This window comes from Rhipicephalus microplus, chromosome 4 (assembly GCF_043290135.1).
Source record: "Rhipicephalus microplus isolate Deutch F79 chromosome 4, USDA_Rmic, whole genome shotgun sequence".
NCBI lineage: Eukaryota > Metazoa > Arthropoda > Arachnida > Ixodida > Ixodidae > Rhipicephalus > Rhipicephalus microplus.
The window spans coordinates 205,670,317-205,958,674 of NC_134703.1; the positions used below are offsets into that span (position 1 = coordinate 205,670,317).

The window sequence follows — 288,358 nt, forward strand, 5'->3', positions numbered from 1 at the left end:
TCAGGGTAAGAAGTGGGATGGAGGATGTGGAGGAAATAGAGGTTCGTAAACGTGTTCGCCTGCAGTTGACGCACAGCAGTTGCATCTTCTCGTGCGAGCGTGTGGTGAGGCGGAGGGTACCGAATGCGTTCTCGTCTATAGTAATCGAGAGTGTTTCGATATTCTAGAAGTTCAGTGTTTGTGTCCTGCTCGTCTGGGTTGGACAGCTCTTTCTCCGGATTCCGGTTAGTGAGTGCTCGGGTAGCTGCATGAGCGCTGTCATTACCGGGGAGAAAGACAAGCCCAGGGGTCCAGACAAGTCGGAACTTGTGTGGCGTGTGGAATGTGGTGTTCAAAATTTGGTGTGTGTGCTGTGAGACAATGCCCCGTGTGAAGGCACGGCAGGTATCCATTGAGTCTGTAAAGATTAGAATAACATCTGCATGAGGAAGGTTTATGGCAGCGTGGAAAATTGCCAGAGCGACGGCACACTCTTCGCCTTCGGATATGTTCTTTGTAGGTACGCTGATTGAGGCGACTACGTCGTGATCATTGTTAACCACTGCTCCAACTGTAAAAATGCGGGAGTGGTGTCTTGCGGTTTCGCAGTATAAGAGAGTGTTTGGAGGAGACTCATTGATGAGGCGCATGAGGTTTTTCACCCTTGCCCGCCGGCGCTGAGCGTTGCGCTCGGGGTGCATATTGCGTGGAAGTGGCGCGACTGTAATTCTTGCTCGGAAGTCAGTGAGTAGCTGTTTGCCTGGTGTGCTGTATCCACATCGATTCGGAGGTTACCCTAGCCTGACGAGTAGTCGCTCTCCCACTTGGGTGCTGCAGAGTCTTCGTAGCTGACTATTACGTTGTGCCTCGGTTAGTTCCTTCACGTTGTTGTGTGCACCCATGGCTAGGAGACGGTTGGTGGATGTGTACGTAGGTAGTTTAAGCGCCGCCTTGACGGCTCTATGGATGAGAATGTCCAGTCTTCTATCTTGTGCAAGCGTTATGGTTTGATAAGGCAGGTGGTAGGTGATGCGACTTACTATGCAGGCATTAACTATAGTTAGAATGTCTTGTTCCTGAAGTCCATTCCTTCGGTTGGTGATGTGGTGGATCATATGCGTGATTTGAGAAACTTGCTGTTCTAATATTTTCATTGTGTGCGTTGCCTTGAGATCAGCTTATATATGAAGGCCAAGGACGTGGAGTTTCTGTACGCAGGGAATAACATGGTCCTCTAAGGTGACTGTGATTTGCGGGCTGTTGTCGGGCTTTCGCTGGGGACGACGAATGAGTAGAAGTTCTGACTTATTCGCAGAGCACGTTAGACCACCTGCTCGTGCGTATGCTTGAACTGTATTTGCTGCTTCTTGGAGGGCATCTTCTATTTTTCCGTCTGAGCATTTGGTCACCCATATAGTGACGTCGTCCGCGTATAAAGCATGTCGCAGACTTGGAATGGTGGCGAGTAGAGGCGGTAACTTAGCCATGGCGATGTTGAAGAGTGTCGGGGATAACACCGATCCTTATGGCGTGCCTTTACCCGCGAGCTTATTGATGCCACTGCGAAGAGAGCCTAATCCTATGGTTGCCGTCCTGTTTGTTATGAATGCTTTCACATAGTCGTAAACTCATCGTCCGCAGCGTGTTGACACGAGATTCTCCAGTATTAGGTCATGCGAGACGTTGTCAAACGCACTGCGGACGTCCACGGCAAGCAGAGCTCTAGTTTGCGTAGAACTGAGCCTGTCCATTACTTCCTCTTTTAGTTTGAGAAGTACATCTTGCGTTGAAAGATGGGCCCGGTACCCAAACAGTGTGTCCGGAAAAAATCCAAATCCCTGGGCCTCAACATATGGTTGCAGCCTTTGCAGGACGACATGCTTCATTAATTTACCAAGGCCAGACGTCAACAAGATTGGTCATAGGTTTTCAAGCTCTAGGGGTTTGCCGGACTTAGGAATTAGTGTTATTTCGGCATGTCTCCATTCCTTGGGTAACGTTCCGAATTTCCAGTGAGTGTTGCAAAAATCCGTGAGCCGTTCTAGATATTCGTCGTTGAGGTTTCGTATGAGAGAGTATCGGATGTTGTCTTTCTCTGGGGCTGTGTTGCGCTTGATATTCAGAAGGGCAGCTCGAACTTCGTGCACAGTGATATCAGCATCCAGCGGTGTTGACCCTGTATATGGGTAGTTTTTATATTTTGGCTGAGGGCCTGCAGCGATGTACTTTTCTTGAAGCGTCTACAAGATGCTGTTGTCATCCCCATCCTGCTTGTGAAGAAGTGTTTGGATGGTACTGCTCGTGTAGGACCTGGTACTTTTCGGGTCAACAAAAACTCTTAGTATGGCCCACGTAAGCGCAGTGCTTCGTGTTCCATTAAGTGACTGACAAAAGTTGTGCCAATTGTTCCTCGTGAGCTCTGTGGCGTATTGTTCGGCTTGCAACGTGAGTTGAGCAATGCGAAGTTTAAGCTTTCGATAGTGTCTCTGCCTACGCCAGCGTTTTATGAGGCTTCTGCGTGCTTCCCACAGGTGTAGAAGGTGTCGGTCGACATCTGAAATTGCGGATGTAGTGCTTATCCTCTTGGTCGCTTTATCAAGGTCAGCTTGCAGGCACTGTAGCCATTCATTTAAAGGTCTCAGATTGTCAGTCTGAGCGCGTTGTTTTCAAAATGTATCCCAATTAGTGAGATGGACCATCCGCACTGGAGCACGGCGGTTGGAGATGTGCAGTGTAGTGCAAATGATGCAATGATCACTACCTAACGTTTATTGTAGATTTTACCAGTTATAAATACTTAGTCCCCTTACAAAGGTTAGGTCAGGGCACGTATCTCTGGTTGCGCTGGTTCGGATTCTGCTTGGCTCTTGCGGATCTGTGAGCAGTGTAAATCTGTAATTGCAGATGAGGCATTCTAATTTGGTACCTTTACGCGTGGCCGATAGGTATCCCCATGACGTCTGCGGGGCGTTAAAATCACCAACCACTACAACTTGTTACCCTAGCTTGCATGTTCCCGCTACAAGGTACCCGAAGTCGTCCCTCCTAGATTTAGGGGAGCTTTAGATATTTAGTATAAACAAGCTCCGCTGACTGCATTTCTGAGGATTAATTTCAACAAGCACATGTGGAATGGATGACGTCAGTGTGTGTTCGATAGTTGTCAACTGTTTGGATACGAGTATTGCGACGAGTGATGGTGTTTGTTGATCTGTGTATGTTTGGAAGCCCGAGAGGGTAGGGGTGCAGTGCGTCTCTTGCAGAGCCACGATATTCGGAGGGTGCGCGAAAGTGGCAGTGTACTGTTGCAGGAAGCTCCTCTTTCTTCGAAACCCCCTGCAGTTCCACTGCCACATGGTGAAGGCAGGACTAGGGGAGCCCATCTTGCTCTTTTTGGACTGTGTCCTGAGTTAAGAGTGATGGGCGGATGTAAGGGTGGGGTCGATTGGTCAGACTTTTGGGGTTTGTAGCTAGTGGTAATGAGTCTTGGGGCCCTGTACAAAATGACGCGAAGCTTTCTTGTACGTGCTGCTTTAGCTCTGTTACAAGTGCTTGGGTTTGGGCCTTTAACATATCACTAAGTTCTGCACGAAAATCATTAATTGCCTGAGTGATCATGCTGGTTACTTCAGCCTTAAGCGAGTCCCAGTTTTGTTAGGGCATCTTGCAGCTCTTGCTTAGTGCAGCTATGTGCGTTAGATGTGAGAGGTACGTTGGGGTGGTTGTGTGATGAGGGCGGATGGGAGGAATTAGGTAAAGAAGATTTCAGGCTGGGAGGCCCCGCTGCCCAACTCACCTTAGCCGGAGGTGTCTGTCCAGCGGGTGCTGGCTTTTTTGCTGGTGGCGATTCTGGTCTCTCCGCACTCGCGGCTCTGTTCTTTTGGGGGATCAATCCCAGGGTGGTGGTGCTGGTTTTGGATGTGGTTCCTGGCGTGTTGTTTAAGGATTCCAAGGCCCTGTCCTGAGACTTCCCTCTGCTCTTGGATTGGCTGCGCCTCGTTCTGGACCTGTCCCAGTGTCCCTTAGGTGGTGATGTAGGCGGTGGTGCTAACGCGTTCGCCTCCAGTGCTTTCTTGACGTAATGCTTGTTTGAGGTTTCTGTTCTCTCGCAGGACATTTGGGGTGCGTAGCTGGGTGGTCACTCTTGCAATGAAAGCATTGAGTTGTACAGTCGTGCTCCGGCGCTGGTGTCTCAACTCCACATGCTTGGCATCGGCGTTTGTCGGGGTTGAACACACGTCTGCCCGATGTTCAAGTGCAAGGCAGATTGTGCAAACTTGTTTGCGAGGTCGGTGAATGTAGCATCGGTATTCCGCGTGGTAGTAGTAAACATAACGTGTAACTTGAAGGCCTGCATAAGTTATCAACGCCGTGTTTGCGGATCCCATCATTCGGGGGTGCAAGACTTCGGCGTCGAGTGCGTAGATGTTGTCGAGGAGTTCGGTTGGTGTAGTATTCTTCTCGGGGCCGATGATGACTCCCTTACAAGAATTGTCCGAAGCGGCTACATAAGCTTGCATTTCTTATCTCTGCGACCCTAAATTTAGTGCAGTGACGGCTTGCACCTTTGTAGCAATAGTTTTTTCTGGTGTGCTTGCGATGGCTATATTGCGTTCCGCTTGGATGCGAAAAAAGAGCTTGTTGACTGTTTCTCCTGGCAGCCCAGCAGTCATGCAGATGGCGGGTGCCAACACGTGATGTGCCCATTCACTGAGGCGAAGGCCTCCTCGTGGTCGGAAGATCACTTTGAAGTCATCCAAAGGTAGGGGTGGCGGCCGTGGGGTCACTTGATTTTTGGCAGGCAAGGGCCCGGGTGCAGAATTCGTTGCGGTCTTTGGCTTGCGTCGGCGGGTAGCAGTGAACCAAGAACCATCGTCTGGATTCACTGGATATTCGTTTGTGTCTGCAGCACCCATTGCTGCTGATTCAATGATAGAAACCGGAGAAGCCATGCCTAAGCAGTGTAGATCAGGCACACACTGAGTGTCACTGCAACGCGCTCGGCGTTCGCACGAGCGCGGCCAAGCGCCGAACGATACAGCGGCGTCGGTGCAGTGTCACGGAGACGCCGATGCATCGGCCATGCCTGGTGACCAGAAAGTTGGTGAGAAGAGCACTTTCAGGTTTCGAAACACTCTAAACAGGCTTGGCTGTGAAAGTCCTCACTGAAAGTCCGAAGTAGGTCTTCAACGAAAGCGCCATGGACAAAAACCCATGGAAGCGTCAAAGGAATGGGAGGAGCGATGAAAAAACACGTCCGTTCCGTTCCAGGGTCGAGGGAAGAGTCGCGTGGCGGAAGCGTCCGAAGTGGCTTCACCTGCAAAATGCAGAATGTCACATTTCTCGTCGGTTGCCGTCGGGCCGCGCCGACGAACGCTCATCGCGCCTGGCGTCAGACTGTAGAGTGCTAGCGTTTTGCTAACGAAACGTCACTGTGGGCAGCGTGCGCGCGCGTCAACGCTACATTGGAGTATACTGAGCCCTTCATGAGGTGCTCGCGGTTGTTTCGCTAGTTCCATATACCAAATTAGTTGTTATGTGATGTTGATGGATGACGAAATATATAACTGGTGCAAAAATCATAATCCTGACACGTGTCATGTAACAACTTGACAACATTCTACGCTCATAGCGTGCTCACGGCCATTTCGCTAGCTTCACATATGCTAAACTTAGTATCACGTGACGTGAATAGATGACAAAGGTAAACGACACATCAAAACATGATAATCATGACACGGAAGTCATGTCCGGCATCATATACTTCCACCTCGTAACGTTGTGCTCATTTTAAAGTGACACATCAGCATTTCTCATTCGTGCTTTGCATATCATCGATTGTCACTGTACGTGGGATCTGTCTATTTTTTTGTTCCTGTTGCTACTTTCTTGGAACATTTTTGTTGGATGTTACACTAACCTTTAAGAATGAGCCTGGATTATTCTTCAATATTGCGTTTTTGTGTGAACATTTTTCTGTTCACATATTTTTATTTTTATGCACTGTGTATTTTTTTAAAGCGATGGCGTTTAAGAGAAAGTTCCGCAGAGATATGTTGGCTAACGTTGTCTGTTGTGAGCGAAAGATTATGATCATGTGATTGACCAAATAGTCAAGAAAGGTGCCAACAAAATAAATAATAATAAACTTTAGTGCGAGTGAGAGTAACACTGGCTGTTTGTGTGACAATACAGCCTTTTATAACAGAGAACGCCAATGATCTAAAAGCAATCTTATCATTAGTATGTGTAGAAATTCTTAATTATATAGTGCTAACAAAGAAAGCACGACCTTCAACTTACACTTTTTTTTATTTATGTAGCAAAAGAATTCTCTTTACGCAGCTCCTTACCGCACGTAATATTGCGTGGTAGAAGCACAAAATCGCGCCAGGCGTCAAAACGTGTGAACTGCTCAACGAGTGGGTATTTTGTGCATTACAGAGCACTCTAAAATATGTTAAGCGTTGGTGTATGCATGCGCAGTGGATCATTTGCTGATTGATTGATTGATTGATTGATTGATTGATTGATTGATTGATTGATTGATTGATATGTGGGCTTTAACGTCCCATAACAACTTATGATTAGAAGAGACGCCGTTCTGGAGGGCTCCGGAAATTTAGATCACCTCGGGTTCTTTAACGACCACCAAATATGAGCTAACAGGCATGCAGCATTTCTGCTTCCACCAAAAATGCAGCCGTCGCAGCCGGGATTCGATCCCGCAAACTGCGAATTAGCAGCTGGGTATTGTAGCCACTAGAACACCATGGCGGGCACCTTTGATGATTCGAAAAAGGAACAATTTTGACGCAGTGGGCACTTAACAAGTGTACCTGTAGTAGATATTCTACGACAGATTGAAAGGGCCATTCTTACACGCACATCAGTTCGTTTTCTTACGGCACGGTTGCTGCGTGCACCGAGACCGAAGTCACACTAGCAATAGGGAAGGCGATTCACACAGAGTTCAACTACGTTTTATTGCGTTCTACTCTTGAAAGCGAATGTGACGTGTCCTCCAAGTTTTGTAAATATTGTCGCACAAACCATATAACACTCAAGAGAGTCACATTCACCATATCCCTCAATTGCTGCCGCATGTAACATTATATTAGTGGGATGGAGAAACAATTGTTATCTGCCCTACAATATGAAATCTCGTGGAACGTGGAAAGGTAGAAGGACTTGAAACTTTTTTTATGATTGTGCCTCTGCTAGCCCGTCAGCGCAGGGTGAAAGATACGGGTGGCTATAAGCGTCAGACTCTGCCCAAGCGGTGCTGCAAAAAACGCCGCGGTGGCCGTAACTGGGTAGTGCAAAGAAAGCCACCCGCAAGCGAACGTTCATCGGTGCTTCTTTTTCGTTGGTATTGAGGCGTGCTTGTTCGAAAATCAAAGACCTGGTAAGCTTCTTCTGTCAACTCATCTTGGCTTTATAAAAGTAGGACGCTCATTAGGTGAAAAGTAGGTAAAATGCAAAAGATGCTGGAGGTATTGAAGCTTGCTGCATCTCGGAATTTAGGTGAAAGCAAATTTCGCATGACGTCGAGTCAGAGGCAAGCACTTTAACGTGTGTTCTTTAACGCGTATATGCGTAAATTTGGGTATATACGTGTTGCCACAGCGATCAAATGCAGACAGGAGCAACTTATCATACGACCCATGGTACGATACTCGCTATATCAGGCGCGAATGGCCCCGGCGATATTTGCCTTAACAGTTGTATTCTGAATCCATCTCTTGCTTCCTGTGCGTTGAACTTTTTCCAATTTGGATGTATATCAAACCAGCGTAACAGCCATGAGTGGCCGCGAGAGAAAACTGTCACTTTTAAACTTCGCATTTAACGGCGGTGACGGTTGCACCATTTTCACGTGCTCCCGTGGACTGCCCAGGGGCCGCATCATTATTCCAACTGTCACCTCTAGATGCACATGCACGGTGTACGACGACGCTGACAGTTCGGAGCCACCACTGGCGCTGCGGTTTGCCTTGTGACGCATGGTACTGTGGGGCTGCAAGTTGTGCAACACCAAAGCACAAAAACGGGAATGGTCAAACAATTGCCAAGATCACAGCACCCCCCCCCCCACCCCGCCCCTCTCAACTTTCACTCTGCTACTTCTAAACGTTCTGCTTCATCCACCCACCAGTGGCCGAAACAGAGTATGACCGGCAAGGCCACATGCTGCGCCTGATGCGAACAGTAAACACGAAGATGTAAGCTGTCACTCACATTGGCGGAAACCGTCACGGCGAACAGGAGTTGCGGAGTTGCAAAGAGGCGCAAAGATTAGTGACCTATCTAAAAAAACAGCACCCGAAGCGTGATGCCAGTACATTTTTTTTTGGCACTAGTACAAAATGGGGGCACTGGTATACCACTTGTATTTACTCGCGCTTCGCTGGGCGCACAGGAAAATAGCTGTGTTGCACTGGTAGGGGTGCTGGCTCAACCGCTGTTATGCTGGTGCATACCGCTGGGAAGCGCTGGAAATGCTGGAATTTTCACTGGAAAGTGCTGGTGCATACTAGAGCACACACTGTTTCTACCAGTACAGCGTGCACATTTATGTAGCGTGTGCCATGGTAGGTTTCGGTGCCATTGAATCTATCTATCGCTTGATTCGATGGCACGGATAGATGCTACCTAACCCTGAGAATACGTAATTTTTGCGGTGCACGTACGTATTGAAGCAATTGATGCACGTTTTTCGCGTGCTCTCGCGCATACCATAGTCGCATGAGTCGTGTATTGCTGTAACGATCCCATGTTCCAGTGTTTATAAGCTTGGAGCTGGGCGCCACTACTAAAAGAAACAGGAAATCGTTTACTCTGCCAAGCTGACAAAATGTTAATGAGCTCTCCCGATCGCTTCGCAAGGTTTTCAGGCGGAGGATAGACAAGTAGCTCTTGTTCGATTCCGCCACACCGTAAATTGATGTCTGGCTATGCTTATCCTTTTACATATTTCAGGTAACAGTTAGAAATGTTTCGAAGCTATGATGCAGAAACTTTAACCATCCCAATTCACCACGTCAAGAGCGGTCTTACCCAGTGCCCCATGCCAGCGAACATTAGGACTATCGTGCCGGCCGCGTCGGTGTACATTCAACCGGTGCATTTTGCTTTATGTACGCACAATTCTAAAGCGTAAGAATGACTGTGAAGTACCGTTTAGATATTCCCTGAACCTAATTTAATCATTTCTCCTAGTGTGCGCTGCCCGCGCAAGGAGCGCTGACGATTGATGCGTCGAGATTTGAGCTACGCAGGCTGTCACCGAAAGCTGCCGGCCGCACTTGCCGGTGCTTCTCTGACTCCTATGTAAGAACACGTAATTTCCAGTTGGTAATTTGGTACACATTTGTGAACTAACGCACTGGCATACTTTTTTCAGTGGATTGTATTGTTATTTTCTTGAACGGTTTTTCAGTTGCAGGTATTGTTATACTGTAAACGAACATGTATCCAGCTGGGAAGAATCGGGGAATGATGCGCTCGCTCTATTCCGGTGGCCTCACTCAAACCGGATTGTACTGGTGCAAATCATTCGTTTTCCTGCGGTAGGCGACGGAAGAAAGAAACTAGAGGAAAACGGAACCCACCCCCTATTTATGAATTCGTGGTTTCTCGCATTTACCCAGTGGATGCTCAGCAATCGCTCCGGCTCATCGCTCAGCGGCATTTTTTGGCTTTTTGAGGAGTGACGCAGGCAGCCTCACCACCGGGAGGCCGTTCCCCACAAACGAACATGACGCAAACCTAGCTGGTGCAATGAAGATTCTGCGAAACGTCCGACCATGTTCGAGGGAAGGAAGTCATTCTGTGCACCTTCTGGATATCACAAGCGACTACAAGCAGCAACGAAGGTTATCATCGACAGAAGGAAGTTGTGCGAACCGTAATCTTGTGATCTTGTGACTGTTGGGTGACCCGGCGGTCGCTGGTGCGGTGAAATAAATGGTGAGTGAGGCCTTCTAGAATTATATGTGCGATTCTTGTCAGGTGGTGCTAAGATTGGCAAATGTTGGTTTCAGACACAACAGATTATCAATGAAAGGCTAGATTTATAGGTTATGAGTCAACAATCAGCGGACATTGCGATAACGTGTTGTTTGGACATATATTTTTTAATGCGTAGCATTTCTTAGCGAACTTCGGTCTCTTTCCGCGTATCTATCTATCTATCTATCTATCTATCTATCTATCTATCTATCTATCTATCTATCTATCTATCTAACTATCTATTCATCAATCTATCTATTCATCTATCTATCTATCTATCTATTTATCTATCTATCTATCTATCTATCTATCTATCTATTTATCCACCTACGACCTTTAGCTCTCCTGGCCGTTTCGATAATGATGTCGATACCAAACTTGGTATGGCATAACATCAGTGTATGAAGAACATATTTGACTAGTCACAACATGAAAATCTTGATATGGATGTTATAAATATTATGATTTCCATTTCATAATTTTACAGCTCTTGCGGTGGTTTCGTTCACATGGCATGTTGCGAAACTGGTATGATATGACATGATCGTATGGTGAACATAAGCGGCAGACCCTAAGATGAAAATCATGACATGTGTGTCATGTAACAACATGACTACAAGCCAAGCTCATGATGCGCTCGCGGGCGTTTCGCTAGTGTAAAATATACCAAATTTGGTATTACGGTACGTAAATGGGTGATGAAGTTATGTGGCTGGTGCAAACGTGATAATCATGAGATGCGTGTCATGTAAAAACATGACTCGATGCCACGCTCATGATGCACTGGTGGCCGTTTCGCTAGCTGCACTAATACAAAATTTGGTATACGGGCACGTGAATGGATGAGAAAGGTCTGGTACTGGTGCAAACATGCTAAACATGAGATGCGTGTCATGTAGCAACATGACTACAAGCTACGTTGAGGATGCGCTCACGGCCGTTTCGCTAGCTTCACATGTACCGAACTCGGTATTACGTGACGCGAACAGACGACAGAGGTAAATCACACATGCGAACAGGATAATCACAACATGCGTGTCAAGTAACAACATGACTACTTGCCACGCCCGTGATGCGCTCACGGCCGTTTCGCTGGCTTTACATATGCCATATTTGGTATTGCGTGACGTCAATGGATGACGAAGGTACGTCACTGGTTCAAACATGATAATCATGAGATGCACGTCATGTGAGAGCATGGCTACATGCCACAGTCAAGGCGCCAATACATTTCGACGTCACGCGGTGCGCGTGCTCACCGGCGTTCATTTCGTCGGGTCACGTCGGCGTTGCCACGCCACGCAATAATCCTGCCATATACTCGCAGGCGCGCACCGTGCTGCGTTTCTTTGTCGCATGCGCGTTTCAGTGCGTCCGGCGTCCCTTCGTCACGAAAAGAGGGAGACGCAGTGTTGTCTGGATATTGCATCGTCGCGAAATACAGCATGTCGCATTTCGGGCAGCGCCGACAGACGCTGGTGGCGCCAGTTGAGCCTGTTCTCAGACTACAGAGTGCTCGCATATTGCTGACCTATCGTCGCTGTGCCCAGCGTGTGCGCGCGTCAACGTTACAATGAAGTATATTTGGACCCTTCATGAGGTGCTCGCGGTTGTTATGATAGCTCCACATATACTAAATTTTGTGTTACGTGACGTTGTTAGATGACGAAATATATAACTGGTGCAAACATAATTCTGACACGCGTGTAATGTAAGACTATGACATCAAGATGCGCTCATAGCGTGCTCGCGGCCGTTTCGCTAGCTCCACATATACTTCATTTGGTATCACGTGACGTGTATAGATGACGAAGGTAAACGACACAGCCAAACATGATAATCATGACACGGAAGTCATGTACAGCATCATTTACCTCCACATCGTAACGTTGTGGTTGTTTTAAAGTGACATATTAATATTTCTCATTCGTGCTTCGCATATCATCGATTCCCGCTTTACGTGGGGTCTGCCAATTTTTTTCTTATCATAACTTCGGTAATAATACTCACACTACTGTAATATTTGGAGATCTGATTTGGTTTCATTCTATGATAAGTTAATAATTTTTACAAGTAAACCTTACGTGTTAAAAAACCCTTTTAGTCTTCTCAGTGAACATAAACAGTATTATTTGTCCGCTTTATGTATTAATAAAAGCCAGGTCAAGGTTTAACAATGCGTATAATTGATTTTGATCTATCTATAAGTTGAGCTAATGAAACGCGAATAACTGAAATCAGCATAAATTCTTTGTAAATGTAGTGAATTCAGGTAAGGCGATGTGTTTTGTACCGACTTTTGGAACGCATACACGCGCCCCGCCGCGGTGGTCTAGTGGCTAAGGTACTCGGCTGCTGACCCGCAGGGCGCGGGTTCAAATCCCGGCTGCGGCGGCTGCATTTCCGATGGAGGCGGAAATGTTGTAGGCCCGTGTGCTCAGATTTGGGTGCACTTTAAAGAACCCCAGGTGCTCTAAATTTCCGGAGCCCTCCACTACGGCGTCTCTCATAATCATATAGTGGTTTTGGGACGTTAAACCCCACATATCAATCAACGCATACACGCACTCATTTGGTGAAACAGTTATTTTGCCATTGAGATATTTACTGTGATCGTCGTCCTTTCCGCACAAGAAAGCAAGGAGGAAAGGAGCGGACTAGACCAGTGAGAAGCAATGCGAAAAGAATGCTAACATGTAAAACTGTCGCTCGGCAGGACGGGTGGTGGAGTCCTTGACGTTTCCATGAAAAGGGGGATAAGAAAAAAATAAAAAAAATTAACAACATGGATGAATACTGCAGGCGGAGGGGAAGAGAGAAAAGAGACGTCGCGTTCTCGAAAAACTTGCCGCATTATCTGCGTTCATCATGGGAAAGAGTACTGCCACGATGCTGCATTTTTTTTATCTTTTGAGTCATGAGAGGAGAAAAAAACACCCCTAACCATTTTCATATTCACTGTTTCTGTACCCGCAGGCGCTGCGCCGTGCTTCCTGCCAGGCTGCAAAAATTGGCGCCTCCTTCCTCTAACCAGAACCACCACAGCCAGTCCTGCTGCCATGGCTGGGAACGTAGTCTTCTTTTTTTTTTGTTAAAAGAGAGGTGGAGGCAGAAGTTAGGTTTTCCATACCAAACAGGTAAAATGTAAAACTTTTCACCTTCATGCGCCCTATTTCTGCAATAAAACGCTTCTTTCTATTTCTCTCTGACGAACAGTGCTTGAATAAGAGAATAAAAGAAGAGAAATTTGGTATGACTTGACGTGAATACATGTCGAAGGTAAAGGACACATCCAAACATCATAATCATGACGCGGAAGTCATGTACGGCATCATTTATCTCCACGTCAAAAGGTCCTGATGATTTTAAAGTGATATATAAACATTTCTCATTCGTGGTTCGCATATCATCGATTCCCACTGTACATGGGATCTGCCAAATTTTTTGACGCATTCTTGAACGGACATGATTTTCCTCTCAAAACAAGGCAGCATAAGAAAGCCCATTTAGGGAAGCAATTATTACATTCTTGAAATAAGTACTCAGTTTTCGAACTTCGATAGTCTCTTTTGGCACTGTTCCACTACAATTCAGTTACTAAATATTTGTACATTTAAAACAAAATCATTATCAGTCGAAATACAACAGTCTCACGATGGCCTGTGATGCTTTTGGTAGCACGTTGGCGGATACTTTCCTGAATATACAGCTTGAGGCAGTAGGCCCTGGGAAATTAATTCGGCAGATCCCTCGTACCTGGGAATCGACGTTATGCGAAGCATGCGGAGGAAAGGTGACTGTGTTGCAATTTTTTATTGAGTGACACGTCATTAAATGACGCTAAGTATATGTACAAGTGTTTCACGCACAGACATATGTTCAAGAGTTGCAGATGTTGATTTTATATAACCAGTTGTTCGCACCTGTGCAACGATGCCAACTAGAACACGCGCATTAGCAACCCCAGAAGCTGATATGGAGCGTTGATGTTCGCGAAGATGCTCGCGAAGGTGCTGGCCCTGGACACTGCTACATAAATCAACTTCTGTGCATGACAACTAACCACAAATTACGTTAACCTGACGTGACGCCCGTATAAAAGGAATGCATATGTAATGTTTAGAAATTCGGGTAAGCAGCACAGCAACCACTATTCGTGTTTCACGAAGATTAGTGTTTATTCGAACAGGATTTATGAGACCTGTCGTACCTCTGTGGTAAAATGCTTGACTGTCACGCATAATTCTTGGGTTTGATTCCTGCTGGGACCCTGAAACTTATTATTTGCATTAGTCGAGTGGTAAACGCTGCTTATGTCAAGTTTTGCTTAACACTGACATTTATTCTATGCCTTCGTTTTGTTGACGCAACCGATGCACACGCGTTAAAATTGCCCCTGTGTGTTCTCGTCATTCCTGGGCAGATACCCAGTGTCGATCACCAGTGGTCGATACCCGCATTACCAGCGGCACATACGCACCCGTGGGTATGCGCAACGGTCTGGCAGGAAGTGTTTGACGACGTACGCGACTGGATTCTGACATTATTCATGTCTTCACCAGTACGTCATATTCGTCAAACCTTCTTAACTTCCCATGGTAATTTTGGTTCTCACCAAGTGAAGGGGGTGACCTTGAGAGCTCCCAAACGTAAGCCGCCAGATAGATAGATAGATGAATAGATCGACACGCTCAAAGTCACTGAAGTTCGCTAAGAAATTCTTCGCGTTTAAAAACAAAAACCTCAATTTTGGCTGCGTAAGTAAGTACTTTTTTCTCACATGCCTGCGTTCACCGTAGTAAATCCTAACTTAGGAATTCGTTGTGAGCGTCAGTATTTTCACTGCTATAACATTCAGCTGGCTTTGAATGTAGCATGGGGTTAAAAATTGACTAATGTTTTGCATTTTCGCTATGGGTACCCTTTATGGTTTTCTACTGTAATATAGCATTGCGGACATGTCCTATGTGGGTGCTGGTGTAGCATTGCGGCAGTAACTGAAGGTTAATATTTTCACTGTTTTTGCTCTACTCATCATTTTAAATATGTTACCATCCGTTATGGCCCCAGAGAATTGATTTTCAGTGGTTTAGCTTTCACCTCAATAAGTTTAGCTCCAACTGCAGGTGCGCAAAGTGCTCAAGGGACAATTAAACCTCACCAGTGTTTTCTACTCCATTGGATGTGTTATCCTCTTCGCATGTCGCACAGTTTACTAAAGACACTAACGTGTTTCCTGAATGTTTCGCCTTACTGTGCAGAGAAGATCTTTAAAACTGTTGGCTTACAACGCTCTTCCTAGTCGTTTTATATTCTGTCATCTGTTTAAGACAATTCAATTTTCAGTGTCACGAGGCACTTGCTTTTTTCATGGAACTTGCTTGAAGTACGTTGGCATTAGTGCCCATAAGGAAAGCTTGCAGATCAACTGTGAAAACGAAACTTAGTCAATTTTTCAGTTGATACCAGTGACCAAATGAGGCCCTAGTATACGGATTTTGAAATATTGGTGAATTGGTGCTTGGAACGTGCTGCTAAAAAGAAAGAACTTGTAATTATTTCTAAACTAGCATTTTGCTACCCTGACAATTTTGATTGTGTTTATATCGTAGTTAAGAACTATATTGAGATACTTTTCACACTCCCTAAATAAATATTTGCCAACTTTCTTTAAACTGGTTTATTTAGTTTCTCAGGTGGTGCACCAGCGCCGTCTGCTGAACTAGTGGTTTAAATAGGCGGTACCCACAAGCGCAGATGGAGCTCATAAGCAACGCAAGTTTTAGATTAGTATTAGGTGCGTAAAAAAGTGCAATTATTATTCTAGGATGCATTGGCCAGACCACAGAATATTACGCTATGAAAAAGTCATCAACGGTGCTTGTGGTAGCCATGTAGGTATAATTTCTGAGCATCTTATGTAGCAGTCTAACTTACCAGCAGTTCTAGTTTGGCTAATTCAACCACACGGCGTATTTCCATAGAGCATAACATCAGAGGTCGGGACACCTTTGGAACCATAATTTTGCCCACGACACGAAACTCATTACATCCTATGACTTGAATAGTAATGTTGATACGTGGTAACAATATTGAAAGAACAGAATTTTTTTTTTTTTTTTTTTATTCAAGTACCCTAAAGGCCTGGGTAGGCATTACATAGGGGAGTTGTAGCACAATAAAGCTGTTACAATTACAGTGTATAATTTGAATAACAAATACAAACGATTGATATAAATTGAATAATATGGTTGTTTATTTTGTTGTGCTACTTAACATATTTATAATCATTATATAAGGCGCACTCAAAAACTGAATTATCTGGAGAAGCCATACTATATGAGGTGTATACTGCTATGTATTTCAATGGTAACCAATGCTATTTTAGAGAGCATTTATGCAATCTGTGAGTGCAACCAGGAAAACACGCCTGCTTCGGAAGAAAAATTGCTTGAGAAGCCTACAGCAAGTGAGACCACGCCCTCAGGAACCAAGTCCAGTGTCCCGATGGTCTTCTTGAACTGAAGGTGAGAATGTCATTCTTTAGAACCTTGTTCAAACATTACTTGCCAACATGTTGGTCACCTCTAGTGAGAAAGGGCCAGCTGACCATGTTACTTTTATAAGCAATCACCTGCTACTTGCATTCGTAGGCCATTTATCGGCAGGCAAAGGAACATACCGGTATTGATGGCTGCACTGTCTGTCAGTACAAGCATTGATGCCTATTGACTGCAGCTGTGGCAGACATGTAATGTAAGAAACGTCTGTGCTGATGTTCAATTTGGAATCTACACTTGCCTCCCGAAATTCGTCATCCTCAAATGAAAGTGTTATTAGTACGCGGTGTTCCGGTACTGTATTCCATTATCATTTCCTTAAGCAATAAGCTACCAGGCAGGAGAATTTCATATTGTTTCATTGGCGAAATACTTTCCATCTTTAACTGTGCTATCAATTTTCAATTATGTGCATACATTTTTTGTAATCAGGTGTAATGCACTTCGTCATTTTAAATGCTGACGTGAGGTGTTTTGTTTGCTATACGTTACTGTATAGCCACATACAAGCACATAAACATAGCCTATTTTATAACCTATGCTTTGCTAATGTGTTCCATTCGTTATTTTAGCTTTATTTTTCTGCTAGGCAATTGAGGACATGGTCACAGATTCCTTTTGTATGAACAATGAGCGAATAAAAATGATTTTGACCGCAACTGCAGAGAGCTGCAGCTCGAATGCACCAGTTGAATTCTGTCATATTTTTAAATCCTGGCACTTATTTATTTATTTATTCAAAATGCCTTACTGACCCAACATGGTATTGTGTATGGGGAGCATAAAAAGAATAGATACATGAATTTCCACAACTTACAAACAAACAATAACAATGTTCATAAATTTTGTATGATTTTAGAAATCCTAACAGCAATACTGATGAAAAAAAAAGTTTGAAAAAAAAAGCAGATGAGTATACATGTGAGGTAGTGATATAGAAAAAGTTATAAAAAAGTGATCACAATTTGTGAAAAGACTTTCTATAATTCAAAAAAAATCACTGTTCAAAAATACACAACAGAATTGAATGGCTTGTTAGCATTCAAACCTTTAATAAGTTCTAAAGTAAGGGAAAGAACTTAAAGAAGAAAAAACGCAAAAAAACTAGCAGTGGATAAACGCGTAGGTACAGAACTTGATATGAATAGAACGCGCAGTTATTCCTGGAAAGGCGTGATTAGAAGGTGCCGGAATTTCTCTCGATTGCGTTCACCTACGATTTCATCTCGCAGGCTGTTCCACATGCGGATGACACGGGTGAGTTCAGATGAGTTGAACAGGTATGTTTTGCCATAGACACGTGTGAATCAAAGGAATATTCAGTCTCTTTGATTTAAGTGCAGATGTTATCAATGATATAGGTAACAGCCTTCTAAGGATGGCTCATGTTTTTCAAATCTTGCGTGCCTCCTTCGTAATGTCGAGGGTGATTTGCTTTGTAAGCTTTGATTTATATTTATTCAGCTGTGCTCTGTAGCATTTGATAATCGATAAAAATTGAGTGGTCAGTTGCAAGAGCGGCTTCTGCTTTATAACCTTTAACACTAGTGATAAGGCATTGCTATAATAATGAACTATAAAGACCTCTTCTAAGTTAAAATGAATATAGAATAAACTGAACTGCTGGAGCAGTTGCGTGAAGGTGAATTTCAATCATCATATTGTCCAGCAAAATTAAAGCATTTATAGCTATCCCTGGGGATCTTTTTGTTTTCAGTGGGCCACAAAGTTTCCGTTATGTGCATTTTATACAGCTTGCTTTTGCTGCAGCAATCAGGTTCGGAGACACAGGGGAGGCCATGGAGGCGAAGCTGTGCAAAATGCAAGAGATTTCTCACTGGAGAAGTCTCCTAAGAGTTGCAGAATTCATTCGAACCAGGAGGGCCCATGCTGCCGTTCTCACTACAATAAGACGACGTATGCTTTCTGATCTATTGAATAGAAAAAAGACTGATAAAAAGCATGAGGGTTCTGTTACTGTGCACGAAATACCAAAAGATAGTATAGAAAAGTAGATTTTAAATCAGAGTTTTAATATTTTGTTTTACCTGTGTGGCATGTTAAGCGTCGCAAAACTAAAAGCACCTACTGATGTAAAGCGCACATTTATTTGTTGTGCACTCTAAGCCGCAAAGGACGAAAAAGGGTCTGTGGTTCGTCCTTATGGGCTGGCGGGGGGGGGGGGGGAGGGGGACTGCATTGCTACAACTGTTCTTCCCCAGAGGATGAAGAATTCGCCCTTTCGGGAGTAAGTTTTAGGGGGCGAACTGTTTAGTCCTCAGTAGATTTGAGGGGAAAAATTTTAAGGAGTAAAAGTTACCTCTGGAGGGGAGGAACTGACTGCGCAGGGACGAACTATTTGTCTCAGCAGGTGGTCCTTCTAATAAATTTATTTATTACAATTTATTACGCTTTTATTCATCGATTTCCGAAAAAAGTACTTGCAGAAGCATTTAATATTTCAGAAAGAACTGTTCGTGCACTTGTAGTTACGTCTAACTGCGTAAAAATTAGACGAAAACTGCTTTTTCACAAAACTTGTCATAATGCAATAGAACAGTTCAAAACGTATTATGATGCTCAAGAAGCCCGTCATCGAGTTAAAGCTTCAAGCTTTCACTGCAATACGCTTGTCGGCCCACCTATTTGTCAGTAGAGCTTGTGCTTCATTTTAGAGGTATAAAACTGAAACGTACCTTGCATCGTTTCAAACGAGCGAAATCGCCGACGTGGCCCCCGACTGCCTGTGTTAGCGGCGCGAAGCCCAGATAAACATGCGATGTCACCAGCTGGCCTTCATAAAGTAGTTCTTTACCTTGTAAAAGATCACATTTTTTGGAGTTTAAGTGAATTTTCTTTAAAAAAGTGCGAAAATCTCTGATGAACAAAGCAAAACAATTTTCGAACTGCTGTATTTGCTACAGCTAATGGCTACCGCGTTTCGATGGCCCAGCCATCACATTTGTAAATCTATAGCAGACGGGGCAGCTCTCCCAACGCTGTGTAGCGCGAGCTCGCTAACAATGCGGGTTTTCTTTTCGAATATTGTGAGTGTTAAATGAACGGTGCTCGTTACATATCAACAGCACAGAGGTAAATACCACGGAGGGATGGCAGTCTTGTTTACACTCACCTTTCAGGCAATATTCCAGTCGGCGCGGAGCATTTCGATAGCGTAGCACTGCATTCCAGTATTAAATCACATTTTGTACAGCGACGAGATGATTCAGTGCACCGCAAGAGACAGCAATCGCAACCACGTAACGATAATACATCCACAAAATACCGCTACGCCAACGTGGGTTATCTTGACGAGAACACCACGCCACGCATTTGATACAGCTTGAGTGCGAACACTCTCTTTTTTTTTTTTTGAGGACGGGGGTTTACACGTTTGATAATATTTATGCTATATAAAGAATATTGCTTTGCTCCTGACGTAGTTGTCGTAGTTCTCGCGACCGTACACACTAATTCAACTTTTAACAGCTCACTTTTTTACAAAACTATTTGCTTACGCGCATGCTTACCATTCTTTCGTGGCCGCCTCTGCACCGGCAAGTTCTACGGGAGTAAGCGTTGCTCCGTGTGGTCAAACAGTTCCTCCAGTTATTTGCACACGGCACTTTCGTCTTGCAGTTAATCCCTCCAAGGACTAACTGTTGGTTTCAGGGACGAGATGCAGCACTTACTCCCATTTCGCTCCGTTTTTGCTCCTTTGCAGCTTCAAGTGTGGGAAGATATACTTTAAGTCTGAAGTGCACAAAGATAAATATGCTGCTTGGTAACAAAAAATCCCTCAACGAGAAAAGCTTTTCGCAGGAATAAAGCAGCGATTCTATTCCCACTAAACAATCATTGATGTGCCATGCTCAGACTTTCTGTGCTCACTGGCACCTTTTGCTGCTTTGACAGAAAGGAAACCAACAAATCATAGTGAAATGAATTAGTTTTATAAAAATAAATTCCCCAGTAACACCGCAATTCAGAGCCATTGTTTACTTGAGATTTGTGCTTCTCTTTTCCTTGAAGGCACAAGAGCTTGGCAACAGGTGTACACGGAGCCCATGCATTTTGGAGAACGGCAATTTCGAAATATCCTCCAAAGAAAACATTGTGGCATTATTACCTTCGTCATCACCGAGAAGGCACTTGTCCTTCTGTTAACAGTATGTTTTATTTTAGACCTGTCATGAATCTGCGCTTTTGGACAGTTTTTGGTTCTTGTGCAAACAGTTGTTGTGAAAGGTCGGCCATTTAACTGTGGCTTTATGTCGTTTAAATTAAGGTCTGTTGAAAAGCCTAAAGCTGTCCGGCCTAATAATAATTTACTGAATATGCAACTGTGACACAGTAGTTGTGCCTTTTTGTATACTTTTTTATAGTGAAAGCTGTTATGAGATCACAATTCGGGTCACGCACAGTTGTCTGCCGCCGCCGCCGCCGCTGGTGTCCGTAACCACATCGCGCGAAATTAGAGAAAAGAAACCTAGCACCAATGACACAATGTGGCTTGAACCCGAGTTTGCTGATTGATAGCCAAGCATTCTAACACTGAGCCACGTCAGTTTTTTTTTATTACCTTGCATATGAAGGATGTTCACTTTCACTTTTTTTACATACTGGTCAAAATACAAGAGCGTCAGAAAGGACGAATACAAAATTCATTGAATTATCGTCAAATTTTAGGTGACGATTGATGAATACTTTCGCATTCGTAACAATGGCTCAATGTACACAATTCAGTCTGGTACATCGTCTTGGCTCTTCAGCCCTTCAAGATAATGGCACACAGATTCGCAATAAAATATTGGCGCACAGATAGCACTTCTACAACTGCATTTTCAAATGCACATCGGGTTTTTCATATACTGCGCAGGCCCAGGAGTATGCTTAGATCATAAAGTGCGCCTGACTCGTTTTTAACCGAAAGGAAATGGATGCCGTGTTGACTTCATGGTAAATCTCTTTTCAAGATTTTCTGCACTATGTCACAGAAAAAGACCCAGCTCCAGCAATCTATAAACACGTGTTCGATTGTTTCCAGTTTAATACATAAGTGGGAATGTGTGCTCCATGGGACGAATAGTCCTCTATCTTGCAACCACGTTTTAACTGATAAGATACCAGTATGTATATTAAAGAAAAAAGTTTTGACCCCTGGCACTCTAAGCACTCTTTTAACACGTTTCAGAACATCTTGTCCTAGGCCTGCACAATACAGCTGACGGTATACATGGTACAGGCAGGAGAACTTCAACAATGTCTCTATGCAGTTTTTTACGTGATACTTCAGTCAGATACTATAACCAAAATCTCACTGATAGAGAGTGGAAAGACGAAGCAACTTCCTTTAAACACCGTTGTATTGGTCGTTGCATATTTGATGACGATGCGAAGAACCCCGGCCGCACTCTAGAAACTTTAGTTCTATAACAGTTCTCAAAAAACAGTCATCTGTGTTCAGTTCAGTTTCTGTGTGACAGTTTCGACTCTATCAAAACAAAGCAGGATGAATTGAAACTAGTCAACAAGGAACTAGTTGCGCAAAATGAGGCACTGACTAGAAGGGTTGCGGAGTTGGAGCAATACTCGAGGCTCAATAATGTTGAAATCAAGGGCGTTCCGGTCACTCAGGGTGAGGACTGTGCGGCCGTTGTGATGCAGATTGGCGAAGCTATTCAGTGTCCTGTCACGCCCAGCGACTTTGACACAGTTCATCGCGTTTCAACGAAATCAGATGAAAAGAACCTTGTTGCACGGTTCCGCTGCCGTGAAAAGAAAAACGACTTTGTTCGCAAAGCGCGTAAGACCCGTCCGAACACTTCTGATGATGGCTTCCCCGGTAGCTCAAGTAAAGCAATCTATGCCAATGATCACCTGTCTCCAGAGAACAAAAGATTGTTTGCTAAGGCCCTAACTCTGAAAAGAGCACACAAATGGCAATTTCTGTGGACAGACAATTGCCAGATCAAGGCGTGGAAGTTTGGTGATGGCAGAGTATATCGCATTATCAAAGACAGTGATCTTAGCATCTTTTCATAGCCACTGAGCCCTACGCCCATTTTAGTGCTGAACACTCGTTCACTTTCAGCTTATCATCATGGCTTTGCTATCTCCTGACGAGGCTAAACATATGCTAGATAATAGTAATCGCTCCTTGGTTCATTTCAACGCGCGTAGCCTGCGCAAAATTTCGGATAATATTTATAACTTTATAGATTCACTCGCGCATTCTTTCTCCATCATTTGCATCTCTGAAGCATGGCTCTGCACTTATGGCGTCAATCTGTTCGGCCCGTCATCGTACGAAGCTGAGTACTGTCACCGTTGTTCAGACAGCTATGGCGGCTCAGCAATATTTATCGCCCCAGATTTGTCCTACACCCGCCGACAAGATCTTTCCTTAGGCATCTCGCATTGCGAATCCGTGTGAATTTAATTAGATCATTCTTTTTTAAACGATAATAACAACGTTATTCTAGGGTGTATTTACCGTTCCCCTTCTTCGAATATGAGGAATTTCATTTCTCGCCTGGATACCATTCTGCATCAGTTATCATCTGAAGGCAAGCGCGTTGTCCTAGTTGGAGACATCAACATCAACTTGCTTAACACAGACAATTGTGCATGCTCAGAATATAATGACTGCTTCAGTGGATACGGTTTTGAGTCTCTCATTTCATCTTCTACTAGATGTCCTATTTCTGGTGCTGCTTCATTGCTTGATCATGCCATCTGTAATTTCTCGCCCTCTCCCTCTGCAGGAGTAATTAATGTGAACATCACTGATCATTATCTCATATTTCTTGCTTTCAACGTCATGAAGCCATTTGATCCACCCACGCGTGTTACTTCCGTACTTGACCAGGAATTGTTTTTCAGTGCCATTAATAAAACTGATTGGTCTAGTGTTACGTCCTTATGCAATGTAGACCAGGCATTCAACAAGTTTTCTTCCCTCTTCCTTAAAGCCGTAGAACAATGTACTAATACAGTCAAATGTAAAAAGAGGTACAAATAGCCTAAGAACCCATGGTTATCTGAACGACTGCAAAAAGTATGCGTAAAAAAGATAACCTGTACAGAAAAGTAAAAAAACAATAATTTAACAGTGCTTTAGCTTCACGCTATAAAATATACTCGAATGTTCTTTCGTGTCTCTTGAAAAATGCCAAGAAAAATACTATGATGACCAAATATCTAGTGAAAACAACTCTGAAAGACAATGGCAGCTCTTAAACAATTTTCTAAATCGATCAATACATAGTTCACCTTGGCGGAAAGTTGTATATAAAGGCGTTACAAATGATAACCCTGAAAGTGTTGCTGATGCTTTCAGTAATTATTTTTTCGAAATTTTTAGTGAAAAACATAGCAGTTCTTGTTGTAATCTACAAAGTTCTAATCATTCTTTTTTTCTTTTCTCCGTGAGCCCTGATGATGTTTCTACAGCAATCAAAAGTCTCAAAGAAACCGGCCCTGGTATAGATAAAATCTCAGCACGACACTTAAAACTTGCAGTTGACATTATTTCTGAACCACTTTCTATAATTATAAACCTTGCGTTCAAGCATGGCAGTTTCCCTACTTATCTAAAAATGGCTAAAGTCCTTCCGATCTTTAAAAAGGGCGACAAGCAATCTATTTCTAACTATCGCCCCATCTGTATTCTTTCTTCCCTGAGCAAAGTCATCGAAAAACTGTTAATGACTCGGCTAAACAAATACCTTAATAAATTTAATATACTGAAGCCCTGTCAATTTGGCTTTCGCGCTGGAAGTTCTACTAACCTTTCTATTCTTTCCCTATCAGACTTCATTAAACACTCCATAGACGCAGGATTTGTAGTAGGGTCAGTTTTCTTAGACTTCACAAAGGCATTCGATACCATTAATCATGTCATATTATCCAAGAAACTCGAATCATACGGTATTAAAGGTCCATCCCTCAAATTTTTAAACAGTTACCTCCTTAACAGAAAGCAAACTGTTTACATATCTGGCTCATTTTCTTCTACTAAAACAATAAATCAAGGGGTTCCTCAAGGGTCATTACTGGGTCCGTTACTTTTTTACATTACATTAATGACCTTCCTGACATTATACACATGGCTCACTGCGTTTTATATGCTGATGATACTACCATTTTCATTCCTGATAGATGTACTGACAACGTCACTAATAAATTAAATGCTGTACTTTGTAGCGTGTCAAAATAGTGCCAGGAAAATTTCTTAATTATTAATCCAAATAAATCTAAGTTTATGGTTTTTATATCAGCTCAACGCAAGTTAACTTCCTCACCACAGCTCACAGTTGACTCTCATGTGATTAATATCAGCGACAGTGTATCTTTTCTTGGCGTTCACCTCGACGCTAACCTTAACTTCACTCTCCATATTGCTCACATTAGAAAAACGGCAGCATTCGGCATTCGCGCATTACTCAAAGCTGGCTCATATTTTTCTCATAAAGCACTCCTTTCACTTTACTTCGCATTCATTCATTCTCATATCACTTATGGCATCGCATGCATCATGGGGGAATACTTACCAGTGTCATGTTTCATCCGTACAACATTTACAAAATTGAGCTATTCGTGCTACTTTTAACTGTTCTCGCGACCGTAGCGCCGCTCCCTTTCTTCAATGGAATAAAATCTCAACTGTTAGCTATCTATTCAGGTTTTATCTAATTATGTTTCTGCATAAACAAATAAGAAATCAACTTTCTGCTAATTTCATTGATCCTAAGATGTTAGTTAATACTAACACAACCAGGTTTGCGACTAATAATAACTTTTTACTTCCTAAGGTTCGCACTAACTATGGTAAATCATCTTCTCTCTTCTGTACCATCACCATATGGAATAATTTGCCCACTTCGCTAAAATGCAAAGTTTCTTTATTTTCATTTAAAAACTCATTAAAAGAGTACCTGTTAAATAGTTGATCTATCTTCTTTGTGTTGTTTTATGCTGCATTATTTGTTTTTTTGATTCCATGCCTTTTTGTTTTCATTCTGCTTTATATATTTTTGTTTCCACGATTCTAACAGCTGCTTGTGCTTTTATTATTTGTAATCATCACCGAGGGTCCCGTTGCAGTCTTGTACTTTGGGACCCTCGTCTGTATATTTTACTTCCTGTAACATCCTTTTATGACATGATAATAAACTGATTGATTGATTGATTGATTGATTGATATGCATCACGCAAAAAAAATGAAACTATTGACAAGTCGTCTTACGTACAAATGAACTAATCCGAGCCTGCCATCTCGAACTTTTCTGAAGAGGCTTGTGCGGCTCTATCTATCCCAGACAGAGCTCCAAATAAAACTGAAAATACTTTATGTATTTTGTGTACGTATTATTGTGTAGTGCAAAGCCTGCATTATGTACCACACCTTGCTCAACAGAAAAAAGTTGCACGTTGTGGCCCGTGCGAGTATCCAAATACCTCAACGTTTCCATTTTCTCATATAGTGGTTTTGGGACGTTGAACCCCACATATCAATCAATCAATCAATCAACGTTTCCATTTTTCAACATCATTTCGCAATACCTGTGCTTCTTTTTTCCAACACGGTTCACCATCGTGATAGAACTTCAATGGCACTCCTAAATACATCACTGATGTTTCCTGCCATTTAATGTTTAGAAATACTTTTGATGTGACGTCCCATTCCCCATGCCAGAAGCCAAACCACTTATCCGAGTTGACGGCATTACTACTCACTTGGCAAAAAGTTTTCATGGCATTCACAGAATGCATTATACTCCCATAATTTGTACGGAAAACTGCAATGTCGTCTGCGTATGCAAGGAGGCTAACCTTAGCATTATGTAATTTAAAGTAGCGTAGTGCACTGTTATTATATACACTGAAACAGAAAGGTTCAATAAAATACCAAAAGCAGGGGCGATAGCGGTCACTCCTGTCTCACTGACCGCAGCACAGGTAGACGCTCACGCGCATTTTTATTTATTAGCAATCTCGTCTTGCATTCTGTGTAAACCTTGAGCACTCCGTGGCTTATCAAACTGCCTACGTTAATGTGCTCAAGTAATGAAAGCAGCAAGTGAAGCGGCACGCGCTCAAGTGCCTTTTCGAGGTCAATTTGAAGCATAGCAGCCTTGAGATGCATAGCATCACAACTTTGTAGGATTGATCGTACTAGGTTCATGTTATTCAATATTTTTCTTCAGTTTATGACACAAGTTTGGTGGGACCCAATCAGTTTTGCCATAACTGTCTGGAGTCTTCTGGCGCATATTTTCATCGATATTTTATACTCTATAGTATTTAGGCTAAGTGGTCTCCGTGCAGTAACACTTCTTAACTTCGCGGGGTCTTCTGTTGTAGGTATAAGACAGTGTGGGCTGACAAGAACGACGGTTGAAGTCGTTTACACTTAAAAGCCTCGTTAAATACATCCTTCAATATAGGTGAAATTAAATCTTTGAATTCGTTGTACACTGCAGCCCTCAGGCCATCTGGTACTGGGTACCTACCATTGTTTACCTTTTGCTTCTTCAACTTCTCCATCTGGTATAGGCAATTCTAAAATTGCCTTTCTTTCGTCATCAAGTCTTGGCAATAATGAAATAAAATTACTATTAAAACGATCTGTGTGTACATCTGTGTTGCTTCTTCATATGCTTCTTCAACTTCTCCATCTGGTATAGGCAATTCTAAAATTGCCTTTCTTTCGTCATCAAGTCTTGGCAATAATGAAATAAAATTACTATTAAAACGATCTGTGTGTACATCTGTGTTGCTTCTTCATATGCTTCTTCAACTTCTCCATCTGGTATAGGCAATTCTAAAATTGCCTTTCTTTCGTCATCAAGTCTTGGCAATAATGAAATAAAATTACTATTAAAACGATCTGTGTGTACACTGTATGGTGTAAATAACTCTTTCGAAAAACGCACCAGCTATTGCTTCTTTCGTATGGTACCTCGTTCCTTTTCATTCTATTTCTGTTGTTTCACGTTTACAGGCATGTCTCTTCTGAGCTCCAAGAGCACGTTTTCTTGGCAATTCTTCTGCTACCAAGTTTGCAGCTCGAGCTCGATTCAATGCTCCGCGATATCGTTCTTGGTCCATCAACTCTAGCTCCTGTTTAGCTCTGTTTATCTCCTCCGAAAATGAACGTGCCGAGGCACATTGTTCCGTCACTAACTGTTGCAAGCTTTCAGGCAAGCGCGCTTCAAGTTCTTTTTCAGCATGTCTCAGGATACTGGATCTCTCAAGTGTTTTAAGTGTAATGATCTGTTTAAATAGTTCCCCCTTGTGTCCCCAGGATTGAAGTGTTCTATTTGTTAAGTGTTCTGTGGCCTCTGAAAATGCGATTAAACTCTTCATCTTTTTAAAATTTTCACATTAAATTTCCAGACGTCTCAAGAGAAATGTTTGTTATTCCTTTTATGTTCACTCACTGCGAACTTATGTTCACTCACTGTGGCTTTTGTAAAAACACGCCAGTGTTCAAGAAATGCAATTTGAGCATGGACAGGTTAGATGATGAAAATTCCAAAACATGAGTAAAATAATAAAAAAATGACTGGGGTAACTAGGTAGCGTATGTGAAGGCAAGGTGCTTGACAGCCACCTGCGTAAACACATTGAGAGCCTGGCTGACTCATGCTGCAAAAGCCCTCAAAAGGCTTTCGGCGGCAGCCACAGGGAAAAGGAAAGTGAACACGGGGCCACTGACAAGCTCCCGGCAGGCCTCGGCAGAGAGGTGGACTTGACCAGCCAAAGGATGTCTGAACAGAATAAGGCAATATCCCCATGGGTGCAATCGCGCAACATGTGATCATTTCTTGCGTGGAGAACGTGGAGGCACCTCAATCTACATTTTTGCTTGAACATCACAGGCGGAAACCGAAAGGGAGAGATGCTGGAAAAAGAAGCACGAGTGCACGAACAGACGCACGAATAAAAAGTTAACGAAAAATATGGCGCCTGTCTACCTGTTAGCGGAGAAGGAAAGTCACGTGGGCAGACCCCGCCTCCCCGTATAAAAACGTAGGCCGCACTCTCCGCTTGAGGTCACTTGAAAACGGGTTTGGCGAGAGTGGGCCCCCAGTGCGGAAACGAGCGTCGTCGCCGTACTGCGCGGATGTGTGTGTGCCAGCACCGAGTCGACCAACGAGCTCGGACCACCTAAACGCCGGATTTTGCGTGCGCGAACCCCAACTCAAGAGCAACACTGTGTTCTTCGCAAGAGAACTCCGCACCACAACGCCAGGCGATACCCTGCCGAAGAACGAACATCGAAGGCTTCCACTGCCTCTAGGTAAGCAAAAGTTCTTTCTGCGGCCACTTGGGTGGCACCCGCGTTGTGCTCGCACTCTGTCATGCGTTTCTGAATACGAAGACGCTCACATGCCGGGTTGATCTGTGCCACAAAATATACCGGTGTGACCAGTGTGATTCAGCATTGCCGACCACATCGTCTGGAGGTGTAACTCCCTGCCGCGAGATGCGGCAGCCGCTCGCTGCGAGCGCTGCGTCCCAGATTTCCTCAAGGGTTGCGAGAAAACCTTATGCGTGCGCGTAGCGTGGGACTGACTTCCAATGAATCGCTGTAGGACACACAGCCTGAGGGTCGCGGAATAACCCGATGGTACGGTTGATTCTGCTCGTCGCAGCGAATCCTGTACGTTACTTTCAGCTGAAGGAGGCGATTGCCTTGTTTTTTTTTTGTTGTTTTTTTCGTACATTTAGGGTCACCATACGAGCTTCATTGAAATTCATCTCTCTCACGCGGCCGACAGAGCTCGTCGGAAAACAGGTGATAACGTGCACATGCACCTAACGCGTGTTACAGTGTGCCACCACCAAACACGGGTAGCCTGTAAGTCGACTAAAGTGCATCAATTCGCCGTGGGCACTTCAAGATCTCAAAGACAACTCTCTGTACCCGCAGCAGTAGTATAGTGACTAAAGCACTTCGCTGCTGGGCCGCAGGTCATCCCGACATGGCGGCTAAGTTTTCGATGTAGGCGAAAGGGCTTGAGGCCCGTGTGCCTACATATAAATGCATAATAAACAACCTGGCTGGTCGGAATCTCCAAAGCCCTTCACTACGGCGTCTCTTCTAATCATATAGTGGTTTAGGGACGTTAAGCCCCAATAGTTATATTATTACAGATTCTCTATACATGCCTGCTGTACCAGTAAATGATTGCAGTGCTTGAAGCACATGATTTCATGGTGTGCAACAGCAGATCATACTTACGTAACCACAAGTGCAAGATCACCGCGCACGCATTCTCATCAGTGATCAGGCGACGTTTTCTGGAACTTGAAACTGCGTGATATTTTCGTCATATTTAGTGCTACAAATGAATAAACTTTTATTTCGCTGTTGCCGCTTTATTTTTGTTTTGTTTCTTTTAGCTACCAACGAATTGATTGTATAATATTTGGCTGTAGTCGCTAATGCATTCTGTTGTGCTTCTTTTTTCTTGGTAGGGTTGATAAAACAACAATTTTTCTTGCCTTAATTTAATTTACGATGTTATGACTCTCACTTGTCTGAAACGAGTCCCCTATTACGATAATATCTTGGTTTCATCAGGGATTATTGATTCAGGCATTTCTACGCCCCTATCAGCGCTGTGTCATAAACCTCCGAGCTCTATCATGTCATATGGGCCTGTCACGCCGCTACTCACACAATAAAACACAGCACTAACCCTACAGTCACAATTCCCCCGGCCGTGAAGCGAGAGGCTATGCTTTTCAACATGTGTCCGGGGGGGGCAACTCTGGGTTGTAGAACTAGCCGAAGACGCCACCAGGAATGGAGACGTGGCCGCCGTGTGAGGATGGGGGCTTATGGAGGGGTCCGTCTCCCGGCCTCCGCCACCTTTCACCCTAGCAGGGACACTTTTCTTCTCAACCTTATAAGCGCATTTTATATGTATTTTTTAATCTTAATACCCGAAGAACGTAAAGAATTGTTAAGGTGGGACCGTAAGTGCTGATTGAATGAAGGGTGGTGGCCTGTAACTGTTAGCAGCCTGCATCACAAAGACCAAAGCAATGCATAATGAGACAATCGATGTTGTGTGTTAGGGGTATGCGCAGAAAAGCGATTCGTCAGCACAAACGACAAAAAAGGGCGGTACCTATTAAGACACATTTCATACAGTCAGCGTTGCACTTTCATCCACATACGTGTGTGCGCGCAGAGTTTTTTTGTGGAACAAGAGCGAAAGGTTCAAAATAAAGCACCTAACCGAGGGGAATAAAACCAACAATCTTTGGTTTGCGGCCACCCATTAGGTTATTTTTACATGCTGAATTAACATGAGTTACATGAATTAACAAGATCAATTTCGCAACACTTGTAATGTTCACTGTATACAAGAAAAAGAGCACTTCATCATGTTGTATAACGTTCATTTTTTTTGTGTACGCACGGGCTGCGGTGCGATTTTTCCAAATGCTTTAAGAAAGCAAAATAATTTTGCAACAAAACCACGTGACTGCGCTTGTGGGCTTCCGTGGAGCAGCGCTCTCAACCGCGTTTCTACCAAAATGATCATCGCACCAACTGTGTTGAAATATGCAGCCGTGGTTCTAGGCGTCGACTTCTGAGGGTCTAACGTTTTATTTTTTTTAAGATGGCCACACAAGGAAGTGCTGCCGACCTTCATAATCTTTAGGTTCACGGCCAGCGTAATAGGTGGACGAAAAGACAGATGCATAGACGGATAGATAGATATTCTGTTTAGGATCAAGTATGAAATTGTCACTCTATTTGTTTTTTGCCATAAAAGTGATGTGACCGTGAAGAAAAAATTTTTCGTTGCGGTGCTGGGTCTCGGCCCACGACTTCACGCTTCGAATGATCTTGACTGATTGATTTTTGGGGTTTAACGTCCCAAGACCACGATATGATTATGAGAGACGCCGTAGTGAAGGGCTCCGGAAATTTCGACCACCTGGGGTTCTTCAACGTGCATCAATATCTGAGCACACGAGCCTACAACATTTCCGCCTCCATCGAAAATGCAGCCGCGATTCGATCCCGCGGCCTGAGGGTCAGTAGCCAAGTACGTTAGCCACTAGACCAACGTGGCGGGGCGACTTCACGCTTCAAAGGCAATTCACAACCAGTAGGCTACATAGCGATGCTTACTAAAGGTGAAAGTATTCATCAGAAGACACACGAACGCGCTGGACAGATGGGGACAGCAAATAAAGAGCATTTTCTATAAAAAGTAGACTTATTTTTGTTGTAGTGGAATATAAAAACCTGTGCAGGACAACATGAAGGAGACACAGAGGGTTGTACGCATCAGGAAATTTTCAGCTTCACGAAAACTTAGTGTCATACTCGCGTTTCGCTGTTAGTTGGGTGCGCCTACCATGTAGTGCGACGCCACTTTGGCGTGGTGGTTTCCGATGCTCATCAACTCTAAACAGAAGATTACAGACTCCCTGCGGCTTGTCACCCGAAAATACCGTTCTAAGCATGGCTGCAACAGACTGCGACAGAAGTTTGAGCTGAAGCATCACTCACACAACTCAAGAAAGAGATTCTGCAGATTTTTTTCAATTCGTTTTACTGCGGTTTTTATTTTCTACGAAAAGAAAAGGTTGCATGTCCCAGGCGCAGGAATGTATTGACCCGTGGGTCATATGCTTAGCTTGTTCTCTTCAATGGCTGGTCTGTGCAAGATAAATTACGGTGGCATACTCGAGAGATGTGCCATTTGTACCTTTGATTCCAGAAAAAGCTGTCTTGGCAGCAGTGTTTGACGTTCAACTTTTTGCTGTTTATTCTTTACGTTGAAAAAGAAACAGACCTGTCATTCATGTGGAAAAAGTAATGAATGGAAAATAAGAAATCGTTTCCACGCACCAAAAGTGTTGCGTGCCCACAAGAAAATTCTCATTTTTGTGGTAGTTGCATCGGACAGTTAGCCATTAGTATATTTGCACTTATCCTACCGTATTGTTTCTTCTTATATTGTTCTAATATTTCTCACAATTACTGCGCTTGCTCATTTTTAAACGCCAGTTTTTTTTTATTTCCTTAAAAATACACCGTGTTTGTATTTTACAAAATAAAACATTTTTTAAAGATCCTATAAGAGTGACATCCCCTATTGTTTTTGCACACGTAGACTGCATGTAGGTGAGAGTACTTTGTCTTAATCAAAACGACATTGACGTGAGTAATTACGAAAAAGTCGTTCATTTTGAACGTGCCGTTGTTTATATTAAAAATTCGTGCTACATGATAATTTATGCATAACATTTGTTCAGAGATTGTGAAAGTTCGAGTCACCATAGAACTGCAACGGCCAAGTCGAAACCGACCGAGCATGTAGTGCGACCGTTCTACTATGTCCGACTTGTTTGAAGAGAGTGACGGATACAAATGGAGGTGCCACTTTACTTTTGTTTGTAGAAATCATGTGTTTCTTTCAAACTGCGTGCAATAGAACCGCAACGACAGCATTTTCTTTAATTCAGAAACATAAAACTCCGAGACAGCAAACCTCCACGCTTTTTTCTCGCAGACAAGTCAAATAGTTTCTCACGCCTCTTTACGTTAGCGAAGAAACAGACAACCGCGACACATCGAACGCAAGCACTTTACTGGAGTATTCCAAAATGCTTACCGATGTTTCTGACCAGATACTTCTGCGTTCCTGTATCTATATGTATTCACTACTCTGTCACGTGTCGCTCAGTTCTATTCCGCACTTCCAGTGCGTCGGGCGCGATCAATTTATGTTTCGTTTCTTAATACGATTACGAATATTTTGAGTTAGGAGCAACATTTGTAATTGAAAATAAAGGTGTGCCTTAAAATGGCATGCACAATACCTTGTAATGTACACACCTTCGCTCTAGTCTATGTTATGAAAAATAATTATTGGTTTTTCTTTATTAAACGCGTCAGAGTCAATTTAGCAGCCGGCAAGCACTTCGACCTCAATATATAGTTATGCGAAAACGACAGAACACGTACACGCACACACACCAACGCGCCCATGAGCAGCACGTCTGTCATTTAGAAAAGCAAACCGCAAATCACCGGAAAAGTCGCCAACTGAGACCACATCTTGTATTCGGGTTGAAGGTTTTGTAAGTGTGCGATCCGTGCAACTGACCAGCGATAGAGAGATCGCGTACCCACGTTTGTGTAGTGTACGTCTGTGCAAGCGTCTATGTGCCGTTTTGACTCTTTCCTTGTGTGTCGGTCACCAAGATAAACGAATGTGTGCCATTAGGTTGATCTTAATGCTCACTCAATAAAAATGAACAAGGCAACAGTTATCCGAACAAGTGGATGTCAGGCGGCAAACGGCGAGCCAATGACCTTGGGTGCGGATCGAAAATGGCACGGGAGAGGTGCGGCGGGAAGAGCCCGAATTGACAGAAGGCCAACGATGAAGTGCTCGCGCAGCCATATTGAGCTGAGAACGCTTGGTCATCGCACGTCTCTCTAGTTAGGGCAACCACCATTCATGTTTCTGTGGCCTAACTTGAACCTCATGGCGCTTGATAACCAACGGTAAGAACATCAGCCAGCTAAAGCCTACCAACAACCCAGGAGTGAGCAGATGCGTCATCGTCCAGTTTCGCTCTTTCACGCCTTGCACGGAAGAGTGCAAGCTAGGGAATTGTTTAGGGGCGAAAAAGCGAGTCGTGCGTCTCCTGTATGCAGTAGCCACTCCTCTATTTAGTCCTTGGAACTTCCGCTGGATGGCGGTACTTGTATAGGATGAATATATGATGAAAAGATGTGAGGTGGTGGTACTTGGGAGTGTTCATTAGATGGAAGGACGGACGGACAGACATACAGACAGACAGACGGACGGACGGACGAACGGATGGACGTGGCCAGCGGATGATTCATGGTTTGCCGATAAAACCTTTCAAAGCTTCGCCCCACTCTTCATCATTCACTCCATGAATATGCTGTGATTTTTTTTCCCAATAAGCGTCGCCCTCGCCAAATTTGTGCTTCGTCCTTGTGTCGTTTTTTGCTATGCAGTGAACCCGAATTTGATACCGACAAGCCCAACTCGCCATTTAAATTGTTCGCATTATACGGAAAGTGGCCTGCCTTCAGTGGCCTTCATTATATGGAAAGTGGCCCCGCTTTTTGAGTGTGCCAACTGACCAATTATTTGAAAGCGTTACGGGTCCTGAGACAGCGAGAAACGTGCTTGACCGTGCATGCACGTTGACGGAATGGTCATTGCGCCGCGTTCATCGAAAGGGGCTCGATCACTCTGGCAACGTTCTCGCTTGAGCCAAAACTTTGCATCCATTATAATAGGTCTTCTGCAGGTAACATCATTAACGACTTTATCAAGTTTTATCGGTCAGTCTTGCTTACTCGTGTACAACTGCTCCTTTTTTAAACGGCGCATTCCATGTGAGCTTCCACAGTATGAATGTGATATTGAAAAGGGTCACTACTGAACTAGTCAGGTCATTTCACTTTGCAGGAGAGTAACAAAAATCTGAATTAATGAGATTCTTCAGAGTAATGCAGTTATAGTCAATGGCACAGGTATCTACCGAAAGGCCTCAACTAACTAATACTACTTCTTTCCTTACGGCAGGGTTAAAAATATACGACAAAAAAAACAAAGATGTTTTCGGCAGGTGAGGTGAAACGTAACTTGCTTTAATGCTGCGCCCTTAAGGAAAACCTTTTGTTTTAAAATACTTTCGTGTTTGAGTCCATCATTTTGCAAAAGTATAGTGTATTCTTGTAATATCAATACAAAACAAAGCATCTTAATTCTTTGCATTAGGGAATATGGACGCTAAACATCTACGTACCTTTTGGAATAATCCTAATAGTGTGTTTTAGACCTGGTTTAACCTTGATGCCACCTATAAAATGACGTAAGGCTGCGCAGCACTTTCAGATAAAGTGCCAGTCTGCAAAGAACACAATGGACACGCGACACTTTATGTTAGTGTCTCTCCTGTCCAAAGTGTGTGTGTGCGTTTTTGTTTTTTTATTGAAAAATCTTCACCGTCGCTTTTGAATGGCCTGTGCGTTATTCACGTCTAAACCGCGGAACTATAGGGCGAGAAATTTCTTATAAAAACGGCGAGAACTTTACCAGTTTGTAATATTGCACTGAACACATATATCCTTGTTTTATGCATGTACTTGTCGGCACGTGTGATGTGCATAATGGTTTCACAGCTTCCGTGATATTATTGCATATCAATATACACAATATTGTTGGATATTTGTGGATATCAATATCCACAACTATATCTCTTACAAGTGATATCTTGAAACGATTCTGCTTACCATATAAGGCCACTATGAATAAGTAGCAAAGTTTAACCAATTACTCATTTAAAATAATTTACGCATATAGTGAAGTAATAGCCTCGTCAATACAATAAGTAGCCTTTAGTCACCATTCTCTTTAATTTTCGCAAGAACCGTTGCTTGCTGCAGTTAGTCATTGATTACCATAAGATAACCTTGCTGGAATTGTGATTCTTTTGGAATGAGACGTTTTGCATCGCCAAAAGAAATAAGAAGCTCTTAAGTGGAGCACAGAAAAATAAAATTCAGGACCTTTAGAATGCTGGCTTCTATGTTCTATTTTTGAATTCTTTTGTTTCTTCTTACTACGATGAAAAATGTATATTTTTCGAAGTTCCAACAAACCTGATTTTCCGCTTGAAGTAGTCTTTTTTTTATTTTCGCTGTCGCCTGCCAGACGAACGATGGTTGGCTTTTCTGTCTACGGCGTCGTCCTTTACCCTCTTTCTGTTACAATTCCCCGTTCAAAACTGGAAATATGGCCTTGACAAACGCATTAGTGTTCTCGGCAGTCATCGTTTTAACAGTTGCTGCACGCCAGGTGCGATTTCGTATTCCTCCGCACACGACCTGCATACGCTCATGTGATGACCTCGATCAGAAGTTTTGCGAGATGATTCCCATCTTCATTGAAGCATATTGAACAGCTTAGGCTGTCGTCTTGAGAAATGAGAAAACACGACTATTTTTTTGAGCTCATAAGACTGCGACAAAGTTTTGCTAATTTATGCTGTACTGAGTCACAGTGATATTGTGCACTTCAACGACAACTTTGTTTAGGGTCTGTGAATGTCGTTTGTACACAATGAGAAAAGTTGAGCTGGGGATATGGAAAGTAAACGGAACGCTTGCATGTGATTAGCTCGATCTCTTGCTTTACTCAATGAACATCAATAGGAACCCACAAAGAAAAAAGAATGATGTGGGTTGCGATGCTGCTTCTCGAAGTTACCCCTTCGTGTATACGAGGCTGTTTTTTTCGCAGAACGAAAGTTAGATGCGAAGCAGCTCATTGACTAGCCCGTGGAACGCTCTACCTCTGTCCGCACTGCCGTCCCCTGGCCGCAGGTGTTGGGGCGGTGCCAAATAGGTCATGTCTTTCCCGGCAATGCGCGCGCGTGGACGTCGCTTTCTTCCTAGCGTGTCGCCGCTCGCTGCGTGTCATCTATTCTTGCTTCACCCTCTCCACCGCTCGCAACATTCGAGCGCACATCGAGTGAAAACGCTCTTTCAGCTCGTTTATCTGCCATAAAACTTACACGAAACAAAGCCTGCTTTCCGTGTCTTTGCGTTTCAGAAAAACGCTTACCCGAGTAAATGCTACACCGTGTTTCACTTTAAGCCGTTCTTCCGGTGCCCTAGTTGACGAGCCCGGTCAACTGCCTGTCCACCACTGCTGCTTCGCATCCCATTGTTTGTTGTTAAAGAAGAACCTTTCTATTGCAGCTCTTCCTAAAAACCCTTCCCCAAGTAGTTTTTATGCTTCCTTCACGTGGGCACCAAACAAGTAGTCTTGGTGCTACTTTGCGCATATCAAAGATGGTGTCTCAGGCTTTTGATCATTGAAAAGCACTACTTCCTTTGGCATTTCGAGAAGGAAGCTTGAACCGAAGGGCAAAGTCATAATATGAGAAACAATGCTAAGTTACTTTCCCGACAAGCTGATTAGTTTTTGCTTGAGAGTTATTTTGTTTTTCCAGCTTCTATTCATTAAAAAATATTGTGCACCTGACTTCATTATTTATTTAAACGGTATCTCTTTATCACAAAATGTATTACCACAAAATCATCTATTAGAACTTGTAATAATAAGTAAATGCATGTCTTGGTGTGGTTTCAGCACTGCTCTTTTTATTCTTCGTACTGTTTTTCTTTATTCTTTTATTTCATATTGTGTTACACAGACGTCCTGTGAGCTAACTGAAGTGTAAATAGAACATTATAGGTCTATTCTGTATTTGTTTTATGTTTGTGCATTTTGCTGTATGTTTTCGGTGTACAGGTAAAAAATAGCTCTGTCAAGCTGCGACGAAGGAGCTTTTTGTTTTGACACCTTTTTTCGTTTCATTGAGTAAAGTAAGGAAGAAGAAAACGCGTTTTGATTTTATTTATGACTTGAGTGTGGAGCCCGATTTACCGCCTTATATGAACGGCAAGAAGGAGATGTTATCTGTATCAACATTGACGGGACGTTTTCGTTTCTGCAATTGGAGCAGCTTTAGGTGGGGTGATAAGAGGCAGTAACGAAGCACTGCTGCCACACTAGTGTCAATATATTGAAACATTATGACGATCTATTGAAGGCCATCTGGTTGTTTTGATGTAGCGATATATGGGGCAAAGAATATCAATGACACGTGCGTCAACGGCGTCGATATGCGTCTGCCCTTGAATACTGATTCGAAGGTGCGACGTTCTGGATTCTGGCACTGGCGGCGTGGAGCGTTCTCTTGTGCTAAACGCACTGGAACGGGGAAAGTGCCGTAGCCGTCTGGGCCACCGCCATATATGCGCCAACGCTGCTGAGGCTGCGGCGCAGCAATGTTAGTTTTACGCAGAGTAACGCACGGTTTACACTTTGCGTGCGCTTCTGCAGCCCCAAATAGAGCACTCCGTTTTTATTTACCTGTCTAAGAAAGAAATGGCGGCCATTATACTTGCGTGCACGCGTACTAAAGCATTACGAAAATGCGAACTGTGCGGCATTTCGGCACTCGACTGTCGGCATTGATTAAATGCGAAGCATTGCTTAACGAACTTCTACGCTTTTGAAGTGTCTCTCTAGTGGCCTGCAACTTCGTGCTTTCCTGGCCGTTTCGCAATTAATAGTGTACTGAAATTGGTCTTGCGTAACTCCACATGGCAATTATAAGTTGCAGGTCGTAAAATGAAAATCATAGCATGAATGTGATGAACCGCACTATTTTCACGCCACTGCATTGGTGCTATTGCGGCCGCTCCGTTGAACTTTTATAACCACTGTAACTATAGCCGAACATGAAGTACATGAAGAACGCAAGTGACTGGTATTAAAGTGAAAATCATGTGACGCATGGTATGCACATAATTTATTTGGTGTGGTCTTCAGTTTGTCTTGGCTGTTTAATTAAACGAAGGTACGCCAAAAATACCATGACAAAATACATGGGTATGATAACTGCAAATAAAACGTGGTAGCATGAAACCTATTGCTTGCATGTCATGTACGGCATGATCAACTTAACAATTAGCACACTCATAAAGTGCTGTCGACTGGTTCGCTAGCTAGACATACACCGAAATTGCCATTGTATGGGCTGACTTTATGATGAAAACAAACATAAGATGCAAAAATAATAGTCATATCATGTTTCTCATGTGCGGCATTGTTTGAACGCTGCGCTCAGTGTGAGCTCCCTGTCGATTCGCTATCTAGATATACACAGAAACGATATTGTGTAATGGAACTGTAAGATGAACACGAATAACAGGTGGGAACACCAAAAGAAAAACGTGCGTGACATGAACGGCGTGACTGATACGCCACGCTCACTGTCGTTTCGTTGGCTCGGAATATATCAAGATTGTTATTGCGGGAGATAGGTGTAACGCGAATGACAAGTGATTGATATGCGGGATTGAACGTCCTAAAACCACCCTGTCACTATGAGAGACGTCGTAGTGGAGGACTTCGAACATTTCGACCACCTGGGGTTCTTTAACGTGCACCCAAATGTGACCACACGGGCCTACAGCATTTTCGCCTGTGTTGAAAATGCAGCCGTCGCAGCCAAGATTCGACCCTGTGACCTGCGGTTCAGCAGTCGAGTACCGTCACTAGAACATCGCGTCTGGGCGAAAGGCAAGTGGGGACAAGAAACATGTCATATTTTCTTGTTACAATCTATCATTTATGTATTTATGTTCGTCAATCAGTAACGTCACGCCATGGTGTGCACACATCAGGATAGTGAACCAGCTGTGAGTGCACCATTAGCACGTCGTGAAAATTATGGCTTACTTGACATGCATGTCATATTTTCCTGTTCCCACATGTCACTTATGTTCGCTGTACAGTTAGGTTGTGCATGACAAATTCAGGTGTGCGTCAACTTTTGTCAAGCTAGTGAACTGGTGCCGAGCCGACCAAGATTGTGGCATGTAAATCACGCTGCCACTGATACGGATGTGATTATTTTCGTGGTATCGCTTATTATTCCTGTTCGTCATTCAACAATGGCACGGAATACCAATTTTGGTGAATAGCAAGCGAGCCATTTGACAGTGAGCGCATCATGTGCACGATATGTAAATGATGCTCTATTGAAATTCATGCCATGATTACAGGTTACCATCTGTCATTCATATTCGTGATAGGTATGCCTCGTCGTAGAAATTTTTATATGCAATTAATAAAAAGGCCACGATCGTGCCCATACACTAACTAGGCGAGAAAGCTGGCTCATTTCTGCGGCGAGACCCGCTGAAAGCGCGAGGCGGCGAGAGAAAAACGCCGTGCTTTCCACATTCCAGTGACTTTACCTTGATCAGCTCGTTTAGCATCGGCGGAAGACTAAGCACGGTTGTGCTTCTTAAGGCTCGTTTTCACTAAAGTGACACCGCACCAATTTTGACCTGCTGACTGTTTTGGGAGCGTCTTTTGTCTTTTCCTCGTCCTATTTACGCAGTAACGACGCCAATAGTCCGCCGATGTAAACCTCCGTCTGCGCCTTGGAATACTTCTCGGCCAACTCTCTAGTCACACTGGAAGCGCGCGCAGCGACAACGACAAAACTCCCACGAAGAAATTGCAAAAACGCACCACCAGTTCCACATTTTCAGCTCTACTCTGCCATTGTCTCTCTCTTGTTACGCGGTGCAAGTCCCCCACGGGAACAAAACGACGACACAGAGACAAAAAGGACACGAAAGACACTGTGTCGTCGTTTTGTTCTCGCGCTATAACTATCGTCATGCCATACCAACTAGCCCAAGCTGCCACACCCCCACGGCGTCGTGAGACGAGAGTAGGGACAAAGGCGAAGCGAAGAAGCAACTTCTGTGACGAGTGCAAGAAGACCAATACGTCTCGAGTGGGGCCTCCTTTTTCCTTTTCTTTGCTATAAAAGCAATGACAGGGTAAATTTCTGCTCAGTCACTAGTTTCCTGACGCTTACCGACGCCATGACTGCCTACGTGCTTTGCTGATGTTTTGAGTCTGCTTCTACGTTTACGATGATACGTTTTCTTTCGAGGCGCCTTCTTCGTCGTCAGCATAGCGATACCAGTGGGTTCGCCGGCAACATCGTTGACGGGTGGTTTATCGGCCCAGTGTCTGTTTCTTGTCGCTCTAGTGTAAATGCTCATTTATTGTTTAGAAACAGCTTGAGAAGAGTATAGAAGCCAAGCATTCTATCGCAATATGCTGGCTGCCATTGACGAGTGACTCTCAAAGTGAGCTGACAATCGGTCATATTGTAAGAAAATGAGCACTTTGTACTACCACAAGCACTCGTACATTCACTCGCTCATCCATTTGAAAAACCGGCAGTATGATTGAGTGAATGAATGGGTGTTCGTAGGATTACAAAGTTGTGCTCACTTATTTACAATATGACGAATTACCAACTAGCCCAACAACAAGTTTTCTTGGGACCATCACTCCCTCTTCTCTTCACAAACGATACTCTACACCCCAATGAGTGGGCACATAAAAGCCAACTCTACCGGCACAGGCTGACTTGAGCATCAGGGCTGTATAGCTGACGCAGCCACAGCTGGATGCCACGACATACAGTAGCTCCACGTGCAACCATTAAACTTGACTTTTGCTTTCGGAAAGAAGTCACAGCAATGCCGCAGAAACGAAGCAATGATCGTGATAGCAACAAATTCGAAGGTCACGCATGCGCAGAATGGCAAGCAGATCGAAACGTGCCCAGCGTTTCTCACGCACAAATGACGCACGAAACATACTCACAGGTACAGATGAACGCCAATAAGCGTCTCAGTCGTCACTTCGCTGTGTCTGAAAAGCGCGCCTTTTTCGCAAATGGAGGCTGCGCAACAATTCAGTGACCTTTGTGCGCCACGCGACTACAACAGAATCGTTTCAAGCCTAACACCAGCCAAGACGTATGATTCTCCCCACCGAAAAATAAGGGCGCGCGAGAGGTCGTCCACTCACCTCCTCTCCGTGTGATGACAGCCTCTGCGCGCTCATTGCGCCATCTTGCTGATAATGTTGAAAACACAATAATCCCCCCTTCGAGATGCCCGCCAACAGCGGTAAGTAGTAGGTATAAATAACTTGCCGTCTGCACGCTCAATGAGGTACCAGTCAGTGACTCAGTGGTTCACGCCTCGCATTCATGGCTCAGAGGTCTCACGTTCGATTCCATGCACCACATTATTTTTTCAGGATTTTTTTCTTTTTTGCGTTTTCTTTTATATATATATATATATATATATATATATATATATATATATATATATATATATATATATATATATATATATATATATATATATATAGAGAGAGAGAGAGAGAGAGAGAGAGAGAGAGAGAGAGAGAGAGAGAGAGAGACGCGTATACATATACGGTGCAAGACATCGAAGCCGACGGCGGCCGGCGGCGAAATCCAGCCGAGAGTGTCCATATAATTGCTAGCACAATAAATAAAAAGAGAAAGGTTGGGAGGTACCCAAGGGGATGCGTCGAGGAATGCAAGTCCCCTTCTGCTCAACTCTCTTCTGTTGCTTCCAGCGCGTGCGCTGGAACGAAAGCAAAGTGAAAGCTTTTATAGCACGCAACTCCGCTAATACTTGGCGGATTGTATAGTTTTGAGGCAGCAATTTTGTTTGTAAATCAAATCCAGTAATAAAGCCATGCAATGACTACTTGCAAAAGTACTGCAAGGTCTTCTGGAGGATTACAGCTGAAATTTAGAAAGTGGTTTTGATAAATTTTTAAATTGACAACGAATAACTTTTCTGGAAGTAATTTGCAATATATGTATTACTGGTAACGAGCATGCCATGCCGACGCCGTAGCTGAGAATGGTCACAAAAATGGTGAGATACCATTTCTAGTATTGAGAAGCAAGGCAGCAAAAATGCTCGAACAGAAAGTTGCAAGGTCAATGTGGAACATGCGCGGTTTTCTCCGCACAATCTTTACAGCCTGAATTCGTGTCAACGTCTTGCTATTGTATGTGGCCTGCCCCGATCAGAGACGACTATTCGCTGCCGCATGTTGCTGGGGGTGCCTTCCACAAACGCCTTTGCCTGCCGCGTCGGATGGGCAGACGGATCTGCATGTGCATTGCGGCACTGATGGAACTATTGAATATGCTTCATCTGAGTGCCCTCATTACAGCTGTCAGACGCACTCACTCGCAGCAATGTGTGCGCGAATCTACGACCAGACGCTTCTTGAGAAGTCAGTCCAGGAGTGCCGGAATGGGCGAGCCTAGAAGTGACAAAAGCGCTCTTCAAGTTCCTGTTGGCTTGTTGAACAATGGTGACACTCCTGTGTGTTTGTGTGTGTGTTACTAGTTCCATCTCTTCTTCTGTCAATGCTCTCTTCCCTACTTTTCAGTTTCCCTTTCCCCAGTTCAGGAGAGCCAAATGGGTATTTGTTTTCGGTTAAGCTTCCTGCTTTTCCCCATCACATCTATCTATCTATCTATCTATCTATCTATCTATCTATCTATCTATCTATCTATCTATCTATCTATCTATCTATATCGCATCGCTGCTCCATTGTGATGTCATTACAATAATATTACTTTACAAAATGAATGAAATCGCTATAAAATCATTCGAACAAAAGCTAATAATTCATGCACCAACTGGTGTGCGCTTTTTTACAGGTCACATACAATGAAAATTGGGAGATCTCTGTGGAATCGCAGGATAAGCTAAAGATGGGCCTCACGCTCACATCAAGCTATTTTTTACCCATTTTCAGCTAACATTTAGGGCCTAAATTAAGCAGCCATGCCTATCTTTTAGTGAAATGAACTGAGAAAGTAACGAGTAACTTTTCTCAAATTACTCACTTAGAGATATTTGCTGCATTACCGAATTATCAGCTGTCAAACTAACTCATTGCGTTACTTGTTGCAGCGTAAGAGCAATTTGATAGCAGCGATTCGATTAATGTAAATTTATTTCAAAGCGTGGACTACACAAACAATTACAGCATATCCACGGAGTGAATTATGATGAGTAGGGCGATGTGTCCGCGAGTCCATCCGTGCTTCCGTCTGTCCGTGTGTCCTTCCATCTGTGCGTCCGTGCGTCCGTCCATCTGTGTGTCCACCCGTCCATCTAGTGAACGCACCAAATACCGCCATGGCGCATTTTTTCATCGCATACCCATATTTTAAGGTACCGCTATTCAGGGGATATTCTAAGGGCTAAACAAGAGTGGGCTACTACTACAAACACGGTACGAACAGCCCACGGTGTAAGGGGCTTCACTTCTAAAAGGCTATCTGAACTTGCCACTATCTAAGTGTAAGCCATAACTTCTTTTGTCCAGAGGCAAGCTAGTTTTATAGATTTAAGTATACTATATCCTATACAATGTCTAATGCTACTTGATTCGCGATCTTGTAAGCTCTGATTGGCCGGGGCCTCTCCGCTTGGATTAACATCAGAGAATTCGACACTGTCCAGAAGGTGCCTTCTCGGACAGGTCGCTACTCGCCTATTCTGGCCCCCGTTGCGATCTCTGCCTGCTGCACATTCATGCTACCCTCTGCCAACAGGTTGTTTACGCCAACGAGGAGAAAACGACGAACGGAGTCTCCGTAGCTAGCACTCAGAACATAGGAACTGCATTGAGAGCCACAGATCAATCGAAGGTCCTGTTATTAGTAATACATTATTATTGAAGTAAGATTAACGTGGCACTTTCATTCAAATTGCCAGGTTGGAGTCTTAGCCGAAAACAAAGGCGATAGCGTAAAAGATCTTTGTGTAGCGTAGGGGTGGCCGAATGGGTTCTTCTTTTTGTTGAATGAGATCAGAAAAAAAAAACGCCGCGGACGGCGCAACACGGTCACAGTGAAAGCTAGAATAGTGGCCTTTCATAGCTTTTTTTTAACCCTCACTTGGGCACCTGCTGCAAGCACACTTGATAGGAACCAACTACGCGATAATATATTAATTTCTGTGTAGTAGGCCAGCTTCAATATGTTATTCTTTGTAATTCTTCTCAGAAGCGTCGTATGCTCTACACACTTGAAAGGAATTTTGTGCCAGTTTTTCATGCTGTAGCATATGACGATGAGGAATTTTGTCTTAAGTGGGTATGCGCAACAGTAAGCTCCTTGAGCATATATTACATAGGCGTATTTCTGAATTCCTAGGTGAGCATAATATTTTATCACCTTCACAGCACGGGTTCAGGAAAAAAGTTTTCTCCCTGTAGTCGGTTGGTAACTACAGCGCATGATTTCGCACTAGCTATGAATCTTGGAAAACATGTAGATGCAATATTTATGGATTTTGAAAAAGCTTTCGTTACGGTCTCTTAAAATAGGTTATTGTTCAAATTGAAATAAATTCTTAAAAATACTCACCTTCTAAATTAGATTTCCGCTTATCTTTTGATTCGGAAAAAATACGTCTTTTTCAATGATCACTGTTCCCGTGCCGTACCAGTTGATTCATGTGTCCCGCAAGGCTCAGTGCTCAGGCCACTGTTATTTTTGTTATTTACCAACGATGTTTCACATGGTATACGGGTAACTGTCAAGTTATATGATGATGACTGCATCCTGTACACAGAGATAGAAAACCAGACAGACCAAATTCATTTGCACGATGCATTACTTAAGGTCATTTGTTGGTGCAATAAGTGGCAGATGTCGTTGGGCAGATGACAGTTCGTTGAAAAGATAGTTTTTATGAACCTTTTTCATAAATATTCAGCAAATAATAATTTCTTGTAAGAGGTACAATAATGCAAGTACCTTGGTGTTCGGATTTCTCATGACCTAAACTGGATAAAACATAGAAAAACTGAAATTAGCACGTGCAATCACAAACTCTTTTATCTTAAACGAGCTCTCAAGCTTTCCACTCCCGCTGTTCGCATTACTGCATTCAAGCCAATTGTTCCACCTGCTCTAGAATATGCATCAATTATTTGGTACCTTAACACTAAAACCAATACCAACAAAACGAGAAAACTAATAGCAGAGCTGTTAGATTTATTTATAAATGTTTCTACTGTACTTGAATAACAAGTTTATTAGCTAGGGCCAGCCTCCCAACTGCGACACAGAGAAACACTGTGTTGAGATTGAAATTTTTGTTTCACTTAGTGTTAGGTTACTTTCAGGTAGATCTATCACGCATACTTCATTTTTCGACTGTATATGCCACAAGGCGGAGGCATGAGTTCACATTGATTCTATTCACCACCCGTAATAACACATTCAAATATCCGTTTTTCCCCAGGACAATTACTGAATGAAATAATGTTTCTTTGACATCTTTGATTCTTTTTACTACTCAGTTTGAACAATAACTGTACGTGCTCTATTACATGAAGTACTGCTGTGTATTTTAGTCACTGCAGCATTTATTCTATGCTGCCGGTTATCTTGAATACGGCGCTTATTTAATTTTGTTGGATGCCCTTATTCCTGTTTATTAAAAATTATCGAGTTTTTTGTCGTCTCAAAGCCTGTAGAGTATTTGTCTTATGTTTAGTCTGTTGCAAATGTGTAAACTCAACAAATGTATACCCACTCTGCTAAAACCTTCCTTGAGGGTGGCAGTATTGGTAAATAAATAAATAGGTAAATAAAAATAAATATAAATAAATGAATAATAGGTGATCTAGAACGAGCTTATGTAGCGGGTAGGAGTATTGAACGACGCACTCGTTTCGCTATTCGTATTCTGTGACGACTGGTTGTTATTTAGCTGTTCTAAAACACTAATTTATTACTCATAATAACGTGATTCCTTTCCTGGCATCAAGCCTGCCTAAGGAAAATTTTCGAACATGTCCCAAGCACCGGCGTGGCTCACTGGTAGAATACTGGGCTGGCACGCACTGAACCCGGGTTCTAACCCCAATGTGTTGCTCGCACTAGGTTCTTTTCTCTTATTTCTACGATAGTGGTTACGGACACCGGTGGTGGTGGCGGCGGACAACAACGGCGCTGCGCGTGACCAGAGTTTTGATCTCATAACAGCTTTCCCTGTAAAATCGAGCAGGGTATATTCGGCCTCGGATGTCTCGATTGATCTCATTGGACTCCATTGAAAGCTATCGTTCTCCAACGAAACCCTCACAGAGCGTGCGCAGGCTTTTAACGCTGAAGTAAGGTTAGAACTCGTGCACTCGAAGGAAACGCGTGAATGAATAGTGTTATTGGAGGTGGATTGTTTCACGATCCGTTTTCGCTACAGCGCCACATCGTTCGTCTCTAGAGCAAGGACTTTATATGTGAAAGCACACGTGAGTAATAAAGACAAGCGCTGATGAGTTGTCATTATATTTGCATGCGCAATCAACCTTTCATTTCCCGCAGCGTTGGCTGGGCGTATGGGTGACAGGGAGAAAAGAAATTGTTAAAAGACAGCACCAAAGGGGCTCGGTTGTGGACGCAGAGCTTTTCGATGTAATAAATGTTAGCTTTCTGTTTGTTGCTTAACAGGAAGAGAAGTGGATTCGCTATGATGGCATCCTGCTGCGGTAGAATAGATATATTTAAAAAAAATGACAGCGAGTGCGGGCTCTAAAAAGTCAGAGCTTTGCCTCAAAAGTGAAGCAATGAACGTGATAGCAACAAATCGGAGTGTAACGCACAGAATGGCAAGCAGATCGAAACATGCCCCGCTCTTCTCACACACAAATGACTCACGAAATTCACTCACATGTACAGATGAATGCAAATTAGCATTTGGGTTGTTACTTCGCTGTGTCTGAAAAGAACACTCTCCTCGCAACCGGAGACTGTGCAACAATAGCAGGGACCATTATGCGTCCAGTAACTACAACAGAATTGTTCGGGTGAGATCCCAAGGCCAGCAAGGACGTCCGATCCTCCCCACCATGAGATAAGGCCGCGCGAGCGAGCGTCAACTCTCCTCCTCTCCGATGGGCAAAGTACGCGTGGGAGATAAGAGCACGCGCCTCTGCGGCGTGACGATGTTGTGATGCGCACTCATGCACCATCTTGCCGCTAATGACGATAACACGATAGTTCCCCCCGATGGCCTGTCAACAGCGGTAAGTTGTAGAAATAAGAAAAATCGGCCCACTATCTGCATGTAATCTGCAAATGTCGTCGAAAGACGATAGTCTTGCGTGTGGAGAGAGTGAACAAGACATTTATTTGATGTTCTACGCAAGAAACTCGGTGAATGGTATTCTGGAGGCGCTGCGTTAGAGTGCCTCGAGCGTGCAGCAGAGGCTAACGACCGCATCAAGTCACGTCACACGTGAGAGATGAGCGCCATCTGGCAGTTGTTTTTAGAAAACAAATCGCATGGCTCTGAGACGGGTTTGCGTGCCCATCTCAGAGGTGATAACGTGTAGAACGCAAGGCGATAGGTAGGTGCCACCACCGCCTCGTTTTAGCAAAGCTTTGGAAACACTCGTCTTTCCGTGCAAGCGTTGCATGGCCAGCGCACCGTGATAAGCGCTACGGTCCTTGAAATTACTTATGTATGTCTTTTCTAGTAAAAGGCTCACATACACAATATATACAAGTCGCGAAAGACTGAAATATATGTACCTGCTCTATCACGATAAGCTTGGCATTGATTCAAGTATGTATATAGAAAAAGTCGTGCGACGACCCACGCAGGCGGATCACTCGAAAAAATTACAATAATTTTCTTGTAGAACGAACTCGCACATGGGCTCTTTTTTCTCACGAACTGTACGCGAGTGGAATCACCTCCCTGGTGGGATTGTGGAGGCGGTGACAGTGGCGTCATTGTTATCGGAGCTAAAAAACTTATAGCATATCTTTCTGCCATATTTGTACTCTTTGTTTTGTGACGTTACGTTGTTAGTACACAAGTGAAGTTAGTACGTACTTATATAGGTATCATGCTATGTGCAATTGCATGTCATGCACTGTATATTTTTCTTTTTACCGCGTTAAAACCTGTGTATCCGCGGTATTCTCTGTGCGTAATAAATTGTGAAAATGTTCAGTTTGCTATAATTATATGTTACCCACTCCTGCTTATGGATTCACTTTGAAGCCAGCAGAAATCCAGTGAATAAATAAATAAATAAAATACTTGTTATGGTGCCCCAGACATGTCCAATTATTGCTTTTTATTTGACAATTCCACAAGCATGAATGCTCAACCTCGAGCAACATAGTTGGGCGCTGCAGATGGGCTTGGCCGTTACAAGTGCCCGATGCCGTCGAGAATGGACAAACAGACAAAAGTACAAACAGACAGACAGACCAAAAGTTTTGCGTCGAAGGTCCCAAAGAAAGACTATCGTCTTTAATAGCTTGCCGCTTGAACGCTGAAGGGCGTGCCTCTCCGTGGCTCAGTGGGTAACGCCTCGCACTCACGTTTAGAGGTCCCAAGTTTGATTCCGCGCACCGGATTCTTTTTCTGGAATATTTTCTTATATATATCGATCCGTATACATATATGGCGAGCGACAGCGACGCCGACTTCGACGCCGACGCTGGCAGCAAAATCCAGCCGAAAGAGTTCATCGCAATAAAAAGAAAAATGCAAGGTGCATCAGGAAAATCACTTGTGCGGCTTATTGCTGGTGGTTCCTATGGAGCCGGTAACAGCAGCAGCTTACGGTGATGGAATAGTAGCTCACTCGCCAAGGTTCTTTGCCCTTTCGGCTGCCTGTTGGCGTTCGGGCCAATTTTCTTGAGAAGGCCCTCGCGCTCGCCCGTCCGTCATCACTCTTCCTAGCGTTTTGAGTGCTAGCAGATTTGGTCGCACATTCATACGGCTTTCTACATTCCTCATCCATTCAGTAGATTGAATTAAGTGTGCCATTCGAATTCATAGATCGGCCTACCGGCACTTAAAGAGGCGTACGTCTTATCGCCATCTGCTGGGGAAAAAACTGACCTGGCACCATCGAGAGACGACGTATGTAGCCACAGTTTTGTAAACCCCCCAATTTATGGATTACCTCACTGCGAGGTCTTTAAGAAAAAATAAAGTGAGGAAATGAAGCCACGCGCACGTAAACAATTGCCATCTAAAGTTCACACAAGTCGCGACTTCGTCAGCTGTATGAACAAGCCCTGAGAGTTCTTATTAAGACTAAATGGTTAGCGGTGATGCAGCTAACGTACATACGTCCCAGCGGGAAGTGCCAATTTTGATAAGAATTACTATGGCTGTCTAGCCGCTACTTGAACGAACACGCACACAAGTGCACGCTCATGCGTCTAAATTCAAGTTCACTATTTTGATTTAGTGCTCTTGAACATTTGGTACTGTTAACCCTTTGTGGTCCAATGAAGCCCCCGAGTGATGCAGATTGTTTACCGTGGTGTTTATTGAAGAAATCATTACACAATTTCTTTGACTTCATAGGTTTTTTTTAAACGAATGAGAAGACACTAATTTGTTAACGCCTGCGCCGAACACACAGCATATTCACATTGTGAGGTGGAAAGCTGCCTTCTAGGAGCCAGACGTTGCTGTTGGTGGACGCTTACAAGTCATAACCATGACGATTGTTCCACAGACAGAAAAAGAGGCACCACTGGTATGTTTTGTGATCCGAAACGTATACTAGGGTATGAGCGGAATGTGACACTGCAGACACTGTTATTTGTACACACAATGTTCAAAAGGCATGATTATGGCACATAATAGTAATTGTAGTCATATTGTTATCCAGTTTACGAATGGGCCCGTGCTGGCCGAGCGGCAAAGAAAGCTAGGTCTTATCTGCTGATGATCACGAGTAAGGGCGAGACATTCATGGAAGCCTCCACGACTTCGCGTGGCGCATGGGGCGAATGGATGCTACTGCAACGTCAGTCCAACGTAACTTGAACGCAACTGCACCGCAACGTGTGCGCCTTGGTAGCTGGACTCCCGATTGGAGACCGCTAATACTGATGATGGTGGTGAAAAATAGTGGCCACATGATCACTGTAAAATCGACCAATTGTGGCTAGGCTATATTAGGTGACAGCCTTAGCTACGTTAGGTCCATTGCTCCGCAGATAACAATAGCTACTCAGTGCTGTAGGTACCGCCGTCACCAGCTTTAACTCGAACGCTCCGATGCGTGGCCTCGGCTCACTTGAATTGAGGATAGCGCCACCAAGTGTTGAAAATATTATGCTTCCTGCAGTTAATAATAGATGTAGCATGCGCTGGTTTCACGAGTAAACTTCTGTTTCCAGTCGGCCTGACCGGCGGGATGTATGGACTCACTTCACATGCCGCTTTCGCCACGTTTCGCTCGTGGCTACATTATCGCGCCCATCCATGGTGTTTATGGTTGTATACTTATCTCGACAATGAGCCCTTGCCTGTGACAGCTTGCGCACTTTACCAGATTCAATTCGGCGCATGAAATCACATCTATAAAAAGTAGAGCAAACACCTTGTAAGCGCGTCTGTAAAAGTTGCACAACGAATAAATCTCAAGTGCGGTGGCGCTGTTTACGTTCTGTATCAATTATTTGCAGACAGCGCAAATTTAACTATTCTCGTGATTTTGACGGAATTTTTTTGTTCAGTGCACACTGCACGAAAGATGTGGTCTTGAATTGCATATATTTGTGCGTGTTTTCTGCAAGGAAAACACATGAATATAACGCAAACAAAGCAATTTTTGTGCGTGGTTATCACATGAAACTTACACTACCATCTTATGATTGAATCGTGGTTCTAGGACGCTAAACCCCAGATATTGTTACCCGCACAGATGTTGCGCTCCAAGCCCACATACTCTGTGCAAGGCGAAGCGAGCAAAGGCACACTCCTAATTGCGAGAACAGTTCAATTCACGCGGTCTGAAAATTATTGAATCAGAACATGAACAACGTTACTGCATTTGAGATTTATCGTGCAAATTTTACAAACACCTTGAACGTGCGTTTTCTCTGCTTTTTATACTTGTGATTCCTTGATGAGAATTCATACAGGCTCTGGAAAAAATTATTATAATAGCTTTACGAATGGCCACATCGCCCAAGTGGCCAGTGGACCTGAAAGGAGGCACGAGCACCTTCCGTTTGTATTCGAAGTGGGAAAAGAAGGCTTCCGCGACGAGCCTTCTTCTCTCAATCTTCGCCCTTTCCCTCTATTTGTTAACTTCACCAGTGACGTCATGAAAGAAATTTTCTGTTTGCGATTTATTTCTTGTAGAATTCCCGGCAACAGCCTGTGGTAAAAGTGACGCTGCCGCTGCGTATCAGCATGTGTAAGCGAATGCATGGTAGTTTGCGCCCCCTGATTCAAACTCGTGAGGTGCGTAAGCTGTCACACGCAATGGTTCACGGTCGAGGTTAGTATACGACAACGAACGCCTTGGTGGCACGCGATAACATATCCACGAGCGAAAGCAGCATGCGAAGTGAGCGCATTCGATAACCTGCGTCGCGAAAACAGGATGCGAATTGAGCGCATTTGACCCGCCGGTCACGCAGACTGGAAACAGAAATTCACTAGTGAAACCGACGTGCGCTATAGATGTACCTTTACCTGCAGCAAGTACATCCTTTTCAATGCTTGGTGGCGCTGACCTCAGTCGGAGCGAGCCGAGGCCACGCATCGGAGCGTTCGAGATAAAGGTACTGACAGCTGTACGTACCTGCTCATGGTACCTCTCATCGGACCGCTCGTGATCACGATGATGACTAATTGTGGCATATGCATTTGTAGTATATAGGCATATGTAAAGCATCGCAAGATGTCACGCCACTTGAGGTGCTGCAGAAGTGCTGAACAGTGTGTGCACCTCTACGCAGCTGCAAGAGCATGTGCTTTCGTGGGATGTGAAGTTTCTATAAAACAAATATCTAAAGCAGGATAGAAGCAGTGACGCGGATAGAAGTAGGGAAGCTGGCTACCATGACGAGCTCTTTGGATGGATGCAGTCTATGAAAAGTTTGACAGATCTCAGGTACCTTGAGAATCAATGTTATGCGAAGCATACTGATGGAAGGTGATGGTGCTGTTATTTTTATTGAGGGAGATGTTAGTAAATGACGCTAAAGATTTGTGCATTATCACGCACCGACACACGTTAAACAGCCGCATTCATTTCATGTAACCAGCTGTTTACATCTCCGTATTGATGTGAACAACAGCATGAATATTGGCAAAACCAGAAGCGGTAATTTGTTATGAGGCGCTGGTGCTGATATGAATCCCTGTACACTGCTCCATAAATCAACTTTTGCGGATGGCGCATCTACAATTGAAGTTAATCTGACGTTGTACCGTAGGAGTACATATGTAATGTTTATGTAGTTGAGTAGCCAGCACTGCAACTACAATTGACGTTTTACGAACATTAGGGTCTACTCGAAAAGTCGTTCCAAAAACTAGAGTTGCTCTCTGGTGGAATAATACTTCATCGCCACGAAGAATGCTTTATTGCCCTGGAGAATGCTTTATTGCCAAGCACCAAAAACTTTTGCAGTATGCATGTTATTCTGTAGGAAATACATGTATACGTACACGCTGCGTCGTACGAATACAATCAAGGTATCTGAATAATTCAAAAATTAAACAGTTCTTACTAAATTTAAGCATTGTCGAATGCACGACATACACTCAGACGAAAGTTTAGAAGAATGCACTTTCCTAGGGCTACGATGGTGAGTCATTCGTTTAGCCAGAAGAACTGCCGCCTTGCCACGATATGGGTAGCAAGACTACAAAGGTGTAGTCGCTACGAAACAGTCATGCTCTCTCCGAAATCTTGTTTATGCAGTGTGTGATACTAACGCAAGGCAGCTTTAAATTGGCTTCACTCGCACACATCTGGCAGAGCTGCCACGCTTTCAGGACGAGGAATAAAATCAAATTTTTTATTCCATACATTCCTGGAAAAGATGCTCTTAATATTTGTTAGAAATTTACATTGGTCCTATTGTTTACAGTACATATATTCTTGGTGATGCTCTTATTTTCTTACTGCTTTTGCAACGCCTATGTGGGCGTTAGAGCCCCAGTTTTTCAGCGTCTATCTCACAACAGATAACAACAATAACAACAGATAGGCAAGAGGCAACAGATAAACACCGATGTACTGTTCCGAGTGCCTGTGCATTGACCGATTGGCGTCTGAAGACTAACGCGCCACAGATGACCTTCAGTCATGTGGAGTCATTCAACTGTCATGCATTGAGACCACGCGAACCACTTCACCATTTTTCTGCACGGCAGTTTGTTCTGCCCATAAGAAACGTCGTGCATGGTGCAGGGGCAACAGCAATTAGCCGCTGTGGGGCGTATATTGGGCCAATAATTTTTTTTAGTCTTGACTGAGTGTGCAGTCTATCTCGCGTCGCTAAGCAAAAGCAATACAACGAACAACGTTGCCTTTCTTGAACGGTGTGTGTAGGATTTCACCACGAGGTATTTTAGGTAAGTAAAAAATTGAATAAAATCGCATTGTGTGCACTTCAGTTGTGCACTTTAATTGGGTGATGCATCGGATGGTATAAACATATTATCTGCATATATGCATCACCTATTGCTGTGAATTCGATTTATTGATATTGATGTTAGCAGCGTTCCCATGGGACTACTACGGACCACTTGAAAGGGTAGCATATGTGCTGCCGAAAGCATTCTTTGTAACGCAATGTAAGTACTTTCATCGAGGTCTGTATGCTTGTCCTATGAAGTAACTGTCCTCTCGCTCACCCTAACTGGATATCCTTTGTTCATGCCGGCAGTGCTTAGGGTTTTCGCGACGCTACAAAAGCCATGAAAACGACCCATCTGGTACCGACTGCCTATACACAGTTAGGTGGAGCATTAAACAACGAATGGTTCTAACATTCTACATTCCTCCCCTTGAGACCTCGTTATTGTGAGAAATTCTCGGTTATTGGTAGGAGCTGTTTCCTACCAGATTGGTATGGTATAACATTGCTGCGCGTCGTGGCAAACCTCGAGTCAATGCACTTTCACTGGCATTGGAAGAACAACCACCGGGAAAGGCATTCTGTGAACAAAAAAAAAAAAGGCTGTTCAAAGAGAAAAAAATCACGCCATCTCCCACTAAAAGAACCACGGGAGCATGCGAACACCGGGCAGTAACGTTTATGCTGGTAGTGATGTTGACGCTGGTGCTCATCGCGGCTATGCGTGGAAGAAAAACCTGGCGAATACACCTTTCTACTGGAATATACCAACGACCTAATGGGAAATGGGAGACTGACGACTCCGAATGAACTGATACCCGCAGTCGGCTTTCAGGTAACGCACACGCTGAGAATGTTTACTCTTTAAAAATGCACAGAAGAACTTTTGCACCGGGACTATCTTGAAGGTCAAGATCCAGTGCCTTTATACCGGGTGTGGCCAGTGAACGGTTGTGCAGCGCGAGCAGTCGGTCTTTAAGTGCGAACTGTTTCTTAGCAAACTTTGGTGACTTTCAGCGTATCTATCGACCTATCTATCTATCTATCTATCTATCTATCTATCTATCTATCTATCTATCTATCTATCTATCTATCTATCCACCTAGTACTTTTAGCTCTCCTGGCTGGCCGTTTCGATAATGGTATCCATACCAAACTTCGTATGGCCTAACATGACTGTATGAAGAACACATTTAACTTCTCGTGACATGAAAATCATGACATTTATGTCATAAATATCATGATTTACATTTTATGGTCTCACAGCTCTTGCGGTGGTTTCGTTCACATGGTATGTTGCAAAACTGGTATGGTATGACATGATTGCATCTCGAACACAAGCGACAGACCCTAACATCAAAATCATGACATGCGTGTCATGTAACAACATGACACGTATGTCATGCCACGCTCAAAATGCGCTCGTGGCCGTATCGCTCGCTTCACATGTACAAACTCGGTATTACGCGACGTGAATGAACGACGTAAGTAAATGACACATCCAAACATGATAATCACGACATGCGTGTCATGTAACAACATCACTATATGCCACACTCATGATGCACTCGCGGCCATTTCGCTAGCTTCACATATGCCAAATTTGGTACTACGTGACGTCAATGGATGACGAAGCTATGTGACTGGCGCAGACATGATAATCATGAGATGAGTGTCGTGTGAGAAAATGACTGCACGCCACAGTCAAGGCACCAATACATTTTGACGTGACGTTGTGCGCGTGCTCACCGGCGTTCATTTTGTCGCGTCACGCCGGCGTTGCGATGCCAGGCGCCAGTTTCGCTAAATACATACCAGCAGGCTTGCGCCGCGCTGCATTGCTTTGACGCATGCGTGTTTCAGCAGGTCCAGCGTCCCTTTGTCACGAAAAGAGGGAGACGCAGTGTTGTCTGGGTAACGCATCGGCGTGAATTTCGCGACGGTTGCCGTTGGGCCGCACCGACGGATGCTGGTCGCGCCAATCTCGCCTAGCGTCAGACTATTGTGATCGCGCTTTGCTAACGTAGCGTTGCTCTGCCCAGCGTGCACGAGGGTCAACGCTACAATGGAGTATATTGGGCCCTTCATGATGTGCTCGGGGCCGTTTTGCTAGCTACGCAAATACTACATTTGGCATTACGTGACGTCAATGGATGACGAAATATATGACTGGTGCAAACATGATAATCCTGACACGCGTGTCGTGTCAGAACATGACTACAGACCACGCTAATAACGTGTTCGCAGCCGTTTCGCTAGCTCCACATATACTAAATTTGGTATTACGTGGCGTAAATAGATGACTAAAGTTAATGACACGTCCAAACATAATAATCATGACACGGAAGTCACGTACGACATCACTTACCTCCACCTCGTTACGTTGTGCTGATTTTCAAGTGACATATCAACCTTTCTCATTCGTGCTTCGCATATCAACAATGCCCACTGTACGTGGAATCTGGCAATTTTTTTGATAAAGAAATTCGCTAGCAGATGCTGCCTGTGGCGGCGTTGCGAGGTGAGAGAGGGAGAGCGTAGGTGGGGAGTGAGAAGAGAGAGGATGTGCATGCTTCATTGGTGTTCAAACGCTGTGCGCTGTTAGTGTGGTCATGCCCCACACCACATTGAGCTCGACCCTAAAGCTATATTCATACGTGTGGCGAAATCCCGCTGCTCCACAGACCGAATAGTGACGTGATTAGTATAATCCGGCACAGCAGCGAAGGCGTCGCATGCACACAGCCGGAAGTAGGCTCCCCGAATCCTCGTGCATACTCTCGACTCCTATGCTTATGCCACGCACTTATGCCACCTCCAAAACCAACAAAAACCACTCGCCGCTTCCACTGTCACACGAAAGACATTGGGTCGTTGCCGCAAGACTAAAACACCTGGCTTTTGAGCCGGCAGCCTGCTTCCTAGCCACACCAATCCCACCAATGTTTACGAAATTGACGCTAAGTCCTCCCAATCGAGGGCAGACGACCGTCAAACGGACGGACCTACATAGCGGTAACGCATTTTCATACGTGCCGCGAGCGCACGAAGTGAGGACGACAAGTTTCGACGACGAGTACATCACGTGATGCGCCATCCGCTGCGAAAATTCCTCCTCCGTTCCCTCGTGTGAATCCCCCTTAAGCTGGTTCGCATAAAAAAAAGAAAGCCTGCTCGAAAGTTGTCTTGCAGATATTCGCAAATCGTTGACTTTTGTTGTCCGGTGGTCCTGGAGAGAGGCGGTGGAAGAAGCTCACGCTTTACGTGCCTGGTTGGGCTGAACCTGGATGTTGTGGATACCCCGCTTCTGTGCGCCATCGCGAAGAGCTGCCAGCGGTAACAAAATCGAGCTCGTGTCATATTGCGTGATCGTTTTCTGATGAGTGAAAACCTTCAACTTCGGAGAGATAAGCTAAGGGCTTCGCTGACTTTGGCACCGAGCCGCCCAGCGACCAGTGTAAGCGCATTCCCGGGGTAGGTGAAAGCAGCTTTGCATTGATTTCGTTTGACAGAACACAATATCTGCTGGAATAAAGTCCTGTCCGAATTTCCGCTCCATGCTCCTACCATGGTATAACGTGAGAGCGAAGGCGAGCACCGATATGAGGTAGGCGGAATCGACGAACGGCCGCCGGTGAGCATGGGGAAAACCCGGACAGCGATCCATCTCTTTCGTTAAAGGTATCGCTCCGTATGACGTCGCAGATTGCTGACACGTGTTTTTTTTTTGTTGGTGTCTAAATTGATGACGAAAATGAACAGGAGATGCTGTGATTGCCAGCTGTCATTCATGGCGTAGCCGGTATCCTCGGAAAGGCCTAGTGACTCCATCGGTAAGAAGCGTGTAGACGTAGCACCGCTCTTCTTCGCCCGCATTCCTGAATACGTGCTGCTACTGTGTTTGTCACCGCCGCTCAATGAAAATGATTGAGCTGTTGTGCTTTGTGTGTGCATAGGTATATTTATGGACTTGTGCATCAGCAATGCTAACGTTAGTGGGGCCAACAGGCTGGAGTGCCAGCTATTCATTGGATAATCAAAAAGGTGTCATCGCGCTGTTTCATACCAAAAGGTCGGTGTGACTCAAGGCGATTTGCGGCCCACGTGATTTTCTTACGCGTGCGCTCAAGATTTATTGTTGATCGACGGAAAAGACATGACTCTTTTACCAGTACTGCATGGCAGGTCAAAATGCTGGGCCTATATATGCCGAATTGTCGAAGTGCGGTTATGTGATGAGAGCAGTTCATTCAGGTGGTGTTTTATTCTTCATTGGTTGTGTGCGGTTTTGTGTGTAACTCTCAATACCTGTACGTATCATCAAGTCTGGGTCATTGTAAAATAAATTCGTTGATTCATTGTGTGACTGCGGTCGTCAGCTTCAGTTTTTTTCACAATTTAAAATAACTCTCAGAAATCATCCCCGGAACCTAGCAAAGTCAGTAAAAAGTTACGCTTTATATACTCACTGAAGAACGTCAACGGTGTAAAGAATCACTACCCTGCTATGTTCACAAACAGAGTTAGCATTGGAGCAAATTTTTACCTTGACTTTTAAGTAGTGAAAAAAAAAAACAGGAAAGTGAATGTGCTAGAGAACAAGCAGTTTACCCCCTTTTTCGGAATATTTTTTTTTGTGTGTATGCTGGCGTACTGACCCATCGAGTATAGTTGCTACGCCTCCTGTAGCAAGATTTTGTTTCTGAAACAAATCGTCAGAAATTGAAAGGGATTTCTGTCACCTGAAACGCTAACACTATGCCTGCATTGCTCTTGACTTATTTATTTTATATACACTGCAATTTATTGCATCACTTCTTGACATTTATTTCATCACCGGATTATAAATTTCATCTTGTGTATGGCGTACCAAAGCCACGATATGGCCTTAGACTACAAGGAACACCGAGTGGAGGGCAACTCTGACATATGATGTTTTCTGACGTGTGGTAACATCGTGCAGTCCACAGGTTTATACGATTTAGTTTTCATCGAAATGCGACCGACACGTCCAGAATCGAACCCATGGCCTTCCGTTCAGCAGCAGATAACCATAAATCTCGTTCCCCTTAAGTGGGCTACCACATTATATTACCACGCACGTTATTTTCATTTGCCCGATTTCAACCCAGAAACACTGTGAGCAATATTCAGTGAACATTGCGCTTCAGTGTTAAGTAAGCTTCACGTTTGTAATAAATAAATTTCGGGAAATCTCGCACATGACGCGGACAATCAAAATAATTATAGAGCTGGCGCAACCAAGTGATAAGGATAGAAAGTTGAATGCGTGGTAGCGCCGTGTTAATTGCGCGCCCCAGCGTTAATCCGTTTTATGGACCACCGACGCTCTGTGCGTCGGTATTAGTGTAGTGCGTGCATTGCTTACTGTATTTTACTTTTCGTTACGTGGCCACAAGTTCTGTTATATAAAGCGCTTCACATTGCAGAAGCCTACTGCTGCCTTCGTGGACGTCAAGACTCTGTGACATTCCCTATTTTGCCTTAGTAATCGCTGTGAGGTAGAGGTTCCATTTTGTAAAACCCGGAGCTTTTTTCTACCTCGTAGAGCAATTGAGTGAAGTTGCCTTTTTTATCTTTTTTACCGATCAACCACGCCTGCTCAAGTACTAGCCAGTTTGAAAAATCTTTATGGTAATTTTTATTGTTTACTCGCCGTGTATCGTTCCTGCTTGCTGGTGTTTTATCCACTCTTTTTCGTAATTCTCGTAGCCTTGAGGCGATTAAGTACATGAAGGAATAAATAATGTTTGGTGACTAACCTGTGACGTGAACATCATGCTAGCAAGAATCATGCTCCCAGTTTCACGTTTTTGGGGATATTTATATTTATAGTAGAATATATTATTAGCTGTAGTCATGTGACACTGCTTTTGTTCTATTTGGCTACAAACTTTGCGATAAGGTGAAACGAGATGGCTACTTTTGGCTTAAATTCTGCTACATTTGAAGTTTACTCATTGGCAATCGCGGAAAGAAGCCACCATTTTTCAACTCGTAGTGGTTTAGGCCCATTTTATTGTAGCTGCTAGTATATCTGGTGAAAAGCTACTCCCAGACACAAATAGGTGACTGTCTACAGCGCTACGAGCGGCTGTACGAATAAAAACCACTGCCGGTCACTAACCTCGGAGCCCTTGGAACTTGCAAGGTTCTGAAGAACAGCTCAGCTCGTAATAAGCGCTGTCTCGTTCGTTGCATAAGTAAGCGCCGCTTATTGCCGGGACGAGGAACAGCGGGTGGCCGATCGCGCACGACCGCCGCTATCCATTTTCTCTGGCTGGCTTGGCACTGCGGGGCACGTCCCCGTGGCGGGCGCGCTGTCTTACTGCGGATGACCGAACGCCAGAGCGAGGCAACAGCGGGGGTCCTGCTCACACTCTCCACATTAGGCCTAAGAGCAAGCTCCACCTAAGCGAGTTCAGTTTCGGCAAGCAAAGAAAGCGGAATTCCACAGCGCATCGCCAGTGATGCCCTCTCCGGAAGGGCGGCCGTCCAGACTGGTTATGACTCGGCGTGCTTCGAATGTACCCTACCACCGCATCCTTGTTTTTGTTTTTGGTTCTTTTCGCCCCTTCGATGCTTCGCACTTTCTCTGTTGAACCGGACTCGAAGAGGTTCTTGTTCTTCTACCGGCATAGCATCGCCCAGAGCAGGTCTTTGGGAGACAAAAGCTTTCAAAGGGAAAGTGAGGATACTTCCTAACTGCGGAGATATCTTCTTAAACCACTCATGAATACCGGCAGGCCTTACTACGGTTTTCCTTGTCAGTCAATAAACTATCACCGCAAAAATGATAAAAGTCCTGGCAGCACTCACGTGCTGGCCGTTTGGCCTCTCGTGGTAGATGCTAAGCACGATGGTTGTCACCGCACTTGGAGCTTAGGCGACCTGGATGGTCTTTGAGGATGACCTGAAAAAGTGGATCAACCTCGGAAGCGATCTCTTTCAGAGCTGAAAAAAAACACGCTCTTGATTTATCAAGGCATTACACAAATGGCCCTTGATGACCTCACATATAAGACAGTACCAGAATGGCAAAAACGGGGCAGCCACGTTGAGAAGAGAGGGCGTCAAAAACACAAAAAACGTGGTACAGTATTGAGTGACAGAAAGGCACAAGACAGCCACAGACAGACACTGATGCTCCCGTCTGTCTGGCAAAGGCTCGCTTGGACAAGCAGCTCAAGGCCGCACATCCCGAGCACCGGTCTCTGCCGATGCCTGGATCGCGCTTGCAGGAGCGTTCTAATAGCTGCGCCGACTGTGCCGCCCAGTGACATTTGACGTCAGCTTGGGTGGCTTTGCTCATGATGCGCCGCTGTGGGCTCACAGCCGAAAGTCTATGACGTATAGACGCATCTAAGACGCGCATAGGAAGTCATCGCCTCCCCGCAGAGAGCAAGCGTGCGCGACTCCGGCGTGCGCATACCATGAGCGACAAACGTGCGCTTGTAAAAGACGTGTATCGAAAGTGCCTGCTGACATGCTCTGTGGTGACGAGCACGCTCAAGACAGGCACGGCCAGCTGCACATGGCTGGTTAATGGCTTGCGTGTAGTGTATGTGCCGCCACGATGACGGCTACACGCGAGGATGGAGAAATTGAGTGGCATGCTGGCAGTGGATTTTGCTGGGTCTGCAGCGCGCACCTTGATTGCTTCTTTTACAGATTCGTTATCAGGACAGCATCGATGAGTAGAAAGGGGTAAATTGACCAAAGTGTGCCAAGGGAGTTATAGGAGCCATTATTTGTAAACTTTGTCTTTCTCTTGCTCCAATATCTATTTACTCAATATACCCGTCATTTAGGCTCGCGAATATAGCAAGTGCTTTAGTTAGATAGAAGCTGTGCTTTGACTGCATAATTCCATTCAGTAGCATCCTTTATGCAAATCATTGTTGCGCTGCTTCGACATCGCACAACAACTGCCCTCCAGGGCACCCGGTGCGCTAACTGGCCGTTTTTTCCCACACGCGGCCTGCAAATTCCACATTGGGTCTCTGAAACCTTTCTTGAATATTCATTTTTTAGTGACCTAATAAGTGGCACGATCGTTCCATTATGTATATATTGTCAGGAAACCAGATGTTTTATATATTTATATCTTTACAGATTCTACAGACAGGAGGAGAAACGACACATAGGAAGGTTTACAATGTCACAGTACCTAATAAGACAACTGATGGAACACTCGAATAGTTGTGCTATGGCACAGAAACAGTGAACAAAACACTCCTACGCTGCAGAAGTCTACAAATAATTCAGTCAGGCACAGCCAACAAACGCCATATTGATACATCATCTAGAGTTTAACTAAGGAAAGAAAGATCCAAGTTGCTTATCAGTATCTTGGCACTGCAAATCACTTATTGGTGATGGGTTCCAGTCAGCAATGGTCCTGGGCGAAAACTATTTTTGAAAGCAGTGGTGCGAGCACGAACAGGTTCCATTGAATATTTGTGGTTTTGTCTTGTTTTCATAGAAGATAGTAGTTTTACACAGCAGGGCAGATTTGTTGGAACAAAACCGGTAATAATTTGGTGTAGCACCACTAGCCGATTACTTTTTTACGAGATTGCAAAGTATGAATGGCATTAAGTTGTATTGGTTGTGTTGGCAAATTGACTCTTTTATACTTTCTAGAAATAAATCCGACAGTCTTGTCATAAACGTTCTCCATCAAGACAATATCTTTTTCACATTGAGGATCCCAAACATCCGAGGCATACTCCAGTTTTTATGTATTGCAGGCGTTGTATGTCAATAACCTGGTCTCCTTCGTGCATGATTTATTTTCTTCTTAAGAAACGAGCTTACCAAGTGCTGTCGTGCATACGCTTGTAATGCGGTGTGACTGCGTGTTATTGAAAAGGTGACTCTTAGATACTTGTATCTTTCTACATCTTTTAATGTGTTGTAACGGACACAGCAAGAAAAAGGTGTTGAAGCTTACGTTCTTGTTTTGTTATAAAGAACTGTTTTATTACGCTTAAGTTGCATGCTACAGTATTTGCACCACTCGCCTATACTAGTTAGAGGATCAACTTGTGGTCACTTACATGAGATATTTATTTGAAAACAACGCAATCATCTTCGAATAGTCTTTAAGATGTTTTTTGGTACGGCATCAACTAAATCGTTAACAAAATGAAAAATAATTGAGGAGCTGAAACACTACCTTTTGGCACACCGGAAGAAACATCAAGAGAAGTGCAAGAACAGCTCCTGAGCTGAACTAAATGACATCTGGTGTGTAAATACACATAAATGTACTTGATACTTGAGTGAAGCTCAATAATTTTAACGTATAAAAAAGTTTTTCTTGAGGCATTCTGTCCAAGGCCTTGCTAAAATCTAAAAATAACACATAGGTCTGCTCACATATAGAAAAAAAAAAAACTCGTGCAAATTCACGGACTCTACACACAAGCTGTGCTGTCGCATACAAGTTTCTTTCAGAAACCACGTCAATATGAGTAGAGAATAATGCTTGTTATAATATTATGTGAACATAATTTGCAACAATATGCTTTAACATGTTACACCAGCAAATTGTGATAGGAACGGCATGGTAGTTAAGCAATGAATGGTGGTCACTTGTTTTAAATATAAGCACAACGTGAGCTGTATGCCAATAGGCCGGTATCTCACTACATTTCAGTGATTCATTGCGATTACATCACCAGGTTTTTCCATTTATCAATCATGCAAGGAACTCACCCCAGTATTCGCATCTTCTGCCAATCAGTACTGCTACCTTTTTGAACTGGTCAGCGGAAAGTAGTGATAGAAATCACTTTTTTGCTATAAAAGTATTCAACTTGATTGTAACAACGACGACTCGAGCGTGATAATGCTTGAAGATTCGTCAGCCTCATAGAAACTCACAACAACAACAACAATACTACTACTACTACTACTACTACTACTACTACTACTACTACTACTACTTATAATAATAATAATAATAATAATAATAATAATATTAATAATAATAATAATAATAATAATAATAAGTGCAATGTCAAACCAGAAAGCCACGATACGATTATGAAGAATGCCGTAGTGCGCGGGTCTAGAAAATTTAGAGAATCTGGTGTTCTTTGACTGACATGGCACACTACACAGTTTCAACCATTTCTCCTTCATTGAAGTGCGACCGCCATGGCTGTGAAAAAACCCGCTGCCTTTAGGTCAGCCGAGCTCCCTTACCACTGATCCACGCATCGGGTAGAAGTCACTGCTAAACACTGGGACCGCACTTTTCAGTTTCGCTGGGTAACCATTAGTACGGAGTGCTTGGGCAGTAGATATTTTTCGTATCTCCAGAGCATTCACTGTAAAAGATGTTCTTTCTGATATTTCCCGCTATAACATAAAAAGGCACGTTATAAAGGCCTCACTTCAATCGCGACGCTGCTTCGCGCTGCGGCACCTCCTAGGCCCGTATAGCGACAGCCCCCGCGGGATGCGCAACACATAAGCGCTGCTCATGTTTTTGAGGATGGTATATCTTTACGAAACTTCACGAGTGATTCTTTTGTGTATATATGTGTGTGCACGACCGTACGTGTGTGTATGCGATCACTCCAAGTACCATCATCTGACACCTGGAGTAGCATGCAAGACAGGCGATGGTAAACAAATTAGCTGATCAATAGAAAAAAAATGTTATTGGTCATCTGGTCACAAGTTCACTCAGTAAATGGCTTGCTCTTCAACGTTCACTTTGTATATCCGTATTCTTCTTCGTAACGACACGGTGGCCGCAGCGAACGTTTAAGACTGTCCGGCACCATACATAACTTGCGTTTTTTGTAATTTGGCGTCATATAAGCATTGTTTGCGACCAATTTTGCATAAATTTTCCAATCCGGAAGTGTGCATAGTTCCGAATTAGGACATTGTAAACACATACAAGTTGCTGCCATTTTGCGAGTCGGGCGGTTCATCGTACATCATGAACTATATTAGTACTTGATGATTTCTCTCGATGATGACTTTTTGTCATGTAGGCGGGTGCTACCGGATGCCGATACATTGCCATTCATCCATAGGGGCTAATGGATGTATTTATGGGAGCTTTGAAATGATTTATGAAAAGCGAGAAACACATTTCTTTTGAACTCACTGAAAATGCAGGATTACTTAAGCCGAAACGGATATGAGGAACGTTTTTATTCCATATGATGGTTCAGCAATGACGACGGGATAATTGTCGAGTTATGCTATGTTGTTTCTATTTTGACAGATCCGTTCAAGCTAGAGTTAGTTAGGTACTCGGCTGCTGACCCACAGGTTGCGGGGTCGAGTCCCTGCGGCGGTGACTGCATTTCCGATGGAGGCAAAAATGCTGCAGGCCCGTGTGCTCAGATTTCAGTTCACGTTAAAGATTCCCAGATGATGGAAATATAAGGAGCCCTCCACTACTATGTCTCTCATATCCATTGGTTGGTTTTTTGACGTTAAACCCCACATATAATTCAATCAATGAAGAGTTAGTTGAAGACATCTTCAGAACATAATTTGACTCGATTTACATCTGAGGTTAAAAGTCCAAAAACCACCATATGATAATGACAGATGCCGTAGTGGAGGGCTCTGGTAATTTGTATCAGGTGGGTTAATGTGCACCCAAATCTGAGCACAAGGGCCCACAGCATTCTCGCCTCCAACGAAAATGCAGCCGCCTCAGCATGGATTAGATCCTGTGACCTTCAGGTCAGCAGCCGAGTACCTTAGCCACTAGGCCAGTACGGTGGGCAGAACACCACTTGAGAGTATAGGCTGAGGTGAATTTGATTTTGAAACAGAGAATCTCGCGGCAGAGGGGAATAAACCTTTTTCGAAATGCTGTCCGCTTTCACTTAACGCCCTCAAAATCGTCGTGTACACTATGTGATTGATGATGTCCTCGACTGCCGAGAAATTCTCCCACAGCAGCGCGCCTGTTTGTGCGTCTATCCCACGAGCAGTAGTGGCCATCTGAGTAAGATTCGCTAGAAAACTGCCACGTCATCAGTATTTTGTAACTTGGACCGCGACCATTAACAAGGCGGTGCAGTTCGCAACACATCCCACCGACCCCGTGGTGTGGCCGCCCTGTTTATTTCGCCAGGCAGAAGCCGGCTTCAGAAGATGAGGTGGACGACCGGAGAACTTGCTTTTGCCTGAGGTCAAGACGTCCCGGCGTGAGTTGGGATTAGGAGGACTGCGATAGCCGCCAGATCGACTAGTGGCGACAACCACCGGGCGTAGATGGGTATCAGAAAGCGTATGACACGAAAAGCGAATACGCGGGCAACTCTGGCATAGACCCGTACTGTGTCAAAAAGAGACGGGCTGAAATAGCCGGCTTAATGTTATCTCTTCTTGTTCTGAGATTTCCAGAAAGCGTGTGGCTAGATAGAAGCGATGCTTTGCTCAAATTTCTCTTTCTTGCCCTCCTCTTTCTTGATTGATCTCCAAACGCATACTCGGAAGAGTCGAAGCATGATTTATCTTTCACTGGTAAATAGGTTGCAAAAAAAATGTACGTAACCACACTCTCTTGCGAATCGTGTGACATTAAAAATTTCTTGCACAAACTCTTTTTATCGCCTTTGGGTTTCATTTTAGTGCCATCGACGCGTGCAAGTGGACCTCGCTCCATGTGGTGAAGAGAAAAGTTCACAGAAAAACCACGCAGGCCAATTGAGAGGAAAGGCCGAGCTCTTCATTGTATCGTGGGCTCGGCTAATGACTGAGAGAGTGAGGTGCCGAGAAAAGCCATCACAGCCTCCGGCATGAAACAGGATACGTGTGATTAAAGTTCCTCGGTCAGCGCTCATGGCAAAGGTGCTTTCTTCTCGGCCCAAGGCATGCTCCACCGGTGTTAAGGCTTGGGCAAGTTGTTAGGAAGAAACAAAAAACAGCGCAGAATTCAGATGGAACAAACAAGATGAAGGGAACCCGACAACAGCGCTGTTTATGCCTTTTCACATGCTGAACTTGCTTTCATTGGCGATGCGCGCCCAAAAAATGTTTCGATACGTTTCTATTGGCGAAGCTGGCGCTGCTCACGCGACCTGCTTGTACTGGCTTCCTCCGACGGTACCTTCGTGCTGGAGGTGCTCTCGCCCAGTCATCCCTTGCTCGAAGAGGAACAATTAGAGACCCCAGAAAGGTGCCCCGAACAGGCGCGAACCTTGTGGCTTCCAAGGAAGTATTACTTGTGTGGCCTCTCCGCGTTCATACATTCTGGTGGTTTCAGGGAAGTTTTGTCAAGTTTCATTTTTCACCTACATGTGTGCGTTTGGCTTGTGCCAATAATAGCATCATCACATTAGAAAGCTTTGAAAGTTTTCAGTAGTTCCTTGTACACAGGCGTAATTGTTCACGCAACTCTGCGGGCACGGCTCCTTTGGTGCCGACGCTCGCACGTATAGGCTATGATTCTTGGTGTTAAGTCCGAAGCGTTCGAGCATAATGACCCGTAAACGTGTACACGTCCGATTTGGAGTTCTCTTTCGTGGTTGTTTCGCATATTTCTCCGTAAAAAGATGCCATAAAAAATGAAATGGCCTGAATGCACTTTTATTTTCATTTATTTTTTATTTACAAGTACTGCAGTCCCATGCCTGGGACATTGCAGGAGCGGGTACAGAAAAATCAACAAAAGCACAGAAACAAACAATAGTGCGCACAAATTTACGTGACTAACACATAAAATTTTTCCCGAACTCTACAGTGTTCAGTCTACGCAATGCACCATCAAGATTGTTCCAAACTTCCACCACACGCGGAAAAAAAGAGAATTTGAAACAATCCAAACGAGACCTGAAGGATACATGGTTCAAAGCGTCTGTACTACGTGTTGTACGCGCTGATATATCAGCGAAAGATAAGGGCGCGTGAACGCGGGTCATTTTGTGTACAATCTTGTGACACAAGATAATACTCTCACGTGTACGGCGGTGTTCCAGTGAATGAACTGACAACAAATGAGCATGTAAAGACGGGGAGAAGTCCCGATCATAACGATTAAAAACAAACCGTATAGCCTTATTCTGCACAGATTCTAACCTGTTTTTATCTTGCTCAAGATGAGGCGACCAAACCACAGAGGCGTACTCGAGTATCGGTCTCACACAAAAGTCACTGCAGTACATAAAGGTGGTGATATCAATACTTTAGCGAACTATCGACCTATATCCGTGCTTCCAACAATATCAAAAATATTTGAAGGGGTTATTTATGATAGACTTGCATTCTTTTTTGATAAGCACCAAATAATAACAAAAAGTCAGTATGGTTTTCAAAAAAAATAAATCAACAGAACAAGCTCTACTGTATATCAAAGATAAGATAATCGAAAATATGGAAAAAAAATATACTCTTGGGCTCTTCCTCGATCTTCAAAAGGCATTTGACTCCATACAATTCAAATCATTGATTCATAAATTATCAAGTTATGGGGTGCGTGGAGTTGCACTACAACTGTTTAAAAGTTACCTAGAAGATCGTTATCAATATGTAAAACTGAATAACACTATTTCTGCAAAGATAAAGTTGAACCAAGGAGTCCCCCAAGGGTCTATACTGGGGCCAATATTGTTCCTTGCCTATATAAATGATATTGTCGATATACCTCATTCTCATGAACTTATAATGTACGCTGACGATACCAATGTTTTCTTTTCATCAGACAATCTAATATCACTTGAGGTCAGTGTAAATAATTATCTAAGCAATCTTTCGAATTGGTTAAGGCAAAATGGACTGCGCTTGAATGCAAAAAAAAAAACAACCTATATGATATTCCGACCTTTAAACAAACCTATTAGTAACATAGCTGTAAAATTCGAAGGAAATTGCATCGCACATGTTAGGGAACAAAAGTTTCTTGGTGTATGGTTTCAGGAGGAATTAAACTGGAACACACATGTAAATCATCTGATCACCGCATTAGCGCGAATAGTTGGTTGTTTTTTTAGAACAATGCACTTAATCCCATTGAGGTTAAAAATAAGTATGTACTATGCACTCTTCCATTCTAAAGTAAGTTATGGGATGTTAGTCTGGGGAACGACATCACAAAGGAATTACCATAAGTTAATAACTATACAAAAGAAAATATTGCGCTGCTTTGAAAATTACAGGGAGAATCTCCAAGACTTGCGCACTGCTCCACTATTCATTAAACATTCCATACTCAGAATTGATCAATTATATCATTTTAAATTACTTCAGTTAATACAAAAGACTAAGCTATATGAAGAAAGTTGCACCGGAAGACCACACTACAGTCTGCGAGAACAAAAGAAACGAGCTCCTAGAACAAGAACCCAATATGGAAAACAAAGTATTGCTTACCAGGTACCTCAGGTTTTAAATACCCTTGCAGATCAATTGAACTTCAGGGCTAGTAGTGCGACTTTCAAGAAACAAATAAAGAACTTATTCATAACCACCGGTCTACACTATCGAAACTACGTAATGGAGTCTCATGCCTCTGCAAATGCTTAATTTGTTCATAAACTTCTATGTCAATTATACGAGTGTATACAGCGGAATTCATTGTATCCGCATGCATTTTGTGTATGTTTTTGAGTTGTTTCATTGATATTGCTTAGTTGTGAATTTTAACGAGAGTGACCTCTAATTCTTAAAATGTGTTATGTAAACTTCTTATGCTATTTATGTTTGAATTTTGTGTTTACAATTTCAGGTTGCTTGAAACCAATGTATTGAATATATATATTGTTTGTCAGTGCTGATGTCTAAGCTTTGCACTGTCACGGACTGCGGAGGGACAAGGGCCTTTGTCAGGCTGTTCGCCTTTAGCCCTTTGCCCCTGCAGTGAGCTCTGTATCCGGCTTACTGTAAATAAAAATACTACTACTACTACTACTACTACTACTACTACTACACACCAAGCTATGGCACTTCGAAGAATAGCCATAGCTTGGTGTGAATTTCTTTTGCCGTCCTTCAGACCACTGACTGCTTCAAGGCGCGACAGATTTTACCGTTTCATTGGACATATAAAAAATGTTCAAGTCTTTCCATTAATTGATCAAAACATCATAACGTGGACGTTGGTGGCATATTGTACTGAATGACGACATATTTTGAGAGCCAAAAGAAAAGCCGAAAAATCTACTGATCTGCATCATCTAACCGTTAAGCACAGACAAAAAGGAGAAATGGGAGAAATGAAACAAAAAAAGCCATTTCATGCAGTGTTTGTTTCGCTTACAGTGTGCATCTTACACGAAATACCTTTCAACAGGGAAGTTGTACAATAAGCAATACGAATTCTGTCTCTAGATGGCCACTTCAATTTATATAGCATGGGATAGCCAAAATATTCTGCAAATCTGCAACAAATAGACGTCCAGTACGTACCTAGCGATAGAGTCTAGCTGTGGTCTTAGATGCGAGTACGTGGCTGGTCTGAAAAGCTACAGCGCCGCTATTTCAGCCCCTACAAAGTTCTTCGACTGATTGCTTCACTTAACTATGAAGTTGTTCCGGACGGATAGGAAACCTCATCCCAGCGGCGTCAGCAGACAGAAATTTTGCATGAATTAAGAATGAAACCATATCATGACAGGCAAATAAGAATAGAGAGCACACCTCTCCTTAGTGAAAACAACTTTCATCAAGAAGCTGTTTGAGCGAGCCTAGAAACCATCTTATATAAAGCATCAGGATGACACATTTCAGCTTTGTAAGGGGGGCAATGGCACGAGGCGCATTCAAATTACGCGCGCTCTCCAATCCTTTCGGATTCCCGATAGTGAATGGCGTACTTAGAAAACATATGGGCACGATATTGTATTTCAGTGGTTGCCGAGTCATTGCGGAATCGTCGGCAATGACCGCGCGGATGAAGCTGCTCGATCGGCTCATGACCAAGACCAGCGCACGCCCATACCACTCTTGAGAACGGACGCTGCAAAGCTACTACAATCACTTTCTCGCCGTATATCTCTCCTACAATGGAATACGCAGGGTTTCTCCAACGCGCACCTGTTTTCGATCGACCCAAACTTGCAACTTCGTTTGCCATCCGGGCTCCCACGATGCGCTGAAACTTTACTGTGTGGCATGAGGTTGGGCGTGGCATTTACGAATTCGTACTCTCGTCTCCTTGGAATGGCGAGCACTTCGGCATGCAACATCTGCGCCTGCGAGGAAACGCTTGAGCACATTCTATGTCGTTGCCCAGCATACCATACCGAACGACGTATTATGGAAGCCAAGCTCTGTCAGCTGGATTCACGGTCGATTACAGAAGTGAAGATCCTGCGACCTTGGCCGACGGCTTCCCATACGCGCAAAGCCACGAAAGCCCTCTTGTACTTTTTAAGGACCACCAAACTTCACGACCGCTTGTGAAAGAACTGTGCGAGGCCGTGCTGTGTAGTCTCGAGCTGACTATTTATGCTTCTCTTTCTTATTCTTCTTCTTTTCTGTCTCTTTCCGTTCTATTATTCTCATTTTCCCCCACCCCAAGTGTAGGGTAGCCAACCGAGCCAAGCTTGGTTAACCTCCCTGCCTTTCCTCTCTATTTATCTCTCTCTCTCTCTCTCTAGAAAACATATCTACGATTCAGCAAGCATACTGCATGCTAGCATGAGTCAGGGTATAAGCCGCACGAGAGACTCAAGAGAAGGGAAGGAAAAAGACGAGGTGGATAATATAGAACAGACTGTTGGCTTGAGCGGCCGCACACATTTTTTAAAACTTTTTTGGGGATCTTCGACGCGAAAATTTTGGTCTGTTTGTCTATCTGTCTGTCTGTACAATTGTCTGTTTGTCTACCCTTAGCAGTACTCTAAACGACACCAAACGATACCCCAAACGGCCGACCCCATCCACAGCGCCCACCAATATGGCTCAAGATTCAGCATTCATACTTTTACGAAGGTCAATTCAAAAACAATTATTGCGCATATCCAAGGCACCATAACAACACGTCAATATTCCGTAGGTGTGTATTTTCACTAGAAAAGGCATACATAAGTATTTTTAAGAACCGTAGCGTTTATCACTCTGCGCTGACTATGCAACGCTTGCACGAAAATGCAAGTCTCACCAACGCTTTGCTAAGACGACACGGTGGTGGAACGTACCCGTCGCTTTGCTTTCTACACGTTCTCACCGCCGAGATGAGTGCGCACGCCGCGCACTTTGTTTTCCAAAATAACTGCCAGATGGCGCTCATGTCTCACGTGTGACGCGACTTGATGCGCTCGTCCGCCGACGCTGCATGCTCGAGGCACTCTTACGCAGCGCCTGCAGAATACCATTCACTGATTTTCTTGTGCAGAACATCCAATAAACGTTTTTATCACTCTCTCCAGACGCAAGACAATATTCTTTCGACGACATTTGCGGTGTAACATGCTGAAGCGCAGCCAACTTTTTTTGTTAGTCTGTTTCTTTGGCACAAGTAGACTTTATTAAAACCCCTTGGTTACATTAAAGTGTACATTTAACTGTGCGTTATAATAGCTATTATGAGACCTTTACAAAGTAAGCAAAATATCATGATCACTTATCTCTGTCAAAATAATGCTCAGCCACTCTTCATGCTCACGTCCCATGTGGGCTGTAAATTTCGCCATGCCACGCCTTGATTTGTGTAATCATGGTTTCTTCTTTGAAGTTCAATTTGTAGCTTCAAGGTGTTGCACAGATTCGCTAGATATGTTTTAAAAACAGCAGTTATGTTATTATTATCATCAATATTTTACATTATTATTATTATTATTATTATTATTATTATTATTATTATTACTATTATTAATAAATATTACGAATGAAATAAGGCTTTCATTATAATACTAATTTATGAAACAAATCAGGAAGTAAAACGCAGAAATGGTTCTTAGTTCAAATCTACGAAGACTTCAACGTAGTCAGGGGAAATATCAAGTGCTCGTTTCCATGAAGTCCCTACTGATGAGGTCAACGTAAAATGTAAGTCGAGGAAGTATGGGGACACTATTGGTAGTGTGACCGTATTGTGGTACTTATCACAGTTGATCTGACGAAATGATACCTTGCCACTGGTAAGGCCCAAGCTCGGATAACGCCTCAGATGTCGCTCCACGAGGCTTGTGTAAACTAGGCCTGCTAGCGCCGATTACAACGGGTTGGTCGTGTGGTAACGGAACAGCGTCTTTTTCTCAATTGTGCACAAGAACTTTTCATACGAGTGCTTGTTTTTCTGCAATAAATGTCGCCGGGAAGATGGGACAAGCACTAACTTTCAACGATCCCTTATTGTTAATTTATTGCTCATATAAACACTAAACCTCTAACTGCAAAAAAGAAGGCGCGCAGACTGCAGACAGAAAAAAAGAAGGGGTGGGGGTGGAGAGAGGAGTACGTCACCGACAAATCAGTTTCTTGCATAAATCTGCATGTGCACACGCTGTCGAGAGAACCGACGATGATCGAAATGACGTTTCAAAAGGCGAATATGGGCTAAGTGATAGAAAGCTTTGCGTGTGCGAGGACAAAACGGTAGATGCCCACGTCCACCTGGCGACCTTCGCAGCCGCTGCCAAACAGATGACGTCGGCTCTCGCGCGTCGACCCACACGTGCGTCGTCACCCACATTTCTCTCGCTGCGGGAACTTTGCTTGCGCGCGAAGTGGGCTCAGTTGTCATCCATTCACAGGAATGCCGTCCTCTCAGACCATAAAAGAAGCACAGTGAAAACAAAATACGTTCGAGTATTCGTGTGTATCCCTTCCTCGTCCGCCTGTTACGCGAAGTATGCTCAGGATAATGGCGTAATCTTCAAAAATACTCGCGATTTAGATAGTCTCTTGATTATTAGGCTGAGAGAGGGAAGGACTAACGTCCCTAAACTAGGCGGGACGTCCTAGTGGAGGGCTCCGTCAATTACGACAACCAGGAGTTGGTCAACATTATCGTCAGTCTAACTACACGGGCTTCAATTATTTTCAACTTCCTTGTTTTCTGAGGCGTTTGGCGTAATGTTTCTTGATTTTGCAATTGAAGAAGAGTTCTTGTTGTTGGTTTTTTGTCCACGACAACTACATGCGCGTTGTTTCATGTATTCGTGGAATGCACTTCGCAGTGAATGGTCTTTTGAAAGTGATGATGATGATGATGATGATGATGATGATTTTGCTTTGCTGGCACTCGCCAACAAAGGTGGATCGGCGAAGAACCGGGCGGCAGGATCCTCAAGTTAGTTATGCATGTAAAATTACTAAATTGATTTTCAGTGTAAAGCAAAAGCAAATCGTAAAAATGTATGGAAATGCTACACAAGTTAGCGATCAGGCACTCAGGTAGTCTCGGAGCCGAAAATATTACTAACAATACACCGACAAGGTAATCTTTTTGTTCCCATAGCAGAGCAAACCTCCCTTTGGCTCTAATCTAACGTAATTCCTCTAAAGGATAAAATTACTGCCACCTTTATTTTTAAACCTAGCTTCTCAATAGGTTCAACCAGGTAACTTTTTCTTTAGTAGGAATATCGGTGACAGAACAAAGAGAAACGATTGATTGTTTCTAATTCTTTGCAAAAGAGACATAACGGAAATGCTGTGAGTCCACTTTTTTATGTAAGTATTAATTCAGGTGCGGAATTTTGCATCGTGATCTGGTAACTGTAATTTCTAACCGCCGAGATACACACCACTGTTTGTTCCAGCAGAATCTTAGATGCACGAAGTCTCAGATTTTATCCAATAATAATTTTTCTATTTCCTTGTGGAAACAAGCATTTCTATATCTGAGTGCTGTTACACAAGCAAGGTAAAATAAAATAGGTAAGAGTGGTCCGCTTAAACATTCTTTGGCTAACGAGTCTATCATCTCATCCGAATAAATCCCGCAGTGGCCAGGTACATATAACAAGTGAAATTTTCTCAGGTTTGCTGGTAACAAGCTACTAATCGTACTAAATAATATGAACTTCTTTGCGGCATATAGTGCAGTACATACTGAGAGTGAATCAGTAATATGAGTGCTTCTGATTCGCTTGCAGGAAGACTACGAAGCGCTAGAATTATAGCAAATAACTCAGCGAAGAATATAAGCGTATAATCTGGTAATCAAACAGAAAAAGACAAGTCGAGAGGAGTAGAGATGATGCCTACTCCAGCTTTTTTGTTTAATAGGGATGCATCTGTCGCATTAAAGTTGTTTATAGACAGATGAGTCATGTAATCTTGTAACTGATTATTCAAATATCGAAGGGGTATTTGTTTCGCATTAGACGGGAAAATATAATCAAATTCCATACAAAGTTCTGAATTAGGCATATTTGTGGAGGTAATCTGATAGATATTTACATTCAGAGGTTCTAGCAGCGCTTGGACGAAGCTAATTGAGGGGAGTGTAGTCTAGATCATTGTTTTCCGAAGACTGCGCTTGATTCTTCAATTAAAACGTAGGATGCTTGTCTCAGTGGCCAATTGTGTATGTTTAAAAACTTTGAACCATAAGTACATTAAACCGAGTTAACAAAGGTGGAAGACGTGCTTCCACATACAAAACATTATTTGCAACAAATTGGGGGAGTCCAAGACACCAGCGCAAAGCTTCTCTTTCTAATAATATTAACTGTCTCATTTTAAACGCCATGCTGCCAGAAAAAATATTACGCGTCCGAATACCGCAATAGGCCGCCCATACATCTTGTAAATCATTATCTATGTACTTCTTCGCAATACTGTTTTTCTGTTTCCTAATTTTCGTTACCACACCAAGGCACGTGACGCTTTACAGCCAACCTCGTCTATGTAGCTTTTCTTATTTAGCCTTATATACAATGCCAAGGTATTTCGGGAAATCGACCTGGGGAATGAGCTCGTTATGATACATCAGAGAATTCTTGACAAGACCCTTCAAAAAAAAAAAAAAACGGCAGAAGCGGACTTTTTTTGACGTTCAATGACATATGGATATTGTCAAGCCATGCTTCTATCATGGTCATGTAATTCTGTAATGCTTGATACAATGAGTGCAGATCACGTTTGCTGCAAAGAAAGCAATATCATCAGCAAATACGTAATTTGAATATCCCGATGAGTTGAAATGGAACTTAGCAACATATTGAATAAAACAGGTGATAATACTGAGCCCTGAGGTACACCCTAGTGTATGCTTATATCTTTTAGAAGAGCATCCACCCAAGAAGCAATAAAATTCTCTGTCTTTTACAAACTCTGCAATCCATGATGTTCCTTTTTTTTTTGGAGAGCAATAGTCTTGCATCTGCTGGATTAGGATGAATACTCCACTTTATCGTAGGCTTTAGCAAAGTCTAGAGTGACTAGTGACTAGAGTTTTATTTTTCATCTATGTATAGCTACTCGCACGTGGCATCAAGAATTTGGTAAGCCACTACAGCTAAACTTGGACGCACATGCTTCGCGTTCATCAGAACCCGTATTCATAAAAATATCTTTCTCCAGAAGTTTTCGTAACAAAATATTCCAGCTACATATGAAGAAGTGGGTTTAGTGTAGCTGGGTGATCAGTGGCAAAATGCTTCTTTTTATAACCAAAGGTTCTGTTAAATTTCGCTTGTTTAAATGAACCTTATGCCATTCTAGAAAGCGTTGCTAGTCTTGGCTGGTCTCTGGTGACGTTGGCTGCCACTTTAACGTTTAAATTTATCGACATAGGTCCTTGCTTCTATCGTTGTGTCAAAACTCAGCATTGTATGTAAAGTGTACGTCTGAGCTTCATCAGCCCCATAGTTCCGTGACACGATCCATGTGAAGTCCATACGGGCAGTGCGACGAGTTCATTCCTGGGGCTTGTTTCGCTGTGTTCTGAATGGGAGTTTCGGTCTTGTATACCTTTAGGGCGACAATGCTGCGAAATATGGGTCGTAGTTTCGCTTTTCTACGTGTATTTGGAATCTGTGTCACTAATATATGTACTCAGCTATAAATGAAGGCAAAAATTAGCTTCTTAAGGTTTTGTAAACTGACAGAAGATAGGCGGCCTTGCTAATCTGCGACTGTGGGCCTAAAGGGCGTAGCATGCTCCCGCATTCTAGCAAAGGTGTCACGGGCAGTAGAAGAAGATCATTTGGAATGATTGGCTAGTTGCTGGTAATGGCTACAAAATAGAGACAGCCAGTTCTTTGCTGTAGCCAGATGAGCGCAGAGAATAACCACCTCGTTACGTGGGGGCGTGGAGGAGCAGGGGGTTTAGCCCCGCCCAGATACACGCTCGCACACGAACGTGAGCACGAACACAGAAAATACGGTTGAACACCCTTCCCCCGCCGTTTTCCAAAAAAACGTTCCCTCAGCTATTTTACCACTAAACGGGTTTCATCAAAAGATTTGTTCTTGGATGATTCCGAAGAGTAGTTTCTTTCGGTAGTGATAAACCGTAATGAATGTTTCCTGCGCATTGATATAGGACAATGTCTAGTGCAGTTTGGCAGCTAAAACACCATTTATTGCGGATGCACCAACGTTTACGCTTGGTGGACAATCTCTATTCTAGCGACAAATGTCGAGTAGCAATGTTCAAACAAACGTTTGTGATAGCTGTCGTAGTTAACATTGAGAGCCTACAGACCTGTTTCAAAAACGCCTCCCTGGGCACCGCCATAGATTTCTTTGGGCTGCGCAAATTGGCGTGACCCCTTAAAAATGCACTCACAAGGCTGCGTCCTTAGCCTTTGTACTCCCGCGCGCACCTGATCATGGCGGTGATTCTTTCCTCCTGTGCAAAAGTGTGTACTCAGAAGAAATGGAGTGACAGTCAGAGGAGCGCCACTGGCAGGACGCAGATTTTAGGAAAAATTCATCATCACGTGTGGCCTGTCAAGGCGCGGCTGGACTAGGGAGAAACACTACGGGCGTTCTATATAAGACCGCAATTTCTCTACGAATGAGCGTAAGCGGGGAACGTGGTAATAAGGTCATGCAGGCGAAAGAAGTTCGCGGACAAAGGTATTTTCAAACATAGTTTCCGAAAAATGCCTACAGGGGACTTTGGCGCTGTGATCGTTCAGCGATCATGGGAATGATAAGTATAGTACATGGATTCGCCTAGTCTTCTTGCTTGTCAGCTTCGAATGCGCTTGTGGCTTTGTTTACTGTAGGGTTTTGTTTTTGTTTCGAATCAAGGAACGGACTATTTTGAAATTCATGGACATATTTGAGTTGGTGAGCTTAAAAGGTTTACCTGGTGAAGCGTTTCTCATAAACCTGTGGAGATTGTCGTTTCCTGACAAAACAGAGTCAAGCCAAGCGAAGAGAAAAAGAGCCGAAAGTACGTATTTTATACAAATCCATGCAATATCCATTATTCTCATGATCGCTGAGGCGCGAAGCATTAGAGCCCCCATGAACAATAGCGCCAGAGTACCCTCTAATGTATTTATATTAAACTATGGTACTTCTATCACGGATGATCGCTATGAGCGACATATCGCTATGAGAGATGATCGACTTAGACGAAGGGTGTCAGCTCATGGTGTTTAAGACGTTGACAGAAATGCACTTCTCGTATAAGTTGCTTGAAGATAATTATGGGGCGATGCTTTCGGAGGTGATTATTGTGCATAAAGTTGAGATAGTACTGAGACTGATTGTGGTTGTGATACTTATATATTTTTTTATTCAAAGGATAGTGCTGAGACCGCTTGTGATATATCGGTGATTCTTCTTTATAGCTGATATGAGGTTCCAATTTCCGGGTTAGGTTTTGACTTCATAATCACAGCTTAATTAGCTATCGTCTCTGGTGTAGAATTTTCTTGTCGGTATTGCCGCCTTGAATCCGCTTAAAGTTGTCTCAACTGTGCTTCAGCTTGGCGTTTTTCCCGCTTAGCCTTTGCTTCTTTAGCCCTAGTCTGTGATGTAGAACTTTGTTGTCGCCGTCACCGCCATGTATTCGCTTCCTTCTCTTTTGTCTCCGTGGTAGCTTCCCGTCGACGGCGACGCTGATACTCAGCACGTCGCGCTTTCCTGCATTCGTCTTCGTCCACATGAGAGAAGAGAATGTGTGGTATAGAACGATGTCATATATATATATATATATATATATATATATATATTGTTGGCAGCAGCGCCATCACATCTACAATTACCCGCAGCGCCCTCTGTTGCTTATAAGTTGAAGGTTACATGGTGTTACGGGCAGACGGGAGACGGCGGACATCGTGAGGTCTTAAGAAACTTCGGCCCTAAAATTATCAACAATCGCGAATGGCACACGTCGTATTTGACTCAATCACGTTTGTTAAGATGGCGCACATATTTTTCTTACAAAACTTGGCTACCAAACCAGACTGAAGTTCAGAGGCACGGAAAGGCTTGAAGCGATCAGAAGTTTTTTCGAGAAAGAACATCGCTGAAAACAAGGTTTTGTCAAGTTGGCTTGTCCTCATTAGGACGACGGCGTTGCCGTGACAAAGAAATGTTCAATTGTCAAAACATTGGCTCCACCTACATTCTCTGTAATAATATTGTGAAGCATTTAGTTGATCCTGTGTATTTAGTGACAACATTAGAAGTAAAGACTCACAAAGATTCAAAGAGCGGCTGCATAAATTTCTTTAGCAGGAAGCATTCTAAAATAGCTTGGCACCATTTGAACTACATGCCAAAAGTGAAAGAAGCTACAACTATGAAGCCGATCAACTCGAAATAAAGCTGTTTGATAAATGCATTTTCTGGGCAAGAGCTTGGCTGCCGTCTCCACCAACTAAACAAGTGACACCGCACTTCGTTCGGTCGAGTCAGGCTTGCAGAAAACTTGGTGTACTTATGTACTCATGCACAATCAACACCGTCTCAAACAATGGGTCGAAGTTTTTGCTCACGTGTTTCCTTTCGGAAACCCTTGAGAAACCTTCGCGGAACCTGAAATCACCGGGTAAGCACACTTCAGAGCCGCGAAAAACATGTGTTGTCCGATTAAGCCATCTTTTACAAATGTGTGGTTCAATTGTTCGGCGTAGCTCGCTGCGGCTTCCATTCTCTGCGCACCACCACTTGCTGTCTGTATCTCTCCCGTAGTTGGCATGCACGCCAACCGAGCAAGATGACTGAGGGCGATCTAATTTTCAATATCGCTGAGTGAGGGCCTAGAAGGAGAGGAGGCAAGCGCTACGAATTCAAGTAATCGCTTCCCGCGCTTCGCCTGATTTAAAATTCACGAAATAAAGAATAAAAAACACATATAAACAAAAAAGAGGTTCTTTACAGGGGTACCAAATTTTTTAATTGGTAAAGACTTGTGAAATCTAATGAATGCGAGCATTCATATCAACCTCACTCTGTTTAACCTGATCTAAGGATGCCCAGAACCGGTAACCGCATGCAGCGTGCACGTTCCTTGAAACCGAATCCAGTGCCACGTTTCCTAAGCCTCCGAAATCTCCATGAAAGAAAATTGGTAGATATAAAAAGTGCATTCGTAAAGTCTCTAGAGGGTGTGGCCGTGACGCAGTGAATAGCGTGCCCCGCATCTGTTGTCGTGGACCGACGGGTTACGGGTTTGACTCCAGTTGTCGAATTATATATATACCCCATCTGATCATGTCCAATTTTACGGCATCACTTTCATGATGGAAAAACGTCACTGATGTATTTGTGAAGCCTGGTATGAAACAGTATCGTGGTAGAAGTCTCATAATAAAAAATCTGTCCATCACACCAGGCACCACCCATTTTCTCTATCTGTTGGTCAGTACCCCTTGAGATGGGGCCGCAACAAAAGCTAAACTGATTGATGATGCTTAGCTGGCGTCGGGGTCTGGGCTGCGGAGCAAGGCCTACTAGGATTGTACAGTGTGCCAACTATCGTTCGGAGTCGGACATGACCCTATCACGTGGAACAAACTTGTTGTCTGATCAGAAAATTTGCATTGTAACGCGAAATTTCTGGGGGCCACTTGCTGTAGAGTATGCGGTCCAGAAAGAACTCTGTCTGTAACCTTCGCCAAAACTCTGTCTGTAACCTTCGCCACAAAAACACCTCTTCCTTATTGAGTGATCTGTTTGTTCCGGGGTACACTTGCTAATTCAGCCTGTAGTGTGCTATGATTGCGCATACCTTCCTGTTTCGTTCTTTATTATCGGTAACTTGGTAGGTTGCAGGAGTCCATTAGTAAGTGATAATTTGAGTGATCGATTGAGCCTATCTGTTCCCTCTGCGTCTCTGGTAAACTGTTGCCCAGACGAGCAGAATAATTCCCCAGATCCTCCTGCTGTGTTATATGCAGGGACGGCCGTCTCCGGCACCCTTCACGATTGATAATTTTTCAATGCTTTTGGATCCTCTGATGACCATCTTAAGCCCCCTGTGGCTGATGGCCACGTTTATGGGCGCTTCCTCGGCCTCCACAACCTAGACGACCCCGACTGTGCATCGCGCCAAAGGAATGCCGTGCTCCCTGACCGGTCACTACAGTGCGTGCCTTTTTTTATCTTATATACCGCAGCGACCGTGTATAGGACGTCCAAAGGGTTTGACTGTTGGGTGAATTGGTGCGTTGACATTGAAACCATCGTGAGTAGTGCAGCGAAAATGACATGCGAGAAGGAGCAGATCAGTACAGGCGCCTGTCCTCGTCTGTTTATGCTTGCGTGTCGTGTTTGTTACGCTCTCACAATGGTTTCTATTGAACGTCCAGTCAACCAGTCTGCCTAGCTTGCAATGTGCCTGCCTTCTCCTTACGTCTGCTTTCGTTAACAGGAGGGTCCATGTTTTGGGCGGAGGTACTTTTCTTTTGTCCCTCATCTGTCGCGGTTTGTCTAGTGAGCACGCTTGATCATGCTTGATCTCGTAACCCAACCTCGGTCCTATTGCTCTCCCCGTTTTAGATCCGAGTGGCCTGGGATGCTGCGCAACAACAGTAGCCTCAGTCAGCTCATCGACAGTATCCGCTTAGAGCAAATCTGAATTCGAAGAGGTCATCGGAAAACATGTCTGAAAAGTGTCCTGATTACAGCGCTTCAGCAGAAGACGCGATAGCAGAAGCGCTCTCCTCTGCTGATGAGCATCGTCTCAGAACTATATTGTCGGTTCCCAGCCAGCGGTGCTGTCTCAAATAAGTCGCGCGTTGGCCTGCACAAAAAATAATGCGAAGCAAGTGATCATAGGCGTAACCCTTCCACCACGAAGCTCTTACTTCGCTCAAGAGCTTAGTGATGTGTTTCAATGCCATGATTCCAAAGTTTTAACAGAGCGAGTGACCCACATGCTGCGGGATGGAACCGTGGCCGTGCGCGGTGGCTGCATTTTCGATAGAGGTGAAGTGACTTGAGACCCGTCGGCTTAAGATTTAGGGACACGTTAAATACCCCGGATGGTCATAATTTCCGAAGATCTACACTGTGCCACCTCTCTTATCGTATAGTAGTTCTCGGACTCTAAAGCTGGATAATGATTCTTACAGCTCCGTTGTTCATATTCGTCTCGCCATGCCCATTCGGTATTAATTGGTAGGAACGCACAAAGCTTTCAGTTATCTTTACACTTCACCATAGAATGTTACTACACTATTATTATTATTATTATTATTATTATTATTATTATTATTATTACTATTATTATTATTCAGCAGCGTAACGTGAAAGTATTTAAATGTTACACAGAAGCGATGGCGTTGCTAATGCTCCAGCGAGCTAAGCAACGCCAGAGGGCACAATCTCTTCTTCTCCACATTTCGAGCTGTAAGAAATTCCAGGAAGGCCACTCACCGTAGGCTGGTTAGAACAATCGCTCGCAAAGAACCAGTAAAAACGTCCACTACTGGTTGGGGACCTTACTTTTCACGCCTTCAGTGCTAGTACCTCTTACCGACTGAAATAAACCAGAACCTCACTGAAATCGTCCACCATGGTTGCTCAGTGGCTGCGTGCTCGACTGCTGACTTCAATAGTTCGTTCGTGTCCTCGGTGGTCGAACACGTATGTTATGTGGTGTCAGTGCACGTTATTGAACACCAGATAATCAAATTCTCCTTGATATGGCATCCATCATAATCATATTTTGTGAGTTTGTCAAGTAAAACCCTGCACATAGTTGTTAACATGAGCTTTAGAGGTGCTAATATGAATGTGTCAGTTAGGCTACACCATAGGCTTTTGCAATCTGTTTTTAGATACGGACTGCGCACCATTTCAGTTCTCGACTTTCCAGCGCATAAGCGCGATATATAACCAGAGGTCGGCACTCTGCGTCATCCCCTGGGTGACGACGCCTCCACGCCGGAGTCCAGTTGATTAAGGTTCCACGTTCACCAACCGAGGGGCGCTGGCCCCACCGTGGTGCAACATGGTGCAAGCTTGCATTGGTATCTTCGGGTGCGTGCTTGTGCAACACTGAATCAACGCCACAAGGAGCGTCATTTTGGCCTTGGCAACACGGCCGTTGGTCTCCACTGGGTAGAAAGCGATGCCATCTAGTTGGAGCTGCCAAATGGGCGAACCTGATATCACTCACCAAAGTTCGGGATTCACTGGAAGGGACGTGATTTAGTGCTAAGTAAGTCGAGCAGCCATCGCAGGAGAAGTCGCCTACTCCTGGCCGAGACCCGCAGTGTGCGAGCACCTGCCGAACAAAGTGATGAGTCTAAATGGCCAGTTTATTTTATTACTTAGTAATGTTGTCTACTGTACTAAAACAAAATTTTTTCTTCCTATGTTCCCATCATTCTCGACCAGCCCACGCACATCACGGGCGTGATGCAATACTGCGCAAGCTGGCTATCTCGTAGAAAGGTTCGGTGAGAGACATTAGTGTTAACAATGGCTTGACACTATTTGGGAAAGTAGTGCCTTTTGAAGACAAGCGATAGTGCAGTGTCGCCACACCCTCCGTATCGCACCGGAGGAATACGTTAAAATCCACACAACGGTATTGTTCTTCTAAGTTCCGCTGTCACTATATCACCACGCATTTTCTCCACCTCTACTCGTGATTACAGGTATCGATTAGGCGTGTTGCTGTGTGCGGCAGTACATTTACATGATGATCACTTTCTCGTTCTGTTTGCTTTTTGATGCTTGAAAAGGCGTTACGTAATAGGTGAACCACCGGCAACTGCTTGGAGTAATGCATGAAGAAGGCGTCAATGGGGAGACCTCAAGTAGAAGTCTTCATCCTCACCCTTGAAGCCATATTAAAAGATACCTGTGGTGGTAACTTTGCGAGGTATCTGAGTGCAAAGCTGGAGGATACGGGTTCGATTCCCAGCCACGGCACTTTGATACTTCCGGGCGAAGACACCCGTATACGTTGAAGCACCCCAGGTGGTTGCAACTGATCCGGAATCACCTCTACGGTGTAATCGTACCATGGCTTTGGCACGCAATACCCACGAGCTGTTGTAACCACTGAAAAAAAGAATTACTCTTGGATAGTGAAGTATCTTCCACGGTGGTTGGCAAAGCGGTTTCACTTTCCTGTTTTAAGTCGTTGCTCTACCCGCATGAACGGGAGCAAGCTGTAGCCTGTTTCAACATCTCCCAATTCGATCGAGCTCTTTCTCACGCCCTGTTACATCTTTTGTGGTTCTTGTTTTAAAGGATGTGAGTCGGGTGCTTCGGGTCAAGGTTTCGGTTCCTCTTCTCTCGCTCGGCTGAGGCGGATCCAGAGGCCGCTTTTGTGTCAAGGCGAAGCCACGAGGTGCTTCGGTGACACTGCGCGCACGACACCATGCAAATAGGACATGCGATATATACACGCTCGCCCTCTTAGACTTGCGAATATCGGCCGAGACGAGCATCCTATACCTTGACGCGATGACGATGATCTACATACCTTCGGCCCGAGGGCATTATGTTTTTCGCCTATTAATGCTGGTTCCGCACAGATCTACTTTTATGTAATGATGGCAACGCGAAAGGCATTTCGGCACGCGAGGAACGGATGGTCGGCAACCACGGCTGGCATTGGATACCCAAGTTTAAAACAATGAGAACTAACAGACAATGCTGCCAAGAAAAGTATAGCAGCTAATATTGAAGTTATTGTGCTGTAATCAGGAAGAAATAAAAATGGATGAAAAGATTACTTGTCGTGGGCAGAGACGGAACCTGCAGCCTTCGAATATCACGCCTGATGCTCTACTAACTGAGCTACCATGGCGGCTATCTCCCTTTCATTTTTACGGTATATATGTGCATTTAAACGCGGGAGAGCTAGTCAGCACCTCAGTTATCCCGCACTCGCCATAATGGCAACACGTGGCGCTGACTGACTCTCTGATGCAATCTTGTTACTGAAGAAGAAAACTCGAAGAGTTAATGACGACGCAGCGGCCAATAGAACAGAAGGCAGCATCAACATGTGGTTCATCAGAGAGCAAATAGATAAAACCGAGTTGAAAAGAAAAAGAACAACTTGGAAATGTCGCATAACGTGTAGGACCCTACCGGTTATAGAGTGACATCACGCACTGAGATAATGAGAAGCACAGCCGAGGAGGACACAAGGTTATATGGGGTAAAGGAATTATAAAGTAGACACGCAGAAATTATTCTTCACATGCTTACTGCGGTGAGTTTGAGTAGGCGAAGCTGGGGTCAAATGCACCAAAAACATAAAAATTGTAATTTTTTATTGATTTGTCACCGTTAAACACGACTCCAAAACTTTCCATGGGGTATAATGCATGTGGTACGTAAGAATGACTATGTTCCCACAGCTCAACAGTTTATTATTTTTTTAATGCACAAGATTTCTAATTTTGCTCCAACCTGCATGGCGAAACGAGATGCTGCATGAGGCAAACGCAGACAGGACGAAGAAAATTCGACCCTGCAGTTCTTGCAGTAGACGCACTTGATTGAAAGTCATTCCATGGGTCCTCCGCAGTCTTCACAAGCCGATTCCTTGCGCACTATATGCATTCAATTCAGACAAAACCCGGCGCTGTGTTGTTCCGCAGCTCCTTGCGTATAAGGCACTGCCTGTCTTTCTTCGTGTTAATGCTTTCTTTTGTTCAAAGCTTGTACTTCATTGAGTTATCCAACTATTGGAGAACATGAAAATTGGGTATATGTTCTTGCGCACCTGTTTGTCCTATTATGGCAGTTTAGATGCAGAACTGCACAGGCGTTTCGTAGCTTTCAACTTCACCTGCCCCGCTTCGTGAGACGATGAATTTAAAGCTTTGCTAGATACAGATTTTCAAGCACTTCTTTTTAAAAATTCTATGTTGGAAAAATGTCATTAAAGTTTCATCCTAAGACGGGCTGGTATTGGCGATTTGAGGCGAAACATATGAGCACCGTTTGCGTCGCTGAATGTGGGAAGTACGGAACAATGGGTGCTTGGAGAAGTGTGTGACATTACAACGCTGGAGGACATTAGCTTATAATACTTTCAAGCACAGGCACTCATCCCACTGACAAGTCAACTGAAGTGGAACGACGAGCTTTTTGGTTATTAATAGTATCCGAAGTATAGTGCATCCAGGACGGGAGAGAGCAGAAGACGGACAGCAGCGCTGTGTTTGTGTTGTGTGTTTTCAGCTCTTTCGCATCCTGGATGTGCCATACATCGGATACTACGGTCACTCTGAACGTAGGTTTTAGCGGCTTCTACCACGAGGGAACAATAACTGGTGCCATCGAGTTGAGACATCCTCTCAAGAAGAAACCGTGAGGCGGCCATTGCAATGATTCACACATGGCGTGGTATACCCGTGTTTCTGGAATGCACGCATGAATTATGACACGCCTCTCGTTACTTTCATTCGTCCCGCTCAGCTGTTGTTTCCTCAAGTAGTGGGTCCCCTCGTGTCACGTTGCTGCACGTTCCTGTTTTCGATTGGGATAAAACAAGGTCGAGTTGCATATAGCTAGCGTCAGGACTGAGTGCCCCTCGTGTGCCGACGTCATGACGTAACCTATTACCGGCTTTACTAAATCCCGTCAGTTATACAGCAGTTCTGTGGTTATCTTCTCCCTTAACCACCAGCTTTGATCCACAAGATGTGTTGTAGCGGATATTTCGATTGATTGATTTATTTGTGGGGTTTAACGTCACAAAACCACCATATGATTATGAGAGACGTCGTAGTGGAGGGCTCCGGAAATTTCGACCACCTGGGGTTCTTTAACGTGCACCCGAATTTGAGCACACGGGCCTACAACATTTCCGCCTCCATCAGAATTGCGTCCACCACAGCCGGGATTGGATCCCGTGACCTGCGAGTCTGCAGCCGAGTACCTTAGCCACTAGACCACCGTGGCGGGGCGTAGCGGATATTTTGGAAATTTCTGTTCTGCGAGATACTTTTTGTCCTTCATGTCCGGACACGAAGACACACTTGTGCAGCACGAATGAACAACGGTTACGTTGTTCATTGCTTCACTCATTGGGTAACTGTTGACAGCAAATGCGTTGCCTAGAGAGCTCCACGGTGTTACTTGTTCACCAACTTTGCCAACTCTCGTTAATAAACTAGACGGTTTTGATGCATATTGAAACCAAAAAACAGCGCGACAAAAGGAAAAAGTGCCTCCCAACATCCCGGTCTTTTTTCAATTCCTGTTCTTCAGGCACGTCCAGGTTATTTCCCGGAAAAACTTAATAAATACTTCGAGACGAAGGAAGAGTCCAGTGCCGAAAATAAATCCAGCCAGGCTGCCGAAAAAAAAAAAAACGCTCGTTCCGGAACCATATATCGGGCACGTTCCTTTTCTGCTTGTTGGTCGTCCGGCCTTCGAGTGGTGTCGGCTTTATGGCCCGGATCTTGTTGCTTTGTAGGCTGCGCTAGATTTTGTCCCGCCTGACTGCGTGCACAGAACAGACAAGCATTTAATGTTCGTTCTCTTTATTTTTTCCTTTTTTTGTTTTCTCTAACAAAGGGAGCCTGTTACGCGTCCTCTAACCTTGGTTTCTTTCCGTTTCGTTTCAGTCCATCAACATGCAGCCAAGGCTACCTGTGATATTATTATTGGTGAGTGTATTTTACACTAGTTCCCAGTTTCTTTTTAATCGAAGGGAGACTGAAAATTGCCAGCCAGAGAAAAATCTGATTTCCCACCTGCGCAAGGCTATTTTTGACTAATGAATGAATGAACGAATGAATGAATGAATGAATATTTTTTTCTGCTTTTCACTTGGCAGAGAAGTGCCACTAGCATACTTTAGTCAACGCAATGCATTGCTCAGAGCCGTACCCAGTAACTTCTTTTGAGGGTTGTTCATGTATCAAACGACCAACTTTAGCAGCTGGTGGTCAATCTGAAGGTGTGCAAATACTTTGCATTCATTCGAAATGTTGAAGCAGGAACAAAATTTGGGGCTATTTAGAAGCTCCTTGACGCCCCCCAGTTACGGCCTTGATATCGCTCAACTGTTGTCGTTGACACTTTATTGAAATGCTGTAAGTAAAAAGAAGTAAATACTTAAGTGCACCCCGATGCTTTCTCAAATGCAACATTGAAAGGAATGCCTCGAGTATTAACTTGCGTGTTTGACTTCAGGCTGAGCTGTCATTTAGCACACAAGTCAATTTTCCTGCTGACAGCAATATGAGCGGCCACTGAAGACCAGCGCCTAGTCTTCATTTTCCAAAGAGCAATGTTGCCGTTCTTCGCGGCTTGCCGCGAGGTGTAGCCAACAAAGCGTTTACATTACAGGCGTGTTTAAGGAGCCACTCATGGAGTGGCGGTAATGTGTTCAAGCTTAACAAGCCGAGCACAAACCTACACAAGGATAAAGACCACAAGGTTGCATAAACACTGCAACTCAGCGGGCGGTACGGTTACCGCATCGTTATATAATCAGGAGCAGTCGTACTAAGTGTCCACGCCTTCACAATGTCGAGCAAAAAAGCTTCTTAAAATTTAGTCAGCGTAATAAATAAATTTTTTTAGTATTAAAAGCAGGCAGTGGCGTAGCCAAGAGGTGGCACACCAGGCCTGTGACCCCCCCTTCCCAAGATTTTTTTTCGCTGTGGCATACAGAGTGCAAAATGACGAATTTCATGTCCGGCCCCCACTTCAGATCAAAGAGGTGTTCCCCCCCTCCTCCCTGAAAAAGTATATCTTAATGGGCCTCTGAAAGCAGGTAGCCTAACCACCCGAAAAGAACAGTCGAGCTGCTGGAAAACCCTATGCTTTTTCACTATCGGGGGCAGGATGATGATATCACGTAAACAAACCTGCTGCGGACGGGGTTTGCCACAAAGTACACTTTTTAGTAAACAGCGCGCACCTGAAGTTTTATTTATTTATTTATTTATTTATTAAAAATACTCCCAAAGTACAACAGTACTTTAAAAGGGGAGGCGCAAAAAGAACAGCGTTATATGAAATACGTAACCACGAAGAAAGATGAAAAAAACGCCAGGCCTGCACGGAAGGTGCAGCACAGCAACAGCAAAAGACAAGACAAGCTACAAGAGCGGCTCTCAGAAGCTGTGTTCCAATTCTTAGACAGCACGTAGACAGTCTACGAAGATTGCTTAGAAGACAGCATCGAGCTCATGCTGTCCGAGAAATGGAACACATTTAGACGGCTTTTGTGCGACAATGCGCCACCACGCGTCGAGAAAGAAAGCTAAAATAAACAAAAGTAACAGTTGTATTTTTTGGCTTATTTCGTGTTGAAATCAAAAACAAAAAAACATTACTCACATTGAGCATCTGGAGAAGCATCAGCTTGTGTGCAGACGACCATTCGGGCGAGATTTGATCTTCCTTAGCATATCTGAGTGATTCGCTGAGTCGCCATCTTGTTTAGACAGCAAAGTAGCCTGCATCGTATTTGTCTCCGATGCGGTCTTCTCGGAGCTGTCTATTTTGCCGGCTACGTGAGAACTGGAATTGGACTTAAGATGGCCGCCGTCCATTTAGCTCTCTATTTAGCCGTCTACGGTGAGTATTGGAACACAGCCAGAGTCTTTTCTAAACACTTATTGGGTGGCTGCTGCAAGCACACTTGCTTGAAGCCCACTATGACATTATAATAAAATATTAGGGTAGTAGGCTGACAATCGCTATGGTATTTTTTGTCATTCTTCTTGAGAAGAGTTGTATTCACTAAACTATTGCGAGGAACGTTCTGCCAATTGTTCACGCAGTGGCTGACGATGATGAGGAACCATGGCTGAAGTAGGTATGCGCCATATTTATTAGCTGAACAAAAACAAGCTCTTGTAATGGGTTGAAGCATTCGACGACCCCCTCGTTACGCTATTCGCATGGTGCGACGTCTGCTTGTTCTTTCGCTGTTTTAAAACGCTTTATAAGTTGCATTAACGCGATTTCTTTCCCGACATCAAGCCTGCCTAAGGCAAGTTTGCCAAGACCCAAGTACCAGCATGGCTCAGTGGTAGAATACTGGACTGACACTCAGTGGACCTGGGTTTGAGCCTCACTGTGTCATTGGTACTTCTTCTTCTGATTTTGCGCGATGTGCTTACGGACACCGGCGGCGGCAGCGGACAACTATGGCGCTGCGTGAGACCCAAGTTGTGATCTCATAAGAGCTTTTGCTGTAGAAGAGCTCATTTTGTTGTTGCTGCTCTCCCGACTTGGCTCTAATTGTATTCTCGCATTCCAGGATTCGCGAGTATTTTGCATGGTGCAAACATATTTTTTTTCTCGATTTGCGTGGACAAGATGAACATCTGGCCGACAGCTACTCTCATGAAGGCCGAAAACTTGGCGTTTTTTCAACAATCTTGATTTGAGTAGGTAGCAAAATTTCTCCAAAACTCGTGATATGGATTAATGCGAACGTAGAAATTGAGAGAGCGGAAGAAAGTTGAGTTTCGGAGGCGACCGCGCAAGTAGGAAGCACGCCATGCAAAGAAACAACAAGCTCGAAGCAGTCAGCGTGTCGGGGCATAAATTTCACTGCCAGCGTAATCTCGAGGAAACACGACGTCACGCACTGTCTGCGACCGCGCGGAAATATGCCACACGAGACACGATCCTCGGAAGGGCACGACAGCGCATCAAGAATATGAACGCCTCCTCGCCTAACAGTTGTATGCTTGAACGGGCAGAAATATCTTGCCATATGCATAAAACGCCAAAAAGCCATGGCTTGACTCTTATAATAGTCTGCAAGCAGTCAGCAGTGCCCTTGGCTCCCAACAAGTACACAGCTGGGATTCAAGCACGAGAAGGAAAAGAGAGGAAAATATGAGACGGCTTAACGTCGTTTTCCGCTTTCTTGCTTTTTACTCTCCTTACCGCATTTCACAGCACATGGTGGCCATCTGGTCTAAGAACTAGCCAACCTCCCTGTCCTTCCGTTGTTTCTTCCTTCCGCCTCCCTAATGCTAGGATTGAAGCGTAAGCAAAATGTTTTCATAGCATGTGTCCTACTGAAATCGGAATTGGCCGATAAAGGTAAACAAATATCCTTCTTCTCGGCTGCTGACCCGCAGGTCCCGGGTTCGAATTCCGGCTGCGGCGGCTGCATTTCCGATGGAGGCGCAAATGTTGTAGGCCCGTGTGCTCAGATTTGGGTGCACGTTAAAGAACCCCAGGTGGTCTAAATTTCCGGAGCCCTCCACTACGGCGTCTCTCATAATCATATGGTGGTTTTGGGACGTTAAACCCCGCATATCAATCAATCATTCTTCGACAACGGGAAAGCTTTATTGTCGCCTAAAGCATGTCTTGCTTCCCTATGTCATTGTTTAGGTAATGTCGATGCCGCAATTTATGTACGTAGAGACTAATGCGAGACCAAGCTAAAAAGTGTCACGCAGTTTCTAGACCTGACTGCATGCCGAGGAGGCTATTATACGCAAACTGGGAGCCTTGCCTGCATCAAAACTCCCATTCTAGGTGTTCTTATAGGCGTGACGAAGAGGGCGTTTGAGAAAGCCCGCTGTTATTTCACGGTCACATCGGCTAACGTACTTTTTTTAATGCCGGGCTTCGCTCAACATCGACATCATCCCGCATTTCCTTTCATTGCGGTCTTCGGCACTTGAATTCACGCCTCGGCAGAAGAAATACAAAAAAGCCACCGCCCAGCTGGATGAAAAGAGAAGTCTCACATGTTTCGCGAAAAGTAAAAGACACCACTGATGAGATCTGCAAAACGTGACTTCTTCGAAGCCGGCTTTGATGACGAGAGTGTCTATGCTCATTGGACAGAAGAACTCGCCCAGTTGTTCTTTGCGTTGTTCTGCTCCAAGTCCTCAAGAGGCCTCAAGTACACCGATTGGCCGAAATTCAAAATGTTAATGGAAGACTGCTGTACCGACGGCTCATCATATAACCTAGAGGACTCGATAAAGGATGTCCTGCAGAATACCACGCATACACATTTCACTAGTCACAAGCGCACCGATTTCGACATCGAGCTTGAGAAACTTCGCGCAATACGCCGTCGTGCAGAACGAAGGTACCGACGGACAAAGTGCATGGATGATTTGAGGCTGGCTAGACGCATTCAAAAGAAAATGCAGCGGCACATGGATAAACTGGCTAGGCGACGTTGGACATCCTTTTGCGAGTCGTTGGATCCACGAAAGCCCCTATCACTGATATGGCGAACTGTCCGGGGTCTTAGCACAACCTTGGGTCAGTGACACCCGTTTACATCTCTGGCACTTCACCTTCGATGCAGAGAGATTGACGTCGCAGAATCTTTCTGTAGAAGAATTGCCGGTGATTCCAATTTCACAGTATCAAGAACGGGAACTTTTGACAACCCACCGCCCTCACGTGATCCCCGTATGGAATGCCAGTTTTCTATGGATGAGCTAGAGGCGGCTCTGGCTCTGTGCAGACGTTCTTCAGCACCCGGTCCTGACGGCATTACCTATCGTGCCCTTTGTAATCTTGGAGACAAAGCTCGGAAGGCACTCTTACGCCTATACAACGACTCCTGGCAGACTGGTACTGTTCCCCAGGCATGGAAGTCAAGTCGCCTCATTCCACTTCTAAAGGCTGGTAAATCTCCTTTGGATATTGCCTCATACCGTCCTATCGCACTTGCCAGTTGTGTGGGAAAAACGATGGAACGAATGATTCTAACACGAATGGAGTGGTATTTAGAGCACTACGAAATCTATCCAGTATCCATGACCGGATTCAGGCGCGGCCATTCGTCAATCGACAACGTTGTTGATCTGGTGACATATGTTCAACACCAGAAAGCCTGTAAGAGACTGTGCGCTGCCCTGTTTCTAGACGTTAAGGGGGCTTACGACAATGTCACCCATGAAGCCATCCTTAGTGCTTTGGAAACAGTAGGTCTTGGTGGCAAGATATATATGTGGGTGTACAGCTACTTACAGCTGAGATCATTTTACGTGATGACAGCGAATGGCCCAACACCTGACTATTACAGCAGCCGAGGAGTTCCTCAGGGAGGAGTGCTAAGCCCTACCCCTTTCAACCTAACTCTCATTGGTCTAGTCGAGCAGCTACCTAGCACTGTAGAACTTTCTGTCTATGCTGATGACATCTGCATTTGGACATCAGGTGTGACAAGGCCTCAGCTTCGCGCCCGCCTTCAGAAGGCTGCTACAACGACGTCATGCTATCTTCGTAAACAAGGCCTCGAGGTGTCCTGCGGAAAATGTGCAGTGGTAGCGTTCACGCGGAAACCAATGTCTGCTTACAGTATATCGATTAATGAAGAATGCATATCGTTCAGCAGAAGCCACAGGTTCTTGGGAGTCATAATAGATAGAAACCTGTCGTGGACTCCACACGTGAAGTATGTGAAGAAGCGGCTGATCGCAACATGCCACATGCTCAAATTCCTTGCAGGAAAAAATTGAGGCGTGCCAATACCATCCATGCTACAACTGTACAGAGTGCCGTTTATCGTATTCTTACGGTACAGCCTACCTGCAATGTCTAACACCGGCAAGACCAACCTGCGCGCAATTCAGAGCATTCAAGCCCAAGCACTTAAGATATGCCTTGGAATACCCCGCAGTGCTTCAACGGCTGAAACCATTGCCATCGCTCAAGATTACTCGATAAATACGCATATTATTACCGAGGCAATGCGCATGCACCTCAGGCATTATGCCAGGACCCCTTCTCACCACCTGGCGAGCCTAGCTGCTGAAAGGCCCCGCACGACGTACGGCACTATTGTCTCCAAGCATCGTTCATCGTTTGCTGAGACATACGCACCGGCATCAAAGCCACTGCTTCCTCCTTGGAGCTTGAGCCGGCCACGAGTTCACTTAATGATTTCAGGAATGAGGAGAAAATCGGACTTACCGACACATGCCCTGAAACAACTGAGTCTTTCAGTGGTTACCTGGGCATAGTGGTATAGGCGGCAATGATTCTGCAGATCATGCTGCTCGCACGTCACATAAAGAAGCGAACAGCGTTCCGATACCGCTTTCAAGAGCGGATGCGGCGAGGCAGATTCGTCAACTGGCCCGCAGTCTCACACTGACTGAGTGGAACACACCAAGCATACGACGTACACGACTGCACGAGCTCGACCTTTCACTACAACTCCGGCCTCCACCCGGCCTACATCGACGTGAAGCTTCGCTTCTCTATCGCCTTTGGCTGGGAGTTGCTTTCACGAAAGCTTATACCACGTTAATCAGAATTACTGACAGTGCGGCGTGCGATGTTTGCGGCACCGACGAAAATATCGAACACCTGCTGTGTCATTGTCCTCGATTTGCCTCAGAGAGACAAGTACTTGCCAACGCAATGCGGCGACTGGATGATCGGCCTCTTTTTGTGCAGGTGCTATTACAGCAACGTACACATGCCTCGACAGCCCACAAGGCAGTGAAAGCCCTGCTGCGTTTCCTGAGAAAGACAGGCTTGTGTAAACGCCTCTGACATGCGGTAGAGTTCTACACGCTGCAGTGAAATTACTGTCAGTCTCTCCCCCACCCCCTTTTTTCCCTCTCTTCCCTCTTTCTCGTCTTTCTTGTCCCCTTCCTTTATCCCCCAGTGTAGGGTAGCCAACCGGATGTCTTTCTGGTTAACCTCCCTGCCTTCTCCCTTTTTGTTGCTTCCTCCTCCTCCTCTGCGTTTCTTTTTTTCTTGGGTTGCTGCCTTGTGAGCAATGTTTCATTAGTTCCAGACATAAAGTATACTAGCAAATATGAGGACTCGGTGACACCTGTATATTTCATTCGGCAAAGTTTGCGGGGGCACGTCACATATGTTGATGCTCACTGTCAGGCGAGATTCGTTATAAAGCAAGCCATGTAAGTAACAGCAGCATGCTTCAGCGACAGAGGAAGACATCTGCGGCAAATCATCACCAAAAGCGTATTTTCCTCCTCAAGTAGCTGCAGAACAGCTTAAAAAATCAATTTTTATTTGGTTTGTTTTTACCATGACCACCTCTGGTCAACGCATTAAGTACACATTGCTAGGTAGCACCTCCATCAGGCCAACATTTTCATTAAGGTGCTCGAGGTATTGTATAGCTTACGTTATTCTCTCGGTTTCCTCGGATTGAAGCACCCGGATTTGGCGTACCTGGCATGTGTTCTCAGTTTTGGCCGATCGCCCAAAAAGGACGTTATTTGCTACAACGCAAGAAGAGCACCGCAGCAGCAGCAAGGAAGAAAGGCGAAAAGGTCAAGCAGACGCGCTTTCGGTTTGCTACCTTACTTCGAAGAAGAATTCAGAAAGAAAACACATAATGAATAAAGGGACTGTAAATACAAATGAGCTCGGAGCGTCACCGAAAATCAATACAAGCGAGCGTGACTTCACTATCGAAAGTTTGCTGAACAAGACTAACCATAAAGGCAAAAAGACGTCATAGAGTTCGAAGCAGAGAGAGACACGTCATTACTGTTACAACAACAACAACAAAAGCAACCCAAGAAGACAACGATGAAAAGTGCACACACACGATCCTTGATAATCACGACTGACTTTTATTGGCCGCAGTGCATGAAAGAGTAGCATATGCCAAAAATAATGATCTCGTGCCCTTACCTTTCGTTCGTAAGAATGGCTTACTCATCTTACAATACAAACATAGAAACAAAATCACTGCATGTCAAGCTGCTTGAAGATAATTATGGGGCGAAGCTTTCGGAGGTGGTTATTTTGAATAAAGTTGAGATAGTACTCAGACTGATTGTGGTTGTGATACTTATATATTTCTTGATGATGATATGTGGGGTTTAACGTCCCAAAACCACTATATGATTATGAGAGACGCCGTAGTGGAGGGCTCCGGAAATTTAGACCACCTGGGGTTCTTTAACGTGCACCTAAATCTGAGCACACGGGCCTACAACATTTCCGCCTCCATCGGAAATGCAGCCGCCACAGCCGGGATTCGAACCCGCGCCCTGCGGGTCAGCAGCCGAGTACCTTAGCCACTAGACCACCGCGGCGGGGCACTTATATATTTCTTATGCAAAGAGATAGTGCTGAGACCGATTGTGATATAGCAGTGATTCTTCTTTATAGCTGATATGAGGTTTCGAGTTCCGGGTTACGTTTTTACTTCATAATCACAGCTTCATTAGCTATCGTCTCTGGTGTAGAATTTTCTTGTCGGTATTGCCGCCTTGCATTCGCTTTAGTTGTCTCAACTGTGCGTCAGCTTGGCGTTTTTTCCCGCTTAGCCTTTGCTTCCTTATCCCTAGTCGGTGGTAGAACTTTGTTGTTGCCGCCGCCGCTTTGCATCCGCTTCCTTCTCTTTTGTCTCCGCGGTAGCTTCCCGTCGACGGCGATGCTGATACTCAGCACGTCGCGCTTTCCTGCTTTCGTCTTCGTCCAAATGAGAGAAGAGAATGTGTGGTATGGAACGTTTTTATATATATATTTATATAGCGTTGACAGCAGCGCCATCACATCTACAATTAACCCCAGCGCCCTCTGTTGCTTATAGGTTGGAGGTTACATGCAAAAAACGTTACCACCAACGCCCCCTGTTGCTTATAAGTTGAAGGTTACATGGTGTTACGGACAGACCGTTGACGGCGGACATCGTGAGGTCTGAAGAAGCTTCGCCTCTAATATTTTTCTTTCTTGGTCAGTGCTGGTGGCGCCATCCTGTTTTTCTATGCGTGAAGCTGCGAATATTAATCGAGTCATCTTGTCTGATGAGCGGTTAAGCACTGTCGTACCTTCAAAGTGCAGAACGCATCTGCAATCTCGGCAGTGCAACACCACTGCCGAGATTGAACACCAAAGACACAGCGTGATTCGAACGCGGATCCCCTGCGTGCCAGCCCAGTATTCTACCGCAGAGCCACGCTGGAGCCTTTATACAATTCTTTACGCGAGACTTCAGTCAGATAACTATAACAAATATCTCACTGATAGAAAGTAGAAAGACAGAACAACTTTTTTCAGATACTCTTGTATTAGTCCTTCAACATTCGCTGACGACACGAAAAATCCTGGCAGCACTCTAGACAACCTTAGTTGTGTAACAGTTGTCAAAAGAAAAAAGGGTTATCTATAATGTGCAAAAAAAAGGAAACGATTGACAAGTTGTCTTACGGACAAATGAACTAATACATGTGCGTCATCTCTTTATTACGGCGTGGTTCAAACCGCAGAGCCACGCCCGTGCCTAAAACCCCGTTCCGAAGTATAGCAGTACGCAGGCATGATGCCAGAAAAAGAATCACATTAGTATGAGTAATAAAGCGTTTAGCTTCACGCAATGTGAATTGTGTAACGAGTGGGTCGTCCAATGCTCCACTTCATCACAACAGCTTGTTCTTGATAACCTATTAACTATGACGCATACCCACTGGAGGTATAACTCCTCACCGTCATCAGCCACTGCATGAACAAATGGCACACAATTCTTTGCAAGCGTTTAGCGGGTAACACGCTTCCCCAAAGAATGACGAAGGATGACGCATATAGAGAATTCCGGCCTACTGCAGCAAAATTTGGATTATTTATGGTGTAGTGGGTACTCAGCAAGTGCGCTTGTAGCAATTACCCAAAAAGTGTTCACAAAAGTCTATGAAAAGCTGCTGTTCCAGCTTTCGTTGTGGTTGTGCTACACATTCCGCGCAAGCCTTGTTTTTTTTTTCTTTGCGTGAATGTGGTTTGAGGAAATTTTGCTAAACTATGTATGCTAGGTTTATTGCAACCAGAGGTGACAATGTACTTCACTTTTATTGAGTAGAAGCTGTGCAGCACCCAGTAGATACCTCCAAATTTACTACGCCACAATGTTTGGTGCGAGAATATTACGATGGCGTCTCCACTGGCATTTTGTTTTTGCGTATTTTCTCGCTTAACAAGCATCATGTCACAGTAAGAGTGCTGTTTTCACGATTGAGAAACTGTGCTTTACTTATACGCAAAAAATCGTTTTCTTCTTTAGTGTACCTTGAAGTAGGAGTTTTAGCGCAGTGGGAAACCAAAAAAAAAAAAATCTACATATAGGCACATGTACAGACGTTATCCTCGCCATGGTACGTGTGACACCTGTGCAGTTTCCTGGAATGGGAAAACATAGAAATATTTCACGGTAACTAAATCCATTCACGCGCAACACCTTTTCGCTCATGTGCGCTGCACGGGGGACACAGACGTGCCAAAGGAGCTTTACGGTGAACGACACGGCCGCGCTGGAGAGGCGAGGCACTGGCGACGGAAGCTCCCGACGAGACGTCACGAGCGCTGCCACACTCCATCACCATCTTCCGATCATTCAACCGAGTGCTGCATCAAAAGCTAGGCACTCACAAATGCACCCCTCGCCATGGCGTCCGGGTGTTCTAAAGAGGACCCGCCCGATCGTGTGACGTCACATCCGCTCCTGGATAGCACCCGCCGTGTGCAAAGTCATTTGCGCGGAAAAGAGAACCGCCCTAAGTGAATCGGCACTATGCGTGTCTCATTCATTTAGTTTTGAACTTAGTTTGGTGACTACGACTAGATTTCGCTGGTTTAAACAACGACCGACATGGTAGTGGCTACTGCCATTTTTCAAGCCACGTATGTAAAATAGGCAGTAACAAAGGCAATCTTAGAAAGACGTCACATTCGGCTCTCGCACTTACCGGCCCAATGTTTTACGTGAGTTCCTTATAATTCTTCGCCGTGCTGTTTACGTTGTTTTTAAGAACTTGTTATGATTTCTCTCATCTTTTATTCTTCTGTTGTGTGCGCGATACTTTCGCAATTGTTTGTTCCTGCCTGCTTCAAAAATCTAAGCAGCCTGTCCTACAACATTTATGGTATGCTTTCGTAGACTTGAGTGGGTGCAATATTCATGGTGTAGCAGCGCAAAACAAAATAACGAAAAGAGAAGAAAGCGGGACACGCGATCAGCACTACACGCCTGTTTCTTTTTCTCTATTATTCATTTCTCAGATTGTTACGCTATTAACCAGTACCAACCGGCGCAACTTACTGTTGCTCAGCATAAATTTGCGTAAAACTTTGAGCTCTCACGGGGCCCAAATCAGTGACGTTAACATCGGCGAACTATTAATCAAATACAGGTACATAATTATCTGACTAATTATAAGTGATTTTTGCAGCTCAGACAACTGAGCTAAGAAAAACTTCTCGATTAACTGATAACGGCAACCGCCACCCTAAGCCCCGACACCACCCCTTGGCCAGTGCGCGTGAGTGCGAGTCGAGCGATGTTGAGATGCCAAAGTCAAGCTTACCCAATCTTACGCTAATAGAACGAGCCCAAAGCCGTCTGCGGCCCTACATTATAGAGGCAAAAATGAACTCACCCTGCTCTCTGTCACATGGCGTTCACTTCCAAGCCCTTTCGAAAGTTTCTAGAGCTGGCGGGAGAACGTGTAAGCATTCACTGCATCGAATGAAAGCAGCAGGGCAATGCGGTAATGTTCAACTGATTTTGTCTTCGTTCGTTTTCGACTCCGCACTGTTTGATCGTGTTTCATCCCACAATGTCAGCTCATTTTGCCTTTCACAATAAGCGAGCTGCTTCGCCTGCTGTGTCTAGTGTCTATCACATCTTTTTCGATATCTTTTTTAACTCTCTGGCCGACCATGGCTGATCAGTTGTTACAGCGCTCAGCAGTTGACCCGAAAGTCAGGGGGGGGGTGTCAATCACACACATATATATATATATATATATATATATATATATATATATATATATATATATATATATATATATATATATATATATATATATATATATATATATATATTATGCTCGTGCGTGCGTTGCGTTTGTGGCCCAGCATTATTAAATTTATGTGCAGTGGAACCAATGATTTCAAAGCACTTAAATTGTCCTAATGAGTGCAGAACATACAGACAGCAATTCAGTCATAATTATTGCTGAGCTCATTGATGCTGCTATAGTTTACGCAGATCTACAATTATTGCTAGAAATTCTCCTATAAAGACGGGCACAAAATTCGGAACGCAAAAAGAAAACGACCAATCTGGAGTAGGAGGAAGAATTCGAAGTCCGCATTTTTCTTTACTTTGTGAAGCATCCATCGACATGACTTTCTTTATTGGTGTATGTTGCAGATAATCAATAATATAGCACTTATTAATCGGAGTGACATTAGTTTGGCATTGTTTGAAATATTGATGAAGACATTTTAAATTGATTTGTCTTTATTACTGATTGTACACAGGTCATAAGTTTGAGCAGTTGTGTTGTCAGGAAGGCTTTATATAACTAAAATTTGAGGCGTATGAAATGCTCCAGAAAGGGAGTAAAGATGGGCAATAGAAACTGTTCCTTAACGCCTAATGGGGTAATCATAGAGCCTTAGAATTGGCTGAACTGATAACAATTTAAACTGGATAGGAAGTCTAGCTTTGTTATACAAGACCTTGGTTGCCCCAAAGTATGGAAGACTTAAGCATATTATCATAATCTCTCGAGTACTTCAGGAAGAAAAAGCTTACAAGCTCTAGCGTATAAGATGCACTGGGAGATATAGGTGGGCAAAACTTGTGAAGCTCACTCATTAAATATATTTTGAGCTTTGGACTCACGAGCATTTTCGTGCGCTAGACTCACTCCGACTGACACTCACGAATTTTTTTATCAACCTGCAGACTCGCTCGGACACAAACTTAAGGCTTGTTGCGAGGCTAAGTCCAAGCGAGTGAGTTGACTCATGAGCCCGTTATTCTAGAATTAACTTCTTTGATCATAGTTTAAAGGCTCTTCGACACCATCGTATAACGTAATCAGTGCCCTTCTTGGCGCCGTTAATCAACGTATCTTCTAAAACGAGTTCTGAGTTCTTGAAAACAGGTAAAGTGATTTTTCTTCGGCGGGAGGATACGATAAAATATATGTTTTGGGAACTTCCATTTCAGAGTTGGTAGAAAGGAAGGTCAAGGCACCCTGTACATTTTTTGCCTCAGATCAATAAATACTGAACTGGTGTAGGAATGTCATGCTTTCAAATATATATATATATATATATATATATATATATATATATATATATATATATATATATATATATATATATATATATATATATATATATATATAGTGAGAGTAATAATTCAATGGGCCAGTTAGTCTTTGTGAAGGTATGGGATATGGCACAACGGGAGCGTTGTCAACAAGGATAAATATATTTATTTCCCAACAGTTTCGGGAGGGGTCCTCCCTTCATCAGGGGATGAGCCCCTGAGGAAGGGAGGACCCCTCCCGAAACTGTTGGGAAATAAATATATTTATCCTTGTTGACAACGCTCCCGTTGTGCCATATCCCATACCTTCATATATATATATATATATATATATATATATATATATATATATATATATATATATATATATATATATATATATATATATATATATGGCGTATAAGAATAAATCTGGCAAGGCTGATAGTAATGCAGGAGATGACTAGATAGAACCCTAGGTCGGCAAAAAAAAGTGGAACTCACTTAGACTCACTCAAGAAATGTATATTGATTGCACTCTTGAACTCAGGCTTACCAAACTTTCCGGAACCAAAGTCACTCAGAATTACACTCGTGAAAATTTTCTTCAAACGGACTAAGTCTGAGGCTCACAAAAATATTGCGCACCCGTACTCACTCAGACTGAGACCCGCGGCTCGATCTGAGTCTGAGTGAGTCCGAGTGAGCGACTCACGAGTAAGTTTACTGACCTTTGCATGGTGAACATATATGCAGTGCGAGCGCGTTATTTACTTCCTTTTCCTCATCGTCTCTGCATTGCGTTTCGTGGCCTTTCCTAACCGTCCACTAGCTGCATATTTTTATACACGTATTCACTCCCTTTTGTGTCTCTGTCGTTGTGTACGTCTGTACACAAAATGAAGAACAGTAATAGAAATGGTAATACCATTAGTATTTTCATTCTGTGTGGCCGCTGAAAAAGCCTCCGATTTCTGTGTGCTCAAAGACGCAGGTTTCAAAATAATACGACTTACTGCCGAATTGTCCGTGGATAATGGCTACAGATCCTTCATTCTGTGGCATCAACCAGAAATGAAGGTTAACTTGTATCCGCTGGGCGAAAGTATGGATATTCACAAAGGCGCAAATGTGCACATGTGATCTCTAGCGCGTCTGATTGAAAAAAAAAATCAGTGCAGATCAAACAAAAGCCTAATATTGGTTGATACAGCGCACACCAGACGACGATGGAGATACACATGACAGGCGCTGGCAGGTGCGCTAGAGTACGTGTTCACCTATCGCCCGTTGCGCATACACGATGTGGCCAAAAATTGAGTGGCTTTATAAAGTAGTCTGCAGTTTCCGAACAATGAAGGGTATATATATTAGGATTAGCGACTGCGTATAGGAGAGTAGACAAGCTTCGAGGCCAGTATGTTTTTAATCTTTGTCCACCTCTCGTGCGCGCAGGATCAATGAGGATACACTTATACCAACTCATTCAATCTTCTATTCTTATACAAACGGTGTTTCTCAAGCCATTTTTTATGCTTTTGAAAGCACCCATAAAAAATGTAGATTAATCAATTTAGACACCACACCGAAGGCGATTCATCAAGCAAAGGCTAAATCTATTACCGATTAACAAATTTAATCGACCATCCCTAGTCTGAATGTCCAAGTACATTGTTTACACTACAATGAAATAGTGAAGTCCTCTGATAAATGGTGTTCTGCCAGATTTTGAGTCTGGCCCACTTGTGAGTTGTCATGCAGTGACCTCGGAGAAATGCCCGTCCCGTTTCAAGCGCATGAGGAGCAACCAAATACGTCTTTATTGATGTGTCTAGATACCACTACGCGAAATGCAGCTCAGTCAACAAAGGAGGCTGTTTGTGATGACCGACTCTGGGAGCTTACACGACAGCGCGTCTACAGATTCAGAATTGACGTGCAGTGCGCAAGCCGACTTCGCTGCTAGGCGGAAGACGTAGAGGAAGGGTCGAGGCCGGCGAACCTGTTCTGCCACCACTGGCTCCACACTTTCTTAAAGGGTAATAGTAACTGGATTTTGAGCGGTGGTTATCGCTGTTGGTTCCCCTCGTCCCATGAAAACGGCGGCCCTAAGGTGAGGACGAAGGCGCGCTCAAGAGCGGCGCTTTCTTGCGACGCACCATCGTACACATGCGAGTGAAAGCAAGACAGAACTTTGAAAATTACTTACCGTTTGTCCAAAACTTGAATCGTAAATAAGTTAGAAAATACTCTTTGGTATGCCAGCATCACTTTGAAGAGGATTGATTCGAGGCCACCAAACTGTCGATAGAGCCTTCAAAGTGACCAATTTTTTTTTCTTCCTTTCCCCGTGTCGAAAGTCGCAACGTCATCGACCAGCACAACACTTTAGTTGTTACAGGCATGAACCACGAGCACGCGCGATATCAAGCAACAGCGATATGGGATAACGCAAAATGACACCTTTCCTCCATCAGGTAGCCATATCAGAAACTGCTGATTGCCTATGAGCCCACGATCTAGAGGACAACATCATTAATAGAAAAAAACACTTGTGACCGGCGCACTTTAACGGGAAGGCTGCGCTGCATGATAAGTAACGTGACGGATAGCACCCCTACAGTCGTTTTTGTTCTAAAACATGTGCCTGGCCAAACGGCGGTTGTACATTCATGTGCCATGGTTTAGTCGCCTTGCTTTCCCATGCTTGGCCAATATGCCAGCACGCTGCACAAATTATCTTACGAGAAATCAGTACGAAAAGCTGGACCAGATGATTGTGTTTATGAAAAACCTACCAAAACTTCCGTCGGTGCGTAATTGAATGACTGTGCCTTCCTCGTCCTTATGTTGTGTCTTCGCTGCTTTTTCTCGCACCTAAACTGATAAATGAGCACTAACTTCCACAGGCTCCCCTCCGCTAGGCGAAGTGCCGAAAAGAGAGATTCTGATACGCGCGGATAACAGATGTGGGAATACAGAATATTGGCGAAGAGGAGAGTGCCTGGCTCGCCGTGGGAGCCGAACTAACATTCTCCGATTGTAGCACGGCAGCACACATATCGCGCAGATCAGCGCATCCAACAGATCGCACAATACTCTACGCGAGGATGTGCTTCCACGTATCCGAATTAACCATGATGGAGGTAGGGGGAATTCAGTAACCACAATGGTGAGAGCCGCATCCATAGCCGCTTTATGTACAGCATGGGATACTCCTATAATGTGAAGAAAGCGTAGGAAGTATTAGGAAAGTGCATCCTCCCTTTCATACTGTTATACTCGCGATCGCATTGACGCATACTTATTCACATTGTCACTTCATACTTCGCTGAAATTAACTAGAGACACGTATATCAAAGTGTACTAGTAAAAGCTTATAGTGTGCTATACTTATTATATGAATATATCTTTCCTGGCAACATAGTCGCAGTGCATTTCAATTATGCGACCTGCAGTAATCGATGAACCCCGCCGTTGTCCCTCAAACACTGGACCTCACAGACGGTGCGCTAGCTGTTTTCACCAAACTTAGTTCACTGGTTGAAGTTTTGAAGGTAAACTTCAAGTGTCTAACATAACGTTCTTTCTTGACGGAGCAAGCACGATGAGACTGGCGAACAGACGAGATATCGGAGTGCAGCTGTCACCTCACTTGGTCGTTGCTCAAGCTGAAACGTGAAAAATCGTCGTTCTACCCCGTTTCTCAAAACGTAAACAAAATGTTTCCCTCTAACATTGGGTTTCTGTAACACGCACGCGTTTTCGGAACTAAAGCAACAAAACAAGCGAACGTGAACCGCTCAACATTGCATTGCGTATGTTAGTTGGCGAATACTTTTGCAACCGAAAGCACGAGCGAAGCTATTCTATTTACACACGTGGCGATAAATTTTACGCCAATTTTCAATTCCGTGGCCGCATTTTGCTACACTCAACGGTGCAAGGGTTTCCACACTCGATGCCGCCACCGATAGCTGTGAGTTATCAGATTCTATTAAAAATTACTGGATAAGAGCTTCTTATTTTTTTTCTGTAGCATGTTTGAAACTGTAAATACAGCATCAAGACACCAAACTAGCTTCAAAGCATGGCCTGTACGGTTTCAGGGCAAAAAATAATGGCGCTATGTTGAAGTGAAGAGTGTAGCGCTTATGTAGACGTCCATGTAGCGGCCTGTATGAGAAGCGCAAGTAAGGAGCGGACAGGTGCCGCCAAACGCAGTCTTCTCCAGTGCTGACAAACTTAAGTGCTCGCAGAAACTGTCATTGACGCAGGGTTCAGCTCGTGCACCCTGAAAGAGAAAAAGTGGAATGGCAACGTGTTTCGAGCCCAAAACGCCGAATGTGAGTGATCTCCGCGAAAACTGCGTTCCGCACCAGTGAGCTTCCATCCTCGAGCTCCTCTCGTTGCGTGCAACGGCGTCTGCGAAAGGGCGTTGACATTTGCTGCACTCGTCTCCGCTTCAAGGCGGGGAAAGGGCGCCATTGTAATGGCTGCTCACAAGCGGAGAGCGCCTCTATCGGGCCCATCGAAGTGGCTCGATCTTCTGAAAAACGTCATCATAGCACCAGCTATCGTTCAGCTAGGCCAGGTTGGTAGCCAGGGAGGCCGTTTCACTGAACGTCTACCACCGTTTCGCAAAGGCACCCCCCTTTTCTTTATCACTTTCTCTTCCGAAGGAGCATGCCTTTGAAGGAGAAACGGGATGTGAACTCTGCTATCACGGAACCGCTGGAGACTTGCTCACGTTACACGTGCATGAAGTCACGCAAATTGGTCACGCACAGCTCGCTTTCCTCGTGAAGTGCGATCGATCGTCGCTGCACGAGTGTTCCGGACCGAGCATCGCTCTTCGTTGCGGCCGCTGACGTGCGCCTCCGAACGGGATAACGGAGACGCGGAACATGCGCTCGCCTTGAGCTTCGCTCGCTAAAAAGGATGACCACTTAGGATGCAGCAGTCGTGGCCCGTTATTCTTTTCGAACACGCGTCGCTTTGGGAGCCATCTTGGTTGCGCACATTAGTCGAGCGGTCGTTACGGCTTTACTGGTCGCATAATGGGCCCACCCAGGACTGCCATCGCTCAGTGGTGAGACTATCGACTCTCTCCGCAGCAGTGTTGAGTGTGGCTCGGGACCGTCCTAAGGTCTTCATTACCATGGCATTGGCTCAAAGTGCGTACCCCGAGAGAGGCTCGTCGATCACAGGGGCTTACGTTTCTGTTGAACAGCACCAGAGACAAAATCAGATGCTGTAAGCAGTCTCAGCTTACGGCATGTTTTTACAGAAAAGAAATAAATTACAAATAATGTAGCCTAATTCCCTTTATGATGCTCGTCTGCTGACTTTCAGATTGAATTTCCGCCGTGGTGGCCACATTTTAGATTAGTGTTTGAGGTCCGTTGACTCGGGCCGTAAAAAAAAAAAGAAAAGAAAACCCCAGTTTCTCGAAATTTCCGGACTCCTTTACATGGCGTCTCTCAAAAGCACAAGGTGCTGAGACGTTAAAGCCCCAGTAATTTAGCCCTATTAATATTTATTTGCATTGATTTGAATCGAAATTTTATTTGCCCTGAACAACAATGGCAATGTTCTGTGCATGAGTGTCAACTTTCTGGCAAGGTAGTTCTCTTAAAACATATGTGCTGGTTATCTGTTTTTTCGGACGAGCGCCGTTTCAAGGATTTTTTCAGTGAAAGCTTTGTGAGGGACACTCTTTCAAAATCACCATTTCTCTGTAGTTTATAACGTACTTGTGACGTGTGATACTTACTTTGAAGAGAAACGTGAACACTTCAAGGAACTCACTCGTTGGCGAGACACAAAGCAGCGGTAACCTGTCTGTAAAATGAGACACTGATAGGAAGCGACTCATCGGTAAGAGTAACACATAAACTTGAGAGCAGATAACCCGTGGACACACGAGAAGAAGGCGTTACACACGTGCGAATGCTGGACTTTAGACTATACTCTATTGAAAACTTTCTTGGAATTTACATCACCTCACAAGACGCACATTGTCATCAGTACCCGTGAAACGTTACGCATCAAACTTAATTTTCCGCTAAGCAGACACGTTCTTTTGACTTCAGAGACAAGTGCGTTCTCTTTCTTTCTCTGTGTGCTCGAAATAGACAGTCACACGCTACAAACGAGCGTTCTTCCTTATATATAAGCCTGCACAAGCCGGTCCGTCTGCGGCGATGCCTGGTGCGCTTTCTGCAAAAGCGTCGTCGTGAAACAGTGTCACCTGAAAATGCACGGAACCTCGGTGAAAGAATGGACCGCTCACGTCATCCGTGGATCTCTTGCGCGGAGAGAAGCGGAAGCACGCAAACAAAGATTTCGCTCCCGTCTAGGCAGCAGCATCATCATCGCAAGGGGGGGGGGGGGGGATCGTTAAGCTGTTTTTCGCTGCACTCGGACGAGGAAGCGACGAGCGCTGGCCAAATCACACGAGGGCGAGTGTGCAACCTTGCCCTTGAGACGTCATTCCCGCGATTGAGCCTCGTCGTAACAGCGCCGACGGGGCGACACGTTACAATACTTCCTCTGTCACGGAAGGAATCGCTCTGACGACGCGCTACGCATTGTCCATGGGCCTCGCACAGAGGATGCGTCTTTACTATAACATTTCACGAATCGCGGTTCAGCGAGAATAGCATGACGTGTTCCCCGTATCGCGATGTCGGTGTGAAGATTGTGGCTGTGAGCTGCACATGACCTCATCGATGTTATCGCGATATTCGATCGCAGCCTATACTTGCTCTTCATAATGAAACACCATGAATGTCTGTCTCTTTTTTTTTGAAAAGGAACTGTTATTTTTGTCTTCTGAAATTAAAATTACATCTGAAGAAAAGCGTAGAGAAGTGTAAGTTGGAAGCTTAAAAGAACTTGTTATTCGGCTTCTTTGTCAAGTTTGAAAGAAAATTTGAGAAAAGCATCCGATTTGTTACTTATGCAGAATTCACCATTCTTTTTTACACAAAAGGCTTCCATAAATTACCAGGTGAGAGTTTCGGAGCTTATGCCTATAACAGAAACGCTGTAAAACTTCGAGCAGTAATTACGTTGTGCCAGTTATTTGTATCGACGTGAAACAAAGCTTCCTTGCCTCAGACAAGTTTGGCTGACGACTGGAGGCGGAAATGTTGGAGGCCCGTGTACTCAGATTTGGGTGTACGTTAAAGAACACCAGGTGGTCAAAATTTCCGGAGCCCTGCACTACGGCGTCTCTCATAATCAAATGGTGGTTTTGGGACGTTAAACCCCACAAATCAGTTTGGCTGACGACACGTTAGCAGGATTTAACGAGAAACGAGCGACGAAGGTCGCACATGGTGGTTTAGAAATGCGTAGCTTGCAGCCAACTTGCGTGGTGCAGAAGTATACGCGCACAATGTAGCTGCCAGTCGAGTTCTTGAGACCATTACGCAGAAACACTGTGCACAACTTCAGACTGGGCTGCCTGCTTGTGCCCATCAACTTTTGACAGGTACGGGTACAATAGGAGTTAGGACAGACAGCTCAAAGCAGCCGATTAACCTCATTCGTGTCGCTATCCTACATGATTAGTCAAGTAGCGTTCACACAAAGAGCTTTCACCCTTTGCTGCGGGTAATTCTAAACTTGTTGAAAGCACCATGGCAATAATGTATCTTGAGATGGCTTTGGAGAAATATTGCCCTCACTGCATGAAGGATGAATCAGGTTAAGCGGCTGCATTAGGCATGGCTATCCTAGCTCTGTCAAGATTAAGAGTGGACCATATAATTGAGTAGTATTTCGAGATTTCTGGTTCTTTTTTGTCCTGTGCCATTATCACGCTTTAGTTCATAACATATCTGTAAACAAATAAATAAAGAACATTCGTAATGTCTTCGCTTTAGCTCCTAATAAAATGAAGCCCAAGAGACGTTTCCCACACCACGAACACGAATGGTATTTGCGCAGTGCACAATTTCAGCATATGTAATGCTGCGAAAATCAACATATCGACGCGCTCAGCATAAGACATTAAACAACGCTGGTGGCATTAACTTGCAATATTAGGGATTTATATTAACTGACACACTTTGTGTTAGCTTGTTCATGCAAAACGATAGCAGTTGATCTCTTGTAAATGGCAGAAAGTAATAAATTGCGTAGAACAAGATGGTATTGCCTAGAGACGGCTAACTGGGGAACTCCGTTCTCACTTGCGGTCAGAAAAAGAGTTTTACACTCGCCGTCATGGGTACAGGCGGCTCTGGCTGATATTTCCACGTTTAAAATACGCAAGTACGCCCTGTAAAGTGGGCGCGCAGCGATGTCCGCCGATGTAGCTCAATTGGTAGAGCATCGCACGCTCTATTCGGAGGTCGCGGGTTTGGGCCTTGCCGGAGCCTAGTTATCTTTTCGACCAGTTCATTTTCTTTAATTCACAATTACTACAAAATTTAAGAGCGAGGCGAAAATGGAAGGTTAATTGCGCTGAAAAAAATTCACAAACAAGGGAATCAACATATTTGCACAGCGCAAGACCACAAGTAGTTACGACGTGCAAATATGTTGCGCTGTGCAAATATATTGATACCCAATCCCCAACTAGCCCAAGCATCTGTCTTATCAAGTCTACACAAACAAGGACTGTGTGCTCAAGCCGACGTTAGGAAATTTGTCTTGGCTGAGGCTGCCTCAAGCCAATGAGCTCTTTTTACGCATTTCTACCAATCACACCCCGTATGTACTTTGACTGTTCCTATTACAGAATACTCTTATTAAGTCCGGATAGATTTCAGCTGATGTTTTTTTTTTTCTTTTTCCATATACGACGGCCCTGTGCGGTTGTTGTGGTGCGCCGCCTTCCTGTACTCTAACTATATGTTGGAGCCGTGTACCGGAAATATCTGTAATGGCGTATGTTTATATCGCCCAAGCTTGTAGTAGCAAATAATCAATAACTTATATTTTGTTGTACTTGGAAGACAATAACAGCTTGAATATGATACATGACTAGCAAACATGCCATCGTGAGCGGTCGTAGTACGTCACTTCATGCTTCAGCGCTGCCATATATCCGTTTACTTTAGAATGAGAAAGGCACGCCACATCAAGATGCAGGTATATACAGTGCACAACGAATGTAGGCTGGCAACGCTGCTGCGTTATGATCGTAATCAAAGTGCTAAAATTGTGGAAAAAACAGCGCGAAAAACGAGAGACCAGACGAAGAAGGACATAGACAGCACTCTGCCTGTGTCCTTCTTCGTCTGCTTTCTTGTTTTTCATGATGTCGTACCGAAACGCCCAAGCAAGCACATTAGTTATATAGGTACTGTATATGATATTACTCTTGTATTTTTATTGTTACGGTAGTTGTTCACACGGTGTAAGAAAGGAATTACAGGGACACCTGGGCAGAAGTAAAGATACCGGGGTAGCCTGTATTGTCAACCATCAAATCCCGGCGGCGGCGGCCGCATTTTCGATGGATGCGAAAATGCTGTAGGCCTGTTTGCTCAGATTTGATTGCCCGTTAATGAACCCGAATGGTCGAAATTTTCGGAGCTTTGCACTACGGCGTATTTCATAATCATATGGTCGTTTTGAGACGTTAAACCCCACACACCAGTCAATCATGTATTGTCATCAGCCGTTTCTCTCCAGGCGAGCTGACCAGCGGATGTTTCGTTTGCTATGGCACATAAACAGGCCTTTGGCAAGACGCTTGTAAAACTCTACTCTAAAATACGCATAACAACCTGTGGTCAGAAATTCAAGTGGTGAAAGGTGCAACTTTTTAACGATATAGGGTAAAAAAACTTGTTTTCCGCCAATTTCGGCGTCGGGGGCTGTGAGCGAAAAATCATTATTTTGTGCGTGACCAAAACATCTAGAAAGATGCAAATAAAATAAATAATCAAAAGAACTGGTTTCGAGTGGAGATCGAACCTGCAGTTTGCGTGGCAAGTGGTTGTTCTACCACACAGCCACGCGTATGTTTGTGAATACAATGTAAATAACTTCTGCTGCTTAGAAATGCAGTGAGTAACTCGTGCTTTGCAAACACACACTGTATATATGCTTTACATTACAACATAAAATGTTGCCATATTAACACGTAGTAGAAGTGTACATTGCCATCGGGCGTCAGAACTTGTGATTATCAATATGATTTCATGGTCTAAAGGTGGTCACCCACTACGAAGGGCACCCATGTTACAGCTCATATTCACTTAAGGTCACGTAGTGGTCACATAGCGATTTCAAAAAAAAAAAGTTTGATGTACGCACTAACGCCAGGAGGTCGTTATCGCGTTGAACTCATAAAGGCGAAGCTTAAGGTTCGCCATATTTTTATGGTTAAAATAAAATTAACGGCAATTTTTAACTGGCACCCTGAAAAGGGAAGGAAAAAAAAAGTCTGCATATCCGCAACGGTAGCGTCCTTGCGAATACGTGTGGTGCTCGATGAACTTCCGAGGTGGTTGGCAGCTGAAAAACGATCCAGTGCTGATCGGCCAAAGGCAAGAATAGCCCCGCAGCCGCTTCTAAGTTTCTTCACCTATTCGTGATTCGAACTGAGCTCTTGTTGACCACGTCAGCAAACGGCGCTAAAAGCGTCAACCTAGAAAAGAGATATGTTACCACGTTGCGCGCGTTGAGAAGTGGCCGCATAAATCAGGATTTATTTTCGTCATGGCCCACGCGCGAGCATGAGGAAAGAAGGTACTGACATGTAAAGGTTCAACCATCCTGTGGGTAAATTTTCGCGTGTGTAGCTTGCGTGTCCGTGAGGGAAAAGTGTGCGTACTTTGAATATAAGTAATGGTAACACGAACAAGCAATGGTTTGGAAGCGCACGATTTACTTTATTCAAAACCTAATAACATAGAACAACAAACAAAGAAGAAAGGAACACTCCTATTATACTCGAAACTATGATTCGCCTTATCTCAAGGTACGCTGATCTTGCTATTGCTTCCTTCTGTAGTCAAGTGAAAGAATGCGTATTCAGATTTTGACGGCACAACGGGACACAATGGGGTACATGCAATCGGCAGTATGAGTCGCTGCGCAAACTTACCTTGAATACGATTAAGGCATTGCCTAGAGCAGTGCCGGAACGCAACGCATAAGTGCTTGCTCATTTCGGAGAACCCCGCTCCAAGAGAGCAGTTGCCTTCTTCAACATCGAACATATAGTGGAGTTGGGCAAGTAAAACTACCTAACAGAAAATAAAGTGTTAAGCCTTATCTGTACTCGCTGGACAGATTCTTGAACTTGAAGTATATCTGATGCGGTTCGCTTAAGAAGCTCGATCTTTGCACACACAGCACAACTACATGCGCTGTTTCACTAGCAACGCCATCCGACGCCACTATCAAAAACGTTAGCACTGCGCCAAGCAGAAGTGCTGCGTTGACCCTGCTAAGTGTAGTTATCTTTGCTTCTTTGATCACAGTTGCCAGCACAAAAAGCGTTTTATGGAGTTGCAAAGGAAAGCAGAAGTTTATGACACGTACTGCGAAAATAAATAAATTGCTCGAAGACCACAAGCCTATTGACAACTGTACCTGTGTAGCCACACTTGTGTAGCCGTACTTGTGTGTACGGTGATTCAAGATAGCCTTTCCAGATGCATGGCCAGTAAAAGCATTCGCACTCACAATTAGGGAGATTAATATTGTAGTTTTGGTTTTGTTTCTTGTCAATGCTGTGTGTTCTTCGAATGAGTCAAACGAGGTAGACAAGGAGTAAAAGCAAGGGCGGCCGACCTTGCCCGGCATTGAGAGGCGACCGACATTAGGAGCAGCTCCTATAGCTGCCGGCAATGGCGCCGGCTCGGGCCGTCGGTCAACGAACTGGCGGGTCTCGAGGCAGCGGACAAGTTACGAAGGGCACCGAAGGCGAGGAGGAGGCCGAGGCATTCAAAGAGCGATACTGCGCAACGCCCGCTGCTTGGCGCCCGCAGGCAACTTTCGCGTTGCCACCTCGAGCCGAAACTCGATGCGCATGTCGATGAATGGAAGAGAAATATGGTGGGTGCAGTTTAGAGCGGAATAAACTTCACGTGCGACCAGACATGAATCCAAAGGTATACGTGGCCTTCCCAGAGCATGCAGCCGCGGGTTGGTGCTGATGCCCGAGCCCCGTTTACCCCGTTAAAATCTTGCTTCAGCAGCACAGCCTCCTTGGTGTCTTATAGTTGTTTCTTGTTCACTCTGTTCGGCCCGTTAACGCCTGATGGAGGTGATATATGGTAGTGGTGCGAGTTATTTTTCACCAAAAAAAAAACATATGACGCAAGGTTTTTTTGCGTGTCCGATCGACACGACCTGTCTGGTCAACGGCAGTCCCTCGGATACATGGCGTGCACTTCAGGCAGGTAGTTTTCAGCCTTCTCCTTGCCGTCCTTTGTTCTCTGCTGAGCATTTCTCTTGCAAGTGGGTAGCGGGTTCCTGTTGTGCGCTAGGATGTTGGAATGCTTCTTCGGTATGTGCCAAAATTCGTTGCGACAGCCTATATTTCGGGTTGGCTGCGTGTCGGCGACAACTTTTAGGGTATAACCTCGAGCTGCAGAGCGTACCAAATGGTTTTTCGGCTAACAATTCGTGTCAGAGGGTCTAGGCGATCATTGCTGACTGTATATGCGCTTCCTAAGATTTCTAGTGCGGCCTTTCTGACATGTTCGTGCAGATAACTGCGGCATGTTTCCTGAAAGCGTGCCGCAGTTATCCAAGGCGAGCTCGTGTGTTGCGATGGCCATTGCATTGTGAAGCTTTGCATCTGTGCTCGAACCAATGATTTATCTGGACATGACGTTGGTTTATACATTCATCTTCTTAACCACGCTGATCACAAATCGGTAATTTATTTGGTATGCCACGGTATTCATGTACACTTGATCTCTTTTTTAGGGTGACTGCTCCTTTTATCGCTTGTCTTCTTCGCTTGTTCTCTGGATGCATGTTTCTGAATATGTTATCTAATGTTGTACTCATCATGGTATCGGATACGTTGAAGCAGAAGTTTGTCATCTTCAGTTTTGTAGTCCTGATCTTAGAGCAAGGCTCGTTCCGCATTTGTCTTATTCGGTCTCAACAGTTGACTTTATGCGCCTTTACAAGCTCGTCCTAAACGCTTTCTCATTTTAGATAATTTTGCTGAGCACCTGCAAGGCATCAGGACAAAGACAGTTTTGAAGCGTTTTCATATTAAGGTATGGACTTCATCCCATTGACGTCTTTGAAGGGCGAGGCACCCTTGAATCGCACAATGTGCAGCCGTTGTCGAAGCTCGCCTCTCCGTGGTCTCCAGCCGAAGAGCAGGTGCGACACACCTGTGTGCCGTCGGTAGATGGCGCTTATTTAGTTTAAAAGCGTGAAAGGCTACGACACCGCTCAAACACTGACACTTCACCACCAATCTATCAGAGCGTATCACAAAAGCTTAACAAGAACAAAATAAAGGTGGTTAACCAGAAGGTCACGATTTATAATTTTGTGTGCTTCGCTCGATCTGCCCTAATTTTCGTCTGCCCACGGGAAGGCTTTCGGCTTTCCCGTAAATCGTTAACCACTTTTTCTAAACACACGTGCGGGTTTTTTTATCTGCTAATACTCGTGAATAACACTTACAAAACTTCACAACAGTGTCCTTCCAGAATACCTTATTTTGAAGAGAACGTCAGAAACTGGGCAACGCGAGGTCAGCAGTGCCGGCGCAGTAAGACACCCCAAATGAATGGCGAGGTGCCAACAAGGTGCAGACCCTCTTTCTGTTTGCTCAGATTACATCATTTAACACTGACCAATAACGAACGATACACCTGAACAGTTTATGAGGCACAAACATCTTGGCGAAACGCACCTCGTTACAAAAGGTGGTAACGGCGCCTCCGCCTGCAGCGTCGTTTGCTCAACAGCACGCGTGGCTGAACCAAGCCGGCACCGGCAGCGTGACCCAGCGTGAATTGTGAACCAAAGAGCTCTGCACTTCTCCTGTACCCTTTTGAAATGAACTACATGGTTCAGAGGTCACCATTTCTGCACCGCTAAGACGAATGGCAATGTCAGCACCCAATGATGCTCCGTGCAGAGAATTGTTCTTTTCTTGGGAATTTTAAGGCATAATTTTAGACGAAAGGAAAAAGGAGTCTATGCGATAGGGTGGGAATTTTAGAAATGGGTAAATTGACCAACGAAGGCTGATTTATTGTGAATAGTGTGTGCCTTTAGCTTCTGCCAACAGTTCTGGTGCATGCAACATGCAGGCATAGCCCATGAGATTAGGTTAATACTTCTGCGAAGCCTCGTCTAATTCACTTATGGCATGGATTCGCAACCCCTCATTAGCAATGTACTTGCAGCTGATGTGTTTAAAAAATCCAGCTTTTGTAGTGCAGAAGCACATGCGCTACTCTTCACTTTAGTAGTAGAAAACACGTCACACACAAGCATTTATAAAGGTTGAGTGTGTCAGGGGTCATGCGCTGTTGAAACTAATGTGCAGGGAAGTATGCTAAGACATTTTTCAGCGTGAATGGTAAAAAATGCTCCGAAGAGAGATTTTTCATGTCTTGAAATGGGAATTTTTCGGCGTAATACGGAACATCATTGGCAGCATCTCGTGAACTGGTTCATTTGGTGGAGGCGAGTCTAACAGACCTATGATGTCGCCTACTTTAACTTGTTAATCTAGCATCTGGAGTGGTTGCCATCCTCTAGTGCGTTTTCACAATACTGGTGTGTCGCTTTTTTTTTGTGGGCACGTCAGTCTAGTTGCTTTGATGGTAGTAATGCCCGCTTCTTATAGCACGTATCGCCGTTTGCTTGTCGACCCACTCACACTTGAGATGGCGAGGTCTTCGACAAGAGCTATGACGGTGAGACGACATATTACGGGGCCGTATTCTTCGGGTGGCAAGCTCATCACCAAAGTAAATAGCAACAGTAAAGTGAAGGAGTCTCATGGCAATTCCTTTTTCAGTATATTGAATTTACGGCCGTGTGAGCTGTCTCAGTTGTATTGCAAAACATCTCGATGTGACGCGTAGATAGCTCTTTCGCTGTTCGCGTCCAGTCGGTCGCCCATTTCTCCTTCATCAGAAGAAACGTCTTCCATGTATAGATGAGATCTGAATACGAACACTCTTTGGGACGTGTCCGCTGTCTTTGAGAGAATCGATCATACGTCTGTGAACCATGCGCTCAAAATGCTTTCCACCAAACGAGATGAGGAATATAGGTCACATGTTCCGAATATTGATGGGCTTGCTAGGTTTAAAATTATGCGCGTATTTCTGCTCCGGTGCTACTGTACTGTATCAAACACTCGTTCATGTTTTTGAGAGTGTATTTGTGTGTGGGAGGGGGTGGGCTGCTTTCTTGCTTATTTCGTCGTAATCCGGCGCTGTGTCGGGAGGGAGAGATTGCTCATGACGGTGTCGATCTCGATCAAAAGTAAGTGTCGGTCGAGGTCTTCGTTTGTGTCACCGTGATACTCATCAAATTTGGAACAAACATTTCTGTTTTCTCCACCCCGAGGTAATCCTCCTTCTTTGATAATGACTTTCTCTGTCCCCGGGTGGTTTTGTATGAAACCCTGAACTTTCTGTTTTCGGCCGCCCTTCGTGTGCTTTGTGGTAAGGACAGACTTTAGCACCACTCAGAAGCGCTTTTACATGTACGGGCTTGATGGTTGTGCATGATTAAAGAACCACAGGACCCAGAGAAAGGAAAGGCACACAGCGCTGACTTTCAACAGTGTATCATAAAAAATGCATTGCCTATAAAACACATGACAACCACTCAATATTACTACTTCATCTGTCATCGCGCAGATAGGCCACCAACTGCACCGCTGAGAGATATTACAAAAACCGCTTCCACCATTTCCTTGATCAATAATGTGGTTGAGGGTGTGCTGACACAGTTGAATTTACGTAGGTCAGACTGGTCGTTGATACAATTAGAGAGCATGGCAACATTGTCAAACATTCACAACATGGTTGGTTAGCCATCCATTGTAGGTCATGCTCGTGCTCACGTGTTTTTGAGGATTGTAGTGTAGTCTGTAAGCGCAGTGATCGTAACCCAACTCCGCAATCTTATACACTGTTGAAGCGTCTAAAACTGCGGAATTGGGTGACAACTGTGTCAGCATCCTAATAATGTCCCTAAACCACCATATGAATATGAGAGACAGCAAAGTGAAAGGCGTCGGAAATTTCGATCACCTGGACTTCTTTACCTGCACCTAAATCTAAGCACATGGGCCTAAAGCATTTTCCCAACCAGTAAAAATGCTGCCGCCATACTCGGGATTCGAGCCCACAAACTGGGAGTCAGCAGCCGAGCGCTTTAGCAATAAAACCAAGCAGACGCTTCTCCAGACGCGCAACGGGAAGTAAAGTTTAATTTTTTTTTAATTTTAACACGAAATAAGCGAGAAATACAACTGTTACGTTTGTTTATTCTGGCTTTTTTTTTACGCGAGGTGGCGCATCGTTGAGTAAAAGCCGTTCAGACGTGTTCCAATTCTCGGACAGCATGGGCTCGGTGCTCTCTTCTTAGCAGTCTGCGTAGACTGTCTACGTGCTGTCTAAGAATCGGAACACAGCCCCAGAATCTGTCCTCGGACTGCAATCACTGCTTTGCAGAGCGGAAAGAAACACTACACTTGAACGCCTCCAAGTGTGGACAACGAGAGATGCTCTCGAAGTGGCACTTTCGAATAGAACGTTGTCGTATGGCATTAAGGGACCATCTATGCGTATATGTGTCTTCGAGTTCAACGTTCAGCATTACCGAGTGAGTACCACGCGATTTGTTGGTGATCACTTGCTGTTTAAAATTGTAATCAGAAAAAGACAGTACAGTGCTGGCCACCTTACAGATAGAAGAACGTCGCATAGTTTGACTCGATAAACCCAAAATTAAGCACTGCGGTGGTGGTGTGCTAACGACGCCCGGCTGCTGACGCAAAGGTTGTCTTGCACTGCGAACATTGCGAGTGTTCGTATTTCAATGGAGCCAAAATGCTAGAAGATACCTTGTTCTAGAGAAGGGCATGTTGGAGGGCCCAACCTGGCCTGCGCTTCCCATTCATAAAGTTTTCGTTTCCACCTAAAGCTACGCATATAATAATTATTATTATACCCAAAATAGACCACACGAACGATTGTCAGGTACAAAAGTTGGCTGAGCTATTTCGTATCACAGTACAAGCTGCTGTTATTCTGCTTGTATATGGCAGCCACAGAAGCCATATCAGTGAGCTCAGCAATCCTGGGGTGAACTATTTTGACAAGCGTGTTAGGGATCTATTTGAGGTCTGCTTAATCAGCTAACAGGGGGAGCAGCAGCTAATAAGCGCTCCGTCTAGGTTTCATTCGAAACGAAGTGCTGCTATTTAACGTCACCTACATCACATGATTGTTTATTTACTCTTTAGCACGATTTAAACTTAGGAGAGTTGGTCAGGCTTAATTGCCTAAAAATGCGCTACAAGACGTATGACCACAAAAAAAAAGCTATGAAGATGGGACGACACGCTGACCGCATTTACGTGCATTTTCAAGTAATTAATTAGCCTAATAGTTTTTCACGGCTTTTTTTTCGTTTTTTGTGTAGATCTTGTACTTGCTCCTTTCAGTACTCAGTTGGCAATCAGCACCCGCCCGTTGCTTCGTCCAGCATCTGCGCGGCGTATTCCGTTTAAAAAAAAAAAAAGGTATCAGTGAATGTCCTTCAGCTGCGCTGATGGGAAGTGGTGCCAAGGCCACGGCTTGTGAAACTACGAGTGTGTAGGTAAATAAATCTTTCATACGTCGGCGCAATAAAGAAAAAAACATAAATAAATTATGATGAAACCAATAGCAAAATTTTTAAAAAAGTCACAGCTTTGCCGCAAAGGCGAAGCAAAAAATTGGAAGGTCACGCGAAGAATGGCAAGCAGATCAAAACGGGTCCCGTGTTTCGCACGCAACAATGACGCACGAAACATACTCACAGGTAAAGATGAATGTAAATAAGCATCTCAGTTTTTACTTCGCTCTTTCAAAAAAACGCGCTCTATTCGCAAACGGAGACTGTGTAGCCAGTGCAGTGATATTTGTGTGCCCGGCAACTACAACTGCAACGTTTTATACTGTTGCGCTGCAACAGGATGGAAACGTAGGTTAGTTGGTAATTCATAATTGATCAGTGAACTGGGAGTGCAGAAAGAACACACACACCAAGCAAAGAGGAGGCACACAGCACGAGCGCTGTGCTGTGCGCCTCCTCTTTGCTTCGTATGAGTGTTTTTCCCGCGCTCCCGGTTCACTGATCACTTATGAATTACCAACTAGCCTACTTTTGTATCCTGTTGCATCACAAATTAGAAGTTATTCTTTCAGCTTTCAAATAAGGTTGTATAATAGCTGGCCTCTCGTGTGTTTGAACAGCTAAAAGAAATATTATACTTTTTCGCACAGATATACCTCAAAGATATAGTTTGAAAATTAAACAGCATAATCATAAATGAAGTTTAAACAGTGCAGACATTAAATGACCAGAACTAAACACACTGGGAGATCAATGATCAGGTGTGGTTTGCGTTGAACGATGAATTTGACTACTACACGCCGTTTAAGCTTTCGATCTGAAAGGAAGTGTGCACCCACATTCATTACGCTGCACGTGTTAGCTTCAGGTGAAAACATTGGATAATACGCACTTACTGGCATTAAAGACTATGCTAATGCAGGTGAGCCTTTAGGACGCACACAATACTGAGGAATATAAAAACAGACTCGAGCCACATAAACGCATATGGCAAATTTTGTAGGAGCGCTACAGAAGCAAGTGCGCCAAAAGCCGTTCTTCTTTATAATCCTAACAGGTTGGCCGTTGCTGCTTTCCAGTTAGTTTTCCTATTGCTGAAGGACGCGACCTTCTCCGTTTTCGCCACAAGTGCTCCGTCACACATTCCGTATTTCGTACGCTGAACTCGCAAGAAGGCGCCAGAGAAGCAGCCAGACGGGTTTGGTTGCAGATATGCGCAATGCACCATGCGACGAAAAGGGGCACATCTTTCTTTTCCTCCTCTTGTCAAATTGATGTGTGGACCTTGTCGATTTCCTCTTTTTTTTTTACTTCAACGCTCATATCCGTACATATGCGACGTCCGGGTACTCGGCGGGGCCAAGGACGGCTGCTCTAGGCAAGCATACAGGTCTTAAATAATCATCTCAAGCATGGTCCTGGTTTGTGTGAACAACGCTTTTTCAACGTCCTCTAGTGACCCTGATGCAACATTACAATTGTAACCTTTCACAATCATGCTCTGTACCTGCAGTCTGTGCGTCTGTAGCGGTGATTCGAGAATGTGAACCTGCCAAGCATATAACGTTTACTGTAATAACCGGCGTTATATAAAAATTAGTTTTCTTCTAGTTGGACGCTTCAGCCACTGTAAGAAATCAACACTAAAAAAGGCTCGTACATGAAGGCAGCACCAGTGTGTGCCTCTTACTGTAGTTCTATCAACTGGTATGCCTTTCTGTTAAGGGCAGGCAGCATAGATCCCGCTTGAAATCGTGGGTAGCACTCTCGTCGACAGCACAGCCAAAACATCGCTTTTAGAGCAAACCTGTCAAGCACATAGGTCTGTCGCACGGTGTCATCGCCACTTGGCGTTACGCACACAGAACTACACATAGAATACGCTTTCTTCCTCTTGTTCGTGGAGCGCCTTTATGATGACACAAAACGCCGACTGTAGGTCGGGAAACACGAGATTATAAAGCGCGAGTAAAAATTGAGAGAACACGCGATACAAAGGAAGAAAAAGGACAAAGGTAAAATATAGAAATATATTTTTTATGTGTGTCTATAAAACAATAAAATTGCATCAAAAAAGAGAAAAGATCATAAAAGAAAGAGAACAAAACAGCGACAGGAGGCAATGAGGAGCCGCACTTCCTTATTCAGGCATGGCACCCATAGTGCGAAGTTGCCTTAAGTCTTGTGCCACAAAACCATGTCGCCATGCAACAGCAGAATATTGGCTGTAAGAAGTTAAGGGCTACTTTGTACTCCCACGATACACTCATTTATTCACACACTCTTCCACACGAGAAGCACACACCACACAAAGTTTGTAGAAGAGTGTGTGAATGTATGAGTGTATCGTGAAAGGACCAAATTGCACTAAATTTCTCAAAATATATCGAATTATCAACCAGTTCAATGACAAGTTTTATTGAGAATATGGGCCGATTCCAGAGAGGCCGTCGCTCATAATGGCCTCATCTCACCATAAATGTGTCATCGTGTTCCTGTGCGCTTGCGAGGTACACGATTAAGCCCTCAGCCTGGAAGTGTCCGGACTCATTCATGTCGAGAACTAGCTGCCGCTTCTTTTATTTCGCATTTCATTGTATTTAAACTTTCCAATATACATGTGCTTTCTAGTATTCCATTCTACAATGATTCCGTATGGTTGTTCCCCGCTTGACATCTTGGCACTCGTGTTTCTTCCTCTCGATAACTGTCGATTGTCGGAAAATGTTGCATCACTGTCCCAGTGGCATCCGCAATTGATGCCAAATAGAACGCGGGTCAGTGGTCATGCAGACACGTGTGACCCCAACTTTTCATGCTAGGTTTCTGTGGGACGGACAACAGTCATTTTGGTACTTGCAATATCAACGGCTCTCTTGCTCTGTACCAGAGAGCATTTGGGGAAAAAAATGGCAGCATATTCACGGATTGAATGATGGAGAGTGGGGCGAAGCATCCATCCGTCCATTTGTTCTTGCTTCCGTCCGTCCATGCGTCCTTCTGTGCGACCGTCCGTGCGTGCGTCTGTTCATGCGTCCGCTCGTTTATCTGTGCGTCCGTCTCTGCTTTCGTCCATGCATGCACTCCTGCGTCAGTTCATGCGTCCACCCGTCTGTGCAGCCATCCGTGCGTCCGTCCATGCATCTGTCTGTGTGTCCGTTCTTCCATCTATTCAGCACTCCAAGCACCGCCATCTTGCATCTTTTCATCATATATTCCTCATATAGTAGCACCGCCATCCAGCGGACATTCCAAGGACTGAACGAGAGGAGGCACACGCACACTTTCTTACGGCTTGCGCTTCATGTCTACTTCCCACCTTTAACCACCTCGAGTTCATGGTGTATACTAGTTCACTGTATTCATGGCACTGCGTCCCAACGCTCGCTAAACCTTTCTGAAACCTAGGAGGTTACACCCAGCGAGTATAACGTAGCAACTCTTTCTTGTCTTCTGTGCGTTGTTGAACAATAAAAAAATTTGCAGCGTGCGCGTTAACTAAAAGCCGAGTTCTCCTGTCTCTCATTCCCCCTTAGCAGCCTTTGGCATGTACGTAAGGCACTATCTTCTATTGTTCAACAACGCACAGAAGAAATCTCTCACCGGCACCACCTTGGATGTCAAAATGTGCTTCTTTTTACACACTACAACGGCTACGAGGGACGAACTGGTGCCGCTATAAGAAGCTCCGCCCCTAAAGAGTGTCAAGCTCACAAGCCACGCGTACCCATTTACTTTGTCCACACCACCCCTTCCTGCCCAGCTACATGCGCTTTTATCACCACGAGAGAATGCGATGCAGCATGCGACAAGTCTTTGTAACTCCGCTTGTACTGAATAGATTCTCAAACATTTTGTGGCGTTGAAATTATGGGCAAATAAGCTCTTTTAGTGAATCCATCCTATGGTTACTTGAGAAAATGCTTTAGGCCCTTTAAAACCAGTCAACAAGTATTGCCAACTGGGATCGCGGTGCAAAGTTTCCGCTCTCTCTGCGCCATTTATCTTGCGTACTTTACTCTATGGGGCAAAAATGAACTTTAAAAAAAACTTCGGCAGATCTCACGTACCTTGGAATTGACGTTATGGAACAAGCAGAGGGAAGGGGACCGTGTTGCAATTTTTTATTGAACGCAATGCTAGGAATCGACGCTAAATATACGTACAAATGTTGCACGCACAGACATATTTTGAAGAGTTGCCGATTTTTATATAACTAGTCGTTTGCACTTGCGCAACGATGCCAAGTGGAACATGCATAGCAACAACAGAAGCTGATAAGAAGCTGATGCTCCAGAAGCTGACAGAAGCTGATGCTCGCGAAGATGCTGGCCCTGGACACTGCTACACCAATCAACTTCAGGGCATGACACCTAAGCAAAATTGACGTTAACCTGACGTGATGGCTGTATCAAAGGAGTACATATGTAATGTTTATAAAATTGGGTAGGCAGCACTGTAACCACTATAGACGTTTCACGAAGATCAGCGTCTATTTGAAAATTTGTTCTGAGCCCCGGCGTAGCTCTGTGGTACAATGCTTCATTTCCCCGCAGAGTGCTTGGGTTTGAGCCCAGCTGGGACACCGACAATTATTCTTTGCATTCGTCGGGCTGACGTACCGATGTCGCGTATTCCTTAACACTCGCGCGTTAAAATGACCCATGTATGTTCGCGTCGTTCCTGGATCGTTCATAGATGCTAAGTGTCAATCACCTGTGGCACATACCCGCATGCCAGCAGCCCGTACCCACCCGTGGGTATGTGCCACTGTCTGACGGAAAGTGTTTGACGACGTACGCGACGGGATTGTGACAATATTCATGTCTTGACCAGCGCGTCATATTCGACAAACCATCTTACCATCCCATGTTGATTTTGGTTCATTCCAAGCTAAGAGGGTGACTACATGAGCACCAAAACGTAAGCGGCTAGATAGATAGGCAGATAGATACACTCAAATTCGCCGAAGTGCGCTAAAAAATGCTTCTCATTTAAAAGCGCGGCTGATCCCTCGTTTTTATAAATCAGCATAATACGAAAGCGACATGTGCCTTCGCAAAGGTGGTTGAGCGTTCATTGGGCATTGTGGCCATAAGGGTGTAGAAACTACTGCTTCAGGAATAAATTGCAAAGTCAGCGAAGAATGGCAAGCATTTTGAAATGCGCAGCGCACATCTAAAGCCAAAGCAAGCACGAAATTAGCATACACAGGACGAGTGTGGACAAAGAACTGTCACAGCTCGACACCTAAAGCACGCTCCTGAAACAGAAAGAATAGATTGATATGTGGGTTTAACGTCCCAAAGCCACCATATGATTATGAGAGGGGCTGTAGTGGAGGACTCCGGAAATTTTGACTACCTGGGGTTCTTTAACGTGCACCTAAATCTGAGCACACGGGCCTACAACATTTCCGCCTCCATCGGAAATGCAGCCGCCGCAGCCGGCATTCGATCCCGTGACCTGCGGGTCAGCATCCGAGTACCTTAGCCACTAGACCACCACGGCGGGGCTGAAACAGAAAGAAAGACGTAAGAAGTGAACGCACAGCTTACACAGGATAAGCGCGAAGAACTGTCAAAATTCTTACTTATTTTATTTATTTATTTACTTACTTATTCATTTATTTTTCAATACTACCAGTCTTAGTTGCAGTCCAAAGCAGCTGGGCGTACTGATAAAAACGCGAGTGCAACAGAATACTTGCTGTGCACAATACAATGACAGCCGATTGTTTCATATATTTTAGCGCTAAGAAGTACCAAATGTTCAGTTTGCCTGCCTAGTTTTGGCGCCTGAAACCCGAATTTTATTGCTTTTAAATCTGGCCTCTAAAACGCCAGTCCTGCGCGGAAGGCGCAGCACAGTCACAGCGAAAGCTAGAAGAGCGGACTTTCATAGCCTTTTCTAAACACCTTAATAATAACTACTGCAAGCACGCTTGCTTGATGCCCACTACAGCATTAATACAAAAATTTTAGGGTAGTAGGCCGGCATTCGCTATGCTATTTTTCGTCATTCTTCTTAGGAGCTTGGTAGCCGCTAAACTATTGCGAGGAATTTTGTGCCAATCGTTCGTGCTGACGACGGTGAGGAACTATGCCTGAAGTGGGTAGCTGCCACAGTTAATAGCTGTACAAAAACAAGTGTCTAGTAGGCTGGGGCATTGGAGGACCCACTTGTTACGCTATTCGCATTGTGCGACGGCTGCTTGTTCTTTCGCTGTTTCACAACGCTTCATAAGTCGTATTATTGCGATAGCTTTCCTGACATCTAGCTTGCCTAAGGCAAGTATACCAAAACGTCCCAAGCACCAGCGTGGCTCAGTCATTCTGCTTCTGGTCACCAACGCGTGCGGACGCAGGATGGCAGGCTCGCCAAGAGCTGTGAAAGCGGCCGACGCTGGCCGTGGTTTCTCGTGCACACCACTTCCCAAAGACTACCGTTTAATTCTGCCACCACTGCCCTCAGGAGAAGAACTTAGACGCGCGTTGGTTTTGCACTGCGACATCGCAGTGCGTCCGTACGGGATTAATGACTTCCGAAAGCCGCTCAAGGAACTACGCATCATTCAAGAGGTGAGCGGCACAGGAGCGTATCAGATGTCGCACGTCTGGCTTTTTAACATAAAGGCAGATGAGGCCAAGAAAACACTTCTGGACGCTGGCCTACTCCCCGTGAAAGAGCGGCCCTGCGTCGTCGTCAACCCAGAGAGGCAAGAGGTGCGTCTCAAGTTGCATTGGGTAGCCTTTGACGTCAACGCAGACTGTACGGCGTGCTTTCCGGGAGTTCGGTGAAGTGGAAAAAGTTATCAGCGACAAGTGGAGAGACGAAGACTTCGAAGGAGTTGAGTCAACCACAAGATTCGTTCGGCTATGACTTAAAGAAGGCGTTACTACGGATCGCATACCCCCCCCCAGATGCGTCTCGGGAGCGGCACGGCACTGGTGGTCGTGCCAGGAAGAGCGCCGCTGTGCCTGCGTTGCCGGAACACTGGACACATTCGTCGCGACTGCAGGGTGCCCAGGTGCGCTGGTTGTCGCGCTTTTGGGCATGAGAAGGTGGACTGTACTCGTTCCTATACGCCAGTGCAGCAAGTCGAGCAACAAATGCCGACCACACTGAATTGCTGATGGATGAAGAGGAAGCAGAGAGGGCCACGGCGTCGAAAGCAGGAGTAGAGGCGTCTCATGCAGTGGCGACCAGCGAGAGAGAGACGGAGACACCTAAGCAAGACACAGATGAAAATACGGTTATGGGCACTTCAACAGGACGGCGTTTGACTCGGACGGAAACCCAACACAAGCCTGAACCAGTCATTGGATTCGATGCTATTTCGGACATGAATACAGTCGAAACTACGCCAGTAAAGCGACACCTGAATGAGGGAGACGCGGCGTCCCAGGAGCGTCTGACCCACAAATATCAATGGCAGTGGCGAGTGGCTGGCTCCAAAAAGTCTCGTGGTGCTGGCGGCCTGCGTTCATCGTCGCTTTCACACGGTGGCGTTGGGACGACGCCTTGAGCGTGGGCCGGGTTTAGGTGTTGGTAAGGTAAGCGTCGTTCACTCGGCTTTTTCTCGTCACGATGGCGACGATTAGATTGGCGACGCTAAATGTACGTGGGATTTCTGCCAAACGGCGGCAAAACCAGATTTACGGCCTGATTGTAGAACAAGATCTAGACATTGTCGCTGTACAGGAAACTAAAGTAGCGAGTGAAGAGCACGCTGAGCGAATGGTGCAGCCTTTCACGAGACCATTTGATGTGTGCGTTTGTCACGCGGTGGGTACATCTGCAGGTTGCCTCTTGTTAATTCGGCAGAGCCTTAATGCGAAAGTGGAGTCCGTATCTACCTGCGAGGCGGGCCGTCTTATTATATGTGATTTATCCTTACCAAGGGGAAAATGGAGAGTAATTTGTGTGTACGCACCCACTGTTATTCAAGATCGAAAAGAACTTTTTGAAAAACTTGATGTGTATTTGAAATGTGAACGTAAACTAATTTTAGCTGGGGATTTCAACTGCGTTTGTTCGAGTATAGATAAATCAAGTTCCAGGCCATACAGAGATTCAAGCACTGCTGTTCTAATCGATATGGTGGCGAAGGCTCAGCTAGAGGACGTGGGTGAACGTCTTTGAAGTGGAAAAAAAGTTACGTTTACCCACTTTCAGCGTTCAAGCCATGCTAGACTTGACAGAGTATACGTGTCTTCCGAAGTCATTCCTTCGTGCCATGATTACAGAGTTACACCTGTTGCGTTTAGTGATCATTATTTGGTTTCATTCTCAGTGGGTAAACATAAAAAGAATAACAAACCTTTCTCTTGGGACCTCTGGAATTTTAATGTAAAGCTATTAAAGGATGAAGAGTTTAATCGCATTTTTCTGGAGGGCATAGAAGACTTAACAAACAGAACACTTGAATCCTGGGGACATAAGCGGGAAATATTTAAACAGATCATTAAGCTGAAAGCACTTGAGAGAGCCAGTATCCTGAGACATGCTGAAAAAGAACTTGAAGTGCGCTTGCGTGAAAACTTGCAACAATTAGTAGCGGAAGAATGTACTCAGGCCGGAACATTTTCCGAGGAGATAAACAGAACTAAAGAGAAGCTATAGAGTTGATAGACCAAAAACGTTATCGTGGAGCATTGATTCGAGCTCGAGCAGAAAACTTGGTAGCGGGAGAAATGCCAACAAAACGAGCTCTTGGAGCTGAGAAAAGACATGCCTTTAAAGTGAAGTAAGAGAAATCGAATATAAAAGAACAAGGTGCCATACGAAAGAAGCAATACCCGGTGCATTTTTTGAATAATACAAAGAGTTATTCACACCAACCAGTGTACACGCAGATCGTTTTAATAGCGATTACATTTCATTAAGGCCAAGACTTGATGATGAAAGGAAGTAAATTTTAGAATTGCCTATAACAGAGCAAGAAGTTGACAAAGCAATTGATAAGTTAAACAATGGTAAGTCTCCAGGACCAGATGGCCTGAGTGCTGCAGTGTACAAGGAATTCAAACACGTAATTTCACCTATTTTGAAGGAGGTATTTAACGAGGCTTTTAAATGTAAACAACTTCCACCATCGTTTTGTCAGCCCACACGGTCTTAATACCTAAAACAGAAGATCCTTCGAAGTTAAGAAGTGTTACTGCATATAGACCAATAAGCCTAACTAATGTTGACTATAAAATATTGATGAAAATATTGGCCAGAAGACTCCACACAGCTATGACAAAACTGATTTGGTCCCATCAAATTTGTGGCATAAAGGGAAGAAAAATAATGACCAACATAAACAGCACGATCAATCCTAGAAAGTTGTGACGCTATGCATCTCAATGTTGCCATGCTTCAAATTGACCTCGAAAAGGCATTTGATCACGTGCCGCACGACTTGCTCCTTTCATTACTTGAGCACATTAACGTAGGGAGTTTGATTAGCGCCGGAGTGCGCATGGCTTACACTCGATGCACGACGAGATTGGTAATAATTATAACTGTGGGTGAGCGTATACCTGTGCTGCGGTCAGTGAGACAGGGGTGCCCACTATCGCCTCTGCGTTTTGCTATTTTCATTGAACCTTTCTGTTTAAGTGTAATTAATAACACTGCAATAAGCGGCTTTAAATTGCATGAATCCGAGGTTAGCCTTCTTGCATACGCAGACGACATTGCAGTTTTCTGTACAAATTATGAGAGTATAATGCATGCTGTAAATGCCGTGAAAACTTTTTGCCAGGCGAGTGGTAGTGCCGTGAACTGGGATAAGTGCCTTGGCTTCTGGCATGGGGAATGGGACGTCACGCCAAGGATATTTCTAAACATTGAATGGCAGGAAACACCAGTGAAGTATTTAGGAGTGCCGCTGTAGTTCTATCACGACAGTGAACCGTATTGGAAAAAAGAAACACTTGCATTGCGCAATGACGTAGAAAAATGGAAAGGTTGAGGTATTTCGATATTCGCACGGGCCACAACGTGCAACTTGTTTCTGGTGAGCAAGCTGTGGTACGTAATGTAGGTTTTGCACTGCAGTAGAATAAGTGTACAGAAAATACACGGAGTATTTGCAATTTTCATATGGAGCTCTGTATGGGAAAGATCAAGCCGCACAAACCTGTTCAGAAAAGTTTGAGATGGCGGGGTCGGATTAGTTCATTTGTGTATAAGACAAATTGCCAATCGTTTTCTCTTTCTGCGTGATGTAGATGACCCCTTTTTAAGAACCGTTATGAAACTAAGGTTATCTAGAGTACTGCCGGGATTTCTCGTATCATCATCAACTATGCAAGGCAATACAAGGGTATTTAGAGGAAGTTTTTTCGTCTTTCCACTTTTTGTCAGTGAGATTTTCGTTAGGGTATCCGGCTGAAGTACCACGTAAAAAATTGTATAAAGACCTTGTCAATGTTTTACTGGCTTTACCATTGTACCGTCAGCTATATTGTGCAGGCCTAGGAAAGGATGTTCTGAAACGTGTTATAAGAATGCCTGTAGCGCCAGGGGTCAAAACTTTTTTCTTTAAATTACATACTGGTAACTTACCAGTTAAAACGTGGTTGCAGAATAAGGGAATCTTCGTGCCATGGAGCACAAATCGCCACTTGTGTAATAAACCGGAAACAATTGAACACGTGCATATGGATTGCTGGAGCGGGGTTTTTTTCTGGGACATACCGCAAAGAACCTTGAAAAAAGAATTACCGTTAAGTCCACCCGGCATCCGTTTTCTTTCGGTTAAAAACGAGGCAGGTGTACCTTATGATCTCATCATGCTTCTGGGCCTGCACAGTATATGGAAAACCCGATGTGCCTTTGAAAACGCGGATGTAGAAGTTCTAGCTGTGCGCCAATATTTTTGCGAATCTGTGTGCCAGTTTCTTGAAATCCTGAAAGGCTAAGAGGATGTGCCAGACTGGATTGGGCGCATTGAGCGATTGTACCTCAATAAATTTTGTGGGTGTATTTTGTGACGCACTTGTATTTGGACCAATATGTAAATATGTAAAATGTGAACAGTCATGATATGCAAGGCAATACAGAAAAATACCCGCGTGGCTCAGTGATAGTATACCTTGCTGGCACCGAGTGGACCCGGGTTCGAGCCCCAGTGCGACTTTGGTACAAGGTTTCTTGTCTGATTTCGCGCGATGCGGTTATGGACATCGACGGCGACGGCAGAGAACTATGGCGCTGCGCGAGACCGCGTTGTGATCTCATATTAGCTTTCACTGATATAGCATGAACCACCACTGCCGCATGGTCAAGTCGCGCCAACTATGGAACATAATCAACAACTAACAAAAACAAAAAAGGTCCTACGAGCTTCGGGGAGCGCCCCACTAAGCCTACAGCATATTATTTCAGTTTGTTCTTCGATAATGTTCCGAAATCAACATTGTTCTCCTTCAGCATATTATTTCAGTTTGTTCTTCGAAAATGTTCTGAAATCGGCAATGTTCTCCTTGAGCGTTGCATAATCAGTTGCCAGATTTAGGCGTTGTGGTTATTGCCAGACTACCGCCAAATATGGCGAAACTTCCCTGTGCGGGCTTTGTGTCGTCCACGGGTTCCGCGGTGCATTTTGCGAGTGCGTGTGTGACGTTGGCCACGGAATGAACGTACAAAGCGTGCTGCAAAGTCGGGGTGCGTTGTCTTGCTGTGTGTGCAGCTGTGCAACTAAGAGGCATTTCGCGAGTGCGTTTGCGACCTTGTTCGCGAGTGCATAGGGGACGTTGGCCGTTTTAATTAACAGGTAACCACTGGAACACTACGTCATGTCCTTTCGATAAAACTTCGTGAATCACTTCTCTTATTTCATTCACTAGTTGTTGATGCTCCCTTTGTCGTAAAGCTGATTGCAATCTCTGAAGGGATGCCTTTTAGTCGCAGAACACAGCCCATTTTTGAGGTCGGGCTTCCGCGATATAAAGTATAGCAGCACGTAATGCGGCAAGCTCCGCTGCTGTGGATGTTGTCCTATGCGACAGTTTGAGCTTTATAGTGACCTGGTACGCCAGGATGACAACAGCACCTGTGGAGCTGTCAGCCGAGACCGATCCATCGGTGTAAATGTGGGTCCTCTGGCCGTATTTTTCGTTGAGTAGTGACAATGTCACCTGTCGTAGGACCACTGTTGAATGACGGCTCTTGTTCGTTATTCCCGGAATAGTGAGGCACACCTGTGGTTGTTGTAGGCACCACGGAGGTGACGCTGGCCTTGTTGCTGGAGTGAAGCCGAAAGGAAGGCATTCTCTATGGGCAGAAATAATCTTTGAAAACATCACTTGTGGTCTTTGAAGTGGCAACACTGCAACATGGAAACCAGGACGTAGTGTTCCAGTGGTTTCCGGGACATTGTGGTATTGTCGGTAATGACCTTGCTGATAATGCTGCCCGATCCGCCAATGCGGACGCCCAGACAACCCTGATTCCATTGTCGAGAACCGACGCTGCAAGGGGCCTTCACTCGTTCGCTAACACCATGTCGGAAACTTGGCTGAGTGACCCCAGTGTCAGGAACCGCCGCCTACACAAATTGGACCCATCGAGAAAGCTTCAAGTTCTGTCGGACCTCTCCCGCAAGGATGCAACTTTACTGTGCCGCCTGTGGTTAGGAGTAGCTTTTACAAAGGCGTACTCCTTTCGCATAGGAATGGCGCATAACTCCCAATGTGAATCGTGTGACACTGACGAGAATATAGACAATCTACTGTGTTCATGTGAACGTTTTTCGAGCGAACACAATTTGCTACGCGAAACGTTAGAGACCCTTGACAGTAGACCTTTCTCCGAAGACAAGATCCTTGGTTCATGGCTGTACGAGTCGCAGGCCGGCAAAGCGACGCGAGCACTGCTAATTTTTCTAAAGACGACCGGACTACGTGACCGCTTATAAGCGTGCAATGGACAAGGTCACATCTACACACACGTTGCCCTTCACTTTTTCTCTCTTCTCCTTTAATTCCCTCACCCCTTCCCCCAGTGCAGGGTAGCAAACCGGACGTGCGTCTGGTTGACCTCCCTGCCTTTCATTTCTTCCCTTTCTCTTCCTCCTCGCTCCTCTTAATTAACAGAATGAACGGCTTTGTTGCAGAAGTGCGCCGCGTTTCAATAGACGTCGGACGCGTGTCGCTGATGCACGGAATATCTCCGCAGGTGTGCGTATACCTAGTCGACTCGTACAACAACGCGTGTTCTGGAGAAACTGAATAGAGTCGTAGCAGGTGGCGCTTCCCTTTTTGAATCGTGTCCAATCGTGCCTCAGAAGTATGGAGTCTAGCTCTCTGCACAGCTGATCGTGGCGCGTCGACCACGTGCCCCGACAGAGACGCTATGCTTCCCCTAGCTGCTTCAGCACAAGACATAGCGTTCAGACTCGTGTGCACATATGAAGAATAAACGTGCCAAGGCTGCAAACTTTGTCCAGTTTCCTCAGAAAACGCGTCGTTGTGCGTTGTCGGCTAGGTTCGCACAGCTAGAGAGATACTCCATGCTTCGGCGACATGCCTGCGACGTATATTGAAACGTGGCGCACGAATTCAGTTCTCTTGAGCGTGTACTCATAAGCATCGTTGCGCGTGGATTCCCTAATTCTATGACACGATCGAGACCAACCACTTAATTGAACTGCTGCGCACACAGCGAGACAACGCGCCCCGACTTCTCCACCGTGCGTTGTACGCTCATTCCTTCAATTAAAATGACCAACGTCGCACACGCACTCGCAAAATGCACCACGCACAACACAGAGCCCTGACGGGAAAGGCGCAACTATGGGAGCGAATTTTTCTGCCAAATTTGCCGGCAGTCAGCTAACACTGACCGTCTAATTCTGGCAACTAATTATGCAGTGCCAAACAGAACATTGCCGCCTAATCCACGCAAATACTTTGCTTTTGAAACTTAAAGCAACAAAAAGCACCGATACGTAGCTAACGTGCTACAGAGCGCACGATCACTTCATTGATCCCAGGTGGACAGCAACGACTTCCAGCGGTGCAGCCAGTGAACCATCTTCTTCGCCAACGCGCTACTCCAATTTCTAGAAGTAGTGTATACAGTGACTCTAGGTGATGTGATGTCGGAGCGTCGCACGTGACAGAAGCCCGAATTGTTGGACAGCTCCTTTTTTACACAACTTGCAAAATAGTGGTGTATTGTAACTGTCATGTTTCATTTCCTTATATCGCTTTGATAGGCTGAATGAAATTGCACATTATCGGAAAACATCTTGTATTTGCAGCAAAGCTTGAAAATATCAGACCCGGCCATCAGACCGGGCCTCATGGAGCTCGGCCCATGCACCTCAGCAATCTTTCTGCTTTGCTCCCTTTCGTTCGGCGAACGTTTCTCGTGTCAGCAAAACTGCATATCGAGCCACAGCTGAGACCACAGCGACGATGTAAGGAGTCCTAAAAGGGATCCTATCACAGCCAGTACAGGGATGAGAGCACCTGCGTGTTCGGTGACCATGATTAGGATTAGCCCACCGCGAAGGTGCTCCTGGGCGAAATCGCTGAAACCACCAAAGTCTCGTCCTCTACAAGGGAAGCACGAGCACCTCCTCGGGTTGGGAATTCCGAGGTTGCGGACGCGCGACCTTGCCTGCAGCGAGAAGGACGCGTCTCGATCGTCGTGCCCCTGCATCCGTATTCGCAGCCAGCAGATGTACCGTGAGTCAGCGCTGCTGTTCGTGAGCGCACCTCGGACACGCTCGTGACGGTGTTCCCCTCTTTGAGCGCCAGGGTGTGCGCTTCCTGGTAGCTCCAACCAAGGGCATCGTTGTTCGGCTTGAAAGGTGTGGCTAAATATAGAACGCACGACATTTTAGCGAGAAACGATCTGTCCTCTACCGCGCAAACATTCGCAACAAGCGGGCGCATGAGATAGGGGTCACTCATACAATCGTGCTAGGAGAACATCGATAATACAGAAGGATAGCCATTGTCTGGCCAACTGCAAACCCTGCACAATTCAAGTTTGCACAAAGCACGTGCGATAAAGTGGAAAGAAGACACCGAATGGGAAATTTTCAGTCGTGAAATCCCTACATTTCTTATGATACAAAAGCAGTGTCGCCGATGCGAACTTTATTTAAGGCGAATGCAACTTTAGCTTCCTCACCAGAAGCGACGCTGAGAAATGAGGCGTCTGTTACGAGAACCAAGGAGGTATTCAAAGGCAAGGGGTGGCGAAGGGGGCATTCAGACACACTCCAAAAATTGTAAAGTTTGCTTGCTTACATATGAACGTACATATATACAATACGTGCGTGACGAATATAAAATATGGTTTAACCCTCCTTCCCTGAAAAAATTTAGGGGATACGCCTATGACCAGAAGTGACGACTCCTTAGCTTAATAAAGCTCTAGGTTCCAGCATGATTTAAACCAAAGTATTGTGCTTCGTTGAGAAGAGGTCTACCAAAATTCTATGTCGATACTTGAAACCGCTTTCGAAAAACTCGTTATGTTGGGCAAGAAGTTTCGTTAGCACATGTATTGCTGCCAGGTTGAAAAAAAAATCGCACCAGTCGTCACACCATCCAACTAGACGAGGGCGTTATTGGAAGGTGTCGTTCCATTACAAAAGGCGCAGTTCTAATTTGTCATCGTCATGATTATCATCAACAAAAATGCTCTTGGCCAATTTTACTTTCTTTGTGGCACTTGTTCGGTTAAAGAAGCACACCATTCAACGCCTTCACCCGTGCAAAGCAGGTCGGCATGTCTGTCAGGCTGCGAATGCTCCTGTGCGCACACGTCAGAGCTTACAACTGCCGCAAGGTGTCACCCGGCAGAGCAAAGCCGGCTGCTCGCAAGCTATAGATGAGTTTCCGCAGAGGCGTACGGGCGCTGTTATGTCTGATACGTGACCGTAACTGGCTTTGACCTAGTCAGTAGCATCAGCAATGCATTGGCCCAGTGAAGCAGCCGTGGCCTCAAGCGTCATTAGCTGGTAAGAAGCCAACATAGCAACACTCATGCAAACGAGACCGCCCACTCGGATGCGAACTTGCGCCAGCTACTCACCAATTTTCTTCGCAGCAATAAATGAATGCTGAAATAGGTTATCGCTTCGCATCATCTTATGCCATAAGGATAAAGCGTTAAGTTTGTTCTGTTTATTCTTTAGATTAGCTAAGTTTATTCATTCATGTCTTCTAAGCCCTGTCTCCGAGAATCTGAGAACAAACCGTGAAGAGACTGCAAAATACCAATGAATACATTGCCTTCGAAGCTTTATAGCGCGTAAATAGCAAGCCAATAAATGCGCAGGTGGCGAAGTTATGGGCCCCACAGCGATGAATGATGACGTGATAAGTTCGAAGCAGATAAAAATGGCAACAGCAGGTCCGCCAAGTTAACTTTTTTGGCTTTGCCGTCTGCTGTAGCTTTCATTCGAGTGCGCTCAGACACTATAGACGTATTGGGACACAGATTATACGATTCGACGTAGATGGAGACATATCGCGCGGTGCTGAAAAAGGCCATGGCAGGAAGAGCGCCACGGTAGGGGGCGGACATGGTGCGGTGGTGCCCCGCCGCGGTGTTCTAGTGGCTAAAGTACTCGGCTGCTGACCCTCAGGTAGCGGTATCGAATCCCCGCTGTGGCGTCTGCACTTTTGAAGGAGGCGAAAATGCTGTAGGCCCGTAGGCCCAAATTTGGGTGCACGTTAAAGAACCCCAGGTGGTCGAAATTTCAGGAGCCTTCCAGAACGGCGTCTCTCATAATGATCAGTTGTTTTGGGACGTTACACCACACATATCAATCAACGGAGCAGGTGTGGCACCTGTAGTTTTGATTGGACAAAACAGGTGCGGCAAATTGTCTATACAGAGACGTGGATGAGACTATACATTCACTGCGAAATACCTAAGCATATCGCTGGCAGAAGGGGTAACCGCGTTCTTGACTCCATCAAATTCCTTAGTATTCGCATTCCAATGTCTTGGCGGCGACAAAAACGAGCATTGCCCTGTAGAGCATGCGCTGTTATCGCCGCAGCAAAAAGATGACATCATCGGTAGAATGTGATTATTTAGACAAGTGTTTGTTGAATCGTACCTTTCTCGCTAATCGCACAAATAGGCAGACAAATGCTTTTTCCCTTCCCAGTACGGTTGTATTTCAGAAAAACCTACACAAGTGCTTCTAGAAGATTTATCAGACGGGTTAGACTTACTTTTCGAACGTAATTAGTTTATGTGTGCCCTCCTTTACACGTGAATAAAGCATTCAATAGCGTGGGCTATGACATGTGGTCAACCAAGCTTTCTTCATCGGGGTCTCATGGTATACACTCTTGCAGCTTCTGACGTGACAGTGTCATCTGCATATCAATATACAGACAACACTGTCATTGTAGCCGAGTCAACCAACTATATGCAAGACAATACTTCATTACAGGCAGTTGCAACTAGAGCTAGGAATGATTTTCTGCTAATTTGATTAAGATATTACGCCTAAGACAAAACTCATTTGTTTTCATAGCATTGGAAATATTAGAAATCAGTCATTCATTTAAGCTGCACGATTCCAATTGTTTTCTTTGTTTCTGTTCACCCTTAGACTATGTAGATACCGTAAAGTATCTTGGTTTTTATTTCTATTTGTATCTGTTCTGGAAATTCTGTGTAGAATATGTACGTAAGTGTCTTCGTGGTGTATCATGTATGCTTTACAATTTGAGATATTATATGCCTCTCTCTACTCGAAAACTTGTTTGTTGTACATGCTCTGGGTTTTAGTCAAGTAAGGGGCAGCATAATAGTAAACGGCCTTTTTGCGGCACACTGGCAAAAGAGGGTAAATTCCTATTCATCACATTTAATAAATTTCGATGTAAAGAATGATGATTTTAAAATCTTGTGTACCGAACTTCACTCATATACTAATGAACAGTGTAGTGATTAGGCACTTTTGAAAAAATGGTTTCAAAACCAAGTATGATGTTGCATGTTTTTGTGTGTTCGAAAGATCCATTTCTAGTACCCAGGCATCGTACAAAATACGGTAAGAGAATACGAGACTACTACATTCCTCTGCACTTGAATAAGCTGCCTCCACGTGTACTGTGTACTCGGACTAAACATAAGTTCAAAAAGGTTCTCAGGCAAACCATTTAATTATTGTCTTAAACAAAGTGTTGGTTCCCGTTCCTGTGTCATTTTTTGTGATTTTGGTATATTAGTAAATGTATAACTGTTTTCGGCTGCTTCCTGGCACTGCCACTGAAGCCCTGCGTGGCTTCGGCAGGCCTGTCATGATTATGATGATAATATGTGGGGTTTAACATCCTCAAACCAGCTTATGATTATGAGAGACGCCGTAGTGGAGGGCTCCGGAAATTTCGACCATCTGGGGTTCTTTAACGTGCACCCAAATCTGAACACACGGGCCCACAACATTCCTGCCTCCATCGGAAATGTAGCCGCCGCAGCCGAGATTTGATCCCGCGACCTGCGAGTCAGCAGCCGAGTACCTTGGCCACTAGACCACCGCGGCGGGGCAAGCCTGTTAGGTGTAATACTTTCTTGTGAAATGAGCACTAAATATTACTAATACTAGTTGTTTATATGTGACTGTGGAGGTTTATACCATCAAACACTACGTCTTCTGTTTTTGGTTGGTTTTGCAGATATATATACTTCCGGGTCCGTGCACCTAGCAAACATGGAGTCATAATAACTGAACTTTGCACAATCCAGTGCACGCGTTAAATTCGAACGTTTTTCTTGTGTAAAATTTTTCCCACAGGAATCTTTTAACTCTACACTCATGCACACGCTCTAAATTTTTGCCATGGCATCCTCATTGCGCAAGCTGGTGCTTTCAGTGTTCATTCTGTGGGCTGCCGGCTGCGAAATACTGGGTCTGAGTGATAATCAATTTCATCTAGTTAGCGTCAGAAAACACTCCGTTCTTCATCTTTTCTTTTTGTTCTAGAGCTCCACAGACGCATTAGACAATACTGTCACTTGATTTTATTTATTGTCACGCGACTGGGCATACTTTCTGGCAGTATACTTCCGCACTCAAATTAATATAGCACTCCTGGTCTCTTTTTTATTGTTTTATATTTTTGGTTTGTGTTTGATTCTCCTGCAGCGGGTAGTTTACGGAATGTGCAGCATGGTGAGTGCAACTGCTGCCATAAAGAAAAGCTTGTTTCCATTGCGCAGACGGCAACTGTTTGAAGGGGGGTGCTAGTACAATGCGGCTACCTTGCTGCGAAATTCCCAGAAAAAAACTTGAACAGGAAAAACCTGCTTTCTCCGTCCTCTAACGGAAACAACTGGTTTTGCCTTTCACGTTCATTAAAACTGAATAACTGCCAAGCGACGGCTATATTTGGGCAACGGGTGTTGCGTTACATTTGCAGTTTTGCATCCAGTTTCCCCATGGTAGTCTCAAGGGGACATAAAGCTCGGCATCTTCATAGCAAGCTGGCACCGGTATTGAGGAAGTCGTTGTTGGGGCGCGTTTATTTCGTCAAATCGGTAGCAATAAAAATGCAGGTGCACTCGAAAAAAAAAAGTGCGCGAGTTATTTTCATGAGAATATTTGAAGAAGCCACTGCGAATCGATCAACTCAAATAAAGCTCTCGTAAAGACGTGGAAAGCGAGTGCTGAAGTTATCACAAGATTTTCGCAATCACATTATTGCCCATCGCTAAAGGTCAAATAATATGGCAGCATGCTCCAACTCACAGGAAATTTCAGGAAAGCTCATTTCCTGGGCATTTGAAAGATTTTTCTAGACTTATCATAATTTCTAGTGGCGTGGTATGCGAACAACGAAGCAGTGGAAATGTCGTAATACAAACACCGAAATTGCAGCTCAGCACTGCATACACTTCAAAGTCTTTAATTCTTGAGGGTCGTCACCCTGTGGTTGCTTTTTTATGTGTCGTAATGTCCCAATAACGAAGTCATGAAACGCCGAGTGCATCCATGCAGTGGCACTCGGCTGCTGTACCTTTCACTCAGCTTCCAATGATGACAAACGATGACGCCTAAAGTTACATACAACCAACTTATAGGGTGACATTTTTTGATCGGAATGGAAAGCTCATTGGTCAGTCAGTGTAATCACAGAATTTAAAAGTAGACACTTTGTAATGAGTTTCTATATTTGCAGCGAACATGAAGTCGTATACTCGCATGCTGCAAGCAGTGAGCGTGCGAGTGGTTAGTGTACGAGCATCGTGGTTCACTGCGCATGTGTTCACTCCGCGCACATGCGCCACGGCTCGATTTGGTCCACTAGAGGCAGCCAAGACAGCGCCGCTTTTCACCACGCAAGTTCTTTTGCATCGTAGGCAGCCCAAAATAGAGCAGGGGTGGGTAATACTATACATACTTTAACTTTGACAACTGGTGCGCATGACATCAGTCTACGCGACTGCACACAGCAAAGTGATACTCCATATTTCACAATACAGCTTTAATTCTCTTCCACTTGGCTGTGCCACAGGACGGTCTTAGTTACTTTTACTACGGTTTCGAAATATAAATCTTGTTCAAAATGCGAAAAGAATGCTGAAATTTCTGACTACACTTCATGCTTTTTTTTTCTTTTTTTTTTCTCAATTCTACCAGCACCTAATTGTACAGTCTGGGCAGTTGTTGCCAATTTTAACAGATCCTCAACACAGGCCTTACAGGCTAAGCAATCAAAGTAAGAAAGCGGCAACCATTTATCGTTCGCGAAAGTGCCGTCAGGATAGCCCTAGGTTGTTTACAAGCACGCTTAATTGCGTCACTTTAATTAAAACAAGTTGACCGGCTAAGCCTTGCCGGTGCCCGCCGCCATACCGACGAGTTCCACTTTCGCCGCTCCGTCTCTGACCCAAAGAGGTGCAATTAGCTGACGCCATTCATCATGCGAAAAAGGAAAATGCAAAAAGCACCCTTTTATCTGCCGCTGATTGAATTATTGCTTGATACGGCGTCGTTTGTCATTGGGCGCTGGTTTTTTCCGACTGTCCACGTTGATCAGGTCATTGGGAGCTGTTGCAATCAGCTTCTCTGCAGCTATGTAAAGCCACTGATCTGGCATATAAGCGTGTGATTCGACTTGATTGCAAATCAGCATTGTGATACGACAGTGCCATCAGTACTCGATATTGTTATTCCTGTTAGTGTATAGCGAGTAGTTTAGAAAACTTGTGCACATAGGCCCACACTTATGATGGTGATGTTGATAATTATTCCCGGAAGAATGGCACAACCCGCACTGAGGGATCGGCCACGAAGCGTACGGCAGTAGAAATTTCAAAACAAAATGAATAAATTATAAACGGAGAAAGAGAGAGAAGAAATGGCGTAAATATGCGAAGATAGCTTAAGCAGAAACAAAAGCATTAGTCATCGTTTTGGTGTCTTTTTTATGCAGTGCAACTTAAACTTAAACATATGAACTAATTATTTCATACAAATTGGGTAATAGGATATATGAAAGATGTTTCAACATTACTGATAGTTTTAACATCACATTCTCTTTGATTCTCTAAAATAATTAAACATAGCATCGTAAATGATACTGTCACACTGCCCTAGTGCCAAGCCCCCAGAGAGAGTAATGCCTATATAGAAAGCTCAAGGTCCCCCCTTCCCCCCCCCTTTTTTTTTTTGAAAAGCCCCGCCGCGGTGGTCTAGTGGCTAAGGTAGTCGGCTGCTGACCCGCAGGTCGCGGGATGAAATCCCGGCTGCGGCGGCTGCATTTCCAATGGAGGCGGAAATGTTGAAGGCCCGTGTGCTCAGATTTGGGCGCACGTTAAAGAACCCCAGGTGGTCAAGATTTCCGGAGCCCTCCACTAAGGCGTCTCTCATAATCATGTGGTGGTTTTGGGACGTTAAACCCCACATATCATCATCACCTTTTTTGAAAATGTGGTTTTAGCAATTTGTGCCTTAAGTTCTGATATTATCAACCCCCAATAAAGAAGTGCTCAGTCGTTTCTACTTCATCACAACAGATACACTGAGGGGAAGACACGAATACAAGCCTCTGTAAGTAAAAAGATAATGACAGGAGTTAGCACCGCAATTTCGTTAACGTAACTTCCAATTGTCTTGTGCTGCACCATGAGCTATTCCAGGGATGGCTAATGTGCTGAAAACTTGTGTCGCTCAGTATAGAAGATATAGTATGTTCCTCGTACAGACAAACGTTTCTCACGGAACGTGTTATCACAGGATGCTTTTAGAACATTTAGGACACGTTTTTTTAACACGTGCTACCGCTGTGGTGTCCAGCGATTCATTTATTTCTAGTCCAGTGTGGCTTCGCACCCAAACCAGATGGACGTTCCGCACATCATTTGTCATATACGAATAACGTTCTGCAAGGCAGCTCAAAGAGTGAAGTTCTGCTAGCGCAGTGCACGGACAATTTGGTAACACCACTACTGAAGGAAGTGGGATGGCAGTTTACGCAGTGCTAGAATAATTCCCAACAATTCTGCTTGTATATTGATGTGCACTCAGGCAAGTGAGGAGAAAATGACCAACTAAGATCTGTCGCCTAAATTCTCACTCCGGCCTTCACGTCAGTGACAGAAGCATCTGTGACTACTACTGGATTTATCCACACGCTCTTGAGGTCGTCTTCCAATAACCCTTTTAAATATCTGGTGGCTTATGGTTTAGCGTTTTTTTTCGGAAATATATCATCAAATTGCTGTGCGAATAAGTGCGTTTGCGTAACTTATATTACGAAGTGATTCATGCAGTAATTCCAGAAACTTGTTCGCGAAAATTCTTTGAGATCTATGTATCACTCACCTTGGAAGAAAAAATGCGGGAGGGTCAGCAACGAACACATATGGGAGCGTCTGCTTAAAAACATATATGTGTTAAGGTACGCTTTGACTGTTCCCATTCGGAACATAGTATAACGCCAGGTATATATATATATATATATATATATATATATATATATATATATATATATATATATATATATATATATATATATATATATATATATATATATATATATATATATATATACATATATATATATATATATATGTTTACGATATGTGAGATAAAAAAACTGTGCATAGTGATTTGGCTTGCAAAGTTTTATTTTGTACTACTCTCTTTACCGAGGTCCCAATTATTTAAGGCTCCATGCTGCCTAGAGACGACTGCTTGTTGTCGTTCCAGCTTGAAACCAACGTCTTGTTGCTTTCTGCGTACTTCTATCGAAACGTTCTCTCTTTCCGGGCCATTTCTACTGCCTTAAAGCCCGTCTTCCCACACCGTTTCATCATACTTTTGCAGAGGCTTGCCTAAAATAAGCAACTTCTTTTTCCGGCTCTTGCAGGCATTCCTGGGGACATGCGCAACTGCCCAGGAAGACACGGCCGTCTCAGCAAAGATTGGTGAGTCGTGTTAACTTGTCTAGAAACGTTCCAAAACTTCTAACAGATACTCAAAGCTCGCTGAAATTGCCATTTTATGGTTCTGTAACAGAAAACACTCGCATGAAACACGCAAGATAGGGAGCAATAAAGCAAGGAATGACATATTCGTTAATTTTAGGGCTCGTAATTCGAATGACCTCAGCACATCGTTTACTACATGAGTGCATTGTGTAATCGTATGATAACTAAGCAATCAACGGATGATGTCCCACATCTGCTATGGATTTCGTTGTCAAGTGCCGGTGGAAATGGGAAGCCGATGAACTTGGTTTCCACCTTTTGAAAGAAGTCTTTTGAAAGTCTGGTGCAGAGGAGAGTAATATGCGCTGTCCTCTCCTTTGTTGAACGAGGGGGGGGGGGGGTTGCTAGGGGCGGCGTACTAGAAAATAATAATTTTCATATCGCTGTTCAACGTAAAAAATAAAGCCACTTACAAAAGTGTCGACATCATCTCAACATATTTGGAGACGATATAGCTGACTTGACGACAGCTCAAAATACACTGATTTTTGACGGATCGCTCTCAATTTACAAGCCTCTTTTATAATATCCAAGATGTGAAGGCTATTGTGAATTTTAGTGAAAACAAGCTGTCCTTCGAGTTGAAAAGTAGGTATCTTCGATTGAATGAACTACTACAGGGAAGAAGCTAGAATTCTTTTTTTTTGGGGGGTGTGCATGCTATGCTGGGGGTGTGCATGCTATGAGGAGAGGTGTGCATGCTATGCTCTGACATAGCATGTGCCAAATGTAGGCGGCTGTCTCAACTGTAATGCAATTACGAACAAAGCTATAATTTGCAGCACAAGCCTGCGGCTTGCTTTGTAGCTTACCCCTGAATGCCTGTGAGACAGAGTTATTAGCCCGGCTTTGTATGTCGCAGGAACCCGTGCAGATCATGAAACATTGCTCGTGTGATTTTCACGTTTGCTAAGTCAATTACCTTGATTTTTTCTTCATCGTATTATCTGACCAGGCACGCTTTCATCCATCTCTTGATTACAAAACACATGCCGTTGTAATAAACCTGGAAAGTACCACTTGAAAACATCATTTTGTAGATGACCTAATGTCACAGTATCTACGTGCTGCCAAGGTAAGTACATTTCGAATGCTGAAGCCGTATATTTTCATGGACTCGAGACGTGTATGAAGGGAGGAGACTGTATGTCCAAGATGAAACTGTTTATTTGGATAAACTTGTGGCCGTCAAATAGAAATCTTTGATTACAGTGATCTACACCAACACTGATAGCGACGAACCGAGCATCGGCCGTCGATCAACTGATCATTACTAGGACGTCTTTTATAGATCTTGCGTTGACCTCTCCAGGCATATTTTCAGGTGGTCGCGGAATCTCTGAAATAATCTTGAGTGTTCGCGAATTGTGCGCAATACAAACAAAATATTATACAGCAAACGTGGAGGTTTTCGAACACTGATACGCAATCCGCTCCAGGTACTGCTCATAGGTTTTGTGAATTTCAACCGAGCACTTGATTGATTGATTGATTGATATGTGGGGTTTAACCTCCCAAAACCACCATATGATTATGAGAGACACCGTCGTGGAAGGCTTAGGAAATTTCGATCACCTGGGATTCAATAACGTGCACCCAAATCTGAGCACACGTGTCTACAACATTTCTGCCTCCGTCGGAAATGCAGGCGCCGCAGCCGGGATAGGATCCCGCGACCTGCTGGTCAGTAGCCGAGTACCTTAGCCACCAGACCACCGTGGTGGGGCATTCAACCGAGCGCTTCAAAGGAACAGTTGCGGCAATACAATTTTATAACATATGACAAAGAAAATCGCATCAATTACTTTCGTATAGCGTTACACAGTTACAATCATAGAGTGGATGACAGATTCTGTTTGAAGAGTTGCTCGTTGTGGCAAGCCATATTTAGGTTGTGCACTGATTACTGCGGCTTCAACCAGCCCAAGCAACCATTCCTTTGCTCATGAGACAGGGAGATAGATACAAAAGGGAGCTCACAATCACTGAAAAGAGTCGTGTCACTGTGGACCATAGTCGTGATGTTTATGTCATGGCATAACAAAATGTTATGAATGCATCCCTGCGTAATTAACTTGTGTGACCATCATAGGTTTAATAGCAGCGATGCTACGACCTGTATCCAAAAGTACACGACTGGACGTTCACAGATAACTTCAGTGAAGAACGAGAGAAGTGATGCCCTTGAATAAACATATTTTGACAGCGCAAGACTACGAATAGTTACAACGTGTAACTACAGAAAAAGAGACAAGAATAGAAAAGAGCGCTGACATCACACCTAAACAGTACACCATTTGAGCCATCTCTAGGGTGACATTGACCAAGCACGTGACATGGTTGAGAACCACAGATGTCTGCGTAGCACCAGGTGTCAGCATTGTAATAAAACGACTGTTGTTAGAAAGCTAGAGGATATATGCAATCGTGGACGATTTGCTTAATCGGTCACCCCGTTGATCGACGGGTCGCAGACTCGCAGGTTTGAATCACTGGTGTGCACGTGGGAAAAAGATTTCTTCTAGACTGTTCTTCTTTTAGCGCCTTAGGGATCGTTATGGTGACGCCGATGGCAAAAAGCTGCCGACATATAACTGTAATAAAAATATGACCAATACTTATCCGTGAGGCAGCTATTTCATAAGTCTAGGCCTGGAAAATAAACCCGTGCACGGTTTCCTTCCGGCGAGAGCGTCGACGCGTGACGACGTTGGAATCTTTATTGCATGCGGACTCACGCATGCGTGTCGCCCAGTTCTCATCGCACCCTCGTCTTGCAAGAAGAAAGGTCGCGCCGATGCGGCTGTTGCTCAGGTCAGGGAGCCACGAAGTCAGCGAGCGCTTATTAACGGGGCGCCGTTTCATGTGAGGCTCGTTATTGTCGAAAAACAGATGCTGGCAATGGGCGCCTCAGTGCTCGACGACGTCAAAAAAACTACGTCCACTTTTATACGTTACGCCATGACATTAGCGATTAGGTTGGAGCACAATTCCACTGGAATGTTACAACGCGAATTCGCATGAAATCATAGAAATGGTATACAACACGGAAGTAAATGTCTGCTTACAGAAGTAGCTTGGTGTTTATCTACATGAATATAGAAGAGCTTATACAATATCTGTCAGAGTTTGACAGCTAAAGCACCATTTAACGTAAATGCCTCCAGGTCGACGCTTAGCTGTACAGCTCCATCACGATGCCTGACGTTCATTACTATGAATTAACGATAATTAAACATGCCCTTGTGATAATTCATACTTGTGGTAGCTGTAGTAGTTAAGGGTGGGAGCGGAACCAAGGAAAGCGGTGTGATTGCCAGAAGAGCGTGACTAATTGTGCGCTGAACTTGAGATAAAGTCGCCTACTCAAAGCATTTTAATGCTATTGAACGCCTATACCCTATAAGAGCAAAACACAACGGGTGTCGTCTCCCGGTTTGGCGGGCCACAATTTTTCGCGGGTTGAGCCTAAGCGGGGAACACAGAGTTATATCCAGGCGGAGCAGGTGCGTTGCTTTATGCGTTACCGTACAATTTTCGTTATTCATAGATTGAGTGGGCCACGTGGACGCGATGGGTAAGCTCGCCACCTGGCAGTGTGCTAAGAGACGCTGGCTGAATTGCACTTCTCTTATCGGAAACACACGGAATAGGACAGACGAGTAGAAACGACGCATGGAAGGAACTCATTGTGGATGCCACGCTCATGATGACTTAGTAAACTTTATGAAGAACATTGTGCGAGGACATTGGTAAATACAAAGGCGTGTTTGTAAAGCCTACAAAGTATGTGCCCATGGCGCAGTGTACAGCATGCCCGTCATGCATCGCTGATCGAGGGGTCGAGAGCTCTACACCAGTTGACAGAATGTTTTCATTGTCTTCTGATCATGCATATTTCTTCGAGTCATTTTGTGACGGAAATGCATCACCAAATTCATGGTGGACCCCAGCATAAAATATTTTTATGTGGAATGCAAAGATGCTGTATTCGCATCACTTTTGGTTGTTTGAAGAAATATATTCCTTCGGAACCACGCTTGCCGCTCATTGCGCATGTTGTCGTGCATAAGCGCTATGTGCGCAAAAGTTTATGCAAAAAGAATAGGCCAAAGTGGTAGGCGCAGCCTCACAAAAGTGTGACGCCCATTCTGATTTTTGTAAGCCGTGTACACAAATCGCACTTACGTCCTCACTACATCGCAGCCTCAGCTGTGGCGTGGAAGCAAGACGGGTTTATTGTGTGCTTAGTGCACTGTATTCCTAGTATGCCAAGTGTTCGGCATTGGATGAATTTTAGCGCCACAGTGACCCTTCGCAGGAAGCCGGTATCTAACTGTTTCGGCGTAACTGGGCGTGACAGACCTCGGAGGCCAGTTGGGCATGGAAGGGACTCTATCGAGCCGCAGCAGGAACGGGTCAACTGCCGCACCGGAACCGTGTTATTGTATGTGTCCTGGGAGAAGTGTCCATGGTCACTTAAGCAAACGCTGCGAGGGCAAACAAACTACTGTGCGGGCGTCTCTCATAATCATATAGTGGTTTTGGGACGTTAAACCCCACATATCAATCAAACTACTGTGCGTGCAACCCTGGACAATTCTCGTAGAATGTCTATTGAAAGTACAATTGTTAAGTGCCAACTACGCCAATCCGCGAAGTACCTTCTACACGTGCGTAAGGCAGCACACGAACATACGTTTGAACGCTCTGTAATGGGTGGCGCCTCTAAATACACACTCGTTGTGCACTTTACATGTTTTGACGACTGGCGAAATTCTACACTTTTTCCACTTATTATTGCGTGCGTTGAAGAAATTCGTTCTACTCCATGAACGAAAGAAGGGTAAACATAAGGCTTTTCTTTCTTGGTTATACAGAATATGAATGAGAGCTTCTACTACATGACAACCATAATATTCTTTTTTAAATTAGTTTTGACCCTTGTCGTGCCTCTGCAGTAGAACACCTGATTGTCACGCAGAGAGCGTTGGTTTGATTTCTAATCGCACTGTAGTGGTTCATTGTTTATTTTATTGGTAGGTTTGTTTTTTTAATTTTTTTTCATGGACACGATGCTGTCTTTTTGCTTACACCCGGAGACGCGATCATTGAAATTTCTGCCAAACTAGCTCTTTAACGCTCTCGCGTTCAAGTTTTTTACAGTGCATAAACATAAAAAATATAGATATAAGTGAAGAGACAGTCGTTTGTACGACAACGTAATGTGAGCGTGTGATCAAGGCACACCCTGAAAGTCAGTTTAAAACCTCAGGAATGTGAGTGAACGGGTGAAACAAGTTGAGACCATGTTACTATAGCCAAGTTTTTAAATCCAGCATGGTGAAGTATTTCATTTTCATGCATGCCATAGTTTGTTCTTGATGGGAGTATAAACGAAACAATGTTGATCATTACAAACCTCCAAAGAAATGCGATGTCATTCCAAAGGTGGGAGCAACCTTTGCTTCGCAAATTTAGAAAGCTCACTGCCAAACACAGTGTCTATGACGTGCAGTTTGAGAATGACGACAAAGTAACGCACTACCGTCATGTTTTTCTGGGCAAGGACTTTTGTTCTCACGTAAAAAGTGGGAGCTCGCGCCCGGTACTTTCCCGCGCTTGTTCTCGGCAATTCCGAAACCTAGTATATCGAAGCCAAAATGTTCATAACGAAAAAGAAAAAAAGTAACAGCGCCAGAACAGGACGGAGACGGGAAGACGTCTCCGTTCTGTTCCAGTGCAGTAACGTCTTTCTCTTTCTGTATAGACCAACCAGCCCAATTGAAGACGCTAATACCTATTCGTAACCAAGGCTCCGATCCCCCTCAAAACGCTCGGGCCTCTTGAATGCCCAGTTCCCAGTTCGAAGGAACCACCAGAAATAGAACAGCAAGATGAAAGGCACGGAACGAACAACGCTTTCGGTATTTAAAGATTTGCATCACAGTGACATTTGATCAATTGTCAACTGTCGCGCTGCCTTCAGAGCAGTGGAGATTATTGCTCTGATATATATTTCGCTTGTGAACATACACAATCATATTGACACGTGCGGTTCTTTTGGTTTTACGAAGGAAGCCGCTATCACTTTCTGTTAAGCGCAACGCAGGCCGTGTTTATCTTGTATGCCACTCTGGAACGCGTTATGACGCGTGTATAAAAGACTGACACGTGCGGTTCTTTTATACACGCGTCATAAAGCGTTCCAAAGTGGCATACAAGATAAACGCGGCCTGCGTTGCGCTTAACAGAAAGTGATAGCGGCTTTCTTCGTAAACCAAAAGAACCGCACGTGTCAATATATAAATGGTCACCTTCCACCAGTGGCTATGTTTTGCTACATTTGCTTTATATTACAGCAGTAGATCTTCTCCTCAGTCGCAGCGTTATCATTTCTAGACCTTATAGCAGGTAACGGTTGTGGCACAACTCGGTTTCAGTTCTTTCCGGTGCAGCGTGGTTCATCACTTACACACTATGAGTGTACTACATTCCTAAGTACGTCCGCAGAAAAAAAAATGAATAAGCGACAACGTGCAAAGAGTAACTAGCATCTCTCACAATCACTCCTGGGGCAACCACGCCCAAACCACACAAAAGTGCACTCACTCGGATTAGGTATTTTCAAGGAGACTTCATACATAATCCCTAACGCGTCCTTCCTGCTACAACAAAAACAATTGAGAAAGCTGTCTTGAGGCGTTTCACGAAAACTTCATGATTGGTGACCTCTTTTAGATAGTGCTTGAAACGTTGGAGCGGTTGCCACTGCATCTTTGGGTTACACCACTCATAGTGACAACATGATGGCTAGAATAGTAATGTTTCATAAAGTGATGTCAATATCTTTTCGTTTTTTTTTTTTTGCTACAAAAGCAATCAGGAGCGTTCTGAAAATGTGGAAACTGCGAGAAAGAAGGTGAAGTTGCTGTAACATTTTTCACTCTGCTCTCGATTGATAGCTGTCACGAAGGCTTGTCTGGTGAACAAAACATAGCATGGGTACTGGATTTTCTAGAACTTCTTTTTTGAATTAGTACAAAACATGAGTACTGTTTTTACCATTTTTGTATTCCAATAAGTCAACTTGTTCGAGGCTTTTACAGAAGTTTTGGGGCATTTTTTGTCTAGGCACGATGGCTCTTGGTAAAATGGTAGCGGTAGTCATAAAAACTATGCTGAAATTATCACTAATATACAATCTAACGTTCTTTATGGTTAAACGCAATGCAGACAGCTGAAATTACGCGGATCATTGATTCTTAGCCAGCTTGCAATGGACAAGGCCAATCTACACAGATGAGTCTCTGCGTATCCACTTAAGAAATTCACAAATGTGACTTGAGAATGTCGACTGGAAGCACAATGAATTGTTAAGTTTGATAATAGTGCAACAAGAAAGCCACCGTGCGCAACAGCGCGGCGGATTGCCGCGGTGCGCCGCTAGTTTTAGCGAACGCTGTTCGGCTGATCCTCCTCCGCTGGCGGAGCTACGAAGCTTTGAAACTGAGTTTATTCTATTATTATTCTATTAAGGTTGGTTGAGACGCTACCGGCACAGGGTGTTGCTTGTGCCGTCGACAAGCCGAGCCGTTCATTGCTGTCTAAGATACTAGTGGTTTTACCGTGCAACAAAATGTGATGCGCCTTCCTATAGGAAACGCACAAACTCACAGAGAGAAAGAAGGCACGACACAAGCGTTTAACTTGAGCTGTTTTCTATAGAATACCCTTGTCGTGTGGCCGCGCATACGTTGGACAAACTGAGGGATGTATCATTGAGTGCATAAAGGAACACTATAATAAGGAACAATGATACATCATGCTGTATATTGATAACACTTGCATTTTATATCGCAGCAGAGGTTTGCTAACCAGATTGATAGCTAATCTTGGAGAAATGAAATGTGGGGATTTCGATTGACTATCTCGCGTACAAAGAAAGAACTTGGATTTTTGGATGTGTGTAACAGATAAGACGTGGCACGACACGTGTGCCTTCTTTCTAATTTCCTTTTTTTCACTAATACGATGTGTTCGCTCTTCTAAACAAACGTTTTGTTAAGTGCTTGTGCTGTACCTTATTTTTTCTCTGTGAGTGTGTGTAGCTTAATTTGGTGCTTCCTACGAAGACAGATCTGTACCAACTAGTGCGATCAACATGTTCATTAGAAATGTGCGCTTTTGTACATGCCAGGTTTCTCAATCCAGAAGGCATCTCGTATCATCTGTTGTGAGAATAAAGTTTCTTGCGATATTCACTGGCGGGAAATCTGACACTGCGATCGTTCAGCCACTATAGCAATGATGTTTAGTACACGGAGGATTCGCCTAATCTTCCTTCTTGCTGCTTTCTATGCAATTGAGAGTTTGTTTATTGTTGTGTTACGGCGTTTCTGGTAAAATTCAGAGCATTGTAAACCTGGTGACCCCATCTAACTTGGTGAGCTTAAGAAGTACCAAAATATTGAGGTGAAACTACCGAACGCTTTCTGATCATTGTCTTGTGAAGAAGCGACTCTAGGCCCCAGAAAACAGAGCGGAGTGGCAAGAACGACGCTCAGACAAAGCCGTGTTCATTCCTTTGCTGGCTGAAGTTGCATGCGCTGCAGCTCCCATAGACCAGCTTTCCTTTGGTTTCTGAGAGTGGGTGCCGCAGGCCCCTCCCCGGGATTCAAAGCCATTCTTCCTGGTTCTGCATTCGCCTAGTCGCTTAGTCGGCCAACTCCAGGTTGAAAAAACGATATTATGCCTGTGTGTCATAAGCACATTTCCCTCATGATAGATTTAACTTATGCTAGCTGCGCAATAATGAATTCTACTGACAGCTCATAGCCAGTCAGACTGCAGAAAAAGAGCCACATGATTAAGCTGTTGCACTGGAATCCAGGAGTCCTTATATTTTCCCCTTCACGTTTACCCTGCCTGAAGATAGGTGCCAAAGATGAGTCAGTGCGCATGAAGCCATGCTGCAGACGGGAGTGAAGCAGAAGGCTCCTTGGCAGTAATGGAGTTGAGTTCGCTGGAACCGACATGTTTGAGAACCCCTGCTCTAGTGTACGATTCGGAAACGATACGCTTGTGAGTGCAGTAAGATGCGTTACGTTTCAAAGCATATCATTCGATGCCACTGAATAATCCATGGTCACGATAAACGCAGTTCAGGAAGGCAATCCGTACTGTGTAAGTGTGGAGTCATCCGTGAGGTGCGTGCGTGTCATGATCTCGAACAAAAGCTGCAAATCTGAATGATATTTGTCTTCATTTCAACGCTCAGAAAGTGCAATCATAGAAAAATATTGATTGATATGTGAGGTTTAACGTCCCAAAACAACCATATGATTATGAGAGACGCCATGAGAATATGAGAGAAAATGAATCAAACCGCATGAACGACGCACCGGGTCACTCGGCATACATACTTTGGTTGCGTTAAGTATATGTAGATGTAGGGGGTGATGCCTGTCGATGGTCTCCTGCGCTTTTCTATATTCTCACATAAATGAAAGAAAAATGATAGCACAGCATATATTAGCCTGGCTTACTACTCCAGGTGTCGGGCTTACAATTAACACGCATACGTATGAATATTATTACTTTATCATCACCATCATCGTTACTGAATATGAAGCATGCCAAAATGTGGTTGCTTTGCCTCTCGTTTCGTGAAAAGGCCCCCGCGTTCAAAGACGGGGCTTCCTTCTCGCGTACAGGTGATTTAGGCGGCCGGCCACTCATCTCTTAAAAGCACGTGTACATTGTAACCAATAGCGCTTTTATTAGATATGCAACACTTCGCTTTTCTGCCCTGAGTGAAATGAAATATTTTAAAATGCTAGGTTTTACTTTTGCAGGCACTGATTTAAGTTAACTCTTCAAAATGTCAAGCTGGCTTGTATCGTAAACGCAAGATTCTTTGAGATGCTTAGACAGAGAAAAGATTTTGGCGTTTCTTGATTATACGTCATCTCTCGTATCAAGCATCTATGTCCATGTCACACCACCGCGTACATGCGTACTGCGGCTTTGTTGTACTCAGAAGTACACTTTTATTCTAGATTTTCTTCGATCCTGGATATCATTCGTATACATACCTGCTGGAATCTCACTGCTCTCTTAAAAAAATATTTACGAACTTCGCAATATTCACTATATCTATGTGAATGACTGGCACTTCTCCACCAATGCGCATCAACGGTCATGCGATCATGATCTGTGCCTATGAAAATAACATAGCATCAAGGTTGTGCACATGTGACTAAAATCACAACTCAAAGTTTTACTAAAAAGATAACCCACAACACTATTTAAGACAGCCCAAGGAAGCATCGTAATCAGCAATGACAGCGCACGTCATTGACAATACCCAAGTACCTTAGCTTTGCTGCCACTTTTTTTCTTCCCATCTTTCTTTCTTTTTCCATTCGGGTGCGCTGTGTACGGTGCCTTCGTTGCGGACACGATATGGCCGAGCACGCTATGGAGCAATCGGCGAGCGGCGTTGCCCCACCTGGCGAGGCATTTTCCTCTGTCTGATCGTCGGCATTATTTGTGGGCCGTGCCTATGTTTTTTGACGCACGATCTCTGTAAACGTTTGCACGTGGCTATGGCTGCTCTAGTTTGCGTATAATGGAATGCTAAAAGAACTTTCAGTATTGTTTTAACATTTGCGCTACTATAGTAATAATAACCATAATTCACGATCAGACGACGGAAAAATAAGGAACTTAGCGCGAGGGTGCGCTAATACTACTACTACTACTACTACTACTAATAATAATAATAATACAAAGTTATAATGATAATTTTACGAAGAATAATAGTAAAAATTATACTAACTGGGCTTTTACGTCTCCAACCCACATTATTAGAAAGGCGTCGTAGTGGTGGGCCAGCCCTGCAAGTATTGTACGAGAACACCAGGAAAGTGTTCTCGTACAATACTTGCAGGGCAGGCGCTGACTTCCAAGTCAGTTTGAAGTCAGCACTTCTCCTGTGTATGTGTGCCTTGCTATTTTGCGCTGCTTAGCTTCAGTATGAATAACAGAGCAGCCCAGTCAGCTACATCATCTGGTGAAAGTTACAGCGTCTTTTGTCGTCATGATTTGTCACACAATCATGATTCAGTATAAATACGGGCTTGCGCCGCAAAAGGTTGGTAAATCTCACCACTAAAAACGAAAAAGACAACGCAACTGTATCATGGCAGTCGTCGAGCAAAACCACCCAGATAGGTGAGGAAGTGTTTGCAAGCTTGGACCCTCCCCATGTTTCATTTTACCACAGCCAAAACCCTACACTCCTCCCCAGCTTTTTTGCTTCAAGTCTGCCATGGCTTATTGTCAAGCCTATCGTTTGCGAAGAAATGTGGAGCAGACATTTATTCTGCTGCAGTTCAGAAACGATTCAGAAAACACCGCTGCTTTCGCAGAAGTAATGAGAAGGAAGACAACTCACGATGCATGGCATCTGTTTTGCCCGCTCTCGTTCCAACTAAATTTTCTAATATTGTCTTCGTACCAGCATGCAACGCCTTCCCTGTCAGTCTAAGAGAACAATATACAATACAAATTTATAACGAGACAGCCACTGCAATATTAGGAGGTGCACAAAAAAGGCCACACTCAACGCCGTGGCGTCAGACATGCAAGCAGCTGTGAAGAGATGCGCTTTCTTTCCTTATACACCACTTTACGCAACTTGCCGGCACAGACCTTGACCTTTGCTACCACAAAGCAGCCTCGCCCGCCAAGGACAAATCTTGTATCTGAAGGCACGCGTGGAATACACGCTCAGGAGTGCATGTTGTTGCGAAAATCCGCACTTCGTTTGAAATCCAGTCGAATACTGTGCCGCTCTATTTTACAATATTGCAATGGTGTTTGTAACAATACATCTGCTATTGCACGCTGCGTATACGTCAAGGCACTGAATGGTGGTTCACAGCTAGCGTGTTAGCAAAATTTTAGTAATTGTTTGGTAGCTTGGGGAGGACAGATTCCCGCGTGATTAGTAAATCGTTTCCACTTGTCTGCATCATATCTATCGGTACTAATTTTGTTGTACTGTCCAGCAGTATATTTAAGTGAATTTTACCGGTAAGTTCAACACAGCCCATGCGAGACTCAACTATGTTCCTCGGCCCCTTTCATTCCCCATTCATTCAGAAAGGAAATTTTATGCTTTACAGGCGCTTCTCTGATAGAATAGTTTTCAAGAAAAAAATATTCATTTTTGCATTCGTAACTGGTTCCACCAGTGTACTTCATCCCCGACACCCTATTTATATCTTGTTTCTGGCACACAGACTTGAAATCTGGCGTTCTTTCAAGCCGGAACCAGCAGGTAATCACCGTAACCAGCGTAATACGGCAATAGCGTTGAGGTCCTTATCGCAACCCTGTTTCTTCAGCAGCTTTCGACTGTAGATATCATTCTATATCTTTATTATTATACGCTATGGCTATCAAAGCTGGTGGTGAATGTTTAGAAAATCACTCAGTTCGACGTTGATTGCTTGAAAGTCGGCTTCGTTGTAAATTCGGATAATTTTAGTGTTACGTGCTTTTTAGGAGTTTTCAGATTCACGTCAAATGTAACCAATAAATGATCACTCAGTCCTGGAAGATATGTTATGTTGGAAACAATATCGGGTCTAGATATTAGAACCAGGTCAAGAGTATTAGAAACCGACTGCGTGATTCTCGTAGGTTGGATTATGAGTTGCGTTAACAAAAGCAATGTGCAAACATCCATGAAGTCACTTGCCAATGAAGAAAAGGGCTGCAAGCTTGGGGGTTGATTTTGCCATCTAATATTTGGAAGATTGAAATCGCCGAGCAGTATTAAGGCTAGATTCGAGTAGCTCGATATACCGTGGTTAATTAAATCATGTAGACGATATGTGAAGCCTGATGGAAAATTGGTGGATTGTAGCACACTCCTAAACCAATTTTTTGGTGGGCTATCTGGATGACTGCCCCAACATTTTCAATGTTGTTACTTACGTGGGCAACACTTGATGGTATTTCTTTACGCACTGCTAGTAAGACACCGCCACCGTGTCGTGCATCGCGATCAAAGCAATACACAGCGAAACGGTTAGCTAGGCCAAATAACTCGTTATCTTGAATGTTTGGATGCACCGATGTCTCTGTTCATTCTACTACATCTGGATTGCAGGTGTCGATGTACGATGTTAAGCAGTACGAACGTTACAGTGCATGAACGATACTTTTGGTGCGCGATTCGCACCGCCCCTCTCCACCCCCTAGCTTTCAACACGTGCTTGAAGTGACGGTTGAGAAGTACCGATGTTGTCTGCACACGCCTGCCCATTGGGGGTACTTGCAAGGTGGCTAGTTTATTGTGACGGCGAGCATTGGATAACTTTGTCGGCTACACAGTCGAACATATACGTTAGTTTCTTTATGACTAGCTTGTTGTACCTAAGCCCGTATTTGGGGGAATCGGGAAGGCCTTTTTCTATTGCTTATGGTGTGCTCGCGGCCCCGCCGATCACTAGCTTCACATATACCAAACTTTGTATCAGGTAATGTCAATAGACGACTGAGGTAAATGACACGTCGAAACATGATAATCATATTATACGTGTCATGTAACACATCACTGCATGCTACGCTCATAGCGTGATTGCAGCCGTTTCGCAAGTTTCACCTATAGAAATTTGGTATTACGAGACGTGAATGAACGAAGAAGGTAAATGACACGCCCAAACATGATAATCTGGATATATGTGTCATGTAAAACATGACTACATGTTAAGCTAATAGCGCGCTCACGGCCGTTTCGCTAGTTTTACATATACCTAGTTTGTTATTGTATGACTTGAAGAGACGACGAAGGTAAATGACATGTCTAAACATGATAATAATGACATGCGTGTGATGTAAAAACATAGCTTCATGCTACGCTTATAGCGTGTTTCCGGCCGTTTTGCTGGCTCCACATATCACGTCACGTGATACAGAATTTGGTATCACGTGACTTGAATAGACAAGAAATGTAGGTGACTGATCTAAACATGATAATACTGGCATGGAAGTTATGTACGGCACAATTTACGTCCACCTGATAACGTCTCGCTGATTTTAAATTGGCATAGTAACCTTCCTCATTTGTGTTTCGCATATAATCGGTTTCCACAGTACATGTGATCTACGAAATTTTTGATGGCGTCGTCATTCAGTAAACCGTCACAATATGTTCGAGTTCAGTACTTAAGAAAAGTACTCTCACTGCGATGGGTATGGTGTCAGATGATGCTTTTCTACGGGAAGAATTTCAGGTTACCAAGCACGAGCAGTATCCAGGCAGCGTTGCACATTAAAAAATCACAGCATATTCACGGAGTGCATGACAATGAGGGGGGCGAAGCATCCATTAGTTCGTCTGCGTTGGTGTACGTCCGTTCGTTCTTGCTTCCGCCCGGCCGCGCGTCTAACTGTGTGACCATCCGTCTGTTCGTTCGTACGTCCGTTCGTGCGTCGGTCCGTCCGCGCGTCTGACCGTCCATCCGTGCATCCATTCATCCGTCTGTTCATGCAATCGTTCACCCATGCGTCCATTCGCTCGTGCGTCCGTCCGCTTGTTCATCCATGCATCTGTCTGGCTCCCCGTCCGTGCGTCTGTCCATCCGTCCGTCGTTCGTCTATTTAGGGAACACTTCCAGTACAACCATTTCGCTTTTTTTTATATATTCATCATATAAAAGTATCGCCATCCAGCAGACATTCCATGGACTAAATGAGAAGTCGCACAGCCGGACTAGAGGAGCGGCACGCGCGCACTCTCTCAGGGCCTACGCTTTGTGTCCAGTTCTTACCTTTCACCTCCACTTGTTCATGACACTGCGGCTCAACCCTCGCTAAGCCTTGCTAAAACCAAGGAAGATTAGGCCCAGCGAGCTCGATGCGGCAACCAGATAGTGCTCGAAGTGCGTCCTTCTGATACAAGTTTTTTTTTTTTAGTAGCATCAAATTGAAGGCAAATTTTCTTGCAGATGAAGTTACCGATACTCTTTTCTTTAGGTTATTTAGTCAAAAACAACTATCTTTTTATTCATGATTAACGTGTGTGGTTTCTCTCCTCAATTCAAATGAGTGCACGCGTGCTGTTCTCTAGTCCGGCTGTAGTGGCGGTTACATATTACAACGAGGCACTATCACTACTACGACGAAGACGACTACTACTACATACATCGCGGATGCACTACCCACGGCATACAGAGCTTCTCCTCTAAATCGACTGAAGCAGGAGCCCATGCGAGGTGCAACTACGCTCCTCGGCCCCTTTTATACCCCATTCATTCAGAAAGCAAATTTTATTCTTTACAGGCGTTTCTCTGATAGAATTGCTTTCAAGAAAAATAGATTCCTTTTAGCATTCCTAACTGGTTCCACTAGTGTGGTTCGTCCCCGACACCACGTTTAAATCTTCTTTCCGGCGGACAGACTTGAAATCTGGCGTTCTCTCAAGCCGGAACCAGCAGGTAATCACCATAGCCAGCGTAATACGGCAATAGCGTTGAGGTCTTTATCGCAACGCTGTTACTTCAGCAGCTTTCGACTGTAGATATCATACCATACCTTTATTATTCCAAAGACTGCGTACGAACCAGGATGCGACACTGCTCATAAAGTATGCAGTGAAATTGCTATGCGAGTCTCGTAGCCCCCAGGTAGTCATCATCGACGCACCGCACTAAGGCTGTCTCAATAGAACCGGTAGCAGCCGGTCTTCAAACAGCAAGCCGCTTTCGGTCGTCCCTTGTCCGCAGTTGATCTGAGCGGCAATGATGCCGGCGTGGCCTCTTCCTAAGTCAGAGGTCATCTTTTACTACGTTGCAATCAGGCAAGTCCCGAATGACAATTTTATGAAGAATAGGCACTTTTAAAGGTTACGCTTCCTATGTATGTATGACTGAATACTGTGTTCATATTATAAGTAATACTATGACTAACGCATGAGAAATTTTGTAGACCACAGAAGAGTTCTCATTTTAACGCGTATTAAAATTGCCGTTACACGCGTTGGTGCATGTGTGAGTATCACTAGCTGCGTTTTGCACTGGATGCCTGTAAACACACACACACACACACACACACACACTCACACACACACACACATACACACACACACGCACACACACACACACACACACACACACACACGCACACACACTTATAATTCGCCAGCAAGCTTCCAGTAAATAACGAGTGCGAGACGGAAGAAGATACGCATTTAGAGTTGTCGACCGCTTTCACATGTAATACGATAACTCTACGATAGCACTTTTGTGGCCGTCATTAGAGATAACTTCAAATAATGCTGACGTTTTTAGAGAGTTCAAAGTTTTAATGCATCAGCAACGGTGACTGTGCACCATTGCGACTTGCTTAGAGCCAATGGAAGATTGAACCTATAGTCAGGCAAGCCGTCGGCCTAACTCTGCCTATAAATATTACACAGACGGCACCCAGCGATGCGAGCTCCGGATGGTTTTGAACCAACTGGACTCTAGACCAATCTCTGTGCAGAGGATTCTGGGACCTTGGGCGTGTGCCTCAATATCGCAGAAAGCGACTTAAGCACTACTACAGTACTTAAAGACAGAAAGCCTGAGCGACCACCTGTAGCCTGTGTGTGCTCTCCTGAGGGTGCTCGTGACTGTGTGTTTATTTCTTCCCTCTCTCCTATCTTGTTTCTTTCCTTCATTCTATCTCCAGTGTAAGGTAGCAAACCGGACGTGCGTCTGGTTAACCCCTCTGCCTTTTTTTTGCATATTTACCTCTCTATCTACTCGCGTGCTCACCAGCATTAGGAATAACATCTACTGACTCCAGAGTAATAAGAATAGTTCAGCGAACAGGGAGCGCGGGGGTAAACACACACACAAAGCAAAGAGGACGCACACAGCACGAGCGCTCAACTAAAAACTGGTTTATTTTCACATTTGAAGGGCATATAAGTACACAAGGGTGCGCATGTCAACAGAAATAAGATGATACTGTTCGCTGAATCATCATGATTAACCAACTAGCCCACCTTTCCATCTTATTGTAATAAGAATAGACTAATATTTTGTCTTGAAGGAACGTTTATGCTATACCTATATTACATCAGAGGACACGTTATTCTTTTTGGCCATAAACTAACGGGTGCGGTGGTGGAATGAGCAGTAATATATGGCTTGATATGAAATGGGAGAGTCGCATTCAATCAATGGGATAATTTGATTGATATGTGGGGTTGAACGTCCCAAAATCACCAGATGATTATGTGAGACGCCGTAGTGGAGGGCTCCGGAAATTTCGACCCCCTGGGGTTCTTTAACGTGCACCCAAATCTAAGCACACGGGCCAAGAACATTTTTGCCTGCATCGGAAATGCAGCCGCCGCAGCTGGGATCCGATCCCGCGAACTGCGGGTCAGCAGCCCAGTACCTTAGCCACTAGACCACCACGGTGGGGCCTCAATCAATGGGAACAACATTTTTCAAATAATTGTTATAGCATTTGCATTCGCAAAATATTGATGCTCATTCGCGTATATGGGTTGCAAACATTCATTCAATCCCAACGTGCACCTTTAACCATGAGCACCGGTTGTAAGGATAATAATTGGAGACGCATTTTAATCGGACTTGGCCTTGCCTCTGACAATCCATCTTAAGGCGGCTTCGGTGTGCCTTGTACCAATCAATCGTCTAAACGAATACAACACGGCCTTAGCGCGAGCACAGCTCTCGTCGTTGGTAGATCACAAATGACTGAGGCACAATGTTGGGAAACAGAGCCATCCTAAAGGTAGCAAAAATGTTTTAGCAGACATGCCGCGTCGTGAATGGGATGCTGACGCTGAATAACTATGTACGTATACATATACTGACGTGCCGCTGGGCATGTGGGGAAAATAAAAATATCCTGTCAGTGTACTTATTTCGCGTGCTCAACTCTAGTTACCTTGAGAGATTAGTCTTGTCTAGTTTTTTGGCACAACTCTTACAATATACACAACCATGCGAAATTTGGCATAGGCTGCCTCACGAACCCAATAAGGCCTATAGGTTCATAATTGAAAAAATTTTTTGAAGAGCACTAAAAAACGGGCGGACAGAAGAGGCTGACAAGCACAAGCGCTGTCTTTGTCAGCCTCTTTTGTCCGCCCGTTTTTAGTGCGCTCCAAAAAATGTTCAATTATAAACGTAATCCAACTGGCCCAACTTGCCATCTTGCTGCAAGGCCATAGGGCCAGCAAAGAATCAATTTTGCATTGTCATTTTTCAAACATGTAATAGAGAAGCTTACGATCTTATGCGGGAAGAGATGTTTCTGTTGTGCGGTGTACTTGGATTTTGCTTTTTTATAATGGCGTGGTTGGTTCGTATGCCTTTTTTTTCTTTTTTTCACCTTGCACTAAATAGCCATTGCCTAAACGTCGTTCTGGTCCGGGCAACTAATAGAAAATTACCTTTCATATAATAATAAGGACCACGCCAAGCTTGGTCTCTGCTTTTTATTTGTTGTGATTCTAGCTTTCTTCTGCTCTTTTGTTAAGTAATGCTCGTGAATGACCCTTAGCAAGTAAATGAGTATTGGTAGCTCACATCGCAACTTTTTCAGTTCTCTTGATGAAACGTGCTAAAACACGTTGCCGGGCTAGCTAGTTAGGTCTTGTAATTTGATAAGGCGTAGCGCGTCATGACACGATGACAGAGTGTGTCCTTTTTTCTGTCCTCTTCGTGTTGCGCTACGCCACTGCAACTCAATATATTGTATATATGTAGAGAGAAGAGCAACAACTTAGCGGTTGTCTTAGTTTTGTTTTTCAGTGGTTTTGGCTGGCGAACTGGTCTTCGTCCGCTCTTATGAACAGAATTTGTTCATAATCTCTGACGAAGACGAAGACCAAGACCAGTCCTCTGGTCGAAACCATTGAAAAAAAAATAAGACAGTAATATCTACAAATAAGACGGTAATATTTAAAAACAAAAAATAAAGCTATCGAACCCATAAGCATGGGTTTGATAGCTTTATTTTTTTGTTTGTAGATGTTACCGTAGTTTTCAAACGGCTATTCATGTGATCTACTTGATGTAAACACCATTCATGCATTTTCATAATTTTGCTTTGGCATTGTTTTGACATTCTCTTCTCACCGTTCATTACTCGCCACATCGCAGTAGATAGTGTATGATAGTGATGGTTCACGTGTCAGGGGCCCCGTTATATGCCATGCCTACTTAAAAAAGCGCATTTTTGCATCGTGATATATATATATATATATATATATATATATATATATATATATATTTATATATATATATATATATATATGTATATATATATATATATATATAGTGTAATGATGGTGAAAAAAGTGGCAAACAAACGGAGCTCTGGCTCTTTCGCGAGGCCTGCGCGAAGCAGAGGACGACAAAGCAGAATAAAAACAGCCAACCTAACATGCGGGCGTTGTGTCTTATTTCTTGTCACAATGACGCCCTCGTCGAACACGCTGCCTTGAAGCGGAGACCACCCGTTTTCGTGTGTACTTGGCGTTTCGGAGCTGCCGCACCAGGACCAACATCTGCGCTTCCTGGGCTATGAAACCTGCCTACACACCACCGCACCGAGCCCAGCCCAGAGACAGCGTCTATGCCTCCTCATTATGCAAAACCCACCAGGTGCTGCGACGCTCTCGTCGAACACGCTGCTTAAAACGGAGACCATCAGTTCTCTGCGTACTTGGCGTTTCTTCGGCGACTCAACTTTCCTTCATCGGTGCCGCGACACCAGTTCATGACAAGGCATCAACCGGACTTCTCCCGTCTTGTTAATGTAGTATTACTTGTTAATAGTAATATTACTAGAAGAAGCTCAAAAATAAGCCGGACCAAAGAAAAACTTGCGTAACTACACAGTACATACAGTGATCATGGTACATACAATGCAGCACGTCAAAACGTAGTCTAGTACGGTGACTATAGAAGATAATGGGTGATAAACAAAGTAACCTTAGAAGACATTCAATGATATTAGACCCAAAGCTGCCTATCCTAAAAAAAAGAACAGATTGCGGTGGATTGGGCTTAGCGGGAACGCTCGTAAGTGCGCCTGTGTTTTCCTCAGTACCAGATGAGGCGGTGTTAGACTTAGACTTGATAAGACTCATAGGTTTCCCGATCATGGCGGGAACAAAAGCTTGACTATATATATATATATATATATATATATATATATATATATATATATATATATATATATATATATATCATCATTATCAGCCTGACTACGTCCACTGCAGGACAAAGGCCTCTCCCATGTTCCGCCAGTTAACCTGGTCCTGTGCTTGCTGCTGCCAATTTATGGCAAACTTCTTAATCTCATCTGCCCACCTAACCTTCTGTCTTCCCCTAACCCACTTGCCTTCTCTGGGAATCCAGTTAGTTACCCTTAACGACCAGCGGTTATCCTGTCTATGCGCTACATGCCCGGCCCATGTCCATTTCTTCTTCTTGATTTCCGCTATGATATCCTTAACCCCCGTTTCTTCCCTAATCCACTTTGCTCTCTTCTTGTCTCTTAAGGTTACACCTACCATTTTCCTTTTCATTGCTCGCTGCGTCGTCCTCAATTTAAGCTGAACCCTCTTTGTAAGTCTCCAGGTTTCTGCTCCGTAGCTAAGTACCGTCAAGATACAGCTGTTATATACCTTACTCTTAAGAGATAGTGGCAATCTACCTGTCATAATTTGAGAGTGCTTGATAAATGTGCTCCACCCCATTCTTATTCTTCTAGTTATTTGAATCTCGTGGTTTGGCTCCGCGGTCATTACCTGCCCTAAGTAGACAGTCTTTTACAACTTGAAGTGCACTATTACCTCTCTCGAAGCGCTGCTCTTCTCTTTACTGAGGTACTCTCCATTAACTCTTATCCCTAACTGTTCCCATTATATATATATATATATATATATATTTGTTTATATATACCAAAAACAAAAGTGATGCTTGGTTCGGGAAAGATTATTCGTATAGGAAAGAAGACGCACGTACGAAGTTATTTTATTAACGTTTCGGCCGTGGGTCCGGCCTTCATCTGATGAAGGCCGGACCCACGGCCGAAACGTTAATAAAATAACTTCGTACGTGCGTCTTCTTTCCTATACAAATATATATATATATATATATATATATATATATATATATATATATATATATATATATATATATATATATATATATATATATATATATATATATATAACTATTACGCTGAATAAGATGCGATACACGTATGACGGCGTCTCTACTGAGAGCAGTTTAACGGAATCGGTAGGTAGTTTACCAGAGCGGATTCAACAGTGACTGCTCTTACTCCTAGGCTGAGTATCACCAGGTATACGAAATAGAAATACTTGCGAGCGAGACTTTGCGAATGGTCGCAGCGAAGCGAGACGGGAGTGACGTCTATTCAGCGGACATGAGCGTTGGTCGGTTGTGCCGCCCCTGACGCTCACGGCGGTGGACGCTTAGACAAAGCAAGAGTGGATTCACATTTGTTCGCAGCTTGAACGCAAGACAAAAAGAGCTCCAATGAAATATCCTATGCCGAAAGGGAAAGGACAAAGCCATAGGTGCGCCTTTGTGGCGAGACATGCGCAACGATGACCACGAACAATAGAGGTACGCCTGGGAAGTCGCGGAAGAGAAAGTTGATTGGATGGCACTGTAAAAGGTTTATCGTCGTTCTATGAAGGACATTTGCGTGAAGTGGTCGCACCTTTTTTCGCATAGGGCATGACCTCGTACTTTTTGTTGGCTGGATGCCTAGCTTTATTTGCCGATTTTTCTTCTTATCGTGAGACCGCTAAATCTTACACAAATTCTAATCTTGTTTCTTATGCTGAGTTTGAAGCCACTGTCCCAGTGAAGCAAGAGATAACGCGATATTCAGGATAACCAATAGTGTAAATTGGCTTCGCTTGACCCCGAAGAAAACAGCAGTGTTGTTTGCAGAGGGTGAAATATACTACTTATTCTATGCCGTTTCTGCTGCACGAAAGCCACTAAATGTGATATTTAGCTGCATTTCTTTTTTATTCAAGTGTACACCGAATAAACTAATCTACACTTAGCTGAGGCCACAGTGAAAACAGAATTAGGGGAAATACATTAGGTGCAATTGTAAAGGGACCATAAATGGTACCAACTAATCTGTACAAATTCATTCACCAGTTTGCAGAAGTCACTTGGATCATTATCACATGTATTGAAGAGTTGAAATCTGGGCCAGTTGGTTCACGATACCTCAAGAAAGCCAGCAAAAGCAGGGTTCGCAATGGAACAGGCATACGCAAACACCGCTGGAAAAGGCAGATACTTTTCTTATAGTGTCGCTTGCTGTTGCTGACTTTCTTCAACTACTATTCGAGCTTTCTGCGTAGTGCAATTTATTACAGGTACCTAAATAATCGTATCGCAACCAGGTGCAACGTCGTCTCATGAAGTTTTTAGCTGCCCCTGCGTTTGGACCATGGCATAGTATGGCGATGACATTAGTGCGATTGATATAACGAATTTCGTCGCGTTAGTACCGAAAGAAGTTGAAAGATTACCGTGGTGTCTGTCCTTTAAAGAGTGATGATCAAGAATGCAAAAAGAAGGTATCGCGAAAGACGGTGCTTAGCCCCGAGTGCTCGGCGAAGGCTTGAAATAAAAAGAGCGCGACTTAGTGAAACTGAAACTTCCACTGCTTCATTACTGCAAGCGATGCAGGTAGCTTGACTCAACTATGAATGACTTACTAATGTTGTCGTTTGACGGTGTGCATAACTTTTTGAAATTTGTTGCAGGGAGGGGTCTTAAGAGCCCGTGCAACAATGTTAGAAGTTATTATCGAATGACCTCGCGTTCGGAGCTCCATACCTCACAAATTTTGTCTGGTCTCGCCGTGATGTTCTAGTGGCTAAGGCACCCGGCTGCCGAACCGCAGGTCGCAGGATGAAATCCTGCCTGCGGCGACTGCTTTCAAGCTACAGGAATGTAGATTTGACGTGACCTAAAACCCTGGCCGAATGGATCAGGAGGCCGAATGTCGTCTCGTCATCCCGTTTATCCCCCTGTCCTGTTAGCGCACGATTCCGGTGCATGTGTCTTCGCCAATTCTGATTTCACGGAGGGGGGGGGAAGGAACAAAGAGATAAGGCAGGGAGGTTAACCAGGCACATGCCCGGTTTGCTACCCTACGCTGGGGGAATAGGAAGGGGGGCATAAAGATGAGAGAGAGAGGGGAAAGAGAAGAGAAAGAGAGAGAGAAAAAGATGCGTGAACAACTCAGTCATGCAGAGTTGTGGTTCATCATACACCGTATAGCTTCTAACCACTTGGATTCTTCCCTCCACTTGTTCGTGTAGAGACAGAATTCTCTACCGGGGCTACACAAGCACCAAAGGCTTAGAGCTTCTTCTTGTAGTTCCTGCAACGCTCCGTTCTATTGTGCTCGAACGATTTCATGACGCCCCAACCGCTGGACATCTAAGAGCAGCCCACACCGCACGTATGGACACGTATGGCATCGATTTTTCTGGCCAGGCCTTTACCGCTCTGTGGTCCAATAGCTTGCATCTCGTGAGTCCTGCCAGCACCGCAAGCATCATTCTTGGCGCCACCTGGCCAACTTCAGCCTATTGACATTCCAACAGACCTATACTTACCTGGTGTCGGGGTTACCGTGGTCAGCATGGCGGTGCCCCCAAGGAGAGGGACGGGCATTGCATTCTACCGCGTCGACATCGATCTCAGTTGACAATTCCCAACGTCTCTGGCTGGAAATAAGTGGGTAGCCGTGGCTACAGACTGCGCGAAGAGGTATGCTATAACGCAAGCGCTACCAACAATCTGTGCTACTTACTTCCTTTTTACGACATAATTCTCCACCACGGGGCGCCGTGTCGACTGCTGACCGACCGTGGTCGTTCATATCTGCCCAAGGTTGTGGACGACATTCTTAACTCGTGTTGCACGCGTTATAAACTCCCCACTGCCTACCACCCACAAGCGAATGGACTGTGAGCGCCTCAAACACACTCTGAGGACAATCCTATCTATGTATGTATGTTTCAGCAGATCACCATGATGTGATAATGCTTTGTTTTACGTGACGTTTGCCTACAACTTGTCACGCCACGACATTGCTGGCTTTTCACCCTTCTATCTCTTGTACGGCCGTCACGCCACTTTGTGTTTTGACATTCTTTTGCCGTCAGTTACGTACACTTCTGAGTACGCTCCCGATGCAACTACTCGTGCAGAAATGGCCCGCCAGATTACCCGGGATCGCCTTAATGCCTCGTAGCTGTCACTGAGCTGGTCCTTACACCCCGGAGGATCGTTGGTCTTCCACTAGACTTCTCGTCACGTGCCCTGCCACGGTGGTCTAGTGGCTAAGGTACTCGGCTGCTGACCCGCAGGTCACTGGATCAAATCCCGGCTGCGGCGGCTGCATTTCCGATGGAGGCGGAACTGATCTAGGCTTGTGTGCTTAGATTTGGGTGCTCAATAAAGAGCTCCAGGTGGTCAAAATATCTAGAGCCCTCCACAACGGCGTCTCTCATAATGATATGATGGTTTTGGGACGTTAAACCCAAGATATCAATCTCCTTGTCACGTTGCCCTGTCATCGAAGTTCGTTACTCGCTAGCAAGGGCCAATGATCTTGCTCCAGATGGCTGATGTCACCTATCAGATCTCCCTGTTGGAACCTTCATTGTCATCATCTGTGCAATCTACTGATATTGTACACGGCTCCCACCTTAACCTATATTTTTCTACGTAGGATCGTACGCTTTCTTGAGCGCCCAGAAGGCGCTTCCAGTGGCGGCGGCTATATGATACAAGCCATGATGAACATAAAGAAATGATCTATCAAGACGACGGAGATGACGATTGAAAAAAAAAACACCAGGCTTGCGCGGATGGTGCAGCACAGTCACAGCGAGAGCTAGAAGAGCGGTTTTCAGAGACGTTTCTAAACACTCATAGGGTAACTGTTGCAAGCACACTTGTTTCATGCCCACTACGGCACTAATCATAGAAAGTTTAGGGTAGTAGGCCGGCATTCGCTATGCTATTTTTCGTCATTCTTCTGAGAAGGGTGGTATCCGCTAAACACTTGCAAGGAAGTTTGTGCCAATTGTTCATGCAGTGGCTGACGATGATGATGAATCATGCCTGATGTGGGCATGCGCCACAGTTATTAGCTGAACAAAATCTTTGTAAAGGGTTGGAGCATTAGAGGACCCAGTCGTTATGCTATTCCTATTGTGCGTCGACTGCTTGTTCTTTCGTTGTTTTAAAACGCTTCATAAGTTGCATTAACGCCATTCCTTTCCCGACATCAAGCCTGCCTAAGGCAAGTTTGCCAACAAGACCCAATCACCGGCATGCTATGTGGAATATACTGGGCTGGCACACAGTGGACCCGGGTTTGAGCCCCACTGTGTTATTGGTACTAGGTTATTTATTTCTGATTTCGCGCGATGTGCTTACGGCCACTAGTGGCGGCGGCGGCAGCGGACAACTATGGCGCTGCACGAGACCGTAGTTGTGATCTCGTATCAGCTTTCGCTCTAAGAGAGCTCGTGATGTTGCCGCTCTGCCACCTTGGCTATCAATCAAACACCTGTAAAGCAGAAAGTGATTTTGGATTGTTACGCCGCTTTTGCATTTAGAATTCATGAAGTCGTAGGGATACGTCACTTATAATATACAAACTTGATTTATGCCTTATTCTCGAGTTTGATTGCATGCGTTTTTCCGGAAGTGTTCAAGACAAAATAAGACCTTCATTATTACTAAAAACGCAAGCTCTGCGGCTGTGTCTCGGGATACATAGGTGTGTTGCAAATAGCGTGCTCTATTTGTAAGCTGAAATCTCCCCACATAATCCAAAATTTCAACAGCTTACCGTTTAAACATTTTTAAAACTCTATGACACGCCCCTCTCTCTTTCTCAGGCAGTTTCCATCAAATCTCCATATTATTTTTTTTAGACACCCGTGGTGTCGTTTTCAAAGACCGACACCAAGCAATTTTCATCGAGTCATTGTTATCGAACCTTCCCGTTTTTCTTCAGAATTTAACTCCGCGAACTCTATGCCCACTGCCCGTTGACTTAGTTTTCGTTGACATTTTTCTAAAAATGCTAAGTCACCTTCAAAAAATGTTCTGAAGAGCCTCCTTCAAGACCATTTCAGTCAATTTCATATTCACGATGTAATTTTGACGAATGCAACCCAAAATCTTCAGAATAATGCAGTAGGCATTTTTTCTCGTCAGCTGAATTGGTCTTTTCCGCTACGACTGCCGCACTTCCTGCCGATTTGTCTCGCAGAATTCCTGGCATTTACATTGAATTTTAGCAAACTAAATTGTCAGCAATGATAAGCCATTATTATTTCGGATGCCATGTCTGTTCGTACGCAATTAACGTTCTCTAAGCAGTCTCCTGTTCTCAGGAACTTTTGGTCTCTCGTTCCGCGCAGCCTAATAGAAGTTCGGTTTATTTGGGTCCTCGGTCATGCTGGAATTGTACTAACTGATACTGCTGACTCGCTCGCTTTTTTCGGTAGTACTAGTAGCTCCAATATTTTCTTTAATTACTGCAAAACAATTCAAACGCCTGTTAATCTGAAAAAAACAACGAAACACCGTTCCTACAATCTGAAGAGTTTGGGCACATGCAGTTCACATCGAACACCACAACATGCCCTTCCCGTCAATGTGAGCTGACCCTCACTAGCTTTCGTTGTAGAGTTCCTAGGTTAAAATGTTATCTTCACAAATCTGAATTTTCTTGAACTAACCCATGTGCAGTTTGCAATGAACTAGAAAGAATAGATAACTTCCTTCTCACAAGCCACCCTTTCACCTCCATTCGCCGAATAATTCTTGAGAGGCCGATTAGAATGCTGGGATCGGCCGTTAATAAGTTCACCATTTTAGTATTGACAGCCAGTCAAATCTATGCGGGCTGCAGTGCTATTCTGCCAGCGCTACAAAGGCTCACTCATGCAACTGGAATGATACGCTACTAGACGTACTGCCAGATAAATCTAATTCTTTGTCCTCCTTCTCTATTGCCTTTCTTTTAAAATCAGGGTTGTCAGATCATTTTGCCCTTTTCACTTTCTTTTAATGTGCGGTATTATTATTGCGATAGCAACTATATGGACATTTTCAGCGGGATTTTGCCGCCAGCGTCGACGTCGATGTCATGCACTGTATATGTGTACATATCTACATATATGCAAACGCAAGAACGAAAAAAATCCTGAGAAAAACACTCCGGCACGCGGAATTGAACGTGGGACTTCTGCGTCGTGAAGGCGAGGCGTTATACACTGAGCTGCACCGGGGCTTTTATTTTCTTTATTGTTTTCTTGACTACAGGTCAAGCTAATCAGACAATCTTCATTACACGTGTTCCATGTGTTCCATGTGTGATAACGCATCAAACAAAGATAATACATCTTCAACACAGTCGGTAGTCTTATACACGTCTCCCACTTTGATAACAGCTTCTACGGAACACTCATCAATGGACAGAACTCTTACATCACAGTGTCTATACAATAGCATACTACGCCAGACCAAATAAAGACCAAGTAAAAATAAAACGCCCAAATTTTGCACAGAATTATCACAAGGCTAAACACGGATTCCATACGGAGTAACAGGTAAATCTTTTTTAATACCCCCTGTAAAATGTCTCAAAAGAAAATAGCATTCTTACACTTCATAAACACATGTTCAATGGTCTCAGGTTTTTTACACAGGAGACAGCTGCTTCCCCATGGTACATACATTCCTTTCTCTTCAAGCCACGTTTTTACTGGCAAGGTTCCCGTATGAAGTTTGAAAAAGAAGGCTTTAACATTGGGTGGGGTACACATATTTTTCACTCACTTTAGTACGTCATGTCCATATGATTTTTTATACTTTGAACGGTAAAGGGGCACAGGAAAAACATTCTGTATTAAGTCTTTCATAAGGCGCTTTCTTTTCACACTAGTCAGGTAATCTATCTAAAACCTTGCCCTTAAGAAACGATATGAGAACACAACTTCGCGCAAGAACGGTGACAAGGTGTATCGTTCTCCCATGTCTGAAGATACAAAGAAGTCAAGCATGTGGTGTACTAGCGTTGTTTGAAATAAAGAACATGAAAAAGAGTTTCTCTGGTCTCTTACTAGCAGGAAACCTGATATTACTTGGTTAAAAAACAGATGGCATATAGACAGCCCTCCTTGCTTAACACGCCGAAACAAGTTCGTTCTAGATGTTCGCTCCCATGCAGAGCTCCAGATGAACGTGGCGAATATTCTGTGGGTTTTATGAGTGCTTTTATGCGTACAACTAAGTACTTGCAAAAGGTACACAATTTTAGCAGCCAGAAACACGTTACATACAGCTGACCGAGCGAAAATTGATAAGTCACGACCACCCCATCCTTCGGCTCTCGCGCGCAGTTCTTCAGCATTTTTAAGCCAAAATGCTTCACTGTGTTGATACCTGTCCAATGGTACCTTTAGGTAACGACTAGGTGTCGTGAGCCACTGAATATTTCCAAAGGAACTGGGCGTTAGGTCCCAATTACCATGCCATAAACCAATGCTTTTGTCTTCGTTCATTAAACTTTTTCTCATATCACAAAATTGTTGAGTGATTTTTAATACCGAAGTGACACTCTCTCTATCAACAGCAAAAAAAGCAATATCGTCGGCGTATGCTAAACCACGCACTTCACATGACTGCTACCGGAAACAATTAATATCTGCATGGTGAATCACTTTCTGACACAGTGGTTCCAAAAATAGAGCGAAAAGCAAAAAACTTGAAGGACACCCCTGGCGCACGGAGGAAAGTACTTGTATGCGCTATGAGAGTTCTTCATTTACAATTAAATTTGTGGTTGAGCTTTTGTATTTCGTGTCTAATACCTTTCCATATGATCGCACCAACAACAACGTACTCAGCTACCGGGAAGAGTGTATTGTGTAGAACCATGTCGAAAGTCTTAGCTAGATCACTGTGTAACATGACTACTTTCATAGGCGCAGCGTCAAAATATTCCAAAATGCTCTTGGTGACATGAATATTCGTGAATATGCTCCTACGCTTGATGCCGCAAGTCTGATGTGGCCCGACCAACTTGTATATAACTCCTTGCAACCTCCTAGCCAGAACTTTCATAAACAACTTATAATCTGCGTTTGTTAGCGTGATTGGCCTGTAACCTGTCACTTTGCTTAAAACATGTTGCTCTTTCCTTTAGGAATGAGCACAGTGTGCGCACGATTGAAGGATAAAGGCAAAGTTCCGCGATCTAAAGACTCTGAAAAAACCTCATGCAATGTGGCGGCCATATCCTCCTTGAACGCCTTGTAAAAGGCGGCATTAATGCCATTTGGACCAGGTGAGTTACCCATGCCAAAATCATCGATAGCCCTCTATATTTTCCCTATACTAATAGACATTTTCAATAAAATTGTGTCCTCAGCATTAGGTGTCGGCATTTCTATCAAGAACTCATCGACAATACCCGGCTACTTTGGTTCGTGATAAGCAAACATGTCTTCATAGTAGCTTTCAAAAGCTTTCATGGCATCTTTATGTTCTCTCAATATTTTACCACTCTATTCTATCTCTAATATGTCTTGAGCTCACACATATGCCTTTTCATCTGACAAGGCTCGCTTTGTCGGGGCTTCACCCACGAGGTACCTCTCAGCTCCTGCTCGTATAATTGCGCCTTTATATTTATTTTCTTCAAGGCATTCAATTTGTTTTTGACAACCTGCAGTTGATGTGTAAATAAGCCCGGGTTTTCTGCTTCGATTTTCACCAAATCATCTAGCTCTGCCCGTAGCTCGCGTTTTAAAACGGCAAGCTACTTATATCTACCACTTACCGCTGCTCACGAGTATCTCGGAGGATATTGTGTTTTCAGCATTTCCAGCAAGATGGCGCAAAGAGCACGCGTCGCCACATCGTGCAGCGGCGCCTGCTCTAAGGTCCTACGCGTACTTTGCCCGGCGAGATAAGGGTGCGTGAGGAAGCAATGCTCCATCAAGCACCCTTATCTCATGGTGATGAGGAGGGGAAGGTCCTACGCCTTGGCTTGCGTCGGGCTTTACCAGGAACGATTCTGCTGTAGTTACTTGGTGCACAAAGGTCACTGCAATCATTGCAGTCTCCGTTTGTGAAAAGCGCGCGCTTTTCAGACACAGCAAAGTAACAAATGAGACGCTTATTCGCGTGCACCCGTACTCGTGAGTACGTTTTGTGCGTGAGGAACGTGGGGCACGTTTCAATCTGTTTTCGATTCTGCGTTTGACCTTTGAATTTGTTCCTATCGCGTACACTTCTTCGCCTCTCCGGCAAAGCTGTGACTTTTTCATCAAGTCTTTATCTGATTTTTTCTTTCTTTTAACAAGCATTGTAATAAAATGTGAGGTATAAGGTACAATGCGGCCAATCTCTCTTGGTCGGGTGAGCCGAGATATTCTAGGTGACAAAACAAACAGAACAAGTCTCTGCGTACTCCGTGTACAATCTGCAAATACATTTTTGTTTTACCTTTTCTCTACTCTCAACCCGTGACAATATAAAAAATTTTTCGTTCATAATACTGATCACTGTTATCGGTAAAAAAGACGCAACATGTGCTGAATTTCAGTGAATACTTTTTTCAGGAAAAACTAAATATTACCAAATGTCCTTTGCGCTATGATGCTGGAAGAAGTAAAAGCCAAACTTGAATTGCCAAATTTTCGCTGCATGGCAGCTGTCGAGACTGATTGTCACAAAGTTGCAGAACTTGAACGAATGCAGAGACGACAGAGTTTCCAAGTCCGAAAGAAAGAAAGCATAATTGGCTCTTTCGGTGTAAAGCACGCCCTTCACCGCCCCGTTGTGACCAGGCACACGTGAGACGCTTCTGCCGTGATGGATGTGCGAGAAATCTCGGTTGAAGTTGCAGTCGGGTCTCCAACGTTGATACACCAAAAAGAAGTTGATAAAACACACACGCGCACAGCGCATTTGATGCCCCGTATGATCGAGAAGCAGAAGACGACGAACATTTCCTTTATTGTTAAGCCTAACACAAACTAGACAAGTGGGATAGGTGGGTTGGGCGTTCATGAACGCAGTGCGTTTTCGCCTCTAAAGCGAACGAACCCGAAGTGCGTATGTTGCCGCCGCTTTCGCTCTTACTGATTAATGAGCTTCGCCAGGGCCTCAGCCAATTTACTGAAGATGGCTTATCGCAGCGGCCGCGTGACACTAGTTGGCCCTGTCGTCGATTCTTCTGACTGCTCGCAGTTTGTGTGCGCTGAGTGCGATGGGACTGAACGCAGTCCCTATCACGTGCGCTTATGCTTGAGCCTACCGTGGGGGCTTTAACAGAAGCCTCCAGCTATTTCGGTTGGTAATGAAAAAAGCATTCCCGTTCAATACTGGAATTCTACAGGCCTTAATACTTGTAATGGTACGAAGAAAGCCACCATCTCATGGTGAAACACAAACTCGGCAGCACGTGTGGCAGAAAAGATGAACATTTCTATGCCACCTGATTGACTGATAATGACAGCCGCATGTCGTGCCCATGTGTACAGGATGTTACACGTAACACTCCTCAAACATTACCTAGCCGACAAGTATTTATTCTGCACTGATTAGGTCAAATAACAAAGATGAGGTGTTCAAATGTTCACATTAAGGCCAAGTGCGTAGAATAGCTCTCCGTAACCGACTGCATTGCCTTGTACTTCACAAGAAACCTTGTATGAATAAATCAAAATAATGAAGTGCAACAAGTGCAAGGAAAAATGTATTCAGTCAAAATTAACAGGCCAGTTGAATTGCTAATCTTAAATTACTGAGAGTTATTTTCCCTTTATTTTCAATACAATATTATTTACGGATGTTCCAGCTGCTATGTAACGATGATTGTTTTAGTAGCCTGAAATTTATCCTGGACGTATGTCAGTTGTGTTGGAGTGATGGCCATAAGTAAAATACACTGGATATCTTTGGTGCGCGCGATCAAGAACGTGTCAGAGGCGCTCATGCTTGGTTCTAACGTGCCCTCCGAATTTTTTTTTTTGCGCAGAGGGTGGCGAGGCTTCAGACGTGAACATCGAATGCAACAGCAACAACATCCAGGTGACGTTGGAGGCAACGCACGACTTCAATGGCATGATCTACCCCAAGGGACTGTCCAAGAATTCCACCTGCATGGCCGAGTACAGCAACGTGCGTGACAAGATTGTCTACACGCTGCCTCTGCGCTCCTGCAACACCATGAGCACTGAAGTGGTATGTAGGAATCCTCGCTTGTTTTCGCATGCGCGCCATCATGGCCTCTGAAATGTTTACGTTTTATCTTGCCATCACAAGCCGGCAAATTATGGACGTTAGTTTTCACTGTGGGAGATATTGGAGCAGGGAACGCTTTTATTTTCACTTATTTTGTTTATTTACAACAAGGGTTTGAAGCTAGCTTTAGCTAGCGAGCCGCAGTCGTAAAATTGAGTCCCGCGAGAGCCGGAACATTGAAGAAGGCTACAGCGCGGAGGAGAGTGGGAGCAGGGATGCAGCTAGAACAATTTGTTATCTGACGTTGTCAATTAGAAGAACAATTTTCTCACATCCCTGGAGAGCATTTGGGGAGGAGATTCGTGAAACACGTGTTCACCAATTTCTGAAATCACTAAAATTTGTACGCCGATTCAGAAATTATGGTAAATGAGCAGATCTTCTCTTGGGGGCTGCAAATCGGTATTACTTCCTGAATGAGGGAGTGGGAGAGCACTGTTGTAGCTTAGGTGATGACATGTACTTGTGTTGCTTGAGGGGCATGCAAGCATCCCTTTTGAACCCCCTCCCTTTGCCGAGGCTGATGTCTGAAATGTACACAGTTTTTTCTCGACGATTATGTTTCAACTCATGGTGACGCCATGGTGTGCCTCACATAAGAAATGCCTAAGGCTAGTCATGTTAGAGTAGCTCGTGAACATACTCGGTGGAAAAAATTGAGCAAATCATGAAATTATCACAGTCATTTGCGAGCCGCAGGCCGGTCGCGACAAATCGACCGGGTACATGCGGTCCATGGCCCACGCATTTGAGACTCCGTATATACAGTGAGTCTGTCATTCTCCAGCATCAGTAAATTTATCAACAAACACCCGCGATGAGCTGCCGGCAGCGCTCGTGAGCAAGTGTTACCTAACATCATGGCTGCAGTGCCATACAGAAAATCTTATAGCCACTCGGAGAGGGGGAAGACGAAGTGGTTCCTAAGTGGAATGCTTGTTCAGTCTCTTTTAGTTTTTCCTAATTTCATTGGTGCTTGTGAAAGACGCCGTTCTTCTGCCTGTAGAAATGGACGTAGATTCACCGGGGCCTCTATCCGTATCTCCCACGTCGTCTGTGGCCACTCTAAGAAAGCGCTTGGCCACCCAAGTAACGCCGACAGTGAGGGCACACTGATATTCGCGTGTTCCGTAGACTGTCTCGCCACCCCATGGCCACCAGCGAAATTTTTTCAAATAAGATTGGTGTAGCGGCGGGGCAGCGGCGCTCATAGATTGCGCATGTGCGTCTTGGTTGGTGTAGGGCTTTAACTATAACGTTTCTGTTGTAGTTACCGGGCACACGAAGGTCGTTGCAATCATTGCAAAGTCTCCGTGAAAAGGGTGCTCTTTTTACACACAACAAAGTAACAACTGAGACGCTTATTCGCGTTCATGTGTGCTTGTGACTACGTTTCGTGCGTCATTTGTGCATGAGAAACGCGGTGCACGTTTCAATTTGCTTGCCAATCGGCACGTTACCTTCCAATTTGTTGCTATTGCGTTCATTGTTTCGCCTTTGCGGCAAAGCTGTGACTTTTTTCAAAAACGTGTCAAAACCATCGGCATTGTGATTAGTTCGTCAAATCTTACATCGGTAAGTATCCGCACACAATCGAGGACGCAAAAGGAAATACAGAATGTTATAACACTATTTCGGGTTTCACGTCACAAACCACGTAACGATCTTAAGGCACGCCTTTAGTGGAGGGCTATGTGCAGGGACATTTCACGCTATAGCAAGTGATGCGTTTGGCAATCAGGACCTCTTCGTCTTCAACGATTCATCGTATCCGAGTTTCTGAAGCATCTAGGTGGCGCATAATTAGTGACTGCAAAAAGAGTACAGCCATGACGAAGCAAAAAAAAAACACACATACACCGCAGTGCAGGCCGCACATGTACTTAGCGACTCCGATACTTTCTGTGGGCGCCATATTGAACCACCATGTGCACCCCCTATACGCGAGCAAACTTGCGAATACTCTATAGCCAGTGATGAGAGCTCCGATGAAATTGACTTGGTACCCATGACAAGGCTACTTACGACATCTCCTTCCCAAAGTAGGAACATCGCGAATATGCGAGCCGCCAGTTCAAACTCTTTTGTTTGTCTAGCTGAGTGCAGCTGACAACAGTAACCGACTTTAATCTCCAAGCCACGTCTGTATCTTTTGAGGCACTCGTTCCGGGACAAATAACAGACGTGAGAATTAATGGCAGCAAGAACGTTCCGCCGATAGACGTTACGCAACCTACTACTTTGGACGTATTGAGCAAAGTCAATGTGCTGGTGAATATCAACGTACGTTCTTACATATCAGATGACAAGGACTATAGGGCAGGTGTTATGTACGACGTCGACACTTCTATCAACGATATTGATTTTCTAATTCTAATCAAACCATTGACGGAAGCTACCACCAATTTGGAAGCCCACCGTCTCTAGAACTCACGATGCGTAAAACTTGTTTTCAAGGGTGAGTCTTTCATCTCAGGCAAGAGTTGGTCATTTTCAACACACAGTGTGGCCGTTCGTGCCGAGATCTCTTCAGTGTCAGAACTGCTGTAAAATGAGACATGTGAGCACTGTTTGCACAAACTGTGCTGTGTGCTCCCAATGCTCAGAGTCACGCAACACATAAGCCTGCCAAGCAGAAAATCGCAAGTGCGACAATTTCGAAGGTCCTCACGATGCACCTTCAAAGGAGTGCCCAGATACAAAGGATATTCAAGTGCGTAGGCAGCTGTCAAGAGACGGTTCCACCCACAGTGACGCAGCTTCTGAAGTGCGACATCAGCGTTCTCGTCTCAGGACAACTTTTAGGACAACTTCTGCCAAGGCCAAGGATACACAGCTACCCCTCATCACGCACTCATCCCCACAAGCACCAACAAGTGCCAACAACAAGCATACTCAGAAATACGCAAGAAGAATTCATCCATCTGACGCGTGGCCAGCGCTGCTGTCGATGAATTGGCCAGTAGTCGAGCCGCAGCATCGCCCACTGAAAGCTTCTTCAGAGCAAGTCGCGACAGTTTCAGATTTTTTTTTCACATTTTTATTGGTACGAATACAAGAATGTGATATGTGTTTAGTACACAAAAGGTATACAGTGAAGATAATAAAATGATAGTTGTATTAAGACTCTTAGGGATACCAATAGGAACTCCTGAATATTTCAGACTTCAGCTGCTCACAACGCCCTTCAAATATTGGACGCTTTATATCCACTGCTGTCCAGAAAAGCACCATGCCTCTTTCTCTGCAGCCCATCCATACCTAACTTCCATAGAAAGAAGCGTCAATTTTCCAACGGAATACCCGAGGCCTTTAACCCCGCATTTCAGATTTTCGTTCATTTCTATTCAAAAATCAATTTTCAATTACCGTCATTTGTGAACAATGCCTTCATAATGCCATACGACTATCTAAATAGAAGCTTTTAGATATGAAACCTGTAACGACAACAGTAAGATCGTTGTTTACATCAGAGGGCGAACTCACATATACTGAGCATCTAGTAACACCGGATGACAGCAACCAATAGGTATGCCTGACAATTAAACGTAAGAACGTGACTTTTACGCTAGTGGCAGTACATATTTCGCCTTAAGGCTGCTTTGAACCTGTAAGATTAAGTGTCATTATAACAGCAACACCTGGGTCATAGACTATTAATGGTGATTTTAACAGTCATCAATCACTGTGCGGAAGCCAGAAGATGGACCTTCGGGGAAGTAATGCGTTCTCTTTGGCATCTGGCCATGAACCTTATTATTTAAACGACGGCACTCCTACGTTTAACGGGGTGCAGCATATAGCAGCTTCCTCGACCTAACTTTTGTGTCAAGTAGCCTAAGTACCAAGGTGCAGTGATTTGCACACAATGAAAATTAAGACAGCGTTCACATTGACTTCTAAAGAAAGATCAAGGAGTTAGGCAAGTCGCAGATCGCTTCTTCTTCGAAGATTGACTGGTCAAAGTACAGGTTATTCACAGAGAAGCTGTGCGAGGTAAAGCAAGAAGGTTCTCTTGAAAGCCTAAAAGGTATAATGAAAGTTACTATCCAAGAAGCAACGTTTAATTGTGCACCTCTGTCAGACTTCTGTAAATATGAATTGGCGTTGAAGTGACTCCGAACAATCCGTCGTCGTGCCGAACGACACCATAGGCGCACAAAATACATCTACGAGTTGTGGGAGGCGAAACGTGTACAAAAGATTCAGCGTCGAATCAAGGCACTGCAGTCGCTGCGATGGACGTCATCATGCGAGTCGCTCAATCCCTACAAACCTCTTCCACAAATATAGAGATAATCGGTGGCCAACGAACATTGCCACAGTGGCATTTCCCCGTTCCAATGCCTTGCTCCCCACCAAAGCCGACACTTGAAATAGCTGTAGCAGAAGACTTCTGCGCCAGGGTTGCGAACAAGAAGTCTGCGATCACCGTGAGTAACCTAGGAAACGCGCTGCACTGTAGAGACACTCGCCTAGACAATATGTATGCTCTAGAAGAGCTTCAAGTAGCATTAGGCAGAAAGCAAGTGTTCGTCATCTCCTGAAGCTGACGAAGTCACTTACATGGCCCTTGCTAATATCGGACTTACAGCTCGGCGTGCCCCTGTAGATATATACAGTGACTCGTGGAGCAACGGTTTCGTTCCTCCTTCGTCGAAGTGCAGCCAACTTGTGCCCCTGCTCAAGCCAGGCAAATCACCTCTGGACGTGACCTCCTATCAGCCAGCCCATTGCGCTTGCTAGCTGTTTTGACAAAGTGATGGAGAGATTGGTGCTGACTCGCGTAGAGTGGTACCTGGAGCATAACAATATATACCCTGATGCATTGGCCGGTTTTTGACGTGGACGGCCTTCTATAGACAATGATGTTGACCTTGTCACCTCTTTAGAACAACAGAAAAAAATGAAGAGGTTAGCACTGTTCCTAAATGTTAACGGTGCACGTGACAATGTATTGCAGGAAACCATTAAACGCTTTGGGCAACAATGTATAGGGGGCCTCGTATACCAATTGATCTAGAGCTATTTGAAAGACAGAACCTTCTTCACTCAGACAGAAGGTGGTGCAACTAGGCAACAGTTTACTTACTGCAGTGTACCTTAAAGTGGTGTCCTGAGTTCCATACTGTTTCATCTTGCGCCCTTCGGCCTCGTTGACGTCCTGTCATAGTCCGGGCATCTGTCGATCAACGCAGACGAAATCTGCATCTGAGCATCAGGGGTCACGCATATACACGTACGAGCCATGGGTCAGAGAGCAGCTACAGTGACGTCAAGCTACCTTCAAGGACGGGTACTGGAGCTGTCATCTGAGAAATGCTCAATGGATGCGTTTACGTGCAAGGCAATGTCCTGATAGATCATCAGAATGAACGGACACACGATGACCTATAAAAAGACCCACCGTTTTCTGGATGTAGTAATAGATTGTTACTTGTGCTAAAGTCCTCACATGACTCACAAGAAAAAGAAACTCACCATGATAACCCACGTCCAACGGTTTTTGGCGAGAATATTATGGGGTGCATCGGTACGAGCCATACTTCCACTGTTTACTGTACCTTGGGAGCAGGCGGCGCATATTGTTACCAAAATTTTAAAATTGCACATCAATCGATGGTCACATCACCTGGTTTCCTGCCCACATTAGCAAGGATGTCCACTATGTTATACCTAATGCCAATGAGACTGCCCATGCCTGCGCACGCGCACTGTCACATGGGCATTCGTCCTCTAATTTGGGAGAAGGAATCCAGCAGCTTGATTCCCTCCTCTGCTTTTACAAAATATGTAGGCACTATCAATTGTCCAGGCGTAGGTTTCCGCTCCCGCACCCGCTACTCTCGAGGGCCCAGTCAATCACTTTACGAATGCTGCAAACCAGTACTTACCCGTCGAATTTAGTTTATTGACAGCATAAAGCTTCGCTGCCCTCATTGCAACGAGAGATGATGTACGTTATCCCACATGCTCTGGCAATCTACTCGCGGGATCGAATCCCGGCTGCGGTGGCTGCATTTCCGATGGAGGCGGAAATGTTGTAGGCCCGTGTGATCAGATTTGGGTGAACGTTGAAGAACCCCAGGTGGTATAAATTTCCGGAGCCCTCCACTACGGCGTCTCTCATAATCATATGGTGGTTTTGGGACGTTAAACCCCACAAACCAATCAATCAATCCGGCAATCTACGGCGCTGTGCGATGGCGAGCCTCTCAGCACAGAAGACGCCTGGATGACCACAATCACCAGCTCGGACCGGGAGGTCCTAATCCGGCCTATCCAGAAGGCCCGAATTTCGGGGGAAGGGCATGTTCTTCCTGTCCCAACGTGGATGCGGCCCGCAGCCGACCCGCCCCTTTGAGCGGCATTGGCTCCTCAGGAGTTCCTTGACTGACTGACGAACGCCCTGGCGGATGAGTGCAGGGATGGACTGATTAACGGACTGATGGACGGGCAGACAGGCAGACGAACAGAGAGATAGACAGACAGACAGGCGGGCAGGCAGGCAGGCAGGCAGGCAGGCAGGCAGGCAGGCAGGCAGACGCTTCACTAATCATCATTCACTCTATAGATATAGATACAATAACATTTATTAATGTCCTGCAAAAAGCACGCGAACGTGCTTAGAACTACCACGTTGGGATTGAGAGGCCTAGCCTAGCAGCTGGATCACGGGCTTGTTAGATGGCCCGATTCCGGTCGGCATTAGGCTGGAGCTACGCAAGGCAGCCGCGCAAATCACAGTAGTAGCACTGCGGTTAACCTCATTATACATTGTAGCGCAGTCCCAGAGCATGTGTCTGAGTGTAGCCGGGGTGAGTTCGCATTAGTTGCTTATATTATTATCGCAGAGTTCCTGTTAAATGGCGCATGGGACGTGTAGATTTGAGCGAAAGAGTGACTTATCCATAGAACTAATGGGCACGAAAATTGGACGCGATGATTGCACCATCTTCATTCTGTCGGTAATCGTATAAAGATTGGAATATGTATAGTTTACTTATAATTTGAAAAAAAGTTGTAGGGTGAAGGTCCGTAAGGCGTGGCACATTCCCGCTCTCTCTTGAGCGGGTATGTGCCACAGGAGATGCGAGATGGAAGGTGGCGGTACTTGGAGTGTTCACTAGATGGAAGAATGGACAGACAGACTAGTAGATGGGCGGGCGGATGGACGGACGCGCGGGCTTTTGGACGGAAGAACGCATGAACAGATGGACAGAAAAAATGAATTGACTCACGTAAGGACGCATGGACAGACGGACGGACGAATGAATGGACGCACGGATGGTCGCGCGGCCAGACAAAAGCACGGTTGGGCTAACGGAAGCTTCACCCCACTCATCATCGTTCCCTCCATGAATATGTTGTGATTTTTTTATTATCTTGCACTCTCATATAACTTTTTCGAACAAATAACAACTAAGAATATTGTTGGTATAATTTGTTGCTGTGCATAAAATGAAATAGTTTTCGAAAGCACAGGGTTGTTTTGATATAGTGGCTGGCATCGCACTTCGCAGACAACACCATCGTCGTCTGCCTCTACGTCGTGGCTGCCCCCATTTGCTGCAGCAGCCCGTTTTCTCAATTCCTCTCAATTCTATATAGTACATTAACTACTTACTACAAGCTCAAAAGTGTCTTACAAACTTTTTTTTGTAAGTGTAAATGACAGCGCTGATCCAACAAGCTTGCAGCAATAAATCGTTTTATTGCGAGTCAATCGATGAATTTTGACATAAAATAAAGGCTATGTAAGCAACGTTTTATAGTGTACAGCAGTGAACAATATGCATGCATAAGCGTTCATACGCAAGCAAGGTACGTACTACTCATAGCCCTAACGCAGATGCCAGGAGCATAGAAGCTGTAGCACTGGCTCCACGTGGATTGTACTCCACGAAACCTTCTCTGGTGTAAGAAAAAATATTCCATTTACATCCCTGCACTTGTGTTGCTCAAGATTTTATAACACCTCGTTCACAGTATTCAGCAAACTTTCTGAAATTGGTATCAAAAGATCTTTTCACGAGCAGTGCGGCGCGACTGTTTTCTTGTCCGCGCTGCCACCTAAAGTGCGTCACTCTCCTATTTTCTGCGCGTTCGCACTATGTATGCTTCTTAATGCCTAAAATTGAATGAGAAAGGGTTTTTGATGCTTACTATTGTGAAGTCTTACAAATAAAATTGTCGAAACAAAGGCTTCATTTGGTTTTGTTTACCTACGCTGGCGGTACGCTGTTGTCGTTTCGATGGCGACGATGCCTCACGGCGCGGCCGCGAGGCTCACAACATGCCACTGGCTCGATTTGGGTACGACTCTGTTTGCAACCGCCTTAAAGTGGGAGCTTGAGGCCGAAGTAGCTCAGGGCTAGGCGGCGGGAAATTCCGACGGGAGAGGTAGATGTGCTTGGTCATTCCATTATAAGTGGATGGTACGTCTCTGTTTTCCACGACCTGGAATCGGCCAGTTTCTGCGTGCTTAGTCAAAAATACGCACGCAGCACTGTAGGTGGATTCATTGAGGTTTACGGGGCAGCCAGAGATCTGTCCGACGTGAGCAGGGATCTGTGAATTCGCTGTGAATTTTTAAACTTTCGGAGCAAGTACAGGTGACGCTTCACGTGCAGGGCAATCAGACGACTGCGCTTGCAGAGCGCGTGAACGTGCTTAAAGAGCTCAGGCAGAAGGCGCAAGCAGGGCACCGAGCGACAGGCTTTAGGGGCGAAGCTCCTTAAGGCGTGGGTCGTGCGTCTCCTGTTTGTACTATCCACCTCTCCTTTCACTCCTTGGAATGTCCGCTGGATGGCAGTACCTGTGTATGATGAATACATGATCAAAAAATGCTACACGACGGTACTTGTAGTGTTGTTTAGATGGATGGACGGACATACATACAGACAAACGATTATGCGGATGGACACTCACACAGCCAGACAGATATACACTTGAACGAACCAACGGACAGGCAGACATGCAGACAGACGAATGAACAGACAGATGACAAACAGATGGACGGACAGACAGACAGACGGGCAGGCGGACGAACGGATGGATAGCAGGTCAGGTGGATGGACAGACGGACAAACGGGCAGACAGCATGGACGAATGCACGGAAGAATGCATGTACAGACAGATGGACGGACAAAAAGCGGAAGAATGAACGGACGGAAGCACGGATAGACAGATGGATAGGTGCATGGATGGATGGACCGAGAGAAGAACGAACGAAAGTACAGACGCACGAATAGACTGATAGAAGCACCGATGAACAGATGAATGCAAACAAGGACAAACCAACGCAAGCACTGACAGACGGACGGATGGATGCAAGCACAGATGGGCGGAAACAGGGATGGTGGACGGACAGGACAAATGAACAGATGGAAGCACAGATATAGGGACCAACGAAAGCACGGATGGACGCTTCGACCCACTAGTCGTCATTCACTCCGTGGATGTGCTGTGATTTTTTTTTTTTTTGCTAGAACGGCAGTGAAACGTGCGTGGCGCAGCACCTCCTGGCCGAGGTTGGGAGGCCTATTGCAAGAAAAGACCGAGGGTGGGCAAGAATATTCACAGGCGGTGCTATTGGGTTGAGCTTGGTGGCGGCGAAGTTCTCCTGGACCTGACTAAACGGCCAACGTTCTTACCTGACTCCATGCCTTCAATCTTTCCCTGCTTTCTCAACTACTTGACAGCTGTTCACACACACATGGGCGCTCACATGCGTGCATACACACACAAGTAACACACACTCCGATAAAAGTGCGGAAATTGGGCACGGACAAGTACTTAAATGGACACTTAAGTCAAATAATAATTTACGACACAGTGAAAGCTCAATATATGACAACATCTAAAACGACAACATTATCAACCTACTTGCCGAGAAACTAGGGTAAATGCAGAAGAATACATGCGCCACAGTAGGACATTCTCTAAATGATACCGATTGGATTGGATAAACTTTTATTTTTATTGGATAAACTTTTATTTAAATGATACCGATGGCGTCAGACGAACCGCCTACGATAATCACTAGCAATCGATCTAGCAACACTGAATAAAGAACTTCACGTGCATTGTAAAGAGCTTGGGGTGTTGATGGCATGCCGCTGCAGTCACTAGTTGTCCAGGGCTCGGAGTACGGCGGGTTTCTTTACGGTAGCTGGCTTCCTGCCGTCGTCCACATAGCCGATGCTCGCCAGTGAGGAGACGTGTCCTTAGAGAGAGAAAGAAGGTTTTTTTTTTCACATGACGGAAGAGAAAGTACTGCGCAAAGATTTAGCTATTATGTACAAAATGTTTTCGGCTTGTACAGTTCATCGATTCCTGACACTACAGTTCAAAAAAGGTGGTGGCCACTATTGCCCCGAATCAAGTGACGTTAAAGGCCAACTCCGGTAATTTTTCGAGGTCAATGAATCTGAAAAAAAAACTGGCTGGGTGCGTTCCTTTGCACCATTCTGTCACTTAAGCCACATGACAGGCTTGAGAGATGCACTAACTTTTTGCACATAAATTTTAAAGATTACCTCGAGAACCATAGCTCGCTTGCCAGATTTATTGTCGACTTTGTGTGTGTGACGTCATGTTTGGCATGTCATCAGAAGTGATGCAGCCAACGGCATCGCTACTTTGGCCGCTACAGCATTTATTGTGCGGGCTACAAGGTGATGGTGACGTTGTTTGGCACTGGTATAGGGCGGGAAAACTTTCTTCTTTTCCCTGTGGTGCTTGGCCGTCTGACTTTCCCACTTTTCATACTCCGCGCCGCCGGGAGCAGTATATTGCCTTTGGTTCTTACTAGTAGTACGTCATAGGTAGACGAGGCGCGCGGTTGGGTTTCGGTTTTGGCATTGAACCTTTTTGCTTATTAAAAATTATTTTCAAATTTCCTGAGCATTTTGGTTATTGGGTTTGTGTCAAGCGTGTCTCTGGGATATAGCAACACTATTAACATGACATGGTCGAAAAATCGACGGAGTTGGCCTTTTTTAAGTCTCAGTGATCCACCTACCAGAAAGAGTGCAAATATCGAACCACTCGGCTGATTAGGAACACAGGCGAAATTGCCCAATGGGTAGCTTGAGCATACCGCACGATGACGCACCCGGCCCACGCATTGAAGATAACAAAGGGCGAGGAGGTAGAGTTCGTTGGAGAGAGAAAGTTGAGCTCCTCCAGGGAGATGGCCGCTGACACGAACGTCAGCAGTGGTTGACGGCTACATTCAGCTACAGTGTTCCAGAAGTTTCTAGAACACGGCCGTCCATGTGCTCGATCCCTGAGAACTGCTCCACCGACGCCTTCCCATGTTTCCGAACTGTTGATTGTCTATCACGACTTTGAGTAGGCTACAATGGCTGTGTGGAGAGGTTCACTTCTTGAAAACTGCAAGAGTGATGCTGTTACCCTGCTCAACAAAAGTGTTGTTGGCGAAGGTTTCGTCAAGTTCATTGTACCCGACCACAGCGAACTGCGTGCTGGCCCTTCTGAAGGAGAGCGTCGTGCGTCGTGCTTCCAACCGGGCGCCAATATGGGGGTGAAAGCATTCTTGCTGACCGGCTCACGCATAATATTGTTTGCTAAGACAAACTGCCGGGCCAAACGTAAAAGCATCAAGAGACACAATAAAATACTGTTTGTTCGTTCCCGTTTGATTCATGGAAAAAAGAACCGCTGGACGTTACTAAGGGAAATGCGTGAAAGATTCGAGAATTCAATTTTCGCGTGGTTACACTCGACAGGTGCTGCCATCTAACGGGGCCAAGCTGAGCCAAGAACAGGTCCGCTATCTTGGAGCTAACGGCAGGAAGTTGATCAATGGCCGTGGTTGCTGCTGTGGCTCTCAATGTTCTCGTTCTGCCTACTAGTGCCAGGGACCACGCAATAAAGCTGGTCAACGTTGCATGGTTGGATGGACTGATATCACTGTACCCTTTTGATCAGGCGGTGGCTAACGCAAACAAGCCGTAATACTTAGTGAACCAAAAGCTGGATTTATTTTTTCCCTTTAAATAGTGAGGTTGAGGACTCGTACTTTGCAGTGAAGGGTTTCATTTTCACTCGTGCCTTGACTTTAGCCACCAATCAGATAACGTCTTTCAAGTCAATTCTTCCCACTTTTTCTATTTTGCCCTCCCTGTCCCTAAACCCCAGTGCTTTTCAAAAAAATGGCGGCATATCCACGGGTGAATGTTGGATTGTGGGGCGAAGCATCCGTCCGTCCATTTGTTCTTGCTTCCGTCCGTCCATGCGTACGTCTGTTCGTGCGTCCCCACGTCCATCCGTGCGCGCATCCATGCACTTGTCCATGCATCCACCCCTGTGTCCATCCATGCGTCCTTCCGTCCGTGCAGTCATCAATGCGTCCGTCCATGCATCTGTCTGTGAGTCCGTTCGTCCATCTAGTCAACATTTCAAGTACCACCATCTCGCATCTTTTCATCATATAATAGTCCATCTGTAAGACCGTCCGTGCGTGCGTCTGTTCGTGCATCCACACGACCATTCGTGTGTCCATCCATGCGTTTGGCGATGCATCCGCCCCTGCGTCCGTCCTTGCGTACGTCAGTCCGTGCAGCCATCCGTGCGTCCGTCCATGCATTTGTCTGTTTGTCCATTCGTCCATCTAGTCAACGTTCCAAGTACCACCAACTCTCATCTTTTCATCATATATTCCGCATATAGAAGCACCGCCATCCAGCGTATATTCCGAGGACTAAACCACAGGTTGCACACGCACACTTTCTTTCGGCTTGCGCTTCGTGTCTACTTCCCACCTTTAACCACCTCGAGTTCATGGTATATACTAGTTCACTGTATGGTACTGTGGCCAACGCTCGCTAAACCTTTCTAAAACCAAGGAGGTTACGCCCAGCAAGTATTACGTAGCAACCCTTTCTTGTCAGATAGTTCTGAATGTACATGCCAATGGCTGATAATGTAAATTGAGAAACAAGAGAATTCGGCTTTTAGTTAACGCGCACGCTGCGAATATTTTATTGTTCAACAACGCACAGGAGAAATCTTCCACCGGCACCACCTTGCAGGTCAAAGCGTAAGACTTGTTACGCACTACGACTACGATGAGGGACGCACGGGTGCCACTTTAAGGAGCTTTGCCTCTACAACTGCGCCATCATCCTGAACTATGGTGTGAAGCCCTTCACAGATCATTATCAAGTGTTCGGCAGTTTCCTCTTCCTCTCCACACGCACTGCATACCGTGTCTCCACCTTCGTATTCGGCCCAATATGTCTTAGTTCGCAATAACCCCGTCCTGGCCTCAAACAGAAGAGAACTACCCCGAGTATTATCGTAGATCCTTTCCTTGGCAATTTCCTGCTTAAACGTTTATAGATCTCTAGAGTGGACTTCTTATTCATGCCGATTTTCCACATATCTATCTCAGCTTCCTTAGCCTTCTTAACCGATAATCCTTTTTGGTTCGGCCCAAAGCTGTTTTTTTAAGTATTTACCAGTCAAGTACGTCGTTCACTTCCTCCATTTTGTATCGACATTCTTCATGTACAAGCAGCTAAATACCTTCCTAGCCAAACGCTCCTCTCCCGTTTCTCTCAATCGCTTCTCAAATATTATTTTGCTGCTGGCTTCCCTGCCCTCAAATAATGTCCATCCCATATCCCCCTGTGTTCCCTGATTTGGTGTATTCCCGTGACCTTCTAAGGCAAAGCTACCTACTCCACGTTATTCAATTTCTAATCTCGCTTGAACTTCTGATCTCATACACAAGACCGCATTGCCGAACGTCATACCAGGAACCATGGCCCCTTTCCATATTCCTCTCACAACATCATACCTATTGTAATTCCACAGTGCCCTGTTTTTCATCACTGCTGCATTCCTGTTACCTTTAGCCGTCACGTATATTTCATGTCCCCCTAAGAACTCGGTACCATTGCTTATCCGTACGACCAGATATTTTTATTTATCAGTTATCTCTAGCATGACCTCCTCATTTCTGAGCTCACTAGCTTCATTATCATTAAAAATTATGACTGCTGATTTTTTCTTACTGAATCTGAAATCTAACCTATATCCCTCATTACCGCAGATACCCATCAATCTCTGCAAATCTGCCTTGTTGACGGCCATTAACACTATATCATCTGCGTACATCAATGCTAATAGTGCCTGTTCAATGAGTTTTCCTTGTTTGACGAAACTGAGGTTGAAACCAAACCCACTTCCCTCTAGTTTGGCCTCTAATCCTTGTAGGTACGTCGTGAATAACATGGGTGACAGAGGACACCCCTGCCTAAGCCCCGTTTTACCTCTGCAGGCTTGGATACCTGTTTCTAGAACTGTATAACTACCTTGTTACCTTTATAGATATCCTTTAAAAGATTAGCGACTCCATCTGCCACACCTAATGTGTCCAGGATTCCTCACAAGTCCTCTTCAACCACGTTATCGTACGCTCCCTTGATATCAAAAAATGCTAGCCACAGGGGCCTGTGTTTCTTTTCTGCTATTTCGATGCACTGCGTCAGTGAGAACGGATTGTCTTCCAGCCTCTTGTGTTTCCGAAACCCATTCTTTAGTTCTCCCAGCACGCCCTCATCCTCTATTCATGCCTGCAGTCTTTCCTTTAAAAGCTGCATCGCCTGCCTGTAGACCACTGATGTCACTGTTATAGGACGGTAGTTGTTTATGTCAGCTTTGTCCCCCTTTATAGATCACGCTCATCCTGCTAAGTTTCCATCGTTCGGGGACTTTACCATCAATTATTATTTTGCTCACTGCCTCTCCGAAAGTCTCCTTAGACTTTGGACCCAATGTGTTATTAAGCATAATTGGAATGCCATCTGGGCATGTTGGTGTACTTCTAGGAACACTCTTCTCAGCCCTTTTTTCCCACAATTGATGTGAAAATTGAGCCATTGCGCCACTTGATTCATCCTTGTCTGTTGTGGTGCATAAGGCACTTCTTTGTTGAAATTTTTTTGTCACATTTGTTCTTATATATTCAATAGCTTTGTCCCCTTCTAGCCTAGCACCTTCAACTGTAGTTATAAACCTCTGCTTTAGGCTCGTCTCATTTCTAAGAGAGTTTAGGTTGTTCTAAAATTTTGCAGCTGCGTTTCTCTCTTTTTTATGTGCATCTGCCAGCCACTGAGCTCCCTTTCTTCAAATCTTTTCATTGATCAGATGGGACGCGTGCTTTCTATAATTTAGAAGCATTTCCCGTTTTCTTTCAACATCATCTGTTGGTTCAGCCCGCTGCTCAGCATGTCTGTGTTCTTTAGAGGCTTCCTGACGTTTTGCTATAGCTCTCTTAACTTCCTCAACCCACCATTTCTTGGGTGTGTGTCTTCTTTTCAGGGATGACTTGTCACGTGCCTTAGCAAGCTCTAGCTCAAACAGTCTAATTAGATTCGTGTATGTCCGCACAGTTTTGTTGTCTTCCGTGGTTACTTTCTCAGTTTGTTTAGTAGCTGCTTTTATTTGCCTTTCTGAATAAAACTTTTCCTAAAGTTTCTCATCTTGTCTCCTTCCAACTTTTACTGCTATTCCAAAACTTAGCTTGATACGTTTGTGATCAATACTCAGACTTCTGGAGCCACCTTCATCTAAGTGCGTTCTCCTGAGCTTTACATACAACCTATGTGACATCAGTGCGTAATCTATTCTCGACTACAGCCTTCCTACCTCCCATGTTATTTGCCCTTCACACTTCTCAGTACTGTTACAAATGATCATATCATGCCTTTTACACATATCAATTATCATTTTGCCAGTTGGGTTAGTATGCCCATCTATGTCTTCTATGTGCACATTCATATCTCCTAGTATAATTATCTCGCACTCTCCTTCTAATTCCTCAATGTCCTTTGATATGCACTCTACCATTGCCTGGTTTTCCTCTCTGGCCTTCGCTCCCGTCCACAAGTACACCAAACCAAGGAGTGGTATTTGCCCTTCCACATTCTCTTTTACCCATAAATGTTCCTTGTACTCTTGCCTGACCTTTTGCCAGACTGTACTTTTAGGAATGAATGCCCCAACACCACCCCCCTTTCTGCGGCGTTCTGTTCTATTACAATATTCTCACGCGTAGTCCGGATTGTCAGGAGGTTGTTCCATGTCCCTAAGATGTGTTTCTACCAAACCGTATACTATCGGCCTGTCCTCCCTTAGCTGTTATATTTTTTCCCACTTCAGCCTGTTCCTGCCACCCTGCATGTAAATATACCCTTTGTCTGAATTGGCTCGGCCCTCGTGGCTACGTCTGTTTCGGCCCCGGACTCTACCTATCTTAGATACTGGTGCCACTGTCGAATCGTTTCTGTCCATACCACCTGTCAAACAGTCTGCTGATTGTTTTCCTCGTTACTAGCTATCCTGCATCCCGAAGGGCCCGCGTACCCCCCAAAAAAGCTACTGCGCCTCTTGCAAGTCGCCAACCCACCTCGTGACCTTCCCGCCCAACGAAGTGAATTCTGTCTCGTTGAATTCCATCCCACCTCTGCACCTCTCTGTTTATTTCCACCACCTCTAAACATTTCTCTCGACTCATCCGCCATATCTTTTCGTTTGCGTTGACAGCCACTCTTTGCAGGTTGCCGTCCCGCACAGGCACCTCCGGTATTGTGCATATCCCTACCTGTACCTGAGGAGAAGTGGCGCGCATGTAATCGACCGCTTTCGCCAGTGTGGTCGCTAGTCCTGCGGTATCTTCATTTAAGACATCGATTAAACCATCTGAAATTATCACGAGGTTTCGTCTATCAGGCGTAGTTTTGAGTTTTGCGCTCGCTTGCCTCATGACTGCTTCCAGCTTGCGTCCTGGGAACGTCCCTACTGCAACCCTCTTGTCACCTCTCACCCTCTCTTTAATTGCTTCTGCGCATCGATTGAAATTTGAGTCCCCGGCGATTATCACATACTGTGACTTTTCAGCGGGAGCGTGCTGCACCTGGGGGTTACTTGCACTTGTGACGCCAGCTGCTTCGTTCCCTCCCAGCCCTACCATTACTTCGGAGAAGTTGGGCTTTGGGACCATTGAACCAGCTGAAGCAGTTTTTTTTTCAAACTTGCTTGCTCTTTCTTTTCCGCCGTTCTGGTTGCCGGTGGTTTACTCTTCTCTCCGTCGGCCACTCCTTTCTTTACCTTCTCTAGTGCTTCCTCGGTGGGCTTCAGCCTTTCTCCCATAGCCCTCGGTTTCTCTTACTCTGTTGCCAACGCAGTCTCAAGCTCGGTGATTCTCATCAGCAGTTCACTCTGGGCAATCATCATTTTCTCCATTTTTTCTTGATTTAACTTTGCCTACACTTGGCGTCAGCCTCCTCTCAATTCGCTTCTACACTTGGGTCCATTTTCAAACCAGCCCCGCATCCTGAACACTTTACAGCCTCTTTAACCATATCTTTCTGACACCAAGATTTTTAAAGAATTGTCTCAATCGATAATTACGAAACACAATTCCTGCCCTACGAAAAAGAGAAAGTCTAAACTCTAATACCAAAATTTGCGTGTTCAATGCACATGCACCTTGCCCATCGGAAGGGGCAAGAAAAAAACACACATACACGCACAAACTAGTAAATACCTGGTGACCCCCGAAAAAGCCATACAATGTGATAGCGGCTACAAAAATTTTAACTGCTGCTTTTTTTAATTACGAAGGCAACCTAAAAACATGCTAAACCACTTATCTGCGCACTCAATCTAGAGCGCTCAAAAAACGCGTCCATCCAACGTGCCAGTCTGAACTGCCACCGTGCCAATCTGAACGTTGTGCACGGCAACAGTTACGTCTGTCGGTACGCCTATTCAGGCAGGTAATTTGAAGCGTGCCAACCCGATGCGGGCCACTAAAATGTCAGTTTATTTCAAAATAAGCCCTTTCATGGCACAACAGTAACATTACAAGGTTTATGAACCACTATTTCAACAATGAACGTTCACTTAATAGCTTCCTTAGTGTCTAATTCATTCGTGGCTTGAACTAATCATACCTGCTCATTCAATTTACATCTTGATATTGCGCTTGCGAACAACGTCAATCTTCAATCAGAATCAATGGCCCCGATGCCGGCATTTCTGCGAAACGTGATCTTGAACGCTTTCGCGATAAAACTTGGAGCTGGCGAGTTCGCACAACCACTTGGGTGTGAACGGCAATTCAGCGTGAAGTGGTCTTGAACGAAAGTGCGGTGAGGGTGGCGCGTGCGTTTTTTTTTTTTTTGCGAGTGGAGTTTACCGACAAAGGGCACGTCCGTGCTGTGCCAGATTTCATGATGTTTTTAGGACGCCCGAGTGAGCACAGTTTCGCCTCCTCTAATCTTCTTGCTCCGTGTCTACGGTGATTGTAGCTGAAGCTGTATATTTACTCCAGAAGAACCATCTTGCGTGAGTTCATGGTGATCGGTGGCCGTTCTGGAATTTGTTTTGTCGCGTGCTTTTGCTTGTTGTCGCCAATCTGAAGGGTCAAATGCGATCAACTGACAATGTAGCGTCCCCTGTCAGAGCACAAGTCAACCTTCGTTATTTTTGGTAGAAAAAAATTGTGCTGCTGGGGACACTGTACGTTCGAGATTCGGCGCAACCTGTCGGCGCGCTGTCTCGAAAGTGATGACTGGACGAAGCTCAAACACAAGTGGGCACTCCTGAGAGCCGTATGATTGCCAGGGATGCCAGCTTTTTTCATGAGCTGAGGAGACAAAACAGGGGGAAATCAGGTTGTAGATACAATTGTCCGTAGCAGTTTCAGCACACGGTGTGTCGTTAAATTTGTGCTATTTGCGCAGTGTGTAATTCGATGATGCTCAAGCCTAAATGCCAACAAACGTTCAAAGACGCTTTCAGGGTCCCTTTAATAAAAAGGGGACATTTCACTGAGTAACCCATTTTGTGCGAGATTTCGAAAATGTTTTAAAGACGTTACAATAAATACCAGGCACGCATGTACTAGACAAGTGCGTGAGCGCTCGTTCAACACCTTCGCGTTTCTTCATACTGGCCATGGCTCTCCATACTGGCCATTGTCTGTAGCAATGCCCCCTTGCTGCTATTGATGTCTTCCTACAAGAAGAAGCGGTCCCGTGTACCTCTTTATGTTTCACGTCAGTGTAACAGGCTTTCATTGTGTAGTACAGCAAGGGGTTGGTAAATAAAGTGGCGGTGAAGAAGAGTGCGACGTCACCAGCTCCAACGCTTCCTTATCTTCGCACTACTGGTGTGCAGATGTCAAAACTTTTTTATAAGTGATTTGAAATTAAGAAGTTTTTCACTGTCTTTTAGTGACAGCTGACGCGCATAGAACGACTTCCGTATTCTACAAGCACGTTTATTCTACATGCAGGATGAAGGAGTGGAGTACTTCAACACCGTGGTGGTGCAACCTCACCGAAAGCTAGTGACGAACCAAGGCCGTGGATTTCATATTCGATGTCGGTACCAGACTAAAGAAAAAACCATCACCAACTTTTTCAACGTCAGGTAAGCCTACGGCTAACAATACTGATTGTTGACTTAGTTGGTACTTGCCCAATGAGATGCTTTGGCCGAAAATAACACAAACACAAAGTAAAGGAACACACAACGACAAGGCGCTTGTGCCTGTCGTTGTGTGTTACTTTACTTTGTGTTGGTGTTATTTGCGGCCAAAGCATGTCATTAAGCCTACGGGTGCTGTTGCTCTCTGCACACATGACCAGTTAGCGAACCCGCTTTCACATCCTAAGCGGCTACCCCTGGTAAAGTATGCCATGCTGATTGAGAAGGGGGCGTCACGTGAATGGAGTAACTTGCACAAAGACGGAATGAAAAGCTAAGTTCTAGCGTAGTCCCTCAAGTTCACCCAATTGGCGGGTAGATCTGCCATACCTGCGCTGCCGTAGCCGAGTTTTGTCCCAAGCTTTTTCTCGGTGCACTGGCAATTCTTACTCGGTGTTTGTGTCGCCTGGTTCTGTTTCTGTGCCTGCTAGCCTGACCCACCGTGAAGCTTACAGTGCTCGACCACATTGAAATGCGGAGGCCGCATTTAAATGGAGCCAAATTAATAAAAACCCATGCGCTTAGGTTTCGTGCCACGTGAAAGATTCCAAAGTGGTCGAAATGTCAGGAGCCCACCAATAGTGGGTCATAGTGATGATGGTTTGGGGACGGAAAACTTCAAAAACTAATTGGCAAGAGTGTGCTACGAATTACCTTTTTGATGCAGGCCGCAAGATTACGGGAGGCATTTCATTTTTACTATCTGAAGTAGGTGTCATCATACGGATTTCTGAAGCACTTGAGTGACGAGATACAGTTCGTATTCATTAAAAGAAACGTGCTCAATCTTTTAAAGTGAGTTGACGTGCAACTCCTGATATTGTTCTGAAGATGGTTAGCTTCTTCGAAGGCTCATTCGCACTTTGCTATGCTGGCTATATGAAAACGAGATGAAAAAATGGGGTTGGGGGGGGGGGGGGGACCTTAAGCTGCGCCTTCAAGAGTTGAACGCAATAGCCATATACTGTCCTCAAAGTGCATGCTCAATTCAAAACAGCTTGTGTCAGAGAAGCGTTCGCATACGGCCGCATTCTGTGTAATAGGTGGCATGCACGCCTTCCTACACCGTGGTGGCATACTTTAAAGGAAACCACAACCAATATTTATGATACCCGTTGTCTTGAGTGCAACGAAAAGCTTACCGGTCAGAGTTTGTATTAACGAAATGGTAACGCAGAAAACACCGTAGAGCATTTAAATTCAGAACTTTTATAGTTGCGGCGATGATGCAGTCTTAAGGAGACAACCTGCAAACAGTAAGTAGGCGTGGTCACCATAACAATTATGCCGCAGTGTAACGCCGCAAGTGAGAAAAAACGTAATGTTGTGTTTGTCAAGCCTGCGGTCCCGCGACCACTGCTTTCTAGCGTGCTAAATTATGTTACAAGAGTTACAGCTCTTTTTTGGTCTTCCTATGCAAGTATTTTGGCCGCGCACTTTTCGACTTAAGCAAGGTTGAGCCAAGCTAAGTTTTCGGAAATGAAATGGCACGTTCACACGTGTTCGAGAATTCACGCATTGTAGTTCACGTGTGGCCTTAGTTGGTCGGCTTCGATACGTCATCGCTTGACAAATCGAGTGAGTTGGAGGAATGAAGTTTGGCTCGCATGCGAGTGCTAAACTAGAACCCTCATCAAGTAGCGCCAGAGTGGCATGCTTCGACGAACGACGCGGTAGCGACAAAATCGACGGAGTGCTACCATCGCCACTACCAGCAGCAGGCATGAAGTGGTAGCGGTTTTCCGCAGAGCAGTAGGCCGATGGCATTTCGCGCGCTGCAGGGATCCTATTCACAGGCTGGCGTGCTTCTTCCGACGCGCCCGACGCGACAGGAATTGGGCTGCTCTGGAAACACTGGAATTTATTCTATGCGCCCCGCCATGGTGGTCTAGTGGCTGAGGTATTCGTCTGCTGATCCGCAGGTCGCGGGATCGAATCCCCACTGTGGCGGCTGCATTTTCGATGGAGGCGAAAATGTTGCAAGCTCGTGTGCTCAGATTTGGTTGCACGTTAAGGAACACCAGGTGGTCGAATTTTCCGGAGTCCTCCACTACGGCGTCTCTCATAATCATATGGTGGTTTCGGAACGTGAAACCCCACATATCGTGGTCCCGACGAATGCATTCGTTGGGACGACGCTACCGATGTCGGGTATTGCCTTCACTTTGCTGGCGAGTGGTTGGATACCCTTTGGAGTGACAAGATGGCCTAGGAACTCTATTGTAGCGAACTGAAGAGGCACTTATTGGGATTAATTACGAGGTCGTAATCATCCAGGCGGTGGAACAGGGTGTGCAGGTGGGCTTCATGCTCAGAGCTGGATGAGCTTGCTACAAGGAGGTCATCAAGGTAGGCAAATACGAAATCTAGACCTCGCGTGACCTCGTCGATAGTGCGCTGAAAGGTCTGTGCAGAGTTGCGCAATCCAAAAGGCATCCTCACATATTCAAACAGACCGAATGGGGTGGTGATGGCCGTCTTCGGAATGTCGGCGGGTTCTACAGGAATCTGATGGTAAGCCTTCACCAAGTCAATCTTAGAGAAGATTGTGCACCCAGCCAAATTCGATGTGAAATCCTATATGTGAAGAAGTGGATAGCGGTCTGGTAAGGTGTGGGCATTGAGAGCGTGGTAATCCCCACATGGTCTCCAGTCGCCAGGATCTTTCTTCGGCACCATGTGGAGTGGCGACGCCCAGTTGCTAGAGGAATCCCGCACAATGCCGAGTTCAAGCATGTGCTCAAACTCACGGCGGGCGATGGCGAGGCGTTCTCCAGATAGTCGACGGGGTCGTGTAAATACGGGAGGTCCAGTGGTCACAATGTGGTGAGTGATGGAATGCTTCACTGGTGACTCTCTGGTGTGCGGCTTCGTGATGCTGGGAAAGTCGTCGAGTATTTTTGCCTACGGCGAAGCAGGTGTGAGAGCTCGCAGTCCCGTTGGCGAGGAAGTACAGAGTACACCGTTGATGGAGAGGTGTGTGTTGAGATCAATGAGGCGATGAACATGCACGTCCACAGCAAGGTTGAAAAAACTGAGGAAGTCATCTCCAAGAACAGCTTGCGAGATGTCAGCGAGGATGAAAATCCAGCGGAACGTACGGTGTAGTCCAAGGTCAAGTGTTGGCCGTATGAGCGAATGGCGGAATTGTTGATCGCTTGGAGTGGGCAGGTCTGTTCGTTGCGACGGCGATCTGAACACGAGGCCGGGATGACGCTAACCTGGGCTCCTGTGTCGATTAGGAAGCAAGCGCCAGCGATCTTATCAGAAACATAGAAAAGGCGGCATGTATTTCGACCAGTACTACTTGCCGCCGTTAGTGGCCGGTCATCGCATTTCCCGATCAGGAGCACGGGCGAGTGCACTTGCGAGCAGAGGCACCGAATCGGCGGTGGTACCAGCACACGGTTGAGGATGAAACGTCCCGCGGCGCGTCGGGTGGCCGAAGTTCCGGAGAACGTGGGGGCGTCGAGGAGCGACTGTGTATCTGGAACGTGGATGACGGTCGACGATGCGCAGGTACAAAGTCATCGAGGCGCCTGACAAGGGCGTCCAAACGGTTCTCGATGCTCGCGAGCGCCGGGTCTGCAGCGGTGGCCGGTGGCAGTGTGGTAACGGCGTTGAGGCTATGTGCCCGCGAGAAGTCCGCCACTCGGTCAGCCATTTCAGCGAGTGTGTCTACTGGGACATCTCCTGCAGCTACGAGGACCGGGACCATGTTCTGCGGTAAGCGCTGGAGGAACAACTCACGTAACAGCCTCACCTCTTGAGGGGCGGAGGGGTCACGAAGGAGCTGGCACATGCGTCGCAGGAGCTGTGATTGGGGACGGTCACCGAGCTCTGTAGTCGTGATGAGCTGTAGGAGTCTGCTGTGTTCGGACAAAGACTTGCGGGAAATGATAGCTGCCTTCAACGTGTCGTAGGGATGGCTCGAGTGCGGCGTAGCTAAATTATCAGCTAAGTCGTCGGCTACGTCCGGAGGTAAGCAGGATACCAGATGCCAGTGCCTGGTCTGTTGGCTGGTGATTTGCCGTAGACGGAAGTGCGCCTCGACCTGCAGAAACCATGTGCTGGGGCTGTTGGGCCAAAATGGTGGCAGGTTGACATGTTGAATCGCAGCGACTGCAGCACCGCAAGGTCTGGCGTCTCCTTGGGCGTCAGGACCGGTAGGATTGGTGGCAAAGCCGGCGGGATCCATGCGGGATGATCGGGGCTGTGTGTTCTTTATCTGATTTTTTTTATTATCGTGCTGCACCCGCCGCGCGGCCCAAATGCCAACTTCTTCTTCCTTGACGAGCGGCGCATTGAGGCGCTACAGCTCAATGCTCACGCATTAAAATTTCTCATGTGTGTTCTCGTCATTCCTTCGTAGATAGTGCCAATCTCATGTGGCACATACCTGCATACCAGCGGCACATATCCGCCCGTGCGTATGTGCCACTGTCTAGCGGGCGTCTCGACCACCACGTCCAACCCCTCATGTAACACCCCTCCCTGGGGTTTTTCAGGTATAATAAATAAATAAATAAATAAATATTTCTCAAACCATCTTACCCTCCCATGCTAATTTTATTTTACACCAAGTTAGGGGAGGACTTTGAGAGCACCCCGACGTAAGATAGATAGATAGATAGATAGATAGATAGATAGATAGATAGATAGATAGATGGATGGATGGATGGATGGATGGATGGATGGATGGATGGATGGATGGATGGATGGATGGATGGATGGGGATGGATGGATGGATGGATGGATGGATGGATGGATGGATGGATGGATGGATGGATGGATGGGTGGATGGATGGATGGACGGACGGACGGACGGACGGACGGACGGACGGATGCGCTCAAAGTTGCCGAAGTTCACTAAGAAATGATTCGCATTTAAAATGCATAGAAGCACAGGATGAATAAGCTGAAATCAAAATTATGCCACTACCCCTTATCCACTCGTGCTCTGTTAAAATGTACCTTTTTCTGGATCAGTCCTCTTGATGCCACGCATATGCATTACAGATACGAGCGGTCGACCACAGCTGCCTCGATTATTTGACGAGTAAATGTAACGAAATTCTATCCAATTATGTGGCGATTCTCGCACTGAGACATGCGTCCCAAGGAATTACAAGATGTTTGTCCGTTTTCTCTGTTACATTATCCTAAAGCTATCATTAATACATATCCTGGTGTCTCTAATATGCACTTTTCCGCTAGTTGGTGGTAGTTTAACACACATGGTTTACTTTCCACGAAGCAAGTTGCCTAAATTTTCAGGTGGCTAGCCATGAGGAGCCCCGACACAGCTGCTGTTTTCCGAACAATACTTGCCAAATGTTTGTTCTTTCATGCTGTAATGTATCCAAACACTTGATACATGTAAACACGCTACTAGTATCAGCAGACAGTAGCACTCGTATTCAAGGCTTTCATTGGTTTCACTAAATGTTGTTATTCTCCCTTTGTACTCTTATGGGGCTGTTAATTCATGAAGCTGGCGTAGTAAGAGAAACATTTCCAAAATTGAACCTTCATAAGTCCTTAATAAAATGCTTTGTTGGATTAGCTACTTCATTCTGGAATATATTTGAGCGCTCGTATATCCGCATCTATTCTTGTTCGTTTGCGCCCAAATCAATTCTTTCATAAATCTCCCTCCCTCATTCGATACAATTCGTTCAAGGAGAATTTTTTGTGGCCGGGCAGACCTGCCCAGCCATGACTAAAGTTCTTTATTTTTTTACGGCAGCATGCTGGGAACGACGCCTTTAGTGGCCACGGCGCCCATGCCGGGATGCAGCATGAAGATCTTTGTGGGTGACTCCGAGGAAGAAGTCATAGCCGAGAATGTCAAGATTGGAGATCCGCTCACTCTCGTCATCAGCATTGACTACCAGGGTAAATGTGATTGGTGCATCATTTTATACATCGAGACTGTGCTTTGTTAGCTATGGCCACACCCCTTAAATGTCGAAGGACTCTGCTTTGGTATTGAACTTTTTGAACGATGGAACTTAAACACTTGTGATAATATGTGGTAGCACAGATAATAGGACATGGACAAGAGAAGGCACATTCGAGACAAGACAGTGCTTAATTTGAACACAGGTTCAACACAGTTGTTGAAAGTTAGGGCTGTGTAATCTTGAATGTGCCTTCTCTTGTCCAAGTTCTTTGTCTGCGCTTGCATATATTACCGTGCTGCCATACGAACAAGCCAAAATCTCCACCCTTATCGACTTCAATAAACACTTGTCTCTAGAGCGTATGCTGTGCGAGGACTCTAGCCGTTGCGCATAGGACAATGCGGTGTGTGTACAGTTTCTCAGCATAAGACAACATACGCACTGGAATAGAATAGCTTCCACTGATTTCATCTACGCTACCAGGTTCGAGGATCGGCACTGTCAAATATACGCATATGTGGTAGGAAGGCTTAACTTGTCGCAGTCACATGTCCATCTTGTTATTGCAATCAGTATTGATGTTCTTACTGTTCTAAGCACAAGCTGCGTAGTAAAAAAATTCAAGTGGTTCAATTGGGAAAATACCAATTGGCATCAATTGGTGTTCAACCTATTGCAATTTCGCCAGCAGTTGAAAATGTACCAATTAAAAGCAATTGGTAAACCAGTTCATATTCAATAGATTATAAGGATTTAGACACAACTGGTAGCTAATTGGTTGACCAGTTTGTGTAGGCTTGGGTCCAATTGGTCATCCAATTGAAGCTAACTGGGGCTGACAAGGCTAACCAGTTCAAGTGAACTGGTATGCAACTGGTAATCCAGTTAATCGTAAATGGTCAACCTGTTCGAATTAAGCAGTGTTTATTCGTTAAGCAATCCGAATAAGTGCAGTAATACAAAGGAAGCTAGATGGTGTCCAAATGGTTTGCCAGTTGAATAGAGCTGCTGTTCGACTAGACGGCCAGTCAAGGTTACATGGTGTTCGATTGGTTAAGCAAATGAATATATGTGGTCAATCAATTAAATGTTCCAGGTGCTCAACTGGTCAGCCAGTTTCAATAACCTGGTTCCCAACTGGTTTACCGGCTGAGCACAAATGGTCATCCAAATACTCAGAACAAGTGCTCAACAAAAAGATTGTTTATTTAAAAACAATAGTTGGATGAAAATGTTTCATACACAACGAGCTTTGTAGTACAATCTCCCTATTTCTGCTAATAAGCGTATTGGTAGACAAAGTGCTGCCCATTCTGCTGCAGCTTCTGGAAAGGAGGTTTTTTCTTCAAAGTTTTTTCTTTGTTCTGCACTGCATCAGCAATCATGCAGACAGGCTGCGTGAAAGAAAAATATGATATTACAGACAGAAAAATGAGCTGCATGGCTGTAGTAGAGAGGTTAACACACTAGTCTAAAACGCTGCAACTGCACGCTTTGGAACTTTCCAGCATGAGTAATTCAGATAGCCCACATGTGAGCGTCCTTAGTGGTCATGCATAACAACATCGACAGTGAAATTCGGAGTGTGTCATTCGAGTGTTCCAGAGGAGTGTGGTGACCTCTGCACGAAGCATGGAAATGTTAGCTTCTTAACAAGATTTACCTTGTACAGTAAGTCCCATACGTCAAGCTTGATGCCCCCGTGCACCATGTCCGTTGCAGTCATGGGCCAACACTGGCTAGGGTAACAAACAAAATGTGCAAAAAGTGTTAATAATACAATGGTTAAGGTAGTTCAAAAGTAAAATAATTGCCTTCAATAAAAAGAAATAGGGCTGAATACGGATCCTGCCAACATGATTTTACTGCAAAGACACTGGATATAGAACACACTGGTAAAGCTTGTGAGCTGTGTCGGCTGTGGCTGGCTGTGGCAAAGATGTGCGGTCCAGTCGCAATAACAGTGCTGTGAGAATTTGCAGTCCAGGCACTGTCAGTGTAAGCACTTTCATGAAAATATAAATTACACGACGATTGCTTTTGCCAAACGAATACAAAATTTTATAACGAGAAACTATTTTTGAAGTTTATTTTGACCTTACTTCACTGATTCAAGTGTAACATTTTTGGAAGGGTTGTTAGTACTAAACCAATGCTTGCTTGTTCAGCCCTTTCTTACTGTATTCTCGTATGAATAAACTATGGCGGCTGCTCACGTCAGAAATATATGAAGTGGTGAGAAATGTTTTAGCAGATATAGTACTACGGACGATTTTGGTGTTTGTGAACAGACTGGCTCGTGCCAAACGGCCTACCCCAGAAGACTTTCTGTGCCACTTCCGGTAATGCTCTTTCAATGGTGCCGGTTTTTTTATAATCTACTTGAGTTTGTTGCTCTATTTCTGGCGCATTATTTAGGGTGTGTTTAACGCAACGTCTAAAAGGTACACGAAGGGGCTCAACATAGCGCACGGGAGGTACTGGCACGGCCACTGCAACAGGTAACACGGCTCGCATGCCCGGAGGTCGCCGCGTGAATTACCCGTCGAGGCAGGCCAATGAATGCGGCCCCCAGTGGCGTGCTGCCTGTAACAGATGCCGACAGACAATACACCAACTACAGGGCAGGTTTGTCAGCAAGCTAATTTGGCCCAGTGGGTTTTACATGTCCATGAAGTGGATATGCATTTTGTAGATGCAGACAGGTAATTGACAGCCCACACCTGTTTTTCCCTGTGCACGTCTTCGAAAAGCACCTAAATCGTCAATAAGCAGGAAAAGAGTTGCCCGATTCATAGTGATCCATATTGACATAGTTGTACAATTCAGCTATTCGACTGGAACTGAAAGCCTACCCACTGTTGAACCACGAACATATTTGTGTTTTCGTCTAAGCATAGAATCTCAGAATAAAAAACATATTTCTGCTCTTGTGACACACCGCGTACTTTTTATACAGAACAGCGGCGATTGTAATCACTTGCGATCCGAATTGTGATCCGAAAAAAATTAAAAATGTACTGATTATGTGATGACAGCACCTGCAGCTGGGTCACGCAAATCATTATGGCTTACTAACAAGTAAACTATTCATGAATGAAACTTTCTACGCACCAAAAGTTGAATAAGTTAAAACGCGACAATGTTCATTAGAGGCAGAAAGACAGGTGATGAGTCATTTGCTCGCATAGATGAGAACCCACTCACTAGCATCACTTTCGAAAAAAATCAAATGCAATGACAATAAAACGTGGACACCGTGACGTACAATGCGCGGCAATTCATGTTGAGCGCGGCTACTTAGTGTCCTACGTTGTTTCTAACAGTACACACCAATGATGTCGCTTAAACACCTTTGCGATAGATTTTCAGTGTTAAATTTCACGTTGTGCTACCCATTTGAGGCGCCAGTACACACACGTCTGCCATGGGTGGAAGCCCACAGCGTTCGGTGTATTCTTAGTAACTAGGGGCCATCAACTAGTTAAGGTTTGAGTATCGCCTCTGTACCATTAGCCAGCGCTGAGCTTCACAGTGCCTTTAATGAAGTGGGCAGATCAAACTTGCATGGTCTTTGTGGGAATCTATTTTTCTCGCGTAATCGCTGCAATGCAGGCACTTTTATGGAGCGAAGCTTCTTAAGCCGTGCACTAAGCGTTCCATCGTAATTGTATGTAGCCACCTGTTGTTAATTCTTGAACCGGTCGTAGAGGGCCGTGCTTGTTACATATAAAGAAATGCATATACACTGAAAAAAGCAAATGATACAATACTAGAGGACGTTACTTGTAGTATGATAAATAATAAAAATCGCAGCATATTCATAGAGTGAATGATGACGAGTGGGGCGAGCATCCGTCAGTCCGCCCGTGCTTCCTTCCGCCAGTTCGTTCTTGCTTTCGTACATCTGTACGTCCATCCTGCATCCATTCGTTCATCCGTGCGTCCTTCTGTCCGTCCGTCCCTGTGTGCGTCCATCCGTTCATCCGCCTGACCATTTGTGCATCCGTCCACGCGTCTGTCCATCTATCCGTCTGTGCATGCGTCCGTTTTTGCTTCCATTCATCCGTCCGTGCACCAGACAGGCAGACAAACAGACAGGCAGACAAACAGACAGACAGACAGATGGACGCGGCCAGCGGATGATTCACGGTTTGGTGATAAAGAGTGTGATACGCGCAAGGCGGCTGCTCGCGTTCGAAGACGGAACTTTGAATTGCGGGTGCACGAGAAAATTGGAATGACGTCACATGAAGATGTTGGCGTTTGCGTGTTCGGCGGCGGCGCTGTTCGCTAGGGAGCACGGAGTAGTAAAGTGAAAGTGGTTCTGGCGCGCGCGTGCGTGCAGAAGGTCAGCGAATGAACAAGGCTGCAGAGCAGCGTGCGCGCAAGGTGGCGGCGGCTCGAGCGCGAAGACGGAACCCTGATGTGTGAGCTCGTGAGGCAGAAGCGTGCCGGGAAGTTGTGCGACAGCACGGACTAAATCCCGGCGTTCGAGAACGGGAGGCCGAAGCAGCGCGGCAGCGGCGTGCACACCCAGCTTCGCTCAACTCACCATCATTCACCCCGTGGACATGCCGTCTCTTTTTTTTATCGTCATTGGTCAGATATTGGAACGTTTTCACTAGCATATAAAATGAGTTCAGACTTTAAGACTGCATCCTGGCTTGACACAGCTGCGTGCGTGTCGGCTTCAGGCAATGAACAACTTTATTGCCGGAACAAGAACGAGTATATATACACAACTAGTGCCGCCGCCAGGCATGCGCACTAAAGGTACAAACAGTGTCGTGGCACTTATTGAGCCTTGCTACATCTTTCCTTTTTACGGGGCAGTTAACACCTGGTTAGCGCCTCTCAGGTAGAAGGTACCGACAGGGCTCGCATCGTTGCCTTGTGCTTCGCCGTAGTTCTGTAGGGGCCGTTGAGGACGCCCCGTTTGGAGGGACAAGGCTCGCTTCTGGCTGGTTTGATTTTGGTTGCGGTTCTAGCAAGCGGAGATGCTCTCTTGTGCGCCGAAGTTCCCGGCCGTCTTCTGTTTTAACGATGGCCGAGCGGGTTTCCCCGAACGCTCTGATGAAGACTGCAGGCGCCCAGGTCCGCTGGTTTGTATCATATACGGTGACCTGCTGGCCTGGCTTCACAGGCGGTAGTGTTCTGCTACCGCGGTTGTAGTAGGTCCTCTGTCGTTGCCGTATTTCTTGAAGGCGGCCCTGTACCACTTTCGGTGGGATGGTTCTCGGTTCCAAATGGCTGATAGGCACCGGTAGCAGAGTTCTAGTCTGGCGTCCCATCAGCCTCTGCACAGGGGACTGGAGCACATCATCACGTGTAGTATTGCGCCACTCAAGCAAAGCCATTTGAAACACGGGCATTTTCAATTAGCACTTTTTTAAAAGCTTTTTTGCCTCCTGGACCGCTCTTTCCGTCATGCCGTTTGACCGCGGGTGGTAGGGGCTTGAGGTTACGTGAGCAATGCCCAAAGTGTCCAGAAACTCCTTGAACTCATGACTGCTAAAAGGCGGGCCATTATCACTGCACAACTTTAGTGGCAAGCCATGGACGGAAAAAAATTTCTGAACACCATACTTTAAGCGAGCTCGCCGTTTTCGTCCGAAACTCTCGTAGTTCAAAGAAGAACGAGTAGAAGTCGACAATGACGGCGAACTCTCGGCCTTCGAGACAGAACAAATCTATGCCGACAACTTGCCATGGTAGCGAGGGTACCTCGAGACTCAAAAGTGGCATCTTAGGGTTCTGAGGTTTATGCTTTTGACATACTTTGAAAGCTTTGCAGAACTGCTCGATGTTGCCCGCCATATTTGGCCAAAACATCACGTTCCTTGTCCTAGCCTTCATTTCTCGACTCCCACATGCGCTGAGTGAAGAGTACTCATCATTTCTGATGTCTTCGATTGTGGCACGATTACCTTGTTACTCCGGAATACGAGGCCGTCCTGTTCGTGTATCTCGTCCCGGTACTCCCAGTACGTCCGAAGTGGCTCGGGGACGTCTTGCTTGTGAAGCGGCCATGCTGTACTTGCGTATTCGCGGAGCTTGCCCAGGGTTGAGTCCTCATTGGTGGCTTGAAGCAAGTCTTGCAGCGCGCGTGCAGAGGTTGAAATACATTGAAGAACATTGACCTGAAACTGCTCGTCTTCTGGCATGCATGCTTTGCTCGGAAACCTTGACAAAGCATCAGCTAGGAATAGTTCTTTGCCCGGTTTGTAAGTCGCATGGATGGGGTAACGTTGTAGAGTAAGGCGCATGCGTTGTAACCGTAGTGGGCACTGATACAACGGCTTACTGAATATCGCTACTAAGGGACGGTGGTCACTTTCCACAGTCACTGCATGCTGTCTGAATATGTAGTCATGAAATTTAGTGCATCCATGCAAGTGTTTCCTTCTCTATCTGTGCGTATCTTGTCTGCGCTTCCGTAAGTGTCCGTGACGAAAATGCGACGGGCTGCGCATCCTGCATTAGGACAGCGCCCACCCCCAGCTGGCTCGCATCCACCGATAAGGTCACCGGTTTACTGGAATCAAAATACCGGAATACTGGCGCTTGTATCAGAGCCTCACGCAGTCTAAGAAAACTTTCTTGCTGCACCTCCGTCCAGACCCATGCAGTGTCTTTCCGCAGCAAAGTACGACGTGGTGCTGTGACCTTAGACATGTTTGGAATAAAACGCTGTACAAAGTTCATTGTGCCCAAAAAGACTTGTAGCTCCTTAGAGTTCTTTAATGTCGGCATTTCCAAAATGTCCTGTACACGTTGTGGGCCCACACGCAAGCCTTCGGCAGTGAGCACGTGCCCAAGGTAGCGAACCTCTGTCTGCAAAAAGAAACACTTCTTTAGGTTTAGTCGAAGATTCTGTTCGCGGCAGCGTGCTAGAAGGAGCTGCAAATTGTAGTTATGTTCTTGCTTTGTTTTGCCCCAGACTAGAATGTCATCCATTACTACCGCTACATTTGCGAGACCTTCTAGGACACGATGCATCGCTGCTTGGAATATTTCTGGTGCTGAGGCAATACCGAAGGGCATGCGGAAAAAGCGGTAGCGTCCGTACGGTGTACTCGTTGTGCAAAGTTTGGAGCTATAGTCAATCAGCTTTATCTGCCAAAACCCTGAAGCTGCGTCTAATGTCGAAAAAAAATTTGGCTCCAGCAAGCTTTGGCACAACGTCTTCCAGTGTAGACATAGGATAGTTCTCCCGCAAAAGTGCTTTGTTGAGCTCGATGAGATCTAGGCAGATGCGTACTTTATCTTTCTTAACGACGGTGACCATGTGACTTGACCATTCCGTTGGACCTTTTACCTTAGTTATCACGCCTTGTTCTTCCATACGCTTGAGCTCTTCCTTGACTCTTTCCTGAAGGACCACGGGAACTCGCCTGGCTGGCACGACGATTCCAATGGCTCCGGGCTTTAACTTCATTGCGTACTCTTCGCCTTTCAGCTGTCCCAGTCCACTGAAGACTTCTGCGAAAGGTTGAGCCGCTGGGTACAACTGTTGGACGTGAACATTTTGCACGCGGCAAATAAATCCTAGGCGTTCCGCCACTAATCCACTTAGAGTCACAGGCACATTTTGTTCGACCACAAAAAAAGTTTCTTCGTGCTCTTTGCTGTTAGCACGTAGGCGCAGCCGAATTTTTCTTGTCGCTGGGGTCTTATGGCCGAAGAAGGCGGTCAGGGTCGCGTGGCAGGTTTGCAGGGGCCCATTGCTAAGCTTTTTTGAGTCTTTGCTTGAAATTACGCAGCAGTTAGCACCCGTGTCTCGCTTGCACGTGAATTGGCAGCCTTCGATGTCAACTGCTGCAGTCCAGTTATCTCCCGCTGCGACTGCGCATACGGTCAAAGCTTCCAAGAAAAAAATTTTCTTCATCCATTTGTAGTTCGTGCAGCTCTTTTTTCATGCCTCTGTTTTGTCGCCGCACCGACGATCTACATGCTTGAGCGAAATTATTACGCCCCCCGCAATTTTTGCAGGTTTTTCCTGTAGCCGGGCACCTTGCGTTACCGTGCGCGCTATAACCGCACCGACTACAGTGATGCTTTTGGGTGCTGACTGCCTGAATAACTGCGGCGCTTGCTGCTTCTGTGCCTTCGTTAATTTCTTTAAACTGCTCCTTCCCAATTTCTTGGGCTCCACACATTTCGACGGTCCTGCTGTACGACGGATTCTCGGTGATAAGCTTTTCTTGCAAGCGTTTATCTCTCAATCCCAGAATAATCCAGCTGCGAAGCAAACGGTCTTCTAGGTCCCCGAACTCGCAGTTCTTCGCTAAAAGCCGGAGATCGGTTAGCCAGTCATTGAAACACTCCCCTGGCCTTTGGTTTCTTGATTCGAAGCGGAATTCATTAAACGTCAGGTTAGTCACTGGCTTGTAGAATTCCTCAAACTTTTCGAGCAACGTCTCGACGTTGTTTTTGTCTGCATCATCTTTGAATTTGAAGGTGTTGTAAGCCTTCCTGCCTTCTTCGCCGACTGTTACGAATAACTTTGCTGCTTGTACTTCTTTAGGCTGCTTTCTCAACTGGGTAGCGGTGGAGAACAAAGTGAACTCACTTTTCCATGTCTTCCATGCAAGCCATGCGTCTGTCGACGGGTCCAGTGGCTTGGGTGGGGAAGCAGGGTTGACGGACCCGACATAGTGACAGGAATCCGCTGCCACCATGTGTGCGTGTTGGCTTCAGGCAATGAACAACTTTATTGCCGGAACAAGAACGAGTATATATACACAACTAGTGCCACCACCAGGCATGCGCACTAAAGGTACAAACAGTGACGTGGCGCTTATTGAGCCTTGCTACAACAGCTTTGCTCGAGTTGCGAGCGCTTCATCAGATTAATTTCATTCACATAAAGATCAGGACACAAGCAGCAGTGACCAGCAAAACAGGCTCAACCGGAAGCTTCCAGGGGTGCATTCCGGTGAATGCACAGTGTTGCCAGAGACTGGCTGGCGCTGGCGAAACTGTTTGTAGTAAGGTGTTTTGTGAATTTCGAAATATATTACAACATTTCTGCCACATCACTCATTGCCAACTTCGCAGAACTTGCACTGCACATGGCACTCCATGTTGTTAACCAGTGAAGAGAACTGGTATATAAGGTGGTCAGCCAGTTGAAATTAACTGCTTTCCACCAGGTAAAACACTTGAACACTTACAACATGAAATCTCTAAAACTAGAATGTTTCCAATGAACGGTCTACTCTAACTGGACAGTCTTTTTCAATTCAGATGTGCACATCCAATGGGACCAACAAGCAATAGAATTGAGAGGCCAATCGGAGTTCACTGTTACAATGGTTTACCAATTGTGATGTGCGGAACCAATATCGGAAACTGCTCGACCCATTGGAATGGCCAATTGGTACTGCGTGGTCCAATTGCTCCTCCATATTGAAGCACCACATTCCATGGTTTCTAATTCATTCCACTTAGAACCAATAGCTAGGAGCCGGTATGGCCAACTGGATTGGACTCATCCACTTTTTTGACTGGGTGTTGTCTTGCTGCACTTTTACTCCCACCTTTGCTTCAATATCTTTGTTTTAGTGGTGCTAAGCTTTCAAAACTTCCTAGAATGCGAACTCTTGCAAACTGCTGCGCAATTGAATATTGCACACTGACATCACGAGAGCCGGATACAACTGGAATTTCGCAGCAGTTCCTCCACAAAGGAGGATGATTATCAGCATGCAACCTTCGGCACTCTCTCTAGATTGATGTCATAAGCCAAACAACTCGTGCCCCCATTCGCCCTCTTCGAAAACATTTGTGCCTATGCCCCTAGCATCTACCCACTTCTTAGGTTGTGTTGGACTATAGAGCCGCAATTTAAGAGAAAGATATAATGCTGCACCTCTAATGTGAAATGCAAAGAGCCTTCTAGCCCTGTGTGTCCCCCTCTTCTGGTCGGAAATGGAAGGCGGAGCTCTCGTTTCTTTTCATCAAACATCTTAGTCTTCTTAATCTATCTGTGTCAGTGATGTCACTGGGGCTGATGCTGACCGAAAGTGGCACTCGAACATTACATTCATTGATGTTTAATTCTCTCAAAACCAACACAGAAAAGTTGCATAGCTATTTAGCATGGGTGTAGTAAGTAAAAGAAATTGGTAGTACAGCATGATATGTGAGATTTCAAGTGAAGTTCAAAGGGCATTTGACAAAAACAATGTTGTAAAGAACTTACTTTTATTCTCTGGGCTGTAAAAAAATAAGGAACCCTTAATCTTCAGCTTCAAGGCAATACTGATATTCGAATGCGACAGTGGTATTCTAATCGTAGTGGGTACTTCAACCACTTAATGTATGAAATCTTTTCGAACTTGCTGTGTAACCACTACATGGCTTTAAATATGCAGTAGCGTGTGTGGTTTTTGTAGTGGCTAACTAGTTTTAAAAATTGAGGTCTATGAAAATCCCAGGTTCTGACGCACGATGGCAATGTACACTTGTACCACGCATTATTACGACAATATTTCGTGTTGGAATGTGAAACACGTATCTAGGGTGCGTATTTGTTAAGCATAAAAGATAATTTCATGGCATTTCTAAGCAGAGTAGATTATTTTCACTGTATTCACAAGCAGAACCATGGTTGCTAGGTAGAACACCAGCTTGCACTCAAACATACCGGGATTGGTCGTAGCTTAGACCCAGAATTCTTTGATACTTTTATTTGCACTTTTTCAATTTTTTGATAATTCAAACAAGATGATTTATTGCTCACTACCAATGACGCCGATGTTGACACCGGAACGAGCTCTTGATTGCCATTGCATTAAAAAGTAGAGGAAGTTGTAGTGCATGAGCATTGAGAGGTAACAGGATGAGTGCAAAGAGAGAGTGCTCGCCATTTTGTAAAGAACTTATGAAAAGTCACACGTTACCCTAAGATGAGTTTTCTGCCGATTATATGAATTGACCCCACGGAGCTTTTTTGCTATAGAACAGCAACGGTGATATTGCAAGACTTAACCAGGTTTTACACTGCCTTCAAAATCGACCCACCCTTCAGTGCTCCACATTATGTCATCATGTGACGTCATAATACATGACAGTAAAACCCAACCTTCTACCCACTCCCTCTGTTCCCTTGAGCAGAGCTCTCCCAGCTGCGTAGCGGCTATTGCTACAGAAGGGAGTGCAACGTTGGTTGCTTCTCATGCTCTGCACTATCGGCTCTGCCGAGGCAACATGCGGCGGTTCCGACGGTGAAGTCTTGTAAATATGTACATATGTTTCTGTATATAAAGTCGAGTTGGTGTAATGTTCGAAATGTGCTGGCTTCCATCTCCGAACAAGCAGCAGCAGCCACGACAACACAAGACGGACACCGAGAAGCAACCAACTTTCCACTCCCTTCTGTAGCAACAGCCGTTACGCAGCTGGGAGAGCTCTGCTCAAGAGAACAGAGGGAGTGGGTAGAAGGTTGAGTTTTACTATGACTTAATAGTGACGTCATGACAATGCAACATATGTTGCCCATTTGTGGTAGCATGATGGAGAAAGCAAAAGCTAGGGAGGAACCTCAGGTGATTTCGTTAGCCTTAGCAAACCAAGCTTCCTGTGTCGCTGTCCCTTCTTGCCACTGTGCAATGCCTCCTGGGTAGGAATATTGTTCACTAAGGTGATTACATTGCGGAATTGTTGGTGCACTCGATGACATATTGAGTGCTAACAAACAGGAACGGGAGAGATACGACAAAGAATATGCTAACTTCAACAATTTCATTTACAGGAAACACCAACCTATATATCATTACACAATGGTACCACCAGTCTATCCACTAGCCAAGCAGAAAAGTCCTCTCCCGATCTAAAAAGTAAATCGATGGTGCACTCAGACACGTGTCACTATCGTGAGAGCTAACTTCAGCGCCAATTATTTTTCAGACGTGTTTATGTTTCGCCAGTACAATGCAAGATTCATTCATAGGTGCAAAACCGCATTCTAAGCAATGTACATACAAACGACCATAATTATTCTTTTTTATCATTTAAGTTGTGTTTGTGAAGATGATCGTTAAGGCATTTACGCCTCAGACCTATGCACTTATTAGCACAGGTCAGTGGGAGCTCATAGACCACCCCTTGTACACAATTCACAAAAAGGTCGTGATGGTTTTTGGAGTACCCGAGAGCTGACCTGTGGTGTGGGGCCATCATGCGTTTTAACCTACTAAGGTTTTGCAGTGTCGACAACACTACTTTTACGTCTACTCGACTCAGATTATGAGCCATTGTTTGCAGATAAAGCACTACTGCCACTGTGATTCTGCGTTCCACCTGTTGGATTGGCCGCTTCCTGATGGCTGCTGTCCAAACGGCATCTTTTAAGCACACCCTCAACCGACACCTATACCGACTATGGGAAATTTACTGCAGATAACCTTTCGTACTGAATAATCAGGCTTTTATGGACTTTGTGGTGGCAGGATTTCCGCAATTAATTTTCGAAAGATTGACAATGCTTTTTTTACCTAGCTTCGAGTGAAGTTAGGTGTATCGCAACAGGGGCTTATTAGCTCTGGGTCTATATTCACAACACATGTGCTGTTTTATGAATTCAAGTTCAATGTCTAAAAAGTGTGGCACGTTATCAAACGACTCTTTCACTGTTATAATGACTGGGCTAAGTCGAGCAAAATAACAATGTTGAGCTGATTTACTGATACGTCTGCTTCCTATTCACACACGACAAGGTAATATTCCACGCATATTATAACGCTGGCTAGTCTGTTCTCTGACAAGGCATGTGGCAGATTTCTGTTATAGTAAGCCAGAAAAATGTCTTAGTACCGGCGCTTAACATTTCATCGAGTTGCTCTTACCAACACGCTCAAAAAATGGCATCGTTCCTGTAGCACGGCACAGAGTGAATGAGCAGAAGATGGGGACAGTCTTAATAGCATCACTCAACCACTGGCAACACTATTTTTGTAAAGAAGCAATCACATTTATGGTAAAAAATCTCGTGACACATCACTTGCGCATCGTCTGCACGAAATTCCTATTGTGAGACAACAAAGGTAGCTCTTTGATTGAGAGCAGTTGAGGGTTTGTTTATAGAAGTGTCACCTTCTTAATTTCGCTTCATTAGATTACCTTATTTCTGCTTTTGCTTACAAGTGAACACGCATTGTAAATTGGATCGCACATTGACATTAGAGTACAAGATTGGCAGTGTACCTATGAAACCTTTCTTCTAATATAAGCTTTGTTTTTCTGTGGTGTTTTAGGCGTTCGAAATTTTGCACAATATGATTTACCAACTAATCCGGCAAAAAGTACTGTTGTGATGCTCCCGGAGCTTGTCACAAAGAGATAGTCTACTTTGGCCAACGGAATTGCTACCAGATGTCAAGGGCAGATTTTAGGTTTTTAACTTTGAACATTCAACTGAAAAATAGCAAAAACAAAAAACTTCCATCCAAAGTCATTAAAAAAAAACTTAAGATGTCAAAGCCGGTGCAGCTTCGAAAGGTCGGGTTTCTTTGTGAAATAAATTTTTGGTAGAAGCTTGCTCACCTCTTTAGTTTATATCGCAACCATGAAGACTTGAGCCAAATCTGTTTCTTTAATTCAACAAAAAATGTCTGATGCTTTTTATTTCACTCACTCTCCCCGCGGGCACACGCTTTCGTTAAACTATGCAAAGGATAGACAAAGTGACCGAACACAGAAAAAACAACTTTAAACCTAGCGTGTTCATCCTTGCATTTAGGACGATGTGGAAAATGAACCATCAATGTAGAGAATAACTTCTCTTGCAAGATTTGTGGGCGGCATAGTAACTGGTTCTGGATGCCCAGCTGATTTCAAAGGCATGTTCCTTCGGGACTACTCAATCCAGATGCTCACACGTTGTCTGCTAGGCCGATACCAGATAGCTCATGCCGGTAATTCACGAAAGATCACTTTTTCACCGTGGCGTTTACTTGACTGAGAGTCAAGTGAGCTTGGGCGCCTAATGTTACTCGATTCTCACTGCTCCCTAGTGGCATACCAGATTAAGTGGAAGCCTGGAGCTCATGCACTAAATAGCACAAAACGCCACTACACTGCTTCCGGGGACATAGGTCATCAACCGTTCCCTTTGCAAAGCATAATATGTGTTGCCACTTTGAAAAAGCAAGTGTCAGAAAACGAGGAGCTATGGCAGGTGATTTTACCATTTGAGAGTTTAAAGAATGAAATCATTGTGAAATAAAAAAGTACAGCTCCATATGCGGCGCGATTTCTGCGATCATGGCCTATGTTTTGAACAGGTGCTGTTAAAGTCACAAGTTGAATGCGGACTCTCAACTTGAGCAAGGTGACAGGCGTGAAAAAAGCGGCCTGTGGTCAGTTGGTTCAGCTTGTCTGTGTATTCGTGGACGGACTGTTGTTACCCTAATATCCGGCTGCTTAGCTCTGTTTCTTTCTTCTTTACTCTGGCCTCTTAATTCGGTAGCAAGCAGAGTAGAGGCCGAATAGCTATGCACATGTAATACCTATGGGCTCCCATTAAGCTTTGGGACGTTATGTTAGTGTTGCACACGTCAGTGATTGCGAGGCAGTGTTCCTATTGATAGACTCATTTGTAGACTGTTCGAATGCAGCGCACTCCCATTTAGTGACACCATTTGCCATGTTGCCAAACATGAAAGGTAGTCTTAAGCCACCACCTATAATCTATAAAATAGTCAAGTTAGAAATGACGACTACGTACTAGAGTGTAGTACGAAGATTTATTAGGTGACCAATTGTTCTGTCTGATGACTGCAAGCACGCTCCCCAGAACACCAACGGAAGCTGTAATTTCACAGAGCTACAGCCGCACAGTGCCATTAAGGCTACAGCTTTAAATGCCTCAACAAAAGCAAACAATGATCGCCGGCGGCGTCCGGCATCTTCTCGCATCGGCGGCGTGAACACGAGAGATGGAAGAAGTCATCATTACGCAGAAACTTCATCATATGACGTCACATATCATAAATGTTTGTGACGTATCGGAAGGTCTCTTAGCTTCACGGCATCATATAGCATTTTTGCTTAGCTGAAATGGGCCGATCATGAGAGCAGTGCATAACCACCTGAAGGGCAAAAAGCTAGCTTTGTCTCCAACGCTTGAGGCACTGAAAAAACTATGTTGGGTGCAGGAATATGCTGCAGGGAAGTAGGAAACATTCAGTGCATTGAATGGGAAGAAAATCAGGACAGTTCTTGCCTTTCATTCGTCTCAGGTGAATGCATGAGGGCACTGGCGAGTTTTTTTCCTAACTAATAAAAAATGAAAAAAAAGACAGTCTGGTTTTTTTTTTCGTCAGATATTCACAGCGGTACACAGCAGTATTATGCATTGCGTCATGCAAATGATGAGGTCGCAATAGCTTGAAAGACAAAATAAAACACGAGTGCTGTGAAACTCAAACGCATATATCGAACGGGGAGCCGGTTCTGACGAAGCCCGGTGAAAACATCACACCGCTATGTTCCTTTTACTTTTCATTGCCGCGGTACCCAAAAAGGCTGGCGGGAAGCATGAACGCAACTTAACTTGCATGAAAACACGAATTTGCGGGGTTCCTAATTCGTGAGGCGTCCAGCGCCAGCTTCTCGTATCCGGATATGCCCTTTAGATTGGGCGGTGGCTCCCGCTACAAAGCCATAAAGTTAAATACTGTCACTATGTGTTTAAGGATTGAATTTCACTCGCACCTTGATTGTAGCCACCAATTAGCCTCCCCCTGTTTATTTCTACCTGTTTCAAGTCTTCTTATCCTTTACTGTCGCTAAACCTCAACACTCTGAAAAATTCCGCGCAATTATCTTGGACAATTAGGAGGAGCCCTATACAGAACATTATCAAATGTTCAGTCGTTTTCTGCTTTTCTTCACACGCACTACATACTCTGTATGGCCTTTGTATTTGGCTCGGTACGTCTTGGTCCGCAATACTCCCGTTCTGGTCTGAAACAGCAGAGAACTACCACAAGAATTATCGTAGATCTTTTCTTTTGCAATTTCCTGCTTGAAAGTTCTGTTGGTCTTCAGTGATGATTATGTAAGCATTCCAATCTTCCACATGTCCGTCTCTGTTTCTTTCACCTTCTTTTTAACCAATGTTTTCTTTTGGCTTGGTATTCTGCTGTTCTCCACATACTTGCTTGACAATTTACGAGTTCGCTTCCTACATTTAGTATCAGCATTATTCATGTACAAGTAGCTGAAAAGTTTCCTAGCCCAACGCTTTTCTCCCTTTTTTCTCAATCGCCCCTCAAGTTCTTTCATGCTGCTAGCTTCCCTGCACTCAAACGATGTCTATATTATGTCACCCTGTACCCACTGATCTGGGGTATTCCCCGTGTTCCCAAAGCAAGTCTACCTATGCCATGTTGTTTAACTTCCAATCTTGCTTGAACCTCTCAAATAATGCTCAAGACCGCATTGCCGAATGTCCAACCTCGGACCATGACACTTTTCCAAATCCTTCTCACAACATCATACCTATTGTTTTTTCACAGTGCCCTATTTTTCATTACAGCTGCATTCTTGTTACCCTTAGTCAACATGTATCATTCGTGTTTCCTTAGGTACTGAGCTTCTTAGTCCACTCATGCAGCGCCGCCATGCGGAAGTGGCGAGCGGAAGCAGAGCGCGCGCTTGACGGCGTGAAGAGAGCGTTTGCCCGGGCACATAAAAAAATAGAGAAAGCGCTCGTCAGGTGCACTTTAGGGGCTGAGCTGTCGCGTGCTGGCGTCGTCGATTGGAATAACTCAGGCAAAACCACATACAGGCCATAGCGAATTGAGCACGCGCTAGCGCCTAGAGGCCTGACCCCACGCACCCGTTGCAGAATGCCAGCGCGAGGCTTTTTGACGGCGCGTCGTGTGCTCTCCCTACGAAGAGAGTTTGCAAGCAGCTTCGCATAGCCACGTGCCCTCTCTCTATCTAGGGAGAGGCCACGACGACGCTTCAAAAAGCTCCGTGCTTCAACGGGTGCACGTGATGAGGCCTTAAGAGCAGTCTTTCTCCTTCGAATTTCTTGGTGTCAATATTAACGCGCCTTGTTTCTCTTGTTCTTTTAGCACTTTCATGATGATATTACCAAAGGCAAAACCTCATATGACATAGCAAACTGCAGCATATTGAGCGCGCTCGCACCAATCAGACGTCGTCTTGCTCTTGTTATTGAAGTGCCTCAATGACAACATTAGGTTTGGTCACTGCTACTGCAGTAAGGACACACTACAACAGTAATGACAAAGAAGTGAAAAAGGAGGCAAGGTAAATATAGCAAGGGAGGAAATAAAAGAAAAAAAATCAATTAAAATACAATTAAACAGAAATAAAGCGAAAAAGTACAAAAGAGACAGTAAAGAAGACCAAAAAAGAGGAGAGAAGAGATCTTCACCACTAATTGGCAAAGGTGCCTTATTCCATTCCCCCATAAATGGCATAATGTCATGATCCCTATTGACGTGATTTTTTGTATTGCTCGCGCTGACGCCTATCTCAATGTTCATGTTTTACGTCTGGTAGAGGACATAATGCTTTCCTATTAAAATGAATAGAATGGCAAAATGACAGCAGAAAGACCGAGGAGATTGACGGGATTGTGGGTTTATGGTCAACTGACGAATGATGAATACATTAAATACAGCCTTGTGGTGCTCTTTCTGAAAACTGTGCGTCTCTATCATTAGAGCCGTGTATCAGCAGTTCTAGAAAGCCCACATAGAGTAAACATGCGAATAAGGCATTAATTATTTTATGGCCTTTTCCAGAAACCTATGGCATGCGTGTTACAAACTGTCTCGTGCGTGACGGTCTCAACTGGGGCGAGCAGCCACTGATCAACAACGAAGGGTGAGTCATTCTCTGAGCATGAAGACGACATTACCAGATAAATCTCCTACGAATTTCGCTATTCGTCTATAATAAACCTTTCATAACAAAAAATAAAGGCAAACGATCCTAGTGGGTTAATAAAACATTCCAAAGGGGTCATGAAAATTACTTGCTTCAAGACAACGCCTCTATTCTCCGCCAACCAACCTCGATTTACACGTGCTCATGGGCATGTATATGAAGTAGCGTGCCGCTGACTCTCAGAAACAGCTGGAGAATGCCAGTATTGAAGCCTAGGAAAGCTTCGCTTCAATCTTTTTTGTCTGCGAGTTTGCGAGTTCTTTATGCATGCCGATAAAGAAAATTATTGACACTAGACTACATTGGTGGATGACCACACAGAGGCAAGTCAACAACACATTATGGGATATCGAAGGGGGCGTTGCGGTGTTGATAGAGCTTTTTCGTATAATGTTACCCACAATGATGGCTTGAAGGTATATTACTCTAGAAGTTTTTCGGGATGTGAAACAAGAATGCAATTCCGTCAGTGAGGTATCAGGATTATGCAGTCTATTAGAACTGGGCTTCTTTGCACAGATGTTGCATAGCTGATTTCTTGAAGGGAAGAACAGTATTCACTGAGAGCAGTATTCACTCTATAATCACACGATACCGTAATAATCGCTGTCTACTGGATTGCATCGACTACATGTAAGAATGTTCCAAATTTCTGAGAACTACAAATTCGAGAGCATGTGTCTCAACTGACTTCAACAAGCAAGCGCAGTTGCGCGAAATTAAGTCCCGTGCACACCGGGCGGCGGGGGAGAGGCAGTGAAGATCGCAAAAGTGTGGATAGCGGGAAGGTTGTATACACAAGTTGATTGGTAAGGCTTTGCATAATGGGTATACAGTCGATTTAGGAGACATGGTGCCAGGATTCTGACATGTGGATACCAATATCATAAGCTGGGATGTCGATTTTGAACTGTGCAATTGTTTCGCAGCTGTGATTCAATACATGGTTACTGGAGAGGTGGGCGGCGCAGTGAACATCGCAAATGAAGTGTGTGGGGATTGGGAGGGAGGTTGCATACACAAATTGAAAGGTAACGCTTTGCATAACGCATATACAGTCATTTCAGGACACTTGGTGCTAGAATTCTGACATGTGGATACCAATTTCCTAAATCTGGACGCCGATTTTGAAGTGTAGAGTTGTTTCGCAGCTATGTATCAACACATGATTACTACACAAACCATTTCATGCAACAATAGTATAGGGTAGTCACACCTGTGTGGCGCACGAAGGATACTTTCTAATAAAAGATATGCGAAGTAAAGACACTGAGGTGCATGGCGCGGGCCGTAAGGAAAAGGCTGCATGTTTAAGAGGCCTTTCATAGAGTGATTTTACTTGCACAAAAAAAGAAACACCTAGAGAAAAGACACCTTAAAGCAGTTCCGCTTGACTTGGCTTCATTGTTTGGCAGTTGTCCCGTGGACAGCGAGATCCTGGGACCATTCGAGTACACGATGAACAAGACCCGAGCTTCGGTCACCTTCCAGGCGCACAAGTTCCCCTACACCTCGTCCGTCTACTATCAGTGCAATGTGCGACTGTGTCTCAAGTCAAGCGGTGGCTGCGACGACGTGGTGCGTATGCTTTCGGGTTCATTCCGTGGAAGTCGCGTCATTGTGGTTTCAACTTTGCATTTGCTGTCGATGTGTCTTTTCATCAATGTAGGTGTCAAAAATTGCCTTGTGAGGAAGTTTGCCAACAGGCATAAATAATCAAAAGGTCAGTTTTGCCACACGGGTCAATCAACAAACTTCAAGTGAAGTAACATATTGCAATGTCACACAAAGAACGGCAAGCAGCTCAAAACTTTTGCGCGCTGTTCAAGCTCAACAAATGATGAAAAAGAGCACACAGGATGAGTGCGAACTGTTGCACTTGTTCACTAAACCAGCCTCCGATTTGGCTCGTTAGCTACTCATCGTGCGAACTCGGCCGCCACTGTAGCGAGCGAAGTGAGCTTGGTGTGGTTTGTGGCTTCACCCCAAATGTTGTCATAAAGGAACAAGATGTACAAAACGGTGGCCACAAAATGTAAGTGCGAGCACTGATAAACATGAATATGGTTGCGCACACAGACGCAGACACTAGAACAGGAAATGCACAGATGAAGAGCGCCTACTTGCAACTAAAGTTTATTCGAAAATAAATCTAGAACATATGTATCACTTCTGTCACATCACCCGGAAGGTGAGACAGCAAAAAACACAGAACGGGGCTATAAAACACGTGGCTCAAATCAGATCTTTGAGTGCTGATGAGTTATGAAAATTCATTTTCTGTTAACGTGATGGAGCGTTCGCTTATGCATTTCTTTCCACTTCTCCTATTGTGAAACCTCTCTTTTAGCACTCTGGTGGTCCGATCTTGGTGTTTTTATAAAACAACAGCATCTCATAAAAATGGGTTGCAAACGCACGAGCTACAATGTTTGGGCAAGTGTGAACTATCTGTTATGTGCAAAGATATCCTATGTTCTTGCAACCTGGTGTCGACACATCCTCCGGTTCGGCCTATGTAGATGTGGCTATGGCACAATGGTACCGAATAAACAACAGCTGTTTCACACGTACACTTAACATACGACTGCGGTCACATCAAACTCCCTTTCGACCCTTAGCGCTTTGCGCTAATTTCTTATCAATTCTGCTACATAGCTTGATTAGTTTGTTTGGGGCTGAAAAAACTACCCCAACGTCACATCAATTTGCAATGTTTTTTATACTATGTGACAGCTTGTGCATGTAGGGGATGGCAGAGGGCTTTTTAACTGGTTCCGGTGAAAAACGTTCATGTGTCACGATCACACATTTGTATTATATGTCGCTCATATGTATCATGGGATGACATAAACTGCCTACAAAAAAGTGGAGTATGCATTGGTTCACGTTTGGCACCCATTCTCAGCAACGTAATTCTAGCACATCATGATCGAGTCTTGCCAAACAAGCTTGACGACTTTGTAAAATTTAAAGTTTGCCGTTTTGTTGATGATTCGTGTTGCCAAAATGTGATAGTCGGAATTCCCAGGTCCTTCCCTCTGACGCTTTGGCTGTTTTCTGAGAGCGCATGAAACCGCTTGTCCTCACGTATGAATCGTCAACTGAGAAAAACCTACAATTTTTTATTTGAAGATTTTGCTAGAATCCTCTGATGTTTGTTGAATGTATGAACCAAAAAATGGGGCAAGCCATTTTCGCCTTCCAGCTCAGCTTACTTAAAACTCGTTTAGTGGAGCATCGCTAGCTTCTGCCTTGCCAACGCCTTAAAGAAGTCTTGCCCCCACATGGTCCAACATAGCTTTGCTCTACAAGTGTAGCGTCTGAACAAAGCTGGTTATCGCACACACGTTCTAGTTTCGGTGGCAGAAATGCTGGTCATTGTTGGGAAGAGAGCAGACAAACAGGAAAAGCGCAACAGTCTTGGAAAGAGCCGTCCTGTCGTACTACCTTATGTGCACGACGTCTCGCACAAGCTAAAAAAGATTGCTCGTTCCGCCATCGTTGTGGTGATTTTTTCTGTACCAAAAATGACTTTTGAAATTGCGTTAGTACACCCCGTGCAAACTCTGCCCCGTACTGTGTTGCGCACAGGTCACGATACATCCCATGCGCAGCGGGAGTCGATGATCCACTTGATTTCAAGGACGTGTGGTAATGTCTATGTCAATCTAACCAGCAGAAGCACAAATGACCGCCTCCGAGAGCGCCGAAATGATGGGCACAATGTGATACAAGGGCACCTTGGTATCTATTGTCGGGATCGGTGTTGCACCCCTTTCTTGGACCAGTGCTTTATATTGGCATGGCAGAGGAATCAGCTTAGCTGCAAAGTAATTAAAGCTGAAAAGATACACTTTCTAGGTGATAACTACAAATGTACCTCATCTGTTGCTTTATAGCAGTTAGAATGTGATTACCTGGCTGGGCTTTGAGGCAATCGAGGAACTGTCACACGTGCTTTGATAGAGACGCATATATTAGGGTTGTATTTTATCCTCCTGCTCTGTATCATCCATTTCGACGCATATATATTTTGATACTCTGCAAAATAAAGTTAGCTTTGGTAGTACACTGAAAAAAAAAACTCGAAGAAATGTTACATTTTATAATAATTTAGAAAAAGTTCTTTTTCGTGGCAACTAGTTGAATGATACACGTGTCTTGCAGCCTCCCGACTGCAGTGATGTTCGCCACAGTGTTCGTCGTCGGCGTGATGTGGAGGCCAAGGGAGACCTGACTGCCCTGGAAAAAGCCGAGCAAGATGTTCGTGACCTCAGCATTGAGGTCTTCTCTGGACTGTACGTCAACGAAGTTACCGATGCGGAGGATCCAGAAGGTGAGAAGAATATAGCTTCAGCGAAATCCCGTTTTGTGTGTGCTTTTGTGTGACTTTAATTTTCTACGTGTTAAACAGAAGGAAAGACAGGACTGTTAACCAGTCTCGAAAAACTGAATCGCTACCCCACACGTGGGGACAGGGTTAGGGTGAAAGCTGGACGCTACATCAATCACAACGAACGGACATAATAATAACCTATGAGAGTTTTTTTCATGCCAAGAACACCATATATTATGAGAGATGCAGTAGTGGAGGGGTCCAGAAATTTCGACCATCTGGTGCTATTTAAGGAACTCTGACATTACAAAGCACATGGACCACTACCATCTCACCTTCATTGAAATGTGACGGCCACACCCAGGATCGAACCCGCAACCTTCGGGTGAGCCACGGATTTACCGAGGACAACAATCAACTGCCAAGAAAAGTTTAGGGTATTGCAGTAATTGTAATGTGAATATATTGTAGAGGGCAAAATGAAAAGTTGCCACCACCAGTGCCTGAAACTTAGTGCCTCGAATAATGCTACGGTGATCACCCTTCCGTACATTTTGTCAGACATATCTGTGCATTTAAAACTTGGAAGTGTTCTTATTTACCACTGGTGGCCTAGACGGCGGGTATGACACCCGCCTAGAAGTAAAACTAAAGAGAACATACACATAAAAGGGTGTGCTACCGGCAGTTTACAATGATCCACTGAGAAAAGTTTTGAATTTGTTTATAAAACATTGCGATACTTAATGCAAAACAGGCGAATGCTACAAAATGGCGACATAGAAAAAAGGCGCACAGGACAGGCACTCAGCTTTCACCTCAGGTTCATCATGGATACATGAAAAACTTTATAACAGCAACCAGCAGCCCAAGTAACCACGGATATCCGGTAGGCATACGATGGGACGTACATTTCTGATATTCTAGACATCCATCAGATGTTTAGGGATGTACACTGTACGTAGATCAGATGTACAAAGGTAACAATTTTTTACATTTGCTCGACATCCCTTTAGCACAACCACCATGGACAGACTCTTAGAGAATATATATATATATATATATATATATATATATATATATATGGGAAAGAAGTGTATACCTAAGGGCTCGTTCTTCCGTGTTTTTAACACAATAATAATGAGATCTAACAGACAGTAATGCCAAGGAATGTGCAGGGGAAGTTATTAGAACCAATGGAATGTAAATAAGAAGAAAGAAAAGTGGATGAAAAAATAACCAGCCGTGAGCAGGAATCGAACCTACGATCTTTGAATAACGCCTTCGATGCTCCTGCTTGCCGTGGTAATATATATATATATATATATATATATATATATATATATATATATATATATATATATATATATATATATATATAAGTTAGTGCATATTCAACAAATACCTTTTATGAGAACAACGTTCCAACACAGCCGGAGAGGCCCGTAATTTTTCCATGGGAGCTTTTCTGCTGCAAATGACTTCTAAAAAAAAATAAGTCCAAGTGGGCTTTCAGGAATAATCAAACATTCATTATCAACATATATCAAGGCTATGGAGCACATAACTAAATCCGCAGCCGCGATTGTGAAAGTGTGCACGTAGTTTTATAAGGTTTAAGTTTTCATTGCCCTTCCACCTTCAAGTGGGATGACTTCTTAGGTGGCAGCAATTGTTTCTTTGCAGGTTGATTAAAATATTAGCAACAAACCCCACCCGCACGTGTTTACAGCAATGTTATTCTGGTCACCGCATTATGTACATACGGACAAGCACAGAAGAAAAATTATTGAGTGTAGTACAGGCTTCCAAAGAAGGTGCGGAGGCATTGACCAAGAGCTCGTCCTAAATCGGTTATTAGCAAAGAATATGCGAGCAAATGAAGAACTGGAAACATGCCACATATTAGCAGAGCTTATACAAATGATGGGCCATAGTTAACGTGTTATAAGAATAGATAAATGCCCGATATTAGATGTAAAAAACAGATATGTAACACGGCTTTATCTGTGCCGGGCGAGTGAGTGCGGTTGCTCCTGCTTGCCGTGGTAATCTCTCCGGAAAACAGTGGTTGGCTCATGCCACGTGGCAGTGTTTCTTGTAAAGAGTATTCCTTCATAAGTTCACATATTGCTGTTCATGTCCACAAGGGCGCACTTGAAAAAAAAAATCTGCCTTCTGCCGCTCGGAGCCTCGGAAACTGGTTCAGCATACACACAAATGACGCGACACGAACATCCTCTTTTCCCGTGCTCCTTCCTTCTGCGCACCACTGGTCTAGCAGGTTTCGGGACAATAGCCTCAAGAGTGCGCATTTTCTCCCAACACATCCAGAGGTGCATGGCTAGTATGACCTGTGCATTCGAGGAATGTGAGCAATTGCTGTGCACCACTTGCTGAAAAGTGTCAAGGCTGGCCCATAAATGTTTGCCGACATTCGATAATAATAACACTAAATACATTGTTTCTTATGACATACGATACATGTATTGAATCAACTATATTGTTTTGCCGCATAAAGCAAAATTATTTGGCATCCTGAGATCAAATGCATGAGTCGAAGTTTGAATGAATTTGATTGTAGCATTTTTAATGAAACTTTACAAGATTGTCACCTTGGATTTGGCAGATCTCGGTATATTTTCACTACATTCTAATTTTGCAGTAATAATTGAGAAACTACACATATCCTTGGCTTCGCCTTATGTGGACAACCAGACAACATTCAAAACCTAAAGTCCAGTCGGAAATTCAGTTTGGACATCCAGAAAACAGCCACACGGGACATGCATTTTTGCAGTACGTTCATTGGCTGTCCATGTTGAATATCTACACAGCTGGGGTGCTCCGCCGCGGTGGTCTAGTGGCTAAGGTACTCGGCTGCTGACCTGCAGGTCCCGGTATCGAATCCCGGCTGCGGCGGCTGCATTTCCGATGGAGGCGGAAATGTTGTAGGCCCGTGTGCTCAGATTTGGGTGCACGTTAAAGAACCCCAGATGGTCTAAATTTCCGGAGTCGTCCACTACGGCGTCTCTCATAATCATATGTGGTTTTGGGACGTTAAACCCCACAAATAAATCAATCAATCATTACACAGCTGGACATTTGTATTCGTAATAGACAGCCAGCGGATATCCGCTGTTACTTGGGAGGAGTGCGAATATATTCATCAGTCGTTCACCCAATGACAAATGTGCCAGGACCTTACCAAGAACATTACATCATCGCCGCCCTCCAATGCTGAATTCTACTGCTCACGGGCAATAGAAAACGTCGAAGATTAAAGCACAACAAAACACTTGCGTAAAAATATGCCTAGAAAAATGCATGCCCAATCAGCTAAACCTAAACATTAGAAATCCTTGAGAAAGCAAGCGCCATCCAGAATAAAAACGCTAAAAAAAAACAGCTCATTCAAGTGTGAAAAAAAATACACTATGATTCAGGATTAAAAAAAACGGCTGGAGAGTCTGCACACCTGCTGAACAGAATAAGAAAACAACTTAAGTAAGGACTGTGTAAGTTGAAGAAACATTTTTGACAAGAGCACAGAAAACAAAAGAAAAGCTTTATCACTGAAGTACCCCATCAAGAGCCACAAAAGCACCAACAAGAGGACAATATAAACATATATATATTTATTTAATACTTCTTTATTTCAAACATACAGCCAATCTCAATGGAAATTTTTGCAGGAAGGGCATACACAGAACAAAAGTATACAAGAGTGTTCAATTCCCAGTTAACAATTTGGTGAATTAACAAGAAAGTCTCACATAAAATTTAACAAACACACCTGAAAAGCAAAAAAAGCATTCATACAAAGGACACTAAGCACGCGGCATGAAAAAGAAGTCGTAATGATGAAGGAAGGGTAATACATAATGAAGGTGTAAATTGTTCACGACAGGATGAAAATGATATCATTACATAAAGCAAAATGGTAAGGTTAGTACTATAGACAGAGTTTATGTTTGAAAAGCACATAGATGGTTTTCAAAAAGTGACGGGAAGTTACCTTCGTTATTACAGGTAGTCATGTATGTAAGAAGACTTTTCCATAACCTGATGACTTGTGGAAAGAGGAGAATTTCAAACAGTCAGTTTTGAACCAGTATTCTTCAAGAAATCAGGGTTGATTAGGATGACAGGGCCTAGTTTCGCTTGTTTAAATAACAAGAAGCTGCACCAAAAAAAGAATGAAGAACGAAGTAATAAAAATGAATAAAAATGTGCTCATTCATATGAACAAAGATAACAACACCAAACCTGTATGCCACATAAAGCATGGAAGCTCATAGATAAGCTTCTAGAAAAGCGACTTCCTTGTCACAGAGTGTTAAAAAGGTACACTTCTTCGCTCTTCACCAGACTTGTTGATATGGTATGCTTCTACATTTTCCCTTCCTGTTTCCTGTTGTGAACGCTTCTGAAAGGCAGTGTGCGTGAACTTCGAAATGCACCCTCATCTTTTAGAATGCTCTGCATGGTGGCCACCAGCGTCATTATTAATTGACAAAAAAACGTGGCCACAAGTGCACTGCTTTTCTGCAACGCAAGATTGCACGCACGCTCGCTCGCTAAGGTGGTCGTTCAATCAGCGGCTGATTTGCCCCATGCAAAAACAGGCACACGACAAAGTTATGTCATATAGAACGGTGCCAAAACATTTGAAGCATTTTTTTTGTGAATATTGATCACATGCGCACTTCGTGTCTTCAGCGCTAACTTGCGTGCACAAGCAACCAAGATTCTCCCACGTTTCCACAATTTTCTGGTGGCAAAAAATAACATAACTACTTATGCTTGCTAAACCGTGCACTTAGAGCATAGTCACGTAGAACAAAGGGAAAGAAAAAATAAGTCAGGTTGAGGAGTGAAGAAGAGGGTAAAGCAGAGTATAGTCACGGATGGCATTACACAGACAGGACTATGTTTAGCATAGACAAGTATAGCGTAGGAAAAGGAAAGGGTTTGTTAGAAGCATACAAATAAAGACAAGTTAATCGCTGCTCAGAACGTCCTACAGCATTGAAATTGAGTGCAACTATGAAATTTGTGTTGCTTTCGCAGTGAGCTCTCGCCCTACTTCGTCCGCCAGCTCTTCGGACCAGGACTTTTGCGTGTCCTCGCGCAAGTTTGCCATTGGCATCGCCATCGCCGGTGTGCTGCTCATGTTGGCAGTGATGCTCCTGGTGGCTTGCATCCTGCATCGCCGTCGCCGTAGGAAGGGTTCTAGCACAGCCGGCAGCTCCATCTACTCTGGGCCTTATTCGAACCAGGGATACTCAAGAGAATAAGCTGTCACCTATGCACCGGGAGTCACTCACCCAACAATATCTTAACCAGATTTTGAAGTCTTCAACTCTGTCATTCTGGTTTCCTGAGCTGACTGCAGCATCAGAAAAGCCAACACAATACACTGTTCTTGCTGCTGAGGTTTGTTAGTCTGTCACATGAAACAGACAGAGTGACAACTATTTCTCCCTAGAAGACACCATTCCCAAAAGCAACAAACTGCAGTTTTCATGCAATATGCAGGCATGCCGCATGCTTTCAAAATGTGCCAATCTGAATGAGTCTCATTTGATCAATTATTTCAAGCCGAATTTTTGCCACTGCAACATTCCAGACTTCAACTTGCCTTACAAATGAGGGTTGACAAAATAGAACAAGTGCTAAGATCACAAACAGATGTTTCACTTGCCACATGAAGTCGTTTGCACGTCCTACCGAGTGACTCCTGGCACGAAGTCGAAAGAACAAGGGTGTTTGTATTGGCATGATTTTTTTCTTAAAAATTTTACTGTTAAAATTTTACAGCAGAGTGCCCGTTTAAGATGTGATAAATTTATTTCAAAACAATTCTTAACTAGCAATTCTGATAATCATCATATACGAGTTACAGTTGTCCATGAATAATTTTTCCTTTTCACAAAAATTATCAGGAGGCTTAAAGTTCTGCCACTACATTTCCGTACACGCGGTAACTCTAAAATGCCAGGTTTTTGGTAGAATAGTCTACGTGTTAAGCAACTCAATGCTCTTATGCTGATATAGTTCCTTTGATTGCATGGGAACATTGAATGAGGATGCCTGGTCAGCTGATCCTTGTGAGAATTGGCACCGTGTAGATACTGGTAGTGGTATTTAGAAACTGGCATTGCATCAGTGAAATGTGATGTCCGTCAGTTCGTGTTTTACTGATCTGTCTTTGAAAATGATACGGGGACATCAAATTTACTTTGCACTCTAACTTTGCAAAACAACTACAGCCTTTATAATAAATTTTAAAAAATGTGTATTTGGCATGAGTATTCATACATGTTCCGTTTTAAATGTTACAGTGTATATTCAACTCATAAAAAAAAATTCAAAAGTCCAGAATAACGAGTGAACTTGACCGAGTAAAAAAAGATCTTCCTTTAACCTTGCTGCACAGCCTGTACCTACCAAATAAAAAAACGCTGCTACTTTATGAATTCGATCAAGCTCTCAGGCCATGGGTTAAAAAAGAAGTAGATATTTAGCAGTATAGTGCCAGTTTATACAAACAGGGAGATCTCAAGTGCCATTTTTAATATGGACTACAGATGTGCTGATAAAAGCCACTACTGACGATTTGCGCTGGAATAAAAAAAGCATGTGTAGATATTATACAAGAAACTTTAAAAGCAACTACATTGCTAGTACTTTTTTTAATATTAAGGTATAGAAAATGTCATATTTTTTTATGGTGAGGCATTGTTGCTGCCTCACCATGTCCTACTCGAGCTACTATCTTCGCAAAATAGAAAAGTTGAAACGGAGACCTTGTCATGTGTGGAGTGATAGTAGCTTCAATTTTATTTATATCAAGAAAAGAATATTTACCAGTGATACCCTAGAAAGGGAACGAAAATAGCAATGAAGATCCAACTTGCCTTCAAAAAAATCTGGTGGCCACTTCTGCATGTTTTTTTTGTTGTTCTTGCTGTTGTTAGGTGGTTCAGGCCACCCTAATCTTTCAAGTAATGTATTGCTTAAACAATGCTTTTTGAAACAGGCTCTCTGTATCCAGTAACTATACGACAAAATTTAAATAGTCATTTTTGTATGCAAGAATGGTCTACCCTTTTTGCTTGTGGAACACAGGTGGCACGTAATTTACAGCCAGATCAGAAAGCTTGCATTTCTTACGAAACAATATCTAGCAGTAATGTGCTTTCATTGACAATGTAAGCATGCATGAATTGAGTTTCAAGTTGTGATGTCTCTTTGTGCATACATTTTTATTATATTTATTGATATAACTAGTTAGGTTCACGACAAAGAACGTCAATGAATGCACATGATGGTGAACCGTCCAGCCCTCATGATAGGCAGCTATAGCCGAGCACTCATAGTGGCATAGTGCCAAACATTTATGTTTAGCTTCTTGCTTAGCTCTAAATTCATAAGCACACTGCTTGTGCATAAAGGCTCCATGCTTGAGCAGCTTTTTCGGTAATGCTCACTAAAAAGTACATTAATCTTGGTAATTGTTCTACTACAATTTGATTAAAAAGTATAACTTCCAAACACACAAATGTTTATTGCTTTTTTTTAGCCATTATTCTAGGGATAAGCATCTCAGTTGCTGGTGAAAGCGAAGATTCATTTGCCACTAACAAAAACACCGTTCCGACCACACAAGCTGACTAACATCAGGAGACATGGAACTTTCTATATTTGCTGAGACATAAATATAAGTACCACATTGATTAACTATTGAGCTGCGTGTTTGCTTCACTGGGAGGTTTTCATAGTGCTATGTAGCCATGCAGATACCAAGGCACTTCAAGCTATGACATCAAATCTGTCCAACCAAGATATGCGAACACTGTGAAATGTACTTTCGGAGACAAAGCTCTAGGCTTACTTCAAACGACCGGTACCCTTAATATGTCAGTTGGTGGGCCCCTGTACATGGACAACTAAGGTCTGCATGGCCTTCCACTTGTATTATTGTTATGAGCCGTAACCACACGTGATTGTTCGTGTGCGTGGTGTTGGGGCCTCGTATTTTGTTTGATGCGTACACATAGGTGGGCTTTCCTTTTTTGTTTTTGCATTTGTCTTGTGTGTGTAACAGTCAAGGGCACTGTGTAAAATGCAGCCATTCTTCGACGGTGCGAAGAGGCGCACAACTGCTCTCGGGAGACTCGTCATGTAGCCTCGGACTCGCACATCATCGAAAAAACATTTTGCACTCGAGTCGTTTAGCTGCTTGTGTTCCTGTTTTGCTATAGGAAAATGAAACAGCACTTATTCAACTGCCACCTTGGTTTGGGATTTTTATTACAATATAAAAATGCACTGGAACCCCCACAAAGTTTCTGCATCATGTTGAAGCCTGTTGACAGCGCTCGAATATAACTGGCAGTAAGACTCAAACAATGAGAATAACACTCAGATATAAAGGACTGAAAGTTTTTTCGCTTGGCAAGAATGGTTGTGGCTCATCCACTACTGTTGGTGCACTTATGCACCTGTCCAGGCATGTTCATGCAGTGTATCAGCACTATTAAAATGAATAGATTCACGTGGTGAGCATGATGAATTGGCACGCATGCTTTAATTTGTCTGGGTAGGGGCAGATGTGAAATTTGCCAAGCGCTGTACGTAATTCACAGGAAGATGGGCCTCTCGATGTGCAGTTGAATGCATGTAACCCTTGGAAAGTGGCTGCAGACTGTTGTCAGTGCAGAGTAATGTTTGTTACTTGTGTGTTCTTGTACTTTTGCCATACGGGGGCCATATTAAAGATTACTTGTCTCGACTATCATTTGTCTCCAAGGTCAGTCGTGAACATGCACTAAATGAAATCTTTTGAAACACCGAGTGGTTCTAAATAATTGCCTTTATGTTTCAAGAATCTGTTGACGAACAAGCTCGACCTGAATGTGCATGCTGCCGCTTGAAGACAGCTTCAAATCGACCCTAGCTTCGGAGACGGGCGCTGTTTGCTTACTGCCTCAGTGCACAGACGAATACTCATCAGTGAAACAATTTTGTATGTCAGGGCTTCGTCGTAGATTGCCAGCAGTTAATAGTAAAATTGTACCTAGCCTATACAAGAAAAATCCTTTTTCTTCATATTTTCCTTTAGAACATTTCAGAAGGTTCAAAAATGGGCACATGTGTTAAGATACGTAAAGAAAGTTCCCATACTGCCATCCAGTCTAGCTGTGTTTGTTCGTGCTGTACCACTGCCAGAACCGATAACTGCCTACTTCTCGCTAACGAGTTCTAAGGAGACCAATTGCTCGGGGCGTGATGTTAAAATGCAAGTTGGTTGGTTTAACATCCAGTGAATTACTTATGTATTGAGAATGAAACAGTGAAGAACCCACACAAGGAGACAAAAGGCAGCTGTCTACTGAAATGCTTTATTCACGTGACAGGGCGCTCACAGGGGAAAGGCAGAGTGAGAGGCTCACGTTTCTATGTTATCAAAAGCCATGTCACGCATCTTGATTTTTTTCGGCCTCTTTGGTTCTCTCTTTGTGTGTATGATATTCCCTTCAATTAATAAAATCTTTCAGCTGATCCTGTCTTCTCTGCTACTTTCCAGTCCGATCAAGATTTGATGTCTACTAGCTCACTAACAGGCGATATAGGATTCATGTATTAAAAGGAAGTCACACAGGAAGTGCTATCTAAAACGCTATACGTATCAGTGCAGCTGAGACTGACTGCCCTATATTGTTTTCTAATGCGAAGATGTCACGTTATTTTTCATAAATAATCTTTCCCCATGCATATGTGAAATTTTCTAGCACAAATGTTTATGACACACTTGGTACGGAACGTAGTTATTTCTTTGTGTACATCTACGTGTGAACTTTTTTATGTGAAATCAAATAAAATGTCTTTCAGGGTGCATAGCAATGTCTTATTTGTTTGTAGGCTGCACAATGTTTCCTTCTGAAGGAGTGGGCTGTAATTAAATTTCAGCTATAAGATTTGTTCAGCGGAAGCAATTAGGGCACTCAAATGGGCACACAAAAAAACACAAAAGCAGAAGCGGAGACAGTGAAACCGAGATGATTATCAACAACTGACAGATGATATTCAAAAAATGTCTTTTTGTGTATTTGTAGAGAGCTTGCACAAATGAGCCTTAATAAATGACTCTGCCAAACTTTTTCTTGAAAATCTCCACTGTTCAAGAAAAGCAGAATCATCACTAGTAAAAAAAATGGCAGCATAACCATGGGATGAATGATGGAGAGGGGGGCGAAGCATCTGTCCGTCCATTCGTTCTTACTTCTGTACATCCATGCGTCCGCCTGTGTGACTTGACTATCCATACGTGCGTTTGTTCATGCGTCCACATGTCCATCCGTGCGTCCGTCCCTGCTTTCGTCCATACATTCATCTGTTCGTCCAGCCATCCGTGCATCCGTCCATGCATCTGTCTGTGTGTCCGTTTGTCCATCTAGCCAACACTCCAAGTACCACCATCTCGCATCTTTTCATCACATATTATGTGTATAGAAGCACCGGCATGCAGCCATTTTAAGGACTAAACGACAGGTGGCACACGAACTCTTTCTTACGGCTTGAGCTTCGTGTCTACTTCCCACCTTTAACCCCCTCGAGTTCATGGTATATACTAGTTCACTGTATTCATGGCACTGCTGCGCAACGCTCGCTACACCTTTCTAAAACCAAGGAGATTATGCCCAGCGAGTAAAACCTAGCAACCCTTTCTTGTCGGATAGTGCTCATTGTACATGCCAATGGCTGCTAATTGGGAATGAGAGACAGAAGAATTCGGCTTTTAGGTAACGCGCATGCTGCGAATTTTTCATTGTTCAACAACGACAGGAGAAATCTCTCACTGGCACCACATTGAAGGTCAAAGCGTAAGACATGTTATGTACTATGACGAGGAACGAACAGGTGCCGCTTTAAGAAGAAGCTGCGCTTAAACATTTCAGGACCTAGTTTATGAATACAGTGCTCCTGAATCAGTTTTCTTTCATGCTGCGTATCGCTTTACCTAGGCTTCAACTGAATAATTTCTAAAGATAGGTTTGGAACCATACCGCTTGCAGGTGGTTAGCACCAGTACCACAAGGTAAAATATTTGCATGCTTCTACCAACGGACTTCCATACATCGGCTTGGCCAAGGCTGGAGGTTCAAAGAGCCCTCTTGCACCAGGCGGAGCATGTAATTACTCGAGTCCTAGAATTTACCTACTATGTCCTTTTTTTCTTAAGCAATAAAGATTTAACGTGAAAGGAATAAAGGGTTTCTCATTGGGTTTGACTGTTTTAAGCTGAGGAGCGCAATGTCTACATTGGGTGTTCACGATCACGTCTGCCAAAATCGCGCTGCGGATAGTGGTAAAATTTCAAGTTGAATGCCACTTGCCCTGGTTCTCGCACCCAAAGAGCGAGGGGATGACAAAGACGATGGAGTTGCTCTATGTAGACGTTAATGCTGCACTCTAAAAAATAGTATACCTGTCTCTTTTCGAATGGTTTTGGCTTGCCACATTTACGAATCTCTTTGAGGATCAGAGTCCGCGCGCGCTGGGTACCCTCCCATGAAGAGTGAAATCACTCTTTTGTGAAGGATGACACTACAACTTCTGAGGGAGTCAGGCGACTCTTACCGGTGATGCTCCTACATGGGACTCTGGGGCTATTTAAGTTACTCAATCGACCCATGCTCTAATTTTGGGAGGCTACTGCTGGAATTATTGAAGTATTTTTTAAAACAACTATAATAATACTTACCATTGTGTCGAGAAACTGCGGAAACTTGTAGTTTTGTAGTCCAAATTTATCATTATTTTATTAACCCTGCTATAAACAACAATTTCCAAGAGAGTAATACAAAGAGCGCAACAAGATGCATCTGCGCATTTTAATAAGATTATTCTAATTTAAAGGTGGTAATCACCTTCGAACAGCAATGTGTTCCCGCAGCCCACGCCTCGTCATATCCGCAAAGCAGGCGGGTAGTGCGGGGAAGGCACCGCTTTTGGCCGCCATCACTAGGGTCATATACACCAAGTGTGCTTTTGCGTGATACTAAAGTTGAGGCAATTTTTGCAACCATTGTCCGTTATCACGTTTGATTGTGCCGTATTTGTGTGCAGCCATCACAGAAAATGGAAGGGTGACGAGCGTGAGAAAGCCAAACCAGATAAAATTTATTGCTTGCCGAACGTTATTCGCGGTCAATGTAGCAGTACACTGGAGGTTGCAGCGAAGTGTAGTTGCGAGTGATACAGCCGTCTTCGCCATGCTGATTTTAGCAATGCTGTGGGTGGAGTGCCTGAGAGCGGTTCACCTGCGAATGGAAACTCAGTTGAGTTCGGATTCTGACAACTTTCAGTAATTCAGATGTGAACAAAACATGAAAAAAAAAAATGGCAGCATATCCACAGGCTGAATGATGGAGACTGGGGCGAAGCATCCGCCCGTTCATTCGTTCTTGCTTCCGTTCTTCCATGCGTCCATCTGTGTGACCGTCAGTGCGTCCATCCGTCCGCCCGTGCGTGCGTCTGTACGTCCATCCGTGCGTCCGTCCTTGCGTTCGTTTATGTATCTGCCCCTGCGTCCGTCCATGCGTCCATCCGTCCACGCAGCCATCCGAGCATCCGTCCATGCATCTGCCTGTGTGTCCGTTCGTCCATCTAGTCAGCACTCCAAGCACCGCCATCTCGCATCTTTTCATCACATAATCCGCATATAAAAGCACCACCAGTCAGTGGACATTCCAAGGACTAAACGATAGGTGGCACACGCACACTTCCTTACGGCTTGCGCTTCGTGTCTACTTTCCACCTTTAACCACCTCGAGTTCATGGTATATACTTGTTCTCTGTATTCATGGCACTCCGGCCCAACGCTCGCTAAACCTTTCTAAAACCAAGGAGGTTACGCCCAGCGAGTATAACCTAGCAACCCTTTCTTGTCAGATAGTGCTCAAAGTACATGCCAATGGCTGCTGCTAGGGAATGAAAGACAGGATAATTCAGATTTTAGTTAACGCGCACGCTGCGATTTGTTTATTGTTCAACAACGCACAGGAGAAATCTCCCAACGGCACCATCTTGCTGGTCAAAGCGTAAGACATGTTGCATAGTACGACGAGGGACGAAGGGGTGCCGCTTTAAGAAGCTTCGCCCCTAAAACAACTACAATATATAACGCAGTCAGTTTCGATTCTCTGGTCTGCTAGAGACGTCTGATAAAAGCACAACACAGATCAGTACTCGACGTTGGACTATTCAAAATAATACACGCGTGGTACACTCCCAGCCAAAATGAAAGGCACGCGCGTTTTCTTTAAGGGCGAAGCCCCAAAGGGCGTGGGTCTGTCCATCCCTTGTATGTATGTACGTGACCACTTACAGTTTCAGGTTTGCCAACTGCCTAATACTTTGCTTTTGCAAACATGCCGCTATACCCCATCATTGATCCACCCTCCTGCATGAATGAAGAATGAATAGACTTTAAAGTTCGGCAGTTTTACCAGGCGAGGTCGGGGAAGAGGGGATTAATGCCTGTCCCTTCCCACTCTCCGTTGATTATGATGGCGGTGCCTCAGGTGACCGCTCGAAGTCCTTGCACCCGGGCGGCATCTTCAGCTTGCCGGACGGCCCAAAGCTGGTTGGCCAGCTCGTCGCTTGTGAGTGCTGCCTCCAATCGGCAGCGCAGCTGACGCCGCCGATCGGCAACAGTGACGGCAGCCGCGGCGAAGGCCAGCCCCTGCTCTCGCGCGGTGGCGGCAGCAGCAATTGGCCTCGCATTTCATTCCTGCCACCCTCCTCAATGAATATTATTATATATGGCTCAACATAGCCGATACTGTGGCACACGGCAATAAAAACTCGGAGCGTACTGGATAAACTACGCTTTAATGGCGACAGAGAATCTGAAGAAGAAGAACACGTGTGTAGTGGGTCAGCCCTTTGCTTCCTCTTCTTTCTTAGGTCCCAACATCTTGTCTAGTACAAATGATATAGGTGCCAGGCCATCGTAGTACACTTATAAATTAGATCGATGACTCACTTGCGCGATCATCCTTTGATCTTCCGATTGCGCCAATCATGCCTCTTACAGCTTATGTAACAGGAGCGAGGTTCAGAAAACTTTCCCTTCGTGAAGACTCAACATAAATTACGATACCGAATCAAGATTTCTCGCACCTGAACTCTGCATAAAATAATGAATGGTGTCCCACGCGTAAATTGAAAGTCTCCATGACAAAATACGTTGCCGTGTACCACCTCTTCTACTTAAACAGGTCTTGTATGGTGCCATCCCCTCTGTGCTCAAGCTGTAAAGAACCCAAAAATATAGACCATTATCTCCTCACATGTCGCAGTTTTAAAAATCAAAGAAAAAGTTGTTTCGAAATTTTATTTTAAAAAACTAGAAATATCACTTACTTCTAATATTTTGTCCTTTGTGGCTGCTTCATTAGGACAGGAACATCTCCGGAGCTCTCTGCGAATTGCTATGTAACTCAAGAAGATTGCCTTGCTGCGCCATTGATAAGCTCTCAATTCTCACTGGCTAATCTAACATTTAATACTTAACTATTACACTGTAATGACTTGATCTTTAGAAGAATTTCATATAACGATTATACCTCAATTATTCAACACTTTTTATTATTTCTCTTCTTTCTCCTTTTTTTTCTCTCAATGTGCTAAATTATTCCCGCCAAGTAAGAACAAAGTAAACCTATTTCCCGAGTCTGTATATTCTTAAGTATTGACTTACATTAACCGCCGGCTTCTTGGCGAATTTCCCTTAGTGGGTCAGAGCCACACACACAAAAAAAAGGTCAAGCAAGCAACGTATACGCGACGTCATGCCGAGTTGCGATAATTTAGCCCCGGTGGAAATTGGATTCAACGACATTTTTCCTAATAATGCCAAATTACTACCCCATAATATTTTGAATGGTTTACTACAAGATCACCTGCGCCGTATTACAACAAACTTTATTATTGCTACAGACGCATCGCAATACGACGAAAAGTCAGGGGTTGGTATTTTCAGTCCGATTTTAAATTGAATTTATTCTCTTCGACTACCCGATTTCACACCTGTTTTTGTGGCTGAGTTTCTGGCAGTAGTGCTCGCCTTACGCAAGTTAGATACAGCAATTACATCAGCTGTCATAATAACAGATTCCCTGTCTCTCTGTGCGGCACTTTCTGTTGGTGCTGATAATCACGTAACAAAGGCGTTCCTTGCACTAGTACCTGCGCATTTGAGAAAAGTACGATTAGTTTGGGTGCCTGGACATAGAGGTTTGTTTCTAAATGAAATAGCCGATTCCTTAGCTAAGTCGTCAACCAGGCAACCAATTCTACCACTCTGTCCATCATCCGCTTATGTGAGTGCTGCTCGATTCCGCAGACGTATGCTCATGCAAGTCTTTAAAGGTTCAGCCCTAACAAACTCTACAGAATATCGCCATTTATTATATCCCTGGTGAAGAGACTTTTGCCGCACTCGAAAACAAGAAGTAGCTATCACAAGGCTGCGTTGACGAGTACCAAATCTAAATTTCTATAAACACAGGTCTGCTCAGGCACCTTCGCCACTGTGTGCATTCTGTGATGAACTGGAAGCAATAGACCATTTTTTTATGACTTGCAGGCGGTTTAACACCTTACGAAAAACCCTATTAGAAATACCTTTACGTGGTATTGGTATGGACTTACCTCTGCCTGTCATTTTGTCTTTTGGAGCTTCCATTTCTGGTTTCTCTAATGCGACAGTATGTGCGGCCGTCCGGGACTACATTGATGAAACTAATAGGTTGACTAATTAACCGGTTTCATTATCCTAACAGGTCCACATAATTATATACGTATAAAATCAGATTATTGCTCTCTTCTAAAAATAAATTTGTTTATGTAAATATTTGTATGCATTACATTTAGCACCACACTTTCCTAGGCTATCGGTAATCTTTCTGTTAAACCTCCATCATTCCAAATATGAACAGTAAATGTTGAAACCACTCGATTCTTGGCGAATCCCCCACAGTTGATATGCGCCACTAACAATAGGAGAACAACAACAACAACAATAAGCAATCTTCCGGAGCGTTGGTTGTGGTGGCACCGATCTTTAACTAGTGTATCTTCTGCGCGGGTCTTTTCAAAAACTTTCCTTTAGCCAAGCGTAATAGGCAAGCGCGAATGATTCCGTCATTGCCGGGGTAAACTTCTTCGATTTTTGGCAGAGGCCACATAAACTTCGCTTTGCTGGGTGTTTACATTTACCATGTCTACAACTGCTAGGTTGCGGGCGGAAGATCCAGGGGAACGATGCGCCGATGGTAGAGTGAGGGTGTACTCGTGCTTCCACCGCCTCCAGAAATGATCCAATAAATTTTGGTGGTGTTGTAAACTGCTTGAATATTCCTTAGCACTGATATGTTTCCCTGAATCTTTTGTTGAGTCAGCATCCGGCAAGGTGGTAAATGGCTAGCGTATAAAGAAATGTGCCAGCGTAATCACCGATGGCTCACTGGCTTCGAGGCAGGCGTAAGTAAGTGGTCGGGAAGTAACCAAAGCCTTGACCTTGTTAAGTTGCGTACCGAGTTCTTGAGCAGAAAGGCTGTTTCGTCCGGGGATTTTACGCAGGGATGTCTTACGATCTAATAAGTCTTTCCAACCAACCGCCCCACCATGGAGAAGCGTCCACGATGAATTTCCATTTAATGCGCTGCGTTGTGACAAATCACGAATTCGGTGTTTTCGATCGGGTCGACTATCTTTTCTAACTCCTTTGACGCTTTCTTAAATAATCGAGCGTCACCTGAGTACACGAAGCTGTTCAATCCTCTCCTAGCAGTAAATCTTCAGAATGCTAGCAAGAAGCCTTTCACTGATATGTCGGTCACCAACTCCAAGTGTACCACCCACGTTGATCACAAGTAAAAATCACAATATACGCTTTTTGGTCACATTGTCCGTCTGCTTTGGTAAAGAGTGGTCCCACAAAACCCACTCCTGTAGTGTCAAATGGCTTAGATCGTTCAATCCTACAGGTCGGAAGTGGAGCCTGTGGCGGCGAGCTTGCCTTCGCTCTAATCGTCCCGAGATCGGGCTATTCGCAACATTCACAGAGGGTGGCGACGCCATGCGGCCGCCGTCGTAACTGTCGTTTGGGGGATGCCCGCGCAGCCAGCCGTTCAGTCACCTCACTTTGGCGGTTCGCTTGTGCTTTATATTTTATCGCAGGCAACTTTTTCTACGGAGATTCTTGATTTGGTAGTCAACTTCCGAAGTCTGATGGTACTGCGAGTTGGAGTAGCAATGGTTTACTTTTATGATTTGTTGCTCACTGTGAGCTACAGGTAGAAGAATCACAAAACGTGATAGATGTCTCTGTGCACGTGTCGCGCAGTCAAAGACGAGGTTTCCTACTTTTCACGAGCAGTAACCCTGCATGAGAGGGAGAGACAAAAGAAACGTTTGTACTCGCAACATTTCAGTCGAAGAATAAGCACGCTCAGGGTTTTCCTTCAGGTGGGCGCGAAGGCTCGTCGAAGTTCCCTACGTCTTTATCACATCACTGTTTGTGGGTGACATTCTTAGGTTACCAGGCTCCACCCTCCATCTGCACCCACCCGTAAAGCACGCGTGAGAGTAGAGACGTAGAAGCACTTCTTAAAAGTATATTTTTTAATTCAATCTTTTTTTTGTAGACTGTTGGACTTCTGCGCTCATCACATATTTTCACTTGCTTAGTACCTTATTTTTCTTGCTGTGCACACACACCAACCATAATGTGGGGTGGCTGACAGTGATTAGTGAAGCAGCCTATCCACCGATTTTTTCATTGTTGTCGTTCACCTGGAAGACTATATAAGATGGAAATAAATGTTTCATTTGAAATCAATAGATCTATGGTTATGTAATCAGCTTCCAAGCATGCTTGAAATTTCGGCAAGTGCTACCAAGAAGCCATGAAATGGAGCGTGTTCACGGACTCTAAGGCAGCACTACAGTGTTTGATATTCGCCTTACGCCGGGGACCTTATGAACAACTAGTGCTGGAAATTAGAGAGCTGCTTTACCAGCTCTTCGACGAAAGACACAGAATCACGTTTCAGTGGCTTCCAAGTCACTGCGGCATATTGGGCAACGAACATGCCGATGCAGCTGCCCGATCAGCACACGAAGATGGTGAAGAAAAATCTATACCATTTTCAAGGACTGATGTTGCAATGACCATCCGAAATATCGCTAATGCAGTATTAAAATCCCTGTGGAACACCGAGTGCTTACGGCACACGCGACTGCGTAGACTGGACACGTCTCGTCGACTCCGGCCTCCGTCTGGACTCTCTCGATTCGAGACAACTGTGCTTTGCCGACTATGGCTTGGTGTCGCCTTCACCAAAGCTTTCGCCTTCCGAATCGGCATGGAAGACAGTGCTGCTTGCGGTCATTGCGGCAGCGATGAAACTATAGAGCACGTTCTCTGTCACTGCCCTCGTTACAGCGTGCAAATACGGCAACTAGCTGCTGCGTTAGCTCGCTTTGACCACAGACCTTTGTCTGAACAATCAGTGCTGGAAAGACGACATGATTTGTGTGCTCACAGAAAATCAGTGAAGGCCTTACTGAACCTTTTGCGTGGCAGCGGCCTATTGTATAGACTGTAGCACCCCAGCTTCCCCCCCCCCTTTTTTTTTTTCGCGCGCGTCTGTTTCCCTCTTCGCTTTCTTTTCAATCTTTTTTCCCCATTCCCCCTTCCCCTAGTGCAGGGTAGCAAACCGGATGCTCCATTTTCTGATTAACCTCCCTGCCTTTCCCTCATTTTATTCTCTCTCTCTCAGCAAGTGCTTTACTTCCTCATTGATCGCACTTAATTACGTAAATACAACCAAGTTTGTTTTGTTTAGAAGCGCGTTAAAGCAGCGTTTCTCCCGTGCAGAGCGATAACAGGCTCGAACACCGGCGTCACGACTTACTGTTTGCTAGATCATCCGAGTGGATGGTTGCATTCTTAACAGCACTACTATTTATTTCGTATTCGTGCATCAAAGCTAAAATACATAAGAAAAGAAGGAAGGCTGCCACTTTTGCTTCCGTGCGACATGCCTCGGACGCACTAAGCCTCGGAAAAGCACAGCTATCCACTCGTATGACCTATAAGCTAAGAGTGAACTACTGTACTAGTAAGTAACAGGTGTTTCTCTACTAGCTGCAGGTAAAGAAAAAATAACTACGATTCCATAGGTGCCGGTCACACACGCAAAGCCAGCGAGAATAACGCGTCGAAGAAAGATACTCCCTCCTCCCTTACCAAAGTAAATGAGTCAGTGCAGTGCGTGAACTCACCTTCATCGTTTCGTTAGTTCTCGATTCGAACCATAGCTCCTGCAGGCATTTCCCTGGTCAACAAGTTAGCAGGCACAATACTTCGATAGTGTTCGCAAAGCTGTACGTTCATTCCTTCGCACCTCAGCTAACGATGGGACCATCGTTCAAAATTTCTTTTCTTTCAGTAATACACCGCACACGTGTTTCGCAACACCCAGTGTTATACATGCCAGAGTCGATGACCTTCTAAAGCACAGCTATGCAACATGGTGGCTGAAACCGAAAATACTAAGCAGTTCGAAGTGACGCGAAACCCATCGGTGGCCGTCGAAATGCCGGCTGCACAATCTCCCAAACGACAGCCATGTTGGACTTACAGTAGCGCCCTCTTCAGGTGGTGGAAGTTGCGAATAGGGGGCAGCACCAACACCGCGCTAGATAGGCAGCCGGCGACGCACATGCAAATGCACGCAACGGTGCGTTTTTTAAGCGCTATGAGCCGATTGTCGGCAAATAAAATGCGTTGACTGCTGCTGCAGCCATAATAAATATGCCGTTCATTGCTTAACGGATGTACGAAGCTCACCGAACGTTGCTTTTACTTGTGACAGAAAAGCAGTCTGCCATTAAAGGGGATGTTCGCGCTTGGCGACTGTCTGCACTTTCGCACTGCAGTGTGTCATGCTTCTCGTATTTTTATTTTAGATGTTGAGCTTGTGTCTTGTCTGCTATGCACTGCTGAGCATGACTGAATTAATTCTTCATGCACGTTGGTCATAAATACCAACCCCTCACTCCGCCCCCGGCCAAAAAGAGAAAAAATTTGATAATTTCGTGCGATGAACCCAAAAATACAGCTATTACTTATTCCGGCTTTTCGTCTTAATAAATTCGTCATGGAATAAACGTAGAACAGTCGATAACTTTATTCAGGAAAGCTACGTGACTTACGGCGCTTAGGTGCGCTTGTTCTTACTCCTATACCAGCATAAAAATGTATAAATTCCGCCGGCAGCTTTCTTATATTGATTATCTGCATAAGAGTGATGGAAAGATTCGATTAATTGATGGAATGAATTTTTGTCAAGCAATTATGTGTTCACGCTTTCTGTCTGTCTAGCACAACGTCACCAAAGCTGTCAAGATAATGTGAAAAAAAAGTGACGTTCTCTAGAAATTATACGTCATCTGGAGGCACACCGTCTAAAATAATTTTACAATCTGGCCTCTTTTAAGCGAACCCAAGTCGAAGAAAATGGTCAGGCAATTAGGAAACTCCGACCAAAATTGTAAAACAGCGCTTCACTCAGCGCTTGGTCTGGCTTCAAAACCTTGGTTTTCTGAACACAATTTTTGGTTGGAGTTTTCTAATTGCCTTTCATACTCGAACCAAGCAGACTCCTGCCAAGTGTTCACCTTCGATAGGAACACGGGTATAAATATATCGCCCAATGCTAAAATTGCACATGGCAAGTTTATTCAGCTCCGTGCTATTCAATTGAAGTACCAAAAAGTAAGACTTTACTATACAACAGTGTCATGGGACTAGGATCGTGCAATACAAGGTTATCTCAAGCACAATTAGACTTGTCGCATAACCGATTAGCAAGAGCGCCACAATTACTTTAAGTGGACACCTAACAAGAATGCAAAACTTTAGTTTATCCCAGTTTTTATAAAACGCTGCATTCACACAATATGTAGTATTCCTATGTTTGTGGCGACACCAAGTGAACTTAACGATGGGTTTCAGCTAAACAGCGGAGCCTACACCGATATAAACCTGGCGAAATGAGGCTACGATAACGATACACGTCACTCTCGCCAAGCGCTCGACCTCATCTTATTGCGGTATATATACAGGCGAGTAAGACCAAATGCTTCTGCAGACAGTGCTAGGTGAACGTACAAGCTGTTACTCTTGCGCTAACAGGCAAACCGCCCTTTGAGCACGACCTTGACGTACGCACCGCGTGCTAGCTTATGGGGATAGCAGACGACGCCGGGAGCAATTCACAATAGGTGCGCTTCAGCCAGTGGCCAACAGGTGGCGACTCCGCTAAATCTGAAGGCGAGTAAGCGGGCACATAACGCACAACGGTTTTCAGGGTTTGCCGAGCTTGTATCAGCCAGAAGTGCTCTCTCAGGTGGTTTAGCGGGGCGGTTATGCCTCCATGCATTGTGCGGACAGAAGAATCTCGAACTTCAAGAAGCATGAAATAGCGATCATCAGGTAGCACTAATGGGTGTTTTGTACCAGAGCTTTCATTGAGGTTTTGTAGCCACCCACCAATTCGAGGTAGGTTTTCTCCGTCTAGAAATGGTGGCAAGTCAGTCACCTTTGAACTTTAAAATTGAACTTGCATCTTAGGATGCGCGAACATTTCCTCATCAAAGGCTTCACTTTGAACTTGGTGTATCCAATAACGCCCAGCTGCCAATACTTCCTCGGTCTTCAGAGATCCATACCTCGGGCAACTTTTATCAGCGTTACATAGCAAACGCCGTACCCACGCCGTGATTCTCAGTAGCATGACTAGAGAGCTGCGCCTTGTTAAATAAAAGATTCGCGCTCTTCACTCATGCGTTTTGTTACCTACTTGAAGGGTTATGTGTGCCGAGTCAATTACTAAATTATTTTCCTCTGCTGCTAAGAGTTTCCTCTGAGGCCATTCAGATAGACTTAGCCGCAGCAAGCTCGGTGCTTGCCACCAAACGTTTTTCTCTATCAAAACGTCCAACGATTCACCTCTTGTTAGCGAATCCGCCGGATTTTCATCATCTTGGCAGTGTTGCCAGCTGCAATTTATTATTTGTGTTACTGCTTTGGTTTCAGGGATTCGATTTTTAACGAAAGCTTATTGCTTGCATGAATCTGCTTGAGTCCAATTCATGGCAACTGGTGAAAAGATAACTTGCCGTAGGAAGGAACCGAACCTGCAACCTTCGAATAACGCGTTCGATGCTCTACCACTGAGCTACCACGGCGGCTATCCTCCCAGCCATTGAGTCTGTCCACATAAAAGAAAGTTCTCTGTGAAGAAAGGGGGCTTATGCCTTTTCTATATCATTCAGCAATCTGCTGCCTATTAGAGCTCTCTATAGCTCGAGGCATGGCAACGAAAGAAGATTTCATGGGGCCATTCTTGATTTCGCAGCTATGAGACTCATGCTGATGCCACCGTTGGCTAGCTCAGCGCGATTATATGCGCATGCTTCATAAGCTTTATTGCTGGAGTCCACAAAGACGTGTATTTGAATGTCACGAATATCATCTACCTCTGACGTCAAACGTCGGGCAACATTGACCTCGGGAAGGTGAACCAAATCAGTCCTTCAGCTGTTCCACTGCCGCACTATATCATCTGGTAGTTCTTCATCCCAATCGACTTTACAAAGCCACAGCTGCTGAAATAAAATCTTCCCTCGTACCACGAAAGAAGCAAGAAGTCCCAGTGGTTCATTAACTCTAGATACTGTTTGCAGAAGAAATCGCTTTGTATCTTGAGCCTTCTCCAGGAATGAGAAGATATTTTGCGATCTTTAAGTAGGGCTGTCAGTCTCCCTGTTCCATGTCATTCCGAGAACTTTCGTTTCGGATGACGTTTGTCCACGACTGTTAAGTAGAGCTGGCTCGTTTGAGTCGAATATGTCTTGTAGCTCTTGAAAACTTGTTGTCCACTTTCTGAGTGGCATTCCAGCGTCAGTAATTATTTTTTGCGGTAGTGTGTAGCTCTACAGCTACTTGTAAATTATCTGCCCCAAAAACAAATAGTATACATAAAATGACTTGGCCAGCAGTTGAGCCACTCTCTGCTGCTTCTTGTCTACACATGTTTTGAGGTGATGCTGAATGGTCGCTGTTAGCATGAATGAACTGGACGTCAATCCGAAAGGTACTTTCGTCATTCGCCAGACCTGTTTGTCGTCTCCCCTGAATGGTAACGTTGGCTTCACAGCAAACCACAAGCACCTAAAGAGATCTACGTCTTGTGCTCTAACACCAACTTGCAGAAACGCTTTTCTATGTCTGCAGTCATTGGAATCTTGTACCAGCGAAATCGCATGAGGACTTGCAGTAGCTGAGAATTCAAGTTTGGACAGTATTGTAAGCAATCATTCAGCGATTTCTGGTCGCTTGCGTGCGATGAGAAATCGAATACCATCCTATGCTTCGTAGTGAGCGATTATTAACGGATAACTTCTCAGTGCAGCATGTAGTATGTATGGTCCTCCTTGGCATTCTTTTTGGAAACTACTTTTGCGTAGACCAAGTCAATATATTGTCGGATGGCATGGTCGTACCGCTCCAGCAGGCCCTTTTTAGCTAAGTAGGGTTGAGAGCTGGGCTAGTTGGTGAGACATCATTTAACCATATGGTGTAGTAGCGCAATTTTCACGGGGACAAAGAGGACAAGAACACACGACACTCGCTACTCTTTAGCTAAATGTCGGCGTACACGACTCTGAAGGTGGTTACGTGCTACAGGGTAGTTGTCTTCGATTAGCTGTATGTCAGGTTCCTTGCACGGCACTGCAACTTCGTATCTTCGATCTTTCTTGGGAATATTCTCTATTAACCTGGACACGGCTGTCACACAGGTCCCGTTAATTAGGGCGGCGATCGCCGGGCTAATTCCAAGAGCCGAAGTATGGGCCCCCCGAACCGCACCAGGAAAGCGTGGACAATTTAGAAGTGGTCCTTTTTGGCGCGCCAGCGGACGCCGGCTGTGGCCCAAAGAACAAGTCAGAGCCGAGAGTTGATAAACAAAACAAATATTATATTCTCGAAAATGGCAGATCGAAAACAATACACAAGAATGCACACTCCACAATAGTTACATACAATACGTCCCCAATCAAACAACGTACTACACAGTACAATCAGCCACACTCAAAACAACGGACACAGACAACCATACGCTCTACAATGCAGTCGCATGCATTGAATAACCAAGACACTTAAAGACTAAAGAGATAGAAAACCTATCCAGTCCAAAGTTCTTGGAACAAAAGTCTGGATGATACTCTTCCGAGAATCACTCACTCAAAGTCCAGTGTTGTTGTCGTTCCGCGCCCTCGAAGTTTCTCTTCCAGGAAACCTCGCGTCTTCAATTGGCCACTCTCCAAGCTTCAAACTTCTTCGCCCGAACACGTCGGCTTCACACACGCAGCTGTCGCCACGCGTCTTCGCTCGATAGCGGTAAACACACGCTCTTGCCTGTAGCTCGAGCCGTCACCCCTCAGGTGGAAAACATCTTCTTCTCCTGCTTTGTCTCTACGGACAAAACCTTCGCCGACTACACGGCGGAATGCCTACGCGCTCTGGCGTTAACTTCCGTCTTCTCCTCCCTCTCGTGTTGGTTGCTCGGTTAAATACCTTCCGCGCGACTTTCCAGAAGGTTCTCGTCATTTCGTTGGCGCGATACGCAGCGAAGGCTGGGGGGAGAGCGAGACGGTTGGAATGCCCTCCGCAGAGGATGACTCAACTCGGTATGACCACGCCCCTTTCCTTCTAGAAAAATCGAGTGCTTGCTGGGTTGCCGTTGTGGGGTGAGGAGGTTCGTCGGCGAAGCCACGCTTCCGCGGGGAGAAGCGCGTGCCCCAGGGAGCCTTGGATGTTTGTTTTCTTTTTTTTTTCTTTTGACCTCGCGGGGCCTCTTTCGCGCGTTATCGCAAGAATTTGGCGGCGCGCCCATTTTTAGCGCTCGTTCTGTGACACTGCCCCCCACTTTAAGAATATTATCTCATAATATTCAAAACCACACAAACGAGCGCGAAAAGTCACCACACACTCTGAAAGACTGTAACACAAACCGTCACCCATGACACTTCACATTCGGAATAGATCGCTCAATACAATCGTACATTGTAGTTCAATTCCACAACACATCAAATATAGCCACAGGTACATGAATACAACACTTCATCACACATTCCAAACAATACAAATGTACAAAGTTCTCTCATTACAACAATTACTATACTCACATCATTACTATATATCACATCACCGTAACAACATTTTGACTCACTCAACATACAGTTGTGACACAGGACAACAAGAACATTAACACAACATATGGCACTCAGCACTGCCAAACACATTCTGATTCGACCTCAGCACCTATCCTGTGTATTTTGAGTTGCGTCCTTTCTTGCGGTGCTCGCTCGATCTCTTCTTGTTTTTCCTTGTTCTTTTTCGGCGAGCCTTTTCCAACGACGATATCTGAGGCGGCGTCTCAGCCATCGTTGTCACTTCCGACTCTGCTAACGGGTCATGACGTTTGACGGGTCCTGTCTGTTTATTTACCAGCTTGTTCATGTCTCTACATTTGGCTCGGCTGGCCGACTCCGTCACCTTTACACTGCCGGTCGGTTGAGGTCGTGTCGACGTAAGTCCAGCTGCCCGGCCCGTGAACTCATTCAACACGATCGTCTTCTCATTCGCTGTCTCTTGCACCGCGGCTTCACCTTGGGCTCGAGTGGGATCCGTCACGGGTTGCTCCTGCACTGTATCTCGCGGTCGTTGGGTTGGCGAGGGCTCTATCTTAAGGTCTTCTCCCAAACATTCCGGATCATTCGGTCCTCGCGCCCCGTCGATGTTTCCGATGACAAGGTCGTAAAGGGGGGTCGTCATACATAGAGCCGTAACCTTCCCGCTGAAGTATGGGGTTTCAACCTCAATCTCTGCTTCGGGAAGCATTCGAACTGTACGGTCAATTAAGCAAACCGGTTTCGTTTTGCCGGTTAACTCACTTTCCCGCACCAAGTTTCTCCGCACGATAACAGTGGAGCTGCCGGTATCTCTTAACACCGTAATCTTTTTGCCCGCAACTTTTCCAGGCAGCGTTGGCATTCCTTTCGTAACACCGGTTGGCTGTTTTGACATTACAGCACCCACAACAGGAATTTTCTCCCCATTCTTCAACTCTACGATGCCATAGGTGACAGCATTATTATCAGATTTCGGTGCCGCTTGCACACAAGATACCTGGTGAGTTTGACTCACTCCATTCCGACAAGCGTCTGCTTTGTGCCCAGTCTGACCACACTTGAAGCATTTTACAACCGTGGGGCTCGTGAAGTTAGTTCGGCAGTGGTTAGCACGGTGACCCACTCGGTTACACAGAAAACATCGCGGAATGCTCTCTGGTGCACGCTTCTTTTCCTCGGGAGCCGATTTCTTCGAATCTTCGGGACACTCCTTCTTGACTTTGGCCAAATTAGTGCCACCTTGCGCTTCCAAGAATTGATCAGCTAATTCAAGCATGTCTTCAAGTGACTTAGCTCTCCTCTCTTTGAAGTACAGCGACAGGCTTGGGTGGCAACTAGTAAGAAATTGTTCTCTAATTAGGAGCTCTCTAAGTTCATCGTACTCCTGCGCTGTCCCTGAAAGTTCAATCCATCTGTCGAAAGAATGGCTAAGTCGGGCGGCGTACTGTGTAGCCGTCTCACCATCAGCTGGCTTTCTTGTCCGAAATCTGTCCCGGAATCCTTCTACAGTAAATCTAAATCGCTTCAGCAAAGCAGCTTTCACCTTTGCATAGTTGGCTGCATCGGTCGGCGTCAGCCTACCGTACACACTGAGCGCTTCACCACTCAAGCAAGTACTCAAAGCCCATTGATGTTCCGGCCAATTCTGGCTCTTCGCAATCGTCTCGAATCGGTGAAGGTACGCGTCAAGGTCGTCCTTCCTTTCATCAAACGCCACGAGCAGCTTGCTTGGGTTCAAGCGGAAGCCATGATCTTCCCGTTCGCTGCTTTCAACACTAGGTTGGACGGGAGTTTCACTTCGCTGTTGCAACCAGAGCCGCTCGAGTTCCATCTCGTGCTGCCGCTGCCGTTCCCTTTCAGCCATCTCCGCTTCTCTTTCTTCTTTCAGCTGTCGCTCCCTCGCTTCTCTTTCTTCTCTCGCCCTTTCGGCTGCCAACTTCTCTCGTTCCAACTCAGCTGCTTTTTCTTCCTTGGCCCTCTCTGCTGCCAACCTCTCTCTCTCCTACTCAGCTTCTCTTTCCGCTTTGGCTCTTTCGACCGCCAACCTCTCTCGTTCCAACTCAGCTGCTTTTTTTTCCTTGGCTCTCTCTTTTTCTTCTTTTTCCTTCTGGGTGACCCACTTCCGTAATTCGGCGCCAGAAAGACCCATCTTCTCACCAAGAGCGACTAACTTTTCGAGATCCGTTGTGTCTCGCAACTCGCAAATAAAACCTTGCCGCGTGCAAAAAGTATCTGCCTAAATCAGTCTATCGGAACACTCTCCTGCATTCGTTAACGAGACAATGAACAACACATAAAATCGTTCCGATAGCACTATCAACCACTCGAGGCTCTTTCTCACTACTTTGGACACACTGTGCACCGAAGGGTCCTGTGTCGCGGACAGCAGATTAATTGTCACACAGGTCCCGTTAATTAGGGCGGCGATCGCCGGGCTAATTCCAAGGGCCGAAGTATGGGCCCCGCGAACCGCACCACGAAAGCGTGGACAATTTAGAAGTGGTCCTTTTTGGCGCACCAGCGGACGCCGGCTGTGGCCCTAAGAACAAGTCAGAGCCGAGAGTTGATAAACAAAACAAATATTATATTCTCGAAAATTGCAGATCGAAAACAATACACAAGAATGCACACTTCACAATAGTTACATACAATACGTCACCAATCAAACAACGTACTACACAGTACAATCAGCCACACTCAAAACAACGGACACAGACAACGATACGCTCTACAATGCAGTCGCATGCACTGAATAACCAAGACACTTGAAGACTAAAGAGATAGAAAACCTATCCAGTCCAAAGTTCTTGGAACAAAAGCCTGGATGATATTCTTCCGAGAATCACTCACTCAAAGTCCAGCGTTGTTGTCGTTCCGCACCCTCGAAGTTTCTCTTCCAGGAAACCTCGCGTCTTCAATTGGCCACTCTCCAAGCTTCAAACTTCTTCGCCCGAACACGTCGGCTTCACACACGCAGCTGTCGCCACGCGTCTTCGCTCGATAGCGGTAAACACACGCTCTTGCCTGTAGCTCGAGCCTTCACCCCTCAGGTGGAAAACATCTTCTTCTCCTGCTTTGTCTCTACGGACAAAACCTTCGCCGACTACACGGCGGACGCACTCTGGCGTTAACTTGCGTCTTCTCCTCCCTCTCGTCTCGGTTGCTCGGTTAAATACCTTCCGCGCGACTTTCCAGAAGGTTCTCGTCATTTCGTCGGCGCGATACGCAGTGAAGGCTGGGGGGAGAGCGAGACGGTTGGAATGCCCTCCGCGGAGGATGACTCAACTCGGTATGACCACGCCCCTTTCCTTCTAGAAAAATCGAGTGCTTGCTGGGCTGCCGTTGTGGGGTGAGGAGGTTCGTCGGCGAAGCCACGCTTCCGCGGGGAGAAGCGCGCGCCCCGGGGAGCCTTGGATGTTTGTTTTCTTTTTTTTTCTTTTGACCTCGCGGCGCCTCTTTCGCGCGTTATCGCAAGAATTTGGCGGCGCGCCCATATTTATTGCTCGTTCTGTGAAAACGGTGCTTGAAGAAGTGAGCTGTTCTTCCTCTGAGGAGATGCCCATAACGTCCAATTTCCAAAGAGACTGCAGACCATCGTTAATCTCCTCTTCGTTATGTATATCTGTCCTTAATACCCATATCAAAACCCAAGATGGGCTGTGGACAAAGGCCCGTTTCTTCACGGGTCCTTGCAACGTCCATCCCAATATGGTGCTAATAGCCACTACTTCTTCAATTTCTTGACTTCTAAACCTTCACTGGTTATAATTTCCCATATCTGATCGGATTCAATATCCAAGCAGTAAAACTCAACCTTCTACCCACTCCCTCTGTTCCCTTGAGCAGAGCTCTCCCAGCTGCGTACCGGCTGTTGCTATAGAAGGGAGTGGAAGGTTGGTTGCTTCTCGGTATCCGTCTTGTCTTGTCCTGGCTGCTGTTGCTTGCAGGGGATGGAGGCTAGCACATTTCGAACGTTACAACAACTCGGCTTTATATACAGAAATTTATGTACATATTTACAAGACTTCACTGTTGGAACCGTCGCACGTTGCCTCGGCAGGGCCGATAGGGCAGAGCACTCTTTTCTGCGACAAGAACGACCGCGAGGACTCAGAAGCCAGGTTTTAATCCCTCGGTTGCCCCTCCCGATTTTCCTCACGCCCAACCAAAGCAATCCAGTCCGTTTATTGGACTGACTAAACATTTGTTGCCGTCCTCTCCTCTCGCTCTCCTATTCGAGCACTCAACCGCTCGTCCTAGAGAGAGAGATGAAAGGACCGGCCTGCACACGTTCCGCGAACTGTGCGAACGCACACAATGGTGGCGCCGTTCGGCTGCGGGACTCCTGCATTACCGCGAGATGACTTCGCTGTCCAGCATGACAACCGTCCCGCGGACTCTAATCCTGACGGATGGGTGGCTATACACTGTCCTCAAGTCACCCGCCGGCAACCCGCTGGTTGGGGACCATTTAGGTGGTTGTTAGAAGCGGCGACTGACCGCGGTATTCTTGCCAGAACTGGCGCGCTTACGCGAAGATTATCGTCTCTCGAGAATCGGCCTTTTGGGAAGCGCGCCCTTTTGCGACCGAGAAGACTCGCTCCCCTGGCCGGCGACGCGAGACCTTACACGCCCCTTCCAAGATTCGCGCAAGCGCTCAAATGCAGCTACGCGAATAACAACATAAAGGTATGACGCTGAACGTCCCCAACCCTGCGGCCACACTTCGCAGTTCCTTGAACGCCAGAGGCGTTTCTGCAACGCGTGCAATATTAGGGAGTTTTAGTGCTGGGTACCCAAGCGGCTTGCGTACGCAGGACGTTGGGGTGGCGGTATAGCGCATGCGCGAAACCCCAAACAGATGCGTCGCAAGATCGCGGGGACAATGGGGCCATGTGCCCGCACGGTCCACCTTCGAAAGAACTCACGGTATCCGCACTGCATATACTCTAGCCGTCGAGTTAAAATAAGCCAAAGTACGAGCACTTATAGCGATTACACGGTTTCAGCCAGATTTCGAAAGCTAGAATGGCCTGGAACATGGAAACTAAAAGGTATATGCCAGCCCCCGACTAGCTGAATAGGTGGCGCCATCTAGCGCACCAACAGTGAAACAGACAAGCACAACTTTGTTATTGCAGAAACACTGTGCATTGTACATCTGGTGCAAAAACTGCGCAGCGACAATATTACAAATGAGTAACCTTTTTATTCATTTTCACCTCAAAAACATTACGCGTAAGCTAACATGTTCATGGCTGCGGTTGCACGAAGTGTCACAAGATTTCGACATTGTCGTTACAGTAACCTTGTATTTTTCACTTTTTTGCGTATACCAGATTCCTGTACACAATGAAAAAAGTGTCCTGATCACTATGTATGTTTAATTTAACATTGTAAATCATAAAGCGACTTAAATATTACTTACGCGAAAAGACGCTGTGGCTCTCCAAGCGCGTGTGAACTTCATGCGGCTTGCGTTTGCGTGCGTGCCACCGTGGCGCCAATTAAAAGGCATTCCGGTTGGGTATGGGTTGTGCACGCAACGCCACGCGCCTCCAAGCCCGCATCGCCCCAAGAGAATGCGTACCCAGCACTAAAACTCCCTATTAGGGAGTTTTAGTGCTGGGTACCCAAGCGGCTTGCGTACGCAGGACGTTGGGGCTGCGGTATTGCGCATGCGCGAAACCCCAAACAGATGCGTCGTAAGATCGCTGGGGCGATGGGGCCACGCATCCACGCCACGTGGTCCACGCGGTCCACCTTCGCAAGAACTCACGGTAACCGCACTCTGGATACTCTAGCCGTCGAGTTAAAATAAGCCAAAGTGCGAGCACTTAAAGCGATTACACGGTTTTAGCCAGATTTCCAAAGCTAGCATGGCCTGGAACATAGAAACTAAAAGACATATGCCAGCCCCCGACCAGCTGAATAGGCGGCGCCATCAAGCGCGGCCATAGTGAAACAGACAACCACGACTTTGTTATTGCAGAAACATTGTGCATTGTACATCTGGTGCAAAAACTTCGCAGCGACAATATTACAAATGAGTAATCTTTTTATTCACTTTCATCTCAAAAACATTGCGCGTAAGCTAACATGTTCATGACTGCGGTTGCACGAAGTGTCACAAGATGTCGGCACTGTCGTTACAGTAACCTTGTATTTTTCACTTTTTTGCGTATACCAGATTACTGTATACAATAAAGAAGTGTCCTGATCACTATTCATGTTTAATTTAACATTTTAAATTATAAAAAGACTTGAATATTACTTACGCGACAAGACGCTATGGCTCTGCGAGCGCGTGTGAACTTCGTGCGGCTTGCGTTTGCGTGCGTGCCACCGTGGCACCAACTAAAAGACATTCCGGTTGGGTGTGGGTTGGGCACGCAACGCCGCGCGCTCCCAAGCCCGCAACGTCCCAAGAGAATGTGTACCCAGCACTAAAACTCCCTATTTTCTCTGCTTTACCCTTGGGGCCGCACAAGACGGACGCCATCACATATAAAAAAAACTACACGAGGTCACTGTGTACACAAGTACAATCTATAAAGCAGGCAAGTCAAACAACAACAAACTTGTGCATGCTTACAGCCGTACATATATAAAAAAAAACACTTCGCTGAAACGCAAACACCCAATCGCACATGGTGCTGTTCAAGTTCAACCAAAATAACAATAACTCCTGCATGCTACACACACGCACAAGAGAAACAATACCATTCACTGAGACACACAGACATTTCAATGCATGGTGCAGTTCAATTGTCCCCAGGTTCGCACACGTCACTTTTTAGCATCCACCACGCGCCTAGTCCTCTTGTGTCTCGACCCCCGGAGCACCACTGCCGACTCCGCAGCACTCATTAGGCACCCTCGAAAGCGCGTCTGCGTTGCTATGCTCGACGCCTTTCCTGTGTTGCACCACTACATAATACCGCTGAAGCGCCAATGCCCAACGGGTAAGCTTTGCCCCAGGAAGAGCGCCCTGGGTGAGAAAAGCTAGTGGGTTGTGGTCTGATGCCACGGTAACCTGTGCGCCGAAGAGCCAGAAATCAAACCTTTTCAGACCCCAGATGACTGCTAAGGCCTCTCGCTCAATAGTCGACCAGCGCGTTTCAGTTGGAGAGAACTTGTGACTCGCAAATGTGATCGGCATCTCGGTACCGTCCTCCGCACGTTGCGACAGGCAGACTCGAGCCACGACCGCAGATGCCTCTGTAAACAGCCAATACGGCCTCTCGGGATCTGGGGTCTATAATGCTACTGCCTCACACAGTGCGATCTTAAGCCGCTGAAACGCCCTTTCAGCTTCCGCAGACCGCGGATTTCAATTTGGGATTCGATTCCCCGTTTCCTCTCTCAGGGGCCTCGCTACCTCCGGGTAATCTTTCACATAGCTTCAGTAGTAGCCACACAGGCCCAGTGCGCTGCGTAGTTCTCTTTTACTTTCTGGCGCCTCTAAACCTTCAATCGCTGCAAAGCTTCTCAGGGTCAGGCGCGTGCCGTCCCGAGCCCACCACATGTCCCAAAAACCGGATCGATGGACGAGCTATCTATCATTTATCCCTGTTGACCTTCAGGACAACCAGCTTTAAAGTCTCAAACACCCGCCCAAGGTGTTCCGCGTGTTCCTAGAGCGTTTCGCTAAAAACTGCTATTTCATCCAGGTATGCACAGCAGTATGCGCTGTGCGGCCTTAACAGTTCATTCATTGCTCTCTGGAATGCTTGAGCAGCGTTTTTAAGCCCGAAGGGCATTACCTTCCAGGCAAACTGTCCGCGATGACACGCAAACGCTGTCAGCAGGCGCGAAGAAGACTCGAGTAGTAGTTGTCAATAACCTCTTCGCAGGTCGAGCAGCATTATGTACTTCGCTTTCCTTACGCTCATTATGAGTTTTGCTGAAGGGCATTGGGTATGTGTCCGCCACCGTCCCCGCGTTTAATGCCCGAAAATCGACACAGAGTCGCATGCTGCCGTCTTTCTTCGGAACGCATACCAGCGGATGGGCATATGGGCTTTCTCGCGGAAAGGTCAACCCCAATTCGAGCAGCTCGTCTACCTGCCTCCCTACCTCAGCCTGTAAGCTTTTGGGTACCCTGCACGAATGCGGGCTTCTGCAGACAAACCCGTCTTGCAACCTTATCTCGTGTGGCCTTACTGCCACTACCGTCGCACCGCCGCGGTGGTCTAGTGGCTAAGGTACTCGGCTGCTGACCCGCAGGTCGCGGGATCGAATCCCGGCTGCGGCGACTGCATTTCTGATGGAGGCGGAAATGTTGTAGGCCTGTGTGCTCAGATTTGGGTGCACGTTAAAGAACCCCAGGTGGTCGAAATTTCCGGAGCCCTACACTACGGCGTCTCTCATGATCATATGGTGGTTTTGGGACGTTAAACCCCACATATCTATCAATCAACTGCCGCTACCGTCGGCCTTCCACCAAACTGCTCCACATGCTTCTCGAACACTTCACAGATCACCCCGCGTTCCCATTCTACTAAATGGGCTACCATAGCGCGCGATGGAAAAACTTCTTCACTACGCGTTGCCACTAGCTGTGGGGCGCACTCTACGTCACCAAAATCACCATCTTCCTCGAACATTACTCCTACCGACATAACCCTGGACTGATACGGGCACAGCTTATTCGCGTGCACCAGTTTCTGGTTACCTGCTGGCATCTGCACGAAGTATGAATACTCGTGGTACCTCTCGGTGACACTGCCTGGCCCTTCCCATTTCGGAAACAATTTCTCTGGTCATTGATCATCGAACACCAGTACCAAATCACCGACGTTAAACTCTTTTGCCTTCGCCCTTTTGTTGAATTGCCCAGCGTAGATGTTGTTGCAATTTAGAGCTGACCATTTACGCAACCTGCACCGCGCGCCTCAGCCGCCCTCGTAATTCTTCCATGTACGCTGCTGACGACGCCCCCAATTCTCCCGGCACTGCAGTTTCCCCCATCCAAGCTCTCTTAAGTATACTTAACGGACCCGTTGGTTGACTCCAATACAGCATCTGAAAAGGCGCTACTCCCGTCGTATCGTGTGGGACTTCCCTGTACCCCCACAGCAAGAAAGGCACAAATTGATCCCCATTCCTACCCTCCTTCTCTGTTATGTGGTATAGCATGTTCTTAAAGGTCCTGTTCCAACGCTCGACCACCCCGTTGCTCTCCGGGTGCCCCGGCGTGGAAAATCGAGGGGAGCAACCAAGTATTGACAAAACTCTCTTGTCAGTGCCGCTGTTAAGTTAGTGCCGCAGTTGGACGCTATAAACTCGGGTATGCCTGTTTTGCTAAATACTGCCAGTAGTGCATTGCAGGTTGCCCTAGCGCCTAATGAGCGCAAACACACCACCTCGGGTCAGCACGTGCATAAGTTGATGACGCATAAACAGTACTTATGGCCCCGGCCTGATACTGGCTCCAGCGGCCCAATAACGTCCACGTTAACCTGCTGAAATGGATATCTGGGTCTCGTAAGGGGTTGGATCGGGATGCTGTCCCCGCGACGCCAGTCTGCCTTCGCCTGGCAACCATGACAACTGTTGCAGTGCCGTCGTACGTCGTCTCCTATGCCTGGCCAATGAAAAGTGTACTTGATCCTATAGCACGTTTTACGGCAACCAAAATGCACGGCCCATCTTGACTCGTGCGCCAGTTGCAAAACTTCCCCTCTGTGGCCTTCCGGCAGTAACAGCTGAGTTACCGATTGCCCCAACACCTTATCCTTATGATAAAGTAACCCGTCGATTAGTAGCATGCTGTCTTTTTCTGTCACCGCTCTTCTCCACGTTTCCTGCAAAGTCGGGTCTCCCCGCTGTTCCTCGCAAAATTCGTCTGACGCGGACCTCTCCTTCATGCCGACGCTCGGGGCTTCGTTAGGCAACACGCTGTCATCCTGCTGATCTCCTTCATTGCGGCTTGCTACAGCTACCTCACTGATCAACACCTCCTCGGTCGCGTGTCGCTCTACCAATTTTACACGAGTGTCCACGTCGTCCTGACGCCATACGGCCTCGGCGTGCTGAGGCTCGCTTTCGAACTCTGGCCGAGCGCCGCCTACTTCTGAGGTACCCTCACATACCCTTCGAGGGTGCTCTCCTCGTGTAGTAGTTTCCATTCTTCGTCGGAATCTGTTCGTTCCGTTAGATGGTCCATTAACGCGCACAACAGTGGGACTGGATCCCTAACGTCGCAAAAAACTCCACGCTAGCGCGACATAGTCAGTGGAATAACTGCGAGCTTGGCCTGTACTTTCTCCCCGAACGCCGAAGTCAGGTTGATCATCCCATGCGGTTGCACCAACTCTGGCGGGACCACGCTCTCATGGACTACTTTAATTTCCGCACCTGTGTTCAACACTGCTCCTATATGTTTGTCTTTGCAATCGAGTGATACTGGGATTAAATCACTGTGTGCAGCTGGGGGGCCTTCAATCGAAACACGCGCCGCTAAGCTGTCTTCTTTACTGTTCGGAAGCACTTCCGTCGGCTGTTTCTGACGCTGCGGGCGATTCCATTTTTGGTGCCCTATACTGCCGCAACTGTAGCAGGCCCTGGGCTTTGGTTTCCCCTCCATGACATGGTCTTTCCCAGCCCCGCGGCCCTTCATTGTCTCTTCGTAGGATCTAGCCCTGCTCGCGCTTTTCGACTCCGCCACGCTTTGCTTCGCCTGCCTCGTGGCACTGTTCGCCCCCTGTGTTTCTTCAAACCTTCGCAGCAACGCGGATATCTCTGGGGTGCTCATCCACGTGCTACCTTCTTGGAGTGTCACATATCGCAAGGCCTCCTCCGACAAAGTTTTCTTTATTTGGTCAGCCACCAAAAGCTTGACCAGGCTCCGAATGTCGACACCCCTCTTACCTCAAGGTAAAAGTGGAGGTAGCTCTCTAAACGTGTCTAAAGTGGTCTCCACCCCTCGTTCGCACGCTTGCCTGACCCCGAAAATCTTTTTAGATATTCCCCGGCTGAAAGTCTGAGCTCCTCAAGCACCGTTTGCTTGATTATCTGGTAATCTTTGTGCTCTGTTGGGCTTAGCCGCGTGGACAAAAACGGGACTCTCTCCGCTACCAACAGGAAAACTAAACGTCCCCAAAACTCCCCCGGTACTTCGTACGCTTCTAGGGCACTTTCCACGGACTCAAACCACACCGGTGCATCAGCATCGGCTGGAAATTCGGGTAACACCTCTGTGAGGACTTGTGAGTAGCGTCTTAGTTCGCTACACGTATCCCGCCTGCCGAACTCGGGTCCACTCCACTGAGAGCTTCCGCCCATCATCTGCGACAACCTCTCCATCTCCAACCGCAATTCCTGCAGTCTACGCTTCGGCGTGAGATTTCCGAAACGGTCATCTTTCTGGGTCTCCCGCGTACTACCCTCTCCCGGGTTGCCCACGTCACTCTCGTCTTCCGACTCACGACTACAGCCTGCGCTCGCCTGTCCGGGTTTAAGCGGGCAAGTCTCGCGCCCATAGGATGCCTTAAAACTCAAAAAAGGCAGCGGCACCCCTGAGATGTAAGAACCCCACAGGACTCATCACTTTTGAAGTTGCTGCTCACTGGTCTCTTGTCGTTCCCGCCGTCAGACGCTGGACATTGCTCGATGTCACCGGCGTTGTCGCAAGACTGATGAATTGGGAGGACCCTAGCTGGACCGCTGGCTTCCTCGGGTCGATGGCTGCCGCACCGCCGCCTCCTCAACTCGGTGGCTTGGCTCTTCGTTGGAACAGCCGATGTCTTGGCTTTTCGTCTTGCGTGTTCTCCGCAACACGACGATCTCCTTGTTGCGCAGAGCGCTTCATTTCGTCGTCTCGATCCTGTCGGACTTCGCCAGTAAAACTCAACCTTCTACCCACTCCGTCTGTTCCCTTGAGCAGAGCTCTCCCAGCTGCGTAGCGGCTGTTGGTACAGAAGGGAGTGGAAGGTTGGTTGCTTCTCGGTGTCCATCTTGTCTTGTCGTGGCTGCTGCTGCTTGTTCGGGGATGGAGGCCAGCACATTTCGAACGTTAACAACTCGACTTTATATACATAAACTTATGTACATATTTACATGACTTCGCCGTTGGAACCGTCGCATGTTGCCTCGGCAGGGCCGATAGTGCAGAGCACTTTTTGCTGCGACCAGAACGACCACGAGGACTCGGAAGCCAGGTTTTAATCCCTCGATTGCCCCTCCCGATTCTCCTCACGCCCAACCAAAGCAAACCAGTCCGTATATTAGACTGACTAAATATTTGTTGCCGTCCTCTCCTCTCACTCTCCAATTCAAGCACTCGACCGCTCGGTCGTAGAGAGAGAGACGAAAGGACCGGCCTGCACACGTTCCGCGAACTGTGTGAACGCACACAATGGTGGCGCCGTTTGGCTGCGGGCCTCCTGCATTACCGCGAGATGACTACGCTGTCCATAGTACCCTCCAACGCTTCACCCCACTCATCATCATTCACCCTGTGGATGTGGTGCGACTTTTCCTCATTAAAGTGCACTGACTCATTACAATTGCGCCAAAGCACAGGTGGCTTGAAATCTTGTTCTTGTGAATAATCTAGCGCTCCAGATACTCTTCATTCAATTCATCAAAACTGTGGGTGAGTCAACCACATTAAAATTTCAGTCTCGTGTGCACTTTATCAAAAAACATCCGTATAACGAAGTTCAATAACGAGAAAAATATTCTAAATCTGTCTCAAATTGGCTTCAGATCAGGGTGCTCGATATGACATGCACATGTAGATATTCAAGAGTCGTATTCGGTTAGCTCGGCGTGAAAGAAAGTATGCCGCATTAGTAACGTTAGACATCGCGAAAACGTATGACAGCGTTGAGCATGCAGTTTTAGTTGTGCAGTTGCACAACATGAAGCTCCCAAATTACATTACGGCATAGATTGAGGAATGTTTTTGTAATCGGACACTCTTTTGTTCCCGAAGTGGCACTTCTTCGTCCAGTACGTACGCGCAAACACGAGGCATTCGCAAGGGGCAGTACTTTCTCTTTATTATTTGATATACTGATGAGTTCTATATCACAACATCAGAAAGTACACACATATCTTTATGCGGATGACATCGCATTTTTTGCTGCGGCCGACAATATTCATAATTTATATCAGGTGCTACAGTCATACTTATGAGCTTATGAGGAGGGTGGCTTGATGAAATATACATGCATCTGAATGTGCGAAAATGCTCCATACTGCCATTTCCTTTGAAATACCCCATTCATTCTGTTGTCACGGTCCCTGGTATCAGCGACCATGAAGTTGTTGTCACTAAAATGTCTTGTAGTGCTAAAAACCGCTGCGCTCAGGCACCCCGCAAAGTGTTCTCATATGAAAAAGGTCGCGTGAACCGATCACTGTCGCGTGAACTGGATGCATTTTTTCCTGAGTTCCAATCGCATAGTTCATCGTTAGACATGAATGCGCAGTGGAATTTCTTCAAAACAAAGATAATGTCCTTGACCCAAACTTTCATTCCTTCGTGTATCATTTCGGCCAGGCGATGCAATGATAAACCATGGCTCAGTAGGGAACTCCGATCAAAGATAAATAGAAAGAATCGATTGTATCGAAAGTATTGCCAAGTGCCTGATCCTGCGTTGCTTTCAAAAATGAAAGAGATGGGCAAAATGGTGACAAAAGCTATGCGCAGAGCACAAGAAATGTACCTTTGTGATCTAGGCGAGAAACTTAAAACCAACCCCAAGGAAGTGTGGAAATACGTGAAAAATAAAAGTTATTCTAGACCCACTATTCCTGACATCATGGACGGAATAAATTACTAATCTAACACGGAAGCCAAAGCTCAGGGTTTCAATACATACTTTCAGTTTGTATTCTCGCATCCAGTTAACACATGTAGTCTATGCCAGAATGATGGCTCGCTCCCGCAAATGAACGACATAGAAATTTCCGAACGCGGTGTCGTGCTCTTGTTGGAAAAAAATAAATGTTCACTCTGCTCCTGGTCCTGACTGTATATCCAACTTCGTCTTGAAAAACTGCGCAGTGTCTATTGCCCCTTTTTTAACTCTCATGTACAAAATGTCGCTTGAACAATGCGTTTTAACGGCTGATTGGAAAAATGCCAACGTAACCCCAGTAAAAGCGGAGATAAAACAAAAAAGTGTAACTACAGGCCCATTTCTCTGACAAGCGTGTGCTGCAAGACACTCGAACATATCATTTACACAAACTTAATTAATCATCTTCAAAGTAATAACTTCTTTTCCCCATTGCAACACGGTTTCAGGGCGGGTTTCTCGTGCGATACACAACTGGTCGAGTTCACGCACGACGTTGCAGCTTCTATTAACTCAGGCCTTCAGGTTGACTGTATATTTCTGGATTTCCAGAAGGCATTCGATTCCGTGTCACATGTGTTGTTGTTGCAAAAGCTTCATTGTCTAGGCCTACCTAATGCCCTTCTCATGTGGATTGAGGCGTACCTTTCAGAAAGACAGCAGTGCGTGATTCTTGACGGTGTGTGCTCATCAAGTGTCGGTGTATTGTCAGGAGTGCCGCAAGGGTCAGTTTTGGGGCCCTTGCTTTTTCTTATTTTTATAAATGATATCTCCGACAATCTCTCTAGCCGTGTTCGATTGTATGCTGACGATTGCTGCATTTACAGTAACATTACCTCTGAAGCGGACACCGTTCAATTGCATAATGACTTGAACTCCGTAGTTTCTTGGTGTGATTCATGGAGAATGACACCAAATCTGTCGAAGTGTAAATTGGTGACGTTTACGAACAAAAAACAGCCTCGGATTTCAAATTACGTCAAGGCCGGGGCTACCTTGCCGGTTGAAACAGAATATAAATACCTAGGGGTCATTTTTTCTGCCAACCTATCTTGGAACGCTCATATTAATTACTTAACATTAAAGGCTAGTCGAGTGCTAAATTTTTTGAGGCACAATTTCACACAGGCACCAACTAAGTTGAAAGAAACACTATACATATCCAATGTGCGCCCCATATTAGAATATGCCTGCAGTGCCTGGGACCCCTCAACAAAATCAAATATAGAAGCCCTGGAGCGTGTACAGGCACGCGCAGCACGCTTTGTGGCAAGCAATTATAACTTTACCATAAGATCAGCTGACATTCGTTCAGGATTGCAATGGCCTCTGTTAGCTGACCGGCGAAAATACCTACGACTGTCCCTATTTTACAGCATATTCATGAACAAAACAGGCATCGACAAGGATCAGTATATAAGGCCACCTACCTATGTGTCACCCCGTACTGACCATTCTTTAAAACTGCGTGAATACACTTCCAGGATCAACGCATTCAAATACGCCTTTTTTTCAAGAACCACGCATGAGTGAAACGGCTTGCCAGAGGAAATTGTCTCTGCGCCTTCCTTATCTTTTGTTAAAAATTTGCACAATTTTTTGTTGAACTAATCATTACTGTACATTTCTGATGCCTTCTGTACTAATTATTTTGTTTTGTTTTTATTGCCCTGTGTTACCAATAGCACTCTTCTCTTTCAACGTTTGCTTTGTATTTGCAATTTGATGCCTTATTTATGACAGTGTTGTTTCACTTTTTTATGACTATGTTCTTTCAAACGATACAGCCTTTTATCCGCAACCATCTTTTTCGGTATATCGACTGTACTGTATTCTTTTGCTTGTTCTCCCCCCTACAATAATGCCCGTAAGGGCGATGTAGGTACATGTATAAATGTATAAATAAAATAAAATTCATATTTCTCTTTATTATCATCTAGGGTGTATTCCGCAAGTTGAGCAAATAAAATACTTTTGTGTGCTATATGATCGCTACTTGTCTGGGAAGGAACATATCGAATACATATCAGTAAATGTTGTTCAGGCGCTCAGTTCGTTACGCAAGATTAGTCATAGTCGATTTTTTCCATGAAAAGGCAAACGCTTTTATCAATATACTGCATGTACGTTTGACCGGTGCTGGAATTTGGATGCATATTATACGCTGGTGCGCTTACTTATAAGCTTCGCCTGCTTGTAATACTTGAGAGGCAAGCCTTGCGTCTGTGTTTAGGTCTTCCCAAATCTGTAACCATTAAAGTATTACATATGGACGCTAGACACCCGTCACTTCATTCACGTTTCAAATTATTGGCAGTACAATCATTTTTAAAACTATTAATTCTCAGCAAAGCACTCCGATACAGTTTTTATATCCCAGCCTGAGTGGTTCTTTGGAGCTTATCGGCCAAGATTTCACACGCCTCATGTTCTCCATATACAGAGCTTCTTTGCCGTATCTCCGATCGGTGATAGCAACAACTCCATCCAAATACAGTTTGAGGAAATGTTTCCAAAACAAGTGGAACTAATGTAAACCGCACTTTAAATTCTATTCTGGGTGATTATCTGGTTCATTCATCAATAAGGACAGTCATTGCGACAGATGCTTCGCAAAATGAAGAACAATGTGAAATTGGGATATTCACCCCTATTGTAGATTGCTTATTTTCTCTACGCATTCCAGACATTGTACCCTTTTTTGTAGCAAAGTTTTTTTGCGATAATTTTGGCTCTCCGCAAATTAAATGCACCGACCAGTTGGGCATTATTATTAACTGACTCGCAGTCGGTGTGTTCTTCTCTCTTTGCAAATGACAACTCCCACGTGCTGAGTACTTTTAAATCATTAGTTCCACCGTATATGAAGCTGTTATGTTGGTTTGGGCACCAAAGCATAAGAGAAATTTCCTCAATGAAATGGCGGATGCATCAGCCAAATTATCATTAAATGGCCCAGCTATTCAGATACTTCCAGCATCTAAATTCGTTATAGGGGATAGATTTAGAGGGAATATTATACTAAAACAATTTTCTTTGCCTTCCATAATAAACAAATGGAAATTTCAACACCTAAATCATCGTTGGAACAGTAAATTATGTGACACGCGTGCCATTGAAGTCGCAATCACAAGGCTGAAGTGTCATACTTTATAGCTAAATTTCTATTTACACAGAGCTGGTCTAGCTGCTTCCCCTAATTGTTGGTGTAATGGTTAAGGACGTTCGTCACTATGTTTGTTAATAGCGGACGAGAAAATATTGACATCAACATGTGATGCGACCAAAAGAAGCTTAAATTGCACGCTAGAGAAGGAAGCGACACTTTCTTGTTGATGAGCTGCGCGAACCGATGGCTCTGCGCCTCCTGCGCGGGGAACACGCCCCAAGCAGCTGCAGCAGCCCGATGAAGGCCAGCGTCGGGTGCGGCAGGTGCGGCGGAAACACCTACTTGTATAGGCACACCTTGTTCTTCTCGGTTTTGTGCACTTCCTGGTCCAGGAATGGGAACGTCGCAGTTTGAGTCCCCGTACTCCCGAGGTCCAGGATCAGGCCACGGCTCACGAGGACCACACCCGGTAGGCCTCGCCCACGAACCTGCTCGGAGCCACTGCACCCAAGCAGGAGCCGTTCAGCAGGACCCATCCTTGGACCTTGTACAGGCCGACGGACTCGACCTCGAACCGACACACCGGAGCTCGACCTGGCCGACACGTACGGGTCCCACGTCCGGCTCAGGAACGCTGCCAGGAACTCGTCCTCTCGAGCGGCGCACCACTTCGTCTCTTGCCGATGTGCGACGCTCTGGTGACACCGGCGCTTGATGGCGTGGGTGCGACTGCTGAGCGGTCAACCCGCATCGGAGACGCGATGCTCTATGCGGGGAATGGCCAGCCTGTCCAGCGAAGAGCGTGCGCCAAGACGCGATGCTCGACGCAACCGTGACCATTAGCCAGGCCACGTTCATCGCTGTGTTGAACGGCTGACCACGGAGACGCCTCGCCGAGATCCGCGATATTCCGGCAAGGAAGAGAACAGCAGGCCAGGCCGCGCCCCGAGATGCAGTACTCGTGCCGGCAATGCCGCCCCAGCTGGTAGTTGGACGACAGTAGCGTGGACAGCCGCGTTCCCTGGCCGGAACCTGGATCGCCTGCGTCCGACACTTCGGCCCGCTGTCTCCCGTCTGCCGCTGCTCCGGCTTGTCCCCAGCCACACAGCCTACTGCCACGTAATGATCGCACGTGGCCCAATCGTGGCACGCCACCTCTATGGGCCACCACTGGTCATCAGCTGAGTGGCGCACAGTTGCCTCGTAATCACACGTGCCTTCTCCTCTTCTTCGTTTCTTGTTGTCGCCTTCGTGCCACCTGCCCTCCGCTCGTCTTCTTCAGTTTTGGTTTGACGTTCCTCGGCGTCTTTAAGTCCTTTCCTTACAGTTGGTTTTGTGGAGTCCGTGAGACGTAAAAACATTGCTGATATATTGTAAAAAATACGTTGCATTGCACAAAATCACAATAGATGACGTCTTCCGCCTCGTAGGATTGGAGTGTACCACTCCCAATGTACATTTTTGGGAGGCTTTGTCCCTGGAGTTCCCTGACGGGAAAGTTGCCGATGCCTTGCAGGAGTTCAATAAAGTTTATTAAAGATTCAGACTCTAGAACACAATATTACTCTTAAATTATCCTGTTTTTTTTTCAAATTGCTTTATTCATTCATTTACCTATTGTTGTTGGTGAAACCATCTGCCTCATTTTCTGTATTCGTTATTTGTAATTGTATATTTCCCATTTCTTCTAGCGTTTTTTCTATAGTTTAAAAACCTTGAGCTATTAACAATATTCAGTCAGAGCTACTCGGTTCTTGGCCAATTCCTCAGCGTGGGTGTGTGCTAAAGTTTCAAGGGACTTCCTTCCATCGAAGGTGCTCCGTGCAATACTGTTTTCTTGGGCAAGATCGTAAGCGCTGTTAATCACGCCGCTTAAACTATATTCGTTAAACCTCGCACTATAGTATTAAAATAATGGGTGAACTCTACTTTAGCGCTTGCAGGTGAAGTATTTATAACTTCAGATTGTCTGACTTTAGCGCACAGAGTGGCGCTGTCACAGCGACTTTTCAGCCAAAGTTCGTAGACAAACTTACTCTAGTCAAGCATGCAAGGACTTCTTAGCTTCAATTCGTTCCTCTGTCAGAAAACAAGTGTATGCACCAAGCAGTCTTTTATGTCTCAGACTTCTACCTTCGAAACAAGTCCGGTGTTAAATGCGGCCTCCTCGCTTATCGGGATCAGTGGGTGAGTGCACACTCCAGATAGCCACATTGTCCGCGCATCGCTATTTATCATCGGCGTCGAATTTCTCGGCGTACACACTCAAGCGAGCCAAGCACGCATCGTCCATGTCTGCTGCAGCTTAAAAAATGGTAAATGTCGCACCCTATAGAGCCAGATAAAATAAACAAGAGCAACTTGCCCGTAGTAACTTGTGTGCACCTGTTGGAACCGCCGGACTGTACTGCGGCTATGTCGCCGGTATAGTGGCGGCCTGCTAAATGATGGCCACGCAAATGCCAGCACAGTTGGCGCACTTTTCGCTGCCGCGCCCGCCAAGATGACTGTGGTGTCGCGGTTTCTGTTCAGGTTTTGGAACTGGTTGGCTGGCCCCTAATGGGCGCTGTCCATATGTAGGAGAAATTGACGGCTGCCCAGATAGAACTGCTGTTAAGAATCACCGAGCTGTAGACTGCGTTGGCGACACAGCATGAAAAAACGAGGGCATAGGGAGAAAGGCTGAAGTCCGCCGAGAAAGCATTAGCCAAGGTGAACAAAGGAGCGGCCGACGGAGAGAACAGTAGGGCACCAGTAACCATAATGGCGGAGAAGAAAGAGCTAGCAAGTTTGTAAAAAACATGTTCAGCCAGTTCAATTGTCGCAAGGCCCATCTTTGGCGAAGTAGTGGTGGGGCTGGGAGGGGACAAAGCAGCCGGCGTCACAGGTGCAAGTAACCCCCAGGTGCAGGACGCTCCAGTTGAAAAGTCACAGCATGTGATAATCGCCGGGAACTCAAATTTAAATCGATGCGCAGAAGCAATCAAAGAGAGGGTAAGAGGTGATAAGAGGGTCACAGTAGGGACGTTCCCAGAACGCAAGCTAGAAGCAGTCATGAGGCAAGCGAGCACCAAACTCAGAACCACAGTTGATAGACGAAACCTCGTGATCATTTCAGGTGGTTTAAACGATGTCTTAATTGAAGATACAACAGGACTAGCGACCACACTGACGAAAGGGGTCAATGACATGCGCGCCACATCTCCTCAAGGACAGGTAGTGATATGCAGGATACCGGAGATACCAGTGCGTGACGGCAACTTCCAAAAAGCGCTTGTCAACGAAAACCAAGAGATATGGCGGATGAGTCGAGAGAAAGGCTTTGCTGTGGTGGAAATAAACAGAAAGGTGCATAGGTGGGGTGGTTTTCAACGAGATAGAATTCACTTCGTTCGGTGGCTATGTCATGAGGTAGTTAGGTGATTTGCAGGACGCGCAGTAGCTTTTTTGGGGGCACGCGAGCCCTTCGGGGTGCAGGATAGCTAGTAACAAGGAGAAAAAAATCACAGCATATCCACGGAGTAAATGATGATGAGTGGGGCGAAGCGTCCGCCAGCACGTCCGTGCGACCATCCGTGCGTCCATCTGTCCATGCGTCCGTCCGTGCGTCCGTCCATCCATCCTTCTGTCTGTCTGTTCGTTTGTCCATCCGACCGTACATCCGCGCGTCAATCCATCCTTCCGTCTGTCTGCTAGTCTGTCTGTCCGTCCATCCGTTTGTGCGTCCATCTAGTGAACACTCCAAGTTCCGCCCTTTCCCATCTCGCATCCCCTGTGGCATCCCCTGTGCGCACGCACACACACACACACACGCGCGCACGCACGCACGCACACACACACGCACGCACACACACCCACGCACACTCACACACACACGCACACACACACCCACACGCACACACACACACACGCACGCACGCACACGCACACACACACACGCACACACACACACACACGCACACGCACACACACACACACGCACACACACAAACACACACACACACGCACACACACGCACACACACACACATGCACGCGCGCGCATCGAACGAAACAACGCACGCTTCATTCTACAAGGCTTTGCAGACGACGACGTCGCCATCTAGTGAACACTGCAAGAACTAAACTAGAGGTGGCTACATACAGGGGACGGTACCGCCATCTAGTGAACACTGCAAGAACTAAACTAGAGGTGGCTACATACAGGCTACAGGGGACGCACAGCCCACGCCCTAAGGAGCTTCGCCCCTAATAACCAGGGCGGCTCTTTTGACGGTAAGTATAGTCAGATACGATTGCAAAGTGGCACCAGTATCGAAGATAGGTCGAGTCCGGGACAGAAATTGACGTACCACGAGCGCCGAGCCCATTCAGACATAGGGTATATTAACATGCAGGGTGGCAGGAACAGACTGAATTGAGAAGTGATAGAAGAACAGTTAATGGAGGATATGCCGATGTTAAGCGCTTTTGTAGAAACACATCTTAGGGACATGGAACAACCTCCTAACAATCCGGACTACGAGTGGGAATATTGTAATAGAACAGAAGGTAGGAGAAAGGGGTGGTATTGAGGCATTGATACATAAAAATACAGACTGGCAGAGGGCCAAGCAGGAGTGCGAGGAACATTTATGGCTAAAAGGGAAAGTGGCAGGGCAAATGACCCTCCTTGGTGTGGTGTACATGTGGACGGGAGCAAAAGCCACAGCGGAAAACCAGGCAATGGCTCAGGGGAAGGCACATAGATGAAGGTGGCGGCAGAAGTCTGGGTGGTGATCACAAACGTATCAAGCTAAGTTTTATAAGAGCAGGAAAAGTGGGAAGGAGACAAGATGAGCAACATCAGGAAAATTTTTATTCAGAAAGGCAAATACAAAAAGCTACTAAACAAATTGAGAAAGTAATCACTGAGGATAATAAAACAGTGTGGACATACACAAATCACTGTTTGAGCTAGAGCTTGCTAAGGCACGTGACAAGACACCCCGGAAAAGAAGACACAAACCCAAGAGTTGGTGGGATTAGGAAGTTAAAAGAGCCATAGCAAAACGCCCGGAAGCCTCTAGGGAACACATACATGCTAAGCAGCGGGGCGAATCGACAGACGATGTTCAAAAAAAGGGAAATCTTTCTAAGCTGTAGAAGAGATGCATACATTCTGACCAATAAAAAGATTAGAAGAAAGCAAGCTCAGTGGCTGGCAGAAGTACATAAAAAAGATAGAAAGGCAGCTGCGAAATTTCGGAACCGTCTAAACTCCCTAAGAAAGGAGACGAGCTAAAGCAGAGGTTTTAACTACAGCTCAAGGTGCTAGGCTAGAAGGGGACGAAGCTATTGAATATATAAGAACAAAGGTGATAAAAAATTTCAACAAAGAAGTGCTTTAAGCACCACAATAGACAAGGATGAATCAAGTGGCCCAATGGCTTCATTTTGACAACGACAGTGGGAAAAGGCTGAGAACAGGGTTCCTAGTGGTACATCAGCAGGCCCAGATGGCATACCATTTATGCTACTGAAGACATTAGGTCCGAAGTTTAAGCAGGCTTTGAGAGAGGCAATGAGCAAAATAATAAACGATGGTGAAGTCTCCGATAGATGGAAAGTTAGCAGCATGAGCATGCTCTATAAAGGAAAAGGGGACAAAGCTGACATAAACAACTACCGTCCTATAACAGTGACATCAGTGATCTACAAGCTGGCGATGCAGATTATAAAGGAAAGACTGCAGGCAAGGATAGAGGATGAGGGGGTGCTAGGAGAACTGCAGAATGGGTTCCGGAAACACAGGAGGTTGGAAGACAATCTGTTCTCATTGACTCAGTGCATCGAAATAGCAGAAAAGGAACACAGGCCCCCGTGGCTAGCATTTTTGGATATCAAGGAAGCACACGATAGCGTAGTTCAAGAGGACTTGTGGAGAATACTGGACACACTAGGCGTGAAAGATGTAGCCAATAATCTTTTAAAGGATACCTATAAAGGTAACGAGGCAGTTATAAAGTGAGAAAAGCAGGTACCCAAGCCTGCAGAGGTAAAACGGGTGCTTAGGCAGGAGTGTCCTCTATCACCCTTGTTATTACTGATGTACCTACAAAGATTAGAGGCCAAATTAGAAGAAAGTGGATTGGGCTTCAACCTCTCTTTCATCAAACAAGGAAAAATCATTGATCAGGCACTAACAGCATTGATGTACGCAGATGATATAGTGATAATGGCCGAAAACAAGGAAGATTTGCAGAGATTGATGGACATCTGCGGAAATGAGGGGGACAGGTTAGTTGTAATATTCAGTAAGAAAAAATCAGCAGTCATGATTTTTAATGTTAATGAAGGTAGTGAGTTTAGAATACAGGAGGTCACGCTAGAGATAACAGATAAATACAAATATCTGGGTGTATGGATAAGCAATGGGGCCTAGTACCTAAGAAAACACGAAATATACGTGACGACTAAAGGTAACAGGAATGCTGTAGTGATGAAAAACAGGGCACTGTGGAATTACAATAGGTATGATGTTGTGAGAGGAATATGGAAAGGGGTCATGGTTCCTGGTATGACGGTCGGCAATGCGGTCTTGTGCATGAGATCAGAAGTTCAAGCATGATTAGAAATTAAGCAACGTGGAATAGGTAGGCTTGCCTTAGGAGCTCACGGGAATACACCAATTCAGGGAGTACAAAGTGATATGGGATGGACATCATTTGAGGGCAGGGAAGCTAGCAGCAAGATAAAATTTGAGAAGCGATGGAGAGAAATGGGACAGGAGCGTTGGGCTAGGGAGGTATTCAGCTACTTGTACACGAAGAATCTCGATACAAAATAGCGGAAGCGAACCAGAACATTGACTGGTAAATACTTAGAAAACAGCAGGGGGCCAAACCAAAAAGAATTATCGGTTAGGAAGAAGGTGAAGGAAGCAGAGACCGATATGTGTAGAATTAGCATAATTAAGAAGTCCGCACTAGATATATATCAAACTTTTCAGCAGGAAATGGCCGAGAAAAGGATCTAAGATAATACTCGGGATATTTCTCTACTGTTTGAGGCCAGGACGGGGGTATTGCGAACCAAGACACGTCGAGCCAAATACGAAGGGGTAGACACAATATGCAGTGCGTGTGTAGAGGAAGAGGAAACTGCTGAACACTTGATAATGTTCTGTAAAGGGCTTCACCCTATAGTTCAGGATGATGGCGCAGAGTTTTTCAATGCACTGGGGTTTAGGGACAGGGAGGGTAAAATAGTTTTTTAGCGGGTAGAATTAACTAAAAGGCGGTTATCTGATTGGTGGCTTAAGTGAACGCACGAGTGAAAATAAACCCTTCACTGCAAAGTGCCATTCCTCAACCTCACTATTTAAAGGGAGAAAAATCTAGTTATTGGTTCACTAAGTATTACTGCTTGGTGGCGTCATCCGCCGCCCGATCTAAAGGGTACAACCATATCAATCCATTCATCCATCTATCCAATTGCATGATTGTATACTTTAAAAATAGTTCCTAGTTCGCTACCGGCTGCTGAATACTTCTTGACAGCCAGCGCTTCGCGCCGTGCTCTGTGTTTTCCGTGCGTCGCCCGGCGCACGATACTACATTTTGGCGACGAAGAAGGGATCCATGTGCATCCGACCAGGTGGGCATATGATTAATTTCTAATAGTGCTACCTTGTTCAGCACCCTGAATAGAGCCCCTCTGATACAACATTTTCTGTGGGGTAGCAGTTCATGACTACCGTGACCATGCATACAGGGCTACGCGTCTGACTCGGTCCTCCTGTTCGTCTACAAGCTTCCTCTACAGGTATGTATGCTGTGATGTCTCCGCCCGTTTTCCTCCAGTGCCCCGGTAGGCCTCCTATTCCATGGCGAAAGTGGCGTCCAGTTTTTCAAGTTTACATTGATGCCGCTGCCAGGTACGCCACGCCGTAACACAAGAAGGCGTAGGTTCCTGAACGCACTGGGCGTTGAAGGTTTGAACTCCTACCTGCTTGCTGTAGAGGATGAACCGATTCCGGTAGTACACCATGGAAGCCCGGCGGACGCTGTGCAAGACACGTATGCCACACATCTCTAGAATTGGACGGAATTTTCGACGATAAGTCGAATCGATGCATCTGCGTGCCTCTTGGAAGACTCTACAGCAACATCCGGCCGAGACTGCAGTGCCATATGAATTTTAGAAGTTAAACAGCTTGCTTGGCTCTGAAAATTTCGTCTGAGTATGGACATGCTGACGTTCGACCAAATTGTAGAAGGAATTGCGTCCCCGAATCTGCGGAGAAAAATTGTGAAGATGAGAGTGGAATTCTCTATTTAAAAGGCCCTTCGTTTTGCCATAAAAAAGAAGCGCGTCGTCTGTGCGTTACAGCAGCTGGATGCCTCTTCAAGTGACGCTGTTTCGTCGCGTCAGACGCGACTTGGTGACCTTCCTTCCACCCTTCAGAACGTTCCTTCTTGTCCAGCTGCTTTGCAAGCCAGCGTCGTCTGCTCGCCGACTGCAACTGCTCCCTCGGCTACTGGCGGTGTTTGACACCGGTTCTGCGGCGTCGCCTTCAACTCGCGTGGGAGCGTGCTTCCGCGGCAGTTTGTCGCACTCGTCGCAGCACTGGGCTGACGCTACCACTTGCCCTGCGAGGACGCGCAACTGTGTGCCCTGCGGAAGGAGAAAAATCTATGAAAGCGTCTGCCGATCCAGAAGGGGTGTACCTACTCAAAGATCGGGTCATACATCGACTTCCCTACTACGACGATTATGGCCCAGACTGAGATTGCGTTCACTTGTGCTGCATCTGTTGGCGTTTCAGCTGGCTGTGCTCCTGATGTGCTTGCTCCTGTCGTGATTCATGCTGTTGGGCATACCCGGACTCTACCTGCTTCAACCGGGAGTACTTTTACTGTGAAGATGGCTGTTCCGGTGGAGTCTGGCACTGCTGGCCATACGTTACCTGCCTGCGTCTAAGCTCTCCGTACGACGGTGGTGCCTGCTGCTCCCGTTCCGCGTGCTGCTGCTCCTGCTCCAGCTGTACGTCTTTCGACTGGTGATAGTCTTCGGGAAACTGTTTCTATTCTTAGTCAACCAGAGGCGCATCCGCTGATTGTGTCAGACGTGATTCCGGAGGGAATCCTTGTTCTGCGTGCAGCGGAGATGCTTCTGTCGGTCACGTCTGCGCCGGTCGTGCCCGTTCTGCTTCTGTGCATGGCACCTGCATCGGTGACGCCGAGCCGTGTCCCGCCGGAACATCATTGCATTCTTGCTCTGACCCTTAACATGCCGTAAGTGCACTAGAAAGCGAGCACATAGACCGATCTTTTCGCGCCACCGTACTGATGTGGACGGTGACAGTTCAGAGGCCTGTCGTGCAAACGGCATCACTACAAGCGTTGATGCCATAGACTGAAACACGACAGTGCCTATGCAGACATCCTCTCTCAGAAGAAGGCATGATGTTGTGGTGATTTGGCAATGTGCTTCGCTGTTGTATTGTTGGTCTCCATGCTATACACTTTGAAAGCTTCATCATTAGTTGTGCTACATTCAGTGTGTGCTTGTGTTACCTGTTGTTCTTCCTCAAGTGCGCATTGCGATTGGATTTTTGTGTGTTTGCGGTATTATTCTTCACGCTGTTATGTTGTAACTTTTCTTACTCTTTTGTGTATTCTGTGCATTGTATTATTGAGCATTGGTTGCGAGGACGACCCCACGTCATCTTCATTTCAAGGGAGGATGATGAGGTGTCCTGGTTTCTGTTCCGGTTTTGGAACTGGTTGGCTGGCCCCTAGGGGGCGTTGTACATATGTATATACTAGCATACTTGTGTACATAAAAGAGAGTTCCTGCTCGCCTCCTGCATACTTCTTGACTATTGGCGCTTCGCGCCATGTCCTATGTTCTTCGTGCGTCACGTCTGACGCCAGATACTACACTGACGTCACGTGAATACAACCTTTAGGCATTTATGAGTGTACAACACAAAAATATGTGTCACATACATAGCGCCAAGTCGCGGAAATTAAACTGCGGATATTATCATTATGTTTTCATGTTTATTCCTTGAGAACGAATAAATAGAAAACTCGCAGCATATCCACGGAGTTAATGATGATGAGTGTGGCGAAGCGTTGGAGGCTTTATCGCTAAATCATGAACAATCCTCAAATATCGGTCACGACATCATCACAGACCTGATAAACAAGAAATTTTAATATTCGTGAGTGGTCACTTCTGTTCGCTATACGTCGCATTTGTTTCACCTTCACTATAACGGCTTTATGGTCAAGGCAGTGATGGATTCCTGATGGGACGTAGTGAGATGATTGCAAGGACGAAGCAGCGGATAGTGTGCAAAAGTGGAACTATAGGCAGTCACGTACAAACAAGGATTGGGCACAGTGGTACAATCTAAGGTTTTAACGCACACCTGGATACAAGTACACTTCCAACTTGCATTTTATATTGGCTACTTCTCCACAGTATTCGTTTCATGGTTATTCAAGTAGTGGATTGGTGATGAAGCATAGTGGTATGTTAGTAAAAACAAAGTAGTGGGCAGTTGGGGAAAACGGAAATATAGATGGTCAAGAACAAACAAGAGATGGACACAGTGAAACAGTCTACGGTTATTTAGGGCGCACCTGGATACGAGCACCCGACCATCTTGCAGTTTATATTGGCGACTTCTCAACAGTAATTGCTTTATGGTCGTTGAAGTGCTGGATCGGTGATGGAACGTAGTGAGATGTTTGCAAGGATGATGTAGTGGGAAGTTGGCAAAGAAGGAACTATAGGCGATCACGTACAAACAAGGGAAGAAGAAAGTGGGAAAATAGATGTTTTTTAATGCGTACCTATACACAAGTGCATGGACATGTTGCATTGTATATTGGCTACTTCTTCGCGAGCATTTCAGGATGCAGGATAGCTAGTAACAAGGAAAACAACCAGGGACGCTCTTTTGACGGGTGGTATAGACAGATACGATTCCAAAGTGGCACCAGTATCTAAGATAGGTAGAGTCCGGGGCAGAAATAGACGTAACCACGAGCGCCGAGCCAATTCAGACATAGGTTATATTTACATGCAGGGTGGCAGGAACAGACTGAATTGAGAAGATATAGAAGAACAGCTAAGGGAGGAGATGCCGATGTTAAGCGCTTTTGTAGAAACACATCTTAGGGACATGGAACAACCTCCTAACAATCCGGACTACGAGTGGGAATATTGTAATAGAACAGAAGGCAGCATAAAGGGGTGGTATTGAGGCATTGATTCATAAAAATACAGACTGGCAAAGGGTCAAGCAGTAGTGCGAGGGACATTTATAGCTAAAAGGGAAAGTGGCAGGACAAATGACCCTCCTTGGTTTGGTGTACGTGTGGATGAGCAAAAGCCAGTGAGGAAAACCAGGCAATGCCTCAGGGGAATGCACATAGATGAAGGTGGCTCCTAAAGCCTGGGTAGCGATCACAAACGTATCAAGCGAAGTTTTAGAAGAGCAGGAAAAGTGGGAACGAGACAAGATGAGCTACATCAGGAAAATTTTTATTCAGAAAGGCAAATACAAATAGCTACTAAACAAATTGAGAAAATAATCACTGAGGATAATAAAACAGTGTGGACATACACAAATCTAAATAGACTGTTTGAGCTAGAGCTTGCTAAGGCACGTGACAAGACACCCCGGAAAAGGAGACACAAACCCAAGAGTTGGTGGTATGAGGAAGTTAAGAGAGCCGTAGCAAAACGCCCGGAAGCCTCTAGGGAACACATACATGCTAAGCAGCGGGGCGAATCGGCAGACGATGTTCGAAAAAAGGGAAATCTTTCTAAGCTGTAGAAGAGATGCATACATTCTGAGCAATAAAAAAATTAGAAGAAAGCGAGCTCAGTGGCTGGCAGAAGTACATAAAAAATAGAAAGGCTGCTGCGAAATTTCGGAACCATCTAAACTCCCTAAGAAAGGAGACGAGCCTAGAGCAGAGCTTTTAACTACAGCTCAAGGTGCTAGGCTGGAAGGGGATGAAGCTATTGATTATATAAGAACAAAGGTGATAGAAAATTTTCAATAAAGAAGTGCTTTATGCACCACAATAGACAAGGTTGAATCAAGTGGCGCAATGGCTTCGTTTTCACAACGACAGTGGAAAAGAGCGGAGAAGAGGGTTCCTAGTAGTACATCAATAGGCCAAGATGGCATTCCATTTATGCTGATGAAGACATTAGGTCCGAAGTCTAAGCAGGCTTTGAGAGAGTCAATGAGCAAAATAATAATCGGTGGTGAAGTCCCCGATGGATAGAAACTTAGCAGCATGAGCATGATCTATAAAGGAAAGGGGAACAAAGCTGACATAAACAACTACCGTCCTATAACAGTGACATCAGTGATCTACAAGCTGGCGATGCAGATTATAAAAGAAAGACTGCAGGCAAGGATAGAAGATGAGGGGTGCTGGGGGAACTGCAGAATGGGTTTTGGAAACACAGGAGGTTGGAAGACAATCTGTTCTCATTGACGCAGTGCATTGAAATAGCAGAAAAGGAACACAGCCCCCCGGTTCTAGCATTTTTGGATATCAAGGAAGCACATTATAGCGAAGTTCAAGAGGACTTGTGGGGAATACTGGACACACTAGGTGTGAAAAATGTAGTCACTAATTTTTAAAGGATACCTATAAAGGTAACAAGGCAGTTATAAAAAGAGAAAAACAGAAATCCAAGCCTGCAGAGGTAAAATAGGTGCTTAGGCAGGTGTGTCCTCTATCACCCTTGTTATTCATGATGTACCTACAAAGATTAGAGGCCAAATTAGAAGGAAGCGGACTGGGCTTCAACCTTTCTTTCGTCAAACGAGAAAAACTTATTGATCAGGCACTAACAGCATTGATGTACGCAGATTATATAGTGATAATGACCGACCACAAGGAAGATTTGCAGAGATTGATGGACATCTGCGGTAATGAGCGGGACAGGTTAGCCTTAATCCTCAGTGCATGGACATGTTGCATTGTATATTGGCTAGTTTTCAACAGTATTTGCTTTGTGGTCATTGAAGTGGTAAATCGGTGTTGGGGCGTAGTGGAATGTTTGCAAGGACCAAGTAGTGGAAAGTTGGCAACTGCGGGACTATAGACGGTCAAGTTTAAACAATGAACGAACACAGTGGGGCAATCTACGGTTGTTTTACGTGCACCTGCATACAAGTGCACGACAATTTTCATTTTATATTGGCTATTTCTCAAAAGTATTTGCTTAATGTTCGTTGAAGTAATGAATTGGTGATGGGGCGTAGCGGGATGTTTCCAAGGACGAAGCAGTGGGCAGTTCAAAAACGTCGAACAATATGCTGTGACATAAGGCAGGTTTACACGAAAGCGACATGACACTGACATGAGTGCGCCGAAGACACTAAGCAGACGCAAACCATCGGCAGACGAGTCACTCACCGACGAAGTCACCAGAACCCATGGCCATACTAGGCCGAAGTCGACGACGACACCTCGAAAGGCGGCCTTCATCGTAGTGTAACATGATGAGACCGAAAGCACTAGCGAAACGCATCGGTGGAGCTGTCGTTGGCGTGTCTTATAAAGATCGGTGGCTGAGCTAATATTTGCCCAATGTCTTTGCTTCAAACGACCATAAAATGAGTAATCTTTGGAGAGATAATAATGCCCTCTCCGAGGCTTCTGCGGCGTCTGAATAGGCTGATAGAGCACCCAACAGAATTATTTTCTTCGCTTACCTATAATGTGGACCACCCCCGTACCTCTGTACCACAGATTATGGCGCCGTGAAACCGGAGAGGCACAATGGCAAAGTGGGAAGCACAGCTGAAAATTATGTGCAGGTGTGCACAATCTGCCGGTGTCGCTGCGTGTGGCTTCATTGTGATTATAAAATTGGCCAACAAAACATAGGGCGTGGGCGGGGTCTTCGAGAGACCACCCGCGGACTGTTTGCGTTTTTTCAGTGTACATAAGCCGACGACAAGAGAAAATACACTTCTAAAGACAGCCCGCTGACAACAATCGGTGTCGTGCCTCTCTAGTGTAGACGCGCATTTAGAAACAAAAGATACACACAGTAGGACCATCTATGGTTCGTTAACTCGCACCTGCATAGAAGAACAAGACCATTTTGCATTTTATATTGGCTACATCTCATCAGTATTTGCTCATAGTCATTGAAGTGGTGGATTGGCAATTGAGCGTAGTATATGCTTGCAAGGACAAAGTACTGAGCAGTTGGCAAAGGTGGAACTTTTGGCAGTCACGTGCGAAGAAGGGATGGACACAGTGGCGCAATAGATGGTTCTTTATTGCGCACCTGGATACAAGTCTACGACCATCTTTCATTTTTTCTTGGCTCCTTCTCAACAGTATTACTTTTATGTTCATTGAAGTGGTGGATCGGTGATCGGGCGTGGTGGGTTGTTTGCAAGAACAAAGTAGTGTGCAGTTGGCAAAGGTAGAAATGTAAGCGGCTATGCACAAACAAGAAATGAACCTATTGGGACAATAGATGGTTTCTTTACGCACGTCTGGATACAAGTGCACGACGATCTTGCATTTCATGTTGGATACTTCTCAACAGTATCTCATATATGATCATTGAAGTGTTGAATCGGCGGTGGGGTGTATTGGGATAGTTTCAAGAACGATTTAGGGGGAAGTTGGCAAAGATGGAACTATGGGCAGTCACGTACAAACAAAAGATCATTTTATTTTTTATTCATTACATACTGGCGACCTGTTTACCAGGTCCTAAGCCGGAATGAGCATGCAGAACTCTTTACAGCTAAAATATAATAACATCTCACAACCTAATGAAAGTGGTAATAATTGGAAAACTGCAAACGGAAAGCATATAGTACAATGAAAAAGAAGCATACAACTCAACACTTCTCTAGAAATTCTCGAAAAACGAAAGAAAACATTCCAACAATGGTAACTCTGGGCTGCATGACTATACAAAAAACTATTTGTTAGTGGTTGTTGAGAGTATGTCGAAATAAATCAACTCTTGGACTATCTACAATGTCGGATGATAGGTGTCACAAAACGAGAACTCAAAAAAGGGCGCGCCGCCAAATTCTCGCGACGAAGCGCCTCGAGGTCAACGATAAAAAAAAAGAAAACAAGCATCCAAAGACTCCCCGGGCGCGCGTCCCTCTCCCCTCGAAAGCGTAGGTTCGCCATCAAACCTCCTCGCATCGGCGGCCAAGCAAGCCCTAGAACGTTCTCGATGGAAATAGGCGTGGTGATGCAGGGTTGCGTCATCCGTCGCGAACAGCCCTCGTACCGTCTCGAGCTTTCCCCAGCCTTCGCTGCGTATCGCACCGACGAAATGATGAGAACTTTCTGGAATCTTGCGCGGAAGGTATTTAATCGAGCAGCCGAGATGGGAGATCAGGAGAAGAAGGAAGTTAGCGCCAGTGCGCATGGGGTTATTCCGCCGCGTCTGTCGGTAAAAGTTTTGTCCTTAGTGACAAAGCAGGAGAAGAAGGAAGTTAGCGCCAGTGTGCGTGTGGTATTCCGCCGCGTCTGTCGGTGAAGGTTTTGTCCTTCGTGACAAAGCAGGAGAAGAAGAAAGTATGCGCCAGGGTGCATAGGGTGTTCCGCCTTGTGGGCGAAGCCTTTTGTCTTCCGTGACAAAGGAGGAGAAGAAGAGGATTTCCACCTGAGGGGTGAAGACTCGAGCTACAGGCAAGAGTGTGTGTCTACCGCTATCGAGCGAAGACGCGTGGCAACAGCTGTGTGTGGGAAGCCGACGTGTTTCCGGCGAAGAAGTTTGAAGCTTGGAGAGCGGCCAATGGAAGACGCGAGGTTTCCTGGAAGAGAAACTTCGGGGGCAGCGGAACGACAACAATGCCGGACTTTGAGTGAGTGATTCTAGGAAGAATATCATCCCGACTTTTGTTCCAAGAACTTTGGACTGAATAAGTTTTCTAACTCCTAAGTCTTTAAGTGTCTTGGTTGTTCAATGCATGCGACTGCATTGTAGTGCGTATTGTTGTCTGTGTCCATTGTTTCGAGTGTGGCTGATTGTACTGTGTAGTACATTGTTTGGTGACATATTCTATTCAACTATTGGGGAGTGTGCATACTTGTGTATCGTAGTTATTTGCCATTATTGAGAATATAATTTTGTTTTGTTTATCAACTCTCGGCTCTGACTTTTTCTTTGGGCCACAGCCGGCGTTCGCTGGCGCGCCAAATAGGACCACTTCTAAATTGTCCACGTTTTCATGGTGCGGTTCGGGGGGCCGATACTTCGGCCCTTGAAATTATCCCGGCTATCACCTCCCTAATTAACGGGACCCGTGACAATTATTCGGGCGTCCGTGACAGGATCTTTTCATGCACAGTGTGTACAAAGTAGTGAGAAAGAGCCTCGAGTTGTTGATAGTGCTATCGGAACGATTTTGTGTGTTGTTCAGTGTTCTCGTTATTGAGTGCAGGAGAGTGTTCTGATATACTGATTTGGGCAGATATTTTTTGCACGTGGCATGATTTTATTTGCGAGACACAATGGATCTCGAAAAACTAGTAGCTCTTGTTGAGAAGATGGGTCTTTCTGGCGCCAAACTACGGAAGTGGGTAAGCCAGAAGGAGAAAGAGGCGGTGGAGAGAGAGAGGTTGACAGCAGAGAGAGCCAAGGAAGAAAAAGCAGCTGAGTTGGAAAGAGAGAGGTTGGCAGCTGAGATGGCCAAGGAAGAAAAAGCAGCTGAGTTGGAGAGAGAAAGGCTGGCCATTGAGATGGCGAAAGAAGAAAGAGAGGAAAAGGAGCGACAGCTGAAGGAAGAAAGGGAGCGAGAATCGAAGTTGGAGCTGGAGAGAGAAAGACTGGCAGCTGAGAGGGTGAAAGAAGAAAGAGAAGCGGAGATGGCTGAAAGGGAACGGCAGTGGCAGCATGAGATGGAACTCGAGCGGCTTCGTTTGCAACAGCGAAGTGAAACTTTGATCCAAGCTAGAGTTCAAAACAGCGAATGGGAAGACCATGGCTTCCGCTTGAACCCAAGCAAGCTGCTCGTGGCGTTTGATGAAAGGAAGGACGACCTTGACGCTTACCTTCACCGATTCGAGACGATTGCGAAGAACCAGAATTGGCCGGAACATCAATGGGCTTTGAGTACTTGCTTGAGTGGTGAAGCGCTCAGTCTGTACGGTAGGCTGACGTCGACCGATGCAGCCAACTATGCAAAGGTGAAAGCTGCTTTGCTGAAGCGATTTAGATTTACTGTGGAAGGTTTCCGGGACAGATTTCGGACAGGAAAACCAGCTGATGGTGAGACGGCGACGCAGTACGCCGCCCGACTTAGCCATTATTTCGACAGATGGATTGAACTTTCAGGCACAGCGCAGCAGTAGGATGAGCTTCGAGAGCTCCTTATTAGAGCAATTTCTTTCTAGTTGCCACCTAAGCCTGTCGCTGTACTTGAAAGAGAGGAAGGCTGAGTCGCTTGAAGGCATGCTTGAATTGGCTGATCGATTGTTGGAAGCGCAAGGTGGAACTAATCTGGCCAAGGTCAAGAAGGATTGTCCCGAAGATTCGAAAAATTCGGCACCCGAACAAAAGAAGCGTGCACCGGAGAGTGTTCCGCGATGTTTTCTGTGTAACCGAGTGGGTCATCGCGCGAACAACTGTCGAACGATCTTTACGAGCCCTACGGTTGTAAAATGTTTCAAGTGCGGCCAGACTGGGCACAAAGCAGACGCATGTCGTAATGGAGCGAGTCAAACTCACCAGGTATCCTGTGTGCTAGCAGCACCGAAATCCGATGATAATGCCGTCACCGACGGATTTGTAGATTTGAAAAATGGGGAGAAACTTCCTATTGTGGGTGCTGTAATGACAAAACAGCCGACCAGTGTTACGCAGGGAATGCCAACGCTGCCTGGAAAAGTTGCAGGCAAAAAGGTTACGGTGTTAAGAGATACCGGTAGCTCCACTGTTATCGTGCGAAGAAATTTGGTGCGGGAAAGTGAGTTAACAGGCAAAACGAAACCGGTTAGCCTAATTGACAGTACGGTTCGGATGCTAGCAGAGATTGAGGTTGAAACCCCGTACTTCAGCGGGAAGGTTACGGCTCTATGCATGATGACCCCCCTGTACGACCTCGTCATCGGAAACATTGACGGGGCGCGAGGGCCGAATGATCCAGAATGTTTGGGGGAAGACCCGAAGATGGAGCTTTCGCTGACACAGGGACAGCAATATTCAGCGGAGAACAATCCTGTGAAGGATTTCACTCGAGCCCAAGGTGAAGCCTAGGCGCAAGAGACAGCGAATTAGAAGATGATCGTATTGAATGTGCTTACGTGCTGGGCAGCTGGACTTACGTCGGCTCGACCTCAACTGACCGACAATGTAAAGGTGACGGAGTCGGCCAGCCAGGCCCAATGTCGTGACATGAACAAGCGAGTGACAGGATCGGTTGAACGTTATGACCCTTTAACGGTGTCGAAGGGGACAACGATGGCTGAGACGCCGCCTCAGATACCGTCGTTGGATAGGGCTCATCGGAACAGAAACAAGAACAATAAAAAGAGATCGAGAGAGCACCGCAAGAAAGGAAGCAAGCGCAGCTCGAAGTACTCAGGATAGGTGCTGAGGTCAAATCAGAATGCGTTTGGCTGTGTTGTTGTGTTATCCTGTGTCACAAGTGTCGAAGTGTTTGTGCTGTGACGTGATGTATAGGATTGTACAAATGTTGTAAGGACAGACTCATGTATATTTTTATTGTTCGGAATATGGGATGGAGTGTTGTACTCACGTACCTGTGGCTTTATTCATGTGTTAAGAGATTGAACTGCGGCGTGAAATTGTATTGAGTGTTCTATTGTGATTGTGACGCGCCATGAGCGACGGACTATGTTACAGTCTTTAAGTGTGTGGTGTCTGTTCGCACTCGTTTGTGTTGTTTTGAATATTTTGAGGTAATATTCTTAAAGTGGGGGACAGTGTCACAAAAGGAGTGCTCAAAAAAGGGCGCGTCGCCAAATTCTCGCGACGAAGGGCCTCGAGCTCAACGATAAAAAAAAAGAAAACAAGCATCCAAAGACTCCCCGGGCGCGCGTCCCTCTCCCCTCGGAAGCGTAGGTTCGCCGTCGAACTTCCTCGCATGGGCGGCAGAGCAAGCCCTTGAACGTTATCGATGGAAAGGGGCGTGGTGATGCAGGGTTGAGTCATCCGTCGCAGATAGCCCTCCTACCGTCTCGCGCTTTCGCCAGCCTTCACTGCGTATCGCGCCGACGAAATGATGAGAACTTTCTGGAATCTCGCGCGGAAGGTATCGAGTAGCCCAGATGGGAGATCAGGAGAAGAAGGAAGTTAGCGCCAGTTCGCGTGGGGTTATTCCGCCGCGTCTGTCGGTGAAGGTTTTGTCCTTAGTGACAAAGCAGGAGAAGAAGAAAGTATGCGCCAGAGTGCGTAGGGTGTTCCGCCTTGTGGGCGAATCGTTTTGTCTTCCGTGACCAAGGAGAAGAAAAAGAGAATTTCCACCCGAGGGGTGAAGACTCGAGCTACAGGCAAGAGTGTGTGTCTACCGCTATCGAGCGAAGACGCGTGGCAACAGCTGCGTGTGGGAAGCCGACGTGTTTCCGGCGACGAAGTTTGAAGCTTGGAGAGCGGCTCAATGAAGACGCGAGGTTTCCTGGAAGAGAAACTTCAGGGGCAGCGGAACGACAACAACGCCGGACTTTGGGTGAGTGATTCTCGGAAGAGTATCATCCAGACTTTTGTTCCAAGAACTTTGGTCTGAATAAGTTTTTTAACTCTTTAGTCTTTGAGTGTCTTTGTTGTTCACTGCATGCCACTGCATTGTAGTGCGTATTGTGTGCGTCCGTCGTTTCGAGTGTGGCTGATTGTATTGTATAGTATATTGTTTGATTGGTGACATATTGTATTCAACTATAATAGAGTGTGCATACTTGTGTATCGTTTTTATCTGCCATTGTTGAGAATATATATTTGTTTTGTTTATCAACTATCGGCTCTTACTTTTTCTTTGGGCCACAGCCGGCGTCCGCTGGCGCGCCAAATCGGACCACTTCCAAATTGTCCACGCTTTCGTGGTGCGGTTTGGGGGGCCGATACTTCGACCCTTGAAATTAGCCCGGCGATCGCCTCCCTAATTAACGGGACCCATGACAATAGGCAATTCCCCTCACGGGTAGTTAATGAAACAAAAGGAATGCTTGAGTGTGGCTGTGCGGTTTACGTAATCTACAACATTCTTTTAATGATATGAACGCAACCTTCGTTTGTGTAATGTGCGTTGTTTTGTTTATTTCAATTTTGCTGTGGAAACTGAGGTTTAAAATTCAGCCTGTTCATTCGTCTTCTCTCCTGTAGTTTTTCGAGCTCTGCTTTGTTAAGAAGTGAAAGTGGCGTGCGCCAACTATAACAAAACAACACAGATCGGAAAGGGTTTCTTTGGATCGTTTCTGTTCTTTTTGATATTGGGCTCAGTAAAGACATCCCACACTTCAGCTACGTATTCTAATACTGCTCTAATGAAAGCTTTTTATGCGAGAAGTTCGATGTGCGTTGTGGGATCCACAAGCCTCCTTCGCTAATTGAGAAGCCTTTGCATTGCCCTTATTTCAATATATTCTATGTGTTCATTCCATTTTAAGTCTGATGAGAGTATTAGTCCTAAATACTTGTGTTTAGTGACTTCGGATAACGCATGACCATCGATGTGATAGGTAAACAGAAGCGGTTGTTTTCTATGCGAAACTCACGTTGCTCCCGATCCCTAGGAAGTCTTGACATAAAGTCCCTCAATAAATTCAAAAGTATGGAAAAGCTTTCATGAAGCCGACGGCGCCCGCGATAGGCTGGTCTGTGACACGTGACCTTGCTACGCCATGAAGGTTACCGCAGTCCGGGAGGAGAGCGCTCGCTTCGCCTGTTCCGCTATGCACGTTGTGCGGTGATTTCGTTCTGGAAGGTCCAATATGCCATGTTGCTGTGCGTTTGGGTGCCGAAACTGGACGGAAGACGGCAAGAAGTTATTTTGCATCCCGCGGGGCAAGCAGAACCTCAGCAGAAGAAAAGTGTGGTTGCACAGAATTGGACGGAAAGACTTCGAACCGTCGGGCACTGTACGACTATGCGAGGTAAGTAACGTGACACAAAGGCGCAAAAAAAGCACGCACATGCATGTGCTGAGCTGCAATAGCATTTAATTCGTGCGCGCTGGTTTTGATGGCCCACATTTGTCGAGATCATTCATTTTAGTGCTTTATGAACCCGCTGACGTAGGTCATGCACTACGAGCCTAGCATGCAAATAAGTAAAGCGAGGGAAGCGCACTAACTCGCTGACAGATATCCGCATTGTGTTGAACGCGACCTAAATTTGCCCGCCGTCGTGGTATGGCAGTTACTGCGGTTACGGTGCTCGGCTGCTCACCGGAAAGACGCGCTTCAATTCCGTCCTCAGCGGTCACATTTTCAATGGAGGTGTAATGCTAGAGGCTCGTGTACGGCGCGTATTCAGTGCACGTAATAGAATCCCAAGTAGTCGCGAAATTACCAAAGCAGTCCACTACGACATGCCTCTTACTCATATCGTGGTTTTGGCACGTAAAACCTCAGCAATTATTAATATTGTTATAGCGATAAACATTCATAAATTTCAGCAGTGAGTTCTACTATCTCTAGTTCTCTATCTCTGCGCGCGTTGTTAACTTCGCTTTACAGCATGTTCAGAAAGTCGTTTCCAACTCTGCTACAGTATCATTTCACAGAAGACCAGTTTGAACCGATTATTTTCAAGAATACCGGTGAAAAGAAGCTAAGGCCATTTGCGACGCCAAGCATCTCTTTGCATCGACCAGTTGCGAAGCCACGCAAGCCACCCCCTAAAAGAACAAGAGTGAAAAGTACTGGTATGTTCACGGTGTTCATTAAGACAAATGATTTTGAATGCTATTCACAGCTTTCAAGTCAAATTTGATTATTGCAATGAAAACAATCCTTGAGTTACCATTTCTCATTATGTTCATGTATCCTACCCAGATGACCCCAAAGTCAAGCAAAACACACAGGTCGATGTCGAACCCCAGCCAGTCGACACGGAGAATGGTAAGTTTCTCCCGTCTGGGAGCTCCTACTGTTCCATCAGCTGGTAAATTGCGTGCTTATGCTCTTCATCCGTTCACGTACAGACGATATATGCCGTGCAGACAGCACAGAGATATTTTATATTTTGAAATTTACAATCTTTTTTATGTTGCGAAATATGATTCAAACTTACCTTCATGTCTAATAAAGCTGTGTCTACAGCTGATTCAAGCAAACAGGCAGATAGATATTTTGTGTGGCCCAAAGCATCTGTATTCCCCATGTGAGATACCAATGCCTCTCTACATTGCTGGTTGTCAACTTGCATTGTGCACTACGCAGATGTTCCTGATATGCAACTAGACCTACAGATCCCTGCTCCATTCCAGCGAGAAAGTACACAGGCTGGTGACTTAAACAGTTTTTTTCGAATTTTTTGTGTGCCATCATTCAATGCCTCTTTTGCACATAGCGACATACATACGGAAGCGGACACAACCTTTCTTTCAATGCAAGTTTTCATGCTACTAGGAGGTCGAGGCCCTTTGTTTCGTCAATAGCAATACATTATACCCGTAACAGTACCGATTTGTGTGCAACTCGTGCAGAGTGAGAGAAAATGAACTGCATGAAGGGAACAAGGGAAAAGAAACATGTGGGAATGTTAGATATTCCTGCGCTTATCTGATGTTTTTGTGTTGCGCTTCCC

The 288,358-nt window shown here is 45.1% G+C and overlaps 1 protein-coding gene across 2 annotated transcripts; it reads left to right on the top strand.

The window, feature by feature from the left end:
* The first annotated feature begins 28,651 nt into the window (after positions 1-28,651).
* pio (zona pellucida domain-containing protein piopio) lies at positions 28,652-228,739 on the top strand. Of its 2 annotated transcripts, XM_037423643.2 has the most exons (10): positions 28,652-28,863; positions 88,403-88,444; positions 142,998-143,055; positions 175,321-175,526; positions 194,926-195,062; positions 200,869-201,017; positions 218,818-218,899; positions 220,378-220,540; positions 223,133-223,301; positions 228,375-228,739. In XM_037423643.2, the coding sequence occupies exons 2-10, from the start codon at positions 88,412-88,414 to the stop codon at positions 228,599-228,601; spliced, it is 1,224 nt and encodes a 407-aa protein (XP_037279540.1). In that variant the 5' UTR covers positions 28,652-28,863; positions 88,403-88,411; the 3' UTR covers positions 228,602-228,739. The 2 variants fall into 2 exon arrangements, with proteins under 2 accessions (XP_037279540.1, XP_075750062.1); XM_075893947.1 differs by lacking the exon at positions 88,403-88,444 and having other exon boundaries at positions 28,725-28,863.
* The last annotated feature ends 59,619 nt before the right edge of the window (positions 228,740-288,358 follow it).

Excerpts from the sequence above, each read along its gene's own strand:
- pio (XM_037423643.2), top strand. The coding sequence starts at position 88,412 with ATGCAGCCAAGGCTACCTGTGATATTATTATTG. Across the intron at positions 195,063-200,868 it reads ACCAACTTTTTCAACGTCAG|CATGCTGGGAACGACGCCTT; the intron begins GTAAGCCTACGG and ends TTTTTACGGCAG. Across the intron at positions 201,018-218,817 it reads CATCAGCATTGACTACCAGG|AAACCTATGGCATGCGTGTT; the intron begins GTAAATGTGATT and ends GGCCTTTTCCAG.